Source organism: Peromyscus californicus, unplaced genomic scaffold, assembly GCF_007827085.1.
Source record: "Peromyscus californicus insignis strain IS unplaced genomic scaffold, ASM782708v3 Scaffold_7__1_contigs__length_154581171, whole genome shotgun sequence".
Taxonomy (NCBI): domain Eukaryota; kingdom Metazoa; phylum Chordata; class Mammalia; order Rodentia; family Cricetidae; genus Peromyscus; species Peromyscus californicus.
In genome coordinates, this window is record NW_026294595.1 from 124,992,216 (window position 1) to 125,279,755 (window position 287,540).

At 45.6% G+C, this 287,540-nt stretch overlaps 5 protein-coding genes, 1 long non-coding RNA gene and 1 other non-coding gene across 15 annotated transcripts; 4 read left to right on the plus strand and 3 right to left on the minus strand.

Moving 5' to 3' along the window:
- The first annotated feature begins 2,434 nt into the window (after positions 1–2,434).
- Positions 2,435–53,677, plus strand: Pygb (glycogen phosphorylase B). Its single transcript, XM_052726600.1, has 20 exons — positions 2,435–2,797; positions 22,589–22,690; positions 27,526–27,604; positions 30,223–30,326; positions 33,183–33,314; positions 34,966–35,077; positions 35,512–35,594; positions 35,984–36,127; positions 36,638–36,730; positions 37,781–37,927; positions 38,759–38,922; positions 39,742–39,856; positions 40,773–40,874; positions 41,652–41,799; positions 44,319–44,377; positions 46,507–46,648; positions 48,814–49,021; positions 50,156–50,290; positions 51,389–51,455; positions 52,114–53,677. The coding sequence occupies exons 1-20, from the start codon at positions 2,555–2,557 to the stop codon at positions 52,264–52,266; spliced, it is 2,532 nt and encodes an 843-aa protein (XP_052582560.1). The 5' UTR covers positions 2,435–2,554; the 3' UTR covers positions 52,267–53,677.
- A 1,054-nt stretch (positions 53,678–54,731) lies between these two features.
- Abhd12 (abhydrolase domain containing 12, lysophospholipase) lies at positions 54,732–130,040 on the minus strand. The gene is made up of 13 exons (XM_052726601.1): positions 129,657–130,040; positions 80,829–80,953; positions 71,584–71,689; positions 69,297–69,416; positions 66,470–66,500; positions 64,923–64,968; positions 62,315–62,444; positions 61,351–61,388; positions 60,926–61,005; positions 59,918–60,000; positions 57,612–57,690; positions 56,612–56,739; positions 54,732–55,353 (listed from the first exon to the last, which is right to left on the minus strand). The coding sequence occupies exons 1-13, from the start codon at positions 129,845–129,847 to the stop codon at positions 55,314–55,316; spliced, it is 1,197 nt and encodes a 398-aa protein (XP_052582561.1). The 5' UTR covers positions 129,848–130,040; the 3' UTR covers positions 54,732–55,313.
- On the plus strand, positions 128,004–128,143 carry LOC128102755 (small Cajal body-specific RNA 17). The gene has a single exon (XR_008215518.1). It is a non-coding gene; the product is annotated as a small Cajal body-specific RNA 17 (non-coding RNA).
- A 4,926-nt stretch (positions 130,041–134,966) lies between the features above and the next one.
- Gins1 (GINS complex subunit 1) lies at positions 134,967–158,383 on the plus strand. The gene is made up of 7 exons (XM_052725863.1): positions 134,967–135,152; positions 139,970–140,034; positions 143,327–143,425; positions 144,097–144,187; positions 150,134–150,250; positions 152,474–152,548; positions 156,307–158,383. Exons 1-7 carry the CDS (start codon positions 135,078–135,080, stop codon positions 156,373–156,375), a joined length of 591 nt encoding a protein of 196 aa, XP_052581823.1. The 5' UTR covers positions 134,967–135,077; the 3' UTR covers positions 156,376–158,383.
- A 1,347-nt stretch (positions 158,384–159,730) lies between these two features.
- On the minus strand, positions 159,731–237,884 carry Ninl (ninein like). Of its 5 annotated transcripts, XM_052724674.1 has the most exons (24): positions 237,724–237,884; positions 209,076–209,269; positions 208,447–208,543; positions 203,114–203,286; positions 201,244–201,310; positions 198,416–198,606; positions 197,595–197,747; positions 193,097–193,261; positions 190,540–190,676; positions 189,754–189,894; positions 184,230–184,404; positions 181,030–181,140; positions 180,824–180,904; positions 178,308–178,440; positions 176,082–176,188; positions 175,262–175,569; positions 172,041–173,126; positions 169,172–169,276; positions 168,785–168,854; positions 166,746–166,904; positions 165,953–166,066; positions 164,876–165,043; positions 164,281–164,394; positions 159,731–160,566 (listed from the first exon to the last, which is right to left on the minus strand). In XM_052724674.1, the coding sequence occupies exons 2-24, from the start codon at positions 209,256–209,258 to the stop codon at positions 160,375–160,377; spliced, it is 4,230 nt and encodes a 1,409-aa protein (XP_052580634.1). In that variant the 5' UTR covers positions 209,259–209,269; positions 237,724–237,884; the 3' UTR covers positions 159,731–160,374. The 5 variants fall into 5 exon arrangements, with proteins under 5 accessions (XP_052580634.1, XP_052580637.1, XP_052580636.1 ...); XM_052724677.1 differs by lacking the exon at positions 193,097–193,261 and having other exon boundaries at positions 197,700–197,747; XM_052724676.1 differs by lacking the exon at positions 193,097–193,261.
- Positions 237,885–253,731: 15,847 nt separating this feature from the next.
- Positions 253,732–262,628, minus strand: Nanp (N-acetylneuraminic acid phosphatase). 2 transcript variants are annotated; one of them, XM_052724377.1, is made up of 3 exons: positions 262,469–262,559; positions 261,826–261,990; positions 253,732–254,975 (listed from the first exon to the last, which is right to left on the minus strand). In XM_052724377.1, exons 2-3 carry the CDS (start codon positions 261,835–261,837, stop codon positions 254,319–254,321), a joined length of 669 nt encoding a protein of 222 aa, XP_052580337.1. In that variant the 5' UTR covers positions 261,838–261,990; positions 262,469–262,559; the 3' UTR covers positions 253,732–254,318. The 2 variants fall into 2 exon arrangements, with proteins under 2 accessions (XP_052580337.1, XP_052580336.1); XM_052724376.1 differs by lacking the exon at positions 261,826–261,990 and having other exon boundaries at positions 262,469–262,628.
- A 39-nt stretch (positions 262,629–262,667) lies between these two features.
- Positions 262,668–282,712, plus strand: LOC128101330 (uncharacterized). 4 transcript variants are annotated; one of them, XR_008215056.1, is made up of 7 exons: positions 262,668–263,663; positions 263,775–264,085; positions 269,010–269,260; positions 270,203–270,385; positions 274,225–274,848; positions 275,298–275,371; positions 280,499–282,712. It is a non-coding gene; the product is annotated as an uncharacterized LOC128101330 (long non-coding RNA). The 4 variants fall into 4 exon arrangements; XR_008215053.1 differs by having other exon boundaries at positions 262,718–264,085; XR_008215055.1 differs by having other exon boundaries at positions 262,718–264,085; positions 274,225–274,711.
- Positions 282,713–287,540: the final 4,828 nt, after the last annotated feature.

A 287,540-nucleotide genomic window follows, 5' to 3' on the forward strand; every position in this document is an offset into this window, starting at 1 on the left:
GCTACAGAGTGGGTTCCAGGACAGGCTCCAAAGCTAAACAGAGAAACCCTGTCTCGAAAAACCAAAAAAAAGAAAAGAAAATCTGTCTTTGAACAACTATTTGTTTTGAAGCGGGTCTGCCTATGAGGCTGGCGTCAGCCAGTGTTGGGATTACAGGCATGGCCAGCTCTAATATTTTTGTCTTTTGAAGCTTGCAATCTGTTCCCCAGGACTGTGCAAGTGGTGTTGTAGGAGCACACACACTGGTATGACTTCTGAACTGCAAAGTCACTCTCAAACAGATAACATTAGCCAGAGTCCCCTGCTGTGGGATGTGCTGTATGGCAAATGTGTTGCTGATTGGTCAATAAATAAAACACTGATTGGCCATTGGCTAGGCAGGAAGTGTAGGCGGGACAAGGAGGAGAATAAAGCTGGGAAGTGGAAGGCTGAGTCAGAGAGACACTGCCAGCTGCCAAGATGAGAAACAGCATGTGAAGATGCCGGTAAGCCATGAGCCATGTGGCAAGGTATAGATCAATGGAAATGGATTAATTTAAGCTGTAAGAACAGTTAGCAAGAAGCCTGCCATGGCCATACAGTTTGTAACCAATATAAGTCTCTGTGTTTACTTGGTCGGGTCTGAGTGGCTGTGGGACTGGCAGGTGAGAGAGATTTGTCCTGACTGTGGGCCAGGCAGGAAAACTCTAGCTACAGTCCCCAGCCTGCAGTCTATCAGGAATCCCACAGGCCCTGCCATCAGTGGCTGAAATTTGATCTTGCTTCAAAATCACAAGGATAAAGTGCTGAAGTGAATTCCTGAGCATACAAGAGTAAGGGGAGATGTTCCAGTGTGTTGTCTCCTGAGAAGTCTGTAGATGAAGAGGTCAGTTAACTCTGGAAGCATCAAACCAGGAAAACAGCTGCACCTGGAGTTTTGGTTTTGCCTTTTCTGGAGCTGGGGATGGTATCCACTGTGCAAGCCACACTATTTCTGAGCTGTACCTCCAACCTTACACCTGGACTTTTTTCTTTTTCTTTTTCTTTTTTTTTTGGGGGGGGGGGGTTTCGAGACAGGGTTTCTCTGTGTAGCTTTGCGCCTTTCCTGGAACTTGCTTTGGAGACCAGGCTGGCCTCGAACTCACAGAGATCCGCCTGGCTCTGCCTCCCGAGTGCTGGGATTAAAGGCGTGCACCACCACCACCCGGCTGACTTTTTTTCTTTTAATAGAAGAAAGAGTTTATTGGGAGCTTACTTACAGTTTCAGAAGTTTAGAGTCCATGACCATCATGGCAGGAAGTTTGGCATCAGGCAGGCAAGCATGGTACTAGAGCAGTAGCTGGGAGCTCACATCTTACCCGCAAGTTGGGGGCAGAGGGAGCGAGAGACAGGGCAAGCTTTTGAAAGCTCAGAGTCCACCCCCAGTGACACACCTCCTCTACACCTGGACTTTTATGATATCCCCTGTGGCAACCTTTACCTCCACAAGCAGAAACTTCTGCATCCCCATCAGCCCACTGAAAGGAGCCAACTGAGCTCCTCCAGATGTGGGGTGTTCTTTCTTCCTGCTGCAGGTCAAAGGGCATTGTGTCTGCTAGTGTGTGATTTAGGGAGCAGGGGTTCTGAATGACTTGGTAGTCATTCAGAGCGATAAGGAGATGATATATATATATATATATATATATATATATATATACACATATATACATACATACATACATATAAATTGTATCATATGAATATGTGTATACATATATACATGTATGTATTCTGCACACACACCCACACCCACACATATATATATATTATATATATATATATATAATATGTATCTCAGTATTTTATGATTCTTTAGCCTAGACTAGCAATTTGTGTTTGGAGGATTTCCATGCAATTTGTTCCCCAGAGCTGAAATTAAGTGTCATGGGGAATTCTGAATTTGCAATTTTTGTATAAACAACCTTTTATTTTCTTAGGTGTATTTTCAGAGCCACCTGTCAGCTCAGCGACAGGGCCCGGCAGGTGTTGGAGGCTGCCTGCCAAGCATGTGCGCTCAACATTTAACAGGACTCTGCTGCACTTTAGCACCCAAGGCAGTCCTAAAGGGGACATCTGGTGATTCTGTGCAGAGCCAGCGCCTGCAGCCCTAGAAACTCCAGGAAGTTGGATGGAAAGGGTTCGCCCTCTGGTGTGGCAGGCACCAGCCACTACTTCTGTTTCTAATTTTGTTCCATAAAGGAGGTAGATCTCAGGTATGGTGAAGCTGTAGGCCGGTCACTCCAGCTTCAGACACACCAGTAAAAGGGATAAACCATTTCCCCACGTTCCAGAGTCTGTGCTGTCTGCCCGGCTAAAAACGTTCTCCTAATCCGTGGTCTTTTCTCCCGGCAGCCCCGCCTCCAGCTCAGGCCCTGCCCCTCGGCGCGGCCCTGCCCCCTCGAACTGCGCAAGCGCGATCCGTATCAGCCGTCCTCCGCCGCAGTCCTTGGCGCCAGAGACGTCGCAGCATCCTAGCCATTAGAGTCTCCTCCGCTCGCTCCAGGTCCATCCCTCGTCCGCTGCCTCTTCTGGCGCCATGGCGAAGCCGTTGACGGACAGCGAGAGGCAGAAGCAGATCAGCGTGCGTGGCCTCGCGGGGCTGGGCGACGTGGCCGAGGTGCGGAAGAGCTTCAACAGGCACCTGCACTTCACGCTGGTCAAGGACCGCAATGTGGCCACGCCCCGCGACTACTTCTTCGCTCTGGCACACACCGTGCGCGACCACCTAGTGGGCCGCTGGATCCGCACGCAGCAGCACTACTATGAGCGGGACCCCAAGGTGAGCCGCCCGCCATTCCCGGGAGGGAGACCCGGCCCTGGACAGGGCGGGCTCCGCCCCCCAGTGTCGCCGGTGGGCTCTGGTCCCTGTTGCACCACTTTCACCAGTGACCGGTGAAGTGACAGTGGAGCTATGCATCCTCTTTAAAGGACTCGTGCATACCGTGCGCTTGCGGGTTTCCTTCTGATTGAGAGCCATCCCCCGGCTCCCCTGCCTGCAGTCCCTAGTCCCTGAGGATGGCTTTGAGTGGCCCTGGTCTTCCACTGCAGTCTGTCCCCTGGGGTGTGTCGTCCGGAATCAGGCAGTCCAGAGCCAGGCCTCTGAGCTCAGCGGAGTCGCAGGTCTGCAAAAAGTGCCTTAGGGGTCTGCTGTTTGAGCAGCTGCCAGGCCCCAAGTCCAGGCGGATTTTCCGACTGGTTTCCAGCTGTGAGTTTCCGAGATGGCTGCACAGTTGGTGCTTCCCACCCCCTTTGTTTTTCTGCAGCCCCGAGTGAAGAACGAGGGACTGGAACCAGGCCCGGTAGTTTTATGAGTTGGATAGGGGTGAGATCAGTCATCTTCTGCAGGAATTGTGGCCCCCCCCAATCCCCCCCACCCCCACACACATACCGTGGACTGATGAGAAAAAAATCATTGTAAAGCCTGCCTAAAACGGGAGGGATCTGAAGGCTGTCTTTGAGGTTTCCAAACTGGCAAAACTTGTCTGGAGATTGCTTTAGAAGTTGTTAATTTCTCTATTTTGCAAACATTTGTTCTCAGTGGGAAAATAGAGTAATTGAAGAAAGCCTCTGACAGTTCTCCCCCCCACCCCCCACCCCCACCGCCCCCACTGTTAAGCCCGGTCTGGCCTGTAACCATATGCAGTTAAACTGGCCTCAAATTCAAAATCCCCCTGCCTCTGTCTCGAGTTCTGGGGTTAAAGGCGCAGCCAGCTCCACCAAGCCCCACAGTCCGCATTATTTTTTGCCATTTGTGCTTCCAGGTAATTTCTGTTCCCAAATACACAGGTATGTACATTTGTGTGTTGCACAATTTTGTGGCTTTTGTTTCACTCCAAACCATTTGTCGCTTCACCCATAAACAGGGTTCCTGGTCAATAACACATACTGGTGCTTTTCAACTTATGGATGAATCATATTTTTGCACAGCCCCCTGTTGCCAGATTTTCTTTCCTTCTTTCCCTCCCTTCCTTCCTTTTTCCCTCTTGGTTTGGAGAATTGTGCCTACCCTGTACTAAGATAGAGTTAAAAACTAGCAAGGAACAGACACTTGCTGATCTGAGGCCAGTTAGTAATGATTGGATTGTAGTGGAAACCTGGGCACCCGGCGGCTGCTTTACTGACAGAACTTTAGAGAACTTTTTATACGGGGCATTGAAGTATATTTGGTAATTGGTAAGAGTAAACATTAACTGCGTTCCAAACGCATCCTGAGGCTTTTCCCCTTCCTGAAATAAAGATGGTAAGGACAGACTGTTAGACTACCAGTTGGGCCTCTTCATATTTAGTATGCAAGACAGCTTGTAGAGAAGTGGCCCCGAATGGCTAAAGCAGGTTATTACAACAAGGGCTGGGGATAACTGCCAGGGAAACCGGCCAGCAGCAGTGGCTCCCCCAGAATGCCTTGTTAGTAGAAGAGCTGTGTTGCTCAGATTCTCTGCTGTTGTCCAGGCAGTGGGTGGCAAGGGATGTGGCTTTGCCTGCGTGTTCAAGGTCATTTCCCAGGAGTTGGAGGACACTAGGGCTGCGGTTATGATGGGTCCAAGGATTAAGGAAATGTCTCTCAGTGCAGCAGTCTACCCAGCAGGCTTCCTGGTCCTCAGGTGTGGCGGGTTGTCCGCTGTCCTCACTATAGATGGAAACCTTTCTCCCCGTGCTCCGCTTAACATACACATATCATATATTAATTTAGTATGTTTGGGTGGTTTACACCGATAATCCCATCATACAGCATACCCTGTCTCAAAAACCAAAAGATAAGTAACCTGCCCAGTTTGTGAATGGAAGGCTGTTGTTCGTCAGATCCGCATAGGAAAGCTATATATATAAAGCTGGAAAGCTGAGGGCTGGTGAGATGAGTGAGGTGAAAGGCACTTGCCATGCGAGCCTGAAATTGGTTCCTAGAACCCCTAGTGGAAGGAAGGAACGACGACGCTGTGCTCTGACCTCTGGAGTTGACCTGTGCTAATGTGTGCCTATGCTCACACACATCACACAAACATAAATAAATTAAAAGTGGCTCTGGGTATGGTGATGTGCTCCTGTAGACTCAGCTACTCCAGAGTTTGAGGTAGCCTGGGCCAAAGCCCCTGTCTCATACAAGAGACAGGAGAGGTGTAGCACAGTGGTAGAGCCCAGATTTGAGTGTTTGATGCCCTGGTTTTCCATACTTGTCTGGGTAACTGATGATGACAATCAGCCAGTCACCTCTCTGCACAAGTCCATGTGAGGAATGGGAACAGACTGCCAACAGCACACCTCGGAGCCTTCCCAGGCTCTGGCAGTGCCTGAGGGCTGTGAGCCTGCAAGTCTCACTCGACTGTGGAAGCATGGCGGCATATACAGTGACTAGGAGGGAGATGTTAACTATGGTCTCGCTACATGGTGCTTACGTTAGAAGTGCCATTCAGTTTGTTTTCTACATCTTTTTTTTTTTTTTGGTTTTTCGAGACAGGGTATCTCTGTGTAGCTTTGCGCCTCTCCTGGAACTCACTTGGTAGCCCAGGCTGGCCTCAAACTCACAGAGATCCGCCTGGCTCTGCCTCCCGAGTGCTGGGATTAAAGGCGTGTACCACCACTGCCTGGCAGGCTTTTCTTTTTTAAATTTATTTTTTATTATATTTAAAATCTTTATTTTGTGTGTGTGTGTCTGTGTGTGTATGAGGCAGGCACATAACCATGTGTAGGTCAGAGGAGAGCTTGCAGAAGTCAGTTCTCTCCTTCTAACACGTGGGTCCCAGGAATTGAACTCATAGTATTAGGGTTGGTGGCAATAGCCTTGACCCACTGGGCCATCTTGGCGGCTCTTAGTTTTTAAAGCCTTCTATTTGTTTGGTTCTCAGACTGCACAGCCCCAAAGACTTTCTTTTTTTGTTTTTTTTGTTTTTTTTGTTTCTTCGAGACAGGATTTCTCTGTGTAGCTTTGCACCTTTCCTGGAACTCACTCTGTAGCCCAGGCTGGCCTCGAACTCACAGAGATACGCCTGCCTCTGCCTCCCAAATGCTGGGATTAAAGGCGTGCGCCACCACCACCCGACTCCAAAGACTTTCTTAAACTCGTCCATTGGCTCTTGATTTTTCATTCACTTAGAGGCATTGTGTTTTCATTTTTTGTTTTTGTTTTTTTTTTCTTAATTTTATTATTTCATAAAATAATAAATAAATATATTTTATTATATAAATAAATGTAAAATTGGTGTTTTGCCTCCATTTATTTCTGTACATCAGTTTTGAGTCTGGTGCCCATGGAGGCCAGAAGAGGGTGATGGATTTCTTGGGACCTGAGTTACAGACAGTTGTGAGCTGCCTTTTAGGTGCTTGGGATCAAAGCCAGGTCCTCTGGAAGAGCAGCCAGTGCTCTTAACCACTGAGCCATCTCTCCAGCCCTAGAATCGTGGTTATTAGAAACAGTAATTAGCATGGATTCTCTTAATTTCTGACAAAGTCTAGAAGTCCATCCTGAAACAGCTCCTCAATCTAGGGACCAGCAGACCTGTGTAGCAAAGGAGGGCTGGACCTGAGTCTAACCTCCTTGACACTTTGTGTTTCACTCATTGGTGCTGGAGATCAAACCTAGGGCCTGACGCATCCTGGGTAAACACTCACCACTGAGCCACACTTTCAGCCTCAAACTCCTTTCCATCCTGATTTTCCCACTTTGTGGTGTGCTACTGTCTGTTTGGGTTGACAGCCCTCCGCTTTGGGATCCCTCTGTGTAGCCCAGAATGGCCTTGAGTGACACCACACACCAGCAACGAGGAGAGCTGAGCTATGTAATCTATTTATGAGGTTTTTGACATTCTGACAAGTTAAGGTTTTGTGTTTGCTTGTAAAATGTTTCCATTTTATGTTGACATTCCAGCTATCCAAAATGCTGAGAGCCAGAAGAGTTCAAGGCTATCTTTGGATACATAGCAAGTTGGAAATCATCATGAACCATGCAAGAGACTCTGTCTCAAAAACCAAAATCTTACTGGGTGTTGCTGGCACATGCCTTGAGGCACAAACAGGCTGGTTTCTAGGTTCACGACCTGGTCTACATAGTGAGTTCTAGGCTAGCCAGAGCTACACAGTGAAACCCTGTCTAGAAGAAGAAGAAGAAAAGCAAAACCAAAAACTGCTATCCAAAAAGATTTGCGGATGGTTAAGCAAGGTGTAACATAAAGGGTTCAAATTAGTAGAAGGCCTCAGTGAAGTTGGGGTAAGACATCATGGCATAGCCAAACATGGTGAGCTCCAGGCCAGGCACCAAAACTGGAACCAACTCAGAAACCCTGTCTTGAAAAACCAAAAATAAATATTAAATTAAAAATATTAAAGTGTGAGACTCTGTCTCCAAAACCAAGAAAGAAAGATTAAAGTGATGGTCTGGAGTGCATTGACTGAGGAGTCTGCTCTTAAAGGTGCCCACCTCACAAATGCAGAGGGTGGGTTAAATTTGGGCAAGAAGTCAGGAACTAAACTCAGCAAATGGCAGATGAAATCCATTTCTGGGAGACACCAGAATGGTGTCTGTGTGCTGTGTGCAGGCGCTTGGTCTCTATAGAGGCCTTTGCAAAGCCAGTTCAGTGCCCTGTGGCTAGTGACCTTCACTCTGGGGCCCCCTGGACTGTGGTTTGGTCCCATAAGCATGAGGCCCAATGGTAGCAGTAGGCTGAGGAAAAGCAGGTCTTCTGGGAAAATAACCACAATGAATTTGCAGTCTGGCTGGACCTAAAGAGGTAATCCAGCAGCCAGGGCCCTCTGTGAGCCCCACATCTGGGGCTTTGTTAGAATTCATCAGCAGTAGGAGCAAATGCAAAACCTTTTTGAGATTCCTAGTTTCCTGATGTGTGTGTTCCCGACTGTGTGTGTGTGTGTGTGTGTGTGTGTGTGTGTGTGTGTGTGTGTGTGTGTGTGTGTGAAGGTGACCTTTCCCTCCGGCAGGCTTCCCCAACAGCAGATAAACGAAGGTCTTTGGCCTGAAACTGATGGTCAGCAGCTGTTCAGTGTTGACTGGATGAAGACTTCTGTCAGTGAGCATGCACCTTTGGCCTCTGCTCTTACAGGCTGTGATGGCTAATTATATGTGTAAACTTGGCTGGGACACAGTGCCCAGACAGACAGCATTATCCTGATTTAGAGGAAGGTGATTTAGAGGATGAGATTAACATTTAAATCAGTGGATTTGTTTTTGCATTTTATTTATTTTGAGACACAGTCTCCCTGTGTAGCCCAGTTGGCTTTGAACTTGTGATCTTCCTACCACAGCCTCCTGGCTGGGATTCTAGGCATATACCACTCTGCTTAGATTTATTCAATTAAAATTTTAATTGCTACTGGATTTGTTCTGTTGCTGTGAAGAGATGTCATGACCACAGCAACTCTTATAAAAGCAAGTATTTAACTGGGGCTTGCCTACAGTTCAGAGGTTTAGTTCATAGTCATAGTGAGAAGCACGGCAGCATGCAGGCAGGCAGGGTGCTGGAGAAGTAGCTTGAAAGTTCTATACCTGGATCTGCAGGCAGCTGGAAGAGAGAGAGAGACAGGGCCTGGCTTGAACCTCAGAACCTACCCCCAGTGACACACTTCCTCTGACAAGGCCACACCTCCTAATAGTGCCATTCCCTGGTGACCACGCATTCAAATATATGAATCTTTGGGGCCATTCCTATTCAAATCACCACAGACTTTATTCAGGTAAATCTGAATCTTTGCTCCAGACAAGAATTTCAGAATGAGGTTAAGATTAAAAAGAGAGGGGAAAAGATGCAGTTCAGTTGTTGGAATGCTTGCTTGACATGCACAAGGACCTGGACTCGATCCAGGCATTGCATAAGTAGGGTGTGGTGGCATACACCTGTGGTCCCAGCAGTCTCGTGGAGGCAGGAAAATCAGTTCAGGCTCATCCTCATCTACCCAGCAAGGTCAAGGCCAGACTGAGCCTGCACTGTCTGACCCTTAATCACCTGTGTGATTCCCCTGGCTGCCAGTCTCCATTCTTGTGGCTTCCTTGAGGTTACCTGAGGAACACAAAGTCAGGTGAGGCTGGATTACAAAAGACACTCCTTGACATTTATTTTGCTTTTTGTTATCGTTTGAGGCAAGGGGTCGCTGTGTAACACCAAGCTGACTTCCACTTCCAAATCCTTCCATCTCTGCCTCTCTGCTGGGATTATAGGTCTGTGCCACCATATCCCCAGCAATGCTCATTTTACATTTATTACTCTTACCACTTAGAAAAATGACAGAAACCAAACAAGGGTTAAGGCACTCTGGCCACGAAGACCAAATGTGTGTGTGTGTATATATATATATAGATATATATAGATATCTATATATATAGATATATATCTATATATATATCTATATATATAGATATCTTAGTGCATTCCTCAAGGGCCTGAGCACCTCATAGAGTGAATTCTGCTAACTGGCTGCTTATGGACTGGCCTTGCGATTCTGCCAGCCTGGTCTGTCCTGCAGAATCATAGAGAGCTTGATCTCCTGCTGCACAGTCAGTCTGCAGAGCCTCCCGTCCAGTGTGTTCTGTTTGTTGGTTTCGTTTCTCTGGAGATTTCCTAACATGGAAGGCCTGAAAATGCCTGCAAGGGCCATTGTATCTTTATGAAATATTGCAACTGACCTCACCTCTATACCTCAAGTATTTTTAATTTTTTTTTCATTAAAAAAAAAAATGGGACTGGTGGTGCTGGAGAGATGGCTCAGCAGTTAAGAGCACTTGCTGCTTTTGCAAAAGACCTGAGTACATCCCAGCATTCACGTCGAATGGCTCCCAACTGTGGTAACTCCAGCTCCAGGACGATCAGACATCTCTGGCCTCCACAGGCACTGGCGTTCATGCGCACTTAGCTACACACAGACCCATATATATATATACACATAACTTCAAATAATAAAAATAAGTCCCAATATTTTGGGGGCCTCAGAGAGATGTCCCAGCTGGAGGTCAGATCACAGCACCCGTGTAAAAGGTAGGCATGGTCCATTCCGTGCATGTAACCCTAGCATCGAAGTGGGAGGAAGCAGGAGGATTGCTGTGGCTTGCTGGTTGCTAGTTTAGCTGAATGATGCGACATAGACTCCAGGTTCGAGACCCCACCTCAAAGGGATAAGGAGAAGAGTAATAGGAGATAGAGAAGGGCCGGGTGGTGGCGGTGGTGGCGGCGCACACCTTTAATCCCAGCACATGGGAGGCAGAGGCATGTGGATCTCTGTGAGTTTGAGACCAGCCTGGGCTACATAGAAAGTTCCAGGACAGGCACCAAAACTACACAGAGAAACCCTGCCCCGAAAAACAAAAAAAAAAAAAAAAAAAAAAGAAAAAAAAAAGAGGACACTTGATGCCTTCCTTTGACCTCTAGGATACACACACAGATGTGTACAGCTCCCCCTTCTATGCACAACAACAACAACACACACACACACACACACACACACACACACACACACAAGAAAAAAAATATTTTTGGTGCTGGAATTGAACTCAGGACTTTGATCATGGACAGCAAACATTCTACCCTTGAGCAGTAGCCCCTGCCCTTTATATGACTTTCACAACTTTATTTTACATGACTTAAAATTTGCAAGATATTGAGTATGTGGTACACATCTTTAGTCCCAGCACTTGAGAGGCAGAGGCAGGCCAGCCCGATCTACATAGTAAGACCTTGTCTCAAAACAAAATAAAATTGGCATGACTCATACACAGAGTTCCCTAAATGTTGAACAATTTAACATAATTGTCAGATCTTTTTGTCTGTAAACTCAGTTTTTCCTCTGAATTATCTGAAAGTTAGTTGTAGCCATGGCGTCCCTCTACCACTAGTGACCTCAGTGTGCCCTTAAAAGTCTCAGGTTTCACAGAGCCTCTTACACTGCTCAAGTCCCAACGTTCTCACTGGTAAGGTGTTGCCCTCTGCTTGCTCAGCGCCACCAGCTCTCCCACTGCTAAATAGTACAATAAGATGTAATAAGCTTGGTGTGGTGTTCCTCTGTCACGATCAGAGACTAAGGCAGAAGGATTGCTGTGAGTTCGCGGCCAGCCGGGGCTACAGAGTGAGATTGTGGCTGAAGAACAACAAACAGTCTAAGCGGGTAGCTCAGTAGTAGTGTTTGCCTAGCATGTGCAAAGCCTTAGGTTCAATCCTTGTACCAAACACACACACATACACACACACACACACACACACACACACACACACACACACACATACACACAGGAAAATGCAATGTGACAGTTATGAAAAATAAAAATAAGAGAATAGAACTTTGTAAACTAGATTGTATCAATTTTTTTTTCCTCATTAAAAAGAGCAAGGCTTAGCTGGGTGGTGGTGGTGGTGGTGGTGGTGGTGGTGGTGGTGCACGCCTTTAATCCCAGTACTCAGGAGGCAGAGGCAGGCATATCTCTGTGAGTTCGAGGCCAGCCTGGGCTACAGAGTTCCAGGAAAGGCACAAAGCTGCACACAGAAACCATGTCTCAAAAAAACAAAAAAAAAAAAAAAAAAAAAGGAGCAAGGCTTTAAGCCTGGGTGTGATGGTGCCACCTAACCCAACTACTTAGGAGTCTGAATTAGGAAGACCACTTACTTACATCTAGGAATTCAAGGCCAACCTAGACTGCATAGCAGAACTCATCTGAAAGAAACAAAAGCTGAGTGTGGTGGCACATAGCTGTAATACCAGCACTCAGGAGGCTGAGGCAGGAGAATTACCTCAAGTTCAAGGCCAGCTTGGGCTACATAGCAAGACCCTTGTCTCAATGTCTTTAAAAAAAAAAAAAGATGGGCAGTGGTGACGCATGCCTTTAATCCTAGCACTTGAGAGGCAGAGGCAGGTGGATCTCAGTGGGTTCAAGGCCAGCCTGGTCTACGAAGCAAGTTCCAGGACAGCCAAGGCTACACAGAGAAACCCTGTCTGGAAAAACAAAAATCCAATAACCCCTGACACATTATAAGACATTATACTACTTTTCATGTCACTGGGACAGAATACTTAATGGAAGGAACTTAGAGGACGAAGTATTTCAGTTCATGATTCCACAGTGGGGAGGCATGCAGTACAAGCTTGTGGCATGACCCGTTGTATCTGGGTGGATCAGGAGAGGCTGAAAGGGGCTGGTCTGAAAACTCCCAGTGAGCCACTTCCTCTAGCCAAGTCTCGTGTCCAAAAGTTTGACCACCTCCCCATGGCAGTGTTCCTAGCTAGGGGGCCAACAGTTTCAAACACACATGAGCTTAGGAGCTTGTAGGGGGCAGTGCCCACTCAAACCATAGCAGTCATGAACCAAATATCCAGCACAACATAGGAATGGCTTTTCCTCTGTCTGCAGGGTAGGGTTCTCAGGATGTAGTAAAGGGAAGCTCTGTGATCCAGAAACTTAGAAAGCCATGCAGACACAGGAGTTTACTGAATGGTGTCTACAACAGGATTTTGCTGAGGAAGTGTGATATGTCATGTTGGCTGTAGCTCGGTGGCTTTCCTCAGCCTCTAAATGCAGTTTAAGGTGAATATGAAGTGAGGATGTGGATAGTTCTGTAAGAAATTACTGCTGGGCTGGAGAGGTGGCTGGCAGTTAGGAACCCTGGCTGCTCTTCCAGAGGGCCCCCATGGTGGCTCACAGCCATCCATGTCCCAGGAGATCCAGATACCCTCTTCTGGGCAGGGATGTACGGACATACATGCAGATAAAACACTCATATACATAAATAAAATTTTAAAATGAAACAAGACAAAATCATTGCTGTGCTTAGAGCTCAGAGTCACAGATAAGCAGGAGGTGCTGGGCCCCTCCTCCCATAGCTGGTCCTGGTTCCTGCCAGTCTCAGAGTTGGAAAGCTGCCAGCAGTCTGCTTTATGACTGCGCTCACCATTAGAAAAAGAAGCCCCAGAATGCCCATTAGATAAGGTAGGGGGTTTTAGAGTTGCGGCAGGCAGGCCACGTATCCTATGGCAGATGCCATGCTTGGTGTGTAAGGCTGATCTAGGAGTAACACCCCCCACTCCCCCCACCCCCACCACAAACACACACACACACACACACACACACACACACACACACACACACACACACAGGAACTGAGATGCTGCAGTGTGGATACGGTGCTATGGTTAGAAGGTAAGGGCAGGTCTTGTCTGGATCCTGCCCTGCCTGGTGGTTTCTCCTCTCATTAGACCTCCGTTCATGCTGTGAAGGGTCTGGGCCTTGGTCGGCTTATAGGAAGGCAGCAGGAGGCCGAAGACCCAGCCCCCGGAATGGCTCTGTGTGTCTAAAGCGGCAAGGAGCCTTCTCAGGACCTGGCCTGTGCTACACTGTGCTCACTGGTCTGTAATTGTGTGCCTGTGGCATGTTAGTCTGTTGATTAGAGCTGTTCTGTGCCCTTAGTCACTGGTGAATGCACAGAACCACGTAGACAAGGGGAATGTTGCCTCGTGATCCTGGGAACAGAAATATAGATCTCAGGCCAGCTGCCTACAGCCTTGATTATTCTGATGAAAGCAGTTGCTCAGGCCTTTGTTTTGTGCTCCCGAGTGTTGGAAAATTCTCTTTCCTTTTCCAGCAGGTTGCCCAGACACTTCTGCAATCAGAGACTCTTAATTAAGGATTTTTTTTTTTTCAGAAAAGGGAAAAGGAGTTGGTTGAGAATAGGGGAGTCTAAAAGACCCAGTTCTGAGCCTTGGTTTTGTAAAGGGCATCAGGCTAGGTGTGATGGTAATGGCACATGTCCGTAATTTCAGCACTCAGATGAGGCAGGAGAATCACAAGTTCAGAGCCAGCCAGAGATACCCAGTTAGGTCCTGTCTCAAAACCCATTGAGAAAATAATGCAAAAAAAAAAAAAAAAAAAAAAGTAGCTATATGAAGGCTTCACCTGTTGGTATTAAATTCCACCTCCGTAAGCCGTTTACTTCCAAGATGTCTTTGGAAGGTCACTATGTCGTGTGGTATTTGTGTTGGAATCTCCCTCTCTAGCTGGAGAGCTTCATTAGTGCTCTTCTGTGGTTTCTCCTAATAGTGTAGGCTTTGCGCATGATAAATAAGCCTAACATTGAAAGAAGGGTGGGGAGTGTGGCTCATTGGTAGAGCACGTGCATATCGTGAGCAAAGCGCTGGAGCATTGTAGAATATTATTGTAAGGTGTGTTAACTTTTGTTTATGTTGCATTTGTGTAACTCTGTGAAGCTGTGTTACTGTGCCTGTCTAAAACACCTGATGGTCTAAGGCGGGAGAGAGAAATAGGCGGGACTGGCAGACAGGGAGAATACATAGAAGGAGAAATCTGGGCGGAGCAAGAGGAGAGATGGAGGAGTGAAAAGAAGGAGCCAGAGAAGGAGAGGAGGACATCAGGGGCCAGCCTCAAGCCACCCACGGAGTAAGAGTAAAAGTAAGATATACAGAAGAAAAGGAAAAGGCCCAGAGGCAAAAGATAAATGGAATAAATAAAGTTAAGAAAAGTTGGCAAGAAACAAGCCAAGCTAAGGCTGGTCATTTATAAGTAATAATAAGCCTCCCTGTGTGTGATTTGTTTGGGAGCTGGATGGTGGGCCCCCCAAAAGAGTGAAAACTAAGTTCCATCCTTAGCACTACAAAAACAGCCTACAAAGGCGTCCACCAGGCAACTTAACACTTGCTCTAGTCCTATGAACAGACTCCAGAGAAAGGTCAACAGCCATTCTCTAGCTAGAATAGGCAAATGATTCTCTCATTCCTGTCCCTGAGCAGGGAAGCCCAGAGCACCATTGCCCTGGAGGTAGGCAGGGCTGAGAGTGTGGAGAGGAGAGCACTGAGAAGTGGCTTGCAGCCTGAGGCTTGGACAGGTGTCCTCACAGCTGCTTCCCGCAGCTGCCGCTTGCTAACTGATTGGGTTCTGCAATTCCCCTTTAAAACATGGTGTGATGAAGGGAACCAGTGCTTCTTGAGCTCCAGCCTGGCCCAGTGGAAACCCCAGGGTGCTTTGTTGTGTTCAGAGGGTGAGAGCCTTGTGCTCGGCACCCAGCTGGCCAAGGCAGGCCAGCCTGATTTGGGCCTACATTTGGGTCTATGAGGCCCCTCTGACTAACAGCTCAAAAAGAGGTAACCTGTTCCCAGTACTGACAACACCAGAAGCTTTGATTTGCACCCATTCTTTGCTTTGCCCGGGTGATGAGTCATTCCTTTGTCCAGTATATTCTGCTTGTCCATTGGCTACTTAGTGGTGCTTGTAGTTGTCATGAGGACTATTGCAGTATCATAGTGTTGCATTCAAATGACTTACTTTGTTGGCTGGCCCCAAGGCACAAGGGCAGTGCTGGCAATTCTCAAGTCAAATCGAGGCTGTAAAGACCTTCCTTTACACAAACAAGTGAAAGCTCTTGACCTAAGGAAAGAAAAGAATGTGCTGGGGTTGCTAATATCTGGTGCAAACTAGTATATTTTTTAGAGGCACCACAATCACATAACTTCATTGGAGTGTATTCCTTGTTATTATCAAATTGCAATGTTATATTTCTTTTTCATTATTGCTATTAACTTATGAATTAGGCTCATACATATACATGCATATACACACATATATGAGAAAACATGGTACGCTTTGGTTGACAGTCTCTTATCACAAATGCATAGAACCAAAAGTGCTTTTAGATTTTGGAGTTTGGAGTATTTTCATAGACCTGACCATTCTAGCATCTCACATCCAAAAAATGTCAGATGAGAGATGCTCAACCCATGTAGAGTTTAGACATACGTTGACGTCTGTTGAGAGTTTTAGAGGAGATCACCCATGGATAAGGCTGGAGACAGTCCATAGTAGAAAAATAATTTGTATGTGTGACCTTGAACACTCAGTATTTTCCCAGGCTGCTGGGATCTAGCTGGACTCTGTATGTTTCCACATTTGTTAATAAACCTCACCCAGACAGGACTTGCAGCTTCCTTTGCACTGTGGAAACTCTATAAAATAATAAGTTGACTCAAGTGTAGTGCAAATAAAGCATAAGGTGATTAAAAAACAAGAAGCAATGGACTGTGAACCAGGAGTAACAGCCGGAGCAATTACAGCTGTTCAGGGACTTGCTAGTTACCCTGCAATATGTTTGCTTATGTCATTTAAAGGATATTGGAATTCGGATAGAAATTCAATGTTAATTCACATAATTAAATAAAGAATGGGGGTGGGGCAGCACACACTCTGACTTTGTGACTTTTAATATATTCTTTCAATGGTTAGCTTTAGTGTTATGGAATTTTGACATTTTATTTCCTTTTCTGGCACACCAACTCTCTTTGTGTTGTTCTTTCTCATCAATATCAGTATTTTTTCTACTAATTATTTTGTCTCATTTTGTCCAGTCTTCCTCAGCCACTGCTGCGGGCCGCAGGAATGTATCATAAGAGCTCAGCTGGTTATGGCAAAGTCACTACCTGAAGGGATCAAGGGATTCCTTTAGAGGAAGCCAAATTCGAAGGAGTTTTTGGTGTTACTTGGCTTGTTATATATCAGCTGTCTTCTGTTATGAAAATCATGTGTGCCTTCATAGTTTTCCCAATTGATTTTTCCTTAAGAAGGGCTAACATTCAAGGTATTTGGAGAACAGCCTCAGGAAAGGCTTCCTCTGGAATCAGATATCTCCCTAAACCACTTTCAAGGACTAGCAGTAATAACAGTCCACATGCTAGTCTCCTGATTTAAGGTAAATTCCACAAGGAGACACCGCTTAGGTGAGGTGGACGTTAAGTAATAGCTTTACACAATTTAGCTCGGACCCTCCTTTCTTACAGCCTTACTAACTTTATAGACCTTTAACTCCTTACCTAACCACTTCTAGGAATATTTAGATAACCTTCTGCGCTGACAGCTATGCTCAGCCAGAACCCCAGTTCAAGCCTCCCTGTAATTATCATCATTGGCAGCATCCGGCCAGGTCCATCCCCAGATGGAGGAAAGTACCTTATCAGAGATACCTCTGTACTCTCTAAGAACAGACTTAAGCATCCAGGCTACCTGTTTGAGAGGGCCTGGCAGATGGATGTGCCATTTTAACTTCCTCCTTTCCCAAATCTTACCTCTAGTTCCAGATCTCCCTTTAACTATCACCAGAGGCATCTAGCTGTACACAGGTTGCTTAGTGACCGAGCACACTTTCCCCCACCCTGCAGAAAAAAACGGCAGATAGCTTGGACAGATAGGAGCCACAGGAAAAAAGAAGGCAGTTTTATTTTCTCCCATTGACCTAGCAACTTACAGATTTTTCTACCAATCACGTTTAAGATTATAGTTTAGCACATAAGATCCCTCTCCTTAGATATTACCCAAATTTAGCCTTTAGTTAATTCATTAGTCACTTCCCTTTTGGGTTGCAAATGATAATTAACAGCTACTGCCCCATTAAATGATTCTTATCACCCCTCCGTTTGACCCTGGAAGCCTGGTGGTCACTGCCGGAGGAAAATTCTTGCCTACCTTTATGACCCCGTAGAATTCAAGCCTGGTGACCTTGCTCGACCAGGGGATTGCTATTGCTTGGGTTTATAACTGGACTCCTGAGAGACTTGGAGAGGACAGAGAGATGGAGAAAGGAGAGGGATAAGGAGGATTTTGAGGAGAGAGAATGTGTGGACGAGATGGAAGATGAAGAAGAGTCAGATGGGGAAGTACTAGTTGGGTAAGAACGAGATTAAAAGGACCTAAATGAGGCAGAATTGAGACGAGAGAATTAAGATAAAACTTAGAGGGAGCAGTAGTTGAATATAGAGAGAAATCAGGCAAGAAAGGAGCTAGGCATGAGAGCAGAATAGAAGCTTGTAGAGAGAGAACTCACACAGAATAATAAAGTGTGTGGACTAAGGAGTTTCTTTTCATCAAAGATTAACTATCAAGGGGCTGGACCCCCATAGTCCCCAATAAGCCACACTTTTGTTTCTGACTTGGCTCTTCCTTGAATTCCATGGTAACCTTTGAGGGGTGAGTTTTTGTTTTTGAACATGTTTTGAAACATGTCATGTTTCAGTACATAGATACATCTAAGTCCAAAAGTTACTTGTTGTCTGTCTGTCTGTCTGTCTTTCTTCCTTTCCTTCTTTTCTTCTTTCTTTCTCTTTTTATTTTTTATTTATTTATTTTTTAAATACTCTGTAGCCCAGGTTGGGCTTGAACTTGTGATCCTTCTGTCTGTGTCCCCTGAGTCTGGAATTACAGGAGTGTACCCTTCACACTTGTGCAGGTATTCACAGAGGCCAGAGCTGCAGAGATGCCTTCCACCATGTCTTGGTTTTTCTTCTGGTCTGTGTTCAGTTGGATCCTTTGTGGTTCCTTGACTTTGGGGCATGAGTTTGTGTTTGAACTTATTTCATCCCGTGGTAGATGCAGTGTGGTTTTTGCCTATTATATTTCCTGTCCCATCTTCCTGCCTGGTTTTTTAGGGAAATTCTTTTTTTTTTTTTTTTCCTTTGAGACGGGGTTTCTCTGTGTTGCCCTGGCTGTCCTGGAATTTATAGACCAGGCTGGCCTGGAACTGACAGAGATCCTCCTGCCTCTGCCTCTGGGTGCTGGGATTCAAGGCGTGTGCCTCCACAGGCCAGTTTAGGGGAATTCTTTTAAGGTCTGTGAGTGAGTGCTTGAGTGGGAAAGGTCATGTGGGATTGTGTGTGTGCTTGTGAGCATCTGCTGTGAGAACATGTGGGTGCTGGGTGTTCGTGGGAGCCTGTGAGGTACTGTCAGTGACTTCTGAAGGCAGGACTCACAGTGGACATCTGTCCCCTACTGCCCCTTGGTTGTAAGTGGCATTTGAGACATTTTCTAATTTTGCTGCTCAGTGTATTGTCTATTTTCTTTTTATTTATTTATTTTATTTCTTAAATTTTTGATACATTTTTTAAATTTTATTCATTTATTTTACATCCTCACTGCAATTTCCCCTCCCTCCCCTGCTCCCAGTCCCTCCCCCACGCCCCCCTCTGTTCCCACCCTCTAATCCACTCCTCCTCCATTTCTGTTGGGGGGGGGAAGGGCAGGTCTCCCATGAGTATTGACAGACATGGCATATCAAGTTACAGTCAGACTAGGCACCGCCCCTGTATGAAGGCTGGGCATGGCGCCCAGTATGAGGAATAGGGTCCCAAAACCAGTAAAAGAGTCAGGAGCAGCCCCTGCTCCCACTGTTAGGAGTCCCACAAGAGGACCAAGCTACACAGCTGTAACATAAATGCAGTGTGCCTAAGTCAGTCCCATGCAGGCTCCCTGGTTGTCATTCAGTCTCTGTGAGCCCCTACGAGCCCAGGTTAGTTGATTCTGTGGGTTTTCTTGTGGTGTCTCTGACTCCTCTGGTTCCTACAGTCCTTTCTCCCCCTCTTCTGCAGGATTCCCCGAGCTGCTCCTAACGTTTGGCTGTGGTCTGCATCTGTTTCCATCAGTTACTGGGTGACGCATCTCTGATGACAGTTGGACTAGGCACCAATCTATGTGTATAGCAAAATAACCTTAGGCATCACTACATTGACATTTTTTTCCTCCAGTCATGTTTGGTTCTATCATGTTTGGTCTCTGGACCATCTAGCCTCTGAGTCCTGGTGCTCCAGGCAGTGTCAGGGGTGTTTTTACTCTCCTGGCATGGGTTTCAGACTAGGCCAGTCATTGATTGGGCACTCCCTCAATCTCTAAGCCTCCATTACCCCAGGATATCCCACAGGCAGGACAGACTGTAGGTTGAAGGTTATGTGGCTGGGCTGGATTCCCACTCTCTCCACTTAAAGTCCTGCCTGGTCACAGGAGATGGCCAGTTCAGGCTACATAACCACTATTGCTATGAGTCTTAGCTGGGGTCATCCTTGTAGATTCCTGGGAGATTCCCTTATGCCAGGTTTTTACCTGACCCCTAAATGCCCCCCCTTCCAGTAGTTTTTGCCCCCCCCAATTTTTTTCCCCCCAAACAAAGTCTCACTACGCAACTCTGGCTGTCCTGGAACTGGATTCTGTAGATCAGATTGGCCTCTAACTCACAGTGATCCACCTCCCTCTGCCTCCTGAGTGCTGGGATTAAAGACAAGTGCCGCCATGGCCCATGACATCTGTTTTCTTATGGCCAGTGAGTTTTAAGGGATATGTGAGCAGGGTCATTTTTATCCCACTCTCCGTTCAGTTGTTAAATTTGAGGTCTTATCCTGTTGCCTCAGATGTTGTGGAGTGTCTGACAAGATAGCACAGTGGGTAAAGGCACATATTGCCAAGGCTGATGACCTAAGTTGTATCCCTAGAACACAGTTGGAGGAGAAATTTGATTCGTTAAAGCTGTCCTCTGACCTCTACATATGTGCCATAGCATGTGCGTACACACAATAAATGAATGTAAAAATATTGTTAAATTTATTTTAACTTTGATTTTTTTTAACACAATTTCATCTTCTTTTGGTAATAGCTATATTGAAATAAAATTCATACAGTTATAAATTTACCATTTTAAACATGCACATTGGGCTGGGGAAATGGTTTGGGGAGAGAGAATCTGCCTAGCATATGGGGGGCCTTGGTTTTGAGCTGCAGAAGTGGGAGGAGAGAGCTGGGGAGGGAGCAGGTGAGGGAAGAATGTTCACAGGCTCGTGCATGCAGCACCACAATCAAAAGCATTGCATTCATCACACCCATGCTAGTGTCACGCCTCAAACACTGTCCTCAGCCTTTGACATCTGTCAGTCTGTGTGGTTTTCTGCCCTCCCCAGTCTTTGTTTTAAACCAGGGGTTGAACCCAGTGCCTTATGTGTGTAGGTCAAGTGCTCTAAACCTGAGCTATATCCTGAGCTTTTTTTTTTTAATTATTAAATGTGTGTATGAATGTTGTATGTAGGTATATTTTGTATGTGCCTGGTGCTTGCAGGGGCCAGAAAAGAGCACCAGATTCCCTGGGACTGGAGTTACAGACAGCTATGAGACATGGTGCTCTCAACTGCCGATCCATCTCTCCCGCTCCTGCCCTCAGACTTTTTTTTTTTTTCCAGGGCTGAGGACTGAACCCAGGGCCTTATGCTTGCTAGGCAAGCGTTCTACCACTGAGCTAAATCCCCAACCCCTACCCTCAGCTTTTTAACTTTTTATTATTTATTTGTTTGTTGGGGTTTTGTAAGACAGGATTTCTTTGTTTAGACCTGGCTGTCTTGGAACTGGGTCTGTAGACCAGGCTAGCCTCCAACTCAGAGATCTGCCTGCCTTTGCCTCCCAAGTACTGGGATTAAAGGCATGTGCCACCTTAACGTTTTGTTTTGAGACAGGGACTCACTAAGTTGCCCAGACAGGCTTTGAAAGTGTGATCCTCCTTCTCCTGCCTCAGCCTCCTAAGTAGCTGGGTGACAGGCATCCACCACCAGGCCCAGTCAGGACTGACTTTTGATAGCACATGCTAAGGTGAGAGGTAGTGGCAGATGGTTACAGCTTAAATACCGTGTGCACGGAGCAGAAGGAAGTCAGGTTCAGCAGTTTTCAGAGGGGTAGCAAATGCGTTGTTAGAGAACTCCATGGAGAAGCCAGTTTTTCAGGGAATTCATAGACAGCATGGCACGGCCTGTGGTAAAGTTGCCTTGGCCCACAGACTTAGCAGCAGTTTGTGTGTGTGTGTGTGTGGGGGGGGGGTTCTTTGCAATGTTGAGTGTGCCTGAGGGAGAGGACATGGGTGTAACAGAAGACTGCCCAGTAACATGACAGTCAGTGTCTTTGAGGAGTCAGTGCTTTGTGGCTAACAGGATGTCAGGAAGAAGATGGAAGCAACATGTTCCTCTTTTGGGGACTCTCATCAGGTAGATAAGGGAACTTGGCTAAAAGCCATCCCCTCCCTGTCTTGGGATGTCTGGTTCTGAAGTGGCTTCCAAGATGTCTCTGAGTGTTAGCACCTGTTGATGGGTATTGATTTCTGAGTCTTGACAGTAGCTCCTAGAACTTGTCGGGTCTGGTAGCACTGTGTGTGGCCACAGTCCAAGTTAAAACATCTCACTATGTCATGCACACACCCCGCACCCCACACCAAGCAAACTACCTCACAGCCAGTAAAAACCAGACTTTGCCTTGAGGGAATAGGTTGCCAGCATCCGCGTTCCTGGTTATGGTGCACTTCCTGTGAGCTCAAGAAGCCACCCATTTGAACATGGGATCTCACCAGGTCACCCAGTTTGGCTTCACACTTCTGGGCTTAAGTCATCCCCTGCCTTAGTCTCTCAGGCATCTAGAGCAACAGAACACGCACCATGGCCAGCATATATTTATTTATATTTATATTTAATAATTGAAAACACTCCCTCCTCTGTAGGCTGTTTTATCCCACGTTAGAGCTACAAAAGCAGCCTGTCTTAGGGCGAACAGCTGGTAAGAGGCCAGCCTAGCTCATGTGGGATCTGCCAGCCATGGAAGCCTGTTCCCAGATTCTAGGACAACCTCTGTCACAGGAAGTCAGTTCTGTGTACTAAAGACTCAGGAGAGTGGGGTTAACCTGTAGGGATCAGCATTGATTAATATGAAAATCCTACCTAGGTGCTTCGTGACTCTCTCCCTGCGATGCCTCCCCCATGTGCGGACAGAATGGGAAACCTAAGATTCTTTCTTTTACTTCTTCAGCGAATTTATTACCTTTCCCTGGAATTCTACATGGGCCGCACGCTGCAGAACACCATGGTGAACCTGGGCCTTCAGACTGCATGTGATGAAGCCACTTACCAGGTATGTTTAATCTGTCCCCTGCAGAGTGATCACTGATATTAGGACCTGTGTCCTCTGGGAGTGGACACATGTGCTCTGGTGTGTGCTGCCCCACCAGAAAGGACTGTGCTGGTGGGTAGCATGCCTTCTCCTCATCCTTAGGGGAGAATGTAAGATTGTAAGGGAAGATAATAAATGGAATTATTATGGGAAGACTGAGTTGAGTGGTGATGCTATGGTTTGGAAGTTTCTAGAAAGAGGTACTCTCCACTCCCACCCCAGAGGTAGGTTTTGAATATGCCATGATCCATTTGGTTTCACTCCCCCATCTCAAGACATCCTCCTGAACTCACTGTGCTGTATAGGTATGGAGGTACCCTCCTCTCCTTGGAAGAAGCTAACCCTTTCTAAGGGCTCCTCATGACCCCATTCTCTTTGGAATAATTCCTGCACGGGTCTTTTGTAGCCTCAGCAGAATTAGGTTTGTCTCCCCAGCCGCCTTTGCCTTCTCCTCTCGCCCCTGGAACACTGATCTCTGGTGGAGAAGTTCTGTGGTAAGACCCCCACAGGCTCCTCCCTGCTGGCATGGATATACAAAAGTTTTTAGAGAGGGGTCCTCCCATCTACACTGCAGTACCCCACCTGTTTGTTTAGAGCATAACTGCAGTACCCCACCTGCTTGTTTGGTGCATAGGTAGGAGGAGATTGGGGGGCCTGATAGGGACATAAGTCTGTCATGGTGTAAGCCTTGCTGGAGACCCATGTCTCTCCTTCTCTGAGGCCGTGCTAATCTCCATTCTATTGCTGTGACAAAATACTTGAGAAAAATCAATTAAAGAAAAAAAAAGGCTTATTTTAGCTGGCAGTTTCACTGGGTCTGAGACAGGCAGCATGTCTTGGTGTCTAGAGCATGTGGCAGAGGAGCCTCCCCTCCCAGGGGTTGAGGACAGGCACATTCTTCTAGGGTGCCTTCCCCACCATGACCCAGTTCTTTTAACTAGACACTCTCCTGATAGTCTTTACTCAGCCTGTGAATTCATCAGTTGTTCAACCCATCCACGAGGTCACAGCTTTCATGATCCAGTCTCCTCTCAAGGTATGACATGCCAGAACGTTCAGGGAACAGCTTACTCTCACAACTAGAACTTCAAAACAAGCAGCCTTCTTCTGAGTGAACTTATCAGCGATGCACTGGAAATCATTTGCACTGTAGAAAATTTTAAGTGCGTATGGAAAGTATTCTCATCAGCTTTAACTCAGGGCTTCAATGTGATCTCTAGAAGACAGACTACACCCACCCCACGATGCTGACCATATAAATTGCCTTAGAATTTCTTCTTTTTTTTAATTTTATTTTTTCATGTTTAATTTTTTGTGTGTGTGGGTATTTTATGTCTATTCACCATGTGCATGCAGTGCCCTTCAAGGCCAGAAGAGGGCATCAGATCCCCCTGGAACTAGAGTTACAGACAGCAAAACAGAATGTTTGAATTTGGTACATCTCCTAAATTTCCCTTAGTTTATATGCATCTCTTCTTTGTTTTTCTGCTTTGTGATTTATTTGTTGGAAATGGACTTACCTTGCCGAGTTTCTTTCATCTTCCTGAGTCTCCCATCTTGGGTTTAACCTGCCTGTATTAACAGCATAAAGATGTCTGCTCACACTGTCTCAATGTCCTACAGTAGTAGGTTCTGGCCAGGTAGTTATAAGGCAAGAACTGGAAATAAAAGGCCTCCAGATTAGAAAGAAGTAAAACCATCTACTTACAGATGACATGAACTAGAAAATCATAAGACATCCATAAAGACAGCCAGGGCTACACAGAGAAGCCTGTCTCGAAAAACAGCAACAACAAAAGACATCCATAAAGAAACACTGGAACTGGCAAGAGAGTGCCAGGGTTTTCAGGATACAGGATCGATTGCAGAAACCATCTATATCTTAGTAAATTTGTGGATTAACATCCAAATTGGAACAAAGATGGCAGTTCTGCTTATAGAAGCAGAAGGAAGAATTAAATAGGTGAAGATGTAGCAAAGATCCCACCCCCGCCCCACCCCACCCCTAACCCCACCCCACCTCACCCCCACCGTGTGCAGCATTTATGCTCTGAAAGGAAGTTGAAAGAAATTAAGGAAGGCTTAAAAATGGAAGAGACGTCTCCTGTTAACGCCTTGGCAGACTTGGTATTGTTAAGATGCAGAGCTCTGCACATTGATCTATAGATTCAATTCAGTCCTCTTCAAATTCCCAGTCAGTTGGATGATATTTTGTTCGTGTTCTGACAAATACAGCTTGCCTGGAGATCAGGGGGCAGAGCTGGCCACTAGTTAACCATAGAAGCCAGGCAGTGGTGGCACACACCTTTAATCCCAACACTCGGGAGGAGGAAGCAGAAAGATCAGGAGTTCAAGGCCACCCTGGGCTACATGAGATTGAACCAGTCTAAAAGAGAAATAGAGCTGAGCGGTGGTGGTTCACACCTTTGATCCCAGCACTAGGGAGGTGGAGATAGGAACATAAGGCAGGTAGAGACAGGATCTGCCCCCATTAAATATGAGGATCATAGAGGCAGAATCTCCCCCATTCAGTCTGAGGATTTGTAGAGGTAAGAAGTCTCTGGTGGCTGCTGCTCTTTGCCTTTCTGATCTCCAGGCAAGCTTTATTTATCAGAACACAAACAAAATATCACACAACACTAGTCAGTTTCTTCGGAGACTGACAAACGATCCACATGTCTGGGTGGATTCCCAAGGAGTCAGGAGCAGTCAAAACAGTCTCTAAAGGGAACCACTTGGAAACCCATACTTCCAGTTTCAAAACTCACTGTAGAGCTACAGTGACCAGCCTGAGTCCTGCTGGCAGAAAGTCACGTGTGTCAGCCACCAAATAGAACTGAGAGTCCAGAAATAACCTGCATGTCAAGGGTAAATCTCTCTTTTTCAATTTAAAATAATTGTTGGAAAAGTTCATATCACATAAAGTTGGCCGCCTTAGCCATTTTAGTGTGCAGTTGAGTGGCATTCAGTACATCTGTCAGATTGCTTGTTTCTCGATACTCAGTTTTTAGATTTCTCTGTTTATTCTGGATACTAGTCTCCTATCAGATATGTGGTTTGTAAATATTTTCTCCCATTCCTTAAGTTGTCTTTTTATTCTGTTGATAGCATCCTTTGACTCACAAAGTGTAAAAGTTTTTTGTTTTGGTTTGGCTTTTCAAGCCAGGGTTTCTCTGTTTAACAGTCCTGGCTGTCCTAGACCTTTCTCTGTAGACCAGGCTGGCCTTGAACTCACAGAGATCCACCCGCCTCTGCCTCCTGAGTGCTGGGATTAAAGGCGTGTACCATCACCGCCAGGCTAAGTGTAAAAGTTTTATGCAGTACTGTTCGTTTGTTTTTCTTATTGCCTATGCTTTTGGTGTCACATGTAAAGCATTTCCTTTAAAGGAAAGGATATGGGAGCTGAGTGATGAAGAGTGTTTGCTGCTCATGCAGAGGACCCAAGTTCAGTTCTTAGCATATGAGGTGGCTCACAACCACCTGTAACTCCAACTCCAGGACATCAGACACCCTCTTCTAGCCTCTGGGAGCACCTGCACACACACAGCACACACATGCACACACACAAACAAATCTTTTAAAAGCGGGAAAGAATATGGGTGCATACATCCATAATTCCGGCAATCAGGAGGTTAAAGCAGGAGAATGCAAGTGTGAGGCCAGCCTAGGCTACATAGGAGGATCTTGTCTGAAACAACAACAATAATAAAATAAAGGGAAAGAATGCCCAAATAGTTCCACGGAGGAAGAATAGTATTTTAAGTAAGTGATGCTGGGACACTTGGACACACAGCAGACAAGTAAAGTCAGACCCTCCCTCACACTAAGTAGACAGATTAGTCAAAATGGACCACAGACCTAGCTGTAAGCGTTGAAACTGTCGAACTTTCAGAGGAATATATAGAGGTAAGACTTCATGACCTTGTATGGGGCAGTAGTTTTTTGACATTGTTGCTAGAGTTTTTCTGCCTGGCCCACAGTCAGGGCAAATCTCTCTCACCCGCCAGTCCCAAGCCGCTCAAACCCGACCAAGTAAACACAGAGACTTATATTGGTTACAAACTGTATGGCCGTGGCAGGCTTCTTGCTAACTGTTCTCACAGCTTAAATTAATCCATTTCTATTAATCTATACCTTGCCACGTGGCTTGTGGCTTACCGGTACTTTACATCTTCCTTGTCCTGATGGCGGCTGGCAGTGTCTCCCCTCCCAGCTTCCTGTTCTCTCAATTTTCCTCTCTGTTAGTCCCGCCTATACTTCCTGCCTGGCCACTGCCAATCAGTGATTTATTCATTGACCAATCAGCAACACATTTAACATACAGACCATCCCACAGCATGACATCAAAAAGCATAATCAACAAAAGAAAAGAGTGGGTACATTGGCCTTCATCAAAACCATAGTTAAGCAGATTGTCGAATCGGCTCACTGTAACTTGGTTCATAGCCCGGCAACAAGTATTTGTAGCTATTAAGCTCTTCTTTTATCTTAAAGGGTCTTACTAAGTACATAGCCCAGGTTGGCCTACGATTGGGAGTCCTCCTGCTTTAGCCTCCTGAGTGCTGGGATCACAGATAGGGCGAGCACACCCACGAGATGTATCTAATTTTGAATGGTCACCATTAGCAGGTTTTTGAAATACCTGAAAACTTTCACTTCCGTGCATTGATTAGCATTATGTTTTACCATTGACTTTTCAGTCTGAAAGAAATCAAACTCAAAATGTAATTACTTGTGACTTGTTGGGGGGGCAGTAGTGAACAGCACTGAAATGTCACCTTTGTGTTTGTTTGCAGTTGGGGTTGGACTTGGAAGAGCTGGAGGAAATAGAGGAGGATGCTGGCCTTGGGAATGGCGGCCTGGGGCGGCTGGCAGGTAATCTGTTCCTGCATCTCTCTAACCTGTTGACTTGGTGGAGGATCACAGGACAACGCCAACGTCCTGTGTCCTCCTGATGTCCATCCATCATCATAAACTGGCCTCCATCAGAGGCATGGGCAAATAAATGTGTGTCAAAATCTTTGCCATCGCTAGACAAAGAGGAAAATGTACGTTGTCTCCCAGCCAGCACTTTGTAATTATCATGAAGCCTGTGTTTGCTGGCATGGGGTCAGGGGTGCCAAGAAGGTTCCCCGAGATCCCCTCCCCCACCACTTTCCAGGATTCAAAAGCCAGTGCTTGGGGAGTATTGCCCATGTCCAGTGAGGCTGTGGTTCCCACATAGGGAGCTAATGGCTCCTGTTAGACTAGGGCCAGGCTTTGGGCCATGCTGCTTTCTCTGGCTACTACCTTTGGGAACAGCCCCAAATGTTGTTTTCCTCTTTGAGTATTTTACAGACTTTTGGGGGCAGAGCAAGCCAGGTAATGAACATAGAAGCTAAAAAAGCAGTCTGGCTTTGTGGTGGGGTGAGTGAGGGAGGGTATCCAGGCCCAGGCTTTTTGGAAGTTGCCCTTTTATAAACTGAGATAGGCTCTGAAATGTACCTGTGTGTTTTCAAATAGTAACTAAGTTCTTTAAGATTTCTAAGGCATCATGTCTCTTTCAAATAAAACTGTGTACTTGAATCTACATAAAGAAATGACTGGTCCTGCCCACCCCACCCCCTACACTTTACAGCCTCCTCTCAGAAGCTACAGGTCAGGCCAGGCATGGTGCTGGCTTTGAAAGTGAGCCCGCTCTTCAGATGTCCCAGCTACTCTTGGCCCAGCCTTCATGACACACAGCCATCACTCTCTCGCCTTGTCCCTGCTCTGCTGATGCAGAGCCCGTGTACCCTCCTGGGTGGAAGCCCCCATGGTCTTTACCAGCTTTGCAGCAGCCCGGCGAACCCACCTCTGAGCCCAGGGTGTCCTACCTCTGCCTTGTTGCATGTTCTTTGATGCCAGGCACCTTTCCTTGTCACCTGCCCTGCATGGCCGGGACCTGGACACCTCCCCCTCCCTGTCCAGCCTCTTCTTTGACCTGGTGGGAGTGAGTCCATGATGGCTTGACTGATCTGTTTCTTTCCCAGGAGTCCAGGGCTTCCTCGCTGCTGCTCTGCCTTGCAGGTGTCTCATTTGGTGAATTAGACACGCGTTTTATGTGCTAGTGTTCCCTGTGGCACCCTTCTCTTTTCTCTCTTGCTTCCTTTCGCCTTCCGTAGCCCCTTCCTCCTCTCTCCCTCTTTTCTTTGTAAAGCTGGCGATGCCGTACCCATGCCTGACAAGTATTGTACCACTGAGAGCTACCTCCGCCCTCCTTTTTAAAGCCAGAAGGTGCTTTTTGGATTTTTTGTTTGTTTTGAGAAAAGATCTCACTATGTAGCCCTGGCTGGCCTACAACTCACTATGTAGACTAGGCTGGCCTTGAATTCACAGAGATCTATCTTTCTCTTCCCCCTGAATGCTGGGATTAGAGGCAATCACCATCTCCCTGGCCTAAGCCAGAAATATAACATAGCTTCTTCCTGCATTTTTATTCAAAACACTTCTTATTTTATCCCTTTCTCAGGAAGTTTTTTAAAACGGATTTTTTTGAAATGTGTATGAGTGTTTTTATGTGTATGAGTGTTCTACCTGCACTGCATGGATGGATGTGCACTGCACGTGTGCCTGGAACCTACAGAGGTCAGAAGAGGGAGGGCATCAGATCCCCTGGAACTGGAATTAAGGACAGTTGTAAGCCATCATGTGGGTGAACCTGGATTCTCTGCAAGAACAGCTAGTGCTCTCAACCGCTGAGCCACCCCTTCAGCCCCTCAGGAGGTTCTGATTGGAACAAACCAAGAGCTCCATGTGGGGACATGATGCTGCAGCTCATGTTGGGACCTAGAGGCACTGCGGAGCTTGGATGTTTAGTATCTGGGCCAGGGGGTATAGATCAGTGACCCTAAAGGCACTGTGGAGCTTGGATGTTTAGTATCTGGGCCAGGGGGTATATATCAGTGACCCTAAAGGCACTGTGGAGCTTGGATGTTTAGTATCTGGGCCAGGGGGTGCATATCAGTGACCCTAAAGGCACTGTGGAGCTTGGATGTTTAGTATCTAGGCCAGGGGGTGCATATCAGTGACCCTAAAGGCACTGTGGAGCTTGGATGTTTAGTATCTGTGCCAGGGGCTGTATATCAGTGCCCCTAGAGGCACTGTGGTGCTTGGATGTTTAGTATCTGGGCCAGGAGATTCGTATCAGTGGCTCCATTTCTGGGCCTGACTCCCATGACTAGAGTCAGATGTTCCCCAGCTGTCAGAGCTGTGGATTTTGAATGTACAGAAGTCAAGCTGCACATTTGTGAGCAGGCTGGCATGGCAATGAGGGGACTTAAGCATGATCTCTGGGGTTCCTCACTTTTACCCCCTGTTCTTGGGTAAGGGGAACTCAAGTGTACCCTTTTGTGAAAACTGAGGTTGCTATGGTTATCACTAGCTCCAGCTTCTTGGCTGAATCCCAGTGGAACCTTGGTGTCCAGCAGTCTGAATTCTGGTGATGATCTGTGATTTTGCATTGGATATTTCAGCCTGCTTCCTTGATTCAATGGCTACCCTGGGTCTAGCTGCATATGGCTATGGAATCCGCTATGAATTTGGGATTTTCAACCAGAAGATTGTCAATGGCTGGCAGGTGGGTGAGCTTAGGCATCTCCATTGTTTCCCAATCCTCATTCTCATTCTTTCTCTCTCTCTCTCTCTCTCTCTCTCTCTCTCTCTCTCTCTCTCTCTCTCTCTCTCTCTCTCGTGCATTGGTATCAGGTTCCCTGAAACTGGAGTTACAGACAGGTATGAACTGCCATGTGGGTGCTGGGAATTGAACCTGGGTCCTCCAGAAGTGCAGTCAGTGCTCTTACCTGCTGAGCCATCTCTCCAGCCCCTTCAGTTCTCGTTCATACGTGGAAGTGAGTGTGCACTCTTGGAGTTCATCTGACTGAGCTCCACATTCCCTGGAGAGAGCTCCAGGACACCACGAGCTATGTGCTAGTGTCCTGGGATGCTTGTTTTGGGGATGAGGGTATTGCTGTTGGGATTCATCTCTGAGACAGTTTGATAGCTAAAGAAGCAAAGCCAGGTATGGTGACTCATGCCTGTAATTCCAGCCCTCCAAGAGGCCAGAGGCAGAAGGATTGACACAGGTTTGAGTCCAGTAGGGTCCACTTTTTGAGTTCTAGGCCGGTTAGGCCTACATAGCAAGACCCTGTCTCAAAACCATAGACTTGATTGGAGTAGAATGGAAGCAATTATTATAGCTTTGGTTCCCACCTGCTGCTGCCTTCATTCCCAGCACCACTGAGGCAGCGGCTGGATAGCAGCAAGTGACAGGCAGGGCTGTGGCCTGTGGAGCCCTCTGGTGGAAAGATAGAGGAGCCTGACCGAGGGTAGGCCTGCTGCCGCCTGAAGTGGGAAGGTAGCTGACTTCGGGATTACTCTGTAGGATTACACCAGCTGTGGTACTGACCATTTTCAGTAACAGACATGGGAATGCTGCCATAGGGTCAAAGGCAGGACTGATCACCATGCACAGAAGCATCTTGCTGGGAATAAAAAGATGCATGGTGACTGACTCCATGTCACCTTCCTGAACACCCTAGATACACTTCTAGAGATTCTTTACTTCTGTGCAACAACCAAAAAATCCCTTCAGAGAGGATGCAGCTTCTTCATTGGTTAAATGCTTGCCTACCATGCACAAGGCCCCGAGCTCAGTCCCCAGCACGTTATAAAGTGGCCAGAGTGCCTCACCCCTGTAATCCCAACACTTGGGAGGAGGAGACAAAAGGATCAGGAGTTCAGGGTCACCCGTAGCTTCATCCTGAGTTTGAGGTCAGCATGGGCTACATGAGACCTGTCTCAAAACAAAACAGACCTTCAGAGTAACATGTTGGGCTCACTTGTTTATTCAAAGGGAAAAACAATTGTTTCACTCGAATCTTTAGGTTTCTGATGGGAGTGGGTCTTGCATATCCACTGATCTAGGTTTGGGGAAATGCAGATTTGAGGATGGTTGGTCCAATCAGCAGCATCCTCTAGAGCAGTGCTTCTCAACCTTCCCAATGCTGCAACCCTTTAATACTCATGTTGTGGTGACCCCCAACATAAAATATATTATTTTCACTGCTACTTCATAACTGCAATTTTGCGACTGTTAAGAATCATGTTAATATCTAATATGCAGGATATTTGATATGTGACCCTACAGGGGTCAGGAGACACATGTTGAGAACCACTGCTCTAGTGAGATGTGTTCAGGCATTCGTTCCCATGGGGATACCTCCCAGGCCACAGCCCACCCGGTGCACATTGATTTTGGTCTGTGACTTTAGGGCTTGCCCTATTTTTTTTTAGACAAAATCTCATACAACCCAAGCTGGCCTCCAACTCACTAGTAGTTGAGGCTGGCCTTGAATTCCTCATTCTCCTGTCTCCACCTCCAAGTACTGTGATGATAAGAATGTGCCACCATACCTAACTCTGCACTATGACTGTCCTTTTTTATTTGAGGTAACTTTCCCCCCATTTTCCATCTTCATGTGTGTGTGGTGTGCATGTGTGTATGCATGTTTCTTTTGCATGTGTATGGGTACAAATTCATGTGTGTGTGTATGTGTGCATGCACGTGCATGCACGTACGCAGAGCACACATCCAAGTAGTCCTGGCCATCCATAATTTTTGTGGGTTCTGGGGATCTGAACTTCAGTCCCCATGCTTGCTCAGCAAGCACCTTAACTGCTGCGCCATCTCCCTGGCCTCCCTCCCATGTTACCAGCAGCTCTATGGATGGTTCACAGGTGGGAAGCTAGCCTCACTTACTGTCTCCAGAATATTTATCCATTTATCATTGTGACTAGGTCTGACTGTTGTTAATCCTCTGTCTTCTGTCCTGTGAGTCTGCTTGCTCTGGACATTTACTGTAAATGGAGTCATTCAGTATGTGGTGTGCGTGTGCGAGTATGTGGTGTGTGTGTGTGTGTGTCTGTCTGTCTGTCTGTCTCTGTGTGTCTGTCTTCTTTCACTTCTCCCATTTTTTTGTGTTTTGTGTTTTGTTTTTGTTTTTTGAGACAGGGTTTCTCTGTGTAGCTTTGGAACCTGTCCCGGAACTCACTCTGTAGACCAGGCTGGTCTCGAACTCACAGAGATCCACTTGCCTCTGCCTCTCAAGTGCTGGGATTAAAGGCGTGCGCCACCACCACCCAGCCTTCTTTCACTTCTACCATCATTTTTGCAAGATTCACCCACAGTGCAAGGGCGTCAGTCCTTCACTTGGGTGATTTTCAGTGTCTTGATTTAGCTCTCTTTTTCTGACTAGTGAAGGACTCTGTTGCTTTAGTAGTGTGTGTGGCCTGACTGGGTTGGAACTTTGACTGGATGTTTTGGTGCCGGGCACCGTGTGATCTCTGCATTTTGCATGCCCTGCCCAAGAGTAGGGTTGGTTTGCTGGCATCCTCTCCTCCACATTGAGACCTTCCCTCCCGGCTGCCCCTCCAGGTTGAGGAAGCTGATGACTGGCTGCGCTATGGGAACCCATGGGAGAAAGCGCGGCCCGAGTACACGCTGCCTGTGCACTTCTACGGGAGAGTGGAACACACCCCTGACGGCGTCCTGTGGTTGGACACACAGGTATGGAGGCCCAGCCCAGGGACACACTGCTGTTGAGCAAGAGGGCTGCCCTGAGTGAGGGCCTTTGTTATCACCTCGGCTTCATTTTGGGAATTTTGGAGGACTTAAGGTAAAACCCAAGGAAGGGATTATTCCAACATATACATCATCAATATTTGCACTTCAGTGGGTGTTCCTTGCAGTAGAATATGATGCATCTCACACAGCAGTAGTTTAGCCAGGGCTGTGTGTTCGGGTCAACGCTGGCAGCCAGAATGTCTTGTTCTACTAGATGACACAGAGCCAGTGCTTAATGACAGAGCTCAGAATCCTGTCCTGCTGGGGAGAAAGGTATTGGCTAGGAGGATGAGAACAGCTCCTAGATGAATCACAGAGCACTGACTACTGCTGTCTCCTGGTACCACCTATGACCCACAGCTCTGTGTAGTGTCTGAGCTAGCCAAGCTCCTGGTGGGTGTGCCAGGCCGTGGCCAGTGTCCCTCCCTCCCAGCTGGCCCCTGTGTGGTGCTGGTCTGGGAAGATGTAGTGCAAGAGAACAAGTCAGCTCTGGGGTTGGAAGCACACACCCTGCTCCCTGGCGAAGGGGAGAGCATCCTGGAAGCAGGGAATGCAGGGAACAAGGTAAGAATAGTGGCCTCAGTTATCTGTGGTGGAGAAGGATAAGCAAACATGGAAGCCAGGTGGCTGGGGAAGCTCTTTGATATTCTAAAACAGAGTTTTAAATAGGAAACCTGGACCTAGAGCAGTCTAGAGCCAGAACAGTCTAGAGCCATACTGTGCAGGTCATACATAAAGAAGCAGAAAAGTGATCCTGTGTTCTAATGTGCGTGTGTGTGTGTGTGTGTGTGTGTGTGTGTGTGTGTGTGTGTGATGATTGGTCAGTGTACCTGATGAGAGCCTTAGCTCTGAAGACTGTGGGCAGGCTGTGGGGTGACTGGACCTGTCCTCCATAAGGTGAGCATGTGTAGGGCAGGAGAGAGACTTGGCAGCAAAGAGGAAGAGAAAGGTGATAACCAAGTTACTCCTGGTGACCCAGACACACTGTCCTTTACGGTTGTCAGCTAACTGACTTTGCAGAGCTGCTTGGCTGGCTTGGCAAGGAGGGAACAGGGCAGAGTGGCTGTGTTTCTGTCTGGGCTGATTTAGGTACATGGAGGGTATGGTTAAGGTACGGTCAAGAGGAGCCCTGCCAAAGATGTCAGAAAGTGGGAGCAGGTGTCGATAGGAGTTAGCCAGGGCCTGGACTCGCCAAAGCAGAGTGGCTGAAGAGAGAGCATGGGTGTATGGGGGAGGGGTGGGGTGCTTGTGTTGTAGCACCTTGAGAGGCCAGCGTGGGAGGATTGTTGAGTTGCCGCCGGTACCAAAGTAGATGATGCTGGGGGACAGGTGTGGTTGGGAAAGATGTCAGTGTGGCTGCTATCCCTCTCGGATGGCCTTGCTCAGGGTGTCTGGATGGCACCCTGAGAGTGCAGGGGCAGCACTCTGGTAAGTGTTCTGACAGATGAGTGTGTCCAGCAGGAGGGGAAGGAAGGAGCATGGGAGCAGATGGGTTAGGGACCATGGAGAACTAGAGCTGTCCCGCCAGGGAATGGTGACTGGGCAGGAAGGGGTCTTTGCTGACTCGGCCCTAAATGTGCTTTCTTATGGTCAGGTGGTACTTGCCATGCCCTATGACACCCCAGTGCCTGGGTATAAGAACAACACCGTCAACACCATGAGGCTCTGGTCTGCCAAGGCACCCAATGACTTCAAGCTGAAGGATTGTAAGTTCCCACTGTGGCTCCTGGGCGCTTGTCTGTTTAGATGTTTTATCCAAACACTGGGCCCTCACCACTCCTGTCCCTGTTTTTATACTCTCTGCTGGGGTGGGTCATCTTGTGAAGTGGGTGACCCTTACAGCTCCCCTACAAACAAGATGTAGGGTAGACAGGGTGCCAGGCTCCAGCCAGCCAGGGTCATGGTCATTCAGACCACAAGTCCCCAAGAAAAGAGCTGGGGGTAGGTAGTGTGCAGTGGGAATGAGGAGCTGTGAGAGGGGAGATGCCTCCCTCCTCTGTTGTGATGAGATGATGTTGGCAGTGGCCCAAGGGCATCTCAGACTCCTCCAGGAAGCTGCTGAAGAGCTGTAGCAGCCTTGCCTCACAAGACCTATGGGCCTGAGTAGAAGCTGCACTGACTGGGCTCTGTCTCTCCCTAGTCAACGTTGGGGACTACATCGAAGCTGTCCTGGACAGGAACTTGGCCGAAAACATCTCCAGGGTCCTGTATCCCAATGATAATGTGAGTGGCTAGTGTACTCTCCGTGAAGTGGAGACTAGGTACGTTCCAGAACTTCAGGTGTGGGGTGTCTCCTGATGTCTGTCTTGAGAACTGGTTCTGAGCAGCTGTGGCACTCCTCATAGTTGGACTTGTCACTCCCACTGATAGACCAGACATTTGTAACTAGGTGACCCTGTGCTGAAGGTGTATGTGCAGGCCTTGCTGTCAGGCAGGCTGGTTTCCACCATGCAGCCCTCCAGCCTCCCACCTTGAGTAGGGCTCCTGCCCTGGCCCTCTAGAGGGATAAGCATGGGAGAAAGGGACAACAAGCAAATGCAAGATGCAGCCTCCCCGTCAGAGTCTTGAGATACTGTGTTGGTGTTGGGTGCCACAGCGGTGCTGTTTTGCAGTTCTTTGAGGGGAAGGAGCTGCGGCTGAAGCAGGAGTACTTTGTGGTGGCTGCCACCCTTCAGGACATCATTCGAAGGTTCAAGTCCTCCAGGTTCGGCTGCCGGGACCCAGTGAGAACCTGTTTCGAGACGTTCCCGGACAAGGTCTGTAAAAAGGAGTGAGCTCATTGTCATAGGGATGGGACATCCTCAGGCTTCTGAGGTTTCTCCCTTGTGTTCGGGAGGGGCAGCAGGAGGATGACATTGTGTCCTGAGTCTCGGGGTCTCTTCCAAAACCAGTGCAGCCCTGGTGTGTCAGAAGTAGAGGCAGGGAGGTCACTGTGAAAGGCTCCAGATGCGTGTGACAGGCTCACGGTAGAAATTCTAACTAAAGCTGTCCCATCTGAGATGAGGGGAAGTGGCCTGTGAGGGTCCCTTCTGCACCTGCTCGGAGCCTAGCTGCTCTAGGGACACGTATGCCCACAGGTCGCAGCTGTGTGAGGGGACAGTTGACTGTAGGTCACAGCTACCTGCAGAGCCAGCAGCACCCTCCTGGCCCCTCTAAGTTCTTGGGCTCCTCCAGAGTACATTCCTAGGCGGGTTCCTTCACACCCTGGTCCACCACTTCAGGTACCATGGGTGAGACAACTGAACAGCACCCCTCCCGAACTCTAGGTAGCCATCCAGCTGAATGATACCCACCCTGCGCTCTCCATTCCTGAGCTCATGCGGATCCTGGTGGATGTGGAGAAGGTAGACTGGGATAAGGTGAGTGTGAAAAAGGAAAGACAGTGTCCTCCTTGGACCAGGGTTGGGGGACGGCATCTTTGGTAGACCTCAAGCTGTGCAACACATGGTAATTATGGGCTGAGCTAGTTCCTGAGCCTCAGGAGATCTGGGAATTCACCTTTGAGAGTGTCAAGGCCCTGGAGAGAGTGTCTGGCTCCAGGAGATGGATGCCCTGTGGGACAGTTGCATAGCAGGGCAAGGGTGACAGAGCAGAAGAGACAAGGATAAAGATGTTTTCTCCCTTGAAGTTTGGCTGGGCATGGTGGCACATGCCTTAATCCCAGCACCTGGGAGGCAGAGGCAGATGGATCTCTGTGAATTTGAGGCCAGCCTGATCTACATAGTGAGTTCTGGGCCAGCCTGAGCTACATAGTGATATCCTGTTTCACAAACAACCTAGAAGTGTTAAGCTTTCAGGAATATATTAGTTGGCTGTGGTGGTGCATACCTATAATTGAGCACTCAGGAGGCTGAAGCAGGAAGGTAGTAAGTTCAAATCCACCCTGGGCTACATAGTCGGGGAGTCTGCAGTGTCCATGTGTGAAGACTGTCTAGAGGCTCCATTTTCCTTGGTCCTCCTCTTTGGTACAGCAGCATCTTCTTGGCTGAGCTTTAACTAGATCACCAGAAAACCATATGGCAGTTTTCTTGTTCCTTTTCAGAAACCAGAGCCCCTCTCTGGCCTGATGGTGTACACTCCCACTGAGGCTATCCCCTGGGGGCAGGTCACGTGGTGACCTGTGGTGTCAGACAGTTTAATGGAAACTAGCAGAAAATTGCTCCATTGTCTGGTAGTTCGCCAACAGCAGAAGGATTACAAAGGAGCAATTAAAAGATACTTGTCAGAGAGTGGGGTCAGGGAACAGGGTCTGTTGTGTGTATTTACATGTGTGGGATGTGGACGTTAGGTGGTCGTGTCAGTGTGGTGGCTAGCCTGGGCTAATGAAGAGCAGAGAGCAGAGACAGAATGAGGGCCTTCCCTCCTGTCTCCAGTGTGTCCCTGTGACATCTGCTGTTCTCCATGTGTAGGCCTGGGAGATCACCAAGAAGACCTGTGCGTACACCAACCACACTGTGCTGCCCGAGGCCTTGGAGCGCTGGCCAGTGTCCATGTTTGAGAAGCTGCTGCCACGGCACCTGGACATCATCTACGCCATCAACCAGAGGCACTTGGATGTGAGCGTGGGTTGGGGGTAGGGACTGGACAACAACACACGCTAGCTCCACCACACTGGCCTTATCTTGCCTGGCAGAGGAGGTATCTTACTGTGAGGGCTAAGGACTGTCACCTGGCAGAGTTCCAGGTTGACCTGTGAGAGCCCTGCTCTGTATATGGGAAGCATGAATGCAGATCTTCTTTAAAAAGTCCATTCTGAGCAGGCTATACATCTGAGTGTCTTTCCTGGGCGGCACTGGTGGTGTCCTGACAGGTCCAGGCGATTCAGAACTAGAACCTGCCTATTCTGTATTACCCCCAGAGAGAATGGTGGTACATGAGCAGGGAAATCTCTGGTTTGGGGTAGTTGTCATGCCTTTGCATGTATGTAGTACTGGGGATGAGTTTGCCATGCCATCTTTCTGTCACTGAGCCATACGCCAGCGTTTTTGTGACTTCCTCAAGGACGGCTGTCCTCCTAATGAAAGTATGGCTTAATGCTGCTCAGGTCAACAGGGACCATGGCCTAGCTCTCTCCTCATAAACTGGATGGCACTCTCCTACCCCACTGGTGTCCCGAATTCCTCAATACAGCTCTGTTGGTCCCAGGGCCTTATCTGGGTGAAATATGCAATTCAGGGCCCCTGTGAGCACATCTGAGCTAGGTTTTGGGTGAAGACACTCGGATAAGTGGCTAGTTTCAGGGACACTGGTGTTCAGGGCTGGACATCGCAGGCACTTGATTGGCAGTAGTGGACCCTCCTTAGCCATGGTGACGTTCCTGGGCACTGGGGAGCACCTCCATTTCTGTGGGATGTTCAGCCTATCTTTTCCTGTGTTCTTGACTCCAGCACGTGGCTTCCCTGTTTCCTGGGGATGTGGACCGCCTGAGGAGGATGTCTGTGATTGAGGAAGGGGACTGCAAGAGAATCAACATGGCACACCTGTGTGTGATTGGGTCCCATGCTGTGAACGGTGTGGCAAGGATTCACTCCGAGATTGTGAAGCAGTCTGTGTGAGTGAGGGGCTCTTCACCACGCCTAGGGGGGTTCCTCTTTGATCTCCAGCCCAACTTGGACTTGTCCACTACCCTACCATGACCAAGGTGTGGCACATAGCCCTCATGCCACTAAGTCACTTTGGGACACGGTGAAGTCGCCCAAAGCCCCCACCACATCACGCACCAGTACGCTCGTTCACAGGTGACTTGGGTGACATTGGGGGCATCTTTCTTTGCTGCCAGTAATCACTCCTCATGTGCTCCTGCCTTCTTAAAATGTCTAGCTAAGGGGCATCTGCTGCTGATTGGGTGACATGGATGCCCCACGTGGGGCCGAGTGTCTGGGTCCAGCCGATGAGGTAAGGAGTGTGATACCACTGAGGAGTTTCTTCCTCCCATTCTTCCTCCAGAGTCCTGAATATCCACCACCATTTTCAGTCGAGCAGACCGTGGGTGCAGGGCCCTTAGCCACATCATCCTTGTGGAAGCCCTCCTGTGTTCTGGGGCTTGGTCCAGCACTTTGTATATTTCTCCCCATATCCGACTTCTTAGCATATGGGTGTGGAAAGTGAGCCCCAGAGTCTAATTAGGCTCTCCTGCCTGTTCAGTCTCCACTCTCGTGACCTTGACTGTTCCTCCTGACACCTAGGACATGGCAGCCACACAGCCCACAGCCACAGCTCTCAGTGGTAGTGCAAACCCTCCTCCTGCTTCAGAAAACCAAGCGGCTGAGCTCTGGGGCCTCTCGGAAGTTGCCTGTAAAGATCTCACAGTCTCAGTCTCGCCTGGTTTAGAATAGCCTTTGTGAGAAGGCCCTGTTTTCTGTGTTCGCAGTTTTAAGGACTTTTATGAGTTAGAGCCAGAGAAGTTCCAGAATAAGACCAATGGTATCACACCCCGACGGTGGCTGCTGCTGTGCAACCCGGGGCTGGCGGACGTCATCGTGGAGGTGAGTCCCTGGCCTTGCTCTCTGTCCTGTGAGGTACTAGGCCAGTCTGGAAAGGAGCAGTGGGCACAATTAGACTCACCAAGCTTTTCCCAGAGTGGCTGTTGAACTAGTAAGAGTATTTCTTTCATTTCCAGCAGGGGCCCTGGTACAGGAGCAGTAGAGACCCCTCAGCACACCATAATGGCCCAGCTCCGGCTATGTGCCAGCTTGAAAGCTAGTCTGGGCTTTAGGAAGGCCTGGGATGTAGCTGAGTGGCAGCCACCAGCCTGAGAGGACTAGATGAGGCTGTACCCCAAGCGTCTTAGGTCCCTAATCACACGCTTCCATGTATCAGACGCTCTGCTGGAATCAGGACTACAGAGCGTACCTAAGGCCTCCCTCGAAGGGCACAGTGCCCTGAGGCTAGGAAAGACAGTCCACATGGAACTTTGTGGGCAGGGTGAAGGAGGATCTCCAAAAAAGCCAGGGAAGTCTGGAGCAGCTTTTCTGGGGACAGATCCGGTACAGTACCCATGCCCCGAAGGGGTCTGGAAGTCAGTGCATTGTCCATAGAGCACTAGACCTCTTGTGGGGAAGGCCCTTAATGCCATGTGTTGGAAATGATTGTTGCTATGGTAACGAGAAGGCAGCCTCTTGGTTCACGGTGGTGGAGGTTGGAAGGAAGAATTGTTCTGCTGGTCCAAGGCATCACCTGTGACAGGGTGTCTCAAGCAGGAGATACTGGACAGTGGGAACTGACAAGGCTTGTGAGTTTGTTGAGTCCTAGTGGCCATATGACTGTGGGTGTGAGAGGGGGTGGCAGGAGGACCCAGAAGGGCAGGCAGATCCCAGAGAAAGTAAAAGGTGACAGAGGGAGGGACCAGCTTCATGATGGCTGAGGCGTGGTGAACAGGACTCGTGTGTCCTCTTAACCCAGAGAATCGGGGAAGGTTTCCTGACTGATCTGAGCCAACTGAAGAAGCTGCTGTCACTGGTGGATGATGAGGCCTTCATCAGAGACATAGCCAAGATCAAGCAGGTAGGCTTCCTCGGCCTGCAGTCTGCCTCCCTCATGCTCAGCATCTGGGACTTGGGTAGGCCCGGCTCAGGACCTCTCTCAGCTCTCCAGACAAGGACTTATTTATCTTCAGGGTCATACAAGTAGGTGACATGCATGCAGCCCTGCCACATGAACCTTCGCCTCACTCTGCTCCTCCATCAGCAACAAGTGGAGAAGCCCCTGGACGCCACTGGCAGGGGCATTCCGTTTTCATCTGGGAGAGCTGAGGTTGTGGCCTCTAATAGTCCCTGGTCAGGTCACTGGCACCTCCGGTTCAACAGAACCTAGGAAGGTCCCCCTGTGGTGCCATCTGGCAGGGATGTTGGCGGCAGCATTTGGGGCAGCAGGAAGTTGTGTGTTGGGCATCCGTGATAGTGCGGAGTTTCCAAGGCCCTCTCTCCAGCCACTTCTCACCACTGTGCCGCACTCCCACTGACCCCGCTTGCTCTTTGTGCCTTCAGGACACCATGGCCCCTTTACTTAGTTCTCCTTTCTCTGCGTAGCTCCAGGTCTGGACTTGGCCCTTGTTTTTCACTTACTTGTGTGGCCCGCGCTTCCGTCTTCACTGTCATCCACGTTTCCCTGCTCCCCACTCTCGTCCCCAGCTCTGGTCTCTAAGGCCCCCAGTGTTGTCCACGATGGTTTCTGGAGAGACAAGAGCTTCTTGGGTTAGGTGGAAAGTGGGGGTGTTGGTGGGCCTGGGAGAGCTTGCAGGCAGTTCCCGTATCTGTACAGTCTCCATCTTCCGTTTCTCAGGAAAACAAGCTGAAGTTCTCTGCCCTGCTAGAGAAGGATTACAAGGTGAAGATCAACCCTGCCTCCATGTTTGATGTGCACGTGAAGAGGATCCACGAGTACAAGCGACAGCTGCTCAACTGCCTGCACGTCATCACCCTGTACAACCGTGAGTTCCGGGTCCCCGCGACGTCCTCCCTCCCTCAAGAGCCACAGGTGGCCCAGGACTCCATCCTCAACCCCTGCCTTCCGTGTGTGTGTGTGGGGGGGGGGGGGGGGGGGGGGGGTTCCTTTGCTGGGTTTTCTAAGTGCTCGGTATTGGAGCCTGAGGTTAGAAAACCTCAGGACTGGGACACGCATGGTTTGTTTGTTTGTTTGTGGAGGCCAAGAACAGTCTGTCGGGCTTCAGTGCAGGTGGGGCTTTGTAGAGTTTCCAGGCAAGGTCTTAGCTCATTTGAGTTTTTTTTGTTTTGTTTTGTTTTTTTGGTTTTTCGAGACAGGGTTTCTCTGTGTAGCTTTGCGCCTTTCCTGGAACTCACTTGGTAGCCCAGGCTGGCCTCGAACTCACAGAGATCCGCCTGGCTCTGCCTCCCGAGTGCTGGGATTAAAGGCGTGCGCCACCACCGCCCGGCTCATTTGAGTTTTTGTTTTAAGTTTATTTCTATAATGAATTTTGTCTTTTTTTTTTTTTTTAAGATTTATTTATTTATTATGTATACAGAAGAGGGCGCCAGATCTCATTACCGATGGTTGTGAGCCACCATGTGGGTGCTGGGAATTGAACTCAGGACCTCTGGAAGAGCAGTCGGTGCTCTTAACCCTTGAGCCATCTCTCCAGCCCTGCTCTCTGGTTTTTTGTTTGTTTGTTTTTTTGATCATGTAAACAGCTTATTTTTCATTGTGTCTTGGCGCTTGGGCCTGCAGGCCACTTATTCCTGAGCTTAGGATGAGCTGGATGCCCAGGAGGATGCAGTAGGTGTTCCTCTGCCAGGCCAGTTTTCTGACTTTCCTCCGGAAACGAGTCTGAGCCACGTTTCCTTAGCACGTGGCCCTTCGCCTTGTGGGTAGTCCAGCTGAAGTCTGGTCCGCCCTGAGACAGGACCTGTTAGATTCCTGAGACCCTGGTGTTCTCCACGCCTGTTGTCCTTGATAGGAGTTACTAAGTGACCTGAAGTTTGCCTGGTGTCCACTTTGGTAGTTTTGGTGAAGATGTAATTTGTGGGGTTTTTGTTTGTTTGTTTGTTTCTGTTTTGTTTTTTACTAAGAGAAAGAGTCTTGCTTTGTTGCCCAGGCTAGTCCTGAACTCCTGGGCTTTTTAAATTTTTTAAAAAAAATTCCTTCTCAGCCTTTCAAGGGTGTAGCCTATAGGTGTGGCCACCCTGGCCAGCCTCCTTTTTACTGTTCCCTTTTCTTCATGTTATTCTGCCTGGTTTCCAAAAGTGGGAAGTTTAGAAATAAAACATCCATGTTCCCACAGAACCAAAGGTAAGCCCACTCCTCAGCTTTGGCCGCTGAACAGCTGTCGGGAATGCTTGTTACAAACACTTTCACCCCTGATTGAAATGTGTAAATGGACAGGTATGAGTGGTCACCGTGTCTCAGGCCTCTGACCAGATCTCTACAGGAACGTGTCAGGTGCGAGCTTCTCAGCCTGTGAAGTGAAGGGGCCTCTGTGACAGAAGACTTGAGACTCGGCTTTTAAGGAGGACAGCCTGTTCCTGCTCATGGTTCCAGGCTTTGGTCACCTGGCCCAGGGGTAGCACACATCTCACAGTGGGAACACATGGACAGAGAGGCCTGTTCATATCATGACAGCCAGGAGACAGAGACAGGAGAAGGCCTCTCTCAATGTCCCCTTCAAGGGCACCCTTCTCGTGACTAACTTCCTTCCACAAACCTCACTAGGCTCCATTACTTCCTCATGACAGTGTGTGCTGATGACTATGCCTTTGGCACAGGGACCTTTGGGGGGCATTTCCAAATGATAGATAGCATACACATGCCACACACAGGCAGTGGAGAGACTTTCACGTTTCAAGGGCTAATGGTGCCAGACTACAATCCTGAGGTCACCTCCTTTCTCACTATCATTAAAATGATGTGTCTAAAACGTGTTTTAAGGACTGGCGAGACAGCCTGGCAAGGAAAAGCTTTTCTGCAGAAGCCTGAAAACCTGATTCTGTCCCTAATTGTCGAAGAGGACCAACCTCCACATGTGGACAGCAGCACATGCACACCCACGCTCCCACACATGAGCACATAGTAACCATAGCAAAATTCCACACATGAGCACATAGTAACCATAGCAACATAGCAAGAAAAGAAAAACACATTTTGAGAACACAGTGCATGTTTCCTACAGGCCTTTGATTCCCCATGACCACAGGCAAACAGCTCCTGGGTTGACATTCATTTTTGGAACCATGTGGGTGGCTTTCCTCAAGCTCAGGATACTGCGTGATTGGTCAGCAGTGGTCTTAGACAGCCTTCTCCACCAGCCTGGTGTGTAAGTGCAAAGCCTAGGGGAGGCCTTGTTCTCTGAGTGACAGGTTCCTACAGCGGTATTTAGCCACAGCTGTGTATGTCCTAGGTGAAAACACAGTCTGGTGAATGTGCCTCTTGCTAGGTTACCCTGGGGAGCTGGGCAGGGACCGTCTGGTAAAGTTGCCTCTTCTGTTTGCCCTCCAGGAATAAAGAAGGATCCAGCCAAGGCCTTTGTGCCCAGGACTGTTATGATCGGCGGCAAGGTGAGGTAACTTCCTCCTCGTTCCTTGTCATGATGCTGGACCTAGAAGCACATGGTTTCCTGGCCTGTCCCTGGGCAGCCTGCCTACACAGAAAACAGGTGTCAGTACACAAGCCAGTAACACCTGGCCATGAGGAGCCAGGAGTACACCTCTGCTCCCCAACCTTTCTCTGCCTCTAGGATTTCACAGTGCAGTGGTGGTTGTGACAGTTTCATCTGCCACACATGAGGCCACACTAGGTTTAGCATGGTTTGACTTGATTTTATTCACTGTGACACATTCCAGGGGTAGTGGACATGCTTGCCACATTCTTGTACTCAGCTGGTGACTGGGTCTCGTCAGAGGAGATGAGCTGTTGGGGTGAGTGCCCTGGGTCAGCCTCTCATGGCCATCCACAGATGGCATTCCTGCTGTTCGTGCCATTCCATGGTGGGGTGAGGCAGACAGAGGCTGCCCTTGGCTGCAAGGCCATCCTCTCCTCTGATGTTAGGGTCTGGAGGGTCAGACTCAGCATCCGAGTGCCTCACCTTGTTTGGTCTCTGCTCACACCCATCACCTGGTATTTTGGAAGCAAATTGGGATATCATATTACTTTGTTAGTATTTTAGTATGTACAGTCCAAAGCAATATGGACTTTTAGGAAAGTTTTCAAGTGTTAAAATGAATAAACTTAAACCTAGAGAAAAGTAGGAAGGACCACAGAATGTCCTGCTCCGCCACCTCAGAGTGGAGTCCAGATGATATACTTTATACCGTACTCTCCGCTTCACAAGATGTTTCTCTAAAACCATAAGATGTTTAGATTCTCAGCATCACTGTCTGATCAAACACCCATCACGCTGGACAAGGTTTCTTCCAGGCCAATAAATACCAACCTACTCTGGTTGTAGCATGAATCTTAAATGGTCTTATTAATAAAATCAAACATGGAGCCAGATATTGGGGTGAACGCTGGAAGATCAGAGAAACAGAACAAGCCACAGCTACCTCACCTCGCAATTTCTCAGCTGATCCTGTTTCCTCAGACTGGATGCCTCTCAGTTGAACTGTGCTGCTCAAAAGTCTAAAAGCTTAACCAGGCTATAGTTCTTCGTCCTCATGCCTTAAATACCTTTCTGCTTCCTGCCATTACTTCCTGGGATTAAAGGAGTGAGTCACCATGCCTGGCTGTTTCCAGTGTGACTTTGAACTCACAGAGATCCAGGTGGATCTCTGCCTCTGGAATGCTATGATTAAAGGCGTGTGCTACCACTGCCTAACCTCTATGTTTAATATTGTGGCTGTTCTGTTCTCTGACCCCAGATAAGTTTATTAGAGTGCACAATATTTTGGGGAACACAATACCACCACAACCACTACCCACTTTGTCTTACTAAAGTTTAAATATTTTCTCTTGTGAATTGGGGGTTCTCATTGTGTTGCCTAAATTGGCTTCAAAGTCATCTCCCTCGGCTCTGGACAAGCAGGTGTCACCAGGCCCAGCCAAAGTTACACTTACCTTTCCTTTGCAGTGCTGGGGATGGAACCTAGGGCTTGCCACATGTTAGACAAGCATTCTGCCACTGGGCCCTGTTTTTAAGTGTTTGCGATTTTTAACTGTTTTAGTCAAGATTCCAAGTAAAGTCCCAGAATTGAGATTGGTCCCTTAATTTTTCTAGAATCTGTTTTTGGTTTTGGTGTTTTTTTTTGGGGGGGGGGTTGTTTTGTTATTTTAAGACAGGGTCTCACTATGTTATCTTGGCTGTCCTGGAACTATATAGAGCAGACAGGCCTTGAACTCACAGAGACCCACCTGCCCCTGCCTCCCAAGTGCTGGGATTAAAGGTGTGCACCACTCCGCCCAGCTACATCTAAAACACTGACTAGAGTCAGAAAATCAGATTCAAGGCTGGCAAATTCACAAGTGAGGTGACGTGTGGAGTCAGTAGAAGTCAAGACATTCGGGCAAAGCTAGACTCTTCCCTTTCCCCAACACCAGCAGGGCCACTGCAGGGCTCCCGACCAGTCCAGCACAGGGCTCCCTGGCTCACAGGTCCCTGCCTCACATGCCCAGGAGCCAGGAGTGCTACCAGATGCTCTGTGGACCCTTCTTATGCTAAAATTGCCTAACCTCACCTTCCTCTTTCCAGGCAGCTCCTGGTTACCACATGGCTAAGATGATCATCAAGCTGGTCACGTCCATTGGAGACGTTGTCAATCATGATCCAGTTGTGGGTGACAGGCTCAAAGTGATCTTCCTGGAGAACTACCGGGTGTCCTTAGCTGAGAAAGGTAGCCCTGAACTCTGATTGGCTTCTGCTTGGGGCTGGGTGGGGGGATGTCCGTGCTGACCAGGGCTGTTCTCCACCAAGGTCAGCTTCTGTCCTGGACACAAAGGCCCTGCCAGGGGACACTGTGTTTCTTGAGTGTCTGAGAACCTTTGCATGTCACAGGGGGAACTACTGTCATTTTTGCCATCTGGACCTCCTCACACCTGTCTGGATCTCACTGTTCCTTCCTCCTCTTCCCTCAGCTTTGCCTGCATGCTCTTGGGTCTCTCTTGGCAGTAGAATGTGACTCCCCTGACCTCCCAGAACCTTCTACCTCCTTTCCCTGCTCACCTCCACCAGCTCCTGCCACCTTCCCTCTCCTCCCTGCTTCTTGAACCCCGTCCTTACACGTCTCTTCTCCCCCATAGTCCTCCTCACTCTCTCTTCCTTTGAGATGCACTGCTCATTTGTGATGTACCAGCACCGCTGGCATTCGTTTCTGAGTTTGGTCTGGGGCTGTCCACTTTGGCTGTCACTGGGGACCTCTCCTAAGAGATGAGGATGTTCACTGACCTAGTCTTTCTTGCTAGGAAACATGTTTTTAAATCAGATGGATGACAAGGAGTCTGAGCCAGGGCTTCCCATTCCCTTTCCTTCACTGAGGTCAGATGCCCGCATGTCCAGCTACATAGTGCTGCTTTCTAGACTGTGGCTGTAAGCCCTGGAGCCTGGCCTGCTCACTTCCCTATGAGCTCAGACTCCTCCACGGTCTGGTCCTTGGTCCAGCTGTCGTGGCCATGCTGTTGTTGCTCCCACCTCTGCTGGGTGCACTTGATGCTTGACGTCCCTTGGTGGGCTCAAGGAACTGGACTTCGCCCAGGTGGTGGCCGGGAACCCTGGCGGGACTTACCACCAAAGCATCTTGTGCCCTTTCTGCCTGCAACTCTCTTCACCTTTATTTTTGAGACCATTTGGCTCCACCTCATCTACAGAATCGGCCACAGGGCACCAGTCTGGGCTTCAGGCGGGGTCTGCCCCCACTTTCTCTCTGGCTCCTTGGACTTGTTAGGAAGCATACAGCTGCCATCAGCTGGACTGTGGGGTCTGGGGGCTGTAGATGCCTGACCCTGGGCCTTTCCTCCCTTGAGGTTCTGGTGTCTGCTGAATTGAGCTCTGGTTTTAGCTATAGATGCTGAGATGAGGTGTCCAGCAAGGTTAGGCCCTGGGCAGTGACCCATCCCTAAGGATATCACTTCTTGGCTGCTACATCATAAATACAAAAAGCCTGGAAGAGGTTGTGGTATTTGGCTGCCTGCATGTGCCCCTGTGCACATGAATTACCTCCCACGCTCTGAACCTCAAGCTTGGACTCAGCCTTCCCCATCTTCTGGCTCTGCAGGATCTAAGTCCTCCTCAGGCTAATCAGGAGTGTGTTATAACTGAATAAGACACCAGTGTCAAGAGGAAGAAGTATCTGCAATGTCGGTAAACCAGGACCCAGTCCTCCCACTGAACTTGATTGATTGGCATGGTTCCTAGAAAATCCCAGAACTGGCTGTCAAGATGGCTCAGCAGTTAAAAGCACTGCCTGATCTTCCAAAGGATCTGTGTTTGGTTCCTAGCACCCACATGGTGGCTCACAACCATCTGTAACTCTAATTCAGGGGATCCAAAGCCCTCTTCAGGCTTCTGTGGGCACCAGGCATGCATGAAGTACATAAACATGTATAGGAAAAGCATACATAAACATTTTTAGAAATTAAAAATAAGGACCGGGCGGTGGTGGCACACGCCTTTAATCCCAGCACCCGGGAAGCAGAAACAGGCAGACCTCTGTGAATTTGAGGCCAGCCTGGTCTACAGAGTGAGATCCAGGACAGCTGAGTCTACACAGAGAAACCCTGTCTCAAAAAACCAAAAATAAAAGGAAAATTCCAGAACAAAAATCCCATGCCACTGTGAGGATTCTCCTCAAGGGTCTCCATCTTAGACCTTCCACTTAGCTGACCTGGTTCAGAGGAGGAGTCTGGAAAATTCAGGTGGCTGCTCTGGGGTCAGTCCCTTCCTCTGGCAGTGAGCTCAGTGGCTTCAGGGCTATGATTCCTGTCCAGGGATCACCCGCCACAGAGACAAGCTGCCTCCTGGGCTGAGCTGCCATCCTGTCTGTCTGTCTGTCCCTCCCTGCAGTGATTCCAGCCGCTGACCTGTCACAGCAGATCTCCACTGCGGGCACCGAGGCCTCAGGCACTGGCAACATGAAGTTCATGCTCAATGGGGCTCTGACCATCGGCACCATGGACGGTGCCAACGTGGAGATGGCTGAGGAGGCCGGGGAGGAGAACCTCTTCATCTTTGGTATGCGAGTGGAGGATGTTGAGGCCCTGGACCGGAAAGGGTATGTGTCCCTTCCCCTCCTGTCGGGGTGTGTGGCAGCTCTGGGGAGGGGCTGTGAGAGGTGGCCTGTAGGAAGCTGAAGCAGGGCAAGGGTCAGGGACTGAGTGCTCACAGAGTCCATTCATAAGCACAAAACATGAGGTCTCGAGGAGGCCGCTGGGGTAGGAAGCTGGCTGCCCCTTCATGTCCCCGTGACAAGCACCCTCCCGTCAGCTGAAGCCCTGGCTACAGGTCTCCTCCTAGAGGGAGGGACATCCCACTCAGGGCACAGTCCACAAACCTTTCCATTTTGAAATGGAATGCAGAGAATCTCCAACAGTACAGAGAGCATCTGTCTCCCACTCTCCCAGCTCCCCACTGTTTACATCTTCCTGTGGGTGGTGCAGCCTCCCAGTGACACACTGTCATGAAAGGCCATGTTGCATTGCCCTTTCTTGCCCTTGGTGGCTGGGGTCATCATGTATCCCCATTTCTGATCTGAAAACAGCTGCTTTTCCTGACCTTGGCATTGATGAGGGATCCTGGTCTCCAAATTTAAAAGGCAGTGTAGTCTAATTGCTTTTCAAAGCTCCTGGGGAGCCACTGAGGTCAAGCTGTCCTGTCACCCCAAGAGCTCATGTGTTTGTTTAGGGTGTCTCAGTTTCTCTCCCAGCAATTCATGTGTCCTCTCAGCTCTGCATGTCCCTCACTGTCCTCTCAGGCTTCTTGGTGAGTCACAGCTAGCTTTATGTCATCCTGTCTGGCTTTATTCCTTCGTTCTACGGTCCAACCAGTGACCCTCCCAGGCATCATGTCTCTCAGAGTGTCCTTTGGTTGTTTCAGAACCCTGGCGAGGATTTTTTGGAGTGGTAAGCTTGTGCTGGGCTCTGTATTCTCTACCAGAAAGATAAAGGGAGCCTTGTGTGTAATACACGTGTCCTGGTAACATGTCTCCGAACATGAAGAGAGCAGGGATTGAGTTTGTCTAACCAACTGCCTCTCAAGCGAACCACATGGAGTCAGTGGCTGATGCCCTCAGCCACCCGGGAGGGTTGCCACAGGGTAGAGTCTGGGTCAAGCATAAACTGGTCCCACCAGCTGTCTTTGAGGCTGCTTGCCTGGGGTGCCTAGTGCTAAGTGAGTTTATCTCCCCTAGGTACAATGCCAGAGAGTTCTATGAACGCCTGCCTGAGCTGAGACAGGCTGTGGACCAGATCAGCAGCGGCTTCTTTTCTCCCAAAGATCCAGACTGCTTCAAGGATGTGGTCAACATGCTGATGTACCATGACAGGTAGCACACAAATCCTATTACTTTGTCTTTCCCTGTTGGCCACCCACTCCCCACCATTGAGATAGTTGGATTCATCTGGTGCGCTAAAAACTCCATGTTGTGAGGAGTGTAAGGCCTGCCTGTGTTTTTAGGATCTCCCCTCTCCACCTCGACTCAGGTCACAGCCAAACCAGGGCCAGTCTGCAGTGGCCTCTAGTGGTGCCTCGGGACCCTGGGTCATGGGTGGCAGCCAGCAGCACCACCCTGTCCAGAAGGAGAGCTGTGTCCTAGGGCTGTTGCAGAGGGTGCTCAGGAGTGCAGGCCGGACAGCCTAGAGCTTGCAGAATGGTGGCAGGGAGGGTATGGGTCCATGGCAAGTGTTAGCCTACATGGACATTCCCTGGTTAAAATGGACTCAACTTGCTGCATCGCAAGCTTAGAATGTACTCAGTATTTTGTTGAGATAGCCTATCATTTACACCTGGTATGGGTACAACCAACCTAGTTACAAGTCTGCAAAGACATTGGTGCCTCAGGGTAGTGCTTTCCCTGCTGGTAGAAGTTGAATCCAGTATTAACTTTTCCATCTCCAGTTGCCTCTGGTTAACTTGTCTTTGTTCTATGAAGACTGTACCATGCATTGGCCTCAGTCAGACTAGATCATGGCTCCACCCATGTGTCCAGCTGGGGCCTGTGATGAAGGAGGGACTTTTTAAACAGTGAATCATACCTCTAATTTGATAGTCAAATACAATGCACTGTGGACCTGCTGCTCTGGGTCTGCAGTTGTCTCTAGGCATGTACATTTTGAACACCTGTTTTGGAAATGACAGTTTCCTCAAAAGAAATGTTGGGTTGAAACCAGACTTCCTAAAAAGCACCCCCAAAACATAAGGACTCCCAGAGAAGCCTATGGCCATGTGGACCTGGTGCATCCACAAGCAGGGTAGTCTCCACCTTGGCCTCCCAACATAGCTGGGAAGATATGAGAGGACATGACCTGGGCCTTCCTGATCTGGCTGGGAGACTGTCCTCTGGGAAATATCACAGGATGTTCCAGGCAGGGCTCCTCACCCACTGTACCTGCTGCCCTGACCCAGCCTCCTATTACTATTTCAGGTTCAAGGTGTTTGCAGACTATGAAGCCTACATACAGTGCCAGGCCCAGGTGGACCACCTCTACCGGGTAAGGTTTGTGGGCCATTAAGATGGGCAGGATGTGGCTGGATGGGTCTCTGTGGACCTGTTGGGTTGGACCATTTCTCAGTCAGACCAGAGGGGTGGGGTGGTTTGTTATCAGTATATCCAGCCTGCGTCTAGGTCAACTGCCCTGTCATTAGGTGTCATGGGGGAAAACCTCTCCTGACATCCGAGACTAGAATGAGGGACCTGAAAACAGCCTCCAGAGGGCCTGGCCCACAGGAGTCAAGCCCTTCCTAGAATGCCCCTTCCATTGAAGTCTGGGGCAGTTCTGAAGTTCAGAGGAAGTTGTAATGGGGCTGAAGTCTTAGAAGAGAGTGTTTGGTCACTTTTGGACATTTGTCTGCCTGTGGAGGTCGTTTACCTGGTTGTGTTCCTTGCTTAATGTTGTGGGCCATGCCTAGGAGCCTTTTGAGGACAGGACAGTGACCCTGTCTTAAGCTCCTGGTCCCTTACGTCTAATGTCACTCTTCTGGCCAGTGAGGGCCCCTCTTCTCTGAGCACATGGTGGCAGTCTCATCTGTCACCAGGCTGTCCCAAGGCTTAGAGCTAATCTGTTAACAGTCTTCATGTTCCAGAAGCTTGGGCTCTCCTAGGACCCCTTAGCTCTGCCGAAAGTTAATCATCTCTTCTTTCTCTGACAGAATTCCAAGGAGTGGACCAAGAAGGTGATCAGGAATATTGCCTGCTCTGGCAAGTTCTCCAGTGACAGGACCATCACTGAGTACGCACGGGAGATCTGGGGCGTAGAGCCCTCCGACCTGCAGATCCCACCCCCCAACCTCCCCAAGGATTAATGACCCCATGCAGTGAGACCAGCGGCTTGTTTGGCTGACTCCATGCCCATGCCAGTCTCCGGGCACTGCAAGCAGCCGCTGGTCCCAGCCTTCGATGTGCTGTGTTTCCAGGAGGGGCCATGGGGATGGTTTTGAGGACCTGGATATAAAGGAGTGTGTGGCATCCTCCTGGTTTCTTGCAAAGGAACTCTTGCAGAGTTCACAGCACAGACGGGCAGAGATGGTCCCCACAGAGGATGAGCAGGGAGCTGAGCCCCTGAAACCCTGCACATAGCGGAGGGAGCTTAAGGCTTTAGTTCTGAACCTTTGGATCTGGAGTCTGCGTAGGGATCTGTGATGAAGCCTGTATCTGTGTTTTACCGGTAGCTGGCTCACTAGCTGTAAGCTAGGGTCAAGACCAGTATGTGGCCTCCTTGGCCCTGCTGGGTAGAATCATTTCCTCAGGCTTCATGCTCACAGCTTTCTGCCCTCTGCCCTTGGCTATACTGGGGATATGGCTTGTTGATCCATGTAGGCCACGCCTCTGTAGCCATCTGTGGAACCATGTGGATGTCACGTCGAACCCAAGACTTCAGGAGAGCAGCACTGAAGAGGGTGTGTCCCATATCTGAGGCCTTGGTTAAGGACTGGCAATTCTACAGTTAGCTTGGTGTTTCACTTTTTCAACAGGAAATAACACTTCATGAGGAACTGAAACTAGCTAAAGCCTTTCTTTTTTAGCACGTAAACATTGTACTAGGTCGGTCAGTTTGGTGTCAGGTGTTGGCTACTTTGGGGATAATCTGCCTGTCTGAAGAGGCAGCTGCTTGTCCTGAGGCCCTGGGGCTCTGAGGCCCCCTAACATTCTGTCCATGTCCTGAGGTGCATTTCCTGTTGATTGCACAAAGACCAGGCACCATTCTGCCTCCATTTCCAGCAGCCAAGTCTGGACAAAGGGCCCGTGGGTCCAAAGAAGCCCAGTTTCCACTCTGCTACAGCAGCCTAGTGAGGAAGAGAGGTTGAGCACCCCCACCCCTCTGACTATAGGAGCCATGCTCCTCCCCGAGGGCAGAACCTGCTTTAAGTGCTCCAAAGGAGAGTGGCTCGTCAGAGAAACTACGTGGGTCTCTCCTCTCCAGAGGCTTCTGCCACCTTGCATTGCTGTAACTGGCTGGGGGTGGGCAGGGGACCCCCTCACTTCCCTCACGCCAGCAGCATTGGCTGGGAAGTATCTGCTTTCAGTACTCAATTCACCGGAGCCACTGTGCTAGCTTGTGGGGTGGACAGGTTCTAGGGCTGGTCATCGGCTGCCCTGTGTGGTGGCCTTATGCATGAGGTCCCTGAAGCCACGAAACATGACCATCACTCTACTACTTGCTGTTACCTCCTTGTGTGAGAAATGGATTAAACGTCTATGCCCATGGTTGGCCAATGTGGTATCTGTGTTTCTATCACAACATATCGAGTGTCAGGTAACTCCCAGGGGAGGCTGGAGGATGTAAGCCTGGGGTAGGCACCACACACAACAGGCCATAGTTGTCCCTCTGTGATGAAGCCCAGGTTGCTGGCATAGACCACTTACACAATGAAGCCAAGGGCTCCCTGATGGCCATGCCCTGTTGACAGTAAACTGTAGATGGGTAACACAAGATGGGTACACCTAGCTACAGGTCAAGAGACAGAAGCTAGGTGTTCTTGTCACAGGCTGGCTTTAGTAAGGCTAAATCCCTGGTCCTAGAGTGATGTAGGGAAGGTTTGTTTCCCATGTCCTGAAAATCACTGAGAGAGCTCTATGGTGCTTTGGAAAGGGTGAGTATAAAGTTCCAGTCCCGGGTCCTCCAGCTAAGCTCACCCCTAGTGCTAGGCCTCTGACCTTGGAGAACAGAGATGTAAAGTTCTACAGTTTGAGGACCTGCGAGAAAGTCCACCATCAGGTTAAGGCTGGGTCCTCAGTGCACTTGCACCCAGAGGATCTTGCATCTAGAGGATGCAGATGTGGGGGAGAAAGTCCACCATCAGGAAAGGCTGGGTCCCCAGTGCACTTGCACCCAGAGGATCTTGCATCTAGAAGATGCTGATGGTGCATATACTTATACTCAACTGCATGTACATGACCATAGCTGCTCCTCATGCCAGTTCTTGCTAAGCTTGGACACTTCTCAGACCTGCTTGGTCTGTAAAGACTTAGATTGAGACAACCTTGATCTTGATTTCACATGGTGAAATGTGTCTGGTACATTTCCAAGTCCAGGTTATGGAGCTCCTATCCTCTGCAAGGGCAGTGCTTGTGTGCCAGCAGTGCCGGTGCTCAGATAACGTGTGGTGGTGCAGCCTCTGGCTAGGCCTGCCTTTTAGGAAAAGGCGCCTCCCATCAGTCGACCTCGGTGCCTGTGAGCTGGGAGCAGCCCTTATACTTCCTGTGGGGATGCGCCTGGGACAGTGGAGGAGGCAACGATGACCCCTACTTTGTAGAGAAGAACGACAAATAGACCACCACCAAGATTTTATTCTTAAATAAATGCTCAGTCTACAGCCAGGTTAGATGACAGACAGGTGGGCAGAATGGAAGGAAGTGCAGATCCAGGTGCCCCTTACTGTGGGTGAGCAGATGCCAGGAGAGGCAGGGTCAGCTAAGGCAGGCAAGCAGGTAGGCGAGCTGAAGGGGACAAACCGAGCCACCCAGAGTCCATTCCGTGTACTCCAGGAAGGGCAGGAAGAACCATTTCCCCATCTTTTAAGCGGTGGTGCCAGAGATCCTGGAGTGGTCCCGGGCCCCTCCCAGATTCCCTATATCCAGCGCAAGGCATATAGGGTCCACCTGTTGTCAGTAAACCGTTCCAAAAAGAGCTCAGGTAGGGTGGCCACCAAGGGGCCGCCTGCCTGCCATCACGTCTTCCTCACAGATCCATGTCTGCGGAGCCTCTGCCCGCTGTGTCTGAGTCCTCTTTCTAGGTGCACACTGGGCTCCTGAGCACCGCAGGTGGTGGCACCCTGGGCTCCTGGTGCCAGACCGCTGGCTGGGGAAGAAGGGAAGGAGGGTGGGTCTGCATGCTCCTTCACGGCCAGTGTCAGTGCTGGCGCTCCGCTTCCGACTTCCCTAGGAATTCCCTAGACCAGAAAAGGACAAGCGCATGAACCGAACTGTGCGTGGACCCGAGATCCCACTCCCCACAATCCTCAAGTGGCTGTTTTAGGTGGTGGAAGCGGTAAAGAACTGGGGGAGCAGACTGCCTGACAAGAGTGAGCCCCCGTGAGCAGACAGGGCACTGCAGCTCAGCCCCCAGGTCAAATCCCAGTGCGGAGAAGTAGAGACAAAGTTAGGCTTTGGGGCTCCATAGTCAGTTGAAATTTTCTGCCATATTCCCTTTTATTGTGAGGGGAAAAGATATCAGTCCCAAATGGCAAGGAATCCTTTACTATAATGTACCTTTGCCCCTGGAATTCTCAAAGGAGCTAGAATGTAGACTATAATTTGACACAGGATATTGCTCTTTGGGTGACAATTTATGGAACCAGTTTTAGTCACAGGTTGGAAGTAACTAGCCTCTAACCCACTTCTCAAGCTTACCAGCACAAACAGCAGAACTGTCACACTCAGCAGCAACAGGGCTCTCCCCGGGCCCAGTGCCCTGGGTCATGTGCTACACAGCAGCCCAAGTATGCACCCTCTCCTTGGTGTGCAGGGAGGGTTACACTTGTGACCAGGGCTGCTGTGAGCGGTGGTGGGTGGAACCTGGGTCACTAGGTGATGATATGGGGAAATCTTCATAGAAGCATGGAGGATAGGCATGCATGAGAGGCAGGGCCTGTCATTTGAAACTCTGCTCCTTCTTACTCCACATTCATACTTGGGCTCCGGGCCCAGGCCAGATGGGGGCCTTTGGCTTTCTGGGCTGCAGCCTACATTCTGTCTAAGAATATGATTAGTGTGCAGTAGCCAGAAGCATGCCCTCCTTTCAGGAAGCTGTGTCTGAGTACTCCTGTACATTTCTGTGTACCGGGAGTGGTACATATGCACACTGAAAGGCCTTTAGGATGTGCCCACACTCCTATACACACACGGCAGTCTGTGAGTGAGGATGGTGCATGTGTACACTGTGTTAGGTACTCCCCCTATACATGTTCATGTGGGTCTGTACAATGTGTACGGGGAGACATAGGCCCCACCTACTAAGAATTATCCAGAAGGAAGTGAAACATACTTGGTAACTCCTTTGTGATGTTAGTGGGAGGCTCCTGAATCACCGTGACTGTGGCAGGCCACTGAGCGCCTCAAATGGCTTCAGTGGTGGCCATTTGCTGCACAGCTAGTTGTGGAGGCGTCACTATCCAGGAGAGGCGCATGGGTTGGGAGAGAATGTCTCACCTCAGTATCCGTGGGAGCTCAGGGCTCTTGTAGATGTACTTATGCCTGTAGCCAAGGTCTGAGTGAAAGGGCACAAACTGAACTTTGAAGTCTCGGAAGCTTCGAGATGGTGCAGCAATGTTATACAGCTGGTGAGAGGGAGGGATGAATGAGCCCAGAGCCCAGTGGAGACCTCTCTCGCAACAAAGACTGGGTGCCTCCTCCAGAGCACAGCACAAGTGCCCATGGACACTGCTTTTGCTATTACAGCCCGCAACAGCCAGGGTCCAAGAAGCCCGAGTCCGGGCTAATGGGCCAAACACTAGGCAGGGCTACTCCTTAAGCCCACCATTTAAGGCCCTTTTTTTTGCCCTTATACCTCCAGAGTGCTCTTCCTCTGAGGAACGGCTAAGTGGGGGCGGCTCCAATGGCAAAGGCAATGGAATCCCACCTCAGCTCCATGCACCAGAGGTGCATTGCTGGGCAGTTCGCACTCTCAGAATGGCTTCAGCGTCTGTGTACTTTATGAAGCCTGCTCAAAGTGAGTCCCAGGCCAAGTCCTAGGCTGGCGAGGCACGGCATGCACTCCTCTAGGCTCACTTGCTCATATGCCAAGGACCCACATGGTATTCTTTATTCCACTTTTATTCCCCTCCACAAATCTAATCTAGCTTCCTAGCAGCAAAGTCAAAGCAGATTTAGTCGAAACAAGTGCAATGTCCTTGCAGTTTATCCCCACAGGCAAGAAGACAGACTGGCTATCTTCACATCAGTTCTGCCAGCTGGGCCGGGTGTTGTCCCCTCGGTTCTAATGCTTGTCTGTCATAGTTTCTGATGGATACAACAGCCGTCTGCTCTTGACCCTGACATCAGACCTCATAGGCTGTCAAGCACCTGGAGAAGATGCAGACTAGTGTGACCTGAACCCACTCCATTACACCCTACCTTGCATGCCCAACCTAATCCACACGTGGGGCCAGTGGCACCCACTGCAACAGGGGCAGAGTCACACAGCACCTACCTTTTTGCCAAGATGAAAGGGCACAACTGGGTCATCCTCAGCGTGCAAGATGAGCAGAGGACAGGAGATGTGCTTCACACTGTAGGAGAAAGGAGCTAGGTGGAGACCAAAGAGGGGTCACCTGCACCCTCACCCTGGCAGGGATCTGGGTTTATGGTGTGTTCTGCCTTGGTGCTTAACAGTCTGGATATAATAGGGTTTCTTTTCACTATAGAGCTAAGAAATAACTTCTCAGGGTTTTGTTTTGTTCTGTTTTTTAAATCAGTATGTACACTCAAGAGGCAAAGGCAGGTGGATCTCTCTCTCTCTCTGTGAGTTCAAGGCCAGCCTAGTCTACAGAGTGAGTTCTGGGATATGTTCCAAAACTACACAGAGAAATCCTGTCTCAAAAAAAATCAGCCGGGCGGTGGTGGCGCACGCCTTTAATCCCAGCACTTGGGAGGCAGAGCCAGGCGGATCTCTGTGAGTTCGAGGCCAGCCTGGTCTCCAAAGTGAGTTCCAGGAAAGGCGCAAAGCTACACAGAGAAACCCTGTCTCAAAAAACCAAAAAAAAAAAAAAAGTTAAAAAGAATCTTTGTAAGTGGGAATACTTAAGTCTTCTAAGAGGCTTACTGCAAGTGCATGTTACTATGAATCTGTTGGTTAAAAGAATCAGTACTCTATTTAATCTCTGGTGTAACTGATAAGATTTAAGGCACTCTAACTTTGAACCTTTGATGGTAAATGGGACAATAGGTCCAACAGAGCCAGAGTTCTTCCACAAGCCATAGTAGAAAGACGAGCTGACAAGACTGGACAGGACCACCCCAGCAGATGTGTGCATTCCCCGAGGGCAGCACAGTGCCATCCTAGCACATGGAGCGCGACCAAGCCTTGAGACAGCCTGCCACCCAAACACAGCCTCCCACTAGTGGACCCAGCACACACATGACTCAGTGGTGGAACGTTTCTTGTGTATATACCCACACACGTATGCATGTGTAGGTAAAGGCCAGAGGACAATCTTGGACATCATCCTCAGGTGCCCAGCTACCTTTTGTTTTGAAGCAGGATCTCTCACTGACCTATAATTCAGCAAGTAGGGCTAGACTGGCTGGCCAGAGCGCCCCACGGAAGCCTGTCTCTGCCTTCCTAGCCCTGGGATTACAAACATGTACCATCTTGCCTGGCTTTTTAACAGGGTTCTGGAGCTTAACCCCAGGTCTTCATGCTTGCAAGACAAGCATTTCACTGACTAAGCTGTCTCCTTGACTGACGGTGGAACATCTGATGAGCTGGTTCCTTCAACCTGAGCCCCTGGAGAAAGTGGCAAGTCCTTGGTACAGAAACTGCCCGTCTGAGCTGAGGAAGGCCCCATCCACACGTGAGGCTGATGTGAAGGTTAAGGGTTTATTGGTGTGTGGTCCTGCAGCTACACATATGCTATCTATCTTTGTGGGAGAGTTGGAGCCAAAGGTAGCTTCCCAGGTCCACCTGTTTTTAAAGAAATTTGCCTTATACAGATAACTTTCCTTTAAGATCTACAATGGCAATACTTAATTAAGCAAGGGGTTTTGTTTGTAATGGTTTACTGAAATTTTAATCTGGTACATTTTAATTTTTAGAACAAAAATACGTACTTGAAGGAAAAGTACTTTATGTATAAACCTCTATTTCAATGTGTTCACTGTTAAATTTAAATACTGCTTTAATGTCTATTCAGGAGTCGTGGTTTCAAGACTGAAGAAAAGAATTATATGGACAAAATGTGCTATTAATCTTTTAAAATTCTTTATTTCTGTGCTAGTGAAAAGACTGGACCTTTTATAATGACTACTGTTATTATCTACTTGTTCAGTGGGTAAAAGCATTCACTGTGCAAGCCTGACAAACTAATTGGATTTCCGGAGTATGTGTTAAAAAAGATCAATGTGATGGCAGGCGTCTAAAATCCCAGCACTCCTGAAGTGAGTAAAACAGAAGACAGAGGCAGGAGAATGGCCCAGAACCTTGCGGGTCAGGTAGCCTAGAGTATGCAGCATGGCAGAAACAGCAAGAGAACCTGCCTAACAAGGTGGACAGAGAAAACGGACTCCTGAGACTCTGACTCCGTACACAAACCGTGGCATGCACACACCTGTCTGCCTTGCCATTTCAATGTTTTTCTCATTTCTAATACAAAGCTCCGCTTGATTTTCCCTTTCAAGAGACACTTTCTTAGAGATCAGCCACAAGTCTTCTGAACCCCACTCTGTCAGGCTAACAGACTGCAGTGAGTCATGCGGGCAACCCCTGTGTCTTCCTACTCACTTGACCACAATACTCACTTTTCGTCGTTTGCAAACTTAATTCCACTGCTTGTAATGGGATCGAGGAAGAACCAGTCAAAGCCAGGGAAGTATCGATATATCTGAACACAAGACGAAAAGCATTTTTCAGAAGGATTAAGATAGCTGTGCAGAGGGAAGGCCAAGAGTTCTGGCAGTTTAGGTTCAGGGAGTTAGGGGGATGTGTAGCTTCCATTCATTCCCAGCTTTGTCTTGGCTTTGATCAGATGGGGCTTCCACACCTCAGGTACAACCAGAATCCTGCTCAGAAACTGGACTCCCCACAGACAGAAGACCACTACCCACCAAGGAAATAGGGATCAAAGGCTGGCTTCCTCACAAAATGTCAGAAAAAAAGCAGTACCAATGATATGAGAGAAAATAAAGGGGTGCTGTGGCCCACAGGTGGTAGCATGACAGCATGTCAACATAGAGACTCCAGAACACACACTGGTCAGGAGCTGAAGTGGGAAGGTGGGAGGGCAGGCCAGAAAAAAGATGGCTCCCACCTGAAGAGGGAAAGATGGGGACTGATCCACCCTAGAGTCCCCAGCAAGGATTACCTGGGCTTTAATCTGAGGTATTGCTGGGAAATCTAATGAAAACAATAATAGGTCCAGCCTATATTCTCCTGTGCACAGAGCCTGGGTTCCAATCCTCCTATAGTACCCAAAGTGTAGGCCCCACCCCACGGAAGGAGATAGTCTGCAGCCTCCCACAGCACCAAGTGAACAGTGATGCTGTGAGATTAGGTGTGCAGTGAAGTCACATGGGTACTGGGTACACCATGAGGCCACAGGGCCAAGGCCTCCTGTAGTACCAGTGTCCCTGGCTGAAAGCTGTCCCCTTTTCTGGCAGCTTTATGGGCAGGCCAGTGCCTAGAACTGAGAGTCCTTCAGTAACATCAAACTATTCTTTACAATAACTATTTTCATTGTCTACTTGCTCTTATTTTCATAGCAATTTTATCAATAATGAAAATAAGTTTTCATAAAATCATGTACTTGCCACTGAAAATGGATGACTCTTTGCTTCTTCCCGGATATTTGTGAACGGAGACTCCAATATAAGGGCATCTGGTGGCGTCTCTACATAAGCAAACAGAGAGAGCGGACAGGGGGTAAGAAGTGATCGAGCTAGTGGGCCTGGGTGGCTAGGGAGCTTGGACAGGACAGGAAGCCCAGGGACCCAGTTCTGCCGGCCTCTCACCACCATTAATCCCAGCCCCCAAGGGGCCCCAGATGACTTTTGAGGATCCTACTGGGAGGGCAGGTTGGGTAAACTGAGCACACCTGGGGCCCCACCCTTGATGGTCAGCTCATGCATCACTGTGCTGCCTGCCAGTTAGAACTTGCTTGGCAAGAACATGTAGCAGGGGCTGGACCACTAACATGTACAACAAGGTGCCCAGCCTCAGCGCCTGGCTCCCTCACCTCGCTCACAGAGGCGCCGTACCAGATTTGTTGCCACTCTGGGAAGAAAAGAACAGAGTTCAGCTGAATTACGATGCAAATTCTTCTAGATGAGACTGCACTGATCCTGGAAAGGGCCCAGAGAATCCCACCTGAAGTTAACTTGGGGCTCCAGGGTAAGTGGGCGAAACAAGGTGAGTCATCAGTTGACCCTTCTTAAAAGGTGTCCTCAGGCATGTGATCTCTCTCCAGGAAGTCTCCCACAGGTTCCCCTCCCCCTTCCCTTCAGCTGGCACTCGGGTGGATGACAAGTGCTACTGTCCTGTGACCTCTGCTGGCTTCGGATAACACCTGGCAGATACTCTGCAGAGATGGCCAGTATCCTTCAATGGGATAGCCTCCCTCTCCCCATGAAGGACAGGTAACCCTGGCCTGCAGGATGCCACCCAAGTGAGGAAAAAGGGCTAAGAAAGAGCTGAGCCAGTATGCCTGTAGGGAAAGGTATCAGGAAGGTTGAGGACCAAGGCTCTTTTAAGAACATCTGGGCCCTTGCTGAGCAGAATCCAGGTTAACCACACATCTTTCTTCTTGATTCACCCTGCTGAGCTTAACATGACAACGTGACAAAGGGGCTTCCAAACATCTCTACATAGTGGTCTTGGACTCAATGGTTGGTAAACACACACTAGTCCACACCTGACACGGTAGTCTAGGTGTTCTAGTGGTACTCCAAAGATGCTCGGGGGACAGGAGCTCCCCGGAACACTGGCTGTCATCTCCACTGCTCATATTGGTTCGAAGGCACTTCTGAATTGAGGAATAGTTCTAGAAATTCAGTCTCCTTAGTCCCTCATGGTGCTTCACTCCCTCACCCCCTACCACAGGGCCAGGAAGCAAGACTGTAAGAATGGATGCCGCTACAAGCTCAGAGGTCACAGATTAGGCCTGCCTTCACTACGCCTTCCTCCTGCCAGAGAGCTCTTACCCAGTGCCCAGTGAATGGCCCCAGATATACACAGGGTTGTCACCACTTCTTGCTTTGATCCAGTCAAAAACGTGGAGTGCATCGTACGTCATGCCACGCTCCGATGGTGTTCCTACTGAGTCACCCCAACCTGAGAAAGAGAAATTGAAAGGCAGCTTGTGAAACTAAAGCAGCCACGAAGAAGCTGCCCCGTAAGCCCTGCAGACCCACTTCTGTACCCTCCTTCCTACTCCAGCTCTGGCGGCAGAGAGACTGGCAGGAGGGCCCGAAAGTGAAGCTCTCCTACTTCTGCTGGCCGACAAACCAGAGGTTCCTGTCAGTCTACATGCACATCAGATTGGTAACTAACAGAACAGAGTCAGCAAAACACACACCAGAACCTCTAACACGTCTTGCTAGTGCCTGCCCACGGGTATAAACATCCTAGCTCTTCCTCTGCTCTATTGACAGGCCAGCATTGAAACTCAGGAGGGCCAGGCCAGGTGGTGTGCTGATAGGAGAGCCCAGTCTGCCAGGGCCCACAGAAGGCGCAGGTCAGAGAGGAGGAAGTCATGAAGCTGCAGGGAGGTGAAGCCGGGGAGCCGGGGAGGCTCCCGCCTCAGGCAACTCTGATTCTCCTGATTCTCCTCATGGTCTCCAGCAAAGATCAAGCACCACTGCCTTTTTAGTGGCTCAGCACTGAGTCACCATCACGTGACCTGAATACACCACAAGGTCCAGAGATACAATTCTGCTGTGTGAGCAACCCCTCTAATTATAACGTCAGCCTCCCGAGCCCAGGGAAGAAGGCCTGAGGAGGGAGGGACATGGGTAAAGGCTTAGGATGTCCTGTGGGAGACAGGAAGGAGAGACAGTCACAGAAAATAGGAGCCGGGTCAGAGATGGAATGGGGTGGTCCCACACCACACAGACAGGCAGGGACCTGGCCTGGAAAGAGAAGATGCCGGAGACATCTTGATAGGAGGCTACAGGAAGAGAACACGGAGGGGAAGAGCTGTTCTCTTCATGACCCGAGGGTCTCAGCACACAGAGGAGGAAGGTTTCCAAAAACCTGCGCATCACGGAGAAGGAAGAAGGCAGGAAAGGGAGCAGGGCTTTCCAGCTCTTCACTTAATTTTTCTGAGCCCAGAACATTCATCCTTTGTTTTGTGTTGTTTTGTTTTGTTTTGAGACAGGGTTTCTCTGTCTATCCTGGAATTCCCTCTGTAGACCAGGCTGGCCTCAAACTCAGAGATCGGCTGAGTGCTGGGATTAAAGGCATGTGCCACCACCGCCCGGCTCCGAACATTCATCTTGATGTAACTCTCTTTATCGAAAGCCATCACTGAAGTCAGCAGAACAAGGACTCCTGGAGAAGCCCACATCTTTTTTTTTTTTTTTTTTTTGGTTTTTCGAGACAGGGTTTCTCTGTGTAGCTTTGCGCCTTTCCTGGAACTCACTTGGTAGTCCAGGCTGGCCTCGAACTCACAGAGATCCGCCTGGCTCTGCCTCCCGAGTGCTGGGATTAAAGGCGTGCGCCACCACCGCCTGGCGAAGCCCACATCTTAATCACAGAACTGGCAAACATGTGACCTCATGCCAGGGGAGTTAAGCTGCAGAAAGACGGAAGGCCACTAATGGGCCAACCTTGAGTTGAGGTGACATTGGATCATCTGGGTAAAGCCCAAGTATTCATAAACATTTTGATAACAGAAAGAGAGGTCAGATGCCAGGATCCAAACAGCCATGAGCCAAACAGTGTAGTGGCCTCTGCAGCGAGGAAAGGCAAGTGCTAGGCCCTCCCCAGAAGTCAGTGAAGAGCAAAGCCCTCAGACACCGTAATTCTATCGCAGGGTTTGCTAAAGATTTTAGATTTCTGATCACCATAACTACAAGATAATAAATTTGCTTTGCTTTGTGGTAATTTATTATATCAACCAAAGAAAACTAATGTAAACCTACTTGCAGGTGGCAGTGGTTTCCATCCCTTCCCAATCCCTTGGCCCGAGGACATCTGAATAACTGCCCTCCTCCAGAAGAATCAAACAAGCTAGCTAAACAGCCTTTGTCCCTTGAGCTCTTCAAGGGACTCTATGGAAGAATATTCCTTTAAAACAGCTGCTCACGGTTGAAAATGAATTTCTGCTGCTCATTTATCAGAACGCTCACAGCACACATCAAACTGGATTCTCAGTCTGCCCAGTGGCGACCCTGACTAATGACAAAAAGAAAGAATCAAGACCATCAAGACAGAGGAATCTGTTCTCAATGGATCTTTTTCCAGTTTTCATTATTTCTCCAAGACGAGCTGTGCTACTAAGCTAGGGTCTAATGCCCAGCTGCAGGGACAATCTGAGTCCAATAAGGAGAAAAGAGTCTTTTCTGTATTTAAACTATAGAGGCACTGACAGGAAAGTCAGCACCCAGAAGCTACAGCAAGACACCCACTACCCTTCCTCCCACTCACAGCACAGCTCTTCAGGCCCAGCATTGTACAAACAAGCTGTCGGCCTCGCCCCAAGCTCTCACTCAAGTCTGCCCATCATGTAAAATCAGAAGTGAGGGCATGTCTGGATACATTCATTTGTTTGTTTTGTTTTTCAAGGGATACATTCAAAAAGACCCTCACCTCTGTAATCGAAGGTGACCACATGGTAACCAAGGGAACTCAGCACCTGTGAAGTGAAAAACATCCATCATTGACAACATGTCTTGGACTGAGCAACTTGCTTCCTGCTAAACTCATCCAGAGTTCTGTACTGAGTCTTGCATACAGTGGGAACTTTACAGACTGCTGACATGTAGCTCTTGCCTGGACCTGCTGCGGTAGACTGTTCTAACTTCCTCTGGCTGAGCAACATAGGAAGGATGCCTTTTCTGCTGCTGCTTAGATGGCCAAGTGGTCAGCTCCCACAGTTCCCAGACAGCTCTCAGATACTGTCAGCAGGTCTAATGCAGCATAGTGGACCTCAGAGATTTCATTTGAGAATCCTTCTGCAACCTAGTATTTCTCTGATTTTGGTGAATTTCTCTATTATTTTTAAAAATCCCTACAGACTTACTAGCTGTCCTTGTCCATTCTCATTAAGATCATTACTCATGTGCAGTGCCCAATACACTGGCTAGGGTGTGCCCAGAACAATGAAAGAGGCTTCCACGCCACCACTGTCACCTAGAACCACTTAGCATTCCACCTTCAGGAAGACATGGTACTTTCCTAGGCAGCCTGGTGAATCCTGTCCTCTCCTGGCCTGCACTCAAAGCCTTGTGGGCCTGGACAAGGAGATTCTTTTCTACTACAGAAACATCAAGGGAACTGCTAACTTCTCAGCCACTCACCTTTCCTGCCTTGATCCAGTTTACTCCAGGGAATAAAAACTTCCCACTACCCAGAGCACACTAGGTCCACATATCTGTGTATACTCTCTTCTGCCCTATTAAATACAGACAACTCTCTAAGGAGAGGAGGGCGGGCATAGGTGGGCCAAGCATGCTGTACCAAGGTTCCAAGACCCAAGATCACGAACAAAACCACAGGGCTGGCAGGATGGTTCAACAGGTAAAGACACTTGCTGCAAAGCTTGAGTTTGATACCCAGGTCTCACATGGTGCAAGGAAAGAATCAACTCTCACAGTTATCCTCTGATTTGCACAAGGGTAAGCGCATGCATACGCGCGCGTACACACACACACACACACACACACACACACACACACACACACACACACATACACACACACACACAAAAACAAAAACAAAACAAAACTACAAAACAGAAGGGGATTCCATATCATGCCCAAGGCATGAACATTTACTTGCAGGGGTTTCTAAAAAGCCTGTCTGGAACTTGACTCAAATCCCACCTGCCTTTACACTCCCTACACCCCAAGGGTGATCCTACAATAAGGATAGCTCCCAGAGCACTTCTATATTTGAGGAACACACATTAAAAACATTGGCAAATGCCTTTCATCTCATTAGCAAATTCATGTATGCACTGTTTCTGGAGCCCACCCCAGAAGCAGCACCATGGAAGAACCCTGGGAGAACTGGCCGAGCATCACTCCCAGCATGTCCACGACTGGTGACTTTTCCGAGCGGCCAGTTCAAGCGACCCCTTCTACTCCAGCAGCCTGCAGCAAACAGCACTGCTCCGTTGAGCCGTCAGCACTCACCTTGTACAGCTCCACACGGTGGTCGCCTCCTCTGCATCAGGAGAGGGAAGGAAACAGGAAGTGGTGTTAGTACCCCTGCTCAAGGGGAGGCACAGGATGACCCACGAGAGTCTGGGATCCCAGGGCGAGAGAGACGGCTCAGTAGTGAAAAATGCTTACTGCTCTTGCAGAGAACCTGAGTTGTTCCCAACACCCACTTTAGGCAGCTCACAACTGTTTGTAACTACAGTTCCAAGGGAGCCGACACCCTCTGCCATCTGTCATCTGTGAGCACCCACATGCACATAGTGCACATAAACCCATGCAGGCACACATACATATATATTTTTTTATTTTAACTCTGGGATCCCAAACCCCATTTCAAAGAGGGACCTATGGTAGACACATGACTCTCTGGTCCCTGTAAGTGGTGTCAAACTTCTCTCCAGCATCTTAGAGATATTTCTTAATTATGGTGTGTATTCTAATTTTTCATAGGAATGAACACTTACCACTCAGATTCAAGAAACACAACAGACCTCCACCCTGCCTGCCTGTGCCACTCAGACATCCCCAGCTTCCTAGGGCCAGGGCTACCTATGAGTATGGAAGCTGTGCCCCAAGGAACTTGTCCAGGTACCTTCCTATTTGGACCCTCATTTCTTATCTGGACCCCTGGTCATGGGAGCACCTTTCCGCCTACTGCCTCATCAGGTTACACTGGTATCTCTTCACATGCATGTGCCATACACACATATGGGATATACCTAGACACAGGTAAGTGAGCCCTGGACCTAGCTGCTGGACCTTCATCAGCAGACCCTTGGCTCTCATCATAATATATGAGAATGGCTAGCTCCCCAGCAGACTAGAGTCTTATCAGGCATTTTTCACTCCCCTCTTCATCCTTCAAACCTACTTTCCTTCTTTTATAATGAGGGCTGAGGCTATTTCAGGGATTTGGTAAATGGGAATGCCATGGCAGGGACACATGAGTGAGTGAGAGAGAACCCAATATGTTGCAGCACAAAAATGCAAAGAAATGTGTTCAAGACCAGAAAGAACTCTTGCCAGATGTTTTTAGTTAGTTATCTTTGGAAGACAGCTTTCCTAAAACCCCCAAGCCCCCTCCATTGACTGAAAAAAGAAAGTGGGGCTGAGAGCTCTGAAAACTACACCTTTGGGAGATGTCAAAGCTAGGATTGTGAGACTGATGGGACCCTGCTTGGGGAGGGAGGGATAGCTAGAGAAGAGAGTCAGTAAGCGAGCCAAAGCCTTTGAGAAATGGGGGTGTAGACAGGTCTAGACAGAATGCAGGCACTAAAGGCTGTCTCTGGGAGTAGAAAGGTGCAGTAAATCACTGAATGTCACCCTATTCCTTTCAGACATAGCTACAGGAAAGCTTTGTCCTTTTTATTTAACATGTGACTGCCAGAAACATGTGTCACAACCGACTACAATTTTCTCATTTATGGAAAGATGCTACAAGAGCTGTTTATAGCTACTTGGTCTTTGAAAAGCAGAAGAGAAACCTATTGCAGCTCGTCCCCAACAAAGCAGACTGTAAACTGTGCAGAGCATGTGTGACTCAGTAGTCAAACAGTCTGCTGTTGGCACAGAGACCAGCCTCGTGGGCTGTGCTTCTGGGTTCTTTCTACAATGCCCTCTGTATGGCTCCACAGCACATATCTACCCAGGACTGTCTTCCCCTCCAGAAAGACTCATACATTGTTCTCCTCACTGTTTCTACCTATAAAAGGTCTACCTACCTCACAGCTACCCTCACACTGCCCTGCTGGGGAAGGCTGCCTCCCTTCTGGCTCCTCTAGGCTCTCTCACAGGCAACCCAAAGAAGCATAGAAAAAGGGACCCTAGAATTTTCAAACAATGCTTTCCTTAGAAAAATGCACCTCCCTGCCTCCCCTGCCCCTTCTGAACAACAAGCTGTGGTGTAAAAAGAGCATGAGCTTGTTAGGTGGAAGAGCGAATCCAGTTTAAGCCAGCCTGAAGTCCAAGGCATCAAACCCACTCATGAGAAGTGTCTGGGGTAAAACAGAAAGGCCCAAATGGACAAAGTGTGTACTTTTTCAACAGCCCATCAGGACACACTGATGTTGCTTGTATCAAAGCTGCCAGCAGACAGCTCACCCACACAGGCAGCCCAGGACATGTCCATGCATGCTCAGCCTTCGGCTTCCCCTCTGGTCACTTTTTAATACTCTGTCTCTTTTTGAGAAGTTGGGGGCGGGGAGGGGGAAGTGGCGTGCCTGCCTTTTTCTATAGCTGCCCAGGTCTATACCCTGGGGCTATCTCAGCTAAGACAGACTTGCCTGCCACTCTTCAGACCAGGGGTGGTAAACACAGAGAGGTGAAAGGGAGTCAGCATTTTCCTCAAGGTGGACCGAGGCACCAACAAGTGCCACCCCATCCCTTCTTTAAAGAGAAGCCCTGCCTCCTAAATGACACACTAGCAGACACAGTGCCCTTTGACCCAAAGCAGGAAGAAGGAACACCCTATGGCGGGAGGAGCTCAATCTCTCTGGCAGAGACACATCCCCTCTCCACCAGATTCAAATTCAACTTCCAAAGCTGCTGCTCAGCACTATCTCCCAGGGAGCTCTGGGTAGATCCACTGGTCCTCAGCACATGGGGATGCCTCTAAACTCTCCTGGCCCCAAAAGAAGGCTACCTTCCTTTGTTCTGGAGAAGCTTCCCTCGCATGCAGTAGGTCGGTAACCTGATTATGTAGAACACAGGCCCACTTCAGCTAGTCTAAGCTAATACATTTCCAGCCTAGGAAAGAGCCAGCTGGGTACCGCATACGAGTCACACCACTGTGTGGGCTTACCTGGTGCCTGCATTCCCATGCAGGTATAGAATGATGGGGTGGTTGGAAGCCAGAGCATCCTCATACCACATCTGGTCCTTCCCTTGGGCATTTTTCCACCAGATGGAGGGGATGGTGTGCCTGAAGACAGAAGCAGAGAGGGAAGCAAAGTCAGATGTCCCTTCTGCTCAGACAGTGGCACTTATATGAAGGTCTATGGAGACAGAAAGCAGCAGAGCTCCTATCTACATACAAGTGGACAAACGGGTAGGTGGCATATTCTCTCATCCCTCAAATAAGTAACAAGAAGTGAAAGCTGCAACGTCAGAGGCTGATAGCCTGAGACAGAGCTAAAGGGCCTCTTGTTGGTCAAACAGCTTGTTTTGGTGGCCTTTCTCCAGATAAGAGAGAAATCTATCCTGCATTAACTAGAACTTTCTAGATAGGACCTTCCTGCATTCTAGAACCACAAATACATGGACAAATTCACCATCAGCAAGGCTGACCCAGGCTCTTGGATATTGCTATTCTATTTGGCCATACTCTCCTTCAGAGATATACAAAGGCTAAAATGAATACTGTTAATCACTGGGGATGGTCTAAATTGATGTCTATTTTTCCTCTAAAAATCTTAACCAAATTCATTTTAGACACCAATGGCATAAGTCTTTTAAAAATCAAGTAGCTAAGTTTGTTCTTGTTCTCTCTCATTCTCTCTCTCTCATTCTCTCTCTCTCTCTCTCTCTCTCTCTCTCTCTCTCTCTCGTCCTCTCTCTCTCTCTCCTCTCTCTTCTCTGTTTTTTCAAGACAGGGTTTCTCTGCGTAGCCCTGGCTGTCCTCAAACCCAAGAGATCCACCTTCTTTTGCCTCTTAAATGCTGGGATTAAAGGTATGCACACCACTGCCTGGCTATTTTTTTCATTTTAATGCATCCATTCATGAGGATTAAGTTTTTGTGTTTCTAGCCACTATAATTAATCACTCCCATACAATCACAAACTATAGTACCAGACACCTGAGAGGCTGTGGCAGAAAGATTGCTAGATTCTAGGAGTTTTCAGCCAGCCTAGGTAATCTATAGTATTGATGGAGTAGTGGGGGAAAGAAGGTAGCCTATTTTAGATGTTTGGAGCTGACATTCTTCTAGAAGCCAGACTATCCCAACTTGGAACTCTTGGCAGAGGCCCAGTGTACACACCTCCAACCTGTTGGCAGAGGGCAGCTGACACTGAGCTAGTAGCTAGGAATGGGGCTTGGGTTGCACTCAGGCCTTTGCAGAAGCTGGTGGGGAAATCTGAAGAGATGTAGTGAGGGCAGTCAAGAGTGGAGCCTGTTGCTTCCCTAGGCCCAAGGTCATGGAATGGTCTAGGTGGACAGGCAGGGGCAGCCGCGGCTGTCCACTACCTTGAGATTTACATGGCCATCCCTCTAACTCTTGTGGGAACTTAACAATGCACACAGGTGCTGTCCATGCTTTCTGCCTAAGTACCACCATGACACTCCTGCACAAGAGTTCTGCTGAGAACAAGAGCCTCCCTTCTTGTTCTCTCTTCTTTACCACAGACTGTCAACCGGAGCATCTGAAGGTCCCCTCATCCACACTGGCAGCCTACTCACTGGGTTCATTTACAAACGGCTCACATACACGGTGGGTTTCTAAGGCTGCAGAAAGAGACTTTATGGCAACTGAAAACTAGACCCAGCTAAGATAAAGGGGCAGTTATTCAGAGCTGCTTCAAAGGGAAAGCAGAAATGCTGATGCAGTGCTGGTCAACTCTGACCCAGTTGTTCAGGAATCATCACTTACAGAAAAAGTCATTAAAATACATCCAAGGAAACCACGGAGAAGCCACAGGGCTTACATCCAGTGTAAATTTATAGAAGAAAGAAAACATCCCTCTCACAGGTTCCTGAGAAGTACTACAGGTAGTAATGTTTCACTTCTCTGAAGAAGTACATTCAAGCCTGTATTCCTGGTTGTGTGCTTACATTCTTTTTGTCTCTAGACTGTTTGTTTGGTTAAAAAAAAATCTTGGAAATAAGACTCTAAAAACAATGTGGTTACAAAGCCTTTGCTGTTTCAAAGACCTCAGGAGAGAGTGTGGTGTCATCTCACTCTACACCACTGAGATCAAATTTAGCTGAGCTCTGCCCTTGGCCTTAAGAATGGGTGAAGATAAAAACAATCAGCAGTACCCCGAGCCCAGCGTCAAGGACACTGCCTGAGCTGAGCAGGGCCCTTGGAGCCTCCTGAAGAGGCCAAAGAAGCTAGTGCCTCGACCCTGCAGCCTGGGATGCAGACACTCACCAGACTCCAATAGTCACATCATCCTCTGGCTGGAGGTAGTAATTGCAGGTATGATTCAAACCTTGATCCTGTGGTTTTTTCAAGTCAATGAAATAGGGAACCCTCACTGTAGGGGACAAAGAGATGAAGTCCAGGTTAATGGGAGAGGATGGACACACACAAAGAAACACTTTTGCTCATCCGTGCATTCACATACACTCTCCAGCACACAACACATACACACACCACTACAATACACATACCTCCCCCACCAACACACACACATGTGTTGACAAGTACACACCCCACCCCACAGCATAGGACAAACTCTCAAAAGGCACTAGGTGCTTTTCTGTCAGGATTTTGCGACATGAGAAGCACACTTCAGGGAAGGGGTAAAGCTAAGAAGAACTGAAATACAGCTTGAAAACACTGCCTGGGTGGAGAAGACAGAGGCAAGGGAAGGGATGGTCTTTTTTGTTGTTGTTGTTGTTTGGTTTTTGGAGATACGGTTTTCTCTGTGAAGCTTTGGTGCCTGTCCTGGATCTCACTCTGTAGATCAGGCTGACCTCAAACTCACAGAGATCCACCTGCCTCTGCCTCCCAAGTGCTGAGATTAAAGACATGTGCCACTGCCACCCAGCTGAAGGGATGGTCTTTAATGGGATAAGTCGACACAAGATAGGCTGAGACACAGGGTAGAAGATCTGCAGAGGAGCTCAGCTAGGCCACAGCTGAAGGCTGGGGCCAGGGTGGCTGGCAGACACTGGAAAGGGGATAATGAATAAGATGATGGGTTCAAGAGGGAAAGACGGCAGAGGTCCAAGTTTCTGGTACATCGCTTAACCCAGAAAAGACATCAAAATGGATGAATCCAGAACCTCATCCATAGTGAATTCAAGGCTACTATGCAGTCTTACAGTTAATAGTCATGGGCCAGTAGGGCCCCAACTGAATCAACCTGTATGCCAAACTATAGGAGATCACAGAAGCATCAGCTATGGGAACCATGCAGGACAGGTAGATAAGAAGGACACTGTCCCACTGTCACTGCTAACACAAGCAAAGGACATCAACAACTGCAACCACACCACATGTGGCTGGGAGGGGGAACACAGAAAGACACATGCCAAGTTTTGAGTGTGCAGAGAGACTTATTTTTTCCTTTATATATCACTGTACTTTACTGCAATGGCAAACAACTTTTAAAGAAAAAAAATTAATGGAAATATGAAAAACTTAAATGGATAAACCAAAAAGCATAAGCCCCAAGGTGTAATTTATCCTTACCATGGGGGAGACTGACAAAGGGTGGAATGGTCCTGACTTCTGGGTGATTACCATCTTTAGACGGAATCCATTCATAGCTTTTGGGGGGGGGCAGTAAAGAGGGGGGTTTCAAGATTAACCTCACACATCATACAGCAGGTCTAACTCACTTCTTGAAATGCCATGGGCCTCAGTGAACACTTGCTGAATAAATGAACCATCTGATTTATGAGGACACAGGGATGTACATGCTTCTTCTCACCAAGTCCTCTGAGCATCTCCCCCAGGCCGTGTTGGGAGAGGGATTCTTCCTGGGACTGCTGTTCACATCACTACCTTCCTAATCCACATTTCCCTGAAGCAGGAGGCTGAAATTTTAAATCTCCTCTAAGTTTCTGTTATATGCTGAATAATGTCCTCCCTCAAACTCTGAGAACCCCAGACCATGCCCTCACTTAGAACCCAGGTTTTTTCTGAGTAACAAAGCGTAAATGAGGTTTCCAGAGTAACCACTAACCCATCATGACTAGCAGACTTCTAAAGACGGAGACCATGTGAAGACTGTGAGTAGATGGGTTGAGGTTTCTGCAAGCCAAGACATATCAAAGATTGCAGGCCACTGCCAGCTGATGGAACAGGCAGGAGGTGATGGAGTGCTTGTCCACTATGCACAAGGCCCTGGAGTTCCATCCCTAGTACAGAAGGAAGGGAGAGAGGAAAGGGAGAAAGGATGGACTCTATCCAGGTGCCTCAGAGGGTGCCAACACTCTGATCTTAGACTTTCAGCCACTGGTACTCCGAGACAGCGTTTTTGTTTTAAGCTATCCTGAAGACCTGTCAGGAAAATGGACAGTTACACTAACGCATTCAGATTTTATTGTGACAATGGTGTACTGGAGATTTGGGAGTCGTCTGGCACGGAAACAATCCGAACAAAACCAAGCAAAGGCATACATGCAAGGCTCTAATGGGGATCCAGCTTCCAAGAAGGAAGGAGCCAGCACTGGCTGCTCCCTGAACAAAGGAGAAGCAGGCCTTTCCTGGCTGGCCTGAGGTGGAATAGAGGCTGAACTATGGACTGGAGCTGCTGGAAGATCTCCATGGGCACAAGACCAGCTGCACAGAGGATCAGCAGCTCTGCAGGAGGGTGAATAGAACCTGATTTGAGGACGATGGCAGCAAAGGAAGGACCATAGAAATGTCAGGGCATTTTGTCCAGTTGCAGCACCCATCAGAGAGCTAAGGGTTGATTTAAGTTTTCCATTGCTGACAGTGGGACCCATGAGGCTCTGATTAGAAAGAAGTCTACTTCCTGTGCTGTACAAGCCAAGCCCATGCTTCCCTCTCAGACCTTACCACACACTGGAACTTGAAAGCTGCAGTCTCATTTGCAGGTGAAGTTAAGATAGGATAAAAAGAAAAACAAATGTGCCAGTGGCAGTGGTGGCGCACACCTTTAATCCCAGCACTCGGGAGGCAGAGGCAGGCAGATCTCTGTGAGTTCAAGGCCAGCCTGGTCTCCAAAGCGAGTTCCAGGAAAGGCGCAAAGCTACACAGAGAAACCCTGTCTTGAAAGACCAAAAAAAAAAAAAAACCAAAAAAAAAACCAAAAAAACAAAGCCTAAGTGAAGTGTAGTGTGATATAAAAAGTTATTATTATTGTATATGTATGCTTATGTGTGTGAATGCGGGCATTTGTGGATGTCCCATGGAATGTACGTGGAGGTCAGGACACCTTTGGGGAGTCAGTTTTCTCATTCCACTGTGGGTCCTGGGGATTAAACTCAGGTTATCAGGCTTGTACATGTCTACATGCTGAACCACCTTGCTGACCTTAGCATGACTCTCTTGAGAAGCCTAGACCCATGATTATGTATTATCCTTTTTCCTATGATCATGGTGATTTGAATGAGAAATGTCCACTGTAGGTTCAGCTGTTTGAAGACTTGGTCCCCAGTTGGCGGTGCTGTTGGGGTGGGGTAGGTGGGAAGGTGGGACAGCCTTGCTGGAGGAATTAGATCACTGGGCTTTGAGAGTTCACAGCCTCAGCACATCCAATTCTCTCAGGTTTGTGTTTATAGTTGGAGATGTACAGATGGAAATCTCTCAGCTTCCTGCTCCTGCCACATGCCTGCTAGGCATCCTCATGATGATGGACTCTTACCCCTCAGGAACTATAAGCTAAAAGAAACTCTTCCATAAGTTGCTTTTGGTCACAGTGTTTTATCACGGCAACAGAAAAGTAACTAATACAATGATTTTCTGTCTAAACACTTAGAATAAACTCACTTTGCTTCACTGTGGCTCATCCTGAAATTATTTTCTGCAGCACAGTCAAGAATCTGCTTTACTTGAATAGAGATCCTTAAGGGGTAGGAGAACTCAGGCTGCTGGTGGCTATGTTGGGCTGTGTTGCCTGCCACTGCTAACAAGGTGAACCCCTTGGTAAAACTATAAAGATCCAAATCAAATGCCCACTGGTAGGTAACCTGAGACTCATCTGTCAGTCCTGCCTCTGAAGATGGAATCACGGCCACCCTCCCAAGGGGAGAAAAGTTTGGAACACTTGGTTTCCTGGTTCAGCATCCTAACATACTCAGTACTGTGTACAGAAAGAAAAGGAGGCCAATATGGAAACATAAACCACCCTGGGATTCTGGAGGAATTCCTGGTCAAGTGGTTTTATGAGGATTAACAGCTAATCTTGAAAGCTTCTAGGCCAGGAAATTTAGGAACTGGGAAGCTTTGTTCTCATGACCAGATCATCCCAGGAAGCTGGTCTGTCAGTTCACCTTTATTCCCGATTTAGTCAGCAGTGGAAAGGGAAGCATAGGGAATACCCTACAGTCAGCAGATGCTGCCCTTCATGTCCTTGTTTATGTAGACCTTGACATAGAGCCTGGTCAGTCCCCAGGGTCACACTGCCCCAGAGAACTTCAGTTACAAGAACCACCTGGCCAGTGTGGGTCTAAAAGATCAGAAATGCTACAAAGCAGGAAATTGGGATAAGGAGTGCATTAGGTGAAGGTAGCTTGAGTGCAGTCATGGGATCACCTGGACCAGATGTGTAGCCCACTCCTTCTGCCCATTCCTGGCTCCCTCTCCTCTCAAGCGGTTATTATATCTCTCTTAGCCATCAACCCTTTGTGACCCCCAGGACTGGAAGGCTGTCTGAGCCTACCCTGTTGAGGCACTGATTCATGCAATCGCTAAAGCAGGAGCAGAGTGTGTGGCTCAAGGGTATCACAGAAGAAGCAGGTCCCTCCACAGAGCACTCATTACTCCATCCTCCACAGATGTGACAGTCCGCTCTCATCACCATCTCTCACTGGTTCCTCTCAAACAGGGCTTGGCTACACAGGTCAGAAACCCTACCTCTGCACGTGTCTGGCTTCTCCAGATTTTCATCAACCCCGCCTTTTTTTTAGCCAGGCCACTAAGTATCAGCAATCATAAACACCAAGGGGCATGACTTGGAAAAGATCCTTCACATACAGGTACTCAGTAAAGAGTGAGAGAATAAATATGCAAACGACTAGAAAACAACTTGATTTCTCACACCTTTTTAAAAGCTGACCTGGAAAAGTATCTGAAAGGGTAAAAGCCTGGAGCTACTAAACCGGGATGGGCATTTGTGACTGCCTGGGGATTTTTGTTATGGGGTGCATCTCATTCCATCTTTTTAAGTAACAACTTCCTTGTACCAGGTGTGGTGCCAACAAAGGAAGGGCTTAGCAGGTTATCTGGGTTTTATCAATTCCAATTACTTTATAAGATCAACCAGGGGCTTCCATGGGAGATAAAGAAATAAGAAAGCTATGTGGGTTTAACAGGGACTGCTCAGGGGAAAGATGAAAGAGGCCAGTGTTTAACAAAACTAACCCATTTCCCAAGAAGGTCTGAACTTCTCCCTTGCCTCTGCCTCTGAACCAAGACCTTTCTTTTTCTGGGAGACATGTTCCTAACCCTTGAAACAGGATAGCAGAGTGACAGCTGGGGACATATTCCAGCCTCTCAGACCTCAGATGCCAGGCATCACACAAATATTACTAGGAAGGGGCTGAAGAGGATGGCTCAGAGGTTAAGAGCACTGGCTGTTCTTCCAGAGGTCCTGAGTTCAATTCCCAGCAACCACATGGTAGTTCAAAACCATTTGTGCCCTCATATGGCCTGCAGAGATACATGCAGGCAGAACACTGTGCACAATAAATAAATCTTTTAAAAAATATCACTGGGATGGAATCAGTCTTGGGAACATCAGGACCCAAGAAGCATGCTCATAGGAACAGGCACTTGACCAGCAGGCAATAAACTACAGTATTAACAAAGAGTTGCTCAAAGTGATTTTCACTGTTACTTATTCTATTCAGGGTTTTTCAGCTAACTTTTTTTTTCTTTGTAGAAGAATTATAGTTTTTTTTTTTCTTTCTAAGAAAATGCATCTAAAGGAGAATACTCAAAGGTGCTGTACTTCCTCTAAAGCTTATTTATCTGGCTGTAAATTTATTTTAAGATAAATTTGCTATAAACTCATGACTATATTAACCATGCCCTGAGCCCTAATGACTGTCAGGATGGATAGACACCTCTACTGCTTCCAGTCCAGAGGAAACAGGCAAAGGAATTAAAGTTGGCCACACTTAACCTAGAAAACCAGCACGCCCCTTCCTCCCAGGAGAGTAGCCCTCACAGTGAAAGTACAGTAAAGAGAGGCAGGCTAGTGCTACTGTGAGAAAGGCTGTGGGGATGGCTAACCACTACCCTAAAATGATGCCCAACAGTGCCAAGTTCTTGAGTAACTAAAAAAAAAAAAAAAAAAAAACATAATTCTTTGTAGTGGGTGGTACATGCGTGCGCTAGCGCACAGGAACGGAGGTCAGAGGACAACTCTGCAGAGCTGGTTCTTTCCTTCCGCCTTTCCAGGAAGTCCAGGCTGTCGTACAGCAAAGCTGTACTTGCTGAGCCTTCCTCTGGACCTTAGGTAACTCAAAAAATTCTTTTGTAAATTTTGTTGGGGAGTGTGTGTGTGTGTGTGTGTGTGTGTGCGCGCGCGTGCGTGCGTGCGTGCGTGTGTGTGTGTGTGTGTGTGTGTGTGTGTGCGTGTGGCTATGCTTGCTCAAGAGATTAATATCAGAATATCTTTCTGAATCACTTTTCTTTTATTTATTTATTTATTTTGGAGAAAGAGTCTATCTGGCTGGCCTGGAACTCATTATGTAGACCAAATTAGCTTTGAAATTACAGCGCTCCATCTGGCTCTGCCTTCCATATATGCTGGGGTAAAGGCATGCACCACCATGCCCAGCTCTACCTCAGTTTTTTTAAACAGAATCTCTCACTAAACCTGGAGCTCCCCCATTTCAGCTAGGCTGGTTAGTCACTGAGGCCAGGATCAGCCTATCTCTACTACCAGTGACCAGGTTACAGGCATGTGCCACCACACTCAGTTTTTTTTATGTGGATGCTGGGGATCCAAACTCAAATCCTTACTCTAGAGCAGCACCAAGTACTTTATCCACGGAACCACCTCCTCAGCTCTTTGAGTAACTTAAAAAACAAAACAAACAAAACCAGCAATCCAGAGACAGATTTTATCCTATTATCCCTTTAGAAACACTGCACAGGGAGGGACTCAGTGGTACAGTGCATGTGAGGCCCTGGGTTTAAATCCCACTACTCCAAAATCAACACAATCCCAAACCAAACCTGCTCCAGGTCCCTCTGCCCCCAAGCGGTAGGCAGTGGAAGGAAAATGTTAGCAGGGAGCATCAACCTAGGGGGCAGCCATTATACAACCTCCTCTCTGTGACACACATTAGACTAGAGAACTCAAAGTTCTGTGCCTATGGCACAGTTACTATGTCTTCAGAAAACCAGCGCTGCAAAACCGTGGGCTGTCTAAAGCAGCCCACAGAATCCAGTGAAAAAACCCAATCCAGATCTTTGCTGGCACCTGTGTGCCAAACAACAGAGAACACACAGCCTTAGGCTACACGGGTCAGTTCTAAGGGCTCCACCAATACATTGACAGCCCTGTGTCTTTGTGTTTGCAAACCCCAGCATCTCTTCTGTACCTTCTTTAAGGGACACTAACTCAGAAAAACACTGCCTTGTTGTTTTAAATGATTTTGTTCCTTCTTAAGTTTATTCCTTACAAGTTACCAAACTTAGAGGTCATAAATTCGTAGAAGAACCTTCCTCTTGAAAAACTAAAGTATCTCCTAATATACAATACACACATTTCTGTTTCTCTTACTAGCTTAAAGAATAGAAATTCCTTGTTGGTATTTTGCTAGTATCTTAAGTCTGTCATAGACTGAACACCCAAACTTTGTAAAACCAGACCCTACAGAGCCTGGAATTCTGTTACTATGTGAGGTGCGGGGGTGCGGGGGGGGGGGGGGGGGGGGGGGGGGGGGGGTGGGGGGGGGGGGGGGGTGGGGGGTGGGGGGGAGTGGGGGGTGTTGAATCCTGAGACATGCCTCCCACCTGCCCTGCATCCTTGCCTCTACCATATCCTGGGCTACACTCTCACATGGACTGGATCCTCACAGGCCCTTCTCCCTGCCCAAAGCTTGCCTGCTGTCTCCCAGCATGAAACCTGCTTCGAGTCTCAAGCTCTCAAACACAAGGGCCTGTCACACAGTAAGCCAACCTTGCCAAAGATCTGGTGAGGAGTCCACCTCACCCATCCCAACACTGACCATAGCCATTTTCATGGCCATAGTTAATGCCTCCCACCCTCCTTTGCCTCATTTGGGGTATAAAATGATATTTCTGAAAGGACTGTTTCTAGCAAACATACCTAGGACCCTCTGCCTCCTGCTTTGTATCACAATACCCCCTCACTTTTCCCTCCTTCTTGAACCCCAAACAGCTCTGGAACCACACAGGGTGAATGCTAACTCAAGGACCTGAAACTGTATGTTTTGTAAACAGCACAAAATTCCACAAAAATCCAAATGTGTCAGGTTTTTGTTTGTTTGTTTGTTTGTTTTGATTTTGTTTTTCGAGACAGGATTTCTCTGTGTAGTTTTGGTGCCTATGCTGGATCTCACTCTGTAGACCAGGCTGGCCTCAAACTCACAGAGACCTGCCTGGCTCTGCCTCCCGAGTGCTGGGATTAAAGGCGTGCGCCACAGCCGCCTGGCTTTTTTTGTTTTTTTGAGACAGGGTTTCTCTGTGCAGTTTTCGTGCCTATGCTGGAACTCACTCTGTAGCCCAGGCTGGCCTCGAACTCACAGAGACCTGCCTGTCTCTGCCTCCTGAGTGCTGGGATTAAAGGCGTGCGCCACAGCCGCCTGGCTTTTTTTGTTTTTCTGAGACAGGGTTTCTCTGTGTAATTTTGGAGCCTTTCCTGGAACTCACTCTGTAACCCAGGCTGGCCTTGAACTCTCAGAGATCCACCTGCCTCTGCCTCCTGAGTGCTGGGATTAAACACGTGTGCCACCACCACCCGGCTTTTTTTCTTTTATGGAAAACAAAACAGATTTAAAAAAAAAGGAGGGGGAGGACCAATAATAACAACAATGAAAAAAAAAAACCCATGAGGCCGCATTATTGTTATTATTTTTAAAGACTCTGTTCTTTCCTATGGTTTCAATTTACCTGGACTATACAAGTGACAACATGTCTCTAACAGGACAACTGTTCACGCTGCCAACATTTTTATCCACTTTGGCTCAAGAGAGATAATCGCCTCCAATGCAGTACAGTCACCTAGAGACCCAAATACAGCCCTGGCTGGTAATGCCATCTTTGCCATGTCACTCAATTGGACAAAAGGTGCAGGGAACGTCCCAGGTCACAGACCCATACTATTCCTGAGTCTGGGTGGCAGCTCCACTTCCCTACACATTGTACACTTAAAATTTATACATTTTACTACATGTAAGTTCAATCTCAATTAAAATAAAAAGATACTTTTTAAAGTCAGCCACCATCGTGAAAATAAACTCTTAAGTAAAATTAAAGAAAAATTGATACAAAGGACTTACCGAAATTCAAGAAAATCAGTTTGGCCTGTATCCCAGGACACAGTTTGACAAGAAACGGAATGGCAATGTAGAACCCCAGAACACAGAGAATTATCTTCTTCAGTCGGAACCACAGGCTCTTTCGTCTATGAGACAGAAGCAATATGGGTCAAAAGGCAGTAGGTACGATTCTATCAGCTTGGTAATAGCACCTTAGATCTCTAAACAAGTGCCACAGGCATCTTTCCACACAGGGGACCCTGCTGTTGATAAAAGTGGTCTCCCATCTGCTTTTGTTAGTTAACTGAGACAGTCTTTTGAGTTTTCAACTATACTAGAGGGAATGTTTTAGTTTTATTTCTTAAAAGCCAAAGACAGTCCAGTCCTGTTGATCTGTTATATTGGCCCTTGGATAAGAATCCAGCAGAGGCAAAGGCTCTCAGAAAGCATCCCACCTGATATCAGACCCCCGCTTCCACCTCATCCCGGCAGAGTGGCTTCTCTGGGCCTTGAAGCCTCACTGCTGCTAAGCTGCTTTGATTCAGCTCAGTGCTGAGTTACTCATTAGCTGCTCGTGGGAAGCAGGAAGTACCTACACCCAGGACATCAGCAGAACCTGCCCAACCAGGTCCTGGAGACTGCAGAGGCTGAAAATGAGGCCAGCCTTTAGACCCATCCCACGGAATCCCTTTCAGGCAGGGTCAGTACCTCAGCTCTCAAAACTTCTGATTCCTGGGTAGTACCAAGAGGCCCTCAGCTTCTTCCCAATCCCCTTTAAAAGGTGTCTCTAAACTTTTCAAACATGAATTCTTGAGATAACTCTACATAAAAAAAAAAAAAATGAGTATCCCAAGGCGCATTTATTTATATTTATTGCTGTCATCCAAGGAGATAAAACTGAGGAATTAAGACAGGAGCTGTCATAGAGGACTTGACTAGCTCATACAAGGCCCTGAATTCCAGCACCACTCACACCAAAAAGAGGAATGCTGAGTTCAAGGCCAGTCTATGCTACACAGTGAGACTTCGCTCCCGCCACCATACCTTTTTGTTTTTAGTTTCTTCTTGGTAAGTTCTTTTAACCTTATAAAGAGTAGATGATTCCATCTTATGTAAGCTGTTTCAAAGCATAAAGAAAAAGGGCCCAGTAGTAGAGCATGCATGAAGCCCTGGGTCTGATCCCAACACAAGAAAGGAAAAATGTGTTTTGAAGTTTTTTATCTTTTTTGATAAAGAGCCATTGGTTTCACTGTTGAGGAAGCATCACTCTGAAATAACACATGAAGATGAGTAACTTCGAGATGAATAAACAGGGGTTTTCTCCATGTTTTTGCCATATTATGTTTAGTCTGAGGATACCATCAGGTTTGTCTGTCCATTTACCCATTGGTGGGCATTGATAGAGTTTCAGTTTGAGGACACTGTGGATGAAGCTGCATGAATACTTGGTGAGTCTTTGTGTAGATATGCTTTCTCTCTCCTCAGGCGTAAGATCCCAAACTACTGAATACCTTCCAGTAGAATAAAAGATGAGTGAGAGGTTGTGGGAGGGACACAGAGTGAAGAGCATTTCCATTGCTCCAAAATTCCCTCGTACCCCTCACAGTCGGTCTCCCTCTAACCTAAGCTCTCAGCTTCACTATTCTGCTTTTCTGTCCCACACTTTTGCCTTTTCTAGACTTTCCGATAAATAGTCATACAGTTGATTTGGTGGCCGTCTTACTAACTTGGCACAGTCCTTTGAGGTTCACCTCTGCTGTTCCATGTGTCAGCAGTCCAATGGATGTTTTAAAAATCATCTTAGGTGTTATCTAGAAATAGCCCAGAAACAAGCAATTGGCTCCAGCCACGCTTCACCTGACACACTGAGTGAAAAAATGCTGAACGAGATGCTAAGTGACACAGCAGTTCCCAGGGGCACTGCAGGTTCATGTGCCCCCAAGATCCTGCAGGGGCCAGTGAGATCATTGATTTTCATAACACTGACCTGAAATTTGCCCCTTTCTTTCCCGTCTAAGTACAATGGAAGTTTCTAGATGCTGCACCTCATGTGGTATTGGTAACCTTGAAAGCAGCAGATAGCTTCTGAGCAGTCCAGCTTTAAGAAAGTTGTGAAAACATAGGGCCAATGAAATGGTTTAATGGGTAAAGGTGGTTGCTGCCATGCCTCAAGATCTGAATCTGATCCCCTGGAAGGATATCCACACAGAAGGAAGGAGAAAACTAACTCCTTCAAGTTGCCATCACTGCCTGGCCTGAGTTTATGACTATTAATGTTTAAATTGATGTACTTTTGGCCATGTGGTGGTGATGCACGACTTTAATCCCAGCACTTAGGGGGCAGAGGCAGGCAGATCTCTGTGAGTTTGAAGCCAGCCTGGGCTACAGAGTGAGTTCTAGGACAGCCAAGGCTACAAGAGAAACCCTGTCTCAGGGGTGGGGGGTAGTTTCTTCAACATCCTGGGTGTGAGGATTACAGCCCTAATGCTCAGAGAGTCCTTCAGTTGTAATTTTCATCACGGCCAGTACTGCTGTTTATAGTCAGTCCCACAGTGAGCATCCTGTCCTTGATGGCTGGGTGCAGTGAAGACTGCCCTCAGGGCTCAGGACAGCATTAAAGGAACACATCCCTTCCTTCAAGACCCTGAACGAGACCTGATGTTCTCTTAGAGGCTTATGTTTCTCCAAACTTCATACACCCAGGTCCATGGTCACATTTCCCCCATAAACTGTATTATCCTTCAGTGTTTTTCCTTAAAAGTTACTTAGTGCACAGACAAGACTCACTGGCCACGAAACTAAAGAGAATTGCAAAAACAAATGCAACGACTAGGTTTCCCATAGGGAGCAGTGTTGTAGAATATTATTTAAGGTGTTACTTTTGTTTATGCTGGGGAACATTTGCTTTAATGATGCAAGGATGTGTTGCTTTTTTTTATGTTACATTTGTTTAACTCTGTGAAGCTGTGATTCTTTGCCTGTCTAAAACACCTGATGGTCTAATAAAGAACTGAATGGCCAATAGTGAGGCAGGAGAAAGGATAGGCAGGGCTGGCAGGCTGAGAGAATAAATAGAAATCTGGGAGGAGAAAGAAGAAAGAGCAAGAAAAGGAGGAAGATGTGAGAGGCCAGCCACGGAGTAAGAGTAAGATTTATAGAAGTAAGAGAATGATAAAAGTCCACAGGCAAAAGGTAGATGGTATAATCTAATAAAAGCTGGCAAGAAACAAGCCAAGCTAAGGCCAGGCATTTATAGTTAAGAATAAGCCTCCAAGTGTGATTTATTTGGGAACTGGATGGCAGGCCCCCAAAAGAGCAAAAACAAACAACAGCCCAGAACTGCACTCTTAAGCACTTCACTGCCACTTGCACAGCAATATTTACAGTAACTGTGGTGGTGATGGTACAGGGAGTGTCTATCTTCACTACAGTGATGGCAGAACTGCGTAGTCTGTGTGTACCTGTCTGTCTCTCTCTCATATATACACACACACTCATGCCCTTGCATGCATACAAGCAATGTACTTGAAGTGGTATATCTAAAATGCTCTAGGGATTGCACTGCTATCCCTGCCCTGCGCTTGATTTTTGCACCATGATTGTATAAGATGCTACTTGGTGGGGAGGGTGAGAGAGAGGAACACTGAACTGCTTGTATATTTTCTTGTAATGCCTGGAGAACTGCTTGGTAAGGGTGTGAGACGGTGGTTGAAGAAGCTGTGTCCTGCATTTGAGGAAGACAGAACAGGTAGGATGATTCAGTGGGTAAAGGTGCTGACAAGCCTGATGACCTTAGTTCACTCCCAGATGATAGAAGGTACATGTTGTTTTCTAACCATATAAGTATCATGGTGAGCACATGAGCACACACACACACTCACACACACGTCTGCACACATACACACACTGGATAAATAATGAAATCCAGAAAATAAAGTGGAAAAACATAAATAACATAAGCAAGGTCTTGGGGTGGGGAGAATTCAACTTGCAGTTGCAATAATAAAACACTTAGTGAGAAAGGAATACAGGAAGAAGGCACTCCCCCTTTACACAGGGGAAGTTCATATCCACCTCAAACCAGTTATCCAAACAAAGCAGAACTTCAGAGTAAAACACCAGTTACAGCAGGATAGCCATTGCCATCACCAGACTATCATGCACGTGTATGTTAAAACAGCTAAGCAAGGGTAAACACAAATTATAACCCTTGAAACTAAAAGAAAAAAAGTGGGTGATAGTTTCTAAACAAAATATTCAAGCTATAGATGTAGATCAGAGTACTTGCTCATGTGTGAGGCTCTGAGTTTAATCCCTAGTACCACCAAAAAAAAATCAACTGAAAAATCATTAAAAAATTTAAAAGTCATTGAGAAAGTAATTTGTTGCCCAATAAATTCCAACAGCTTCCTCACATACCAGGATTTACAAATTAAATTATATCCTGGATGCTAGAGCTATAGCTCAAAGGTAGAGACTTGGCTAGCACATGCAAGACCCAGGGCTCAATCCCCAACACTGCAAAATAACAGTAAGAAAAGAATGGAATCCTAACAGAAAAATTCTCCAAGAATCATCTTAACAAGAAATGAAGAAAACTGGGCTTATATACATCTTATGTAGAAGTGTAACCTCAGCTACTTGGGAGTTTGAGGTAAGAGAATCCCGAGTTCAGTGTCTACAGTAAGCTACAGAATAAATCTGTAGCCCAAGATGGCCTCATATTTGCGACACTCTACTGCCTCTACTTTCTGAGTGCTAGGATTACAGGCATGAACTACAACACTGGCTTCTTCTGTGCCTTCTAAACAGATACTCAAACCTCTCAAACTTAACTAAACTGCTTTCAACAATGAAGATAGCATCTTTGTTTGATGAGGTTTGTAACTGGAACAAAAGACAGGTAAAGTAATGGTAAGCCCCCTCCCCCAAGCCCCATCTCTGAAAAAAGGTCCACCCTCAGGTCAAAGTTGGCACAGTCTCTGCTAAGCCTGCTGAGGTCCTGGCACTCCACGAATTTGCTGATTCTGTGAGGTACACATCCCTCTCCATCTCAATAACCTGCAGCGTCCCTGGACCTCTGCTCCTGCACCTGAGGCTTCACTTTCATTTCCCATGGTACCCTCAATGCCCTTTAGGTGGTCATAAACACCAGTGCTTCCAAATGGTCCATCAATTTGACTAGGGAGCTTACTTTCTGATCAACTTCTAGAGGACAGCACATAACTTTCCCAGACCCTCTCTTTCCTGGGTACATGATCTCAGTCACTGCAACCTCCTTGCTCAGACCAAAAGAGAGGTTCTGTGATTCCCTGCTGTTCCCAGTTAGAGTAAACAGAAGGAGCTGGAGTGTGCCTCAGTAACAGATCACTGCCCTAGCATGTGGGAGGCCTTGAATTCTACCTCCAGCATCACAGGGGGTGGGGCAGTAAACACCAAGAAATTTTAGGAACAGATCTCTGTCCTCAACATCCAGACTCATACAGAAAACAAGGATGAGGTTGAGCTCATCACGGTCAGTGAGGAACTTGATCTCCAACACAGCGGGGAATGGACTGTCCCATCAGTCTCCTTTCCCCATGTCCTCCCTTTTTCTGGAAACACCTTCTCACTGTGTAGCCCAGATTGGCCTTGTGATCTTCTGCCTCAGCCTCCCAAATGAAGAATATTACAGCTGTGTTCCACTACTCTTGTCTTTTGTTTTTGTTTGTTTTTGTTAAACCATTTCCTGGTGGAGTATAAACCATCCCCTTTCAGAAAATCCCAAGGAGACATATAGAGAAAAGCATATATATAAACACAAACGCCTCCAAATATGACATTTAAGTTTCAGAATGCTGACCTTTCACCACTTTAAGCTGTGACATGGAGACAATACTATAAAACAATGCTGGGTCTGTTTTTTTTCCTGGGAAAAAAACAGCTAGTCCAGCCACCATGGGAGCCAAGTGGCCACAGGGTCATCTATATGATGACATCTTCAGTGAGTACACCCAGGGTCAGGCCTCCTGGTAACTCCTATTGATCTCTGCTCCTGCACCAGAGGCTTCAGATTTCGCTCCCTTGGGGCCCTCAAATTCCCTTTAAGTGGCCATATATCAATAAATACCAGTGCTTTCAAATTATCCATCAACCAAACCAGGGAGTGGTCACTCTCTGGTCATCTTCTAGAGGACAGTATATAACTTTCCCAGACCCTCTCTTTCCTAGATGCATTACCTCAGTCACTACAGCCCCACTGGCTCTGCCTGTCAGCTGCCTGACCTCAGAGAGACTGCAATGCAACAGACCCTAAGAGACCAAGACCACCAGTGTGCTCCCCGAAGAAGGCAGGGAGTGAAATGTCTCAGAGCCTAGCAGAGGCTAGGGAGAGGCAGATACAATCTGACAAGGCCCCTTTGGACAAACCCATCATGATGAGCTTACACTTCCTCTTCTGGTACCATCTATAACTACTGCTCTTCAGCAGCACTAGTAGCTTGAGACTGCAGAGGTCACCCCAAGAGTGCAGTGGGGAAGGGAGGCTAACTCCCAGTCAAGTGTAGGCAGCAGCATCTTCATTCTGAGGACACCTGCGCCTGCCTATCCAGCAGGAATTCGGCTACAGTGCTTTCTAGCTAAGACTCCCCCCAGGGCATGCCCAGAGCCCAGAGGTCTGGGGTAAGTTCAAGGCTGTTCCCACTATACCTAATGGCCTGTGCACCAGTGGGTCTTCTGGAAAATTGCCAAGCAATGGCTAGAGTTGTTCCCTGTTTGAGATCATGGAAGGATGGCATACTGTACTCTTCCACTTTTAAGGTCAGAGGTGGCCAACTCAGTTGCTTAGACTAAGGGAACATGAGCAGAAGGGTCTATCCTGAGAGAAGAAGAAAGTATGTGTAGAGCTGTGGTGGGCAATGGCCTGAACCCTGCATGACCACCACAAAACCAGCTGGCACACAGCAGGAGTAAGCAACATGCTTCAGTGGACTTGAATCCTCAGCAAAATCTACACCTGTACTATTTGAGTTATCTTACCTGACTTCTCCTTAGGTCTCCATCTGGAGTTTTAGTAGCTACTCAAAGCCAACATTCTTGCCTCTTTCTCCTTCCCAACACCGGTTCTACCCGACATTTTCCATCTTGCAAACACCACTTGCCCAATGCCCGACAGCATTTTGGTATCTGCCTCCTTGCTCTTCTTCATATGCAAGCCGCACCAAGTCTTCGGACACCTGCTTCCACCTTTTACCTTTAATCATCTCAAGTACTACCTCTCAATTCAGACTAGCCATCTCCCGCACATTACACAAAATTAATCAACTAATTATATTGCTAGGAATGGAATCTAAGGCCTCACACATACTAGGCAACTATTTTACCACCTTTTCTCCTTTTTGTTTTGCTCTGTACCCCCAGGCCAGCCTTGAATGTGTGATACCCCTAGCTCCACCTCCAAAGTGCTGGGATTATAGGCTTGTGCTATGCTGAGAGCGTCAATTGTCAATTTGATAGAATACAGAATCATGCCTTTGGTATGCCAATGGGAGATGACCTTGACTGAGGCTGGAAGACCAACTGTGCTGGTTAGTTTTTGTCACAAACTTGAGTCACTTTGGAAGAAGTAACATTAATTTAGAAGATGTCTCTATCAGATTGCCTGTGGGGCATTTTCTTGATTAATGATTGATGTGAGAAGGTCCAGTCCAAAGTGGGTGGTACCACTCCTGAGCAGGTGGTCCTGGGTTGTTAAAGAAAGTAAGTAAAGCAGAGGCAGGCAGATCTCTGAGTTCGAGACCAGCCTGGTCTACAGAACAAGTTCTAAAACAGCCAGGGCTACACAGAGAAACCCTGTCTTGAAAAAAACAAAAACAAAAACAAAAGAAATCTTTGTGGCAGCACACACCTTTCTTTAATCCCAGCACTGTGGAGGCAGGGGCAGGCTATCTCTGAGTTCAGGGCTAGCATGGTCTACATATCCAGTTCCAGGACAGTCACGACTACATAATTGCTGTCTCAAAAATCAAGCAAGCAAACAAAAAAGAGTCCCTCTGGAGCTAGAGAGATGGCTCAGCAGTTAAGAGCACTGATTACTCTTCCAGAGGTCCTGAGTTCAATTCCCAGCACCTACATTGCAGGTCACAACTGTCTGTAACTCAAGTTCCAGTGGACCTGACTCTCTCTCACAGACATGCATGTAGGCCAAACACCAACACACATAAATAGGAAGGGAGGAAGAAAGGGAGGGAGGGAGGAAGAGAAAGGAAGAAAGGAAGAAGGGAAAGGAAAGGAAGGAAGGAAGACAGAAAGAAAGACAGACAGAAAGAAAGAAAGAAAGAAAGAAAGAAAGAAAGAAAGAAAGAAAGAAAGAAAGAAAGAAAGAAAGAAAGAAAGAAAGAAAGAAAGGAAAGAAAGAAAAGGAAGCCATGAGGAGTAAGCCAGTAAGCAGCACTCCTCCATGGTCTCTGCTTCAGTTCCTGTTTCCAGGTTCCTTCCCTGACTTCCATCAATGATGGACTATAATGCGGGAAATGTAAGCCAAAACCCCCACTTTCCTCTGCAAGCTGCTCATGGTGTTTAAGACAGCAACCGAGAGCAGACTAATACACCAGCCCACTGCAGATGGCACCATTCCCTCGATGGGAACCTGGGGTGTATGAGTGGAAAAAGGGGACTGAGCAGCCGCAGCATGCATCCCTTACTCTCTGCTTCCTCTGGACTGTGGGTGCAGTGTGACCAGCTGCTTCAGGTGTCTGCTGCCTTGACTTCCCCAACGTGATGGAGTGTACCCTTGAACTGTGAATTCTCGAATATTATTATGGTCCAGCCTTAATCATCTTCTTCCCAGGGGCCCAGAAAGAGAAGCTATGAACGGCGTGAATAATTGTCAGGAAAATAATCTAAGTTCACCAAGCTCTTTCATCTGTCTACTTTATTCCTCTGGGATAAAATCCTATCTACACAGCTTCAGTTGTGTTCTCATGCCTATCTCCTTTCTTGCCTGATTTCTCTCTACATTTATTTATCTGCTGTCCCCTCTAAGTTCTATCTTAATTGAGATGAGAATCTCAGTTCTGGCCCATCTTGGTCTTTCTCATCTCGTTCTTTCCCATCTGGCTCTTCCTCATCCTCCATCTCATTCTTCTAGTTCTCCAGTCAGAATCCTCCTCAGTCTCTGAGGTTTACGGTTATATACCCATGCAATAGCAGTGCTCTAGCTAAAGCAAGGTCACCAGGCTTGAATTCTTACAGGGTCATAAAGACAGACAAGAGTTTTCCTCAGGCAGTGACCACCAGGCTTTCTTTGACAACCCAAAAGGGGAATGGTAAAGGAGGAGGTCAATTATGTCAGAAAAAGGGAATTTATGTGCTCAAACTACATTCCTAGCAGTGGTTAGGAATGTTAGAAGTCTACAATGTTAGTATAAATACCACTAAGGCTGTATAAGAAAGGAGGGTCTGAGCTTAATATACCTTAATTCAGGTGATTGTTTAGCCTTGGATGCTTGATAGGTATTTCAGATCAAATACACTGTTAGGAGTTCTTGGAAGCATACATAGCATACAAGGAAATCATTTGCAGGAATTGGCTAATATATATACAAAAGCTAAAATATCACCAAGACTTCTTTTTTTTTTCTTATAAGGAAAACATTTAATTGAGGGGCTCACTTACAGTTTAAGAGGTTCAGTGCATCATCATCATGATGGGGAGCATGGTGATGTGCAGGTAGCCGTTCACCAAGACTTCTTAAGCCATGGCTTGACCTTCAGAAAAGTCCTTGACTTTTCCAAGTAACAGCTTTTGTGATAGTAGCTGATCCATTATGTTTTCCTGCGGCTTTCAGGAGTGAATCAGAATAAACCTTTTGTCACCTAAGTTGCTGTAGTCAGAGTATTTTATTACAGTAACAGGAAAAGTAACTAACTACCATGCTTGGCAATCACTCTTTATTATTCACTGTATTAATAACTTTTTAAAAAGCACAGGGCCTCATTATATACATGCTTACTAAATGATATAAAAGTATGACCTGTCTGCATGTTTATGCAGGTTAATTTTTAAATATGAATGTAATCAGAAGGCCTTACAGTTCCTTCCCAGGCCACAGTGACTATGTGTCAGATAATGCACTTTGGAGACCAATGCTCTGGTCTCCAGGAACGACATCCAGCTGCAAGCCTCTGCCTCACACCTGATTTGCTCTGTGGCATTCTCTACTGTACAGCAAGAGAAACCTTTTTAACATGGAATCTGGTCATGTTGGTGCCCCCCTGAGCATCTCATGAGACCCCTGCTGATGCTCGCACCTCAGCACTCACTCACTGGAATCCTTCAGTTCCTCACACACACAATGCATTTCTCAACCTGGAGCCTCCAGGCCTGTCCTCAGCCAGGTGTGTCTCACTGACCCTTCTGCAGTCTTCCTGTGACTCCAATCTAATCTGATCTTTCTTTCCCTTCCACAGTCTGTAAGGGAATAGTTAAATATATAATTTCTATATGTCTTTTCCATGATATATGTTAGAGTTGACACTGTCACTAGTACCTAGCACACAGGTGCTCATGAAATATTGCTTACAAAGTTAATAAATTAACAAAGGCAGAAGTCTACAGTTTCTATCAAGAATCTTCTGATTAGATGAAAAAACGAATTCAGCAGGACAATTGCTGGGCATCAAACCCAAGACCTAGAGCTTGCTAGGCCACTGAGCTATATATACCTCCAACCCTAGAAGTCAAGTTCTTTTTTTTTTTTTTAAAGATTTTTCAAAATAAGCTTTCTCTGTGTAACAGCTCTGGCTGTTCCGGAACTCATTATGTAGACCACGCTGGCCTCAAACTCAGAGATCTACCTGCCTCTGCCTCCAGAGTTCTGGGATTAAAAGCGTGCACCACCCACCACACCATCACTGCCCAGCTAGAAGTCAAGTTCTTATAACAACTTCCACTAGCAAAATATTTTCAAGGAAATAATCTATAAAATGTTGCAAGATTCAAGTGAAATAAATATTATGCAGTACATATATCAAAGGAAAGTGTCACATAAAATTTCATTTTCATCCATAAACAGTCATTTAATCTTAATAATTGCTAATGAAGGTGAGATAAGAATGGTCCACTTTAACATTCCAGGCAAAAGGGTAAAACATTATAACCTTGTCACAGGTCACCTTGGCAACAGTATCAAAACTGTAAATATTCATACTCTGACTCACCACATCTCAAATTACCCAAAGTACCAAGGCACTCTTTGAAAAAGGAACAGATTGAACACTAGAAAACTACTAATAATAGCAAGAAGCACTGAGAAAAGCCAGATCTGTAGGAAGTGGATTAAATAAATGATGAACTCATGTATTATAAAGATGTTGGGTATATATCATACCCGGCCTTGACTGAGAAAAGCAGTAGCTATTCTTTTAGAACTTCCCTGACATCATAATGGGTGGCTACAGGTTCCTCTTGCCCTTTCAATGGTCATTCCATCCCTGTAGGCAACAGTGGTTTGTGAAGGCATGCTAACGCTCCTGTGTCATCTCCAGTCTGCATTAATTCCCTTTTTTGCTTCTGCAAAAGCAATCTGGACTAGGACCTGTATACCATTCTCCATATGTGTCAAAACACAGTAAGGGGCAGGACAGGGCCACACAGGAGAAAATTCCACACAGAGCATTATCAGGAGTACTTGTGCAAAGCACACAGCATGCTGTTGTGGAATATTACTTTAACTATGTAAAGATGTGTTACATTTGTTTATGTTGCAGAATATTAACTATGAAAGGTGTATTGCATTTATTTATGTTGCATTTAACTATATAAAGACCATTTGTTTATGCTGTATTTGTTTAACTATGTAAAGATGTGTTGCATTTGTTTCACCTTGCCTGCCTAAGACATCTGATTGGTCTAATAAAAAGCTAAATGGCCAATAGCCAGGCAGTAGAATAACAGGCAGGGCTGGTGGGCAGAGAGAGTAAGTAGGAGGAGAAATCTAGGTTCAAGAGAGGAGAATGAGAGAGAAAAAGAGGGAGACACTTGGGGCCAGCCAGCCAGGCAGACACCAGCCAGCCAGACATGGAGGAATCAGGGAAGCATGACATATAGAATGAAAGAAAGGTAAAAAGTTCCAAGGCAAAATACAGATGAAGATAAACAGATTAAAATAAGTTATAAGAGCTAGTGGGACAAGCATAAGATAAGGCTGAGCATTCATAATTAATAATAAGTCTCTGGGTCACAATTTGGGGGTTGGTGGTCTGAGAAAACCTGTTACATTTGGCACCCAATATGGGACTCAAACCCACAACCCAGAGATTAAGAGTCCCGCGCTCTACTAACTGAGCTAGCTGAGCCACTAGTAGTTTAAAGTGCAGCCACTGTGATGAAGATAAAACAACAGGGTGGCATTCAGGCCACATGTAGTCCCCTTATCCACATCAGATCACTCCTACTCCTTTGTATCTTTCAGTCAAACAGCATTATGGCAACTCTGTACATAGAGAGGCCCCAGGGTCAAACAAGGAAGGCACTTGCTATACAAATGTAAAAAACAATGCCATCTCTACGTGAGGACCTGGACCCAAATCTAGTATACAGTAGTCAAGTTACAATTCATAAAATCATGTGCAGAGCTGGGTACAGTGGTACACCACCTATAATCCCAGCACTGGAGAAACTGAGGCAGGAAGATCTTGAGTTCAAGGCCATTCTGGGCTACATTGTAAGACCCTTCCCCAAAACAAACAAAATTAAATCTTAGATAGAAATGAAAATGTGCTTGTGTGAATAGTAATCCAGGGAATTAAGCCAACATGCCTAAGAGAGCCCTGAATCAGCATGTGAGCAAATGAGGCACAGGAGCTGGCAGCATCAGGTTAGAAGTCGCTCAGGTTGGGACAGGAATCAGGACAATTTTATACAGACAGACAGACTGACCGACCCTCACTCCTATTTCATAGAACAGAGTGGAGCTACTGTTCTGATCTACCAGAATACTGAGTTTATTTATTCAAGAGGGTAAAAGAAAAGGTTTGAATCATAGAGTTCTAAATACTAAAAACAGGAAATACAGGAAAGCTAAGGAAAAGTGCTGGGAACCCCACACTTGCTCCTCCGCTGCCAGAGAGCTGAAGCTGGTAAGCTAAGAAACAAAAGCTACAAGCAGGTTCTGACAACCTTCTGAAAGTCCAGGCCTTGATCCACACTGTGGCTTGTCACGTATGGATCAAGAGCCCTGCTTTCCACAGCGATTGTACTCATGAACTCACTGTAACTATGCTTACCTGCACACAAGCCAACAAGTTCAGTTAGCAATCCATCGTTCAGCACTAACTAGACTCAATAGGTTACAAAGCGGGAGGGTTGTTACATGACAATGGGGGGATTTGGGAGTGTTAAGGTAGCAGGAGGGGGAATTGGAAGGTACATATGAAAGATACACCATGAAAGCTGGGTGGTAGTGATGCACACCTGTAATCCTAACACTTGGAAGGCAGCAGTAGGAGGATTCCTAAGGCCAATCTGATCTAAAGAGCAAGTTCCAGGACAGCCATAGCTACACAGAGAAACCCTGTCTCAAAAAAACGGGAAACAAGTATAAAAATAAATGTTATGTCAGGCAGTGGTGGCGCATGCCTCTAATCCCAGCACTTGGGAGGCAGAGGCAGGCTGCTGATCTCTATGAGTTTGAGGCTAGTCTGGTCTATAGAGGGAGTTCCAGGACACCCAAGGCTACAAAGAGAAACCCTGTCTTGAAAAAAAACCACAAAATAAAGAAAAAAAAAAGTTATATAAGAATATATTTCTTTACATACATATTACTGTTTCTTAGTAAAGTTTAATGATTTTCTTGACAAAATATCATTTAATATCTATTGGGGGTGGGGTTCTAGACAGGGTTTCTCTGTGTAGCCTTGGCTGTCCTGGAACCAGCTCTGTAGACCAGGCTGGCCTCGAACTCACAGAGATCAGCCTGCCTCTGCCTCCTGAGTGCTGGGATTAAAGGCATGTGCCACCACCACCCAGTATTAATGTCTATTCTTGATATTATGTATTTCTGTGCTACTACTAAGAAATATAGCTTATACCACCACTCTTTTCTAGCTGTCAATTATTGCTATGTAAGAACACTCTCAATTGGCATACATTTATTTTTCACTGTTCTTAAGGTTTTCCAGGTAAGAAATCATCTTCAAGCAGGCAGTGACAATTCTGGCCTCTTGTTTTGTGTGTGTTCATGTGTTGGTTCGTGTGGGTGCAGATCTGGGTATAGGTGTGTATTCATGCGCATGCGTGCCTGTGAAAGTCAGAAAACAACCTCACATGTTGTTCCTCAGATGCTACTCACAGATTTGGGTTGTTTGTTTTGAGACAGGGCCTCTCACTGGTTACTGGTTTGACATTTTCGAGTAGGCTGTGCTGGCTGGCCTAAGCTGCCTGTCATCTCCTCAGTGCTAAAATTACAAATTTGTACCCTCACACCCAGCTCTGTTTATGTGGGTTCTCATGTTTGCAAGGCAAGCCCCTTACTGAATGATCGATCCTTCCAGCTCTTAGACCGGTCCTTCTCATAACAACCAGAACAGTCAGAAGAATGTTTTATACCACAGTGAGAAGAAATGTAAAGTCCTGTTCCTTTACTTGAATTTTCATTTACTTAACAAATACTTTTCCAGTATCCAAAAGGCATCAGGTAGTGAATACCATGACAGACATTCCACTTTTTATTACAATTCTGGCTGGTGAAATAGATGTCTTTGATCAAAATTTAACGTTAAATGCTGTAGATGTAGCACTTGTCAATAAAACATTAGATTAAAAAAAAAGTAGCTTTAGAATACAATCATCTGCATTTTCACCCACTTGAGAATCCTTATGCCTTGGGCTTCCTTGTGCTGAGAATGGAGCAGAAAAAGTTCCCTTTCTGGGGGGGCTGGAGAGATGGCTCAGTGGTTAAGAGCACTGACTGTTCTGCCAGAGGACCCAGGTTCAATTCCCAGCACCCACACAGCACCTCACAACTTTCTGTAACTCTAGTTCCAGGGGATCCAATGCTCTCATACAGATATACGTGCAGGCAAAACACCAACGCAAATAAAATAAAAATGAATAAAAAAATGCACACCGAAGGCAAATAGCCAGAATGAATAATTGCATATCTGCCCCCCTCCCATCAAGGCCAGTCTGAGACCACTGAAACAGCTCTTAAAATCACTGCACTTGTGTTTTTATTTAAATAAAACAGCTGGATGTGGTGGCTCATGTCTGTAATTCCAGCATTTGGGAGGCTGGAGTAGGGGGATTCCCAGAAGTTCAAGATCAGCCTAAGCTACAGAGAGAGTTCCAAGTCGGCCTGGGATACAGAATAGACCTTGTCTCACAAACAAACAAAAAACAAATAGACAACAAAAATTTACCAGGGTGTAGACTGGGAATTTGTTCTCACATGACAGATAGTATTTTGTGATATTTTTTGTTACTGTTATGCCCGTGTCATGAGCCCCTCAGAGATCACCAGGAGTCCGAATTTGTTTGTAAAAGCAAAACACCTTTATTGCAAGCCCAAGCTTGGGCTTCTTGTCCATTCCGACACAGCGGTTGGATCAGGGAGAACCTTGAGCTCAGTTGAGGCAGGGTTTTTAAGGAGTAAAGGATGCAGGGGTAGGGGAATTCTGGATTCAGATGGGGGTTGAACTCCTGACTGGGCAGAAGTGAAGTAACAGAAGTTTTGCCAAACAGGGATTGGTACTGGCGTTGCTGCAAGGAAATTGGCAACCTATATACAACTGATGTAAGCTATCCTTTATGTCTTGGAGCATCTAGTACTTGTTTGTCTCAATTCTGATTGGTACCCCCCCGCGGGGTACAGTGTGTGGCTTTTCCTGGTTATGGTAATGGCGAGGCCTAGTGCCAGTATTGTTAGTCTGCAGCCTGCCATGGCGGCACTAATGTTAAGTTAGGCCTCTTCAGTTACCCAAACACAGGTACTAAGTAAAGATGACACGTGAAAATGCAAATTCAATAACTAATTTCCATTTTCACTCTGTCATTTTTGCAGCTGAGACAGAATCTTGCTGTGGAGCCCTCCCTAGGTGACCTAGAATTCCCTATGAAGACCAGGATGACCTCAAATTTGCAACATTTCTTCTGCCTCTGGTCTCCTGAATACTGGGATTACAGGTGAGAGCCGCTGTGCTCGGCTTTTCACTGTGTTCCTGGCAAAGAAGAAGAAGACTGACAATACCAAGCTGGCCGCAATGGTGAACACAGGAGGCCAAAACAGTAAAACTTCATAAGCTCTGCTGAGCAGTCATGGCACACACCTTTAATCCCAGTTTGGGAGGCAGAGGCAGGCATATCTAAAGGCCAGCCTGGTCTACAGGGTGAGTTCCAAGCTAGCCAGGGCTGCACTGAGAAATCCTGTCTCAAAAAACCAGAAATAAAATTAAAACAACAACAACAACCAAAAAAAACAAAACAAAACAAAAAAAAAACACATTGGGCCACAAAGCAGTAACACTGGATCTCAGAACGGCAAAAGAATACTGACAATACCAAAAAGTTAACATTCAACAGCTGTGGAGAGCTAGCCTTGAACTCAGCATTCTACTATGAATTACTGATCAAGGGGCTGGAGGGATGGCTCATCAGTTAAGAGTACTCACTAGCTTCTCTTCCAGAGGTCTCAGGTTCAATGCCCAGCACCCATATGGCCGCTCTCAACCCTTCCAGTTACATGGGCTCCAACACCCTCTTCTGGCCTCCAAGGGGACCAGGGATGCATGTGGTGCACATACAGATACACTGGCAAAACACTCATACATCTTAGGGTTTTGTTTTGTTTGTTTGTTTTTTTTATTTTGTGGTGGTTGGAGGCCTGTGCTATGGCATTCCTGCAGAAATCAGAGGACAAGTCAGTTCTCTCCACAGGAGACTCCTGGGGATTGAATTTAGCCTTTACCCACTCAGCCATCTTCCTGGGTCCCCTCCCTACCCTTGTTTTCTTGAGGCAGAGTCTCAGTGAATATGGAACTCATGGATTGTGGTAAGCTGACCAGACAGTGAACTCCAGGGATCCTCCCATCTCTACATTTCGAATGCTGGGATTACAGATGTGTGCTACCTACCACACCAGTTTATACATGGCCGGGGACTGTCCTCAGGGTTTTATGCATTTGAAGCAAGCACTTAATCCCTGATTTCTTGTTTGATCAGTAGGGCTAGGGGTGTAGCTCAGTGGCAGAGCAATTGCCTGTCTGTATGAGGTGGGGAGGCATGTACTGAGAAGTATGTACTTGGGCATCCTTTCACATGCTGAAGTGCTCTCTCTGTTTTGTTTCGTTCTTTAGTTAGGTCTTCGCACAATATCCACTGCAATCTGATCTTCTTTCTTCTCAGTTACTAGAAGCTTTAGAAAAATGTTTAAGATTTATTCATTTTACTTTATGAGTGTTTTGCCTGCGTGTATCATATGCATGCCTCATGCCCTTGTAGGATCAGATCCCCTGGAACTGCTCTTAAGTGATAAGCCATCTCTCCATCCCAATTCCTAGAAGCTCTTCTTTTTAAAGCAGTTAGCTCCTTGTAATTATTTGTCTTTTATGATTCCATACACTATAAAGGTGTTCTTATGCTTAAAGTCAAATTTAAGTGGAGCATGGTGACCCAGGCTTATAATCCCAGCACTTGGGAGGTTGAAGCAGAAGGTTCACAGCAAGTTCAAAAGCTTGTGTCAAAAAAAAAAAAAAAAAAAGGAAAAAGGAGGAAAAAAAGATGTAAACATCAGAGTTTTGAGGTAGACTGGTTTTAGAATCAAGATTCTTAGTGTAGCCACAAAACACAGCTAGCTTGAGTTCCTCGGCCTTTGTCGTAACTGTCATCACCTAGATGATCTGAGCTCTGATTTGTAGTTAGGAGGACGTCCTCCCAAAGGGTGTGAATATAGTATACAATGCCACTCCAGGAACTACCTTAGCCTCAGAATCAGCTTGGATAGGACCCACCCCCAGCCCCCCAAAACATCAGTGTTGTAGGAATTCATTCCATTCAACCAATGGCTTTTAGGGGATCTGACTCAATGGGCGTGGTTGGGTCTGCATATGTGATCGCTTGAGAGGAGAGAGAGGGGGATCCTGCTCTCTTGGGTAGCGAGGACAGGATCAGGCCGAGTGGAGCAGCTTGTAGCTGGTGCCCATAACCCCTGCGCAGAACAGAGGACAACGACAGCTGGATAAGCGGCGGTGTCTATTTCGTTCTGTATCCCTGAGTGAATTATCCCCATTTTATATCTTAATAAACTCTTGAGATTCTTTAACAGACTCTTGTGTGATCACATAACAGATCAGTGTTCTCATTTGGAATATAGTAGTGTATATAGCACAACATCATAATGAAGACCACTATGTTATTTAACTAACAGATATTAATAACATTTTCATGCTGGCCAGGTGTCTTAGTGAGGGTTTCTATTGCTGCGACAAAACACCACGACCTAAATAAAAGCAAGTAGGGGAGGAAAGGGTTCATTCTGCTTACACTTCCATATAGCTGTTCATCACCCATTATCAAAGGAAGTCAGGACAGGAACTCAAGCAGGGCAGGAACCTGGAAGCAGGAGTTGTGGCAGAAGCCATGGAAGAGCACTGCTTACTGGCTTGCTCAGCCTGCTATTTTATAGAACCCAGGACCACAAGCCCAGGGATGGCACCACCCACAATGGGCTGGGCCCTTCCCCATTGATCACTAATTAAAGAAAATGCCCTACAGCTAGATCTTAGGGAGGCAATTTCTCAATTGAGGGTTCCTCCTTTAAGATAACTCTAGTTTGTGTCAAGTTGACCTAAGACTAGCCAGCACTCCTGAAAATCACAGAGATGGGCCTGACTTAAGACTCTGGAGTATTGAGAGTAAGAGCACGGGCCACCAAACCCAGCACATTGTACATTTGATGCTGGTATACCATGAAAGACTCAGACTCAGATACTTTATTTCAAGTGGCTATATATGTGCCTCTCAAAGAATTATTAAAAATAAAAATTAAGGAACTGAATAGCATTTTTTTTTAGAAAACCAGACTAAATAAATGAATCCAGGGCTGAAAGTGCAACTAAGCTTGACTAGCCTGATCAAAGACCTGGACTTGTCTCTAGAACCAAGAAACAGTCCGTCTTTACTGTTTCCTGGATTACTCCATCTTTATCCTACACTAACTTATAGAAGGGATCTTTCTGATCCCCTGTCCTGGCTCCCTGCCTGTTACTAAAAATTAAGGCCAAACTTTCTGAAGAGTGCTGCAGCATGGATCAAGCCCCACCTACCATCTTCCTCTGCAGAGGTTCCTGCCACTCTGGAAGTTGCCCTCCCCTTAGCCTCAGAGAGGCAGCTTGGTATTTTCACTCGGAATCTCTAGAGAAATCATCTAGGGGACTAGGGAGCCTTTCACTCCGATGTCTGCTACTCAAGAACAGTGTGTCTTCACATTTGCTGAGTCTTTCCTTTTCTTCTCCTATGTCTCTTGGATTTTGCATTTCCCCCTAAGTGTCCTTTGAGGGTTTTTGTTTGTTTGTTTTTTGTTTTTTGAGACAGGGTTTCTCTGTAGCTTTGGTGCCTGTCCTGAAACTTACTCTGTAGACCAGGCTGGCCTCAAACTCAGAGACACGCCTGTCTCTGAGTGCTGGGACTAAAGGCGTGCGCCACCACTGCCCAGCTTTCTCTGAGGTACTTTTACAAATGGATTTTTAAAATCTTTTCTTTCATCTTGTCTAACAAGCACTTGCTTATACATAGGAAACCTCCAGATTACAGGTTTGCTTGGGTTATGTTTGTTTCTAAGGTAGAGCCTCACGCTGCTGTCCAGGCTGGCCTTGAACCCATGTCAATCCTCCTGCTTTGGCCTCCTGACATGCTGAACCTTACCTCCTTAATAGAGGACAGCATGTCACACAAAGATGGTCTGCCGCTGTCATCTATAGGGAGAACGTATTATACTATGTTCTTATGGGGAGTTATAGTCTTGTGGGGGAGGATTTTCATGTTCAGAAGGGGAAATGGGAGGAAGTTTCAGAACATCTTTTAGTTTTAAGAAAAAAATTACACTCTTATTTTCCCATTGCTGTGATTGGAACCCACGGCCTTGCACATGATAGGTAATAGCTCTCTCACATACTTGTTTTTCAGTTCTCTTATTGTAAGATACATGTAACAAAATGGTCCTTTGGGGACGGCAAGATAGCTCAGCAGGTAAAAGTGGTTGCTGCCAAGACCGAGGACCAGAGCTCAACCCCTGGAACCCACATGGTGGAAGGATAGACTGGCTTCCCATAAGTCTTCTCTGTTCTCTACGCATGCCACATGGAATGCCTGTGCCCATACATGCATGCACAAAAAATAATGTTAAAAAGTATCATTTTAAGTGTCGAGTTAAATAATTAAATGCACTCATTGTTGACCAGCCATCACCACCATTCATCTCAACAATTCTTTTTGTCTTATGAAACTGAAACTCTGAACCCACTAAAACAACAGCTCCCATTCTCTAGACCCCAACCTCCATCTACCGTCAGTCTCCATGGATAATACCAGCACTGCAAACAAGTGGGATCAGCAATTGTCCTTTTGTGACTTTGTTTTCACTCAGCATGTCTTCAAGAATCATTTTATAATATTCCATCCCTTTTATTTTTATCTTTTTTATTTTAATCATGTATAGGTGTGTGTCTATGTGAGTAGACACATGGGTGCAATTGCTCATGAAGGTCAGGAGGTGGCGTCACATCTCCTGGAGTTGAAGTTACAGGCACTTGTGATCTGCCTGACCTGGATGCCTGGAACCACACTCAGGTCCTTTAACTGCTGAGCCATCTCTACAACCAGCCCCCCCCCATTCCTTTTTAAAGCTAATATTCCATTCCCCACATTGTGCTTATCCTTAGCCTTAAGTGGGCCCCAGGGCCACTTGCATGCTTCTGCTATTGTAAATACACTGCCAACAAGAAGAATGTGGCTTTCAGATCCTGTTTTCTTTTTTGTAATTGTTTAATTTTGAGATAATTTCTTTATTTCCCGCTTCCTTTTCCTCCCTCCAAATCCTCCCATATACCCCTCTTTGCTCTTTTTCAAATCCATGGCCTCTTTTTTCACCGTTATTAATACATGTACATGGGTGCATATATATGTATGTGTGTGTGTGTGTGTGTGTGTGTGTGTGTGTGTGTGTACACATACATACATATACACATGTGTATATGTGTATACATACATATACATACATATACATACACGTGTTTGGGAATTTTATATACACACATGCACACACACACACACACACATACTTTTAAATACTTAAATACAACCTGCTTGGTCTGTATAATGTATACTTGTATATATATGTTTTCAGGGCTTATCATTTGGTATTGAATAACTAACTGGTGTGCTCTTCTTGGGGAAGACATTTCTCCAGCTCTCAGCCTTCCTTAGTGACCTGTAGTTCTTTGCCTAGGATTGAGGCTTCCTGGGCTTTCCCCCATCTACATTAGCAGGTCTGTCATTGTTGTCCTTGTTCAGCTCATGCAGGCAGTCATGTTGTAGATTTCATTTTCAATTCTTTTGAGTAGAATATCCAGAAATAGAATTGTTGTGTTATATGGCGATTCTATGTTTAGTTTTAGAAGACTGTTTTTCACATGGCTATACTGTCTCACATTTCCATTCACAGTGTACCATTCTTCCACATCCTCAACAGCCTTGCTAGCTTCTGGTGTTTGTATTTTTTTAGGTTTATTTTATGTGTATGAGTATTTCACTCACCTGTAGGTCTGCACCATATGCATGCCTGGTGCCAGGAGAGGGCAGAAGAGAGCATTGGAACCCCGAACTAGAGTTACAGGAGGCTGTGAGCTGTCATGTGGGTGAAGGGAATAGAACCAAGGTCCTCTGCAAGAACATGTACTCTTAACCACTGAGCAGTCATTCCGGCACTACTGTTATTTTTTATATGATCCATCCCTATAGATTCACAGCGGCACTTCATTGGTGTTTCAATTTGCATTTCTGTACTGATTAGTGATGCTCAGCATCAATTCACGTGCTTACTCGTCATGTATGTATCTGTAGAGAAATGCTTGTGAAAGTTCTTTGACCATTTTATGAATTTTTGGTCAACTTTTAGAAATCTTCCATATTGTGAGGACATTATCTTTTTATTATTAAATACGATATTTACAAATATTTTCTCCCATCTTGTTGGCTACTACTTTACTCTTGAAAGTGTCTGGTCCCCCACACAGACTGTTTTCTTTTTGGAGCTGCTGAGTACCAGGTTAGAGACTTGCACATGCCAGGCAAGAGCTCTGCCACTGAACTAAATTACGGTCTCATAATATTTTTTGGCGTGGATTTTTTCCCCCCAATACAGGGTTTTATGAAGCCCAGGCTGGCCTCAAACTCACCAGGCTGCTGAGGATGACACTGATCCTCAAGGTCCCTTCTACCCCTCAAGTGCTGGGATTACAGCTGTGTGCCATCACACTAGCTTCAGACTTTTTTGATTTGGTTGAACATGCAAAGCACACGCTCCATCAATAAGCCATATACCTAGTCAAGGGGGAATTTGGGTTACTGATTTAGTATTGTTATTTGTAGGTCCCCTTAGATTTTCTATTTCACTTCATGATTTTTGTTTTCACAGATGTTTTTTTTCTAGGAATCCATCTATTGATCTAGGTCAGCCAATTTGTCAGTGTACAACTGTTCAGAGTGCCCCTTTACTTTGTAGAATCGGTAATTACATCCCCATTTTAACATGTGATTTTAGTAATTTGAATCTTCTTCCTCTCAGTTTATCTCACTGAAAGTCTGTTCATTTTATTGACCTCAAAGAATTAATTTTGGGGCTGAAGAGATAGTTCAGCAGTTAAGAGCACTAGCTGCTCTTCCACAGGTCCTGAGTTCAATTCCCAGCATCCACATGGTGCCTCACAACCATCTATAATGGCATCCGAAGCCCTCTTCTATCTGATGCCTTATTATGTCATGCAGGAATACATGTAAATAGAGCATTCATATATAAAATACATAAATAAGTCTTTAATAAATAAGGTCTAAAAAATTAGTTATAAAAAAGCATTTTTACTTTCACTGATTTTCTCTTATTTTCATTCATCTCTAATTTTACCATTTATTTCCTTCTGTTAAATTTGAGTTTAACTTGTTCTTATTTTTCTAAGTCCTTAAGTTGTAAAGTTAGGTTGTTGACTTATGTACACGTGTGTGCACACATCTGGAGGTCAAAGGTCCTTTTCTCAATCTCTTTGCACCTTACTTTTTTCTAGATAAGATTTCTCACAGAACCTGGACCTCATTGACTCAACTGGTCATCAAGACCCAGGGGTCCTCCTGTCTCTCTCTTCCCAGCACTGAAATTACAGATATTCCTGTGTCTGGTTTTTTTAACATGTGGGCTCTGGGGACTGAACTCGGGCTGCCAGGTTTGGCAGTGAGTGCCTTTACCCACCAAACCCTCTGGCCAGCCCCAATCTTTCTTTTCCTCATTTCCTTTCCAGATATCAGAAATGTAGCTCTAAGCACTCTGGACTCTAAGCCAGGAGTTGAGACCTCATCCCTCAAGATTAGGACCAGGGGCTAGCTCCTCTCTCTAGCACCTGAAGCTTTGAGGCCCAGGTTGGCACTTAACTAAGGAAGATCTACCTGCTGGACATGGCCTGCTCTGCAGCCCACATCTTACACCAGGTAGCAAGCTGATAGCTGGGCATGGTGGTGCGCACCTTTAATCCCAACACTTGGGAGGCATTCTCCTTTTGTTTATAGAAGAAGCCTCCGTTAATGGTAAGATGGTAACCTTCTTGGCCTCACCCAAAAGGGACTACTGTAGTAACGGTACCATTTTATTTTCTTGCCCACTGTTCTGTTCTTGTGGGCCAGAACAGGACCATGCAGATCCTAGAGTTCTGGGATAGGAGTAGCTACTTTCACCTTACCCCCTTTTCTATGGACCCCATTGCTCTCCTATATGCCCTGGCTAAAAGAAAAAAACACTTATTTTTATTCCTTAATGAGGTATAGCAAATACTAAGAAACTCTGTTCTGCTATGTAAGCTTGGCCCCAACTGGAAGCTCAGAAAACGGTAACAGTTGGGCTGGAGAGATGGCTCAGCGGTTAAGAGCACTGGCTGCTCTTCCAGAGGACCTGGGTTCAGTTCCCAGCACCCACATGGCAGCTTTCAACTGTCTGTAACTCCAGTTCTAGGGCATCTGACACCCTCACACCAACACACATAAAATAAAGCTAAATAAATTATAAAAAAAAGAAAACAGTAGCAGCTATCCGCTGTCACATGTATGAATATGCCCCTCTAAAGTTCAGGCGCTGCCTATGTGAAAAGATGGCCTTTATGAGATTATATCATGAGAGCTCCTCCTCCATGAACCCATCGAAGGCACTTACACAGGAGGCTTCAGACAACATTCACCAGCTTGCCTTTCGGCTTCCACCATTTGAGCACACAGTATGAAGGTATGTGAAATCTTAAACGTGGACAACTGCCTATACCAGACCTGCTGGAACTTTTGTCTTGGACTTCCCAGCCTCTAGAACTGCAAAAAATAAATTTCTGTTCTTTATAAATTACCGAGTGTAAGGTGTTTTATTATAGTAGCAGAAAACAAGACTAAGGTATCTGCAAAAGAACTGCAATAAGCTCCCTGTTTGTGGAGGTTTCTGATTCTAAATAAGCACATGCCTTTAATCCTAGCAATGGGGGTGGGGGCACAGAGGTGGGCAGATCTTGTGAGTTCGAGGCCAGCCTAGTCTACAGAGTGAATTCTAGGACAGAGAAACCCTGTCTCAAAAAAACAAACAAAATTTTTTTAAGCCCAAATAATCATTTGAGCTGGGGAGTTCAAGGTCAGTCTAGGCAACACAATGAGAACCCTTCTCAAAATAAGAGAGTTGGAGAGAGAACTCAGTAAAGTGGTTGCTTTGCACAAGGATGTAAGTTTAATTCCCAAAACCCACATTAAAAAAAAATCAGGTGTCAGGGTGCAAGTTTATAATCCTATCACTGAGAAGATGAAGATGGGGTAGACCGGGGGCTTGCTAGCTTAGTTGACAAGGCAAGCTCAAGTCATTGGCAGACCTTGTCTCAAAAATCAAAGAGGAGCCAGGCGGTGGTGGCACACGCCTTTAATCCCAGCACTCGGGAGGCAGAGCCAGGCGGATCTCTGTGAGTTCGAGGTCAGCCTGGACTACCAAGTGAGTCCCAGGAAAGGCGCAAAGCTACACAGAGAAACCCTGTCTCAAAAAAAAAAAAAAAAAAAAATCAAAGAGGACTGTACCTGAGGAATGACACTAGGTGTTGACCTCTGCTCTCCACATGAACATGTACAAACATGAACATGTATGCATACACACACACCCCCAAAACAAAACAAAACAAAAAAAAAACAGAGCTACATATCTCTTACTCAGTGGAGGAAAAAAAATTACCTGATCTTCAACACTCTTTATAAGCACACATACAAAACGTGTTGGAGAAAATTTTGAAACCTGTGGTTAATGCAAAAATACAAGGACATGATCTATGTTAGCAGTGTAGCAGTATTTAGGAGCATCATAAAATCTGGGTAAAGTCAGGCCTGAGAGTGCAGGACTTAACTCCAACTACTTGAGAAGCTGAGGCAGAAGGTTTGCAAGTTCAAATCCTGCCTGGGCTACACAGTGAATTCAAGGCCAGTCTAAGTAAAGAGTGACACCAAGTATCAAAAGGAAAAGAAAGCAGGACTGGGGCTGCAGCCAAGCAGCAGAGCTCTTGTCTAGTACATACACTCCAACACTGGGGATTAAAACTAGGCAAAAGTAGCCGTACATTTTAGCAGTAGTAGATGGGGTGAACAGATGGGCGACAACAAACTACAGAACTATATTCTTACATACTGATGATATGATCCTGTTGAAATCTTAGTACGACCAGCAAGGGAGGAACCATAGATCAGGCTCCCGTTGTAGAGAAATGGAAAATGAACTCAGTGCTATCAAACGCCATGTCCAGGTCTGGCCTCTGCTTGGCAATGAGCTCACATCCCAGGCTTCGAGTTCAGCCACTCTTTCCATTCCACTGACTCCTCACTTGGAATGAAAAAAGCATAGTCAGAAATACACAAAAACGCAAAAGCAAACTCGACCTTGCTTTCTCCATGATGTTTCAGATTACTTGACAAGTAATCACTCACAAATACCAAAGGCCAGTAGGAGTAAAACCCAGAATCCTACCACAGACTAGACCAAAGTCAGATGTTTTCCTTCAAACTCTGTTTTTACGGTAATGTGTATTTAGCTTTAAAAACAGCTTTATGAGACATAATTGACACACACTAACTGCATAAAGGTGTATAACCTACTAAGTTTGAACTTCAATTCCTGGGAAACCAACAGGCCTGTCTGTCATCCTGTTTCCAGCTCCTCTCACTCATCCCTCTCACCCCTCCAGTTGGGCTCTAACTTCAAGTGTCTATGGATCTATTTTCTGTCACTAGAGAAAACTGAGGTGTTTTTCTTTCTTCATGCATCATATTTGAGGGTTTGTGCTCTTCACTCATTGTTGCCCCATCAATATTCATGTCTCTTTAAACCCTTAATCTTTTAGAGCAGTTCTGTTGACAACAAAATGGAGCAGAAGCAACACAGATTTCCCATATACTCCTTTCTCTATACACCTACAGCCTCCCATGTATCAACATCCCGTGAAGAGTGGGAACATTTGTCAGCTGAAGAACCAGCATCAACACATTTGGACCCAGAGTTCATAGTTCACACAAGGTTCGTACTTGCTGTTGTCCATTGAGGATTTTTCTCAAACACATAACTATGTGGTATACATCCAGGATGGCAGAAAATCAGTTTTTGCTGAGTCAGCTTTAAAAACCACCTCTGATGCTTCACTATGTAGATGCACCGAGATCTGGCAGAGAAGGATCACAGGAGTGTGTTTTTTGGCCTGGCCCTTCTTCCATCATATCTCTGCTTCTTCCTGATCTGCTAAGATCTGAGGAGCTTCAGCCACACTCTCTTGCCACCATGAACACTGCCATGAACTCTACTATGCCTCCCTGCCACGATCGACTGAACTAAACCAAAATACATTTTTATCCTCTTATTTTTGTAAAGTATTTTGTTATAGTAATGAGAAAAGTAACTAAGAAGTGTATCTCGAAGCTCTGCCAATTATGTGCATAAACATTTAGTACTGTTACGTCCTCTTCATTAATGGAACCCTTTGTCACAATGAACTCATCTTTTAAAAATATTACTGCTGTTACCTGGCAGTGGTGGCCCATGCCTTTAATTCCAGCACTTGGGAGGCAGAGGCAGGCGAATCTCTGTGAATTCCAGGACAGGCTCCAAAGCTACACAGAGAAACTCTGTCTTGAAACACTTCCCCCCAAAAAAATATTACTGCTGTTGCAACTATACTTGGGTGCCCATTTAATGTAGTTTTTGGGTTTTTCAAAGTGTTAGGGAATGTAACTATATTTAGAGAGAGGTCTTTAAAGGAGATCAGTTGGGTTAGTACAAACCCACTATGACTAATGCTTATAAGAAGAATTTTGAAAAAAAAAAAAAAAAGAATTTTGAGGCTGGTGAATTTGGGAGCCAGGAGTGATGATGCATACCTATAAACGCAGTACTTCAGAGAAAGAAGAAGGGAAAGCAGAGGTTCAATGTCATTTTCATCTATGTAGTAAGCTTAAGGCCAGCCTGGATTACATAAGATGCTGTCTCAATAAACAAAATCAAAATGAGGAACAACAAAAAGAAGATATTAATGAACACACATAGACAAAAGACCATGTGAAGAAAAAGAAAGACAGTCAGCTTTCATAAAACAACTGTGCTGGCAACTTTACCTCAGAATTCCAGCCTCCAAAATTATGAGAAAATACATTTGTCATTAAGTCACTCAGTCGGCCATTACTTTGGTGTAAGAGCTTCAGCAAACCCATACACCTTGTAATCTTTGACGCTAGATCTTGTGAATTTTACTGTGTTAGGTGCTGGATATTGTTATTTTATTTTTATTTATTTATTTATTTTTTCAGACAAGGTCTCCCTATGTAGCTCTGGCCATCCTGGAACTTGCTATGTAGAACAGGCAGGCTCACACTCACAGAGATCCTCCTGCCTCTGCCTTCTGAGTGCTGGGATTAAAGATGTGTGCCACCACACCAGGTCCTATTTTTATATTATTATCAATAGCACTTAGCCTTGTTTGAGGACACAGTTACAAGAAGAAGGTCTGCTGCTTTTAGGTCTTTTTTTTTTTTTTTACTATTCGCTTTAATCTTTCAGAGTTCTTCCCTCACATACATACTCATCAGTGCCTCCTGAAGGCCTGCAGACCTCCACAGTCTCTCTCTTTGCCCCATGCCTCTTTTCAGTACTCTATCCGGCAGTCCCTAGACTCTTGCTTGGGTCCATATCCATAACCCAGGAGGTCCACTAGGCTCCACGCCTGTGCTATGACACGGAAACTTCCCAAAGAAGTCAGGTCAAGCAATTATTTGACAGTCATCTCCAGGGATTATTGGCTCTTGGTGCTCAATGCCATGTATTTTGAAAACATTATTTCATCTGAGCATAGAGGTGCACATCTGCAATCCCAGCACTTGGGAGACAGAGGCAGAGGATCAGGAGTTCTAGACCTGCCTCACCACACAGTGCTTCTGAGACCAATCTAGGCTACATAAGAGTGTAAAAAACAAGGAAACAAGCCTTTATTCCATGTATACTGTCTCCTTTTTTTGCTGTAGTGCTGTTTCAGCTACTTCAAGATAAACTCAACCCCATGTGTCTCTAAGTGAGCTGGAGGCAGGTCTCACTAATTATACCTGGCTGGCCTCAAATTGATGATCTTCTTGCTTCAGCTTTCTACTACTGGAGTTACAGGTGTGCTCCATAACTCCCAGAGAAGTGGAAGCTCTATGAAACCTTTTCAGAAGTGTTCATAGTTATTTTTCAGCAGTATCTGAATGATGGTTAACCTTTGTTGTCAATTTGATTGGATTCAGAATTACCTGGGGGACTGAGGCACACCTCTGATGGGTGATATGAGTACATCAGAGAGGATTAGTTGAGGAGGAAAGACCTATCCTGAATATAAGCACAATCATTCCATGACCTGGGGGCCAGGATGGGATAAAGGAGAAAATGAACTGAGTGTCAACATTCACCTCTCCCTGCTTCCTGTTTGGCAACATGTAAAAGGCAGTTGCCACATGTTCCTGCCAACCCAGTTGCTCCCTACCGTGACAGAATGTACCCTCTGAAACTGTGAGTTAAAATAAACCTTTCTTCCCTTAAGTTGGTCTGTCAGATATTCTGTCCCACTGACAAAAAGGGTAAAAAAGTAACTAATACAGGAAACTGGTACTTCTGGGTGGGGTCTTGCTGTGACAAACCTTACCATATGGCTCATAGGCTTTGGGAACAGGTATGTGGGAGGGAAGTGGAAGAGTTTGGAGCTGTGGCCTGAAGAAACCCCAGAGTGTTGTAAGCATAGCTTAATGAGCTGTTTGTTCTGTTGGAAACTCAGAAGATTAGACTGCCAATAGAAAAGCAGATAAGAAAACACTACTCATCAGGTTTCAGTGAGAAATAAAGATTCTATCAAGAATTGTGATCAAGACTATTTGTATTATATCTAGCAAAAGATCTGACCATGTTCTATGTTCTGAAATTTTGAGTGAGGCTAAATTAGAAGATAATAGGTTATTTTACAGAGGTAATTTCAAGACCGTAGCCAGTCTATAGCATGGTTACTGATCTCTGTTCTTAGCCTTTACAGTGAGAGTGCAAAAGTGGAACTAGAAGATGTGAAAACACACAGTTGTGTGAACAGAGGATCTTGAGCAAATTTTAAAGTCCAGACAAAGTAGTTGAAGACAAAGTCTTGTAACTGACACTCTGGTTCGATTAAAGAGAGATCACACTCTGAACTGGGACAATAGAAAAGATATTATGAAGCCAAGACCCCAATCTATCAAAAGCTTCAGGGCATAAACATGCAAATTAATTTAAAAGAAGAATGGAAGAGAACGCCTGAGAAGACAGAGCTTCCAGTACACCCTATTGCAGCAGGATCCCTTAGAAAACTGTTTTTCTGGAGCTGGAGAGATGGCTCGGCAGTTAAGAGCACTGGCTGCTCTTCCAGAGGACCTGTGTTCAATTCCCAGCAGCCACATGGCAGCTCACAATTGTCTGTAACTCCAGTTCCAGGGGATCCAACACCCTCATACACACATACATGCAGGCAAAACACCAATGAACATGAAGTAAGAAGAAAGAAAAGAAAGGAAGGAAGGGAGGAAGGGAGGGAGGAAGAGAAGGAGAAAGGAAGAAGGAATGAATGTTTCCCCAGGTTCATCTACACAGACACAGAGGCTGCTCCAACCATGGTTCAAAGTGGCCAGGCTGTATCTCAAGCCAGAAACACAACTTGGAATCATCTTGCAGGCATGAAAAATACAAGTGTTGTAGGATAATGAGGGTTTGTATCAAGGTTCAGGAAAGTCACTTGGGCCAGGCAATGTATGGCAGGGTAGGATTCCCTGAATGGAGCTCCTGCGTGGGCTATTTGTAAAACTACGAATGTGAAGCCCAAGCTGCAAAAGATACAGACTCTAGGGCGTTGCAGATGCTAGGAAAGCTATGAGTACCAAGTGGGGCCAGCTCACAACAGATGCCATGTCTATCACAGGTAATAGGGCCTGTGGGAGACCAGCCAGTGGTACCATGAGCCCTAAATGCTGAACCTGGAACTACAAAAATTTGGTGTTTTCCCTGCCAGGCTTTGCTTTTGGTCTGGTCTGATACTTCTTGCTGTGTCCCTCCCTTTTAAAGTGGGACTGTTTACTCTGTATATTGGAAGTATGCAACATTTTAAAAATTTTACAGTGGCTCAAGTTAAGAGAACACTTAGAGTCAAAGCACCAACTCAAGAGAGACTTTGAACTTCACCTTCTGAATAATGTTTGAAGGGACTCTTGAAGTTAGATAAATGATGAAACAGACAGGAGTGGGGTTTGGGAGGGGGTGAATGGGAATATGAAGGTGAGAGATAAAGTACTGGAGGTTCAAGTAATGTGTTTGAAAACTGACAATGAGTGGACTTGTAGAGAGTAACTTCCAATGTCAAATTTAGGACCTCCAAAGAAATTGAAGCATATACCTCTGAGAGTCTGTGAAAATGTTTCAGAGAAGATGAACTGAGGAAGAAAGACCCAACCTGAGTACAGGACCATCCCATAGGCTAGGGGCTTGGATGGAGTAAGCGAGGAAAAAGAAGAAAGTGAGCTGTATTCATCTTTCACCGGTTTCTATTTGGCTACATGTAAAACAGCTGCCATATGAGCTGTGAACAGCTCTGGCCACCACGCTTTCCCTGCCACGGTAGGTCATACCCTCTAAAACTGTGAGCTAATATAAATCCCCACCTTTACACTGTTCTGTCTGATGTTCTGCTACAGCAATGAGGAAAGTAGCTATTGCAGTTCCGTCCCTGTAATCCTCAAAAGAGTTCAAGTGTTTTCTTTTTGATCTTACTATAGAATGTTTTCTTAGAAAGAACAAAAGAATAAACCCATTAATAAAGATTAATTCCCCAACACTAGAAGGTGAATTAAATATTTGTTAATTTTTAGGTAGAAATCTTTTTTTTTTTTTTTTTTGAAACAAGGTTTTGTTGCAGAATAATCCTTTACACTGAAGATGTATCACTGTGCCTGGTTTAATAAAGAGCTGAATGGCCAATAGTTGAGCAGGAAGAGGTTAGGCAAGACTTCTGGGGACAGAGAGGACTCAGAGGAATCAGGACATGTAGAAGGAGAGGTAAAAGCCACGAACCACATGGCCAGATTAAAATAAATGAGTTAATTTAAGTTATAAAGGCTAGTGGGACAAGCTTAAGCTAAGGCCAAGCTTTCATAATTAATAAGAAGTCTCCAAGCCGTTATTTGAGAGCTGGCGGTTCAGAAAAAGATTCATTACAAGGTTTTTCTATGTAACAGCTCTGCCTGTCCTGGAACTTGCTTTGCAGACCAGGCTGGCCTCAAACTCACAGAGATCCACCTGCCTCTGTCTCCTGAATGCTGGGATTAAAGGTGTGCACCACTGCACACGGCTAGGCGGAAATCTTAACAACCTTCAAATCTTATTCCAACATAGTTGGTATTAGGTGCAATTACACTACACTGCTGAAAACTTCAAGACCTTAGTGAAACACAAAGCACCCACCTCTAACGTCTCGTTGTTTCCAAAGAGGAAAACAAAATCATGAGGATTTGTTGGCAGAGTTGACCAGCTGAGTACCCCACTGTGGGAAGGTCTGCTTTGTGTTGGGGGGAAGGTGGACTGGGTGGGTTCTGGCAGTAACAAAAACAAAGATTTTCCAAGGCTTCATACATGGCTGTGTTTCCTATCTTGTTCTTGGTTTTTCAGTTTTGTTTTTCCATAGCACTTCATCACACTGTTGAATTTTACTTGGTATTGATGTGCTACCTCTTTGGCTGTATTTCTCCTTCACAAGACTGTAAGCTCTACACAGATCGAGACTTACCTACTCCTGTGCTGTGTTTTAGTTGTATTATCTAGCTTTCAAGGAAGGCTAAGTGAAAGCTACTTGTTAAATGGACGAAAGAAAACACAGATCCCATTTTCAATATGCACCACACAGTTAAAACTCTGGAGGAGAACTTCACTTTCCTGTCATCTTTCTGTGCCTTGATTCTCACTATGGGATCTTTATTATGGAATCAGATTCAAAGCAAGGAGCTGAGAGAGAGTGTGATGGCCCCTGAGACAGCCTTTCACCATAGCGATGGCATCTCCTGGGGGACTTCACACCTAGAAATCCTTCCCTGGGCCCTACAGAATCTTCCAGTTTTCTCTTGAGGCCTTGGGGAGGCACTGGCAGGCTTCCACATGGCCCACACTGGTTTAGGAGGATCTTCTAGAACCTTAAGCTAGATATTAAGTGTTCTACAATGGTGTCTTCTTTGTTATTCCTCAGGGTCCTGACATGATATGCTTTGTCAGAGTGCCTGGTGTCCCTAACTGTGAGATTTTCTTTTCTGTTTCTAGACTGTGTAGCTAGTCAGTGATGTTCTTTGCATGATATCATTTGAATGAATTGAGAGGCCAAAAGATGAGATGCTTTTAACATAAATCAGCACATAAGAAATATTGCAATAAATGGGTCTTTAAGAAAGGATGAAATGCCAGGCAGTGGTGGTGCACTCCTTCAATCCCATCACTCAGAAGGCAGAGAGAGGCAGATCTTTGTGAGTTTGAGGCCAGCCTGGTCTACAGTGCATACCTGTAATCCCAGCACTTAGGAGGTAAAGTCAGGAAGATCAGGAATTTAGAGCCAGCCTTGGCTACAAAAGATCCTATCTCAAAAAAGAAAAAGGGAAGGAAGGACATCAGGAAATCAAGCATAGCAATGAGTAAATGTCTGTTGTAATCCCATTGAGGGAGAAGAAAGGTGTCTTAGGGTTTCGTTGCTGTGATGAGACAGCTTACAGTTTCAGAGGTTTAGTCCATTATTGTCATGGTGGGAAGCAAGGCAGAACGCCGGCAGACATGGTGCTAGAGAAGGAACTGAGAGTTCTTACAACTTAACTCACAGGCAACAGGAAGTTGTCTGAAACACTGGACTTCAGCATATATGAGACCTCAAAGCTCACCTTCACAGTGACACACTTCCTAATAGTGCCACTCCCTTTGTGGGGGTCATTTTTTTTTTCAAGCCACCACAGAAGGCAAGTTTAAAGTCAGCTTGGGCTACACAACAAGACTCTAAAAGAAAAAGATGAATGTGAGAGCAGACAGACTATCTCCAGTCACCCTTGTATTCTCTCTAAGCCATAGCATTCATCAAAACATTTGAGTACAAGAGCTGATGGCTGCCATTCATAAAAGCTGGAAAACGCTGGGTGGTGGTGGTGCATGCCTTTAATCCCACTACTCAGAAGGCAGAGGTAGGAGGATATTTGTGAGTTCAAGGCCAGCCTGGTCTACAGAGTGAGTTCTAGGGCAGCCAGACTATTACACGAAGAAATTCTGTCACAAACAAACAAACAAAAACTGAAAAACAAGATTTCCTAGGGGAAAGTGTCCTCTCCTTGCATCACCAGTTGCTTTCTCAGTATCTGTGAAAGCACAGTAACTGATGAATACAATAATGTATCAGTACCTGACACTGATGTTACTTTCAGGCAAAGCTGTGTGGATATTCCAGGATTGAGAATGGCACAGGTCAAAGATGAAAGGACATAGTGTATCTGCCACATATGTTATTAAAAGCAATGGAAAAATCAATATCTTGATCTTTTCTAGGGTCCTCTTTCACTCCATCAAAATAATTGGCATCAACCCTACACTTTTACCTTTCCATTCTATGAGGAGCCAGTCAATATATCCAATCCTTTGTGGAGCTTCCATTAGTCTGATAACAACTGAAGGTGGTATAACTTTTTTTTCTTCACTTTAAAGTGCAAGACCACTAAAGTTCTTGAACCAATAAAAGACCAAAACGCACCTTTAATTCCAGCACTTGGGAGGCAGATGCAGGTGGATCTCTGAGTTTGAGGCCAGCCTGGTCTACAGAGCAAATTTCAGGATAGCCAGGGCTACACAGAGAAACCCTGTCTCTAAACAAAACAACACAACAACAAAAGATCAAAACACTCCTGGCTCTCCCTTTATTCCTCAACTGGCAGTCCTTCTCTATCTCCATCTCTTTCTTTTTACAGTACTGAGGATCAAACCCAGAGCCTTGAGCATGGTAAGTCAAGTGTTCTACCACTGGGCCATATCCTTGGTTCAGTTCTTGACAAAATGAACAAGTGGCTTAAAGATCAAGGGAGGAGCTTTGTAATAAAGGTGAACAGGCTCTGGCATGTGATTTCTTGCTTGAAGCTACTCTATTTCCTGGGTTCTCTCTCTCCATACGATGCCTTCTACTGTGTTATATATAACACAGCATGAAGGCTATTACCAGATATTCTAAGTATTCTACAGATCCTCAGTCTTAGAATTCTCATATTCTACAACAGTGGGCCAAATAAACTCCTATTTGTTTATAATCCTCCCAATCTGTAGTCTTCTGTTATAGTTATGAAAACAGACTGAGGCTGGAGAAAGGCACAGTGGTTTAGGAGTGCTTGCTCTGGAAGAATGACGACCTGAGCCTAGAGCCTAGCATTCTTTGTGAGTGCATATAACACGCTAGAAGTGATCCTCATGGTGTCTGGAACCCCAGAACTGAATGGGGCAGACGCAGGAGGATTACTAGGGCTTGCTGGTTGTCAGCTGAAAAATGAAAGCTTTGGGTTCAGGGAGAGACTGCCTCAAAGGAATAAGGTGGAGAATGACAGAAGAGGGCACTCAAGGCCCTCCTCTAGCCTCCACACATACACACAGGTAAACGTGGAAGAAGGTTTAGAACTTGATAATGGGTTAAAGTTGAAATAATTTGGAGAAAGTTAGAAAAAGCCTATATTTTCATGAGCAAAGCATTAGAGATAATTCTGATAAGGGCTCAGAAAAAGAGCTTCAGGGAAGTCAAGAATTCATCATTTTTGCTAAAGTGTGTGTTGGGTCTTAGACAGTATTTAGTTTCCTTTCTACTGCTGTGATTAAACACTCTAGCCAAAAGCAACTTCAGGGAGGACAGAGTTAATTTCAACTTACAAGTTACAGTCCATTGCTGTGGGATGTCTTTCTGTATGCTGTGAATATGTATTGCTCTGATTGGTTGATAAGTGATAAAGCTGTTTGGCCTATGGCAAGGCAGCTTAGAGATAGGTGGAAAATCCAGGAGAGAGAGAGGAAGAAGAAAGGCAGAGAGGGGAGACGCCATTCAGCCATCCAGGGAGCAGCATGTAACAGCACACAGGTAAAGCCACGGAACATGTGGCAACATATAGATTAATAGAAATGGGCTGAGTTTAGTTATAAGAGCTAGCTAGCAAGAAAATTGAGCCATAGGTCATGGTCATGCAATTCGTAATTGATATAAGCCTCTATGTGTTTATTTAGGACCAAGTGGCTGCGGGGCCAGGCAGGACACAGGAAAACCTCTGACTACAGTCCATCATTGAGAGAAGTCAAGGCAGGAACAAGCAAGAACTTGCATAAGAAACCATGAAGTGCTTACTGGCTCACTTGTAGCTTCATGTTTAGCTAGCTTTCTGATATAGCATGAGACCACCTGTCCAGGGAATGGTGCCACCTACAGCAGACTGGGCCCTGCTACATCAATTAACAATCAAGACAATTCCCCACAGACATGCCAACAGGTCAATCTGATCTGGGCAATCCCTCATTTAAGATTCCCTTCTCAGATGACTCTAGGTTTAACGATCAACTCAAGTTGACAGTCAAAGCTAACTAGGGCAGACAGAAATGAGGAACTATATTGGAAATCAGAATAAAGGCTATCCTTGTGAGATCTCAAAGTGAGGAACTATATTGGAAATCAGAGTAAAGGCCATCCTTGTGAGATCTCAGGCACAAATGAGGAACTATATCAGAATTCAGAGCAAAGATCACTCTTGTTTATAGAGTTCTAAAAACTTAATTTTGTCCAAGCTCTAGAACATTATGAGAGCTGTAGGGCATGTATAACTTCATTTTAAAGTAGGTTGCCAATAGGCAAGGAGACTAGATAGCGGTATCATGAGGCAGAGAAACCACAAATGCTAGGGCAAATGCTCAGCAAAGCTATAAGGGTGAGGGCCACCAGAAAGATCCCAGAACTGTAGTGCTACCAGTGAGATTCCAACTGTGGAAGAACTGAGGTAAAAGACTCCAATTTATGATTGCTAGTAAAAGCCCAACAAAGCTACTGAAGCATCCATGAACACATTGTTACTATCCTACAGTGCTCGGGATGTGGGATATAGTATCAAAGGAAACCATTCTTTAGCTTTTAGACAAATGCTATTTTCTCTGATGGGCTTTGGACTTACTAGGGACCAGCTACTTCTTCCTTCTTGCCTACCTCTCCCTTTGGAATTCCTGCCCCACCTCTATATTTTGGAAGGCAGGTTCACAGCAGGAGAAAACAGGTCTCTGGATGAACTGTGCTTTGAATGTCACCCATATCTGATTCAGATGAGACTCTGCACTTGGGACATTTGATTGATGCTGTACTATGATTTCTTTCAGATCTGTGAGACTATTATAATGAAATGCTGTTGCTTAAATTCCTCCAAAATACACAATGACAAAAAAAAAAAAAAAAAAGAGGCGGTGGTGGTGGCCCCAAACATCTGGACTCAAGTGATCCTTTCTTCTTTCCTTAGTACCCCCAGAAGTTAGGACAACAGGCATGCACTGCCATATCCTGCACACGTTGAAACTTAATTACCAATAGGACTGAACTGAGAGGGTGGACTGTTTAAGAGGTGGTAAGACCAGATAGGGCTGTTACAACCAGGAGTGGGTCAGAAATCATGAAGAGTAGCTTTGCTAGAAGTGCAAACCTTCTCTCTTGAGTGTTCAAGTATTCTGTCCTTGTCCCATTTACTCTAAAATACTCTTTCTCCATGTGATACCTTCTGCTGTGTTAAGCTGTAGCACCAAGGCCCTCCTCAAATGCAGTCATTAGATTCTGGACTTTCCACGCTCTAGAATTGTAAATGAAAATCCTTCTCCAGTCTGTGGCAGTTACAGCAGCAGCAAACCAACTAAGACAGTTCCCTTCTCAGCAATGGTAGTTCTATTCTCCCAGTTACTCAGAAAAGACTCCTTTTTTCTTCACACTCTTCCATTCAAGCAATCAGTAAATTCTGATAATGCCTCCTTTGAGGTGTGGTCAGAATTCCACATTTCCCCCCATCTCCAAGGTTATTTCCCTAGCCCAAGCCCACAATGTCTTTCTTACACCGATGACAACACTCCTAACCCCATCTTCTCCAGGCTGGTCTCGTAACAGACAAGATATTTCTCTCTATCTATCTATAATCTATCTACAGAGAGAGAGAGAGAGAGAGAGAGAGAGAGAGAGAGAGAGAGAGAGAGAGAGATACACAGCTTATTGTGTCATTCTGCTCCAAAGCAGCCAGAATTTAGGTGCCCATTGTCAGAAAGGTTTCCTTCTCATTTAGACCACTACCACAATAGCTGGTCCACAGCTGGTCTCTTGCTGGCTCTACAGCTCTCCTTAGTACTGAGAGCACCTGCCGTATTTCTCTTTGTCTCCTGTCTCTCCCATAGGAAAGTAAAGTCCATGATCGCTGCTGCAGTCTTACAAGGGTTATCATACCTAACAGATATTCAAACTGTTAAAAAAAAAAATGGCTCAGGGCTGGCAGGATGGCGCAATGGGTAAGGGCACTTACTGCCAAGTTTGACAACCTGAATTTAATCCCTGGGATTTAATCCATGGTAGGAGGGAACTGACTCCCACAAACTGCCCTCTGGCCTTCACGTGTATGTCATGAGGCATACACACGAGGTGGGGCTTAGGAAAAAATGGCTTACAAAAGTGTTGGATGACTCAACAATACAGTTAGAAATGTTCTAAGGTCAACAGATACAGGGCTGACCCATGGCTCAGTGGGTACCCAGATGCTTGCAGCCAAAGCTTGAGGACCTGAGTTTGCTCTGGGACCTACATGGTGAAAGAAAAGAATGGATTCCTGTACCAGGTTTTTTCTTTTAGGCCACCCAAATAGCTCCCAAATCATGACACAGAGACATACTAGTTTTGAATGCTCCGCCTAACTTAGCTCTTTTCCAGCTAGCTCTGTTAACTTAACCTGTTTCTCTTTATCTGCCTTTTGCCTCAGGGCTTTTTACTTTTTTTCCTTCTGTGTATCTTACTTTCACTGCTTCTCTAAGTCTGCTGGTTGGCTGTGGCTGCCTGGCTTCTGGCCCCGGGCATGTTCCTCGTTCTCTCCTCCTTCCCTCGTTCTTTCCTCTCGAGCCTAGATTTCTCCTCCTATTTATTCCCTCTGCCTAGCAACCCCACCTATCCCTCTCCTGCCTAGCTATTGACCGTTCAGCTCTATATTAGACCAATCAGACGCCTTTGGCAGGCAAGGCGAAACAAATACAACCTATCTGTACATAATTAAACACACACCCTGACATTGCTTAACAAATGCAGCATAAACAAAAGTAACACACCTTTTACAATTAAAGTAATACTCTGTAGCATAAACAAATGCAACACATCTTTACCTAGTTAAGACAATATTCCACTGTAGATGTATCCAACCGTCTTATTAAATAAAAAACACAGAGCCGATTCAGAGAAAAAAGCTAAGAGGTCAGAGCTAAGAGCCTCACCCTTCCTGCTTCAGCGATCCTGTTCAGCCAAGAGAGCTCTCCAAAAAAAAGGGGGCCTTTTCCTGTGTGTATGACTTTATATACTCTAGCTGTTCTGCCTTCTCATTGGTTGTAAACCCAAACATGTAACTGCCTCGTCACTGCCTGAATGTACCGCCCTCCAGGTCCTTAAAGGTGTGCGCCACCGCCGCCACACACTTGCTATGGCTCTCATAGCTCTGACCCCCAGACAACTTTATTTATTAACATACAATTAAAATCACATTTCAGTACAAGTAAAATACCATCACATTCCACAACAGATTCCTGCAAGTTATTCTGACCTCCAGATAGTATTTGTGTGTGCCTCCCCGCCAAAAAAGCCACAAATAAATATATATAATAAAAAAAGATGTTTACCAACTAGGATACACTAAATGCACAACTATGAAGTGCTAGATTATAATCTGGGGGCAGGAATGGAAGGAAGAATAAACTCTTGACACAAGCTAACAGCTTTCTCAGTTTCTTAGCTTATAACATTAGTAATAACAAGGGGATAGTTGCACCAGAAGATGCTACTGACTGATGCTCACTAGATGCTAGGAATTTTCCACACACCTGGGCCTCGCCACAATCCAACTGGGAGACATTCTTATCCCCACATTACAGATGAGAAAAACAAACTCAGAAAGTTAAGTAGCTTATGCCAAGCCACAGATTCTGAAAAGACTCACTTGAGACTCAGATCACTATGCAGCATCCTATAAAATATGGAATTTAGAGCCAGGTGGTGGCAGCAGCAGCAGCAGCAGCAGCAGCAGCAGCAGCAGCAGCAGCAGCAGCAGCAGCGGCGCACGCCTTTAATCCCAGCACTCAGGAGGCAGAGGCAGGAGGATCTCTGTGAGTTCGAGGCCAGCCTGGGCTACAGAGTGAGTTCCAGGAAAGGCTCCAAAGCTACACAGAGAAACTCTGTCTCAAAAAAAACAAAACCATGGAATTTAGCATAGGGGAGACTAAAGCAAATGCCAGGTCCTCTAGATAATGGATATCTGAGTCCCAGCACTCTGGCTACCATCTTCCCTGTGTTGGCTAGTCCCTCTGTCCAGAAATCCCACATGCACATCACAACAAAGGATGAGACAAGTGACTTGCTGTGCTGACAGAGCCACTCACAAAGCACAAATCCACTGGTACCAACAGCAGACAAAGAGCACTGACCTGAAGCTTGTCACAACTGTCATTAAACATTCTTCCTACATATTTTATTTGATATACAAGTGTTCTCTTGGGAGGAGTAGCAGGAGTCTGAAACAGGATTCCACCTTTATTAGCACAGACCTGATAAAGTGACTATCTTCCATGACTTTTTTTTTAGTATTAAAAATGTGTGTGTGTGTGTGTGTGTGTGTGTGTGTGTGTGTGTGTGTGTGTGCGTGCGCACGGGGGCATGCTTGCCATCATGGCACACATGTAAAAGTAAGAGGACAGCTTTGTAGAGTTCTCTCCCTTCTGCCCATACATGAGTTTCAGGGATCAAACTCAGGTCCCCAAACTTGTACAACAAGCACCTTCACCCACTAGCCCATCTTACTGCTCTTCCTATCCAGTCACTTCTAAACTTTTAAAAAATTTCATGATTCCTTCTAAGGTGGCCTCCATGATCAGGTCAAGAACTTTCAATCTGTCCCAAAGCATCTTCCACAATGTAGACCTCAGAGGACTCTAGAGGGCCCTGTGGTGATATATTGTATACTCTAATAAACTTGCCTGAGGATCAGAGGACAGAGCCAGATAACAGATTAGACAGAGGCCAGGCAGTGGTGGCACACCTTTAATCCCAGCACTGGAGATCTCATGCCTTTGCTTGGGAAGCACACACGCCTTTAATTCCAGGAAGTAATATGGCGGGGCAGAGAAAGGTATATAAGATATAAGATACCTGGCCTTGGGTTTTTTATTAAAAAACCATCTAAGAGTCGAACAACAACGCCCTAGCATGACAAACATGACTCTGGCAGGCCTTGCTATTCCCCAAGTCCCTCTTCCTTGCTAAAAATCATTATATTACATTTCTAAAGCTAGCCACCAAGGTCTAGTCCCTTATTTGGCCACTTCCTCCCTCTGAGGCTGACTGCCAATGTCCAGCTATCAAAGTATTCAAGTCCAGCAATCAAAAGCCTTCTTTTGGCTGCCCTAATTGGCATGTCCAATCAAAACAAACCAACTCATCCTAACACCAGGTTCCCCTTTTACCTTTATAAACTGCCATTTGCCTATGGGCTTCGTCTGTCTCCCTTCTATTCGGAGGCTGTCCTTTGTCCCTTCAGGACAAATATCCCTTCCTCCTCTCCGCTGTCCCCTTCTCCTTCTCCCTCGTCCTCTGTCTCCTGTCTTTGACTCTTATCCCCTGCCCTCTGTCCCTCTGGGGCACAGAAATCTCCTTTGTGTTGAGAACTTGGTCTTAGGGTGTCTTGTGGTCACACTGGTCCCTTCAGACCTGTCTGTCAGAGCCATCACAGAAAGCTGCCTTGGGAAGGAGTAGTAATTGTGTGGGTTGAACGGAACTTTGAGTCAAACAGAAATATAAAAAATGCAGTCCTATTAAACTCTGGTGTCAGGCTATAGCACAACCATGACAAGGTAGGGCACAATAGGAAAAGGCTAACCCAAAGGGTATGGTGATATTTTATTTGTACTGAAATATGATTTTATTTGTATGTTAATAAATAAAGTTGCCTGGGGGTCAGAGCTAACAGCAAGCCATAGCAGAAGCCGGGTGGTGGTGGTGCATACCTTTAATCCAGATCACATGACAGGCAGATCTCTGTGTGTTCAAGGATACAGCCAGCATGGAGACACACGCCTTTAATCTAAATAACAACCATAGAAGACCTGGAGGTCTGCATAGACAGGCAGTGACGAGGAGGTCATGTGGTTGGGTTTACAACCAATGAGAAGGCAGAACAGAAAGTCAGTAAAGACAGATACACAGGAAGTAGGTCGCTTTCTGAGGGGAAGGACAGCAGCGGCAGGAAGGGTAAGAAGAAGGGTTTTTAGTATCAGCTCTTACTACTGCTCTGACCTCTTGGGCTTTTAACTCTGCATTTGGCTCTGTGTTTCTTATTTAATAATAAGACTGTTACATCTACAAACCGGGGTCCAGATGAAGTACAACAGACCAAGCCAACTTGCTACACTGTAACTACATGGGGCCAATTCTGTTGTTTTAGGTGCCATAGAGGAAAACAGAAGAATAAAAGTCGGCTCTGAGGCCGGGCGGTGGTGGCGCACGCCTTTAATCCCAGCACTCGGGAGGCAGAGCCAGGCGGATCTCTGTGAGTTCGAGGCCAGCCTGGGCTACCAAGTGAGTTCCAGGAAAGGCGCAAAGCTACACAGAGAAACCCTGTCTCGGAAAAAAAAAAAAAGTCGGCTCTGAACTTCCTCTCATCTTAGTAAATTAAGCATGAAGAGACACACACAGGGATGCATGGGGCTTGAGCTTCAGGTTATATCTTGGGAAGGCTAAAGGTGAAGGACATGGACACTGACCTCAGCCACCTGCCTTTCTGGGCTATTATAAAGTCAGCTGCATCTTGGATGAGGACCCTTCTCTGTCTGGACCAAGGAAAAAGGAAGGGTGTTGATTGTGTTCTTTGGTATTTATATGAAGAGTGATCCGACCACGAAACCTCCCATGCAGCTCATTGGTCTCTGTCCATCCCTGGATTTGGTCTAAAGGTTGGGAGAAGAAAGACCATTCTTATACATTTTATGCATGTCTTCTAAGGGTTCAAGTTAGACCACTTGAACCTTTGATGGACACTGTCAAGAATCCCAGGGCTACAAGAAAAAAGCGAAACTCCTACAAAATTGTTCATCTGCCCTGTGCTCATCAGACAAAGCAAATTAATATCATTCCTCTTCCCAGAGAGTACAGAGTTCCTATATTAATTGTATCATTATTTACCTTTAAAAATCACCTTTTGACCCACCCTTAAAACAAACAAAATGGGGGCTTCTGATCTCAAAAACTGTTTCCATCTCAATTAGCTACAGTGTTTTTGTTGTTGTTGTTTGTTTTTGCTTTTTAAAGCTGATGAGACCATGTACAAAACACAATACCCCACACAAACAAACAAAAACCAACAAGACAGGGCATAACGGCTAATGCACCCTTCAGCCAGAACCATTTCTAGTGACCGTTGGTATCCTCCAGCCCTCCTAGGATAAGAAATATTTTCTTGCCGGGTGCTGGTTGGCGCACGCCTTTAATCCCAGCACTCGGGAAGCAGAGGCAGGTGGATCTCTGTGAGTTTGAGGCCAGCCTGGTCTCCAAAGCAAGTTCCAGGAAAGGTGCAAAGCTACACAGAGAAACCCTGTCTGGAAAAACCAAAAAAAAAAAAAAAACCCAAAAAGCAAGAAATATTTTCTTGGGGACTTTCCCTCAAATTCCAGTGTACGTCTGTATTAGACATATCATTAGTCTAAATCAAGGAGGAGGGCAGGAAATATTTAATAATATTAGGGAAATAGCCTCAGATAGAGAGAGGCAGGAGAAGCTAAATTAAGTAGACGATTGGACAATATTCCATGAACATGTAAGTCAGCCAAAGTGAACCAGACAGTAGTAAAGCCTACACACTGATAGCCTAGAACAATTTGTAACAGTTAACAATACACTATATGCTAAAAGAGTTCCATACTTAGGCAGTTTTACATGGGAATTGTAAAAATTTTTTTTTTTTTTTTTTTTTTGGTTTTTCGAGACAGGGTTTCTCTGTGTAGCTTTGCGCCTTTCCTGGAACTCACTTGGTAGTCCAGGCTGGCCTCGAACTCACAGAGATCCGCCTGGCTCTGCCTCCCGAGTGCTGGGATTAAAGGCGTGCGCCACCACCGCCCGGCCAAGGGAATTGTAAAAATTTTAAAGAAACAGACAATTTTGAAAGTATTTTAAATTGAGCCAGGTCTGGGAGAGGCCTGTAATCCCAGCACTTGAAAGCTGAGGCAGGGGGACCAAGAATTCAAGGTCATCCTTGGTTACACAGATAACTAGATAACAGCATGGGTTACTTAAAACTCTGTCCAAAGTAGTTTAAATTGCCTTACATAGGGGAAAAGAGCTGCACCCGGATTCCCATGTTGCCCAGGCTGACCCCAAACTCCCAGGCTCAAGCATCTTCCTCTGCCTCCACCCCCACAGGCCACTACACCTGGCCAGTGAAAACTTCTAAATAAACTATAGACAGCGCTGAAACAACTGATAGAGACAGCAATAAAAAAAGAAGTCTGGGGGTTTGGAGAGATGGTTCCGTGTTAAAGGCATGTACAAATCTTTCAGAGGACCTGAACAGTTCCCAATACCATGTCAGGTTGCTCACAACCACCTATAACTCCAGCTATCAGGGATCCCACACCTCTGGCCTGGGCACCTGCACTCATATGCACATTCATGTAACTAAAAATAGAATAAATCTTAAAAAAAAAACTATTCACTATCCCAGTACTGAAAAAAAATTAAGAAAATTATAGATGAGCCTGACAAATAATGATGTATAATTTCTAAATAAAATATCAATATACCTCTATATAATAATACTTATCCCCAAAATGGAATGATTTTATAATTTTAAAAAAATCTATTACCTGTTATATTAAAGAGAAAAACACTATGAATCTGCCACAAATGCTAAAATGACATTAAAAAAAATTCAGCTACCATTTTTTACTAAAAAACATCACCAGCAACACACCCCTTACCAAAATAACTAGCATGATGCTTAATGTCAAAAAATACCAAAAGCATTATCAATAAAGTCATGAAGGTGCCCAGTATCACCCATAGTTCTTGGCTGTCAGTAAAGTTATGAACTAGCCAAAGGACCTAGTATCACCCATAGTAATTGACTATCATAAAATCATGAACTAGTCAATGGTACCCAGTATTATCCATAGTACTTGACTGTCAGTAAATCACGAACTAGTCAAAGGTACCCAGTATCACCATAAGTACTTGGTTGTCAGTAAATCATGAACTAGTCAAAGATGTCCAGTATCAACAGTACTTAGCTTTCTGTCTGGAAATACCATGAATCAGAAAAGACAAAGAAACAAGTGACATAAAAGCTGGAAGACAAGGGACAAAATTCTTACTACTTGTAGCTGCCATAACAGAATACTCAGAAAATCAAAGAGAATCAATTGTAAAAACTGTGAGAAATAATGTTACTAGTTATGACTAATAAGAACACATGCTATGTGATAAAGGATCCTACTTTCAACAACAACAACAAAATCAAATAATTAGGATAAAAACGTAGAGGAGAGGCCAGGAAGATGATTCGTCCAGTAAAGGCACTTGTCATTTGAGCCTGGAGAACCAAGTTCGAACCTAGAACCCACATAAAGGTAGGAGAAAAATTGTCTTCTGATCTTTACATGGTACATGTACTTTCATACACATATCATACACACACAAAATAATGTATAAAAAGAGTGTATAGAATTTTTCTAAAGCAAGTACACAGGTAGGGAACAAAGGAAAAAAAACAGAATTTTAAGATAATCAGTAAAACATTTCTAAGAATTCAGGAAATTTGAGTGCAGACTGGATAGTACATATAGTTGATATATGGTACTATCACTATTATATTGTTTCAAATAATTTTTTTTTTGTTCAAGTTACCCTAAAGTGCTTAAAAATAAAATTTGAAAGCTGGGTGGTGGTGGCACATGCCCTTTAATCCCAGCACTCAAGAGGCAGAAGCAGGCAAATCTCTGAGTTCGAGACCAGCCTGGTCTACAGAGCTAGTTCCAAGATGACCAGCCAGGGCTACCCTGTCTCAAAAAACCAACCAACCAACCAACCAATCAATAAATAAAATTTGTTTAAAAGTATCTAGCCCCCACCCTGCAAAAAAAATGCAGAGAAGAGAGATGATTCAATACTGCTCAACAGTGAAAGCTTGAAAGTGTGTGACAGATACATAGTGAACCGTTATATGTTTTCTTCACTTTCATGTATCAGAAAGTATCCAAGGAACGGAGTTAAAAGAAGTAGGTAAGGTCAAAATGTGGTAAATATACACACACGTCTTAAGGACAGGCAACTTACAATGATGGAGGTCACAATCAGTACTAATTCTTCAGTGCATACTTTGGCTTTACCTGTCAGTTATAAACACACCCTTTGGCCCAGCAATTCCACTTCTAGGAATTTATTCCATAGATACTCGTTTATTCAACGAGCATTTTTTTTTTTTTTTTTTTTTTTTTTTTTTTTTTTTTTTTTACCACCTACTATTTGGCAGGCACTGGGATACAGAGGTGGAGGAAGCAACCTGCTCTTATTGCATTTCCATTCTTGTTGGGGAGGAGACAGATAAAGTAATTCAACAAGTATGCATGCAATTATAACAATTACAATGTCAGGTAAGTGATAAGGTAGACAGGGCTGGGCTGGGCTGAGTGAAGCACCAGAATGTCTTGTAAAAGCAGCCGGAAAGAAAGCTATGGGGTAATACTCCAATCTGGCCTTCCTTCATTATGCTTTATTCCCCTAAAGCCTCTGTTCATTCAGAGGATGTGGGCACCATCTGAATGCTTCTCTTTGTCCCACAATATTAATCAGGTCCTTTTAATACAAGGAAGGTGTCAGGGCAGTATTCCCGTCCCCTGAACATTACTGTACATAGCAATTTGATTTTTTTCAAAGGAAGAACTTCTAAGTTATTTAAGTTATATGCAAAGCATATAAATAAAAATGTATTTGACTGATGGCGGAGGCCTGAGCTAGTAGTCTAGGGGTTTCGGTCGCGGGTAGCTGGGGCGTCTGGAGAAGGAAGGGGAAATGCAGTAGAACAGGGCGCGCCTGGGTCCCCGACCCAGCCCCGAGTGAGCCCGAGGTATTTTTCTTATATGATCAGGCCTCATGTGGCCGGCACTGCTGGTCTGGAGCCTGAGAGGATTATGAAAACGTGGCAGGTGATGGGGCCAGGGGACCTGGTGTGGGGAGCTGAGGGGTGAGGGACCGAGGGTAAAATTAAAAAAAAAAAAAAAAAGGAATCGAACTATCAAGGGTTTTTAATGCAGGCAAACTTTTCTTAAGAGAAAGTAAAAGGAGTATATCAGTTTTACAAAAGGTTAATCACCTGCTAGTTAATTTTTAATTACATGCAATGCATTTATTTTGTGTGCATGTATGTGAGGTGGATTGCAAGGAGGTCAAAGGCCCACTTTCAGGAGATAGTTCTCTCCTCCCACCATTAGGACCCAGGATGGATCTCAGGTCATTGGGCTTGATGGCAGGAGCCTTTACCAAGTAGGCAATCTCACCTACCCCTTGATGGTTAATTGTATCCACATACAAAACAAAACCAGCCAGTTTTGGCCCTTCTGCAAGACTGAGAATCACTGACTTAAAAGTTCTCTATAGTTTAAGTTCATGACCTTTTACCACAGAGCTTCAAGCTCTGATTTTCTTTCTATTTAGGTAAATATTTTACATATACATAAAGAACGTTCAAATGATGTAAAAAGAAATGACTGCTACAATTCCTGTCTTGGGAATATTGCAAAGCAACATCTCTGATCAAGACTTCAAAACTTTCAAGAAAGATAATAATCTACAAATTGGCAAACTGTCAGATTAAGAAACCATCATAGAGGGAAAAAAACCTATGAAGTATGCTATTTCAATTTTGAAATCAGCTTTACATAACTGTACTCTTCTCCATTCCAAAGGGAGGATGCAAAACTAACTAATCGACCAACCCCAGAAGACTTCAGGACCTTACAAAGTGATTCTCAATGACCAATTCTTGTACAGACTTCAAGTGAGGGGAGCCACCTGCACAGCCAACCACCGGTTCCCTCCAACAGCTGAGTATGGATGATGCATCCATCCTTTCCCTTAGACACTACAAACGGCTTAACCCTCGAAAGAGGGTCGGCGAATGTTGCTCTGAAATAGTTACCTGGGATGAACTACCGAAGGGAAGTACCAAGCACTCGTAAATTTCCAGACAGAGGAGCGCTGCGACTGAGCTCCGTTTGAGGTCAAGGCAAAGCAAGTGAAGCGGCTAAGAGCATCTGCAGGGTCCGAGGCCCACCCTGCGTGGCCCTCTTCTTACACACGGCCTTTCTAACTCCTTAGGAGACTCTTCCAGGGCCAGTCAGGACTGCTGGACCCCTGACTACTACTAAGTATCCCTACGGGCTAACCTGATAAGGGTCTCCAAGCCAGAGTGTTGGGTGGGTTTAGTGAGAAGCCCGTAGGGTAGGGGTGGACGCCAGGGAAGCAAGGATGGAAGGAACGCTCCGGACGCAGGTGCCTGGAGGAAAGAATGGGGTTGGATGGTCCCTGCAGGCCAGATGAGGGGAGGCAGTCTGAAGAAGGGTCGAAGAGGACGCCGGGAGGATGGGACGCTGGGATGCTCCCACGGCAGATCACTGAAGGTGGGGGCGTGGGACTACCTGCCTACCAGGTGAGGGGCCCGTGAGTACCCGCGCCGCGTCTCACCTGCCCAGCGCCCGCTTCATGCCCGCGTCGGCTTCGCTGCGCGGCTCTGCCGGCCCCTTGCCCGCCAGACGCAGGTTCTGTTTCAAGCGGCAGTCCGCGTCCAGCGCCGCGGCGGCCGAGCCGGAGGAGGACGAGTCGGAGGCGGCGCAGCGCTCATGCTCCAAGGTGACGGGCTCAGTCCGCTTCCTCATCCCGCGGCCCTGTCGGCCGGCAGTCCTAGGCGCCTTGGCTTCGCCTGCCCGCCCGCCTGCGCCGCCCTGGCCGCAGTCTCCGCCGCGCACAGCCGTCACCGCCGGGAGCCGGGAGCCCACTGCCGGTCACATCCCAGCCCAGGCCGCGGCGCCCGCTATGGACCAGCGCCGGAGGCCGGTCGGCCACCGCGGCCAATCAGCGCAAGACTCCAGACAGCTCCGCCCCCCCAAGACACGCCCCCATCACCTCCCCTCTGGTTCCGCGGGCAGCAAGCCCAGAATCCCCGGCGCCAACAACAGCCATCTTGGAGAAGGGCAGAAGAAGCTCAAGCTTCGGGTCATTATCAGGGCAGGGCTGATCGGAAGTGTCTCGCTGCAATTACACTGTGGATTAGGGTCGGTTTGGGTTTTCGGGATGAGTTGCTCTAGGTGCTAGGTGTCCTTTGCAGACAAATTCAGGCATGCCTCATCTCAGTGGTCCAAATGGTGAGGACCCAGGGAGTCAGAAAGGGCCCTAGAGGGCGCTAGCTCCACTTGCAGGGCAAATAGGTACCCTCCACTCTCTCTGGGGGCTCTGGCTCCCCTAATACGTGAGAATCCCCAGATAGTCTTACGGTTTGTTATATCAACAAAAAGCTTTACCTTAAAAGAGAAGAAAAGAAAAGAAAAAAAGCACGCCCTCTGTAGCTAATGTATCATTTAAAACAAGTTTACATTTACTTTTTGTTCTTTGAATGTAAGAAAATGAACTGCCTACATAGGCTTTGAAATCTCTTATTAAAGTTTGGATCTTCACAAAAATGATTAGAAATGGTGGAGGCCAGGAAATCCGTTTCAAAGATGAATTTGTACTTATGACACCCGAAATTAAGTAATAATTCAATCCACCCAGGAAAAAAGGAAAGGACACTTTTCATGAATGTAGCTTTTTATAGTTTTTGCTTTGTTTGATATGGTAGCATTAATTTTACTAATGACCTACAACCAAGAGATACATATTTAGTTGCCTATTTAGTCCAGAGTTCCCTTTGTAATTTCAACATGTGTGTCAATCAGTTTGAAAACCATTGGCAACTGATAAAGATTAAAGATTAAGAATTTAGAAATGTAAGGGGTTATGTTGTTGGCTTTGCAATGGTATTTTGAAGTTGCCAAGAATTTCTTTGACCATTTTGCTATATCACAACCTATATTCATACCATGTGAATATCTACAAACAACAAAAACACTACAGTAGATTTGAAAATTCAAAAAGCAAAATGCTTAAAAATAGTTTTTAACCTATCAGTCATAAAATCTTCATAGGAAAACAAAAGAGCAGATAGACCTAGTAGGACCTGCCTGAAGTTATTACAAAGGCTGACAGCAGGAGGCTGCAGGATGCAGGCCAAGCAGGTAATTTAGTGGGCCCTACCTCAAGATAAGAGAAATAAAAAGAGCTGGATATAGCTCAGTGATAGCACTTCCTTAGTGTACCAGAGGTTCAGGGTTCCACTACCCAGACCCCCCAAAAAAATGATCTGGAGGAGGGGCTGGGGGGCGTGCTAGACTTTGTCCATATGATCCTCATCTCTTGGTCTCCTAGTGTTTAAATACACTACCACACTGGGTAAGCCCCCACTGTCTCTCTGGGTCATACCTTTCCTGGAACTAAGACTCTTTATGCAAAGGTCTACTCCTTGCTGACTTTTTTTTTTTTTTTTTTTTTTGGTTTTCCGAGACAGGGTTTCTCTGTATACTTTTGGAGCCTGTCCTGGAACTTGCTCTGTAGACCAGGCCGGCCTTGAACTCACAGAGTTCTGCCTCCTGAATGCTGGGATTAAAGGTATGCGCCACCACAGCCTGACTCCTTGCTGAATTCTAAAAGGCACCCAACTCTCCTACTTCATGTTCATCTATAGTCTTTCCCTCCTGAGGAATGGAAACTCCATCCTTACCCTTCGTGGAGTCTTTCTGGGCTCATTCTTGACTTTTTCCTTTCTTATATCGCACTACACCAGTCATCAAGTTTTGGGTCAGCCCTCTATTCAAAATCCAGTATCTAACCACTTCCTGTCTTCTGCACCAATGCCCATGCTGGACCAAGCAGCCGTCATCCCTCACTTGGATTATTTCAGAGGTGTAAGTGGTCTTTCGCCTTTACTTTCGCTTTACCTCCTTCTAACTCATCGGCCAGAGGATTTCCTTTTTTAACTAGATCTGAATCTGTCACTAAAACCACTTCAGTGGGTTCCCACCGTTCTCAAAACTGAAAGGTTATATACAAAAGGCTCTTCAGTAGCCTACTTGACAGAGCTCCAGCCCTACTCTCAGGTGCCAACCTCTCCCAGGATCGCTGCCTCCCTGCTGGTCCTTCACAATGCTATTCGGCCCCTCCCTAAGACCTGGGCTCTTTGAGTCTTGTTACCCCAAAGCTCTGCCTCCCTAAAGCCCACATCTACAGAGTTACTCCCCTGCCCATGAGAACTGTGTTTGCTGAACACTAGAGAACCCTCAGACTCTCTCATCTTTGCTGTGTTCACCTTCCTTGGTTTATTCTTGTTAGTGCTTATCACCAAAATACTTGACATTGATACATCTTTATCTGTATTGATGTTTTCCACACTGCAAGATAGACTCCAAGAAAGGACCTTGTTTACTGCATTATCTTCAGTATCTGGACCAAGGCTTGGCTCATAGTACACACTTCATAAATATTTGCTGAAGGGAAGACTGAATCATCAAGACTGCTCACAGGTATACTACTGTTCCCATTTTAAAAGTAAAGAGGCCTAAGGGTCAATAAAGGACGTGCCTTCTGGCCGAAATTGAAAAGATGCATGGCCGAGAAGGTTATAACTACCAGCCTGTGAATCACGATCCTGCAGCAGTATAATTGGGTGTTTAATCAACATTAACCCAAGTATCCCTAATAGAGAAAAAAAAAAAAAAGGACATCCCTATTTACTTAGCTATCTACCTACCTATCTATTGTTTTCGGAGACAGGGTCTCACACTCAAGCCCAGGTTGGCCTGGAACTCTCTGGACTGCTCTTACTTCAGCATCTGGAATGGTAGAATTACAGGCATGAGCCATAACACCTGGACAAGTAGTTCCTTTTTAAAGTGGGGCATTCCCATACCCACTTTGTAGACAATGTTATGTCCTTGTTAGATCAGAAGCTGCAGCCTCACAGATCAGGCCACACTCCCAGCAATCTCCCTCCCTCCAGCATCAGCTACAGGAACATGACAGGCCATGCTATGACTCTGAAGTCAAAAGGCAGAATCTTGCCTGCTCCCCTAGTTGACCCAGAAACAGAGACAAACTGATTTCAAGCAGCCAGCATGTAGTATGGGTTACTTTCCATGCCTATGCCTTCTGGCTTTGGACCACATCCCTCTGAAGCGTTTTAGAGAAGACCTCTGCTTAGTCTGGTGGAACAGAAGTGTCTGTCTTCAGAACCCCGCCATACTTGTATGTGGCATTAATAAGTACCAAAGCTCTACCTGAAGGACAGTTTGTCTCAGCACTTCTCTCTGAACCACCTTTCTCAACACTGTCCAGCTCCTCTAGCAATCTTGACATCTACATTTGCAAAAGAACAACACAAAAATCCATTACTGCTTTATAGAAATGAATAGCGCTTTTTCAAAAACCAGCTAAATAGTGAGGCAAGGTGGCACCTACCCAGGAGACAGAAGCAGATGGATCTCTGTGAGTTTGAGGTCAGCCTAGTCTACACAGTGAGACTCTGTCTCAAAACAAAAACAAAAAATACTAAATAAAGCAAGTGGTTTTTATCTTGGATTATGTAAGGTTAGGAAATTTCCCATAATCATGTAGTTGAATGTGCCAATTGGTTTTTTGTCAATTTGACACAAACCTAATCATATCTGGGAAGAGGGAATCATGAGGAATTGCCTTCATCAGATTGGCCAATCTGTGGGGGCATTTTCTTATTTATTGACTTGGGATGGCCCAGACCCCTGAGGGGAGTGTCACCCCCAGGCTGGTGGTTCTGGGTAAAGCAGGGTGAATATGCCATGAGAAGCCAATAAGCAGCCTTCTTCCAAGGCCTCTGCTTGAGTTCCTGCCCTGGATGACTACAACTGTACACCGAAACTAACCCTTTCCTTCCCAGTTTGCTTTTGGGCTTGGTGGGTGTTTTATCACAATAATAGAAGGCAAATCAAGACTTTTTTAAAAACCTTAACTTTTTTTTTTAAAGATGGGCTCCTGCTGGACAGTGATGGCACAGGTCTTTAATCCTAGCACTCGGATCTCTGCATTTTGAGGCCAGCCTGGTCTACAGAGCAAGTTTCAGGACAGCCAGGGCTGTCACACAGAGAAGCCCTGTATCGAAAAACAAACAAACAAACAAAAAAATAAAAAAGATGGGCTCCTTTAGAATTCCTGAACTGAAGTAATCTGCCTTCTTCAGCCACAGAAGTTTTGTGACTGCAGGCATTCGACCACACTATTATGCCCAACTTTGAACTGCTGTTATCTGTGACATTTCCAGTTGGCAAATATTTTTAAATAACTGCTTTAAAAATCAAAGAGTGCCAGAGCTGAAAGTGCAAAGCATAGAAAAATAGGTTTTAATTATTTTAGAAGCAGTGTGGCCTTCAGTAAATTAACTGTTCTGGTTTCCTTATCAGTTCTACATAACCCTTAGGGAGAATTGAGAATTAACTGAAATAAATTATAGTCCCTACCATACAGAAAGTACCCAATAAAAGATGGTTTCTTTTCAATGTCAGCCGGCACTGCAGAGCTAAAGAGAAACACTGTGTCACAACTAGTTTCTCGGCTTTTCCTCTTAACTTAAAGGTTCCCCTTGGAATCTAAAGATAATTAATTCAAATAGAAAAAATAAAAAGGAGGGAAGAATGTGCACTCTACTTTGCTGCACAATCGAAAACAGCTCTTTGGTTCAGCTTAGGGTCTCAGACGCAACTGACTTCCCCGGCTTCGCCAGGGAAAAATCATCCTCTTAACCCTCCTTTCCTTGACTCTCAGTGCGGCTACTCAATGAGGTCAAATGTCCCCGCTCGGCCGCCTTAGGACCCCACCCCCAATCCGACAGCGCCCTTCTATTGGTTGAGCCCGTTTGGCGCCAAAGCGAGGAGGAGCGGCTGAGCGCTGTGGGGCTCCCGAACAATAGAAGTGCCGCAGCCGAGAGCCCAGCGACCGTTTGGCGTCACTTGGCAGTTGACAGGACCGCGGGACCCAGGAGCGTCCGTCATGTTCTGCGAAAAAGCTATGGAGCTTGTCCGCGAGTTACACCGCGCGCCGGAAGGGCAGCTGCCGGCCTTCAACGTGAGGAGCGGCGGACCGGGAGGGGCGTGCCGAGGGCCAGGCCTCTGGCCTGGGGGCGGGGCCTCAAGCATGGGGGCGGGGCCTATGTGGACTTTCCCTGGGCTAGTCCGCTTTGTCTTGCAGAAGATTCTTCTCACGTGTCAGTTGCTGGGTTCGCTTTACCTCTTTTGCTAGGTGCCGAGATCGGAAACAAAAAGTTTGAAACTGGGCCAAACCAATTGGAGGAAGAAAAAGAAAATACTCACATTCATGTTATTTATTGCCGTGGTGCATTTCCCCATCTGTTTCTTGATTTTGTTTTTTGAGACAAGGCCTCATGTTATCCAGGCTGGCCTGAAACTCTATTTTAAACAACAACAAAATACGTGTATGTGCGTCACCTGCATGCAGGTGCCCCATGGAAGCCTGAAGAGGGTATGGGATCCTCTGGAACTGGGACTATAGGCGTTTGTGAGCTGCAGGATGTGGGTGCAAGAGCAGCAAGTGCTTTTAGCCGCTGAGTAATCTCTCCAGCTCCACATACATCTTTATACCCAGCCTCTTGATGAACCAATAGCATCTTGAAGTAACCCTAGTAGTTCTGGGGGTCGCTGTGAAGCCAGGTCCCACCTGCAGCCTTTGGAAACCACCCATTTGCTTTTCTTGCTTGTAGATGATTGAATTTTTTTTCTTTCATGTATCTGGGTTCAATCTGCTAAGAGCTGACACTTCTAGAAAGGGCCTGATGCCCTGTGAAGGGCCATATGGAATCATGTAGTATGCACCCTTTGTATCTGTATCTGGCCTCTTTTGCCCAGTATAATCTATTTGAGACTTTTTGTTTGTTTTGTTTTTTGAGACAGGGTTTCTCTGTATAACAGCTCTGGCTGTCCTGGAATTCACTCTGTAGACCAGGCTGACTTCAAAAAGACTATTCTTATTGTGGTGTATGTTTTCAGTAGTTCAGTAGTTTTATTGTGCTTTTTTATTTTAAAGATTAATTTACTGTTTTTTTGAGACAGGGTTTCTTGATGTAGCATGGATTTCCTGAAACACACTCTGTAGACCAGGCTGGCCTTGAACTCACAGAGATCTACCTGCCTCTGTGTCCCAAGTGCTGGGATTAAAGGCACATGCCACCATCGCCTGGTTTAAAGATTTATTTTTAAATTTTCTGTGTATGAATATTTTGCATGCATGTATGTTTTGCGGCCACATGCATGCCTGGTGCCCACGGAGGTCGGAAGAGAGCAGGAACTGGAGTTACAAATGTTTATGAATCACCATGTGAGTGCTGGAATTGAACCTGAGTTCTGTGCAAGTGTGATTGATATATTGTGCACCCCAGTAAACTTATGTTCTCTGGGGGTCAGAGAACAGAACAGCCGCTATATTAAACATAGAGGTAGCCGGGTGGTGGTGGCGCACGCCTTTAATCCCAGCACTAGGGAGGGATTTGCACCTTTCCTGGAACTCACTCTGTAGCCCAGGCTGGCCTCCATCGCCTGCCTCTGCCTCCCTAGTGCTGGGATTAAAGTCGTGTGCCACCACCGCCCAGCTATGTACTTTTTAAATGGCTATTTGTTTTACCTTTTTTTTTTTTTTTTTTTGGTTTTTCGAGACAGGGTTTCTCTGTGTAGCTTTGCGCCTTTCCTGGAACTCACTTGGTAGCCCAGGCTGGCCTCGAACTCACAGAGATCCGCCTGGATCTGCCTCCCGAGCGCTGGGATTAAAGGCGTGCGCCACCACCGCCCGGCTTGTTTTACCTTTTAGTTGGTAAAATATGCATTCTAATATAAAGTTGCCCATTTTATTTTTTTATTCAATAACTATATTTATGATATTGATTAATTACATTAATTGTATTGATTTATTACATTCATGATATTATGTCCTTTTACTACTGTCCATTTGTGGGGCTTTTCCATCACACAAAACAGATTCTGTACTTAGGAAATCATTGCTCTATATTCCTTTCTTCTCCATCTTGAGATAACGTCTAATCTTTCTGTCTATGAATTTGTATATTCTATATATTTCATGTAATACAATTCTATAGTATTTGTCCTTTTTAATGTAAAAACATTTTATGTACAACTGCAGGAGAAATAATACACAGATAGCTTGAACATAAAAACCGTTTATAATTCAAAAGTCCAGGGTTATTTGAAACTGGAAAATATTTTCTCTGTGGAAAATAGTAAAAATGCTAACATTTCCCAATAATAACATTTCCCTTTTAAGCCAAATAATAGCTGAATTATACATATAAATATTGATTAGATTCTAGGATACAGAAGAAACCTATCTTCATCTGTTCAGAAAGCTATGTTTTATTTAAGTTGTGTAAGTGAGATTCCTATTCATCTTCCCCTTCACTGTTTGATTTATGGCAGACATTTTTCTGTAGGCTAATCCATAATCTAAAAAGATTTTAGCCTCTCCTCCTGAAAGTACAGCCAACATTTTCTTTCATCATCTTGATACGGTACAAATTCTTATCCTAATAGTGAAATGTTTAACTAAAACTTGCCCAGGGATTGGGCAAAACCAAAACTTATAAGCCACAGTCATCCTAGGGTCCCCCTTGCTAGGTAGCCTCCCTGGATCTGTGAGTTTCAGTCTGATTGTCCTTTGCTTTATATCTAGTATCCACTTATGAGTGAGTACATACCATGTTTGTCCTTGTGAGTCTGGGTTACCTCACTCAGGATAATATTTTCTAGTTCCATCCATTTGCCTGCAAATTTCATAATGTCATTGTTTTTCTCTGCTGAGTAGTACTCCATTGTATATATGTACTACATTTTCTTAATCCATTCCTCAGTTGACGGGCATCTAGGTTGTTTCCAGGTTCTGGCTATTACGAATAATGCTGCTATGAACATAGCTGAGCATGTATCTTTGTGGTATGATTGAGCATTCCTTGGGTATATGCCCAAGAGTGGTATGGCTGGGTTTTGTGGTAGATCGATTCTCAATTTTCTGAGAAGCCGCCATACTGATTTCCACAGTGGTTGTACAAGTTTGCACTCCCACCAACAGTGGAGGATTGTTCCCCTTGCTCCGCATCCTCTCCAACATAGACTTTCATTAGTGTTTTTGATCATAGCCATTCTAACAGGTTTAAGGTGGTATCTCAGAGTCGTTTTGATTTGCATTTCTCTGATGACTAAGGATGTTGAGCTTTCCTTAAATGTCTTTCAGCCATTTGAGATTCTTCTTTTGAAAATTCTCTGTTTAGCTCTTTAGCCCATTTTTTTTTTTTTTTTTTTTTTTTTTTTTGGTTTTTCGAGACAGGGTTTCTCTGTGTAGCTTTGCGCCTTTTCCTGGAACTCACTTGGTAGCCCAGGCTGGCCTCGAACTCACAGAGATCCACCTGGCTCTGCCTCCCGAGCACTGGGATTAAAGGCGTGCGCCACCACCGCCCGGCTTAGCCCATTTTTTAATTGGATTGTTCAGTATTTTGATGTCTAGTTTCTTGAGTTCTTTATATACTTTGGAGATCAGCCCTCTGTCAGAAGTGGGGTTGGTGAAGATCTTTTCCCATTCTGTAGGCTCTTTTTTTTGTCTTGCTGACCGTGTCTTTTGCCCTACAAAAGCTTCTCAGTTTCAAGAGGTCCCATTTATTAATTGTTGCTCTCAGTATCTGTGCTACTGGTGTTATATTAGGGAGTGATCTCCTGTGCCAATGCGTTCAAGAGTACTTCCTGCTTTCTCTTCTATCAAGTTCAGTGTAACTGGATTTACGTTGAGGTCTTTGATCCACTTGGACTTGAGTTTTGTGCATGGTGACAGATATGGATCTATTTGCAATCTTTTACATGTTGATATCCAGTTATGCCAGGACCATTTGTTGAAGATACTCTTCCAGTTGCTAGGATTGATTCTAGGCATGTGCTACTATGCTTGGCTAAAGTGCTTTTCTGTCTATGAATTTGCCTTCCTAGGTATTACAGTCCTTTTGTGTCTGCTGTCTCCGGTTTAACATGGAATTGTCAGGATCCATCTATGTTGTAGCACATATCAGTACTCATTCCTTCTTATTGTTAAATGATACTCCATTGGGTGATATACCACATCTGTTGTAGGTCCTTTGAATGATTTTTGCTTTTGACTATTTTAAATAATGCTGCCAAGAACATTTGCAGAAAGCCCTGTAATTCCAGGACATGGGATGCTGAGGCAGAAGATTTATTGTGAGGTCAGCCTGGGTCACATAGTACTAGCAAGATCCTGTCTCAAAAAACAAAACAAAACAAAACAAACAAAAAACAAAACAAAATTATGAAAACCTGAAAATAAAAAAAAATCAAACACAAAAAATTGTAAGTTTTTGTGTATGGTTTAGCTCAGTAGTAGAAAGAAAAAAATGAAGGAGTGAAAGGAAGAAAATAACAAAGAAAACATGTCTAAGAATGGGATTGGGTCTAAAACTAGAAGTGAAATCGCCGGGTCATATGGTAGTTCAGTTTAACTTTTTTCTGGTGCTGGGGATGGAGGTCTTCTGCTAGCTAGGAAAGTGCTCTACCCATGAGCTGCACCTACAGTCCTTTGTTGTTTAAGATCGGGTATCTATGTCATGTATGAAGACCTTGAAGTCTTGATCCTCCTGCTTGGCATCCTGGGTTCAGGAACTCTGTCCATTCCTTTTAAGTGTCTGAACAGCTGTGGAACTCATTTCCACAGGCTATACCATTTTATGTTCCTTACCAATATCTGTAGCCATGGAAATATATTGTGAAGACTATTTTTTGTTAAGGTATGTAAATGAAAGATAAATATAGTACAGATTGAAATTAATCGGGAAAATCAATTAATATATTTATACATTTCAGGAGGATGGACTCAGACAAGTTCTGGAGGAGATGAAAGCTTTGTATGAACAAAACCAGTCTGATGTGTAAGTTGTGATAATATCAATGTTTTAAAAATAAAAAATGAGCCAGGTGGTGGTGGCGCACACCTTTAATCCCAGCACTGGGGAGCCAGATCTCTGTGAGTTTGATGCCAGCCTGGTCTACAAAGTGAGTTCCAGGACAGGCTTCAAAGCTACACAAAGAAATCCTGTCTCGAAAAACCAATAAAAAAACAAACAAACAAACAAATAAATAAAAATAAAAAATGAGATGTTGCCGGGCGGTGGTGGCGCACGCCTTTAATCCCAGCACTCGGGAGGCAGAGCCAGGCGGATCTCTGTGAGTTCGAGGCCAGCCTGGTCTCCAAAGCGAGTTCCAGGAAAGGCGCAAAGCTACACAGAGAAACCCTGTCTCGAAAAAGAAAAAAAAAAAATAAAAAAAAAAAAAATGAGATGTTAAAATCAGAACCTTTTATCTCTTTGGGGGATGTAATTTTTTTTTTTTTTTTTTAATTTTCTGAACCTGATCTTACCCTGATTGTACAAGTAAGCACAGGACTTGAACCTAAAGGAGTTTCTGCTGCTCTGTGGTTGGACAATGCTTCACATATGCTAGATGCTTAATACATCTTAGTGATGTATTATGATGTATGACTTCTAAGTTGAAAGAATTAAGGTAGATTTTAAAAGATGAGACAGGAGCAGATAAAGCCCACAATGCAAGTAAATACTTAGTTCCCACTCTTCGTTTCATTAACCGATGCCTTAGTGTGTTTGAAGGAGAAGGGTCCTCTGAGCAGGAACAGCAGTGATTTCTGACACCATGAGTAGAGTTTATTGAGAACTGGTATCACAAAAGGCTACCACCTATCAGGTCAAGAGAGGGCTATAGATTTATTGGATATTTAAGCGAGGCCTGGCATTTCATACAGTGGTGAATCTGGACTGTGTGAACAGACTTCAGAGGCTGCCATCACATGGTAAGATTAAAAAAAAAAAGAGTGCTGAGAACTGGATAAAGCTGGGGTAGACCAGGGTGGTCTCGAACTCAGAGATCCATTTGCCTCTGCCTCTCAAGTGTTGGGATTAATGCCCAGTGGTAGTCAGAATCTTACCTAGAGAGGTTTGAGTTACTTGGATGTAGAAATTAATAATATGATAAGATCTGTGAGGTATACAAACGATAGGAACATAATACATGTAGATAACAGAAAAATTTTTACCAATATAATGAGGACTGTGGTAAATGTGAGTCCGATGACAAGTCTTGAACTCAATTCTGCAAAGTTGTTCATTAATCCATTCAATAGACATACACTGAATAAATTTGCATTGATAAATATTTCTGGTATTTCCATGATAACTAACATAGCCTAGATTTCTGTTCATGACCCTTACTGTTTAGGAGACAGACAGTAAGACACTTTGCTCTAAAGAAAGGCTAGAAGAGAGAATAATGATAGGAGCCAATATGAAGTGTAACTGAAATTGAGGAACTGGGAGTTTTCTCTGAGGAAAAGATATTTCAGCTGAGGCTTCAAGAAGAGGGTTTTAGTCACTAAAACAATCAAGGTGAGCAAAGGGCATTCAGGCAGTAGCTACAGCATATGTTAAGGATCTTAAAGAGGCTAGTCCTCAGGAAACCACACTTAAAGACCAGTGTGGCTGGAACTTAGCAAGGAGAAGAGGGTGTCATCAGATGAGATAATTGGTAGGGGGTAGGCAGTCTGTCTTAAGGTCATCCTGGCTGCTATATGTATTTAACAAGCAGAGAGGAGGAGACACAGTGGTCATTCAGGTCATTGACTACAATAAACAGAATAAAGATATATTTTAGAATTGGCCTATTAGGTCTTGGTCCAGTAAGGGACTGAATTTTCTGTACTCCATGTATTTGTATTCTGTGCAAATTAATAGTCCAGAAATTTGTCCCTTACTTTGTTAAATTCTCGCTGGGGAGGTGATCATTGTTACTAGTTTCTGGTTAAAATTATCTGTGAGGGGGCTGGAGAGATGGCAGTGGTTAAGAATACCAGCTACTCGGGGTTGGGGGTTTAGCTCAGTGGTAGAGTGCTTGCCTAGCAAGTGCACGGCCCTGGGTTCAGTCCTCAGCTCTGGAAAAAAAAAAAAAAAGAAAAGAAAAGAAAGAATACCAGCTGCTTTGAGAGCACTGGGTTTGATTCCCAGAACCTACATGGCAGCTCACAATGATCTAAAACTCCAGTTCCTGGGGATTTGACACCCTCTTCTGGCCTTTGTGGGAACTCTATGCATGTGGTGCAAACACCTATACAAATAAAAAGATTTTTTTTTTCTAAATTTTTTTCAAGACAGGGTTTCTCTGTATAGCCCTGACTGTCTTGGAACTCTCTCTGTAGACCAGGCTGGTCTTTAACTCAGAGTCACCTACCTCTTGAGTGCTGGAATTAAAGGCATGTGCCATCACCACCCAACTCAAATAAAAAGATTTTGAAAAAAAAAAAAATAGGGCTGATGAGATGACTCTGGGTGGAGGTACTTGCTGCTAAGTTTGCTGGTTTGAGTTAGGCCCCCAGGACTCACCTGGTAAAAGGAGAGGGTAAACTCCTTGAAGTTGCCCTCTGATCTGTTCTCTACACAAACTACGTACACACATAAATAAATGCAATAAAAATTTAAAAATAACTTGTGAATAAAGGGGAACCCTTCAACTAATCATGTGTAAATATGAAGAGTTTTTACGTGTACTTTCTACATTATTCGGCTATTAAATTTAATCATTTGAGAAAAGATCTCATTTTGTAGTTCCGTCAAGTGCTAGGGTTATAGACATGGTGCCACCATGCCCTGCTAGTCCAAATGTATTATAATGGTTTCTTATAATCTGGGGATGATATCTTTACATTGTAAGCAGTTGTAAGGAATGTGGAGACTTAGCCTGACCTCCACAGAGGGGCAGAAGTATGTAGAATGGCTCTCTGTGGTCAAGAAGAAGCTTAGTGCTAGAGCTCTCGTCTCGCATGTGTGGGGCCCTGGGTTTGATCTTCAGCACCACAAGAACAAAACAACCTAGATTCTCTGATAAATACAGGGTCTCACTAGGATGACTTGAACTCAAGAGATTTCTCTGACTTTACCTCCTAAATGCTTGGGATCAAAGGTGTGTACCACTGTACCCAGTTCTGGTTTTTATCTTTTAATGTACTAATGAAAGCACTGGCATGGTGGTAGCTACTCTGCTTGGGTTGACTGCTGCTAACTTTAAATGGACAAAGCAAGCATGTATGTCAGTCATTCTGGCTTTGAAACTTTTACCTACACTGGAATATGTTTCTTGCTCTTTATATGTCCTTACCAGGAATGAAGCAAAGTCAGCTGGACGAGGTGATTTGATACCAACCATCAAATTTCGGCATTGTTCTTTGTTAAGAAATCGACGCTGCACTATAGCATACCTGTAAGTGTCTTGGGTTTTGCTTGGAGTGTCAGGGAACCTAGGAAGGTTTTTGATGTAGTTTGGTTTCTCAGTGGGTAGCAAGGAAGAAAGAAATCTTCTGTTGTTCCTTTTTATTTTTTTTAAATTTTTTAAAATTATGAAATATTAGTGTATTCATAAAAAGTGAAAATAATATAACTTGCTCTGTAGAACCTAGGTCCTAGACCTTAGTGTTTTGCCACATTTACTTCATTGCATTTTGTTTTTACACTGCACTAGTTTGGATTATCATGGCAGCTCACCACTGAATTCTTAATGTTTTTTGTCTCTAAGCAGTAAGGATCTCTTGGCTTATGTAACCACTGCATGTTGTCACATTTGGAGAGTTAAACAATTTTCTAAGATTGAAACAGGTTGTTATTATGTAGTCCTGGCTTGAACTCACAGTGATCCTCCTGCTTCTGCCTCCAAAGTTCTGGGATTAAAGGCATTTGCCACCACACCAACAATCTAAACAGTTTTTATGCATGTTTTTTTCCATTGTCCCAAAGATGTCTTCTTGTTGGTGTCTTTCTATCAGTAGCCACACAAAGTCCCCATGTTCCATTTAGGTTTTGTGAGTCTCGAGTCTTCTCATCAGAATGACTTTGACCCCTTTTATTCTTAGACCATCTAATCCCTTCACATCTTAGGTATGACCGGTTGCTTCGGATTAGAGCACTCAGGTGGGAATATGGCAGTGTCTTGCCAAATGCTTTACGATTCCACATGTCTGCTGAAGAAGTAAGTTAGCACTATTCAAATGTATAAAAATGCTCTCTATGTTCTCTAACAGTAGTTATCTGTGTTTCTCCTTTTGTCTTTAGTATTCAGCAATTTCTAACCTGAACTAATTTCTTGTTTGTTTGTTTTTTGTTGTTGTTGTTTTTTGTTTTTGTTTTTTAGAGACAAGGTTTCTCTGTGTAGCCCTTGCTCTCCTGGAACTAGCTTTGTGGACCAAGCTGGCCTTGAACTCAAAGAGATCTGCTTGCTTCTGCCTCCTGAGTACTGGGATTAAAGGCATGTACCACCACACCTGGCCTTGAACTAATTTCTTATATACTATGATAGGAAGTATGTGGTGGGGAGTATTTCTAAGTGCCTGTACTGTGTGGAAAACTAGGTACTTAACAAAATAGAGTCCCAATAGTTTTTTGTTTGTTTTTCGAAATAGTGTTTCTGTGTATAACAGCCCTGGGTGTCCTGGAACTTGCTTTGTAGACCAGGCTGGCCTCGAACTCACAGAGATCCACCTGCCTCTATCTCCTGAGTGCTGGGATTAAAGTGTGCACCACCCTGCCCAATATGCTATTTATTACTAATCCATCTTTGGGATTAAAAACTGGAATTATTACTTGGGTGCTTTCTATACAATGTGTACATATATGTATATATGTACATTCTAATCAATATTACAAATTTATATTGGTAATAAGTCTTGATTGGTCCAAGGCATAAGATTACTTCAGATATTGGATTGAAGCCAGATAAACTTAAATCCTTACTATCCAACAGCTGTCTATCTCAAGCAAGTAACTTGACCTCTCTGTGGTGATACTGTGTTCCCCAAAATATTGTGCAGCCTAATAAACTTATCTGGGGTCAGAGAACAGAACAGCCACTAGATACAGAGGCTAGAAAATGGTGGCACTCACGCCTTTAATCCTAGCATTCCAGAGGCAGAAATCCGTCTGGATCTCTGTGAGTTCAAGGCCACATTGGAAACAGCTAGGTATGGTGACACACGCCTTTAATCCCAGGAAGTGAGGGTAGAAAGCAGAAAGGTATATAAAGCGTGAAAACCAGGAACTAGGCTGGTTAAGCTTTCAGGCTTTTGAGCAGCAGTTCAGCTGAGATCCATTTGGATGAGGACACAGAGGTTTCCAGTCTGAGGAAACAGGATCACCTGAGGTATTAGCAAGGTGAGGTAGCTGTGGCTTGTTCTGCTTCTCTGATCTTCCAGCATTCACCCTAATACCTGCTTCAGGTTTGTTTTTATTAATAAGACCTGTTAAGATTCCTGTTACACCTCTCCCTGTGTCTAAATTATCTCCTTTAAAAATGATACAGTTTACAAGGACTTCAGAGTAACTGCCTGAAGTTAGACCACACTTCACCTAAGTCTTCCATAAAAGTTCCCCTTACTTTAGACAACAGTTACAAGTTCTAATGTTCCATGATTCCTATAGGTTCAGTACTTCACCAGAATGAATCACAAAACTCAGAAAACCATTCAGCTTCAAACTTCAATGTCTTGAAGCCAAATGGATACAAAGCAAAGTGGATACAAATGGGAACCAGCTGGATGAGACTCGTGAGGCAGGGCTGAGAGGGTTGGAGACTCTAAGCTTCTGCATCTTATGCTTGTACAGCAGAGCATTGGACACCCTCCCGACACATCCCATAATGGTACACAAAGCATTGCCATCCAGGTACTCTTTTTTTTTTAATTCCGGTTTTTCGAGACAAGGTTTCTCTGTGTAGTTTTGGTACCTGTCCTGGAACTCACTCTGTAGACCAGGCTGGCCTCAAATTGACAGAGCTCTCTTCCCTCCTCCCCTCCCAGGAGGCCACACTGTTAGTGAGGTCCAAAGCCCAGTCCACTGACTGTATGGTTTCTAGCCTCCACTATCGAGAGTCCTCATTGACAACTCTTGATACTTCTCTGCATCAGTGATACATGATTTCTGTCCTTAACTATTTATATGTTGATTTGTGTGTGTTGAACCAACCTTGCGTTCTTGGAGCGAAGTCAACGTTGTCATGGTCTGATCTTCTTAATGTGTTCTTTAATTCTGACTCTAAGAATTTATTGCAAATTTTTATTTCTATCAGGGAACTTAGTAGTTTTCTTTTTTTGTGTGTCATGGGGTTTTGGTGTCATGATAATGCTGGCTTTGTACAATGCATTTGGCATTGTTTCCTTCCTTCTGTTATGGAATAGTTTAAAAGTATTTGTGTTAGCTCTTCTTGAAAGGTTTGGTAGAGTTTGACAGTAAACCCATCTAGTCCTGAGGCTTTCCTTTGTTGGGAGCCCTTTTATGGTTGCTGTAGTCTCACTGATTATAATGGATTTGTTTCTTCTTGATTTACTTTAGGCAGATCTTATGTGCCTAGGAATTTATCCATTTTTTGATTGTGTCTATATATTATTGTTTTAGTTTCTACTTCATTAATTTCTGCCATGATCTTTGTAATTTCTCTCGTCCTCCTGCATTTGGGTTTGGACTGTTGTTGTTTTCCTAGAACCTTACGGTGCATTGCCAGGTTTTTGTTTTGTTTTGTGGGGGGCTATCTAATTTCTCCGGGGAAGTGCTTGTTTTTGTTTTTTTTTTTGTTTTTTTTGGTTTTTTTTTGGTTTTTTTTCGAGACAGGGTTTCTCTGTGTAGCTTTGCGCCTTTCCTGGAACTCACTTGGTAGCCCAGGCTGGCCTCGAACTCACAGAGATCCGCCTGGCTCTGCCTCCCGAGTGCTGGGATTAAAGGCGTGCGCCACCACCGCCCGGCTAGGGGAAGTGCTTGTTATAGCTACCACCTTTCCTCTGACAACTGCTTTAGCTGTGTACCAAAGATTTTGGTAAATTGTATTCTCACATTGTTTGATTCTAGGAAATTTTCAGTTTCCTCCCCAATTTCTTCAGTGGCTCGGTGGTCATTCAAAAGTATATTATTGATTCTCCAAGTACTTGTGAGGTTTCAGTAGTTTTCTTCTTGTTGATTTCTAGTTTTATGGCATCAATTTGATAAGATACAAGAAGTTATTTAGATTCTCTTGTATTTTTTAAGACTTGATTTGTGACCCAGAATGTGATCTCTCTTCTAGAAGCTTATGGGCTGCTAAGAAGAATATATATTCATTACCTGTTAGATAGATATTCTGTGTGTATCTAATAAACTCATTTGATCTACAGTGTAGTTTGATTTTTTAGATTTATTTTATATGTATGAATGGTTTGCCTATGTGTATGTATGGACACCATGTGCATGCCTGGTGCCCTTAGAGGTCAGAAGGGGTCAGATTCCATGGAACTGGAATGACAATTGGTTGTGAGCCACTATGTTGATGCTGGAAATAGAACCCAGGTCCTCTGCAAGAGCAACAAGTGTTTCTTCACCACTGAACCATTTCTCCAGCCTCTGCAGTATAATTTAACTCAGGTTTCAGTTTGAATGAAAATGGTGTGTTGAATCACCTACTGTGTGGGAGCCCATTCTCGGGTTCCTCGTGGCTTTACCCAGCAGGTCCGCATAGAGGATGATTAGACCACAGGCCTGAGTGCAGGTGTCTGAGATGGTCTGCACTTGGCTGTGCTGGGGGAGGAGGTCTTTTGCTCCACCCTTTGGCGTCTCTATAAAAACCCTGGGGCAGAGACAGTCGGGGCCCGTTGGAAAAGGTTCCAGGCCCTCTCAAGGCTATCCTTTATTTTCTATCTGTTTATCTCCGCAAGATTCTCCACAATAAATCCTTCTATCTAATATTTCCTGCTGCTCGCACTCAAGAAAACTCTGGGGAACTGTGGGGGTGGTGGGTAAACGCCCCACACTACTGCCATTGGATCAGGACCTATCTGACCTTTTATAGCCCTCAACATATGTTTCCAATTGTTATATCATCTTGTAATTTTATTTTGCTTTGCATTTTTGACATTTTGACTACAATATGTTAGAGAGGTTCTTCTCTGGTCTTGTCTTTAGGGTTCTAATACCTCTTATGTCTGATATCTTTCTCTAGATTTGGGAAATTTTTGTTATAATTTCATTGAGTGGAATCTCTTAACGCTTTAAAATTTACCTTCACTTCTATCCTGTGGACTCTTAGGTTTGGTCTCTTGATTGTGCGCCAGAGTTCTCGGTCCTTGTGTGGTGATGCTTATTTCCTTGTTTTCTTGAACATAGTTACTTCCTCTTCTCCATGGGTTTTGTTTTTGTTTTGTTTCCCCACAATTTCTGACATTTTCCACTAGGTTGCTTTTTTTTTTCCCCCCTCAAGACAAGGTTTCTCTGTGTAACATCTCTGGCTGTCCTGGAACTTGCTTTGTAGACGAGGCTAGCCTCGAACTCATAGAGGCCTGCCTCTGCCTTCCAAGCACTGGGATTAAAGGTGTATGCCGCCACCACCACCACCAGCAGCAGGTTGCAGCCTTTTTGTCCCTAATTCATTCATTTTACTACCTTATCCTCCCCTACCCTCTGTATTGCTGACTTTCTTCTCTTTAGGCTCTGGATTTATTGAATCCCTTTGTTTGTATTGTCTTAGAAAACATTGATCAGTTTTTACTAGTAAACTTTTGAGATCATCAGTTAGCATTATAGCTGTTTCACTGTCACTGAGTTTGGTAGTGAATTACAGAGAGCCTTTTGGAGGAGCCAGTGTGCCACACTTTCTCATGTTTTGGGGTCTCTGTCTTGTGATGTGCATATCTGCTGGTCAGGAACTCTCTTCCTGTTTTATTTGGGGATCTTCTTGAAGGCTTAATCTCTAGTACCCTCTGTAGAGAGAAAGCAAATTTCTGTGATAGCAGCAAACCAAGAAGCCATGCAAGATATAGAAATACACTTAAAGTCAAGTACAGCCCACTAATGGATCATCAGTGACCACAAAAGTAAAACTGGCAAAGCTACTGTAGAATGTGGGACAAAGGTAATTTTTAAGAGTGAGTGTGGAAACAGTAAATGAATGACATCAAAGGAGGAGGCAGGAAAAGGGGGAAAATAGAGAAGCAAGATTAAATACAAGAATGAGGAAAGAAGCTGAGTGAGATAAATGTTATTCAGGGAAAAGAGCAAGAAATTAGAAAAGAAAAGAAAAAAACAAATGATATCTCAACCATAGTCACTTCAAAAAACAAGCAAGCCAGGCAGTGATAGTAGCGCACACCTTTAGTCCCAGAACTCAGAGGCAGAGACAGGCAGATCTCTGTGAGTTCCAGGCCAGCTTTGCCCACAGAGTGAGTTCCAAGACAGCCAGGGCTACACAGAGAAACCCTGTCTTGAAAAACCAAAAAATAAAATCCCAAACAAACAAACAAAAAAGGGGGGGGGGGGGTAAAAGTAACACTAAAAGTGTACCAAGAAGAATAAAAGGGTGAGGGGTTCCACAGGGTTTGAAATAAAACAGGGGTGAGGTACTAGGGCACCTTTCTAGTCATTCTTGAGGGTCCTCTGAAGTTGGAGTCTGCTAGGTCCATGCACAGGGGCAGGGTCAGTGGAGTTTGTGGACCCTTGTCTTCCCTATGGTTTTTATATGCTGTTGCTCAGACCATGCCGGCTGAGTGTCTGATGTCTGCCAGAGCTGCCTTCACTTTGGTAGTTGTGATAGCTTTGTTAACTTGACACAACCTGAAATTCCTGGGAAGAGATCATTGGGCTAGTGGGAATGTCTGTGGGGGATTTTAATAATTAAGTTAATTGCTGTGGGAAGATCCAGCCCTAGGATGTGTCAATTTTGAAATGGTAGTACGTGGTTTGTACAAATTTTCTTTCTTTTTTTTTTTTTGGTTTTTTTTGAGACAGGGTTTCTCTGTATAGCGTTGGTGCTGTCCTGGATCTCGCTCTGTAGACCAGGCTGGCTTCAAACTCACAGAGATCCGCCTGGCTCTGCCTCCTGAGTGCTGGGATTAAAGGTGTGCACCACCACTGCCCTGTACAAATTTTCTTAAACCTTTGTAAATGACCATTGTTATGTTCACAGATGGAGTGGTTCAACCATTATAAAAAGTCTCTTGCTACTTACATGAGGTCACTGGGAGGAGAGGAAGGCTTGGACATCACCCAGGATGTGAAACCCCCAAAAAGCCTGTATATTGAAGTAGGTAAACTTACCTTAATGTGCACATTGTGCTACCCTTTATTAAAGATGAGGATTTACTAACTTCTCTTACAAAGAAAGAAAGGAAACTTAAGACAAAAGAGTGAGGAGAAGATAGTTTCCTCTGTCTTTAGCATGGACACCTACAATTTCATCAGTACACCCATTTTAATAGTTTTGGTTTTGGTACCACAAATAGATTGCCAAAAGGAAAGAAAAAGTTTCTAAAGAGGGAGAGAAACCTATAGATTGAAAGGTAAGACATAAAGTACAATGTAGTTCTCTCAGATTCTAGTTTCAACATGAAAACTTAGAAAAATATCCATGAGGGACTGGAGAGATGGCTCAGTGGTAAAGAGCACTGGCTGCTTTTCCAGAGGCTTCAGGTTCAATCCCAGCACCTCTATGGCAGCTCATAACCATCTGTAATTTCAGTCCTAGGGGACCCAATGCCATCCACCCCACTTGGATACTATACATGTGGTGTACAGACATACATGAAGGTAAAACACCCATACACATGAAATAAAATGGGGAAAAAACCAAAATATGTATGAGACAAGTGGGAACTTTTGGGTATTAAATGAGTAATGATATGAGACAGTGTGTGTGTGTGTGTGTGTGTGTGTGTGTGTACACACAACTATATATATATACTGAGATAGGGTCTCATGCAGCTGAGGTTTACCTGGAACATGCCTTGTAGTCAAGGGTAACTCGTACTTAGCTCATGATCCTCTTGCTTCCACCTCCCAAGTGCTGGGATTGCAGGCTTGAGCCACCATGCTTGACTTTATTTATTTATTTGTTTGTTTGTTTGTTTGTTTGTTTGTTTAAGAATATTAATGCCGGGGACTGGAGAGATGGCTCAGAGGTTAAGAACACTGGCTGTTTGTTCTTCCAGAGGTCCTGAGTTCAATTCCCAGCACCCATATGGTGGCTCACAACCATCTGTAATGAGATCTGGCACCCTCTTCTGGCCTGCAGGGATCCATGCAAACAGAACACTGTATACATAATAAATAAATAAATCTTTAAAAAAAAGAATATTAATGTGTAGAAGTAGGTAATTTAAGCCAAGTGTGGTAGTTCATACCTGCAGTCCTAGTAGTTGGGATGCTGAGGCAGAAGTTTAGAGTTTAGAACCAGCCTGGGCTACAGGAGACCCTGTCTCAAAATGGGGAAAAAGTAATCCTAAAGTGATTGAGGGGACACACTTGGCCACAGCACCTTTTCCCCAAAACCAGTCTTTTCAAAGAAGTCAATACAGCAGTGGAGGTTTTCCTCTAATAGTATTTCTCACATTGTTAAAAAGCTCTGAGAGTTGTTGTCAAATTTCAGACTAATTCTAGGACATGTAGAAATATCTGGTACTTGTTGCTGGAGTTGGCGTTACTGGAAGTCAGTAGCAGTGCAGTATGGGTCCTAACCCTCAGGAGAGTAAACTCCTTCCCAGTTCTCATGAGGTGGAAATGCCTCCGTTTTCCTGGAGAGCATTTAGTGTTGTCCCTTCAAAAGAAATATTTACATGGAATGTGTACCTGAGTGCGGTTGTGTGTCCTTTGGTATACATGAGAACAACTTTGGGGAGTTGGTTCTCTCCTTCCCTGTGAGGTCAGGGGTCACCAGGCTTACACAGCAAGTGTTTTTACCCTCTCAGCTATCTTGACGGCCCAGATAGTTCTTTTCTTTGTAGGAGTTGCTGTCCAAGACTGCCTCGCTCCTCTACCTTCCAACCAGGACCTCACTTTTGGTAGCCTGGTGGCCTAAAGAATAAGGTTAAGATGAGGACAAGCTGAGATGATTAAGAATTTTTACAAATTAAAAGATAATTTAGTACAACTTCATTTTTGCTTCTATTGTGGCACTGCTTTCATTTTCTGCTGCTAAGAATTCCCTGGAATGAGTCTGCCTATTGAAGAAGATTGGAAGAATCTCTTCCAAAAGCAGGAACTGGCAAACTTACCTGTATCCTGTTCTCATACTACTACTACAAAAGTGAGGCTGGAGTGGATCTAGATATTACATAGATATTCGTGCAGCACCTGTTTTCTGTTTGATTACTACCTATAATAACATAAATCAGGTATGCTGGGGCATAGCTACGTTCTCAGCTAGTCAGGAGGCCGACACAGTAGGATCACTTGAGCCTAAGACTCAACTAGTCAACCAGCTAAAGACCCTGTCTCAAAGAAAAAACAAAGTCTCAATTTGTTCTTTCAGGTACGGTGTTTAAAAGACTATGGAGAATTTGAAGTTGATGACGGCACTTCAGTCCTGCTTAAAAAAAATAGTCAGGTATTTTCTGTTGTCATATACTTTAAACTTTGTTAAGAATGTGTGTGAGGAAATGCTGGATTCAGTAGCAAAATGAGCATCTCCTTGTGATGTTCCTCTGTATCTCAGACCTTTCTGAACTTTTTCTAAATACTAAGACTTGAAGCAAATGTTTCATATGGCAAGAAAAAATTATTTATTTACTAGGCTGCTGATTATATTTAATACTAAACACTTTCCTGAGTAATTATTATGATGGGCCTTATTCTGATTAGTTGACAGATTATTTGGGGACTATTAAAATACTGAATTTAAGAGTTGGTAATCCCAGTTACTCAGGAGGTAATCCCACCTGAGCAGGAGGACCAAAAGTTGAAGACCAACCACATATAGTGGTGTTTGTCTTTAATTCCAGAGTTCCAGACCAGGTTGGTCACAATAGCAAGTTCAAAACCAACCTGGGCTACAAAGGAAATTCCAAGCCATACCTGGCAGTTTAGTGAGATATTATCTCAAAAAATAAAAAGAGGGTTGGAGTTGTGCCTCAATGGTGGCACTTGTCCAGCTGTCCGGCGTGCATGAAGCTATAGATAGGTTCATATCTGTAGTACTAGAGTAAGAAGCAAAAGAACGTTGCTTTGAGCTTATCCCTGACTTCATGGATTTTTTTTTTTTTGGTTTTTCAAGACAGGGTTTCTCTGTGTAGCTTTTGGAGCCTATCCTGGAACTCGCTCTCTAGTCCAGGCTGGCCTTAAACTCACAGAGATCTGCCTGCTTCTGCCTCCCAAGTGCTGGGATTATTTTGTATAATATTAGAGGGACCAGCCTTAATATTATACATCCCAGGGGCTCAAGAGAGAGAACTACTAACAGCGAGGACTATTTTCAGGAAATAGAATCTCAGCACATCGAGCTCTATAGTCCACTTGCTTTAATTCCTCTGGCATAACATCCACATATACACAGCTTCAGTTCTGTTCTCGTGCCTAGCTCCTTTCTTGCCTGATTTCTCTGTTTATCTGCTGTTCCCTCTTAAGTTCTATCTTAATTCTCTCGTCTTAATTCTGCCTCATCTAGGTCCTTTTCACCTTGTTCTTACCCAGCTAGGTCTTTCCCATCTGACTCTTCCTCATCTTCCATCTCGTTCCTCTAGTCCTCTCTTCTCGCCCTTCAATCTAGTTCTTTCCCATCTCCATTTGTTCCTCTCAAGTTCTTTTTTATTTTTATTTTTTTCGAGACAGGGTTTCGCTGTGTAGCTTTGCGCCTTTCCTGGGACTCACTCTGTAGACCAGGCTGGCCTCGAACTCACAGAGATCCACCTGCCTCTGCCTCCCGAGTGCTGGGATTAAAGGCATGTGCCACAATCGCCCGGCTTCCTCTCAAGTTCTTACCCATCTAGTTCTTCCATTCTCTTTGCTCTTCTCCGTCCTCTACGTGCCCTGGAAGTCCCGGTATAAAAAGGGAGGGTCCGAGCTAAATTGTGTAAAACTATTTACTTAACGTCCACCTCACCTAGGCGGTATCTCCTTGTGGAATTTACCTTAAGTCAGGAGACTTGCATGTGGGCTGCTATCACTGTTAGTCATTGAAAGTTGGGCGCCCACCTAGGTGGTGTCTTCTGTTAGTCCTTGAAAGTGGCTAAGGGAGATATCTGATTCCAGAGAAAGCCTTTCCTGAGGCTGTTCTCCAAATACCTGGAATACGTATGTCCAGAGAGTGATCAGTCCACACTGTTAGCCCTTCTTAGGGAAAAGTCAATTGGGAAAACTATGAAGGCACACTTGATTTTCATAACAGGATACAGCTGATTTATAACAAGCCAAATAACACCAAAAACTTCTTGGAATTTGGCTTCCTCTGGAGGAATTCCCTGATCCCTCCAGGTAGTGACTTTGCCATAACCAGCTGAGTTCTTATGATACATTCCTGAGGCCTGCAGCAGGATTAAAGGCGTGTGCCGCCGCCGCCGCCGCCACCACCGCCACCACCACCCGGCGAATTTATGAAAATTCTTAAGCAACCATTTTCAGCTTATACCTCATTTTAACCTTGTTCTTTAGAGCAAGAAATCATGGTGCAGATCAAGAACTTTTAAGTACTTAATATGTAAGCTTAATAGGATAAGATTGTCATTGAAGAGCTGTGACTTCTTATTAACCCAGTTCATTTTTATCCTCTCCCCGTTTTCTGAAGTCATAGTAAAGGAAGATAAGGGCCACTCTTTCTTCTTTGCCTGTCCTGCCATGTGGGTGTTAACCAGTTAGTGTCTTGTCCCTAAATCATGATGTTGAATGTTTACATCCTGGAACAGAATACTTCTAGTCATCTTGTGCTCTGGCCCAAGAGGGTGACTGATCTGCTTTATTAGCGTGCAGCTTTCATTTCCCAAAAGTAGGTTTGTAGAACTGATTTCAAAGATAGCCTAAAATCTTTGTTAAACCAACTGTTCTCTCCCATGTGTCTCCTTAAACATACTGCACCAAAAAACCAGATGATGAATTAAGGTGCTTTAAAAAAATCTGTGTTCTGAAGGTGCCATGGGAACCTGCAGTTGCCAGGAGCAAAGCTGTCCTCAGAGCAAGATGAGTGGAAATGCTTTCAATTTGTTGAGGTTTTCTGGAGCTCTGTTGCTGATCTGCCCACTGTGTGCTGAGCCAGTGAGGCCTGAGCCTGTTCATTTGCTCCTGTGTGGACATGTGAACAGCCTCAACAACTTACATTATCTGTGTTTGAAACCTATTTTCTACTGTTTAATGTTAAGGAATTTCTAAAATACCTGATCATGGGCCAGCAAGATGGCATAGTAAATAAAAGTACTAGCACACAGGCCCAATGACCTGAGTTCAATCCTTGGATCCTAAGATGACAAGAGAGAACCAACTCCTGAGAGTTGTCTTCTGACCTTCACATGCATGCTATGGCCTATGCATGTCTATATCTGCACATGCACACATACACACACATGCATGCATGCATACTAAATTAGTTACTTAAAAATATATCTGGCTACACCTAAAACTGACTGTGTATCTGTGTAGGTCATCCACATAGTTCAGACACTAGTGGAGACATGCTTAACATGTATTCTTTAATACTTATGAATATGGTGTTAAAGCAACTATCAAATGTATCACTCAGTGTGTGTGTGTTTAACACTTAATAATTTTTAAAAACTTGGTGAATAAAGAGCTGGAAAGATGACTTGGTGGTTAAGTACACTTTCTGCTCTTGCGGAGGACCCTAGTCCAAGGAGATCTAGTGCCCTCTTCTGGCCTTCATGGGCAACAGGCATACATGTGGTACACATAGATACATGTAGGCAAAACACTCATACACATAAAATAAAAATGAATAAATCTTAAGAATTATGCAATGACTTTTATAAAAATAATAACTTTACTAGTAGTGTTCATCTCTTAGTAGTATCAATTTTACTTGGTTATAATAGCAAATTAGGCCAGGTGGTGGTGGCGCACGCCTTTAATCCCAGCACTCGGGAGGCAGAGGCAGGTGGATCTCTGTGAGTTCGAGGCCAGCCTGGGCTACAGAGTAAGTTCCAGGACAGGCTCCAAAGCTACACAGAGAAACCCTGTCTCGAAAAACCAAAATAAATAAATAAATAAAAATAGCAAATTAGTTAAGTTTAGCTTTTATTTATTTAGCTGTAGAAGTTGATAAGGTATATAATAACTGTTGCTTTTTACTAATGTGAAATATAATTAAATTTTTTTCCTAATCATTTCTCTCATTCTTTCCCTTCTGCTTCCTTTTGCTCGTAGCACTTTTTGCCTCGGTGGAAGTGTGAGCAGTTAATCAGACAAGGGGTTCTGGAGCATGTGCTGTCCTGACTGTGTTCTGGGATGACGACAGCAGGGACTTCAGGCTCTGCCAGGTGTGAAGAAGCTAAGTCTAGCTCATGGAAACATCCTCACTGGACCTCCCCTCCTTCTTTGATTTTAAATTTACAGACATGCTCTAAAATAACCACAAAGGGCACCTGGGGCAGTGTGGGGGGGGGGGGGGCTCAGTGGTAGAGCACTTGCTTAGCATTTGAGAAACTGGGTTCCATCCCTAGCACCTCAAAAGACAGGACAACAAAAGTCAAAGAGCAGACTATAGACCAGGAGCATGTGGCTACAAGTATAATCTGCCACCTGTTAAGCTTTGTTACAAGCTATATCTCTAGTCATTGCATTCCCACAGTAAACGCTGTACTTTTATAAATAAAAATCAACAGTCTTCAGTTCGAATCTGTTTTCATGATACATTTTTTCAAAAGTAGCAAATATTTATCTAGTAGAAGATGGAAACATCCAGGGGTAGGGAAATAAATCTGTTTCCTTAGCAGTAGAATAAGCCCCCAGGAAGAGTTATTTTGGCCAAGTGAAGGTTTTAGTAGGCCAAAGGTGAGGCTGAGCCTTCTTCAGGAGCTGGAGGAGGCTGGACAGTACTGAGCAGATAACTTACACTGTGTAGATGAGCAGCATCCTTGTAAGGGCCCAGAGATCTTGGCACTGATGATGCTCTGCCTCAGCCTCCTAAGTGCTAGGATTACAGTCTTGAGCTGCCACGCCTAGCTTCAGCTTTCAGTCTGGTTTTGGATTCTTTTTGATGTTGCTGGTTTGTTTTAGACAGGCTCTATGTAGCTCTGGCTATCCTGGAACTCACTATGTAGACCAGGCTAGCCTCAAACTCGCAGAGAGCTACATCTCTGCCTCCTGAGTGCTAGGATTTGGTTTCTAATTTGATTTCATTTATATAGAGAATATATTTTTAAAATTAATTTTAAAAAATAATTTTTATAGAGAATTTTATACAATATGTTTTGATCCCATTCACGTCCTAAATAATTTTTGATTAGTTTATACAGTATTAGATATCATGATGATAGAACACATTTGATATTACTTCAGTCTCTGTAATTTTTTGAGACTTGTATTAAGGCCCCAAACAAGGTCCATCATGGTAATTGTTACAGGTTTATTTACTAATGCTGATTTGGGAGTGGAGTCAGTTTTCTGTAAATGTCAGTTAGCTGATCATGTTTTCAGTCTTTAACCAATCTACTTTGTGTGTGTACACGTGGTTGCTAATGCACATATATGTAGAGGCCAGATATTGAGTGTTGGATGTTTTCCTCAATTGTTTTTTTTTTTGCGATAGGGTTTCTCTGTGTAGCCTTGGCATACTGAGTGCTGGGATTAAAGGTGTGCACTCCCATTGCATGGCTTTCACCTTATTTTTTGAGCTAGAGTCTCTCACTGAACCTAGAGCCTACTGATTCAGTTAGACTGGCTGGAGAGTGAGCTCCAGGGAACCTCTTGTCTCTACTTCTCCTGGGATGGGATTACAGCCAGATTTTTATAAGGGTTCTGGAGATATGAACTCAGGTCTTCATATCTGTGCAGCAGGAGCTTTACCAGCTGACCCATATCTCTTGCCCTCTCACCTTGTACTTCAGTTCCAGGCAGAACCCAAAGTAAAGAAGTGCACCCACTGGGAGGTGGTTTTCTTTTTCTTTCTTATTTTTTTTTTCCTTCTTTCTTTGAGACAGGGTTTCTCTGTGTAGCCCTGGCTGTTCTGGAACTTGTTCTGTAGACCAGGCTGACCTTGAACTCACAGAGCTCCACCTGCCTCTGCCTCCCAAGTGCTGGGATTAAAGGTGTGCATTACCACCACCACCCCACTGTGAGTTTTGACAATGCCTATACTGGTATTGTAGGAAAAACGGGCTGCCTAAAGAAATCCACCCTGACCCTGGAGCCCAGAACTAGGGAAAGATGGCTCAGATCGGGGCAGAAAGAAACACAGTTTGGTTCAGTCAGATCAGAGCCATCTCTGCCCCTGGCCAACTGACTTGTGAAACCAACCGATCACAGAGCAGGATAGTAGAATCCTGGGCCCAGGGTTGACTCCACCCCCTAGACTTCCTGTGTAAATTGCCCTGCCTAGTCAGTTAGGGAAAAAAGGGCTGTTCTCTCCATCCTGGTAGAGGCAGCTACTCTCCTGGACTCCTCCTTTCAAATAAATCTTTTTCTCAAAAGAGTTTTTTGGGTGTGAAGATCTTCATTCACTGACATAGAGAAGATCCTTGCTGAGACATCCCCCAGTGGACAAAATAAGGGAGAGCTGAAAGAGTAGGGCAAGGAGGAGCTGAACAGATCTTTGCTGAGATCTTTTCAGTGGACACAGCAAGCTGAAAAGTAACACTTTGCTCCGGAGGAGCCCGAGGAGATTGCTACATTTCTGCAGGGGTTTCCCCTTTCACAGAGTAAAGCAAAAGAAGCAACATCTTAGGCCAGAGAAGCAGAGCTCTGCTAGGAAGCCCCCTTAAGTGGGGGCTGAGCAAAGCTCAGCTGTAGAGGCTCTCCAGGAGAGGAGCAGGATTGATATATCCTGCGGGGAGACCATCCCCCATCACACCAGGTATGCCTTGACTTTCCTGAAGAGTCAGGATACCCTTCCCTGCTGAAGCAGTTCCAGGCCTGACTCTCCAGAGAAGTCAGAAAAATTTCCCTTCCAGGGCTGGGCTGCTGCTTTGCAGTTCCAGCCATCAGAGCTGTGCTAAACAGCTCCAGGTGTCCGGGACACCTTCAGGGCAGAGCTGTTGTACTAACAGGTATAAGGCAAACTGTACTGAGGCTAAGTATTTTACTGGTTAGTAAAACTAGACTCTTTATTTTAAGAGCATTCCCTTCTGGGGTGAAGCGCTGACTGGAGTAGAGAATCCTGTTTTTTTTGTTTTTCTTACTATTGTAGCTCTGGCTGTCCTGGAACTCTGTAGACCAGGCTGGCCTCAAAGTCAGAGATTCGCCTGGGATTAAAGCAGTTGTTGTGAACCTTCCTAATGCTGTAACCTTTTAATACAATTCCTCATGTTATAGTGCCTCCCACATAAAATTATTTCATAGCTACTTCAAACTGCAATTTTGCTACTGTTAGGAGTTATAATATAAATATCTGATATGCAGGATATCTGATATGTGATCCCCAAAGGGGTTGTGACTTACGAGTTGAGAACCATTGGATTAAGGCATGCGCCACTATACCTATCCATCCCTGTTTGTATTTTTATTGGAAGAGTCCAAACGCTGTCCTCATGCTTGTCCATCAAGCACTTTGTCCACCGAACCTTCTTCCTAGCCCCATAGTGATAAATACAACTTTTTACTTATGTGTGAATAATTTACAATTTTAAAAAACTTAAAGAGTTAAATCAATTTTAATAGGAAAGAAGTTATTGAAAATACAGTAACTTTTCATATCACAGTAGTAAACCAAATGGTCATAATTTAGGTATATCTCAGTTATAAAACTATACCTTTTTTAAAAAAATATGTACAATTTCCAGTGTGATAACATTTCTGTAATGAGATTGCACTTGCATCAACAAACACTGCTATCCCTGAGCCCACCACCTCAGATGCCTCCCTCCCTCCCTCCCTTCCACCTCTAAGGAGCAGCAGAGGACTGCTGGGGGACGCCCTCTTCCTGGGGTGTACTGACCCACACGGAGAGCTCTGATGACAGAGCCCACCCAGAACCTGATTCTGCATTCCAGTCTTCCAGCCCAAAGCACAACACTCAAAATACTCAGCCACTTTCTTTCTGCTGCTCTTTCCTGAGAGCCTGTCTTTAAACTTGGGGACTTAACCCAGGGTGTTACTTGAGACTGACTTCCCAGCACCTGGCACATAGTAGACATTCTTTGAATGCTTGTAGGGTGAACAGGACTCAGTCCTTACGTGTCTAGGAAGTGTGGCTAGTGAGCCATAGAAAATTATGGCATCAGAGTAGCATTATTTGAAGAGACATTCCTTCACGTGAACTCTAGGAATCAGCAGCTTCTACACAGAAAGTGACGCTGGTGCCATCTTACTGATCAGTTTGTTGAGAGCTCGAACTTTTTCTTCCAAGACACAGTTTTTCCTCTCAGCACCTCGCTGCTTCTCTTCTGTGAGCTGAACAGCTTTCATGAGGTGGGCATTTTCCACATACAGTTCCTTGAGCAGCAGATCAGATTTGGTGTTCTTCTCCAACTAGACAGAGGAGAGAGCCACACTTTTCCTGTGAACTGCTGCAGGCTGCTAGGCCAGCCTGCCCCTCATCCTCTGCTCCAGCCCTACCCTTGGCGTTCTTGAGTTCTGACACACATACATACTGGATACAATGACAATTTCTGTTCCCTGACATAAGGGAGAAAAGTGAGAATCTGCAGAACTATGTGGAGAAAACTTAAGACAAATTTATGACTGTCTTTGCCACAAAATGAAAACCCTGCTGTTCAGTGAAGAAACAATGAAACCTTCAAGTTTCCAGAATGCTTGGTTTATGTCTATGTGCTCTGCCATGGTGATGCCATGTGGGACACACTGAGTGGTTACAGCCACCCTGTAGCTAGGTGTGTGAGCCAGTTACTAGGTACAAGGAGTCTGGACAGGTTTCAGTGATGGAAACCGACATCTCCAGGCAGTGGCCCTTGCTGTGTCCTTGTTCAAAACACATAGGCACAGAGATCTGAGCGCTGGGCTCCATGAGGCCACATGGAGTACATGGACATAATCACTGTGCCTACTCTGGCAACACCAGTGCTGTGGCAGAACACGCTAACAATGGAGGCAGCCGGAAACAAACGTGCAAAGGAAGCGGAGCAGTGTGTGCCATTGTGGTGGGATGAACAGGGTAGGGCCGCTCTAAGGACAGAGATAGGAATCGAGTCAAAAGGCTAGTCAAAGCCGGCGTGAGCAATCAAGTCAAAAGGCTAGTCAAAGCCGGCGTGAGCAATCAAGTCAAAAGGCTAGTCAAAGCCGGCGTGAGCACTGCAGAGGAAGGACGCATACAGAGGCCCTGTGGCTAGCACTGCTTGGGGAGAGCTATGGTTCCACAGACTTGGAGTAGAAGTGAGAACAGGCTGGGCCTGTCCTAGCTTATTCTTGTGTGAGTAGCAGCTTTTAGCCTGTGCCTAGCCTTGGATGGCTCCATGTTATAAAGCAACAGCCTCAAATGGAATTACTGTGTTTGGAATATAAGTGGCAAGAAAAGCATGGCTGTGTCCTGTATATTCAAGTAAAGAAGCCATCTGCGGCACACCAGGAGGCACCAACTAATGTGTCGGGAACACCAGGCCCAGGAGCTCAGCCACTCCATCAGTAACCCCTTGCCTGAGACTAAAGGGAGCAGCAGTGCAGGGCTAGCATGCAGCGGACACACCTCTAGTCATGAGGTCCCTCAGCCCAAGCCTCGTCCAGGAAAACTGCCACAGGGGAGGAATCTTGCCTTTTTCCCGGGCTGCAGTTCAAGCGTAGTTTTTCTTGCATGTGACACTGAGCGACCTCAAGCTGACCCTTGGCCTCTACCTGACCTGACACACCTGCAGTGCCCAGCTCTGCGCCTGCACTCCTTGTCTGCCTCACTGTCTCGCTCTTCTGTGCACCTGTATCAGCTCCATCTTCAGCTTCAGGACACCCCTGAATGCTGCAGTCTGACCTGTTCTTTCATCCTGTGGCCTACATGTTTGTAGATTATTGTGTGAAATGCAGTATGTGGTACAACAGTTACTATTAGTTAAGTCTGCAATAAAAGAGCCTATGATTGTCAGTGGGCAGTTACCATGGGAAACCAGAAGTACTTGTCAAACTGTAGCCAAGGACATGGATATAGCAGCTTGTGAATTTATGACTAATCTAATCAGTTCTGACATTATAGAAAGACAGAAATGTGTCCAAATGCTTCTGACATGTGACATTCATGACAAGGAGGCAGAAGGGCTCAGAATTATGTAATGGGGAGCAAGGCAAAGGAAGGGAACTCTATCAGCAGAATTTTGTGTGTGTGTGTGTGTGTGTGTGTGTGTGTGTGTGTGTGTGTGTGTTTAGGTGTGTCTGTTGATGTGTGTATACAATCATCTGGAGGCTAGAGGTTGAAGTCTGGAGTCTTCCTCAATTGCTTCTTTTTTTATTTTTCTTTTTTTTTTTTCTTTTTTTTTTTTGGTTTTTCGAGACAGGGTTTCTCTGTGTAGCTTTGCGCCTTTCCTGGAACTCACTTGGTAGCCCAGGCTGGCCTCGAACTCACAGAGATCCGCCTGGCTCTGCCTCCCGAGTGCTGGGATTAAAGGCGTGCGCCACCACCGCCCGGCTTCTTTTTTTATTTTTAATTATATGTATGTTGTGTGTCTGTGTGTGTGAGTACAGGCATAAGTGCTGGTGCCCTTGGAGGTCAGAAGAGGGCATTGGATCCCCTGGAGCTGGTGTTAAAGGCAGTTGTCTGCCACCCAACTTGGATGTTAGAAACCAAACTCCAGTACTTCTGTAAGAGCAAGCAGTACGCACTCTTATTTGATAAGGTGTATTTCCATCCCTCCTTTGGCTAGGGCTGATTGACCAGAGAACTCTAGGAATCCTGTGTCTGCCTGCCTCCCACACTTTACCAGCTGAGCTGTTTCCCCAGCCCTTTAGAATTTTTGTTGTTTTTTTCAGCACATCTTACTTGTTAAGACTGTTGTGATTTAAAAGCTGGCTTCTGCCCCTGGGCTGAGTGCAGACAAGGGAGGGTGAAGGAAGCCAGTTAGGAGTAGGTGGGATGACAAGTGGCTGGCTTTGGTGTCCAAGGTGAAGCTGAAATATGATACAAGGTGTAGGGGAGGAGGTGGCCACGGCCCCAAGGTCTCTGGTTGAGCCAGCAGCTGGGAGGAGTGGGATGCAGGCAGTAACAAGATTAGACAGTGCCAAAGAACATGTTCATAGGAGGTAGGGCAGGTGTAGGGCATTAGGTAGCAAGGGGTCAGAAGCATCAACAGCGTGTCCTGTGAAATACGCAGCAGGGACAGTGCTATGAGGTTAGGGGAGCTCAGGCAGGGAGGTCCCTTCAGCAGGGCAGGCGTGGGAAGTGTGTAGCAGCTACAGAGTTTGACCAGAATTAACGTTTCCTAGACAAGAGATAAACAGGTGAATACAAGGGGTTAAGTGGAAGTGAGGCCACATTGTAACCGGAGTCCAGGAGACAGTGAGGTTGAGGAGGAGGATGCAGAAGAGGATAGATTACACAGGGTGACTCTGGACTAGATCCTTCCACACAGCCCATGAGGCCTGTGAAGGAAAGGCACACATGTCTCGTCCTGCTGGACTCATTTGAGGGTCCTTTGGGTACACCATATACCTCATCCACAGGGCCCCCAGCACAGGAGGATGTGTTTCCCATGCTGCTCTGTGATCACAGTGCAAATGCCTTCCCCCTCTAACATACAGGATAGTCTGACCCAGTAGAGAGCCTTGCTAAGTCCACCTGGCTCCTGCCAGGGATAGCACAGCCTCTGAGTGAGTGGCTCTGCCCACCCTCCTTGACCCTCCCTCCAATCTCCCATCTTCAGAGTATGAGTAAGGACTAAAGCTGAGGTCACCTGTGCTATCTAAGGTCTGTCTCTGCCTCTAGAGTGAGATCCCTCAGACAGCCTTCACAAAGAACCCGTCCTGGGTTAGGGAGGAGCATCTGACGACTGAGAAGCCAAAGGATAAATGGATAGTGTCCACCCTGAGAATGGCAGCCACAATTTTGGAATGATATACAAATACAGTATGACATGTATTCAGAAGTCCATCTCCCTGGATTAGTAATTACTAAAGAAAAATTATGCACTTTCTGCCTGTGCTTCTGAATGAACCCTTCCTTCATGGATCTCTATCTAGGTTCTGGAAACAGAGCCTTCCTGGGCCATGGGGAGGGGAGTTTGTGGAGGAAGGGCAAGAGGCTGTACTCACCTGTTCTCGAAGCTCCTCCACCTTCTCCTGGAGCAGCCACTCCACATTGCGTAGCCGAGCCTCAGCATCCTCTACCTGGTCCTCCTTGGCCTTCAGTTGCTGCCTGTATTCTTCCTGCACAGAAGTTACACACACCAGTGCTTGTACCACAAGCAGTGCCCCTGGGTGGTTTTTTAAGTGAAAAAAATGACTAAGTGCACAAATCTGAGCATGATATAGATGATCAGCTAGCTGCGCAGATATCAGCAATGTCTCCCAGGCTATAGTAACCACCTCTTTCTCTAGTTCAGGGAGACACTGTAGACCACTCTGTCCTCAGAATCTTAATCATAAATGACCACTACCAAATGAGTTTCCGCAATGATGTCACTCTTCACCAATGATGACTATGATGGTGTGATCTGAAGACAAACTGAGTTTGGGAGGACCTGTGGAATCTGGCTGGAGGGGCCATTAGGGTTGGCTGGCTTCCTAGTCTTCAACTATGACCCTGATCTACCCTCAGCTTCTATTAGATGTCCCTTTCTGTTCCATATTCCTTGTCCTTAATGCCTTTTCCCAAGCAGCTAGCAGGAAGTAGCACATCCCTACTTACCTGCTGTGCATTTAGGCGTCTCCCAGCCTCCTCCTCAAGGTTGAGCAGGTGCTGTAGCTCAACTACATGAGCTCTAGGAACCAACTGACCCATTTGCTCCTGCAGGTGCTTGACAATCCGGCCATGCTGGGACTGTGCAGTCTCCAGTGACAGCTGGGCACTGTGCAGCTATAAGGACAAGTTTTGGCATGACTGATAAATGCAGAGTCATTACCAGACATAGTGAAAGTGTTAGTGTTATAGCCTCTGTTAAGGTCACCCCAGAGAGGACATAAAGGCCCACTCCCTGTGCTGTGCGACCTGCCTGTGTGTGTACAGCAGTCTTCGGGGACTCAGAACTAAGTTCCCACTAGCCACAGTGTCTCCATGCAATGTGGTAGGGAAAGATTGTGTCTGGAACCCTCAAAACAACAGCTGCTAGATCAGGTTCTGTTCCATTCACTATCCATCATGACCTACTTCATGTGACCAGAGTGAGGTACAGGCCATGTGAGCCCTGCCTGGTTTCCTTACACAGGGAAGGGATTTCATGGTCCTGAGACTTGGCTATGGCTCAGGTCCTAGAGTGTGATTAATATACAAGGCATTGAGGACATTGGGGACAGGGATGGAATTGACTGCAGCATAAGGTCCTAAACCCAGGGGACCAGAGCCACAGAGCTCAGCATGGCTATGAGCAGTCTCTGCTATTAAACTATGCATAACTTAGCCAACTCCTTCAATCAAGCAATTAAAGGTAAGACCGAAACACAAGTTCAATAAGTGATGCTGGATGCTTTATCTGAAACACAGAACACCCTTGACAGCTCAGAAGCACCGCTGCCACAGTCCGTTTACCGCCAAGATCCCAGAGACAGGAGTGAGAAGCCTAGCTCTATCAGATCGTGTTTGAGGCAAAGCTGATCTGTCCATGTAACTAACAGAGTGGGGATGCCTCTGAGCCCAGTGAGTTCCTGGTCAGCTGTGGAGCATCTGGCTGGCCCAATAACATCTTTGGGCTAGATCTGTCAGTCTACTGTTGATACTTCTCATAGCCTAGGACTAGACCAAGTACTTCCAACCACCTCATCTACCCACCTGGTCTTGACTTTCTTTGAGGCTTTCTGTCAGCTCTGCCTGTGACAGTCGTAAGCCCTGGCATTCCTCATTTACACGTTCAAGTTCAACTTCAAGGTTTTGGATTTGGACACCCTGTTTATAAGAAACAACAAAAAAACCCAAAAATATTTTCATAATCATAAGCACAGCCTGACACACAGACACAGAAATAAGAAAGCTACAGACTGCAGGATTTTTATCTCCCCTGACCCTGAGAGCCTGAGGCCCACACCTAATTTCTTTACCCTCTTCTATCCAAGTGCACATCTACTGTGAGCTCGTATCAGAAAGCACATAGTGTCCTGTAGTTATGGAACCTGGATCATTCCCAAACACTGCTATTTGAGAACATGGTATCTAATGGCTGCGCCATCATTTACTCATTCACCTACTGCTGATGTTCAAATTGATTCTGGCCCTGCTTTTCTATTATAAACAGGACATCAATAAAAACACTTCCAGCCAAATCCATAATGCTTTTAGGTACAATTTTCCCAAGCAAAATTACAATGCCAACACACAGGGACACTCTCAGGCTCTTGCTATTTACTTAAGAAAGCTGGAGACCCTCACCAGTGGCTCTGTCGCCTGCAGTAACACAGTTTGTTCCCTTTCTACATCCTGGTGGCTGTGCCAGAGCTGCTCGGGCTGACCCATTTCTCCAGGGCTCGCCCTTTACTTCACTTTTGGGGGTACCCACCTACCTCCTCGGCCTCTACCCCCCAGTAGGCCCTCCTTCCAACCACTCCCTAGGTACAGCCTGGCCTCTGACCTGCTGCTCCTCCCGGCACCCTGCCTCCTCCAGCTTCTGCATTAACAGCTGGATGGCAACACGATTTTCCTCCTTCTGGGTATGGAGGGCAGAAGTGTCCCCTTCCAGCTGAAGGATCCTGCAGTTGAGCTGTGACAATTCATCTTTGTATTTCTGAGTCTACAGCAAAAAGAGTTAAAACATATTTTTTAAAAAAATGCTTTTAAACAGCAGCTCAATTCAGATCATTCCAGAGTTTCCCAACCAGGGCTGACTTTTTCTCCCTGTGGGCATCTGGCACCTCCTGGAGACATTTTAAGTAATCAAAGAAGCTGGGCAAGTGGGCAGAGGCTGTACTTGTACACAGAAGGCAGGAGATGATCCAACCTTAGCAGCCAGTAGAGCTGAGAACTAGAAACCCTGCTCTGTTCTGTAAGACAAGAGACAACCCAGGCCACCAGAGGTCATTATATACCACAGCCACCAAACTACCCTTCTGATGCCTTCCAGTCTTTATCATTCTTCTGGTCTGCAAGTCAAACAGGTAACATAGGACCAAACAGCATGGCATCCTGAGGAAGCAGCTAACAGAGACAACAGGGACAGCCTGTGAAAGAACAGTCTCTTCCAAAAGCCAGTGTCACGGAGAAAAGCAGGTATTCTGGCTCAATTAGAGCTAATGAGTCACTGCAGACGACCATGCTTACATATCTGTACCCAGCAGTGTCCCCTGGGTCCTTGTTTGCCATGTGACTGGACATGTGTCCACCCTGAGCTTCCATGAGTCTCCATGGGATCCATGGGAAGAAGTATCCACCTGACCCTCTTGGATGCTGACCTCTGGTACCTCTGCCTAGGACACTCCTCAGAACCTGGCCCCACAGAGAAGTGCCATGCCCACAGACCTGCACGTTAGGAATGCTACTGATCACCTCAGCTATCCAGTCTTCTCAGCTACATGATGGTGATGATGGTGCTGGTCAAGGCACATCACCAGAGATGTGCCAGGCTCATTCTCTAACCCCTTTACTATGCAAACAAGACAAAGTGGCTGGCTTATGCCAAAAAAAGGTCTGATAGTTACATACAATATGCCAGCTGCTTACTGTGTAACTTTTGGATCACTGAAGCAATGTATGACCTGAGCTAGCACAGTTAAGTCTCTTCGGCATTAGAGCAAGATTGCGTTTAGTAAAAGATGCACCTATTGGGGACACACCTGCTGAAGTGTTTAAGAACACAGTGTCATGATACGACTCAGAAGAACACACACACAGGAAACACAGATATAGCAACAATGAGAAACTGTGGCTACACAGAGTCCCCAAAACTCACCAGGGAAGGGTGATGTGTGACAAAAGACAACCCCAAAGGCCACACTTGGTATAGTCCCACTTACATTACACTTTGAAATGACATTTCTGGAAGGGAGGGAAGACTGGGGTTGCCAGGTGGGAAAGCTGGCATGGCAGCTAAAAGGTAACAGGAATTCCCCAGCAGGAACACCAGTCACGTGTCTTCCAAGAACATAGGCAAAAGTCTACTCAGTTGATACAATTATGCAGCATCCAATCTACAAGCAGCCAATGAGGACAGGTATGAAAACTGGGGGATCTAAATATGCTCTAAGAATCTATCAATACTGTACTTTGGCTGGCATTGTTAAGGGCTGAGGCATGTCCTCCCCAAAATTCAAATCTTGAGATCCTAACCATAGCACCCCAGAGAGTTGACTAGATTTGGAGAGGAGTGCTTTAAAGAATAACTGAGGTGATACTGGAGTCCTCGTGAGAGGAGGTGAGGACACAGATACTCACGGAGGGACTACCATGTGGAGACTGAAGGAGACTGGATGGCACTCATGACTGCTAACAGTTGGGAGAGCTGCCAACCTAGGGAGGGGCCTTCGGATCCTCGCCAGGGACATGAGGAAGAGAGCTGGGGTCGGCTGCAACTGGAACTTGTAGGGAAAAAATTCTCTACTCTTCTTTCACTAGAGAGAAACCACTTTAAGACACTAAGAAAGGGAGGTGGCACCCTCATGCCAGTCAGTATCCAACCTGTATGCCAAGCTCTTCCAGGTCAAAGCAGGCCTGTTCCTTGTCTGTCTTCAAAACCTCAATTTCCTGCCTGTTAAAGAAGCAGATTAAAAACATCACGTCATAGCTTGGGCTCAGCCCTGTCCCAGCTCCGACTCACTGACTTGCAGATGCCCATAGTAAAGGCTGGAGAATAGCACAGTGGACCACCATCAGGCTGTGCTAGGCTCTGCTCCCCTCCAAACACTGGCAGCCCCAGCCCTCAAGTGCCATGTGGGACATTTCTGCAGAGCCCCGAAGCTTGCACATCTTCTCACAGTCCCCCACTCACCTGCCCCTCCTAAGCTCATTCTAGAGTATCAATAGGCTGCAGGACACAGGTCTAGGGAACCATGAGGCCCACCTTACCTCTGTGTTTCGTTTCTGCTCTCTGAAGTTTCTAGTTCCAGTTGAATCCTCCCCAGGTCACTTTTCAACATGCAGTTTTCTTCAGAAAGCCTCTGAAACTCAGCCCTGTGGTTAAAGTTGAAGAGGCCAGTTGAGAGCTGGAAGGGGTAAGCTGGACACAACCTCACAGCCAGCTCATTGAAAACTGCAGGCTGCATCCCCTCTCAGGAGGAGACAAGCACAAGGGTATTCCCTGTCTCCAGGGGAGCAAGCTCTGGTGTGTACTCCCTGAACGTCAGGCCCTTTGAACCACACCCACAACTCCTACACGCACTCAGCTCCTGGACTAGGCAGACACCTAGAGCCTGTGAAGAGCCAAGTCACTTGGAGTGTATGCCATCTTCACAGAGGCCATACTCCAAGGGCCCCAAACCAAACAAAAAACTGGAAGCTGAACTGAAGCTGTGGGCAAGCAGTATGCCTCAGAGAACTGGGCTGGCCCATAGCACAGTATCTGTGTCAGCACCACCATCAGGAGGGCAGAGAAGCTATACGCTAGGCACCCACACATTTGGAGCACAGAAAGAAGCCTGGGCCGTCTCAGGTGAGTGGTGTCCCACTTTTCTGCAAAGGCAATACAGAAAAGCACCCTCTGCTGAAGCTCTCAAGATTCCTTGTGGTTAACCTCAGGTAAATGTGAGCACACAGAGATTAGCAGACACGTGAAAAGGCCACCAGGAATGACAGCAGAAACAACAAACGAACCCATAATTAGATCCCCAGGAACCTCAGACACTAGAATTACCAGAAGTCAGGGTACTGAGGACAATACTCTACACTGCACAGACACCTGCTTAAGAGGCAAAGGTGTGGAGAAACACCTGTAGATATCTGCAGGAAGAGCGAGCCCTTTGGGTACAATGCAGGTAGGCCTGGAGGGTGCTGGGCTTCTAGCCCATCAAAAATGTCCGGGGTTGGTCTTGTTTTTTGCTTTAAATATTTACGGAGGAACACATTTCAATCTATTTTATTTATAGGTTTTTTTTTTTTTTTTTTTGAGACAGGGTTTCTTTGTGTGGCCCTGGCTGTCCTACAATTTAATTTATTTATTGTTTTTTGTTGTTGCTGTTGTTGAGACATTTATTTATGACAAGGTTTCTCTGTGCAGCCCTGGCTGTCCTGGAACTCACTCTGCAGAGGAGGCTGGCCTTGAACTCACACAGATCTGCCTGTCTCTGCCTTCTGAGTGCTGGGATTAAAGGCATGTGCTGCCACACCTGGCAAACTTCAATTTTATTAAGAAAACCTTTTTTACTATCTAGGCTGGCACCCCCTCTCCTTCTTCTCTCCCATCTCTTCTCCGAGAATTCTGCATAGAAGAATGTCAGCTAATAAAAGTGACAAATGGGGCTGGAGAGATGGCTCAGTGGCCTACTATGTGCCACTAGCCCAGACTCCCTGCCTGTCTAGAAGAGCAGTGTGCTGAACTGAGGGCTGAGGGCTGATGGGTCACTTACGTCTCCCCCTCCCTGACCATGAATTCACAGGGGCTGGGCTCTATTTTAAAGATTTATTTATTTATTATGTATACGGCATTCTGCCTGCATGTTGCCTGCATGCCTGAAGAGGGCACCAGATCTCATAGATGGTTGTGAGCCACCATGTAGTTGCTGGGAATTGAACTCAGGACCTCTGGAAGAGCAGCCAGTGCTCTTAACCTCTGAGCCATCTCTCCAGCACTATTTTGGTGAATTCTTGGAAGATAGTTTCCTGCTGAAAGGAAGCCATGTCTGCTTTCTTAAGCTGTTTATATAGTGACATTTACATGTCTGCAATCCCACTTTATTCATGCTAAGTACATGCTATGTCACTGTGCCATACCTAAACCCCACACTGTTCCCCAGAATGGAAGCAACTGCACACTCTTCCCCAGTGAGCAGGAGTTCACCTTTTAGTGGAAATGGTTGTTATCTTTCATATGTGACCACGCACCATCCTGGGACAGAATGTGTGTCTACTGTGTCACCAGTCTGAGCTTCCTGTAATGACCTGTAGTCTGTCTCTACATGAGCAGGTATCTCCTTGGTGCCCTGGTTGAGGGCTGGTGGGAGTAAAGAGAAGTATATATGGTTCACAATCATGTGCCTGCAAATTCTCCTCTACTGCCAAAGAAGGAGCCAGAAGGCTCTGGAAGCCATGGCCTGTAGCTTAGGCAAGCCTTCCCAGGATCCTTGCATCTGTGACAGAATTGGTACCCATCCATATCTCAACTCCTGGCCATCTGGTCAACAGACCAAAACCTCAGCCTCCTTCCCACGGAGGATATTCCAATGACATCAGCTACAGATACAGAAATATTTACAGCTCTGTAGTAATGAGATATGTAGTAGTAATGTAGTAATGTTCCCCAAACCGGACAGTGCTCAGGCCAACCCAAAGCACTGCAGCCAGGGGCCCATTCCACAGAAAGCCTCATTGGCTGCTGCCTAATAACTAGCACAGTACCCTGTTGATTCACTTTCATCCAAGAGCCTGGCACAGAGGCATGCTGCACCCCAAACCCCTGCTTCTCTGAAACTTGGAGGTAAGAGGGTTCAGACAACTCACAACTTAAGTGAAGCCTCCAAAGCATAGTCCTCCTGAGGTGAGATGTGGGGACACCAGAGCCAGCTCAGCTGCCTCAGAAAGGCCTACTCTTCTTGACCCACTTGCTGACACCCAGGGACCAGGGGAGACAGGAGACAGGAGTGGGCTTGTGATTTCTGCACAAGTAATATTAATTACACAGCCACACTGGCAGCCAAGAGCTAGAAACTGGGGGGACTGTACAGTGGTCACTAGGGCCAAGTCTGAGGGGCTCTTATGCATTTTATCACTAGCAGTGACAAACCTGTAATTCTCTCTGGAGTCCGCTTCTTTTTCAAGAGCCCGGACAACATCTTCCAGCTGCAGAAGTTTGGTCTTCACATCATTCATCTCACTCTCGGACATCACTGATGTCACTCTGGCTTCTGTCTCCCCGAGAATGGCAAGGTGCTTAAACTTGGCCTCTTGTGGATCTGGGAGCTCAGAGCAGGGCAGTGAGAGCCTCATGCTGGAAGCTTCTCCCCTGAACTGGAGCCAAGTCTCTTGGACACCCTCAGTATCCCCAGTTGGCTCCTCTGAAGCCTGTCCCTGAAACCCAACAGGAGCTGGCTTCCTGTCCAGAGCAGCTGGGCCCAACCATGGCTCCAACATCTGGGGCTGAGTGGGCAAGGGCAGCTTCTGGCCCTGGCCTGGTAAGGTCCTAGCAGGAGGCTCTGGCTCCTTTGGGACAGTTCCCTCCTCAGCACTGAGTGGACCTTGATGGTTGTCTCTGACCCCCAGGCTCTCCGAGGACCTTCTGGACACCGGGCTAGGGGCTGGCCTTGGCATGGCAACTGTATTACAAGGCTGACCAGGAAGTTCATTCCCCTTAGCTCTCTCTTGGCCAGGCCACTCTTCTGCTGGCGCCCCTGTCCTTCCATCAGGACTGACAGCTTGCTGGACTGGTGGCTGCGGCCTGCTGTCTGGACCCAGGGACATGGAGCTGGGTGTCCTCTCCTGCTGGTCACTCACCACAGCGGTTCCATCCTTCAGGAGAGCACGCAGTGCATCTGCCTCCCGGGCAAGTCCTTCCACCTGCTTCCTGTAGGTTTGCTCCAGCTTCTCCTTCTCCAGCGTGAATGACCCGCAGATCCGAGCTTGCTCTTCACTCATCACAGCCTGCAGCTTCAACGGCTGCCTCCGACAGGGTGCCAGGACCTCCTGCTCCCTCTCCTCCCTCCACCCCTTCTCCAGGTCAAGCTGAGCAGCCAGGTCCTTTACTCGCTGCAGGTGTGTCTGCAGCAGCTGGTCCTTCTCACACTGATGCTGCAGGGACAGACTCTCACAGCAGGCCGCATGCTGGGCTTCCAGCCACGACAGCTTCTGGTTCAGCTCTTCTTCTGCCTCTCTCCTGCAGAAACACAGTCATACACTGTGGATTCTGCCAGCTGAATCCCAGGCCCTTCCGGAAACTCATGGAAGAAAAAGCCACTTGAACTCCTGCTCTGAGTGCCCAGCTAACCTCCTCCCTCCTTTCTGTAGCCCTACTCTGTGTCAGGATGCCCTGTTCCTTCCCTGGAGTCCTTTGTGGATTCCACAGCACAGAATCATTCACCATGTCTGACAGCTTAAAGGTAATAGAGGTTACTATTCAAATTCCTGTCCTTGGGCACACTGCAAGTGCTTAATAAAGTTTGACTGGGGGCCTTGCACTGAGTGCTGCTGGGCAGCGCTGGTCCCAGGTGTTAGTGAGAGAGGTAAAATTGACCCACACTCAGAATTCCCCTTGAAAACTCTGTAAGTGGTTTGGCCTGGGGTCTCATGAGCCCAGAGAAAGTGGAGAGAATGTAGGAGTGAGGGAAGGGCTAGACAGAAACACCCAGCTTGGTGAGGCATGCTGTGCATCCTGGCAGGGGACGTAAGTACAGTTGGACCAGCTGTGGCTCCACCTCCACGGAGAAGCTACCAGGCGCCCAGCTGAGCAGCTCCCCGGGAAGGAGGAGCCTGGTACTTCCTGGATGCTGCAAGAAAGAGGGCTCCCATGCCTCTGCCTTCAGGCGCCACACCAGGCCCCAAAGGAGCTTTGTTCCAGTCCCTTAACACAATCCTCATGTTTAAGAGGAGATGGCTTAAGGTCTGGGGAGAGCATGTGACCTGAAGATGGCTGCTTCCGCCCCTCAAGACTGCGACAGTCAGTTCCCTCAGGTCCCCAGTGTCCCTGCTATCATCCCCAAGGGAGGGAGAGGAGGCTCTGATTCTCTCCCCTTCACATCCTGTTTTCTGGCTACTCTCAATTCCCTCCCACCAAGGAGAGCGCCCACTTTAACAGGAACTGACACCATGACAGCCACCTGAGCTGTGGCTGTCACATGACAGGGATGCAACCCTCCACTGTCAACATCTGGACCCAACAAGCCTCCAGATAACATCCAAGGGAACCGTCTGCTCAGTCTAGCCAGTGGGAGGGTCTGGCCCCCAACATGAGGGTGGCTGGGCCAGGAGGTAGGAAGGACCATTTTTTGTGGGGCAACAACCTCCACTGCCTATGTGTCCCCAGTAACTAAGTACTGACTCTACCAAGTCAGCTTCAAGGAATAGAGGGCAGGTGACATTTCTCAGGTAACTGACACAATAAAACCCACCACATTCAGTTTCCAAGTGACCCTTTCCTTCCTGGTACAAATATTTTAGTTTTTCAAGACTTTTCTCAACCCAAATTAACTGTCTATTTAGAGGGGCTTCTGGATTTTCCTTCCTCTACTGCCGTGATGACTAATATTGATTGTCAACTTTGCTATATTTGGAATCAACTAAAACCCAAGCAACTGGGTACATGTGTGAGGGATTGTCTTGGTTGAATCATTTGAAGTGAGAAGGCCTACCTAAAATCCCGGCCACACCTTCTGGTGGCAGCCCACATAAAAGGACATGGAAGAAGGAAGCTTTTGATTTTTGCCTGCTTGCCCTCACACTCATTGGCAAAGTCATCTACCCTATTGCTGAAGCATTCCTTCACTGGTATTAGAACTTACTTCTTCAGGATTCCACCAGCTGAGACATCCAGCCTCATGGACTGAACTACCAGACTCTTGGCCTTTCTGTTGAGAGAAAGCCACTGTTGAACTAGCCAGACCATAGCCTGTAAGCCACTCTAATAATCCCCTTTTACTGTGTCTGTCTATCTGTCTGTCTGTCTGTCTCTGTCTCTCTCTCTGTGTATTTTCCCTTCTACCAGTCCCTCCTTTGGAGAGCTCTGACTAATACACCTACTCGCTGATGTCCTCAGTATTCAGTGATGGGGAATACATTATCTTGCTACCAGACAAGTGAGAAGGAGTAAAAGAACAGAGTCCAAACACCACACAGCAAACTGCTCCATGGCCCAAGGTGGACTGAAAGCGAAGTCCTTCTATAGAAATGTGTTCTCTGGGCCTTTGTTGGAAGGAATCTTGCCTGTTACCAGGCTCTTCATCCTGACCAGTTTACATAAGCCTAGGGTCAAGTTTTGGTTCTTGGTGAGCGCCCTGAACAAAAACCTGTCCAAACCTTATCTGCTGCAGCTGCTCCTGGTGTCGCAGGTGCATCTCCACCTCCAGCCGCTGGGCCAGAGTGCACAGTGCCTGTGCACAGCAGTGGGCCAGCCCGGCTGCTGCAGGCTCAGGGCTTCGTGCCGCATCCTGCAGCTGTTCCTTCAGGCCCAGGATGACCTCCTGAGACTTGGCATACAGGGCCTCTAGATCTGCCTTCTGGCCCTCCAGCACGCTGACCTCAAGCTGGAATGCCTGCTCCATCTCCTTCTTATCTTTCTCAAAGTTTCTCTTCATGACCTCAATTTCCTTCTCGTAGTAATTTACCTAAAGAAAGATGAGCAGTGAATTAGGAAGTCCTAGCAACAATTTGACAAGCAGCATAACACATGAACAGGAGGGTATCAGGCAGGATGCTCAAAAGAGCTGATGGCCCAGACCTGACCAGATCCCATGGCCTAGAAAAGGGAACGGCAGGATAGTGATATTCCCAAGGTGTGTATGTGCCTATGCACCCATTCACAGTAACCCTGGGGTAGGGTCAGTGGGTGAGCTCTGGGGGCTTGGGACCAAGACTGGCCAAGCACCTGGCAAGTACCATGAGTCTAGAGGATGTGACAATGAAGGAGACTTCACAAGACCAGTGGGGTAGCACTCCACAGCCTGGAAGCCCTAGGGGAAGGGAAATAATCAAGATATACAGGCACAGTCATGCCAGAAGCTTCCAGCATATCTACCAGAAAACACAAAGATATGATAGTAGAACAGAATGGCCTGTCCTGTTAAGCAGTCTGAGGAGCTAGACACATGGCTTGCAGCCTGAAGTCCCAAATCCTGACCTTGGTCTCCAGCTGCATCCTGAGCTCTTGGTAGTGTTCCTTCATCTGCTCCACCATTATCTCTGTTTCCAAACTCATTGGAGTAGAGTCACCCACGAACAGGTTGCCTGCAAAGAAGAGGACACTCTATGACACTATGCCAAGGATGCCTCCAGTGACTTCTTGTCCCCTTTCATCTGACTTCTGGATGGCAGCTTTCCACCTGTGACATTTGAGTGCAGGTCTTCCTGCCCTCCACCTGCACTGTATAAAGAACATGGAGCTGGTGGTAAGGGTCACTCCGCCCTCCAGGCACATAGTGGTTGAGGACTCTGGGGATGGAAAGAAGGATCACACTGCTTTGCAAGTTGATACTACAAAGAACTCAGACGTTCAAGTCTTTTTCAAAAAAGATTTATCTATGCCGGGCGGTGGTGGCGCACGCCTTTAATCCCAGCACTCGGAGGCAGAGCCAGGCGGATCTCTGTGAGTTCAAGGCCAGCCTGGTCTCCAAAGCGAGTTCCAGGAAAGGCGCAAAGCTACACAGAGAAACCCTGTCTCGAAAAACCAAAAAAAAAAAAAAAAAAAAAAAAAAAACCAAACAAAAAAGATTTATCTATATTTTATGAGTATGTGTTTTGCATATGTATCTGCATATCATGTGTGTGCAGTGCCCGTGAAGGCCAGAGATCGATGTCAGATGCTCTGGAACTGGAATTACAGATGGTTGTGGGCTATCATGTGGTTGCTAGGAACTGAACCCAGGTCCTTTGCAAGAGCAATACACGCTCTTAACCTCTAAACTATATCCCCAGCATAGTTCAAGTCTCCACCATATCACTGGTTACTAACAGAGAACGAGGAGGCTCCCACTAGATCCATCAGGGCCTTTAACTCTCTGAAAGACCCTTGTCAGATGGTGTATTCACTGTGTTTAAAATCTGGCTCCAGATGATGCCAGGAGCAGAGGAAAGGAGAAGACAAGGCAGAAGGACAAGAGCTTCACAACCTCCCTACTGTGTAGAGCTTCATGCCCAAGTCTCCACACTCTGGAACATGTTCAGATGTATGCACGGGCTCACATTTTCCGTCTTGGTCTTGTGTGCTCTCAGTGATTCTGTGTCATCTGTTTTTAAATCATACACTGACATGGTCCAGTCACCTAAGTCCAGCATTGGAAATCCTGGTGGTGTGAAGGCTCTGGTGAGTGCAGAGGGAAATGTGAATAGCTCCACAGCGGTCTATCCCCACTCTCCTGACCAGGGCCACATGCTCTGTGCAACTTAGGCTCCCTAGACACCAGAGGAGCAACCATCATGTTTTACTAGGCTAGGCTCCTGTCAGAACAGCACAGGTGACTTCATCCCACACCTTCTTCCTCTACCCTAGCCCCCATAGGGGTGTGCCAAGGCCACTCTCTATTTCTTCCTGAGACTCCCCAGGGATTCCGGCAGCCATTCATGTCCCACATAGGTAAAGTCTCTACTAAGTTTCTTTGGGGTATATTATTTTTTTCTGCTTTCCAACATAAATAGCTGTAGGGTACGCGGAGACTCATGAGCTCTCAAAGACTGGAGAACAATGCTGAGGGGCTTGGACTGCCACAGTGTAACTGGGTAGGGGTAGTCAGGGCTGTTGGATTCCATGGGCAGCAGAGAGATGGGGCCGTGAGTGTCATATGTGTCATATGATACTGCCGGAAGAAGCAGAGCTGGAGTGATTGCATTGGTGACAGCCTGGGACAACCAGTGGGAGGGCAGAGAGTAGCCAAGTACCCCTTGTTCTCCACAAGGACTGTGACACCTAAACAACACGCCCCTCCCCCTACTCCGTCAGTCTCTAGAAAAGACCAAGAACACTTCAACATGGGCCTTTGTCTTGACCCCACTGCCCAAGAGCAGGAGAGCCTGTAGTGTGATTTCAACTGAACCCAGCAGCCAGGACTCCCTCAGTTGGGAATATCCCATGCCCACTATTAGCCACCTTGTTATATGACCTTCCATGCCAGTGACCTTCCATGTCACAAAGTTGCCTGTGATCTCATAGGATCTCCTGTAAAAGCAGGTCCCTAGGGCAAACCTGTATCCTCCAGGGTCAGGTAATTATAACTTTTGTGATTTCTACAAACCTAACAAAATCTTCCACCCTCTTCTCGTCTCTGACCTCTGGGGTGCCAAATTAACGTGCAGCCTTGTGGCCATGTCCGAGAGGTCCACTTTCAACTTACCCTCAGGACTGAGCTCCTACCTGCTGGGCCACGTCCAGGGAGCCGCCTTCTGTGAGTGCCTGGGGTCCCTGAGGGGCTCTGTCGACTCCTGGGAAGCCGTACCCGCAGGCCTTCTAGCTCAGTTTGCAATTCATCATTGCGATCCTGTAGGTCCTGTGTAGGCAGAGCCAGATACCTCCTCCAGCTGCTGCAGCCATTCAGCCTTGGAAGGCCAAACCCAAGACCAGCCCCATCCGCAGTGAGTGTCCACTACAGGCTAGACATATAGGCAGGTGTAGATTCTGGACTTCCAGCATGTAACACTAAACCTAGAGTTAAGACTCTACTACCTAAAGGTCCTAGCAGAACTGGGGAAACCATTTCTTGACTTTCTCATGGATATCACTGGATACCACGTGACATCACTGGATATATGGAGGGGACTCAAGGGGGGAAAAGGTTGAGGCTGTGAAGACAGGCAAGTTCTCAACAGGTGCTACTTATCACCAGAGTGGTGGCATGTCATGTGCATGGGAATCAACAACTTGGGACATGTCTGGGGCTATGTGTTTGCTCTCTCCTCTCAGCTGCAGTGGAAGTGGCATGAGGTTCTCACAGCCATAGCTGTCAGGCCATTTGTTTTAGATTAAATGCTATAGAGCAGTGATGCACTTAGCAGAGAGAAAGGATAATATCTGGGAAGCAGAGGCCTGGTTGGAGTACAGGCTGATGGGCAACAGGAAACTGCACTGGGAGAGACACCCTTTTGTGATGATGGAGAGTCTGCATTTGTGACAAGCACCACCTTTAATGACATGTGTCTGGAAGAGCAGGCTCAGACACTTGCTTATTATTGTAGGAAAAGAGGCTTCTAGTACACTTTCCTGGGAGGTCTGGGGTCCTGCAGAATCCTGGGAAGGATGACAGCAATCAGTCCTGACAGAGGCTCATATCTCCAGTCCTGTGACTGTTTCAACCAGAGGGCCCTAAAAGCAAGGCCACATGTCTTCCCAGGACATGCAACTTGTAGGGCACTCCAACCGGAGCAAGCTCAAGACATAGCACGGGAAGAGGAACCAAGGACACGCATAAAACAGCAGCAGTTCCATTTCTGAGTGTTTTCTGTCTAATTCTTTACAGCCTTCTGCAATGTGGGAATCAGCTTTCATGTTATGTAAAACTCTTGGTGTCCTAACAATGCCTATAATGGTATCCCCAGAAATAGCTACCGATTTTCAGCATGAATTGACTCAGAGCAAAGCCTTACAGTCAATGGAGCTGTAAAGAATCAGATGCAACTAAAGCCAGCTGTCTGCTTCATCCACATCCTTTAGTAATGTCTTCAGACAGCTATAAATTATCGTTTGTCATATTTTTATTGTAGTAAAAACATGAGAAAAATAAATGACTGAACAGTAAACTCTACTGATCTCCTTAGATTTCCTATCTCTGTCAGTGGGGTTTATTATTGAGTGGGTTTGTTTTATTTTGGCTTTGGAGACCAGACCCAGAACTTATGCATGCTATGTATGGGGGTCCTCTAATGTACTACAACCTCATGTAAAGTTTTAAGTACTCATTACCTGAGCACCCATATTACTTATCCCTTTACTCTTCTTGATGCCAATGACATAAAGGAGCAAATGAGCCTGTGGGCTCTTATGATTTTGTTGTTTGTTTTTGAGACAGATTTTGCAACACTGCCCAGGCTCCCATGTATTTGTTTTGTTGTGGGGTTTATTTTTTTTGGGGGGGTTGCTTTTTGGAGACAAGGTCTCAGTTGGCCCAAGTGCACTTCCATCTGGCTATGAACGCAAAGATGAATGACCCTGAACTCCAATACTCCTGCCTCTACCTCCAGGCACTGGGATTATAAACATGTGTTTGGCTTAAGACTGACCTGTAGCTCCTGGGTGCAAGCAATTCTCCTGCATCAGCTCCTACATTCGCTGAGACAGCACATTACTGTATATTCAGTTTCAAGGGCAGGAGTTTTTAAGCATGCATATGCCTCTCTTTGTAAATAATGTTTCTGGTAAGTTTTACATAAATTAACTTTTGATAAATTAAGCCTAATCAAAAGCTGACTAATGATTTGTGATAGATCACTTTGTAAACCAAAGGTCTTTCCAGTATCATTAGTAGAACATGTCAACTCTGATTTTCCTTTCTGTTCTTACACTGAAATTTCTTTAAGAAGATTCACCCTGGGAGTACAGTCAGGGACACCTTCTGTCCTGGGACTGACTAGTCACTGGGATATCTGCTGCACAATTAAGCAATGCCCATGCATGGCTGAGCACAGCCTGAATAAGAAGTTCTTGCTGGGAAAGATGCTCCTGCAGTCACTTGTGGGCCACCCTGCACCTGGAGACCAAGGAGGGGAGAGAGATGAGGCTACACATGGCCTCCAGGGTCAGAGCCAGGGAGTTTCTGAGAAGCCACAGTGCTGGCCCTGTGTAGTGGTCCTCCTTTCCTGCCACTGCGGCTGGACAGGCTGTAGGAGCAGGACTCAGGGATGCTCAAGATGGCCAAGCAGACTCGGAAAGGCACGCACCCTGCACTTGAGCTCATATTCTTTCAGGATGGCTGTAAACTGCTCTTCTTGGGCCAGGAGCTCCATACTCTGAGGCTCCAGCTGAAAGTGAGAAACATGTACAAATCAGCATATCAGGGTTCGGGGAAGACAAGCAGTGATGCCCTGACTATGATCCACCAACCACAGGCACTACGCTGAAAACTCCAAACAGCAAAAAGGCTTGCCTTGTCCTTCAGCACAAACTGGAGGTCACTCTGCAGGCGCAGGACCAGCTTCTCTGAATCTGAAAGCTTTTCCACCACTTCTATGATCTCCTTCTGTAATCGGCTGTTTTCCTAGGAGACATGGACATGGGCATGGGTTCAGGCAGGACACAGGGAAAGACAATGGCAAGTGTCCATGTCACTTCTCTGTATGCTGGAGGCTTGTTTCCAGCAGTATTTCTCAGAAATAGCCCTGAGAAAGACAGGGCATGTGGGTGCCTACTGCCTCTGCACCAAGCAGGCAGGGTATGCTGTTGGAACCCACAACTTCCTATGACACACCCAACACCTTCAAGGTGATTGCTTCCCCACTGTCTCCCCTTTTCTTGCCCCTACTCCCATGTTCAGAAAGTTCATGAGGGACACAAAAACGGCCTGGGAATGCATCATCTTTGAGCTGCTTTTAAAATGATGGGTTTGAAGTTGTGTCAATATGGCTCAGAGATCTAGCACAACAGGAGTGTTTGTAGACAAGGGCTGTGCTGATAAGGGTCAAGACAGTGCCATCACACTAGGGTGATGTCAGTTACATCCGGATACTCCTACCACAATGGGTGGGGGCTGCAGGAAGCAGGGTAGGAGGGAAAGAGACCACAGAGGTCCTCAGGCACAGGAAAGGAGAAGCTGGGAGCAGGACAGCGAGAAGGCTCACAGTAAGCGCTTCTGGAACTTGGCTGTCTAAACAGCTCAGACAGCTTTTGGGAGCCAAAGGCAGGGTAGGTACAGGCATGGACATTCATCAAAACCCTAAAAGCTGTGTCTGCTCCAGACTGTGAGCCCAGGCCATGGCAGCAGGGTCTAGAGGTGTTCTTAGACCCTAGGGATGCAGTCAAGCTGACTCACTGATTTTGAGTTCATATGACTTAGAACAGAGGACAGAGCAAAGCCAGGACCTCTTACTTTGGGTGAGAGCATGGCATCACCCTGCTCTGCTGTGGTGGTTTGAATGGGTATGGCCCCCACAGACTCGTGTGTGAATGTGTGGCCCATAGGGAGTAGCACTACTAGGAGGTGTGGCCTTGTTGGAGGAAGTGTGTCACTGTAGAGGCGGGCTTTGAGGTCTCATATATGCTCAAGCCATACCCAGTGAGACAGTTCACTTCCTGCTGCCTGCAGATAAATATGTAGAACTCTCAGCTCCTTCCCCAGCACCATGTCTGCCTGCATGCTGCCATGTTTCCCACCATGACAATAATGGATTAAACCTCTGAACTGTAAGCTACTCTCAGTTAAATGTTTTCCTTTATAAGAGTTGCTGTAGTCATGGTGTCTCTTCACAGCAATAAAAACCCTAAGACAGAAGCTGGTACCAGGGACTGGGGTATTGTGATAGGCCTGATCATGCTTTAGTTTGAAGGAATTTGGACTTTGGGGGTTTGGGTTAGGAATGCAGTGGAATGCTTTAAGAACTGCTTAATGGGCCACACCAGTAGGAGCATGGAAGACACTGGTGCTGAGGATGATGTGAACTGTGGGGGCCTAGCTCAAGAGATTTCAGAGGAGAAGAATTTCAGTATGTTGCCTAGAGATCATTCTTGTGGCATTTTGTGAAGAAAGTAGCTGCTTTTGCCCTTGAAGAGTCTGCCTGAAACTAAATTGAAGATATTTGGATTAATTCCATTGGCAGAGGAAATCTCAAAAGAGCCTAGCAATAGACACTGTTGTGTGGTTGTTATTGTTAACTCTAATAAAGATCTATAATGAAAAGGAGCAAGCTGAGCAAGGAAAAATACAAACTGTACAATTTGAAGAGAAAAGGAACACCAGGAAGTGGAATGGAGCTAATCCTGTGTTCAAGGAAATAAACAGATTAAGAAATGGAATAAAGGGAGTGATGACCTCAGGGCAAGATCCTACCCAGCCAAGTTTCCAATTGTGAAAAGGAATTAAAGAAAAGCTTAGAGCTGGGTGTGATGGTGCAGGCCTTTAATCCTAGCACTGGGAAGGTAGGGACTGGCAGATCTCTGGATTTGAGGCTAGCCTGGTCTACAGAGCAAGTTCCAGAAGAGCCAAGCTTAAACAATGAAGGAAATCACCAAAAACACAAAGCTGATAAAGATGTATTTGAACAAAGGGGCAATTTCTAGCCCTAGGAAGCAGCAGAACTAGGCAGCTTCAGTATGTGGTTCTGGCTTTAAGAGTCAGGGATAGAAGAAAGGGGTTATGGATTTTTCCTCTGAGACTATAGAAAGCTGCTAAGGCCAGGCATGTGTCAGAGGTGTCTTTGAACGGAGGCCTAGAGAGGCCATTGTATGAAGCTGTGAAGTTGAAGCCTGGATAGACTTGGAGTCCCTAAGATGTTGGAGATGCCAGAGCTGCTAACAGGGAGTAGAACCAGCCCAAGAGAAAAAAGTGTGTTGCAGTCAACAAAGATGAAAGGAATTGGAAATCTGAAGAGTATTTTGATATCACACATGGAGATGTAGAGTTTGGAGTTTGCCCAGCTGGTATTTGGTCTTGTTTTGGTCCAATATTTCTTCACTAGCCTCCCTTTCCTCCATTGGAATGGTAATGTATATCCTGTGCCATTATGTTAGAAGTATGTGATCTGTTTTTCATTTTGATTTCATAGGGGATTACAGATTGCATGAATCTCAGAAGAGACTTTTGAACTTTGGACTTTTAAATATTGTTGAGACTGTGACAGACTATGGGGACTTTTGAAGTTGGACTAAATGCATTTTGCATTATGTTATAGCTACAAGCCTATAGGGCTAGAAGTGGAATGTGGTGGTTTGAACACATTCCACTGTGGGTATGGCCCCCACAGACTCATGTATGTGAATTCACGGCCCATTAGGAATAGCACTACTAAGAGGTGTAACCTTGTTGGAGTAGGTGTGACCTTGTTGGAGGAAATGTGTCACTGTGGAGATAGGCTTTGAAGTCTCATATAAGCTCAAGCCATGCCCAGATGGTTCACTTCTTGCTGCCTGCATTCAAGACATTGAACTCACAGCTCCTTCTCCAGCACCATGTCTGCCTGCATGCTGCCATGTTTCCTGCCATGACAATACTGGACTAAACCTCTGCACTATAAGCCAGCCCCAATAAAATATTTTCCTTTATAAGAGTTGCTGTAGTCATGGTGACAGAAACCCTAACTAAAACTCTGCCAACATGTGCCTTCACAGTTTACAACAGGGATGCATCCCACCTACCTTCAGGGCCAAGGTCAGTTTCTCTCGGAGACTGGTCTCCTCAGCCTGGAGGCGGTCCACATCCTGCTCCAGCACAGCTCTCTGCCTGCGGGCTTGCTCCCAAAATAGCTCCCGCTCCATCTCTACCTCCGACCGCAAGAGGCTCAGCCTGCCCCTGTACTCTTGCTCTAGGTGCCTACAACATAGCACAAAATACACAGTCCCACTTGGAAGTGTCACTTTGCCTCTCTGGACACCTGTCCTTGGAACGCCCCCTCTGCTGGACCCTGTCAATCAACAGATGAACGGTGGATATTCTTCCCTCATGGGCTGGTGGAGGTGACACCCAGACAAGGGTGCTGGTGGACACACGGCAAATACTCAAAATTGCCCTTGGAGCCCTGAGGTGAGCAAGCAGGCGGAGAACTCTGGGCAGGAACCCTGGATGTCTCTGCCTCTACCTCCTGCACCCACATTATACCATACCACACTGGGCAGCCCTGCCCCTCAGCAGCCCTGCGACACACCTTTGGTGCCAGATGCACATCAAAGTCAGCTTCCTTCTCTAGGAACCAGGCTGCACAAAACCTGTGGACACTGAATTCCCAGGGACTGGAGGAAGAGGTGCGGGTGCTCCTCCCTCAGACTCTGCTCTCATCTTCCACAAGTGCTGCTAACGGGGGAGAGCAGGGTCAAGCCTTAGTCTGCACTCTCGAAGCAGCGACATGGGCTTTTCAAGTCTATCTAAGCTGTCCATGAGCAAGGCTCCTCCTCAGCGGGACACCCTAGGCAGGGTCAGTGATAAAAACCCAAGAGAAGAAGGTGTGGGTTCTTGCTCCAGCTGACACAGCCAAGACTTTTATCTCAGCTCAGAGCTTTCCAGAAACAATACCCAAAAGGGAGGAAATGGAGGAAAGGCAGCTGTGACTTGGGGGGGAAACACAACAAATGTGATTTATGCTCAAAAACTGTAGAGAGCCGTGCACGGCCGCGCCTCAATGATGGCGCCGCGTCCGGCTTCCGCCTTCCCGATGGCAGGTGTTCTCTGGGATAAACAACTCCTTATTTGGCTAAGGCTAGGATCTGGCTTGCTTGTGCATGTCTGACCCTATCGGCATTGTCCACGTGGCACTACAGGGTTGGTTGCCCAGTGGTTATAAAGGGCGTGGGCTGGCTTTCCCCAGAGAGAAGTCAGAAGATGGCTTTCCCCGGGGTCAGAAGATTGTTCAAGGTTCCTGAATAAACTGCTTGGAGAAGAGCCTGGTGTTGCGTCTTCCTTGCTGGTCGAGGCAGACGCAACAAAAAACAACTTGGGAAAATTTTGTTTTTTAAAGATATTTTAAAGGTTGAGGATTTAGCTCAGTGGTAGAACTCTTGACTAGCAAACATAGGCCTTGGGTTCAGTACTCAACTCTGGAAAACAAAAAAGAGATATTTCCACAACATATTTTATCATATTTGGACCTACCACCCTATTTAAAAACCTTAGATATGGACAGTGAAAAGGAAGTTGATAAAGGATTGCACACTCACAATGGGACCTCCGCAGTCATCAGGAAAATGTGTGTGTGTGTGTGTGTGTGTGTGTGTGTGTGTGTGTGTGTGTGTTCATGTGTGCTCTTGCTTTGTGTGTGTGTGGGTATTTGTGTATGCTCTTGTTTCATGTACATGCATGTGAAGGCCAGAAGTCAATATCAAGTGTTTTCCTCAGCTGCTTTTCCATGTTTTTTTTTAAAGATTTATGTATTTATTGTGTATACAGTGTTCTGCCTGCATGTATGCATGCAGGCCAGAAGAGGGCACCATATCTCATTATAGATGGTTGTGAGCCACCATGTGGTTGCTGGGAATTGAACTCAGGACCTCTGGAAGAGCAGCTAGCGCTCTTAACCTCTGAGCCATCTCTCCAGCCTCTTCCATGTTATTTTTTAAGACAAGGTCTCTCACCGAGCCTGGAGCTTGTGGTTCCGACAGACTGGCCAGCCAGCTCCAGGAATCCACCTGTGTCCACCTCCCGATCTGCTCCCAGTGCTGGGGTTGCAGACGTGTATTACTGTAACCAGCTTCTCACATGGGTGCTGGGGTCTGAACTCAGGGCTTCATGATTGCTTAGCAAGCACTACACTGACTGAGCCATCTACTCAAGCCCCTGTAATGTCATCGTGTAAGTAATGAGAAGCTTATGAAAAAGCAGCAAAGATACTCTCTAGAAAGTGCGATTTCTGATTTTACCTGGGTTTTCTAAATTTTCTATAACAAATATGTATTCCTCACTATATTTGTAGTAATAAAACTCTAACCAAACAATGAAAGCTATATATAGGAACCTACTGACAATTCCCTACTGCTATGTGATGAGAGTCACTCAGCATCTCCATACATCCCTCAAGCAGATTCACACACAGGAATACTGTTCCAAAGCTTATGATCCTCTGGGCCTGGGGAGATGGCTCTGTTAGCTAAGCGCTTGCTCTGCAAGCCTGAGGACCTCACTTCCCATGAAAAAGTCAGGCACAGTAGTGATACTTAAAATCCCAACTCCAGAAAATCAAAGACAGGAGGATCCCTGCGGCTGGCTGGGATCCAGCCTCGCCTAATCAGCCAGTTCCAGGCTAGTGAGAGACCCTGTCTCATCAAACAAGGTGGTTTATAGCTGACCTCTGGTCTCCACATGTACGCACATCTGCAGGCACATGCATCCTACCCCCACCTTCATTTACTCCTGTATATAAACCCAAAGCCCTTTCTACTCTTTTTTAAAAAATATTTTTTAAAAGATTTATTTATTATTATACAGTTTTCTGCCTGCATGTATGTCTGCACACCAGAAAAAGGCACCACATCCCATTACAGATGGTTGTGAGCCACCATGTGGTTGCTGGGAATTGAACTCAGGTCCTCTGGAAGAGCAGTCAGTGCTCTTAACCACTGAGCCATCTCTCCAGCCTTCTACTCTCTTTCTAACAACAGTTTCACTCTCAAAACAGAGACTTCATGAGCAGTTCTGAGAAGACAAGAAGAAGGGGAGGTTCTTAGAGTAGCAAATACCAACACTGTGAAGACGGGTTAGCCTGGGCCAGGGCACTGTGGAAGACTTCAGAGGCAGAACTCACAACAGCAGAAACATAACAAGTGATTTCCTACGGAAAAAAAAGTTGCCTATGCCAAAGGGAAGAGGGGACTAGACCAGCAAGGCCAAGCGCCCTGGCTCCACCTCTTAGTGGGTCTCCCATACTTGGTTTCAGTCCTATGATGAAATCACAGCTCAGATTTGACGCGAAACACCTAAAAGTAGACACCTCACTTCTAGCTTCTTTGAAAATTACCATCGTCCTATGAAGACATTGGTGGTGCAGCCATGCTCACTTACACACTCTTACCCATCCATCCCCATGCCTCTTCTCAGATCATCTACACATAGCTAACAGTCTCACACCTGTTTATCCACACTCATACATCTCTCCACACACCTGGCACTCACAAACTCACCTCAAACACAGCTGCGGTCAAGGCTCACCTCCTCATCTCCAGAATGTCAACTTGTACACAACCTTCATCAAACACGTGAGCCTGTGGTATTTGGCCCTCCCTGGACCTCAGGGAGGAGGAGCGCATGTGGCCACAGACACAAGCCCTATCCTACCAGAGCTGGCCAGCGTGGGGCAGCACTGGCTGCAGGAAGGGGGGCAGGTCATGGAGAAAGGGGAGATACTGGGTCTCCACGCTGAACCAAAGGCCACAGCTGACTCTGAGAGGCCTAGTAACACACCCTGCCTGACCAAGTGTGCAGGCTCCGCATCCCTTGGCGCTTCTCACACCTAAGGTTCTTACACTCCCTAAAGAAATAAGCTATCTTTGAGATACAGCAGGACTAGCTAGCCACACTGGCCCAGGCTACTATTTATAACCACAGCTACTCAGGAGACTGAGGCAGGAAGATTCCAAGCGGGAAGTTGGCTTGGGGAGCTTAGTAAGACTGTCTTGAAATGAAATACAAAGGGCTGGGATATAGTACAGCACTGGCTTAGTATGCATAAGACCCAGGAAGAAGGGAGAAAGGAACGGGGTAAGACTTCAACTGCATGCACCCGTGAGTAATTGTGGGCAAGTTACGAGCTTATGTGACTCTCCATTTCTCTGCCTAGAATGGGATTACAATGGGTGTTGGGGGTTAGGTGAGACACCATCCACACAGACTGGACCACAACTGCCTGGGCACTCGTCATCTCCTTCCTTGCAGCTTTGGGCTGCCCTGCAAAAGTCCAGGGCACCTCTGGTGAAGGAAGCAATGCGCCTTTGGTTTAAACCCAGCATGTCTCAGAACACAAGCAAACTGACAGAAGGAAGGGCTGGCTGCTGAGGTCCAGTAGCACGGGGATCACCCTGCAGAGCCTGTGGTACCTGGAACCAGCTATCCTCAGCTAGGTAAGTGCTGCCTAGGCCACTGGGGCTCCAATCTGACCCTATGCCATTCGTCCCTTGTCCCTGGGGCCATGATGGCCTAACAGGCCCCTGGCCAGGTGGACTCTAGCACCAGAGCTGCATCCAAGGCAAATAAAGGAGGAGGAAAACCCCTGTGAAATCCCCTGAATTCCCATCAAGTCTGTGTGGGAGGCTTCTTCAAGATCTTGAGTAACACTCAGGGAGACATACAACTCCACATTCCACAGCTGTCAGGACTGCTGTGAAGAAGCATGGCCTTCAAATGCCCCAGTACGCATGACAGGGTACACAGACCCCTCAGCAGGTGGACACCCATTCCACACGAAGTACCGTTCCTTTTTCTCCCCTCATGCAGCGCAGGTCACACTGAGACAAAGTGGTGCACTCAATGCTAAGCACGTGGATGCTGGACTGGCCCTACCCAGCCCACAGGGGAGGGGCCGAAGGAAGGGCTTTGGCACAGCAGGACTGGGACTCTGGCCTGGGGCAGGCCTCTCCTGGCTGGGTGCCCAACCCAAGATGGAGAAGAGGGAAAAACAAGCAGCAGCACTCTCTGGCTCACATCATAACCCAGAGCTGGGTGATTAAAAGCATCAGGCAGATGACCACGTAGCTGAGACTGGCCAGGAAGCCTGCGACTCCCATAGTGGAGCTGGGGGTGCTCCTTCCATGCTGTAGCCCTAGAAATCTTCATGCCAGGGTTTCCTCCAAAGTCTGGTTAATAAACCCAAGAGGCAACCCTATGGATCAGTCCAGGTGCTGTTCCTTCCAAATCACTCACCATCTTGAAATACAGGCAACTCGAGTTAAGACAGAGCCTGATAAATCCATGGACAGAGCTAGGGTTTTCCCCATGGCCAGAGGCACACAGGGGACACCAGGGGTCACTGTTCCCACATCAGAGAAAGCAGGACACTGCTTGTCAGATGCAACCCTTCCTTTTAAAAAAGGTGTTCCCCAAAGCTGTCCCAACTTCCATTGGCTCCAGTAAAATGGCAAGATCACCTCAGCAGGCAGCGTCCCTGGCCCCTGGCTGGTGCCCAAGAATGCAGTGGTCACTGCTGTGGCAGCTAGGAACTATAGCTGAGGGCCCAGAACCTACTTGATTTTCTTTTCCGTGAGCTGTTCCAGCGCGGAGTGGCAGTCATCCATCTCTCTCACAAAGTCCAGGTTCCTCTTCTCGGCTTTCTCCAGGTCCTGCCTCGCCTTGTCCCGTTCACGTACCAGCTGCTCCACTTGCCCTCTGCCGTGGGAAGGACAGATGGGACACTGCTGTCAGCCTGACAGACGTACCTGGGTCTCACAGCCCAGTGTGACCTCACTGCCCCACAACCACTTCCCGGGGCACTCTATGATTGTGGCCCTTTTACCAGTGCACAGTCAAGTAAGTCTTTCAAATGACTTCCTCAATGGTGAGCTAACCCAGATCCCAGCCCACCAGAAAGGTTAGTATTCAAATGGACTTCCCTTTCCTGTGCTAGCCTTAGCCAGGGATCCCTCTCAAACCACAGGGTTTCTGCCTCCGCAGCAGTAAGCTCCAGAGTTAGCAGGATGAGGGTCAAGTTTAAATCTTCAAACATCATAAAAGTGGCTGAATGAGGTCCCAGACACGGATTTCTAACCATATCCCATATTTGAGGATGTTCTGGTAATCTTTAATTCTGGGGACACATAATCCAAGCAGTAGCCACAGTGAACAGCTGTGGGCCCTCAGACCTCCTCTGCTCTGTGCATCTGAGCCCTGGTTACAAGGGCAGGAGAGTAGGTAACAGGCAGCCTGGGAGACACCCAGGGAAACTCAGATGAGGCAGGGGAGGCATGACCTGAAGTTCCCAGGAGGTGGACCAGGCCAGCGGGACCCTATCCCCATTCCCTCATGGGCTCTTACTGGTGGTAGCTCAGTTCCTGGCGATAGCAGGCCAGGGCTGCCTGCTGGATGACACCATCAACTGTTAGGAGTTCATTGTCAAGGGCCCAGGTCAGCTCCAAGAGGTTCACCTTCTCATCCACGCTGAAGTCCAGGCTCTGGAATCAGCAAGCCCCAGAAGGCAAGGGGGAGTGAGGAACTTCTCCAAACGTACTCTCTTGCTCTGTGGCAGCTCAGGGGCCCACACCCACAGTGGCTGCCATAGCTAGCACTTGCCCCTTTCCTGTCTACAAGTGTTTCTTGGGGTGCTCCTTCTCAACCCCAGTAACTCAACTGGGCTGTCAACCCTGGGCTTCCCCATCATGCTGTGGTCCCTAAGACACCATGATTTCATTGGTGGGTACAACAAAAGATGGGCCGAATCCTTCTATGTAAACAATGTATAAGATGAAGTAAGGGGCATGTCTCACCTCAGTACATCACATGAACTGAAAAGGGGAACTGGGGAAGGTGGCCCTTTGCCCTCTGGAAACCAAGTGTTATGTACTTTGTAGGCCTGTGGATGATGCCCCAGCCCAAACCATCACAAAACAGAAGATCTGACACTTGATGTCCAACTCCTGGGAGCCACTCGGGCCCCTAACAGGTTACTTTTTGTGTGTATAGAAAGGTTTCATGACAAGAATGCTGGAGCCACACAAGTGCGCCCTTCCTTATAAGGGTCCTCAGATGGAGTCAGAGCCAAAAAGTAACAGAAATATGTCACAGCAACAGCAGCTCCTTGTCTAAGTAAAAGGGAGCCACCAAAACTACCCTGGAGGGCTATGGAGACGGGCCAATGGGTTACAGTGCTTGCTGCTTAAGTGTGGGAACCTGAGTTTGAACACCTAGAACTCATGGAAAGCTTGGTGCCGTGGCTCACATCTGTAATGCCAGCGCTCTCTCGGTGAGATGAGAGACAAAGGCAGGGATCCCTGGGACCTCACAAGCCAGCTAGCCCGGCATACACACTGAGGAACAAGAGAGCTTGTCTCAAACAAAACAGAAGACACGGACTGACGCCAGAGGTCGTCCTCTGACCGCCACCCGTGTGCGCGCTCACACACATGCACGTTCACACACATGCACGCACCCCAAAAACAAAATGAATGGAGTGAGGTGGTAGCTCATGCTATTCCTAGAACTCATAGAGTAGAAACAAGAGTTTTTTAAAAGGTAAAATCTATCGGAATCAACTACACAGAGCATCGTCAGCATGAGCACAGGGAAGCTGATACTTTACATATGCTGAGGAGAAAAGAAATGAAAAAACCTACCCACCTGTCCAATAGCAAGGAAAGGCTGCATAATTTAGTGGTGACACACTCTGATACCAATACTGACAAAATTAAACTGGAATGTATAAACACATTTACTTTTCTGTGCTTGGAAAAACTCCACAATAGGCTCATGGCATGCAGGGGTGTGTGTGCACATATTCAGAAGGAAGCCAGTGGAGTTCTTCCTCAGATGCCATTCATCTAGATTTCTTTCTTTTTTCTTTTTCTTTTTGTTTGCTGCTGTTACTTTGAAACAGGGTCTTTTTTTGCCAAGTAGGTTAAGCTGGAAGGCCTTGAACAAAACCCCAAGGATCCTCTTGTCTCTGTCTCATCAGGGCTGGGATGACAAACACTCAGCTCCTCATGCATTTGTAGCAAGTAATTTACCAAGTGAGCCATTTCTCCAGGCCTAGCTGTGATTTAAAAATAGCATATTAAAATTTTTAATTTTGTGTATATCTATGTGTCTGTGTGTGCACGTCTGAGTACAGGTGCCAGTAGAGACCAGAGACCTGAAATCTCTTAGAGTCGCAATTAGAGGCAGTTATTAACCACTTGCCCTGGGTGCTGGGGACTGAATTTGGGTCCTCTGCAAGAGCCATAGGCACTTTTAATCACTGAGCTATCGTCTCGCTCCAAATTGTGAACTTTTTTTTTCAAACAATGGAAAGCAAAATTTGGAAAGAAAACTAAATCTAGTTTGTAACACTTCCAGGAGACAGTAGTTTCTCACCCCAGCTGGCCTCAGTGAGCCTGGTGTGGCTGCCCCAGGGCAGAACTCTATCTAAACCACAAATGTAACTCAACCAAAACTTACAGAGCAAGAATAAGCCCACCTGTGTAAAGTTCACCCACCTCTGCTCAGAGGGAGTTCTGGTTCACTGTGGCCTCGTCATGACTGACTGACAGTGGTAACTACAGCTCCTCTTAGCACAAAGAAGCTGTGTGACTTCCTTCTTTTGGGTGACAATCGAGGACGGTGTGTATGACACTGAAACTTACCTTGGAATGGACATTTCCAGACTGTTCCTCCGTACTTTTAAGTTTCCAAATTAAATTTTCCTACATTTTAATTGCAAAACTCGATGGAGAAATGTTCCCTTTGGGATTGCTCTGCAGGGGTGGGGGTTCATCAGCATACAGCACATGCTCTGCTGGATGTATCCTCTGTAGACACATGGCCTCTCATGCCCCCTGCTCAGCCCCACAGTGTCTTGGACACCCCCCAACAGGGCAGCCACAAGCAGTGCGTTCCAAACCTGCAAGATCTCCCTGCCATTCTGAATCCCCTCCTGGGCCCATGCGGAGATGACTTGCTCGGGAAAGGCAAAACCACTGCCGTCGTCGACACTGGAGAAGAGGCGCAGGCCTGAGCACACGGACACCAGGGACGAGGTCGTGGCTGTATGGCAGCCATTCTCCTCCTGCACATCAGGAAGGAAGAGGCCCTGAGCACTCAGGTGTCTTGAGGCTGTGCTGTCCGTGACCTCTAACACATACCTTACCTTGCCAGCCTGTGTTCAGGATTTTGCCTTCTCATCCAGGCTTAAAACAAGAGACCATATATCCGCAATGACCTGAGCCCCCTTCCCTCAGGAAGAAGTGTGGCATGGCCCAGGGTTTACCTGGGATCACACGGTTCTGCAAGGGACAGAAGTGGGACTGCACCCAGTCCTTAAGCCCCCGCCCCTGAACTTGCAAGGGTCCATGGGCACCTGCTCTTATCCGTCATTGGCACCTCATACTTGTCAGGCCTGAGTCAGCTCTGCCCAACACATCATCATGTAAAGAAGGCCCACAAAGGGATCTGGCCATTTCTTCCTATGTTAAGAAAGTACATGCAGCCGGGCGGTGGTGGCGCATGCCTTTAATCCCAGCACTCGGGAGGCAGAGCCAGGCGGATCTCTGTGAGTTCGAGGCCAGCCTGGACTACCAAGTGAGTTCCAGGAAAGGCACAAAGCTACACAGAGAAACCCTGTCTCGAAAAACCAAAAAAAAAAAAAAAAAGAAACTGGCCGGGCGGTGGTGGCGCACGCCTTTAATCCCAGCACTCGGGAGGTAGAGCCAGGCGGATCTCTGTGAGTTCGAGGCCAGCCTGGTCTCCAAAGCGAGTTCCAGGAAAGGCGCAAAAGCTACACAGAGAAACCCTGTCTCGAAAAAACCAAAAAAAAAAAAAAAAAAAAAAGAAAGTACATGCCAGAAAGAGCCAGGATGAGAAAGCAAATGACAGACAGGCTCAGAAAGGAGGGGCGAATAGCCCAAGCAGAACCCCACAATTCCCAGAACTCGGAGCCCCACAGCCCAGGCCTAAGCAGTATTAGGGAAGTTTATGGGACTGTAGAGAAGTCTCCCAGAGGGAAAGCTGCCTGTGAGGCTTCTCTACCACCTGAACCCAATGGTGAGAATGATTCCCCACCCTCTCCGTCCCACCTGGGGTCCTTCCCTACAAGTCTCAGCTGTAAGGAGCCTTGGGACTGAGGTGGGTGGTGGTTCCCTTATACTAGGGCCTGTGCTCTGGAACCCCGGGCACTCGCTGCACCCAGGACCACAACCCACATCCTGCGTGATATAGATGGGCTGCTGCAAACTCTCCTCACCACCTCCAGTTCCTAGGTCTCCTTCTCTTTTCAACACTCCTGTGTTGAAATACCTTCTCCAACACTTCAGCCTGTCCTCTCCCAGTCCCTTTCTTGGACTGCATTTTGACAGCTCCGCAGACCAGCCTGGAAACGCTTCACCGAGGTGCAGCACCCGGGCAGGGCTTGCAGGCGGCTCTCTTGCCAGCTGCGGCTCCAGTCTCCCTTTAGCCCCGTACACCCGCTCTTTCCCCTGGCCCTACCGCTCCAGCATATGCAGGAGAGCTTTTCCTGAGCTGTGCGGCTGTCTAACACCCCCACACAGCAGACATCTTGCCCCATTTACAGAGGGAGAGAACATCTCTACCATGCCTAGTGATGGCCACCTGCGCATAAGCCCTGATACCCAAATGCACTGAGGAACTGCTAGTCCCCGCTTTGGCTCCAGCAGAAGGGCAGGACTACGGGAATCTCTCTGGAGCTTGCCTTCCTGGAGCTGGCACAGCCACAAAAAGCGAGCAGAGCCCATACAGGACATGGGAGGCTCAACCCTGCAGTTAAGCAGGTCACTCTGCTCAAGTCCCTGGAGTCCTGAATGCTGCCCAAAGTAGGAGGCAGACATTCTGAAACAAGAGACATCAGAAGGGCAGGAATTTGGTGCTCCACAGACTAAAGTCAGAATCTGCCCTCTCTTCATCTTGTCAGCATGTGCCATAATATGTTAGAACACAGTGTGTGTGCACTTATGGAGTATGTACAATGAGCATAGGCTAAAGTTAATGTGTACATATATTTGTATATAAATTATGAGCATGCATGAATGTGTGCCATATATGTACACACACAGTGGGCTTATACATTCAGTAGATAAATTACTGTGATAATGAATGTGTCTACAGCAGGTACATACCTACATTTGATGAGCACTTACAGAAGATCTGTGTATACTCAGTGGGTGCACACACACAGTGAATGAGCAACCGTTCACAGTGGGTGTGTGTGTACAGAGCCTGCATGTATGCTTATAGTAGGAGTGTATACAGTGAGATGTGTTTGTACAGTGTGCAAGAACAGTGGATGTGCACGTCCACATTGGATGCACATATAGAACCTGTGCATGTGTCTACAATGGGTGTGCATGTACAGAAGCTGTGCATGTCTTCAGCAGATGTGTACATACAGAAGATGTGGAGTTAACAGTAGATACAGATATATACTGAATGTGCACAGGTCAACAGAGACTGACTACTCATCTACAGTGGGCATGCATGCACCATAGATGTGAATGTTTCTACAGCAGATTCACACATACAGTGGATGTGTAGGTATGGTGGACTGAATGTCTCTAAACTGGGTGAGACATGTACAGAGCCTAAACACATCTACATACAGTGGATATGCAGATACAGTGGATGCACAAGGTCTACAGCACGTACACACATACAGTGGGTTCACATGAGTCTTCAGAAAGTTCAAACGTACAATGGATGTACACATGTCTAGAGCAGGTGTACACATACAGAAAATGTGTGTACATAGTTGATATGAGTGTACAGTGAACACACATGTGTACAACTAGTGAGCATTTACAATGTGAGTACACAGCAGATACACACATAAAATGGACGTGCCATGTCCACAGTAGGAATGCATTCGTGGTGGATGTGTGTGTACTCAGTGAATTGTGCATGTACACACAGTGAGCAAAGCACAGTAAGTATGGATGCAAGCTGTATGCACGTGGATGCATGCAGCTGTATGCGTGTGTACTCAGTGAACTATGCATGTACACACAGTGAGCAAAGCACAGTAGGTATGGATGCATGCAGCTGTATGCGTGTGTACTCAGTGAATTGTGCATGTACACACAGTGAGCAAAGCACAGTAGGTGTGGATGCATGCAGCTGGATGCGTGTGTACTCAGTGAATTGTGCATGTACACACAGTGAGCAAAGCACAGTAGGTGTGGATGCATGCAGCTGGATGTGTGTGGATGCATGCAGCTGTATGCGTGTGCTGCACACTTGTCTGTAGGTAGTTTGTGAGAAGAGAAAACAAGGTGGGAAGTTGGTCCAATAGCCACAGTGCCGGGAACATGGGAGCAGTTCACCGTGTGCAGGAGAGGAAAGGAAATAAGGCATACAGAGAGGAGCTACAACTTCTAGCACATTCCAGACCACAGGTGAGGCTACCAGATGAAGAGGCAACTTTTGGGAAGCACATGGGACATACAGTCCTCCTTATATGCTAGCCTGGGGTGTCCAGGTAGTTGCTGGGCCTTCTAAAAGGATCTGAGATCCCATTTGATAACAGCTGCCAGTGGTACCAAAGCACAGGAGACACGTGGCCTCACTCAGAGGGGGATCCAGCTGAACCAACACTGACTTGGTGGGGGAGGTCTCATCTTCAGGCTTTCTGACTTGATGTTTCTGTGTTTACAGATGGTGTGAGAATGGCGCAGGGATGGCATGTGCTGGGCAAGAATTCCACCACTGACCCACACCCAGTCCCTGGCATTTCTGACTTCAAGGGCTGATATCATCTTGAAGTGCTTCCCCTGAGTTTCTCTGCCTGTCCCCAGTGATTTCAGTCAAAAACTTAAGATTATCAAGTGCACCTGCCACACCAGTGCCTGTCTCCAGAGCTAGCCTGCACTTGGTGCTAAAGAAACACGTGCTGGGCCAGTAGCCTCTGAGTACAGTGGCTTGTACAAAATAAAATTCAGGACTTCAGGTCAGAAAAACCTCAATCCATATGGGGGAGGAATCCCAGACAAGTTACACTACTCCACAACTCATCCTTAGTGTGTAATGGAGAGGGAGCCCGTTGTCTCATTGGAAAACATCACCCAACTGCACACCTAAGAGGACATGCTGAGGAACTGCCATGTGCCCCACACTGCATTACTCTCTGGAAATTCCTGAGGTGGGTGCTCAGATTGTTTCCATTTTACAGATGAACACAGAGCTCAGAGAAGGTGAGTAACATACCGTCAGGAATGCGCATCACCAGCTAAGCTTGAGATCCACGGAGTGCTGCACATGCACGAGTGTGTGAGCATGTTTATCCAGCTTCTGGGCTCAGTGCCATGACACTGGCAGAACCATCAGCCAGGACCCTCATCAGTCAAGGAGCAATACCAAGTCCTGCTGGTGTTGGACATTTAATTCTCCCATTTTACCTGATAATGAGACCAAGGCCCGTTTGGTTTGACCAGACTGGAAGATTCTGGAAGTGAAGGAGGCTCATGACTGAACAGACCAAGCTGAAACTCTGCAAGACTCACTCTGCCATCTCCATCTTGATCCAGTTTGCTGAACAGTTCTTCAAGTTCCTAGACAAAAGCCACCACTCTTCAGGCCTGGAGTCACCTTTCTCTGTCCCTCTCACTCCAAGCACCCAACTGGCTTATCCAAAAATTAAACTGTCTAGCTGCTTTACGAAGGCTGCCCAACTGGTTTGAATCCTACGTGGCCTTGTCAGGAGTGGGCAGCATCTGAATGTCCTAACTCTACAGATACTCCAATGTCCACTGGGGATACCTTGCTGGAAACCCAGCCTCGGCCTTACAGTTCATGGTCCATCATGGATACAGGGTAGGAACAGTAAGAGGAGGGACCTATGCTATCACCACAGCCAACTTCCTGCCCAAGTGTTCCCGGAAGAATGGTGCACACACCCGGGTGTAGCCAAGCTCAAAGGTGCTGGGCTGGGCTGGGCAGAGGAAGAAGGGTATTTGTTCCAAGCAGAAGGAGAGCTGGAAGTGAAGGTCTCAGAAGCAGCTGAGACCCTTGAGGGCAGCCATAAGTTTGTGAGGATGGGCTGTGTGGGTGAAGATGGACCCCAAGAGGTTTTGGTCAACAGCACTGGGAGCCATCAAAAGATTTGAGATTACAAAGTGCAGAAGAAAACAGCAGTCTGAAGGTGAATTGCTTTTCCAGACTCAGCACTAAATGTGACCATTACAAATACCAAGTCACTGGGGCGGCCCCGGACCTTTACCTGTTTCTCAAGCCTGTGGAGCCCAATGCTTTGGCAGACCACAGCCAGTTCCTGCTCATTCAAGTGACCACTGCTGCCAACCCCCAGCTCATGCCAGATGCTCTGGACATGGTTCTCAGGAGTGTTGAAGGAGGGGCTACAGGATTTCCGGGGTGTCCCGAAGACTTCACAACCCCAGGATCGGAGCTGGCCTGAAGCAAGGGAGGGTCACAGTTAAACACTGATAAATACACCCATAATAAAAAAATCAAATGGAAAACTTAGCCTTATGGGCATTAGTTACTTTCATAACTCAACAAGTAACATAAAAGCTACTGTCCTCCAAAGAAAACCAGGCTGAGTACTCCCAAATGACACCATGGGCTGAGTAGTGAAAAGCACACCAAAGGGCCTGTGGCCAGTGCAGCCTGATCCAAGACATAGATCGCAGAGTGTTCTGCCCAATGTTGGGGACTTGCTGTGTGCAGGTTAATGAGGCCTAGATTTCACTCATGGCCCAGGGGTAGACAGAGCTAGAAGCTTCATGTCTTCACAGGTGGTCTAATGTCTTTTCCAACAAGACAGACCAGCTCCACAAATGCATCCACTAGGCACCTCTCAGTTCCTTACAAGTGGCATGGGGCTTAGCACTCTGCAGCCAGAAGAGTACCAACCTCTTCAACCAGCTCCAGACTCCTCCTCCTTGGTCACTGCAGCCTAACACACAAGTTCTTTCATCAACACCCTCTCCAAAGATTTACAACAGCTTCCTGCTGCCCTCAGGTCTCACGGGTCTGGCTTTAAAGGGCCTCACAGTGTGCTCCCCAACAGCTTACAGAAGCATGTGCCACATTCATGTTCTCATTCCTCTCCTCTTCTGAAATGCCTGCCCTCATCTTTTTGGCTTTCCCCATGAAATGGTTTAAAATCATGACTCCAAATTCTGACTCTTCTGTCAGTACCCAGGGGTCTGTGGCCTCTCTCGTCCAACCTCAGAAATTTGGAGACAGCTTTCACCAATAGAACTCATGCTGTGTGAAAGAAGTCATGCTGTGTGACCGTAGGGTAGGTTCCTATAACACAAAAGATAGGTAGCCCAGCTGGCCAGACCTTGTGTGGGGAGACCTGAGCCATTATGCTATGAGGAAGCCGGGCCATGCTGACAGGACTTTCAAAAGCAGTCCACCTCTGAGCCTCGGCCCAGCTATGTGAGTCACCATCACATCTTCCCGTGATTCAGGACAGCCTTCCTGAGCCTCAGCGGAGGCCCTGGATCTCATGACACTGAGTCATGCTACCCACCTTCTTCAACTCTTCATGAGTACTCCAGTCCCCTTCCCGAGAAGCTCTGCAGCAGCAGTATGAAGTTTTGGCCGCTGCGGCCAAGTATGATCCTCGCTCTTATTGCCAAGCTCATAAACACCCTCTGCAAATGCCGTGGTTCGCACAGTGAGAGGTGCTCAGGCTGCTTTCAGCCTGTTGAAAGGCTCAGAAAAGCCTAGGCGGTCCCTTGGCCAGCTCCTTTTATCACTTCTGCGGTATCACTGATGTAATTATACCCTGTCTTTTTTTTTTAAATGATTTATTCATTTCATATGATTGGTGTTTTGCCTGCATGTGTGTCTGTATGAGGGCATTGGATACTCTGGAACTGGAATTACAGACAGCTGTGAGCTGCCATATGGGTGCTGGGAACTGAACCTGGGTCTTCTGGAAGAGCAGCCAATGCTCTTAACTGCTGGGCCATCTCTGCAGCCCCCTACACTTTCTTCTTGCTTTGGAATTGTTTGCCAATGGCCCTGGTCTCGTTTCCCTAGTTAAATTCCAGGATTCAACTCATGTTTATGCACACACCTGCATACATGTTCATGTATATCTGTCAGTGTACACATGTTTGCTGGCACACATACAGTCTCTCAATGAACCTGGAGCTTACTGATTGGGTTAGGTGGTCAGCACACTAGGGATCCCACTGTCTCTGCTTTACCAGTGCTAGAATTACAGAGGTGTGCTGACAAACCCAACCTGTGATGTTAGTGTTGGGACTCTGAATGCAGGTCCTCTGGCTATATGGTAAGTACTCTACTCACTGAGCCAACCCCAACACTTAAACACTATTTCTTTACCTTTTATCACAGAAGCAACATAGGCAAATATGAGTTTGAATAAAGTCACTTCCCTACAAAGCCTCTGTACCGTCTCTTGGGGTACTACTATGAAAAACTTTTTTTGTGAATTTCTACATCCCCAGGAACAAGTAATGCAATTGCCATCCCAGAAAGGTGCAGATGTACTTCACATCCAGCTCATGCCCGTGCACCCAGTGGCTGTTTGGAGCTCAGTATCACACACAGACCACAGCAGCTTTGATGACCGAGAGCACCTGGACCAGCCACACTCTCCTGATGCTGATTTGCTCCAACTGTGGGTATTTGGTTGCTGTGCGAGGCTCTTCAGGAGCAGGACCACATGCTACTCTCTGCTGGGGACAACTCAAGCCCTGGTAGGGCCAGAGGCTACCCCTTCACAGCACAAGAGCCTGCAAACAGACCAAGTCAAGCCCTTTGGTCCGAGACTCCTGGGTAATACCTGGACCCCACAGGCTGTGAATCACAGCAGCAGGACCTTGCAACCTCGGCCAGAAGCCTCTATCTCAGGAACTAGTCTCGGGGAAAACTAAAGACCAAGTGACTGTCTCAGGGCTGTGACACCAACATACTAACCACTTCTGGAGAAGGAACCTATGAGTGTCACATACATAAAACATGTAGTTCCCAAGACACTGCCCTGTCCAGCAATGGCTCTCAGAGCTCCAATCAGACACAGCATGAAGTTGAAGCCATAGTTACCTTGTGCTTCAAATAGTTCATTCTGGGGCTCTTTAGTACTCTCAGCATCTTCATCTGACTTGAGGCTCTGTGGAACACGTGAAGAAACGGATGTGAGTACCCCAGTGGGTGGTACAGCGGGTGAAGCGTCAGGAATGAGTACAAAGGATGTTGGGGTGGGAGGGGTCACTGAAGATGTACTCTGGGCTGACACACTCAGACTGAAGTTCAGCTGGCTGTGGTCCCACTAAATGGAGCTTTGTATGTTACGAGGACTAATGCCCTCTCCAGAGCAAAGGGTTCAGACATGAGTTTGGGCACATGCCTTGTTCTGCATACTCGGGCCCTTAGCGTAAAATACCAACAGGTCCCACTGAAAATGCAGAAAGCTCCTGTATCCCACAGCAGACTGTGGCCAGCTTTATACCCCAGCATCTGACAGGAATTGTCCAACATTCCACTCATGGGACACCTGTAACAAATACTGTGGTATCACGGCCCTGTGCACAACTCCTTCCCACCCCAATTAGTTCAGCACACAGAAGGGCTGGCCCTTGTCCCTTTAGGGGCTCTGGGGACGATACAGTCCATAGTAAGCACTGATACCTCAGCCTGGAAGACAGGGCAATGAAGGAATGTGTGATTTAAGTAAAAGCCTCACCACACCAGCAGACCAGAGCTAAAGCCAGCTTCTGAACAAGTGCTGTGTGACCTGCTGATTTCCAAATGAACACCAGGGTGACCAAGACTCTGCCCTTTTAAAGCTGCCCTAACTCTCAGAGGTCAGAACTCAAGTTGGTGATAGACAGTCAGCTCCGTTCCTCTACAGCATGCACCTCAGCTGACAACTCAGTGTTCTCTGAGTCTGCACTCTGAGTCAGGGACAAACACAGTGTTCTCTGAGTCTGCACTCTGAGTCAGGGACGAAGAATCACAATGGGGACGGAGAGTCACGGGCTCAGAAGTGTGCTCCCTCAACCTGTCAGCATGGCAGAGGTGCCTCTCTCCACTGAGTCACCTCACCTGCCCGATGCACAGAGTTCTTTACACGAAGCAGGCGAGGCTCCATTGCTAGCAGTGACAGGCTCAGAGGCAGGGAAAGGCTCAGCTCCCACACTCCAGGAGGCACTGGCTGCACCATGCTGGAGGTGTGGACCTTGGTATACCCTGAGGCAGGCAGTACTGTGGACTCCATACTCCCACATTCCTAACCGGGAGGCTCACCAAAGGCTCCTTTTTCCATTCCCTGGCTTGTAATGTTCCTCTGTTGTGAAACCCTAACTTGAACTTTCCACAATGAAAGGAAGTCGTGGCTGGAGAGCCACGGAAGAGAAGTAAAGGTCATCACAAAGTCCCCATTGCTCCAAATCTAAAGGAGGGTGGCCTGGACCTAGGACTGCCACCAACAGAGAAGAGTGTAGTGGGTAGCCATTCCAGCTTTGATCTGGAAGTTCCAACCCCCATTGAGACTTCGGCAACTGTCACGCCTACAAGGCGGGGCCAAGGGAGGCATCTGGGGACCCGAGATCTGGATCGGGGACGCTCTCTCCAGTCCAGGACCCTGGATAGTGGAGGTGGACCAAGCAGAGCTCCAGAGAACACCGCTGGACTGTGATACACCTTCCCCAGACCCCGCGACCTACCTATCCCTTAATTTGTAAGTTACGCCATTAAATAAATCTCCTTTTAACTACGTGGAGTGGCCTTAATAATTTCACCAATAGAAGAGAGTTTCAGATGAAGCACAGCTGCCGTGCACACCCAGGCTTCTGACAACTCAAGGCCCAGGAACTTGCCTCCATCCTCCAGGACCATGTGTATGGAGAGTGACGAACCGACAATCACTTCCCTAATGCTGGGCAATCTGGGTGGGAAGGGCTGGCTGACTCACCTCCACACTCTCCAGAGATGCAGAACGCCTCAGAGGTGGCTTCACACTACCCTTGGGCTGCTGTTCTGATCCATATTTGGTTGCAGTGGCCGAGTCACAAAGCTCAGGTCGGCTTCGACGGCCATACCACTTAGAGCCTCTCATGTACTTCGGAGGGACAGCACAGGAAGTGGCTGGCGAGACAAAAGGAGATAGGTGGAGGGGGAGGGCTATAAAGCAGGCTGGTGGCCCTGCTGCCAACAAGGCCCTTTCCTAGAAGCTGCAGGTTAGAGCCCCAGCATGGCTCACAGACACACTGTTGAGCACGTTACCCTGGAGGACACAAGGACACTGAGCAGTTAACAGTGGCTGTACGGTTACTTAAAGCAAAACTGGGAAAGCCAGGTTGGGCAAGGGGGTGCCTACTAAACACCAGGTGCTCTTTCCCTTTGCTAAGCATATTTCAGGGAAATGCCAACAGTCCAAGAACATGTAGCTAGAGAACTCAGGCTATTTCCCAGAACTCCTTTCTTAGTACTAGACTCAGGGTCACAGCCTGTATCCCAACAAGCCAAGCTCAGCCACCATCACAATATGGCAATTAGAAGAGCCAAATTAGAAAGAGTAAAAAGCAGGTGTACTCAATGTGGCCACATTAAGAAAAGGAATAAAGAGATCCAGTGACACCCCTCTCCCCTGAGGTTAAGGTTTAACTAGAAGGCAAGAGATATGCATAATTTGGCACTCTCAATCAAGGTATGGTTCTGCCTATCAGTGACCCATCATTGTCTTGACTTCAGTTTCTCCTGCAAGGCTGAAAACCTGCCAGCACTATGTGAAATCCTTCTGCTTTGCTTTCCTAGATACAAGATCCTCCTCTGGCTCATACCAGGATTCAGCAATTTCCTTCTCTCAGTGTGAGATTTCTGGGGGAAATCCCAATTCTCTGGGTGCCTTGTTCCACTGGTCCAGATAGCCAGAGTAAGGAACACATGTGTGTCTTTAGAAAATTCTCACTCTTGCTAGGTTGCTGATTACTTGAGGATCCCAAGCCCTTGGGGTAGAGGGGCTCCATAGGCAGGCATGGGCAACAGACAAAGACAAACTCTGCAATCCTGTGCAGTCTGAAGGCAGAAGCAGCATGGACTGTAGTCTCCAGACTGAAGGGAATACTCTAAACCTTTCACTTCCTTGTGGTCCTTCTTTCCTCATCCAATCTGCACATCTACACAATCCTAACTGAGCACATGTGGGAAGAAGAGCACAGGATGGGCAACAAGAGCAGCAGTCATGTTGGGATGTGGATTCTGTAGAAGAATTCAGGATCAGGATTCTGAAGGAGGGCAGCTAAGGAGACCTGGACAAGCCCACTGAGGCCAGGCCTTTCATAGCACATGTTACTTAGGTTTTATCAAACAGAAGGCAGCTTCGTAAGACCAAAAACCATCTAGATTCTTTCCTCTGTGCTGGTAGTCACTACCTGTCGACCCCTGGGCCATCCGAGGAGAAATCCGGGTGACCTGAAGACACACAGGAATTGGGGATGAGGAACAAGGTTTAGTGAGGTCAATGCTGAGTTCCATTCTGGATATGCTGAATGTGAAGTGATAGTGTAGCATTAAAGGTGTCTGAAAACACACAGGGTTGTTTTTTCAGGGACACTTTAACAGTCATCATGAGTATCACTAATAACTACTCTAATACAATAGGCATTGGCAGGCTAGACATAGTGTCCTTGAAGGGAGAGAGGTCATGGGGCATGTTGAGAAGAAGGAAAAGCATCCATTCCACTGAGAGAAATCAAGAGAACACATGAGAAAATGACCTGAGGCTAGAGTCAATTCCCCATAGGCAGAGAGAATAAAAAAGGGGGGGCGGGCAAGGCACATGGTAAAAAAACTTCAAGCAGGTCCTTTACACTTCTTTGAGGGCTATGGATACTCTTTTTGGAGACCATGCACACTCTCTGTCTCGGGTCCTGTAGCCTCAATTCCCCTCCGAGGCCCTGCTATGCTGTTGTCTGTCTATCTGTGGTGACAATAACTCTTTTAACGAACTTCATATCTTCAACAATCTGCCTCAGTGTCTTTAAACCCCAACTCAAGACCTTTAGTCCTGTAAACAGAAAAACAAAGAGTGTATAGTTCAGTTGGAAGCCAACAAAATACCAGCCAAGATGAGAGAGCAGCAACACTTGCAAGGTCAATAGTCACAGTTTCGGTCAGGGCTTGCAGCCAGCAGAAGCCAAGGTTAGCAGCTAACAAAGCAAGCCAAAGAGGGACAGAGGGCAGTTCAGATGACCACCCTCCTAACTGGGAGAACAGTGCATAGTCATCTCCCTGGGTGGTATGCTGAAAGGGTTAAACATCTCAATTCAAACGACCTCAGTCTTTGTCCAGTTTCTGCCATAAATCCTATTAAAAGCCCCTACACGTCTCAGCCGTGTTTCCTTCCCTTGGGACCCCTTCCACCACCCTATAGTTACTCTCACTTTTCCTTAATAAACCTGTGTGCTTGGCTCTCACGAAGGAGCAGTCACAAAACAAAGGCTCTTGTCATTGACTGGCTTCCATCTGTGCGCAAGGTACAGCTGGGCATGGTGCTCCCTTCCTGTCTCCCGGGGAAGCACTTTCTGGTAGGGCTAGAATATGAAACCCCCGTCCTGTGCAGTGGAAAGCATAAGACACCTGGGCAACCTAAGAAGATGCCCACTCTCGTCCTCCCCACCAGGAGGCCTGCCACAGAGGAGACCCTGGCCACCAGGCCATGGCTACAGCCCCACCCTGGAGTTAGTCGGTCATATCTGAAAACGGTGCAACTTGCCCATGCTTCTTCTCTTTCTTGTGGGCTTCCTCCTGTCCAATGGTCCCGTTCACATCTCTATTGTCCATGATCAGGCTCCACACAGACTCCATACTGCTGTGACTCTATCTTCAACCACAGATAGGCAGCACTTCCCTTAGAGCAGTGAACCATGGAGGAAAATATATGCTCTTCTTGCAACAGTCCTAAGGATCTCACCAGAGCAGCCCAAGGAGAAAGCACCCTCCACTGTGGAGAAGCACTAGTCAGAAAAGGTACACACAGGGCTCCTCCGCACAGAAGCACCGATGGCAGAGCAGTGGAAACAATGACTGGGCAGAGCACCATAGCTCTCCCATGAGGTGGGAGCACCGTAAGTCACCTGGACCCAGCGTTTCCCACCGTCCATCACAACATCAACTCCATATGCACTGCATAATAGCTTGCAGGAGCCCCACTGTCTGGCCAGAACTCTGGAGACTGATGTGCCATTATGAAGTGTACAGACTATTGAGAAAGTACAACAGAGTTGGAAAGTCAAGGGCATTTAGTTACATGTTCACCAATGGCCTTTAGCAAAAGAAAAGGGGAAAAGAAATACAGGGTGGCTCTTCCTAACCCAGGCATTGGCCACATAAACACATTCTAATGGCAAGGTGGGGGGTACTAGGAGAGAAACTAGAAATCAGGATGAAGATAATGTAACCGGAACCAAAAAGGCAGGCAGTATAGCCAGATGGTTAAGAAGCAGGCAGGGGTGAGGCACCAGAGACAAGTCAGAGAACTATGAAAAAGACTGAACCAGACTCAGCCCTGGAGGGAGAAGGCAGGGCTGACCCAACTCTGTGGCCAGAGGTCCATAACACAAGGTCAGTTCTGGTAGGAGGTAGATGTTTCCAGACTGTGTATAGCTAGTTTCTCCAAACTGAAACATTCCCTCCTCCAGTCAGGAGGGAGGTTCACAAGACTAGCAAAGCTCTTGAAGCTATCAGACTGAGGAAAATCAGGAAGATACAAGGCTCACAAGACCCCTGTCCGAGGTTGTATCAGCACTGAGCAACAGCTAGGGGAAAGAGGCTGGTGGAGAGTGGGGACCCATCCATGCTCCTGTGAGTAACTAATCTCACTGGTTTCCCCACTGAGGCACGGGTAAAAATCTTTTCTTTGGCCTGTAGTCAGTGCTCTATCTAGAGCAAACAGACTTTTGTTCACATCTCTTCCCTGGAGGTCCCACAACAGAGATGGGCCAGAGTTGGTCTCCATTCAATGGCACATGGGGCCGTGTTTCAGGAAAGGCATGGAGCTACTTAGCTGAGAAAAGCTTCTCAAATTCTATCAAAAGAAAAGAAAAAGAACTGGTATTGGTGAGGAAGAAGTACAGATAGATGTTAAAGAGGCTCACTTCTGTGGGAAACAGAACATGTTCCAGAGACGGTGGGTTTTAAGCTGTGCAGGGTCACATGACAGGAAGTAGGTTAACTTTGACCTTTGGTCCAACAGAGGGGCTGGGTCTCACTTTTCCAAAGACATTTTGATATTCCAACTACCGCCCAAACTCCTGTGTCAGGACAGACTACAAGCCCTCTTCATGTTTGGAGAGAAAGGGATGAGACAAACACTTGTGCACGCGGTGTGGGGCTGACACAGACCCCAGCGCTCTCTGTCCTGTGCCCAGGGTCTCTGCCATCAGACGGGAGGTGGGGAAGGGGCCGATGACGTCATCCAAAGCGAGCAGCACATGTTCTGACACTGTGTGCACAGGGATGGTGGACATCGGGGACTCAGACGGATCAGGGACAAATGTCTTCTCAGCTCAACTGTGGGTGGGACAGGACCCCGGGATTTCTAAGAGGGTAAAATCTACATAAAATACACAGGAAGCTCAAGGCCTAGCACCTAGAAGACACTTGGTGTGAGTGCCAGTCCCTGTGACTTTCACTGTTACTCATCTCTATGTCTCTGCTCCTGACTAGGTAGGGTCCTTCAACCTAGTCACCCTACATGGTCATACAGCATGCCAGAGGGGGTAGTCGTGTCCAGTGAAACATCCACCTCACACAGTCCTCATGTCCCTCAACAGAACTGCCTCCAGCTCCACCCCCCGCCCCCCAGGCCCACTGTTCTTGTACCTGAGGACCAAGTCCTTGGGCCTGGTGGCTTCCTGCCATGACACAGTTATACTTATTCTTGTGTTCCTGCCCCGCAAGCATTTCCACAACTGGATTCCTGTTAGTCCTGTTAGCACACTAACACCACTGGCTATAACAGCAGATGCTACTGTCCAGGACAGAAGGCCAGTCGGCTTGCTTGGTACCTCAGAGCCCTGGGTACCACCTCTCCCTGCTCCACACCCCTCAGTTCATTTGTCAGCGCCCCCTACAGGTAATGGATGTTACAATCTCATGACATTTACAGAAGAGGAAACTCCAGGTATTTTGCTCAAGTCTACACAGCTTGACGGTGACAGAAAGAAAGGCTGGAATTTAGAAAAGTTAAGAGGCCACAGACAAATATAGGAAGGAAACTTAAGTGCTTAGAGGAAAGTCTCTTACCTGACTCTGAGGAACTACCTTCATCATCAGAGGGTCCTACACCAGAGCCAGAGGACAGCACAGCCACAAAACCTTCCTTAAACTCCTCAAAGTTGACCTGTAGGAAGTTGAGTAAGGAGAAGACACTGTTACTTTCCACAGATTCACATTTAACTTTCCACAGATTCACATTTAACTTTCCACAGATTCACATTTAACTTTCCACAGATTCACATTTAAGTTGATGGACAAAACCAAACCAAACCAAAGAGTCTTTTTTCTCAAAAGATGTCTGATCACTGCCTTTCAGAGTGAGAACATTCCTTTCACTTTTCCAAATATGTACTTAAAATTATTTTCACTAGAAGAATCTAATACAGAAGGTAAATGTGAACCACCATCCCACCACCAAATAAATCATTTTATGAAACCAAACTAAACAACACAACTAGAGAACAGCAGCTGGTGTGGTGGGTCACCTACACTACCTACACATGGTGGGTGTGACTGCTTACATTCCCGCAAGCTCTTGCCACAACCCTAGAACAAGCCTGGCTCACTGCTGGCGACCTTCCTCTCCCAACTGTCTTTCTTTGGGCACTGTGTACCAAATGTCTGTGTCAGTGGCACAGCTCTGCACGCTCCCTCACCCTGGCCAAGCGGTCATTTCCAAGAAGCATCTGAAGAAGGGCTGGCAGCTGCTCTTCCAGGCCAAGCTTTGTGCAGAGCTGGGTCAGCTCTTCCTGGTCCAGAACCCCGGTGCCCGTGGTGTCACAGCTGCTATAGACATCCCTGAGCTGGGAGACATAGTGGTCCTCTTCTTCGTTGTCCATCCCATAGCAGGCTGGTAACGACGAAGAAAAGTACATGTTAGGATATGTTTCTCGGCCCCACTCCTCCCAGGACTACATGTTGGACAAAAGCTGGTCCCAGAGGTACTGCGTCCAAAGAGGAGGCATCAGGAGCCCTTTCGGGGTCAAGTGCAGCTGGAGGAATCAGCTTCTCTTTGCAGGAGAGGCTAGTGTCTAGGACAGGGGCCCAAGCCGTTCGTCAGTCAGCAGTTACAAGAAAAGGGATTTTGTTCTTGTGAAAACAAAACAAACTCTAGATTAACTAACTAAAAAACAGACAAAGCCTGGTGCTATGGCACTTGCCTACAGACCCAGCAACATATGGGACTGAAGCAGAGAACTGCTTGAGCCCTAGAGTCTGAGGTCAGCCTGGGCAACATAACAATACTCCTTTCAAAGAAGGAAATGAAGAGGGGAGAAAGGAGTGAAGAAGAGAGGAAAGAAGGCGGAGGAGGAGAGGAGGAGAAAAGAGATAAGCACAAAAAAGCTCAAAGCATTCACAATTCCAATACCTAAAAAAAAATTGTTAGTAATATCTTAAAGAGCAAACACCATTTTTCAACACACACACACAGAAACACATACTCTTCCGTTTTACCTTATAAACACAAGATCTCTCCTTTTACATAAAAATATCTACTTAAAATTAAATTAGTAAATTCTACACTAAACTTCACTAAATAAAAGGGCATATGAAAGAGAAACACCAATAAAGTATGCAGTAGTCCTAGATACTGGGGAGGCTGAGGCAGAAGGCATAAAACGTTAAAGCCTCTTTCTCATGATACCTCCCAGGTGGTTGACCGTGTCAAGATGAAGCTGAATATCTTCTTCCCGGCCACAGGCTGTCAGAACCACTGGAGTGGATGATGAACTTGAACTTCTACTTTCTAGGAGAAGTGTACAGCCACAGAAGAGGGATGGATGGATGGAGGTAATAAAAAATGGTGTGGCTGCTATAGAAACCCCCACAGAGATGCCACAAGGAAAACTAAAAGAGTTATCCTATAACCAGCAATGCCTTTTCTGGGTAGATACCCCCAAAGAAGAGTAAGTAGGGTCTTAAAGAGATATTTGGACTTCTACATTCATTATAGCATTAACCCCAAAATGGCCAAGAGGAGAAGCACTCAAAGTGTCCATCAATGATAAAGATGATAAAGATGATAGGGTGGCCATGCGTCTTAGGGTTTCTATTGCTGTGATAAACACCATGACCAAAAGAAACTTGGGGAGGAAAGTGTTTGACTTACACTTCTACATCACAGTCCATTATTAAAGGAAGTCAGAGCAGGAACTCAAGGCAGAAACCGGAGGCAGAAACCGAAGCAGTGGCCATCCAGGAGTGCTGCTTACTGGTTTGCTCAGCTAGCTTGCTTTCTTTCTCTCTTTCTCTCTCTCTTTTTCAATCTCTCTCTCTCTCTCTCTCTCTCTCTCTCTCTCTCTCTCTCAAGATTTATTTATTTATCATATTACAGTGTTCTGTCTGCATGTACACCTGCACACCAGAAGAGGGCATCAGATCTCATTACAGATGGTTGTGAGCCACCATGTAGTTGCTGGGAATTGAACTCAGGACCTCTGGAAGAGCAGCCAGTGCCATCTCCAGCCCCTCAGCTTGCTTTCTTATACTATCCAGGGGTGTCACTGCGCCCAGTGAGCTAGGCCTTCCCATATCCATCATTAATCAAGAAAATGCCCTACAGATTTGCCAAAGGACAATCTGATGGAGGTGTTTTCTCAATTGAGGTTCCTCTTCCCAGATAATTCTAGTTTGTGTCAAGTTCACACACACACAAAAAACCAACAAACAAAAAAAACCCAAAACAAAACAAAAAAACCCAGAATACTGTGTAATTAAAATATTGACACCTCCCATCCCCTTTTTGAGACAGGGTCTCAGTATAGTCTTGGCCGGCCTGGAACTTTCTACATAGAACAGTCTGACCTTGAACTCAGTGATCCACCTGCCTCTGCCTCCCGAGTGCTGGGATTAAAGGCGTGCGCCACCACCGCCCGTTGGTCAAGTGTTTTAACAGTAACAGAAAGAGAGGTAGGACACATCCGGATACCAGAATGCTCTGCCATCTTCATGGCCCACAGCAACATCCCACAGGCTTCCATCCAGCCAAGGCCCAATGTCACATGTGCCTACATTTTTTGCCTGCCGCTGTCTGTCTCAAGTGCCCCCTCACTCCCTCTCTCTTCTTCCTTCTCCCTGTCATCCCAAAACAGCCTCCACCCCAAGTGGCAATGTCCACAGCTAGCAGCTGCCTTACTGGCTCACGTTACATTGACAAGAGGCACTGGTTCCTAGTGTGGACGGAGGTAAGGTCTCACTGGGCCAAGTCCTGCAATAGCAACTGAGAGAGAAATGCACATCACCATCCAGGCTGGCGTCAAAGTGCACTGAGGGGGCAGATGTGGCCTGTGCATCCGGCCAGAGCCCCGAGGTGGGATGGAGCCCGTGGCTGCTGAGCTTCGGAAGACAGCTGCGTGCTTCTGTCCGGTTTCCTTCCTACTAGAGAAGGGAATAGTGCGGTGCTTCCACGGCACCACTTCCAATCTCCACTTGCCATCACAAAAGGCATGGGTCAGTTCTGCCTCTTGTCAAGGACAATAAAAGATGTAACAAGTCTGCAGAAAGGAAGCCAAGAATAAACTATCCTTCATGGGCAAATTTCTCAGGCAGTTACAGACAGCAACTTGGCCCGAAGTGGAACAGCAAGACTTCAGGACCAAGGAAAAACTTCTTTAGAATTAACCATAAAGGATAGCATTACAGGGTCATGAGGAAAAAAATCCCTTAGTTCCCTCAGTTTCCACAATATCAGGAGAGTTATAATGCCACAGCAGAGTGATGGAGTCTTAAAGGCAGAAAGAGCCTTGGATCCCAAGGAACAAACGGAGGTTTCCATGAGACCCAGCCTGCTTAGGTCAGGAAGGCACTGGTGAAAGGCTAGCTTCAACGGAAGGACATCCTGGGTCTGAGCAGCACTGAGCAGGTTCGGCCTTGACTGTGGCTTCAAGGAGAAGGAGATGACTCAGCTGAGGGCTGCAAAGTCCCAGCCCTGTGTCTCTTACCAACTCCTTAGAGAAGGAGGCTGCAGGGGGTTGGGGGTGGGCAGCCTGACTCTGGGAAGTGGACACAACTCGAGGGTCTGTAACCTAACACTTGTGAAAATATTATGTGGCAGATTTTCTATTTTCCCAACAAATCGCACCCAAACTGCTTCCCATTATTCTCAGTTGCCAGCTTTCACTGGGTGAAGAATCTTTGGACATCTAGACTGCCTCCTAAGGAAGCTGCTGTACCCAGTCAAACATCCGGGGCCAGACCTGCAGCAAAACAGTTTGTGGTCAATAATGAACACCATTTCCCTGGGCATGTCAAAAGTCTTTTCTGTTTCTTCTTCACTCAAAATTCATTGTTTGATACTCCTCAGGATTCCACAGATGTGTAAGATAATTTGCACATCAAACCACCCAAAAGCCTGGCTTCTGGCAGCTAAATGTAAAATGGGGTAATAATTCACTTGGCTGCTTCATGATATATGTTTTTCTAACAGAAATGAGGAGTCTCAAAAGTGCTAATTTTGAAACTCAACGGTAAACATTGCTGCCAGGGGAAGCCAAAGCCTGTTCACCACACAGGAGTAAAACCTACTTCCAAACACATGGGATCTACCCCAGCCAATCACCCTTGGCAGTCACTCTACAGGACAGAGAAGCCCTCTGGAGGCAGAGGCAGCCAATGCTGGTTTGCAGTCCCAAGGGAATCTAATCCCTGTCCCCATGACCCCACTGAGTATCAAAGACCAGGAGCAGCTCAGAGGCTCCATAAGTGATGCTCCTCTGTGGGACCTGGGGAGCCTCTGTAATAGGAAACAAGCCCCACCAAATGGCCTCTATAAAATCTGCTTACTACGAACAAAGAAGACCAAAGGTAATCATTCCAGATGGGGTCCTGGTTTGCCAGGAAGGAGCCAGAGCCCAGGATCCAGCTGAGTACCACACATCACACTTAGTGGTCTTGCCTTCAGTAGCAGCGTTTGCTCTCAGCACTTCTTAGCCATCAGAATCAATTTCTATACTATTGATTGGCCTTGCAAATATTTCACTAATTGAGCCATCACTCCAGACTCCTTAGCTCTTTTTGATTGGTTTCTTCTTCATCAGTTTTAAGTTCTTTGTATATTCTGAACATTAAACTTCCATCAGATATACAGCTGGCAAAGATACTCTCCCATTCTGCGGGCATCTCTTCACTCAGTTTACTGTTTTCTTTGCTGTACAGAAGCTTTCTAATTTTATGACAGCGCATTTGTCAATGGCTGGCCAAATCTCCTGAGCAAATGGAGTCCAAGTCACAAAATCCTTACCTGTGTTTCTACCTAGATGAGTTTTCCCTACTTTTCTAATAGCGATTTCTGAGTATCAGGTCTTACATTAAGGTATTTGGTCCCTTTAGAGCTGATTTTTATGCAGCAGACAGAGAGATAAAGATCTGGTTCCACTCTTCTCCATTAAATATCCAATTGTCCTAGCACCATTCGTGGTCTACAGAGCAAGCTGCAGACCAGTCCAGGCTATGTAATGAAACCATGTCTATAAACAAATGCATAAATAAATTCAAAATGTAAAAGATAGATTCCTAGGATTCACTTCAAATTTGCTTGTTCTCTTTCCAAACATCGATTAACTATTTAATCAACAGTAAAGAATCATGAAGAAGCTGAATTATGAGACTGGTCAGTTTCTTGGTTCCTAAAATGTACAGTAGGTAGATACAAACTCTGTTTAAGGAGTAATTAGTGCTTTGTACAGCATTTGTCTACTAAAGACCTGGGGGAAATGCAAGAAAGTCTACACACAGAAACAGCTGTCTATCATCTTCTGACATCAGAAAACTTAAGAATGTCATTTAATTGATACTGTTGGATCTTTGTGTACTTGTTAGAATTTCGTCCATCCTGACCATAGATTTAGGCAAAGGCTGAGAAGACTACAAGACAGAAATTAGCATCCTATCTCCAGTGATAAAAATCTAGAGTGTGTGGGTTTGGAAAGACGGATCATTGCTTAAGAGCAGTTACTGCTGTTATGGAGGATGGACATTCATTTCCCGGCACCCATACAGGGTGGCTCAAAACCTCCAAGTTGTCAGCTCCAGGGTATCAAGCACATGTAGCCTACACAGGTACCTTCACTCACATGCACTTATCCACTCACACAGAGACAAGACATAATGAAAAATGAATTCAAAACTTTTTAAAATCTCTATTTGAAGAACAGAATAATATTCAGCTATTTTTTTTTTTTTTTTTGATACAGGGTTTCTCTGTGTAGCTTTGGAGCCTGTCCTGGAACTTGCTTTGTAGACCAGGCTGGGCTTGAACTCACTGAGATCCACCTGCCTCTGCCTCCCAAGTGCTGGGATTAAAGAACATGCACCACCACTGCCTGGCTATATTCAGCTATTTTTAAAAAGTGTTAATGCTCTAATAAAAAGTCATCAATGCAACTAGAGCATTATTTTTGTATCTACAGCAAATAACACTCTTACAGACATGCTGCTTTTAGGACCATTTTATACCTGATTGAGAAGATAAGATTTTATGTGTTGTTGTTTTAATTGCCTTCTGCTATTTATGTTAAAGACATTTGGCTATCCAGGAAACTGTCTTTAAACAGATATTTCAGGTATCTATATTAAAATTTTTTTTAAAAGACAGCTCTGTAAGCACTATTTTAAAGTGCTTTTTAGTAGATGTTTTATATGTTGCTTTCAGAAATATGTGTCTACACATTACACATTAAGCCAAAGTTTATGCACTTAAACGAATATAAGTTAATACATGCAAAGTGACCCACAAATGCAGTTTGCAGTGTGTTCTGATGTAAAACCTGCTCTTTGGACAGACAGACAGACAGAGACACACAACCACACTTCTTTGAGATAGGGTCCTCTTGGTATCCCTGGCTAGACTGGAACTTAATATAGACGAGGCTGGTCCTTAACTCACATAGATCTACCTGCTTCTGCCTCCCGAGCGCTGGGGTTAAGGCACATGTTCACACCTACTGATCGATTTTGCTTTTTAAAACCCCAGTCTTTAATCTATTTGTGTCTGCTGAATCAGCATTTAGTTATTATATATGTAAGATACACTCCACACCATCTTCTTGTAAGGACTGCTCCTCTTCTCTACAATTGTAAGGAGCCTTAATTTTTCCATTTACCAGTGCTGTAGTTGTATTGTCCTAATGATCCTGAATTTTACTTCAATGGCAGAAGTTGAAAAGATACCTGGAGGACACACCTCTTCTGTGGAATGATGCTGCCTGGGGCTGGCTCTTTTTTGTTGTTTGTTTTTGCTCTTTTTGGGGGGCCCATCACCCAGCTCCCAAATAAATCACACATGGAGGCTTATTCTTACTTACAAATGCTCAGCCTTTGCTTGGCTTGTTTCTTGCCAGCTTTTCTTAAATTAACCCATTTATCTTTTGCCTCTGGGCTGTTACCTTTCTCTATTTTGTGTACCTTTTTTTCTTTCTCCATTGCTGGTTGTGTGGCTGGGTGGCTGGCCCCTGATGTCCTCCTTCTCTGGTTCCTTCCTTTCTTCTCCCAGATTTCTCCTCCTATATATTCTCTCTGCTTGCCAGTCCCACCTATCCTTTCTCCTGCCTCGCCATTGTTCGTTCAGTTCTTTATTAGACCATCAGGTGTTTTAGCCAGGCGGTGGTGGTGCACGCCTTTAATCCCAGCACTCAGGAGGCAGAGGCAGGCGGATCTCTGTGAGTTCAAAGCCAGTCTGGTCTCCAAAGCGAACCTACATATGCTGTGAACCTGCATATGCTGATGGGGATTCCTGTTCATGGCTGGCTCCCTGGGGTGAACCAGACAGCAGCAGTCACCTACTGCTACAGAAGAGTGTTTTCCTCTATTAATCTCTAAGAGCTGCAGTGACTCTGGCTGGGAAGGCATATGAATTCTTTAACTCTCTTGTCTCAAATCAATATACTCTCTCTGATAACTCATCCTCTAAGTATCTTCTGCTGACCAGATCAGAGCAAGCAACAGAAGACTGAGAAGCAGCAGTGAGGGTCCATCTGGAGTCCAGAAGTGAAGACAGAGTGGCAGGGACAGCTCAGCCCCACAGCTCTGGTGCAGGCTTTAATGGTCTGCTACTGCACCTGGCTACTGCACAGCCATGCTGAGGGAGATCCTGAAGCCTTCACAAATCACCCCAACTCTTGTCTCTGGTTGTACATGATATTTCAAATTTGAGTTGTTTGATCTGTACTCTTTATGCCTGGTTGGAAACACACACATACACACACACACACACACACACACACACACACACACACACACACAATGCTTGATTTCATATTTGTGTGACTTCCCCTTCCGTAAGTGCCTAGATGTCACTCCAAATCAGCTTGCGCTTGTCTCCACCCCCAACTTGGAACATTAACCATCCTGCTCTACTGTTTCATAGGAGCCATGTGACGTCAGTATGCGTCTTGTGCCCCAATTTGCCCCAGGGCATCCAGCCATGTGCAAGGAGAGGATCCAAGGTGAGGGCTGAAGTGTTTGCCGCTTGAGTCCAGAGAAGGAGCCGGTAACAAGTACTGCAGTGGGCAGGGACAGTGTGGGCTTTCCTCTGGTAGGCCCATGGTGACTTGCCACATTCCCACAAAGCAGAAAGACCTGGAGACCCTCCAATGTGGTTAAAGAGGAACCAGATTCCTCCACCTCCAGCCCACACTCTCTAGTGCAAACTATTTGGTTTATTCTCATCCGTTTCACCACAAAGCTGGCACCTGGCACCCACAGGTCCTTACCACCTCTGCTTCTACAGCTGCTGCTGCTACATTGTTATCTGTAGTTTGTTTGTTTGCTTTTTTAACTTTTTTGGGGCCTGCTACCCAGCTCTCAAATGAATACACAGAGACTTATTCTAACTTATGAATGCCCAGCCTTAGCTTCACTCGTTTATAGCCAGCTTTTCTAACTTACATTAACCTGTTTCCTTTTAACTATGTTTTGTCTCTGGGCTTTTTACCTTTCTCTATTACAGATTATCTTTCTTCCCTTCTTAACTCCATGGCTGATTGTGTGGCTGGGTGGCTGGGTGGCTGGCTCCTAGTTCCTCCTTTCCTTCTCCTTTTCTTGCTCCTAGTTCTTCTTTCTCTCAAGTCTATATTTCTCCTCTTATTTATTTTCTCTGCCTGCCAGCCCCGCCTATCCCTCTCCTGCCTAGCTATTGGCTGTTCAGCTCTTTATTAGACCAATCAGGTGTTTTAGGCAGGCAAAGTAACACAGCTTCACAAAGTTAAACAAATGCAACATAAAAGAATGCAACACATCTGTGCATCATTAAACAAATATGCCACAGCATTAACTAATGTAACACATCTTAAACTAATATTCCACAACAGTTATCTGCCAGGTGTAGCTTGGCAGTCTAAAGTTTGCTCGTGCAGGCAAAAAAGACTAGAGATTCGCAGTAAGAGAGATCCAGACAGAAAACCTCTAAACAGGTTACAGTGTGGTTAACAATGTGTATAGGCTTAAGAAAAGGAAAAGGGTATAGTCATAGAAAAAAATGAATAGTTTATAAAGTCTTTTATTTATAAAACAAAGAGAGAATAAAAGAAAAAAGCCACATAAGATGGGAAATACACAGAGAGTGTGGATTCTATATATTATTGTCTTGATTTTGAATTTTTTGAATGCTGAAGAGCAAAAGACAGCTGCTAGGACACATGGAGTTGTGAACTGGACTGCTAAAATGAACCAATCGAGATACTTTAGGAATGCCTTAACTTAAAAAAAAAAGTCAAAAAATATATTCATCAAATGGAAATCAAAAATGCTTTGGAGTCTTGTTCCCACAGGAGATGAGAGGCTGTGGATTCCTTCAGGGTTACTATGGATCGGGTTTGATCAGGCAAGACCTGAATCTTGACAGGTGATATCTATCAGCAAAGGTTACTGCTGGTCTTCCCAGGACTTGGTCATTATCTCAAAATTTTCTCTCTGGGACCCTAAAGATGCTTCGTCCACAGATAGCAAGAAGCAATTTGGAGAACACAACATCCACATTCCCAAGAGGAGTGTGGGAGGCTTTTGGTTATTTGGTGGGCTAGGGATGTTTGTTATATTTAGGGGAATATAGTATATTGATACAAATTTAAGCTTATTTTTGTTACACTGTATATATGTTTCTACCCTTGTTTAAAGGGTTTTTGTATATTGATGCAAATTTAAGGTTGTTTTTGTTACCACATATTGTTTTTTTTTTTTTTTTTTTTTTTTTTTTTGGTTTTTCGAGACAGGGTTTCTCTGTGTAGCTTTGCGCCTTTCCTGGGACCCACTTGGTAGCCCAGGCTGGCCTCGAACTCACAGAGATCCGCCTGGCTCTGCCTCCCGAGTGCTGGGATTAAAGGCGTGCGCCACCACCGCCCGGCTTGTTACCACATATTGTACATGTGTTTCTACTTGTTTAAGGTAATGTATCTATGAAGTTCATTTAAAAATGTAGGGTGAAGTTCTAGTTTTGTGTTTTGGTTTTTGGTTTTTTTTTTGAGACAGGGTTTCTCTGTGTAGCTTTGCACCTTTCCTGGAACTCACTCTGTAGCCCAGGCTAGCCTCGAACTCACAGAGATCCGTCTACCTCTGCCTCCTGAGTGCTGGGATTAAAGGTATGTGCCACCACCACCCGGCAAGTTCTGTTTTTGAAAGCTATTATTATAAACTATATAGGATAATCAGGAAACACAGGATATGTTAGGTATGCTTTCCAGATCATATAGACATATATTTTAAATAGATAGATGGTCCTCAGACCTTTCAAAGACCTTCAGAATATGGCATTTAAAATGCTTTGTTAACATAAAGCTTTTCATGACAATGAGACACATCTGTTCCTGGGAGCACCAATTTACTTCAGAGATGATGGGCATTGAAGAAACTCCTTATGGAGTTTGCTTTCATTGTGGCAAGGTTAGTCACTGGGCAAAGAAACAGCTCTCGACTTTGAATGCTGTGCAAACTAGACATGTAAGACACACAGGAAAAAGACTGTTGGAAAAAAGGCAGGACAGTCTTTCAAAACTCCTGCTTTCCAGAATAGTCTGTCAGATATTCTGCAGGGCACAGAGAAAATCGACTGATGAACTCTGCCGATATAAGGCAGGACAATCCTTCCAATTTCCTGCTTCACTGAGAAGTCTGCCAGATACTATGGGCCTGTAGGCTGAAGATGGATGCCTCAATGTTGCAGAGGAATTTTGGTTGAGTGTCCAGGCAGTCAGATGTGTCTGTCATTGTTAGAGTTTTGGAAGTTGTTTGCAATGCACTTTTTGTTTACTCAAATAATATTATATTCTTCAGGGGCCTTTGAGGGAGTTGAAGACTAGATAGTTATAGCTGCAGTTTTCCATAGTTATGATAAAAAGTAAATTATGTATAAAACTTTGGAGTCACTAAGGAGTGCTTTCTCTGAATTTGCTAAATGTAAATGGATTGAATATTAATATTGTAAATTAATTCTTTTTTTTTTTTTTTTTTTTGGTTTTTCAAGACAGGGTTTCTCTGTGTAGCTTTGCGCCTTTCCTGGAACTCACTTGGTAGCCCAGGCTGGCCTCAAACTCACAGCGATCCGCCTGGCTCTGCCTCCCGAGTGCTGGGATTAAAGGCGTGCGCCACCACCGCCCGGCGTAAATTAATTCTTACTTGATAACTTTTTGTTTTATGTAGTTACACTATGTTAAAGCTAAAACCTTTCTTTTTATTTAGACAAAAAGGAAGAAATGTTGTAGAATATTATTTTAAGGTGTGTTACTTTTGTTTATGCTGCATTTGTTTAACTTTGTGAAGCTGTGTTACTGTGCCTGTCTAAAACACCTGATGGTCTAATAAGGAACTGAACAGCTAATAGCAAGGCAGGAGAAAGTATAGGCGGGTCTGGGAGGCAAAGAGGATAATTAGGAGAAGTCTGGGAGAAAAGAAAAGGAGAAGTAGCCAGAGAAGGAAGAAGACTCCAGGGGTCAGCCACCCAGTTACCTAGCAAGCCACAGAGTAAGCATAAGATTTACAGAAGTAAGAGAACAGGAAAAGCCCCAAGGCCAAAGATAAACTGGATAATTTAAAGTTAAGTAAAGCTGGCTAGCAACAAGCCAACCAAAGACCGGACATTTATAATTAAGTATAAGCCTCCATGTGTGATTTATTCGGGAGCTGGGTGGTAGGCCCCACACAAGAAAAAACAAACAATACAGGAAAGCCAGCCTTGCACCAGCAAGGTCCCCCCCTCTGAGTGTCTCAGGAATCCTCACACCAGCTCAGCCTCTTTTCAGCAGACTTCCCATTCCAAACCCCACTATACTGAAAGTCATTTCCTACATTTGTTTATGTGAGAATCTTAAGTGGCTTCAAAATGCTACTGGAAAAGACGTATGTGATCTAAAGCAAGGGGTGGAGAAGTGGTATTTTAAATAGAGCCATGCACCAGCCGACAGTGGTCTCTGCCAGGGCTGGGGACACTCAGGAGTGGCCATTAGTGTCCTCCTCTGTGCTTTGGTATCTCTAACTAACGGCCTGTGGGTGACACATAGAGAGCCATTTTCTGATTTCTTTCACTATTAAAGACAATTGTAAAGAAAAAATAGGAGTTATCAATATGGTTCAGTGCCTAGAGTGTTTCCTGGCATGTATGAGGCCTTGGGTTCAATCCCCAGCAGCTCATAACCTGGGTGTGATGGTGGTGGTACATGCCTGTAATCCCAGCATTCACTAGGTGGTGGCAGAAGATCAGAAGTTCAAGGCTATCCTTGGCTATACATCAAGTATGAGGCTAACTTGGGCTACACAAGACTGTATCTTAAAAAAAAAAAAAAAGTAAAGAAATAATAACTGAGCCGGGCTGTGGTGGTGTACACCTTTAATCCCAGCACTCAGGAGGCAGAGGCAGGCAGATCTCTGTGAGTTCAAGGGCAGCCTGGTCTACAGAGGGAGATCCAGTACAGGCTCCAAAGCTACACAAAGAAACCCTGTCTCGAAAAAAAACAAGAAAAAAAAAAGAAAGAAAGAAATAACTGTAGTCATTTCCCATAGTAGAGCAAATAGTTTCTTCCAGAGTCCCGAGGAGATAGGAGTTAGCCTAAAATAAACAGGCTAGGTCAGCATTAGCATATGCCTTAACTGGAGTGCGGTAACTCCTTGTTCTTTTAAGACAAATACAAGCATGTATCAGCCAGGAACCTGGGTAGGGAACATGGCCTGTCATAGGTTTTCCCCACCAGGATGGTAGTGAGGAGGGTGAGCCTCTCAGAAGGACACACATAAGACAGGATATGGCTCTGACCTCATCCATGGTGCTTCTGGGTCCAGCACATCCTGCCTTAAGACAGAAAGGCCAGAGCAGAAAGACTGAGGGTCAAATGCCCAGTCCCTGAAAGATACAAAGAAGTCACAAATAACATTCCCCAGAGCAGCTAAGGCAGACCACAGCAAGTGCTTTAGAGAAGCTGGTGTGAATCTTCCAGGCAGAGCTGGGGGGGGGGGGGAGGGACAGAAGTTCAGCATTAGGTGGGTATGTTTACTCAAGGAATATTTATAAAGCAAACACACTCATAACGACCATCCAGAGTAAGAAAAGACACGCTGACAACATGTCCAGGAGATCCCACTGTGCCATCCTCTTCAGAGGTGTTTGAGGTGCACTTTGAAGACCGTAAAATTTCTTTCAAATGTCTTAAAAACATCTTTTCTGACCCCGATATTGATAGGAATTCCCTTGGAAAGTGACATTTCTCCTGAAAATCACAAAGCACAGTGTAATGAAATACCTCATATTTGACCTTTTTTTTTTTTCTTTCCTTAACTAGAATTCAAAGGTTAATCATCCATGTTCGACAACACACCCCCATAATCATAGCTACCTGGAAGGCAGATACAGGAAAACCACTTATATCCAGAAGTTCAAGACCAGCCTTGGCAACATACTAAGACCCACAGCCTTGAAAAGAAAACTTTACTCTGACACTTCAGTTTCATATAAACCACACACACACTTTAACATGTCATAGATGAAGATACATGCCTAAGTTTATATTTGAATTATATCATAAATCTTGTATATAAAAATCAGTGCCTGATCAAAGAAAATTCCAATGTTCTATAAAGTTTTATAGGAACACACACATACAACTGAATACATTTTAAAATCAGAGGGGTCTGTAATCCAATCAAAGTGGCCCTTTCACAGACGAAGACCGGTGTCAATGAAAGCAACAGCTTTCACCTCCCAGGAATAAAAGACACGGTTTACTCTAAAGCTAAACGTCAGTGATCGCGTCCTAGGAATGCAGACTTGGGTCTCCCCAAAGTACGAGGATAAAGCAAGCCATGGATCAAGACACTTTTTAAATGTATTGGTGGGCACATCAGGTGGGCAGGTCATAAAAATGGCCTTGGACTCTGACAACGCTCTCAGCCCTTTCACTAATGGAAGAGTAGGGTTTTGGTAAGCTAATGCATTCCAGAATGTCTCTATCTGTTAGTCACAGGATGTTAAGTCTGAGAGGGGGAGGCAAGGAACGGCTATTTAGTGGTAAGCCAGAGATAGATTATAATTAGGCTCTGGACCAGCAACACTGCAAGCCTTTCCACGTCACCAGCATTCTAATCTGTCAGTCAGCCTCTGCAGACACGGCTCCTTTCCAGGAATTCTGATTCACAGTTTCCCCCATTGGCCAACCATCAAACTGTGTCTGGTTTGGGGATATATACTATTTATCAAATACTATAATGTCCTGAATAGCTAGGAAAGCTCATTTCTAGGATGTGAAGGAGATGAGGATGAGCAGAGAGTAAGAGAGCAGTCTTCAGGGAATGGACTGGCTGGTAAAACCATTAAGAAACTCCCTATCAGAAGTATTAGCCATCATTATATTCACGCTGGAAAAAAAACACAAAAGGCAAAACTACAAAGAAAAGCCACCGCAAGGAAGCACCTGAAGGTAAGTAAAAAGCAGGAGGATTCTGGAAGGAGGCGCCAGTCACAGGGGCACTGAGAGGTCCCCACACTCACACAGCAGCTGCAACAGTGATGGAAAACCAGTCTTGAGTGAGTGACACCCGTAATCCCTGCATTTGGGAGCTGGAGTCAAGGAAAGAAAAATCCTGTTTCAAAAACAGGGGAGGGCAGAGCAGGGGACGTGGCTCAGCAGTTCAGAGCACAGGCTACTCTTACAGAGGCTTCGCCTGGGTTCAGCTCTCAGCACTCATATGGCGGATCCCAGCCATCTCTAACCAGTTTCAAGGGATCCAATGCCCTCTTCTGGCCTCTGTGAGCACCAGGCATGCAAAGGTTGCGGCTTGCCAACTGAGTTTCTTGGCCTCTCCTCATCAGGCAGGCAGAGATCCACAGCCCTTCCTTCCACATGGATAACAATAATAACAGTAATAACACTCACCTCAGCTATCGGCAGGACCCAAGCAGGACTCGGGAAGCTGTGATTGTCCACCCCTTGCCTAGAAGGCAGATGTGGCTGGCTGCTGAGGGCTGAGGGCACAGTGGAGGCTATGTCTCCAGCTCTGTGCTTCCCAGAGATCTTTAAACATGTGTTGAGGGGCAGCTCTAAGTGGGTGGTCAGAGGTACTGAGTATCCTGGTACACATAGTTTTGAGAGTTGCAACAAAGCAGGAAAATGTAGAGATAGCTCTGACCCCATTTCATACTCTGGCCACCATGCTCTTCCCCCACATCAAGCACCAGAAGCGAGTCACAGGCCCACACTTTCTGCTTTGCTCTACAAGGGCATTTTGTTTCCAAGGCCTTGTATTATTCTCCAGGGTTTTTATGTTTTGCATTATTTTTAGTTTCCGGCAATTACCTGTAAGCAGTGTCTATCTCAAGGGACCTCAACAACCTCATCCTACACAGATGACTAACTGTGACAACTTGCACTGAGCCACAGGGAGAGTCAAACCCAGGGTGCTTCTTTCATATAAGAGAAACCAAGTTTACAGGGCTCCCCAGCCTGATGACTCAGGGCCACAGAACACTTATCAGCTGTCAAGTCACTTCCAGATGACAGAAATGCTCTGCTGAGCAGGAGCATAAAAGATCAGCAGTACACTGTAACTTGCTGGGGTAAGTTACCAGGAAAGAGGTACAACACTGTGTGCACACGACCCCCAGACAGCCATGTTCCAGACAGAAAGGCCAATGCAGTCTGTTCACACCTGCAGTCTCAGCTACCTGGTGAGCTGATTCGGGCAAATCACTGGAACCCAGGAGTTTGAAGCCAACCTGAGCAAAACAGCCAGATTCCGTCTCAAGCTTTAAAAAGAGCTAGGAGAAGCAAGGTATAAAGCATTCATTCACCGGTGGGCATTTACTGAGCACCCACTATATACCTCACAGCATCCTAAATCCTTGGGGTACTATAGCCAACATGGCATGCAGGTGGTGTACATACATACATGCAGGAAAAACACCCATATACATAAAATTAAATTAAATAAATATTTAAAAATAGGGGTGAGGAAGGGAGGGAGGGGATGCATTAAACAGTTTTGGTAACAAAAAAAGTCAAAAGTCTGGGACTTCAGTCATTTGGGTATGTCTGAATGTGCCCCTTGGCAGGTCACATGCTGGAAGTTTTGTATGAAGTAGGGCAGTGTTGGGAGGTGGCAGAACTACTAAAAGGCAGGGTCTAGTGCAAGGACATCAGTTCACAAGGGATACGCCCTCACCACTGAGGCCACCTTCCCAGGGAAGGTAAAAATCAGTGTTCTTCAAGAAATTCGAAGAGAACCACAACATCAGTGCTGTTCACGTCACAAACCAAGAAGTATTTCAAAATCTGTCACAGAAATGCCAAGTCAAAAAAACCACTCTCAAGAAAAACGCATCCAGGGAACCACCCAGACGATCCAGAGGTTTGACCAAGTGGCTTTCAGCTCCTGTTGGCCACTGCGGCCACTCAAGGGTGCGGAGGAAAGGTTCTGCATGTGAGCATGCACACCAGGAATCTTGGCAGAGAAACAAACCATGTTAAAAGGACCAAATGGAAGTTCCAAACTAAATGCCAAGTGTCTGAAACTAAAACCTCGCCTGGGGGCTCCTCAGCAGCACAGAGATGACCGAGGGGAGGAGACAGTGAGAAGCTACCCCGTCTTCAGAACAGAGACAGTGATCTAAGGTGTATGCATGCACGCACGCACGCACGCACGCGCACACACGCATCTAACAATAATTAAAGCGAAAGAGGTCATGATTTGAAAGAGAACAAGGGGGGTGTATGGGAGGGCTTTGAGGGAGCAAAGAGAGAGAGAAATTATGTAATTATAATCTTAAAAAAAACACATTATTAAAAAAAAAGAGAGAGAGAGAGAGAGCCCCAGAGCTGGAGAGATGGCTCAGCAGTCAAGGGCACTGGCTGCTCTTCCAGAGGACCCAAGTTCAATTCCCAGCACCCACATGGTACAACACAACTGTCTGTAACTCCAGTACTGGGGATATGATGCCCTCTTCTGGCTTCTACAGGCATTGCAGGCATGTGGGTTACAGACACACAGGCAGGCAAAACACCTACACATACAAAAAAATTTTTTTGATCTAAAAAAGGAAATTAACTCCAAGACTAAGGCATTAATTTCAAAGTCCCAGAACACAAGATGAGAAAATGTAATAGAGCCCTTTCCCTAAAGGACCTAAGTTGCTACACATTTTGCCATTCTGAGTGGTTGTGTTTTGTTTTAGTCAGGTGACCTTAAAGGTTGAGGGAGAAAAACAAACCGGAGCCTGGGAGATTTTCTCAACACTTGCCTCCCAGCGTGCAGGTCCTGGGATCTCCTCTCAGTCCATGGCTGAAACTTGTGGAACACTTGCTAAATAACCTTTGATAAACAAAACTAACATTTCTGAAGCTCAAATTCCTGGGCACATTCCTAAGCACTGATGCACTGACCCATATGGCAGAGGACCCAAGACTGTTCCCAACAGACAGGTAAGGAAACTGAGGCATGGAGATATGGTGATATTTTATTTGTGCTGAAATGTGATTTTATTTGTATGTTAATAAATAAAGTTGCCTGGGGGTCACAGCTAATAGCAAGCCATAGCAGAAGCCGGGCGGTGGTGCGCACACCTTTAATCCCGATCACATGACAGGCAGATCTCTGTGTGTTCAAGGATACAGCCAGCATGGAGACACACGCCTTTAATCTCAATACCAACCATAGAGACCTGAAGGTCTGTATAGACAGGCAGTGACAAGGAGGTCATGTGATTGGGTTTACAACCAATGAGAAGGTAGAACAGAAAGTCAGTAAAAAGACAGACACACAGGAAGTAGCTCTCTTTCTCAGGGGAAGGACAGGAGCGGCAGCGAGGGGTAAGGCGGCAGTTTTAGTCTCAGCTCTTAGCTACTGCTCTGACCTCTTGGGCTTTTAACTCTGCATTTGGCTCTGTGTTTCTTATTTAATAAGACCGTTACATCTACATAGAGAGGCACGCAATCTGTCTAAGGCTGTCACAGAGCAGACCCTCAGTTGACTTCAATGTTACTAGCAGGCTGGGAAGATGTGTAATTGGGAAGAGCCTTAGCTCTGCAAACAAGAACCTGAATTCAGATGCCCAGCACCCACACAAAGCTATGTATGGTCCAAAAGCACAGACAGGATTCTGGGGTTCACTGCCAGCCAGTCTAGCTAGAAAGAAACCAACAAGCCACCGGTGAGCTCCAGATTCAGTGAGCAACCCGTGCTAAGGGAATAAAATGATAGAAAGAGCTGGACACCCAATGTCCTCCTCTGGCCTCTACACTCACACGTGCACATGTACCACTGACATCATCATCATCATCACCATCACATACACACACACACACACACACACACACACACACACACACACACACACACACACATTCTTACAGACACTGCTTTCCCACTGGCTTTGCAGTAGATGATGCCTCTGACTAACGAAAAGTTGCATTTTACTTCCTTGTTGAAGAAGTTGCCTTCTACAGGCCTCCCCTATCCTCCACAGGAAGTTGCTTGTCTCTACCTCCCCTGACCTCCAGGGAGAAGTAGCCTTCAGGTATCTTCTCCTGATGGGGAAAATAATACCTTTTGTAACTGCACTGGAACCAATCCAAAGAAAACGAGCTAAAAAGATGTGAGTTCTAGAACTTTCTAATCAGAAACTTTTCTTTAGCTTCACAGAACCCCCATGACTTAGAACAGCCTGGCCTGGTGTGCGAAAAGCAGACCTCCCAAAGTTTCTAGCCTGTGCCAGCCTACCTTCCTGACTCCCTTTGCAAGCCTTGTACCCATAACACCCCAGCAAGGTGGCCTTTGTTGGCCACAGGCTCCATGCTGGCTGTCCTAGTTAAGGTTTCCATTACTGTGATGAAATCATGACCAAAAGCAAGTAGAGGAAGAAAGGGTTTATCTGACTTACACTTCCACGTTGAAGGAAGTCAAGGCAGAAACTCAAACAGGACAGGAACAGGAGGCAGGAGCTGACGCAGAGGCCTTACTGGCTTGCTCCTCATGGCTTTCTCAGCCTGCTTTCTTATAGAACCCAGGACCACCAGTTCAGGAATGGCACCATCCATACTAGGCTGAGCCCTCCCCCATCAATCACTAATTAAGAAAATGCCCTACAGTCAGATATTATGGAGGTATTTTATCAACTGAGGTTCCCTCTTTTCAGATAACTGTAGCTTACGTCAAGTTGACATAAAACTAGCCAGCACACTAACTTTCCAAATCTTTTTTCTTGCCCAAACAACTGGCCCCTCTAGTGGTTGGATTTTTCCAGTGGCAACAAATATAGGTCTTGGCTATTAGGCCATAGAGCTGATTAAATGAGTCCTCAACTCCAGTTACAAACCCAACTTTTTGAAAATATAGTTCCTCATTCACACAAACACATCAAGAATTTTTAGTACTTAAAGAAATGTTTCAGGGCTGGACAGATGGTTCAGCACTTAAGGGCCCTGGGTGCTCTTCAGAGGACCCAGGTTCTATTCCCAGCAACCACATGGTGGCTTACAACCCTCTGTAACTCAAGTTCCAGAGGATTCAGTGCCCTCTTTTGGCCTCCACAGCAGCAAGCACAAGACTGGTGCACAGGCATGCATGCAGGCAAAACACTCATGCACATAAAATAAAACATTTTAAATTAAAACTGTTTCTACGAAATACAGGGATTTCATATCCAAAATACATTGGAACATTATCTCTTTCATTTCCCTACCATATGGACAGTCTTAATATCATGCAAGAATCTGTATTAGTACCCCTAACTACAGGGAAAGAGCATTAATGTCAATAGTCCCCCAAATTAAGAAGGAAAAGTTTCAGCCAAGCATTTTACACCCTAACCCCCAGTAAGATGCTTTCTCCTCACCAGAACCTGGGTGTAACTTTTTTTCATGTTAGCTATAAAGGAAATAAGAGAATAAATAGTACAGCCTATAAAATCTAATCAGAAACCCCAGGAATGTTCACATACACACACTCTTCTCATAATTATTCTCTTTTCTATCTGAAATTCCAGCTGTGCGATTGGGAGCCTGAGGCACAACACACACTGTTGACTGTTTTGTTTTGTTTAACCTCTGTACATGAACAGTCCAGAGAATCTGGAGAGAATTAATATTTTGAATTTCTACTTCTAAAGAATAGGCCTGCTGTGAAGGTCAACACCCACAACTAGAAGGCTCCAAAGGGATTCACAATTGCCCCAAACTAGTCATCCTAACTGCAGATAAACAACCATTCCAGAAACCAGGCAATGAGGAGATCACTGGATTTCTCTACTGTAGCTGTTTAAAAGACACGCCAAACAAAATAACCTAACAAGTTATAATCTTGGGCTGATGCAAAGTTTCCCCTTAGTCAAGCAGGAATCCAGAACCACTAAACATTAGACTTGGGCTGGAAACATTTCTAGTGATACGCAGAGGGCCTCAATGTCTAAAGAGACTTCAGAAGTTGCTAGCTCTACAGTGACAGGAGGCCCAGGAGGGACAGCGGAGCACTGAGGGACAACGGAGCACCTGGGGGACACTGTAAATACTGCACAAAGTACCTGTTCCTTGAGGCCTGGAGTAAATTACCCAGTGAAAAAAAATCACCAGGAACTTGTAACAAGTAGAACTTCAAGGGAACGCTGAGAGCCAGGAAGCAGAACACAGCAGCTCAGGCTCATACCTGGTCCAGAGAGAAGCTCCCAGAGCTGCTGGCCTAATGTGCATCGTCATTCTATGACTCTGACTTCAAAGACTTTTTAAAAGCCCTCCTATTCAAGCCCTAGGAGTCTAGAGCTTTAGAACATCTTAGGCTGCCTCCTTCATTGTCTTGGAAACTATTTTCTCTTGACAAATAGGGCAAGTGAGGCACAGGCAGGTGGATTCTAGCTATTTCAAGAAATGAGCTGAATCAAACTCAGCACAGGAGGCTGAGGCAGGAGGATCCAGCATATCTAAAACAACCCTGCATATTCAACATGGATCCAGTGATACCGCAGCAGGGTTAGTTTGCGTGCCTGCTCTCTGTGATGTTCGCACAGTTATGAAGTCACATGCTAAAGCATTTTGTTGACCATGACCCCATCCTTCTGCAAACCTATACAGAGGCATGGCTGGTTGAAGACCTCATACCCACCTCTCCCACAACCATTTTAAGGTCAGTCTCCTGTCTCCATTGGGGATTAGACCCTGGGCTTCTGCCCTTGAACTTTCTGAAGTCAGCTTTGACTGAAAACCAACCATTTTTCTGCTCCCTGAGGCGGCCAACAAAGGAAGACTGGACTAGAGTGTGGAGGTGAAGGCAGAAATCTAGTCTAAAGTGTCTGTGTATGTAGGAAGTGACGGGTGGGAACAGTCAAAGCAGGAGACCAGACTGGGTCACAGATGTCAGTATGAGACAGAAAATGTTTACACCTGAAGCTACTCAGAGGAATGTCATCTTCTCCTCCTCTTTAGACCCTGGAACCACAGAAAGACACTACCCTTCACATAAATCTGAGAGGCCACTGATTCTAAGGCAAATGACAGAAACATAATGTCAAAGTCTGATGGATGAGAAGATAACATCAATTTTAAGGCACACCCCAAATTCAGAAATGTTACCATAAAGAAGGTGTACCTTGGAATAAGGAAGAATACAATGGGCTTTTTTGAGTCATAGACTGTGGACAGAGGGCAATGTTTTCAAAATTTTAATAATTTGTCTTTAATCTTGAGGATTTTGTACATGTATAAAATGAAACACGATCAGACCCACCTTCACTTCTTCCTTCCAACTTTCCCCAAATCCTCCCTAACTTGGCCCCTTCCCACTTAATGCCTCTTCATTTGTTTGTTAACCTACTAAGTCTAATTATTGCTGCATTCATGCACAGCTCCAGGGACTTGGCCGGGGCAGCAAGGGAACAAGATAAAAACAAACACAGACAGACACAGACAAAAAGCTGGGGTCGAGGGATCTAGGCTCGCTGCTGGAGAAACCTCAGCACCCCAGAAGTTTGGCATGTTTATTAGATAGAGTTGAACAGAGAGGTAGGGTTACAGCATATGGATACACAGGAGGTGGGGTTATTACATACAGATAAACAAGGAGGCAGAGTATAGAGCTAACCAAGGAGACAAGTTTCACTAACCCTGCTAGGAGGGGCAGTCTCTGTAAGGCAGTCTTCAGACGCAAACATGGGTGGGGGGGAGAAAGCTAGAGTAGGTATTTTCTGCACCCCGAGGAAGGCTTTACCATCCCCTGAGCCTGAGGAACCCCTATGGGGTCCTAGATATGGCTATGCCTATATCAACAATACAAGTTTGTTCAGGACTTTAGTCAGGGCCGAGTTCCCTACAAGCACTGCCCACTTGTGTATGGGTGTGGAGTCACCCACTGAATCATGAGAAATCTGCCAGTGGCTACATGTTCAAAATAGAATGATCCTCCCTCTTCTAGTAACTACCAGCTTTCAATAACCCCTCAGTAAGGGCTGAGACCTGGAGAGGACTCCCCATCTATACCAGAATTGAGGCTGCATTATCTTATGCAGCTAACCATGGCTGCTGTCGAGTTCATGAGTTAACAGCCATGTCAAGTCCAAGAGACAGCATTTCTCAGCACTCCTCCCCATTATCCAGCTCTTACACTCTTTCTGCCTCCTCCTACCTGAACCCTGTGGAAGAGAAGGATGCAATAGACGTCCCATCTACAACTGGTCACTCGCAATCTCTTCTTCTCAGCACTCTGAATAGTATGAGCCCTGTGTATTAACCCCTACTCACTGCAACAAGAAGCTTCTCTTAAAATATTAACACTATTTTTTTCTCTGTGTGTCTGTGTTCGTGTGTCAGTACAGAAGCACGCACAGGGTGTGCATGTGTGCATCAGGTGTGCATGTGTGCATTAGGTATGCATGTGGAGTTTAAAAGACAACCTCAGGGGTCATCCATACCTTCCACCTTGTTTGATTCAAGTCTCTGTTTACATTGTGCATACCAGGCTGTGTTCTGTGACTCTGGAAGCCTCTCTCGTCTTGCCATAGGAGTGCTGTGATCACAGTTACTAGACCATGTCTGGCTTTTATGTGGAATTGGGAGATCTAAACTCAGGTCCTCATGCTTGAGCATCAAGTACTTTACCACTTTGAGCAAACTCCTGACTCTTTCAAATTTGCTATCAGACATTTCATCAATATCATTTCCTTTTTCATCTGTTACTAGAGAATTATATATTTGGGAAGCCTCAAACCACCTTGTTTTTCTCGTGTCTCCTGTGCTCCTGTGTTGAGATTTGTGCATCTGATGGATCAGTTATCTAAACCACACTGACAAAGCATTTTCATGGTAAATGTCTTTCTCATGAAAATGTGTCTTGGGGTGTCTGTTTGGTATGCAATTTTGATTTTGGCTCTAGCCAAGAAGTATGGTGTAAGTCTCCTGGAAGCAGGTTTTAGAAGTTGTGGACAGAAGAGAAAGGAATGACTTAGGGCTGATGCACACAGCAGAAGGGATGGGATGCCCATGTGTGAACACACCAACAGGAGGATCCCTGAGTCTGGCTGTCAGTCAGTCTAGATGAACGGATGAGTTCCAGGTTCAATGAGAGACCCTGTCTCAAAACACTAAGGTGAAGAATGATTGAGAAAAGCACCTGACATGAACCTCTGGCCTTCATACACATGTTGGTGTGTGCATGTGTGTGTGTGTGTGTGTGTGTGTGTGTGTGTGTGTGTGTGTGCGCGTGCGCGCGCGTGCACCACACACACACACACACACACACACACTAAAATTTAGCCCCAAATTCCCAGCGACCTGGGCACTATTTCTGACAAATTCACAATGAGGCCACACATAGGGCCTGATACAGCGAGCCCGCTGCCTCTGCAGTGAGGCCTATACAAGCCCACCAAGGACCAGGCATCCAAAGACTATTTCTCCCATGCTTCCACAGCATCCTGCCTCCAAGCACAGGACCTACCTCCCATCCAGGGATTCTCATGCAGAATCGTTAGAAAACACCTGAGACACAAGGGAAGGGATCCCCCTTTCTCTCCTGGCTCTAATTTCTATCTTTTGCTGAGTGACACAAAGAATTTTCACATAACTGACTAAGCCTCCTACAAATAGCCATGCTCCACTTTATCAGAAACAGCCCAAACAACACTGCTAAAATGGTTCGTGTACCATGCCTGAAATCCACATTCCTTGGAACTTAAGTAAGCTTCCCTTTGACCCATGTTTCATCTCTACTAGCTTTCTCTTCTCCGGGCACAAGTTAGCATGATGTACCTAGAAAAGTCTTCCCTTCAAAGACAGATTCCTATGGAATACGATAAAGGACTATACCAGTACATTGCTCTCTAATATCTAAATTTTGCTGCAGAATAAGTAGCTTCAAGTCCCTCAATCACATATTCAGCTGCTACTGGGGCATTTCAGTGTGTTTCTCTCCATACTTGACTCTCTTCAAATGTGTCTTGTCTTTCTGCTTCATCAACACTAACTGCTTTACTCTGGTCATCCTGAAATTTCTTTTTATTGAGAAACAGTGAGAGAGAGAGAGAGAGAGAGAGAGAGAGAGAGAGAGAGAGAGAGAGAGAGAGAGAGAGATGAAGTAGTCCTGGGTGTGTGTATTACTGACATGGGCATAGCCATGTCAAAGTCTTACCCGGGTGGCACTCAGGTATAACAAAGCGTTCCACTAACCCAAGGGTTTAGGAGAGACTGGCCAGTGTGTGCAAAAACTAGCAACTACAGCTTCCTCCCTTCTTCCAGGATGACTGCTCCCCTACAGCGACCTCCTACCGAGACGAGCTAATCCCTCTCCTGGTTCTGACTGCAGTAGATGCTTCCATCAGAGTGAGCACATCCCATCCAATCCCAGCTTTTCTGTATGTCTGTCTGTCATTTCTCCATTCCTACCTCATCCCACTCAGGTTTCCAAGGTCAAGCCATGCAGGACTCAGCACACATACACACAAACACACAGGCTCTGAGGGTCCTCGGGCTGTACTGACACAACACGGAGTTCTATCTCGTGCTGCTGCTGCTGGCACAGTTCCAACAAACTAGATCCCACTCCTTGTTCTTTGTTTCAAAATTTATTTTATTATATGCATGCATGCATGTGCAGAAGACCAGAAGAGGGTATCAGATCCCCTAGAGCTGGAGTGCCAGGTGGTTGTGAATCACCTGACCTGGGTACTAGAAACTAACTCTGGTCCTCTGCAAGAGCAGTAAGTACTCTTAACCAATGAGCCATCTGTTCAACCAAACCCCTTGATCTTAAAGAGAGTCACAGAAATGATGCACCTTTACAACCTACCCTGCATAATGCTATGCACAGAGGAGCAAGTGAGTGACGAAAGTAACCTCAGCTACAGCTGACAAGTAACCTCAGCTACAGCTAACGCCTTGAAGTCCGGTCACCTCCCTGTTTGTTTACACTGCACTACACTAGGTTTCCCATCGCTGAACTGACATACATCTCTATATGCAAAACTCTTAGAGACTTAAAAACTCAGAGCTTTTGATTTCCCTAATAGACAGTGACCCCCCCCCCACACACACACTCAGTGAAACTCCAACACATCAAAATCACTGCTTACTACATGAAGCAGATCCCAAGATAAGGTAACTGGGATATTAAAGACTGCAGCATACCACACAAAAAAGAAAACATCACTTTTTTCTAATGAGGTACAAAGCAATGCACACACACAAAAAAAAATTGCAATACACACTAGCACTCTTTTCAAACTTGAGCAATCAAAGTTATGTGGAGGATTCTGGTTTCTTACAGAAACAAAACATGACTTGAATGCAAGGGAGATCACACCCCAGCCTTCGGGAAACAAGAAGCCTCACAGGCTCTCCCTCACTGAAGTCTGAGCAGGTGAGTCCATACCAGAGACAAAGGAAAGAGCAGTGCTAGATCTGCGTCCCACAAATGGGAGATACACTCCACATGCTTCATCAGTTCCTTAAAGACTTCTGTTGGTTCAAACAGAGCTGTCAGAGTGTCATAGGCTCAAGGACACTCAGGAGGATGGGGGTGGGGAGAGCTAAGCCAGCAACTGTGGTCACCTTCCAACAGCTCCAGGTAGAGTCTGATCCAAAGTTTTGGCCTCCTGCTGTGAATAACCAAATTTCTGGCACTGAGCCTGAATTTGTAATTCATATTTGAAGCCAAGGACTGAGTTAAACCCAAACCTAGAGTCATTGCACTCAAACACTGATGAGCAGAAAAGTAACAAAGCACACAAAGAGAAAACTCTTCTACCCAGGAAACTTTGAGTTCCGGTGTGAGGCCAGGACACTGCCCCAGATTTTATATCCTGCTTCTAGATCTTTATTGAGCCAGGAGAAAGAGAGGCACCTAACAGTTGTCTAGTCATGGCATTCCTCAAAGGCAGGTATCCACGCTGGGAAGAAGGCGCTCAGATGGGATCCTCATGTGTTTCAAGTCTCAAATGTCACATGTATTATCCTGAAAATTTAGAGAGGATCACCCACCAAATAACATTCACACCCATACTTTATGGTTAGAACTCTGCTGAACATTCCTAAAGATGCAAACTCTAAGGGATTTATACCTGGCTGTCAGCAAATGACCCCAGCCCACCCACGTCCTAGCAAGGACCTAACATGTCTTCAAACTGCAACGTAAAATGAGTTAGAGAAAGCCCATTTTCTGTAAGTTTATACAGATTTTTAAAAGTTTTTTTGGGGTTTTTTTGTTGTTGTTTTTTGTTTTGTTTTGGTTTGGGTTTTTTTGTTTTTTTGAGACAGGGTTTCTCTGTGTAGCTTTGTACCTTTCCTGGAACTCACTCTTAGCCCAGGCTGGCTTCAAACTCACAGAGATCCGCCTGGCTCTGCCTCTCAAGTGCTGGGATTAAAGGCATGCGCCACCAGCATTAAATCCTAACTTTTCCTTTATAATGTGTTCTTTTTCTAAGTCAGTGTTGTTACATCTTATCTGAAGTTCAAGTTTTTGGAGAAGGCTATTTTCTCATTCTGGGAAAAAAAAAAAAAGCCGTATCCTCCTCCAATTTTTACAATCTCCATTTTATGTAACAGAAAGATCCTACTTTACCATCTGAAGACGTGTTGCTAATGATGGGGATATACACTGAGAAGTGAGTCATTTGGCAATTTCATTACTGTGCTAATATCATGGTGTACACATACAATAACTTAGATTTCGAAGGTTAATCACCTGAGTGGCCTCTCAATACAGTTAACAAGCTCCATACACGAGATGCTTGAGGCTGCTGCTGACACAGCAGAGCATACTGTCTTACAGTAAGCTTTCTAAATAGTCAAACTAAAGTCACGACAGAAGTATAGTTACAGTAAATACAGTAAATGCAGTAAGAGCTGCTTATCTTTGTTATTGTTACTGGGCCGGGGATGTAGTTCAGTAGTAGAGCTTAGCATACCTGAGACCATGATCTCCATCCCCAGCACCCCCAAAAGTAAACGTTATGCGCTACACCTAACTGCATACAATAACTCTTACAAAGCTAGCAGATTAGACTGTTAACATCAGCAACTCCTTGAACTAGGATGTAACAATCATTACAAGGTTATAAGGGATGACATCCCTTTTTCAGTTCCTATTAGGACCACCTTCACATATGTGGTTTGTCCTTCATCAAAGCATTAGTGTCTGGCAAATGACTTCAGACTAGCCTGATCCGTAGTAGTTTAAGCCACTAACAGATGATGTAAAATGAACAGACCAGGCAAGCTGGCTGCTGCTGTAACTGCCTCCACTGGCATGTTCCTTCTCATACACACCTGTTCTTGTACACAGTTCATAAACTGCTTGGTTTAGTGTTCTGTTGAATAGACTCATTTCCTTTCTTTCTTTTTTCTTTTCCTCTTCTTTTTCCCCCCTGCTTTAAAAGTAGTGTAAATCCACAGTCAAGAACCTGGAAATCTCAGCCAAAAGCCTCTAAGGAGAAACACCATCTTAACAGTCCCTCTAGGCTACCTGCATTGTACATCAGTTGACCTTTTGCATGGGCTGTCTCTGGACCTCCTCCCCGGTTCCAAAGCTTGACTAAATCGTAGCGAAGAGAGTGCATCACTCTTCACTTGCACCACATACAAACAGCTACAGAGATCACCTGACAATGTGTGTGCCTGAGAAACCATGAATCGGACTCTCATCGTGGGATCTGCGAATTTAAAAGACAACTAGATTGAACCCAAACACAGGATCTCTGCCACTCTACTACTGATGGACGGGTCTTGGAAGTGCACAGCAAAGTAGCAGAACGGGTGCGCTGAGAGGGACGACCTTGACACAGATGCAACGGGCTTCTCCGCCCCAGAGAGGTGTCCCAGTTTTCAACAACTAAGTGCAAACTGATAATACAACCAGAGATCACAAGGACGTCTTCACCAGGCACAGGAGAGATCAACGCGCAGTAACAACACCAGCAGGTGCTCCCAATCAAGCACGGACCCCGGCTTTTCCAGGGGGACTGGTGGGCGCAGGCACAGGCGGGGCTCGCCTCCTGCTCCGGTTCCCCTCATCAAAAGGGGACGAAGGCGGGAAGCGCGGCGGACCCTTGCAACCCGCGCTCCGAGTTCGTCAAAGTTTGGAGCGGCGGCTGCACCCCACGCTAAATTCGGTACCGACCACCCCTCCCAGTCCAAGAGCGCCCCAGAGAAGCGCGACTCCGGTGTGGCTTGGTGTGGCTTGGTGTGGCTTCCCGAGCGCGCGCCCGCATTCCAGACATCCGCTCCGCTATGTCCCGGAGGCAGCATGAGGATGCCGACCCCCGCGGCCCCGCTCGGCCCTCCTCGGCCCCGCTCGGCCCTGTTCGGCACCCCTCGGCCCCGCTCGGCTCCCCTCCCCTCAGCTCCTCTCCCACGCCCTACTCACCTGGAGAGTGGGAGGCTCCGCTCTCCGCACGCTGAGTCCGCGACGCGGGCGCTGGGAGCCTAGTGCAAAGCGATCCGGGTGGGCTCCCCAGCCGCGCGTCCCTCGGCCGCTCTTTGTGTCTGGCGGCCCGCCGCGCTCCCCTGGGCTCCCAAGGCCTCCGGGCGCCGCCCCCTCGTTCTCGCGGGGCCTCCCCAGGGAAGGGGAGGGGCTGCATCAGGGGGCGGGGCATGGGGGCGGGGCGAGAAAGCAGGCGGAGCTGGACCAGGGGCCTAGCTGGTCAGGAAGAAGATACAGTATAAAAAAAGCTAGGCTCTGGGAGATAGGGTGTCATAGAAACCAAGTTACCCAAGTCCTTTCAAGTGGGGAATTCCACAGAGTGAAAGGCGGCCAGGGACATGTAAAAAGCCTACACCATACTCTGATCAGCCATGCTATGGCTTTTTCCCTTTTGATAAGTCATCACTTGTCCCACCTGGTGAAGGACATGACAGCTATGCACACCCTGTGGCAGTGGTGTAGCTGTGGGACCTATAGCCAGGGCTCCGATTCCCTCTAGATTGTGATATGAGGTTCCTAATTGTGCTGTGCCATAGTTGCTACTGTAAAGAATGGGTTTTACTGGGACTGGGGAGACGGTTCGGTGCATAAAGGCCCTTGCCTTGCAAGCCTGACGACCTGAGTTCAATCCCAGAACCCATGTAAAGGTGATAGGAGGTGCTGGAGAGATGGCTCAGCAGTGAAGAACACAGACTGCTCAATTCCCAGCACCCACATGGCAGCTCACAACCATCTGTAACTCCAGTTCCAGGGGATCCGATGCCCTCTTCAGGGCTCCTCAGTCACCAGGTGTGCATGTGGTGCATAGACATACATGCAGGCAAAACACTCATACACATAAATTAAAAAAAAATAGAGGTAGTAGGAGAGAATCGACTCCACAGAGCTTTCTTCTGATTACACACATACACACACACACACACACACACACACACACACACACACATTAATGGACATGCCCCTCTGGACACATACATATAAGCATCATGCACACACACATTCACACAATAATAGCGTTTTAAAATGTTTTAAAAGACTATGCATTCTCTATCTCCTTACACTCTGTTTGGGTTTTTCATGTACTGTTAGAGAATGAACTTGGTATGAGTAAGAATCACCATGCCATTTAATGAATGTTGGACTTTATACTACCCAGTTATATATCTCTAGCATCTTCACTTTCTTCATTTGTGGAGTGGAGATGTGAAAAAGACCCTTTGCAGGGAGAAGAACTACATCCATTCAAGTCAGCAAACAAAATTAGCCATCACAGCAGTGATCATCATAGCCAGAGAGAAACAGGCTATGTTGCTCAATTTTCGCTTACTATAGCAAACAGTTGAGATAAGAAACTTATAAAGAAAAATGCGTTTGTTTGGTCTTTCAATTTTAGAGCTTTTAGTCCATGATCATCCATCTTTGCTGCTTGGGGCAAGTCACACCACATCAAAGCTGGGATGCAAGGGGGCTGGAGAGGGAGGGGAGTGGCGGGGTAGGGAGGCAGAGTCCCTTCAGGGGCACCTCCTCAATGACCAGAGGATTTAGTACTAGACCTCACTTCCTAAAGGGTCTGTTGCTTCAACAGCATCACAGACTAGAACCAAGCTGGCAGTATGTGGGAAACATACCCGCCCCAAACTCTCTGTCTCGCTTTCTTTTTTTTTTTTTTTGGTTTTTCGAGACAGGGTTTCTCTGTGTAGCTTTGCGCCTTTCCTGGGACTCACTTGGTAGCCCAGGCTGGCCTCGAACTCACAACGATACGCCTGGCTCTGCCTCCCGAGTGCTGGGATTAAAGGCGTGCGCCACCACCGCCCGGCGTCTGTCTCGCTTTCTTATACCCTTTGGTCCATTCCACACATCCCAGCAGCATCTCATCCCGCTGGGCCTTCTTTTTGTGAACATTTTATTTGTTTGATTTAAAAGTTATTTGATCAGTTTAGTCTGTGTGCATGGCGGGGGTGGGGCACCTGTGCTTCGTGGAGGGCAGCATCCTCGTGCAGCAAGTGCTTTTTACCAGCTAAACTGTCTCCCAGGGCCCAGAAGGTAGTGTCTTTTAAAAAATAATTACTTCCCATCTCCTTTTGAACACAAATGGTGGAACACATGCCTCCGAGTCGTCACTGAAGTAATGGCGTTTGGACCAGGTTCTGGGACTGCCTGATTTCCCACATAAAGAAAGTTGCTTTTCCAGATAGACACATTCTACCTTTGCCCTGCAAATCTTTTTGACAGGCCGATTACACTTAACCTTCCCAACAAGAAAAGTTTCATTGTCATGGGACAAAATATGATCCCCTTTCATTGTGGATATAATGTATCATTTTTAAGCCAAGGAACTAGGGAACAAGGCTTCTGCCCTAGAGTCTATGGGTTTAGCAGCCCACGCTGGTACCTTATCTGTTCTCAGCAGCTCAGCAAATGCTGAGCAACCGGGAGGCTCACTGTCCCAGTCTGGCTGACTCACATTCATTTTAAAATTATCAGTTGTCTGTGAAATGGTCACAGCTCTCCTTTCATTTCACACTGTTGTTTAAGCAGTAATTCAGTAAACCCTTGAACTAATATTGCCATTTTCTTTTCTTCTGTCTTTTTATTTAATTTTAATTAATTCATTAACTTATTTATTTTGGCGCTGAGCAGGAACATACAACCTTCAGCTTGCTAAGCATTTCTAACTGGTCTGCATCTCCAGTTTTAACATTATATTCAGTATGATAAAATGAGAAGAATTTCTTTCTGATCCTTGGACTACGTCTTCTTCTTTGATTCTTTGTATTTTGTCTTCTTGTTCCTGACTGAACCAGAGGAGGAAATGGTAGAACCACTGCAAAGGCTCATGGTGTTCTTGAGCAATCTGTCCTTTTTAGAAATCTCTTTTTTCACCACTTGATATGAGTGCTGTTTGGTTTGGGTGTCTGGGATTGAATCCAGGGCCATGTGCATGTTAGGTCTATGCTCTACCAATGAGCTTCACCCCCGTCTCTAATGACCTTATGACTTCTTGCCTACATTTTTTTCTCCTCCCTCCCCGGTCCTTCTCTTCCTCCCTCTCTCCCTTTATCACTGAGCTACGTCCGCACCCAGCCCTCTTGCCCAGAATTTCTAGTATCAGTTGGCTTGTACTGTGTGATTTCTTTCCTCCTACCTCATTCCTCTTCTCCTCCTTTTGTGAGACATGGTCTTTCTCTGTGGACCAGGCTGGGCTGGAACTTGGCAATCCTCCTGTCTTAACCTTCCAAATATCAGAATTATAGATACATGCCACCACACTCTACTTCTTTCTTTCTTTTCCTTTTGGTTGGTCTAGTAGCTGGAGGATGTGGCATGGATGGGGATGAAACGGAGTGACAGATTGGCTAAGATGCTGCCTTAGTCCAGTTTTTTTTTTTTTTTACTGTAAAAATACTTGCAGTTGAGTAATTATAAAGAGAGAAGTTTAATTGAGCTCACAGTTCTGAAGGCTGATGATCTAAGACTAGGTGGCCCCGACCAGGGTTGGCCATGCTTTATCACATACTTGGTGTCAAACTACTCCTATTTTTATGGTTAAAAAAAGAATGTGTAGGTAAAATTAGCCAGCTGTACTCAGTTTAACGATCCCAATTTTGTTGGCAACATCCAAAGCATCATAATCAGAAGCTAGCAGAGCATACGCCTTCTTCTCTTCATCAGGCCCTCTCAGGGTATTGACTTTGGAAACATCGATGTAGTAGCGTTTCTTCAGTTTGTTTGATCTGGAGCTTGTTGCCTTCACATGCACAGTGAACACAGATGTGCTGTCATCTGTCTTCTGGCGTGTGCTGGGGGGAGCTTGATTTTGGCACAGTGGTCAAGCTAGTCAAATACCCTTGAGAGGGTATTTGGGCCGCATCTGGAGCCACAGGGTCTTGAGCCTCCGGAGGTGAGGATGAGCCTCTCGTGGCTGTGGATGCCTTTCAGCACTGCCTACTTGACCTTCAGTTCCTTCACTTTGGCTTCTGGCTCGGGAGGGGCTAGAACTTCCTTCCTCACTTGCAGTGCCGTCTTTTAGTGAAAAGCGTTTCTGACCTCAACCTCCTCTTGCAAGAACTAAGCAGGAACCCACAAGAACTCTATCACCATCTTCCAAGGGCAGTGGCCCCAGTAATCTAACCGCCTTAGGTCCTTCCTTTTTAAAAATTATTTTTGTTTGGTTTTGTTGTTTGTTTGTTTTTTAATATGAGCTTTGCTACATGCTGGACTGAGACTTGGAATCCTCTAGCCTCAGCTATTTAAATGCTGGGAGTTCAAGCATGGAACTCTATATGTAGCCTATCACCTCCAAATACCACTGAATGGTAACCAAGCCTCTGGCCTATAAAGCCTTGGAACAACCCATGTCCAAACTGTGGTAGAAGGGCACTTCTCACAAGAAAATGACAGGATTAACTTAGGTTTGATAAGTGACCATCTCAGTTTCTCTCTACCAGGGAGGGCTGGGCCAGCCCCAAGAGGACATACTCAAACTTTAGAAACAAACTGCCTCCAAACAATCGCAGGCTTATTTTGTCCAGTTCAGAGTATATTAGAGTGCACATTATTTGTGTATTTGCCAAAGTATAGGAGTGGGATTAAGCATCCACAGGTTGGAAAATAAGGTAGGGATGTAGCTCAGTTGGTAGAGTGCTTGCCTAGCATGCACAAAACTCTGGGTTTAACTCCCAACAATGCATAAGCCAGGCGTGGGGACTCGTGCCTGTAATCTCAGCACTTGGGAGGTGGAGACAGGAGGATCAGAAGTTAAAAGTCACCCTGGCTACACAAAAAGTTTAAGGCCAACCTGGGACACCAAGTAGGATAGCAGAGAGAGTACAGAGACAGGTAATTAACACTAAAGACCTTTTGAGAAAGTCATAAGGAAACAGTACAGTAGAAATACCCTAAGATACATACATATAAATATATAAAAAGAGATTAAACTGAGTTACCCTGTAACAGGGAGAATAGACACCACAGGGGAGCACACAAAAACCCAGTGCCAAGAATCAGTTACCTCGTCTGGCGTTGGTGGCGCATGCCTTTAATCCCAGCACTCGGGAAGCAGAGCCAGGCGGATCTCTGTGAGTTTGAGGCCAGCCTGGTCTCCAAAGCGAGTTCCAGGAAAGGCGCAAAGCTACACAGAGAAACCCTGTCTCGAAAAACCAAAAAAAAAAGAAATCAGTTACCTCTTTTGGAGTTGTTAGCCAGTAGAGTCCCATAGACCCTCCAACACTACAGGCTGTTATCGCTGCTCTTGGTAACCCTGCAGAACTTGATGGTAATACCTTGTTGCTGAAGACATTGCATTCTTGAGTCATAGAACATGAAAAAAAAATATCAAGCTTCACTGGCTTGCTTTCCCAGTGCTAGAAGATGCTATGCATACTAATGGAGGAGAAAAGAAATCATCAGTCTTACCCAGCTGTGAGTCCTGCAAGTTAGAGTCGTGACATATAATGACTTATAGTAATAACATGTAAAGGCATGCCCATTGGTGAAATAGACGCACAAACGTTATAGGAGCTACCAACACTTTCTGGTTGGATTTAAGGCCCAAACCACAAGATATCTGGCACAACTATCACGGTTAAGAACCTGTGGCAAGATAGATCATAGGACCTAGGTGACAACCCACTACTTTTTTTTGAGACAGGGTTTCTTTGTGTAGCTCTGGCTGTCCTGGAACTCTCTCTGTAGACCAGGCTGGCCTTGAACTTACAGAGATCAGTCTGTCTCTGCCTCCCGAGTGCCCAGCAAACCCACTACTATTAACCAAGTCATGGTTTATTTCTATACCCATAGACTAGTGAATCTCTCTACCATATCAAAAGAGTTTCTTGAAAGCAGGTGGCAACAAACAGAGACCCACAATTGGTCAAGGCGCAGAGAATAAGAGGCTTTGGAGTGAGCAGTCCTACATGGGACATCTATCATATCTGCTCCTCCCAAGACTCAGGGATCTTTGCAGAAGAGGAACAGAGAGCCAGAGGCCGCAGGCGACTATAATGAAACAGTGCTTTCTGGACACAACAGGTAATTGAACATATGCACTCAAGCCAGACAAAATCTGAGCATGAAGTGGGGAGGTGGTCCCAAAGCCCTACTCCTGGTTGAGGAATTATTGGCAATAGATAGCTACTGGGAGAGAGAGAGTCTGTTTTATTTTCTTTTCTTTTCTTTTTTTTTTTTTTTTTTGGTTTTTCGAGACAGGGTTTCTCTGTGTAGCTTTGCGCCTTTCCTGGAACTCACTTGGTAGCCCAGGCTGGCCTCAAACTCACAGAGATCCGCCTGGCTCTGCCTCCCGAGTGCTGGGATTAAAGGCATGCGCCACCACCTCCCGGCGAGTCTGTTTTCTTAAAGGGTGTGGCCCCTAGTGGGCTGACCATGCTCTAGGAGATGACCCCACACCCAAGAGGATTTGGGTAGCACAAATTGGAATTGATGAGTTAAAAAAAAAAAAAAAAGACCTGAAGTTGGGTGGGCAAGGAGGTATGGGGTGGATCTGGGAAGAGCTGAGGGGAGAGGAAGTGAATATGATAAAAGTATCAGCCGGGCGGTGGTGGCGCACGCCTTTAATCCCAGCACTCGGGAGGCAGAGCCAGGCGGATCTCTGTGAGTTCGAGGCCAGCCTGGGCTACAGAGTGAGTTCCAGGAAAGGCGCAAAGCTACACAGAGAAACCCTGTCTCGAAAAACCAAAAAAAAAAAAAAAAGTATCATGTATGAAATTCTCAAAGAATTAATTAAATACTACTTAGAAATAAATAAAAGAATCAATAAATAGTGCATTAACACATTTTTTGTTAGTATTTTTGCTGGTTTGTTTATCTGCTTTGAAACCATGTCTCATTATGTAATCTACTCTGGCCATTGACTCCTGATTCTGCTCTGCTTCCCAGGCTGTGTGCCATCACACTTGGTTAATACAGAGCCTTTATTCAGAATGACCGCAAAAAGAAGAAAATGAAGACTGAGGGCAATGAACCATCTCCAACACAATTATATGAGAATATTCAGGTCTCTTACCTTAAACTTCATATTCATTAAATGGATTTCCCTTAGGTTTCTAAATCCATCTGCTCCGGTGTCTCTCTCATGCAGCAGTTGTCCTGAATCAATCACACAATTCAGACTGTCTGCAGAACTGAGCTCTCTTCAGATATGAGAATTGTTTTGCACACTTCCAAAGGCCAGTCGGAGAATCTGAACCTGGCTGGTAGAGCCACATGGGCCAAATAATGAAGATGGGAAGGGAATGTTGGGCTCATAATGCCAGTGATAGATTTCTCAGGAAAATTGGTCAGGAAGTAACCAGATATTATATTTTAGCTGGAAAACTAGCCAGAAAGGTAGTTATCCGTGGCTTACAAGAACACACATGGGAGGCTAGAGAGTTGTCTCAGTGGTTAAGAATGCATATTCTTCTTTCAGAGGACCCAAGTTTGGTTCCTGGCACTCACATGGGGCAGCTCACGACCATCTGTAACTCCAGTTCTAAGGAATCTGGTGCCTGGCTGGACTTCTTTCCCCATGGTCTTTAATGAGTCTGCATTTAAGACAATGGAAGCCAACTGCACTAACCTCAAGGACATCACAGCCCTGTGGGTCTCCTCCTCCAGGAAAATCTTGCATTGATGATTCAGGAGAGTGTACTTCATGCTAATGCACCAAGCCTCCCTTCCATTGACTTGAGTCTGTCCATCTATCAGGTTGTATTCAGATCTGCCCACATAAAAAATTATTACATTCATTCATTCATTCATTCGTGTGTGTGTGTGTGTGTGTGTGTGTGTGTGTGTGTGTGTGAGCACATGTACCACAACATATGTGTAGAGGTCAGAGGAAAATTTAGGGGAATGCCAATTCTCCCCTTCCACTATGTGGGTCCCAAGGGTTGAACTCAGGACTTCAGGCTTGGCTGACAAGCACCTTCACCAGATGAGTCGTCTCACTAGCCCCAGCTCTGTCCATCTTTAAAAAGACACCCTGAGCACCTGCAACATCCGGTCAACTATCCTACTCTGCTTTGTCTTGTTCTGCCAAGTCCTGTGCGGCTAAGGTCCTACTGTTAGGCTCCACCTTTCCCAACTAAATTGAAAGTCTCCACCACGAGGAGCAACGGTCTGTGTGGCACATCTCCCACAGCACCTAGCAGGAAGCCTGATAAACAGTCAGGCTTCATGTTTAATTAAGTCTGTGATAAATTATATGTGCTCTGGCAATGATTTCCATGACTATAGCTTGGAATAACAGTTTCCACAAAACAGATGTTCTTTTCCTCATGAAATTTCCATCACCGTGTGATATACGGAGTCAGGACACGCCAGTAACCCTCAGAGAGCTGTGCTTTGAGAAACAGCCACGCATACCGCTTTGGTTTGGTTTGGTTTGGTTTGGGTTTTTCGAGACAGGGCTTCCCCGTGTAGTTTTGGTGCCTGTTCTGGCTCTCTCTCGCTCTGTAGATCAGGCTGGCCTCGAACTCACAGAGATTCGCCTGGCTCTGCCTCCCGAGTGCTGGGACTAAAGGTTTGGATGCATTTTAAACTGGTTTTGTTTACGGTGGGAGTTACAGATCTAGCTTTGTTCTTTGCAGCTGTCCAGGTTTCTCAGCATCATTTGTTGAAGAGACCGTCCTTTCTCCAAAACATGTTTTGGGCACATCTGTCAAAAATCAGATTTCTGTGGCTATGTGGATCTATTTCTTGGTCCCATATTCTGTTCCATTGGTCTATGTATCTTTTTCTGTGCTACCTCCATGCAGTTTCTGTTAATCTGACTCTAGTATAATTTGAAGTCAGGTATTGTGGCAGCTTTGGCATTTCTTTCTGTTTAATATTTCTTTAGCTATTTGGAGCCTTATTCACTTCCTTGTGACTTAGAGGGTTTTTCCTAGTTCTGTGAAAAATGTCATTGGACTTTTGATAGGGATTGAAGTGAATCTGTAGATCATTTAGTATTGTAGCCATTTCACAATGTTAATTTTGCTGATCCATGGCACAGGGGTCTTCTCACTCTCTAGCAGGCATGTTCAGCCTGTTGACATTGCAACATGACATTGCCATCTATGAAGTTCATGTTCAAGACCCTACCAATGAACTAAGAAATAGTCACACACACACACACACACACACACACACACACACACACACACACACACACACACGTTTTAAATAAGTTTACAGATTTGTGTTGGGCCATATTCATAATTATCTTGACACAGCAAACGCCTTAACTGCTGAGCCACCTCTTTAACCCCTCAAAGGAATTTTCTACATGAAGTAAATAATCACATTATTTGTCCTGAAATCTAGTTTGTGCTGAATTACATTTATTGATATGTTGAGCCACCTTGCATCCCTGAAATGAAGCCAAGTTGGTTACAGTGTAAGATGTTTTTAATTCTCTTTGCAACTAATTTGAGTATTTTTGTCTACTTTCATCACAGAAATTGGTCTCTCGGTTTTTTGTGTGTTTTTGTTTCCTGCTGTGTTCTTCTGTGGCAGTCATTGGCATTCATTGAGTCTGTCTGTATTTCTGTTCTTGTCTGGTTTGTGTTTTTGCTCTTTATAGCAGTTTGTTTCTCCTATCTGAATGGTACTGTGGATTGAGCCATTAAGAATAAAAACTGCTGTAGCCGGGTGGTGGTGGTGTACACCTTTAATCCCAGCACTCGGGAGATAGAGGCAGGTGGATCTCTGTGAGTTCGAGGCCAGCCTGATCTACAGAGAGAATTCCAGGACAGCCAGGGATACACAGAGAGACCCTGTCTGTAGTGGGGGGGGGGGGGGGAGAGAAAGAAAAGAATAAGCTGGTGGGGCTGGAGCTGCTCTTCCAGAGGACCCGAGTTTGATTCCCAGCACCCACATGGTGGCTCACAAGTGTTCACTTCCGTTCCAGAGGATCTGACGTTCTCTTCTGGCTTCTGCTGGGACCAGGTGTACACATGGTACACAGACATACATGCAGGCACAACATCCATACACATAAAATAAAACTAAAAAGAGGAACAAACAAACAAAAAAGGACTGTTCCCTTTAAAGATAAAACAGGAGCTAACTAAAGCAACAGATGCATAAGTCACAAAACAGAAATAAAAGAAACAGGGCAAAGCAAGCGAAAGTAGAGTGTGCTGTAAAATCAACCATTACTTAAGATAAAGGTTGCCGTTGTAAACGAAAGAAGCCAAAGAGGAGACATGGAAAGTTACATAAAGGAAAGTAAAAAGATGGGGAGTGGAGACCAGTGTTCCCAAGAGCACAGGTTTTAAATCCCAAGATGAAGTGTTGGAGCAAGTTCTCTCTTGGTCTTCTAAATTTTGTTTCTTAGGTGGGGGGGGGGGGGGACAGTGGGGAGGGACTCTATCAGACGGCAACTCAAGCTGTCCTGGTTTCAGGAGTCACTTCTCTGTATCAGGAGCCGCCGTGGACACTTAGCTTTGCAGTGTGCAGGCCAGGTAGGTTCTCCCAGCCTCCTCTGACTCCACTTATGCATCCTAGGGCAGCTAATATGATAAACAGAGGGTGTCTCCCCAGAGCACTGGGAATGGGAAGCAAATACAGCTCTGAAATCCATACAGAAGGACCAGTTTTTGTGCTTTTAGAGCCCATTCAGCATTAAACACCCTCCTGGGGGACGAGGCTGCAGGAGGACATGCACATGCCTCTTAACGAACTCCCACTACATACACAAACCCTCCCATCGATCCATAAAACTGTGTCACACAGTTTCACTGAACACACACCCCTGCACCCTTAGCCACATTAGAACTGCTCCTCCCATTGGCTATCCAAAACTTCACTATGTATACCATTACACACACAGCCCTTTTCTCCACTGTCCACATGGCTTTATTACACACACACACACAGCACTTTTCCTGAAATGTTGTTGATGACAGCTTTCTTTACTCTCTTTGGGCCTCCTATCACAGCCTGTTTTTGAAGGTCCATCCAACCTGTGCAAATTTGACTCCACCATCTCTCATGCAGATCCTATTCCTCAAGCAGGCTGACATTACTTCTTTGGAGATGGTGACCTCCTCCTGGCTGCTGAGGACTCCATGCACTGGTGCTGGGCTAAATTCATTCTCTCTTCCTTCTCTGCCCCCATCAAATGTTTTGATTCCTTTATATATCAGCTTAGGAGTTAGGACTCAAATAGAATAGCTTGTTTGACCTTTGCAATTCATCTATACAGTACCTGCTCTCCAGGTAACTAAGTTGGTAGATACAGATGTCAAAGCAAACCAGTCCTTGGAGCTGTCAAAGCAGCTGCTAAGAGCATGTTTTTCCCCAGAACTCCTCCACACCTTGTAAGAATGAGTTGAGAAAGGAAATGATATAAGGGCAAGGGAACTGATGTGAACTTTTCAGTGCTGGTGGTTGTAGTGGGTAGCCATTCCAGCTTTGGTCTGGAAGTTCCAACTCCCATTGAGGCTTTGGTAACTATCACGCCTACAAGGCGGGGCCAAGGGAGGGCCCTGAAGACCGGAGATCCGGATGCGTCGTGCTCTCTTTCTTCTTGGACCGGACGCTAGAGGCAGACCGAGGAGAGTTCTCCAGAGAACACCACCGGACTGCGCTGCGTCTTTCCCAGAACCCGCAACCTACCTATCCCTTCATTTGTAAGTTATGCCATTAATAAATCTCCCTTTTAACTACGTGGAGTGGCCTTAATAATCTCACCAATAGGGGGTGCCAGGACCACACACATGCTAAGTTCTCCCTCCACCACTGATCTGTAACCCAGTCTGCTCCAGCCCTAGTTCCTTGAAGTGTCTAATCTGTGAGCCCCCTTCTTGAGCTGAGTGTGTAGTCTCATGGTGGAACTCAGGGTTGGGGAACAGGTATGCCTCCCCTGTAAAGCGTAAGCATAAGGGGGCTGTGGCCGGGGCATGAAACACAGTAGACAACGTGGGTGGGATGTACCTTAATTCTCACTGATAATGAGACAAGGACAAGAGACACTTGCAGCCATGTAGTGGGTAGCCATTCCAGCTTTGGTCTGGAAGTTCCCTTCCCAGACCCCCTTTTGAGGCCCACTGATGGGAAGGCAGCCCCCTTGTGCAATAGAAAGACAACTGATGCCCATAGCTGTCTAGAAAGGGCAGCCCACATAATCAGTAGGCTATTGGAGGCTGTGGAGCTAACTTAGGACAGGGACAGGCTTAATCCTCTCCGACCTGCTCCTACCAACCAGGAGGGGATGAGTGTGCAGAAAAAGATGCAACTATCCACTCTTCATCCCTCCAAGGTGATGGCCTCAAAGGCCCGACTAGACTGAGGAGGTCCACTGCACAGGAGATTTCCTAATTGTTTCTTTGACTGAAAGTGACCACAGAGTTTTCCAGGAACAAGCAGAAAACTAGTTTTTACTTTTTTTTTTTTTCTTGGAAGGCTTCCCCCACCAAGTAGATACTAAAGGAATAGTAGGTACAGAACAGAGATGGCTAGATTTCCTTTGCCTCTGGTCACTTCCAGATGGTCCAGCTGTGAAACACTCACTGTTCTCTGCTTCCTGTGTGTGGACAGTATGGTGACTAGCTGCCTCCTACTGTCATACCTTCCCTGACATGATGGACGACATGGCCTGAAACTAAAGTTGAGAACTGCCTCACAAAGTGAGGACTTTGTGCTAGCATCTGTGACTAAATTTTATTACGCTGATGATCTCATCTGCAAGGTGAGGCTGACTTTCCAGGGTGTGTGTGAGTGTCAATGACATCTTTGGTCCACTGGGAAAAAGAACATTCAGGAAATCTGAAAAAGCTCTTAAAAACTTTAGGTACGAAAGTAGTATGTGTGGGGGAAGGGTTATAAAGACACAAGATAAAGTTGGAGAAACATCTCAAAACATTAGTAACAGACATGGAAAACAGGAGCAAAATGAAGTGTGGAAGGTTGTGGGGGGGGGGTGTCTAACATCTGAACAGTAGTAGTTCCATTAAAGAAAAAAAAAATCCCCACAAAACCCAAGGCAGTAGGGAGGCATTTAAAATAAGCAATAGGGGCTGGAGAGATGGCTCAGTGGTTAAGAACACTGGCTGCTCTTAAAAAATCTGGGTTCAGCTCCTAGCACCCAGACAGTGGCTCAAACCACCTTTAACTTCAGTTCCAGGGAATTTGAGGCCCTTATCTGACCTCTGCAGATATGTGGTGCACACACATGCATGCAGGCAAACATTCATAGGCATCCATAAGCATTTCCCAGAAGCAGAGTGTAAGTTTTTGTAAAGGTTCAGAGGGCCAAACGGAAAAAGAATTCTCATCAATAGACTGCTAGAGTTCCCAGAGCTACAGGAGAGAAAAAAGAACCTCAACACACACACACACACACACACACACACACACACACACACACACACACACACACAAATGGCTGCTAGAGCACAAACCAACATCTTGGGCAGTCTGAATGAAAATGCTGTATGAATGTATACTTTCAAACTATCAGCAACCAAAGATACTTTCAAGCATTTAAGATCTCAGTAAGTTTCCCTCACCTATTTCTAAGGAACCTACACAAAGAAGCCCAGCACCCAAACGAGAAAGTAAAAGGGGTCACAGAGGACATAGACAAGTGGAAATCCAATCTAGGAGACCAAAGGGAAACCTCAGGACAGGACTACCCACCAGGCGGGTAACATGTAGTCCAGACCGGGGCAGGGCTAGGGATCCCACAGCTGAGCTGGCTTTCTTCACCTCATGAGCCTTTTTGCCAATTTCCTTTTCTCTGACTTGTGTATAAATAATGTTTGCTCATATATGAACAAAGTAGATTGCCATTTTAAAAAAGGAATGAAAAATACCAGAGTACCACACACTTTAGGAATATATAAATTACAAGGCTGTACTTAACAGGCATATATTAACATATTAATATGCTCACTATAAATAAATATTAAGATGATATGATAAAAAACTATTTTTCCCCCAGTACTGAGAACCAATCCAAGACTTTGTGCATGTTGGCTGAGTACTCTACCATGAAACTACACCTCAGCCCTGAAAAATGTTTACCAAGAGTTACAAATTAGTTTGAAGGCCATTAACCAAGTACTTCTGTAGAAAAATTCTTGCAGTAGCTCCATCCTTGTGGTGGCCCACAGAAGCTTCCTAGTGAGACCTTACTCAAGGTCAGAGACTCTGAGCTTGCTTTACCCAGCAGGGCTGCATAATGGATGATTTGGCCAGGGGTGTGTTTACCAGGTGTTTGCAAGGGTCTACACTTGGCTGTATGGTGTGCTTTGATCTTGCAAGGGGGAGGTCTTTTGCCTCTCCCCTTGGCATATTATAAAAAAAAAACCCTTTTGAATAAACCTCTGGACAGCTGGGTATTGACCCAGGGCCCTCCCAAAGCTGTCCTGTGTCTCTCTTTCTCCACAATATTTCCTCATTCCTCTCTCCTCCACCCAAGAACTCTTGGACAGGTCGGACCTGGACTCTGACAGACTCCCACACATCCTCGAACAGTGGAGAATGCCACAGACTTGGAACATACCCACCTGTGTTAATACCCAACTAGGGGCCCTGCCCACGTCTACTTTAGGTATTCCTCTTAGCTGCAGTGCTCTGGGACCTCTGGACAACTGAGAATTTCTGGCTTTGTATGGGCATGCCATCCCTGGGGAAACTATAACATAGATGACAAACCATTATTTTACCATTGTTAAATTTTAAAGAATTCTAACATCCTAAAAAGCATTAGTAGCATCATAGGCCTATTCAAATACCTTTACTATTTATGTAACACTCCATCAGAAGGTAGAGCATCAGAACTCTTTCCTGAGGAAGGTATGGACAGACTGAGATATTGCACTAAACTGTCTGGGACATGCTATGAAGACAAGTAATTTTACTTGTATTTTTCCCAGACTACTTTTGCTGAAGAACTGCTAACATCTTAGGAATGAAAAACCTTTAGTTAGCAGAGTAAAGATGACCTGGCATATCTGTGTCTACTACTTGTGGGATGGCTAGAAGGATGAGACCTCAGTGTGACATCGGTTGCTATTCTAAGAATCATGTACATAATTATTTTCACTCAAACTCAACAATTTTTAGATAGGTACATTTTAATCAAGGTCATCTGTACCTGAACATCCTACTTCACAGCAGCCATACTGCAGGACACAATGTTTTAAAGAACTAAGAGAAGCAAACACCAGAGGACATTTGTACAGAGAATCTGGCTGTTATTAGTAGACATAGAACAATGGTTATTAGGTTCACAAGGAGGTAGAACCTAGAATTTGATTGTCTCACTCTTCAAGTCAAACCTACATATTTCTCAATGTAGACTATCTAGTATTTCCCATTAGTGCTTTCTCCTAATTTTTTAAAACCTACTCAAACCAACTCAAGTAATATTTATTTCATTATTTTTCCTTTATTAGCCACACATTCCAAGTCTGGTTAGAAAATCATGAGACTGGCAGTCTAACAGCCTGGGGGAAATTCCCTGGTTGCCAATGTTGCCATGGAACATTAATCAAGCTCCAAGTGAGCACTAGAGGGTCTGAGACACAGTGCTTCCTCAAACTTGGAGGTAACTGTGAAAGCCATTCAAGTCAATTTTCATTCTTTCTTCCTTTTCTTTTTTCTTTTTTTTGGAGACAGGTTCTCACGATGTATCCTTGAACTCACAGAGATCTACCTGCTTCTGCTGACTGAGTGCTGGGATTAAAGGTGAGTACTACCACACCTGGCTTTCCATACCTAACTTTCTCTACTAGTTTGGTCATCTGGGGGAAACAGTCACCAGAAAACAGACCAGTAGGGAGGCTGCCTGGTCAGAACACATGGAGGCAGTTCTCTTCTGTGGATCCACAAGAGCAAATGGCTTTGGTGCTATGTGGCCAGCACTTAACCTAAGCAAAGTGTCCAGTCCTCTCCACTGTGTGCCTCAAAAAAGGTAGTTTTTACTCTTTAGGAATAAAGACTATGGAAGCCACAAGCTCACTATAGAAGTATCAAAATGGTGTGGAAAAGGAGCACCATGGGTTGATTTTTATTTTTTTTTCCAAATGATAACAATCTGTTATGTTCACACCACAAAAAATTAAGCCCTTCAAAATTCATGCAGAAAAATCAAATAGATAAGAACATACACATTGAAAGTAGGCAAAATATTTTAACAAAAAAATTGTCTAAAATATGCAAAATTCACTATGAAATGTTTTGATTTTTATGATTTAGTACTTATGCCAACCTGATTTGGTTGCTTGAATCTCTATTTTAGAATATCTATTTTTTTAAAAAATAATCTATTTCTATGCTGTAAACCAGTACCTTCATATCCACATGTAAGCTATCCTGCCTTCCTTCAAGTTTTCTGGACTACACAATTAAAACCTGGATTTCAGATGTGAGCACAAGCCTATGGTTATCAACAGCAGCAGCGCTGGGAGGATCTTCACAGCATGGCAGTGAATCCCTCACTTACATTATTCTTGGAACTGAAAACAGACACAGAATGCCTCGGTGTTCATTAGTTCTACCCCTGTCAACTGGCTCTGCACTTGGTTGCTGTGTTCCTCTGTGTGCTACACAGACATGCTGACTTTGCAATCTATGCTTTGTAAGAGAGCAGGTAATTCCAGCACAGAGGAAACCATATAGTGAGGCATGGGGGATGACGTCAGCGGTACCCTTCCACTCTTGTTTATCCAGACTGTGGCTTTCAGTCCCGCATTGAGGCCTCCTTGTATATCGGTTTCTAGTGTGTCACCAACCATCACGCAGTCTCCTGGCTGCACTCCAAGGAGATCACAGCAGTGATAAAATATGGAAGGTGCTGGTTTCTCCTCTTTCTGCTCTCCTCCGACAACAATAGCATCAAAGTAAGACTGGCAGGCACAAGCCTCTATCTTCTCCCTCTGTGTCTGTCTGTCACCGTTTGTTAACAAGAGTAGGCGGACCTCTTTGCGAAGTTCAGTGAGCATGGCTTTGACATCTTCTGCTAGGATCATATGCTGTAAACGTGTAGATTTCCACAGGAAATAACATTCTTCTGCCAGTTTCCTATTGTCAGCACCACCTTTGGTTTCCTGGATTGCTTCTTCCCAGTGTGAAGTCCTCACATCTGTAATGCATGTACTGTAAGGATGAAAGCATTCCTTGCTGAGTTTAACCTGAACTTTATCACAGATGATTTCTGCCTCTTCTTTGTAGTGGTATTTTGATTGTAAGAGCTTTATAACCTAGGCAGAGGAAAAGAACTTGGTCAGCATACCTCATCTTCACAGTCATGTCTTGAGAAACAGAGACTTCTTCCCATTACCATACCATCTCTACAGGGAACTGGCCTTAGTTTTGGAGATACCAAATTAAGGACTCTCCACCCCCAGAGACAATCAATTATCTGTCTACCCCCTACCCCTGCTCCCTGTGTCCATCTCTTTGATTCCCATATGTTTAAAAATCAGCATCTATTTTATGATGATACTTCACATAAAGTAAAACAACAACCTTTCATTGGGTTGGTAGCCTACCATGTTTCATACTGGTCGTGAAGACATGAAAGTAAGAATTTTGCTTAAATCTAGTGAAACATTTTAATAATTTCTGAAAAGCAACACACACACACACACACACACACACACACACACACACACACACACACACACACACACACACACAGAGTACCGAGGATGGAACCAAGGGTTTTGTTTACATTAGGTATACTCTACCACCGAGCTACAGTCCCAGCCCTATTATACCACATTGTTGGGCTATCTTAACTTTTATTAAGGGCTGAAACGTGGCTAGCTTTATGGCTGAATTAGTATATACCTCCTTAACATTTGCTATAACTCTACAATTCCCTTTTCAAGATAAGGCCATGGAAGTTCAGAACTGTTAAAAAATTTCCTGAGTTGGGATTTGAATCCATACTTGTCTGCTTCCACAGCAGACTTGTTTGCCTGATAGAGACAGGGTCCCTTATCCCTGGGGCATCATCACAGGAAAAGGAAGCAGACAGGAGACCATTGTTGACTGATGCCGAGAGTTGACTGCCACTGACAATTAAATGGACAAGGATGATGGAAATAAAACTGAATTCATTCTTTTTTATTTTGGTTTTTCAAGACAGGGTTTCTTTGTGTAGCCTTGGCTGTCCTGGAACTCACAGAGATCCACCTGCCTCTGCTTCCTGAGTGCTGGGATTAAAGGAGTGTGCCACCACCACCTGGCCATGAATTCATTCTTAAGAATAGTTGGATAAGACTTGACAGAGAAGTCATACCTAAAACAAGAGGTGACAAGCAGATAACATGGACATGGGAGGTTTAATTCATTCTACACAGAAGCCACAAGGGCATTGAATTCTGACCCCAACGGGCAAGCCAAGTTCAGCCAAAATGGAAAGGACAAGGAGACACGGATATGCTGGAGGGCCCTTGAACACATGCTGCCCAAATCCCTTCTGCACCCACCCATTTTTCCTACATATGCCCACAGTTTCATACTCAAGTTTGTGACTTCTCTGCTCACAGGCTTATCCACAGATGCATCCAGCATGCAGACTGGGGCTCAAGTGTTGCCCTAGGAGCAGCATTCAGACAACGAGAGGTAGAAACTGTGGATAAACATCACACCTTTGTTGCTTCTTGTGACAACTGAAGCATGTTCTACAGTGTCATTCCAGACTGGTGTCTCATACCAGCAGTTACCTGATCATGATCAACTTCGTAATAGCCACCCTACTCTTATCTCCCACACCCTTCCAATGAACTACCTATACTGAAGGATGTGCTTCTAAAGTCTGTCATACCAAGGTAAATATTGATCTTCAGAAACAAGTGCAAGGCATTGCGCTATGATGGCTGGGAGTGCCGCTCAGCAGCCAAAGAACACGGGCCTAACATGCATAAGGCCCTTTCCTGCACCACCATCAAAAACCCATGTCTGTTGAGGCACAGCAGTCCAATGAGACAGAATGACACAAGGGGCAAGCGGCACATTGCTCACTCCAAAACTACATACTTAACAGGGGAAAGGTATTCATGAAACACAGTTTCTTCTCTTAAAGAGTGTAAGAATTCCTTCTAACAGAGGAAAAGCAAGTATTTCAGGCTATCTGTGTAAACAAGCTTTCTCAATCTGTAGCCCAGGCTGGTTTTGAACTTACAGTGATCCTCCTGCCCCAGTCTGCAAGAAGAAAAGTTTTATTCATCAAGAAAAATACATCAGTCCTAAAAATTTAAGGCAAAGGCAAAACACAGAAAATTAGCCTTTTCAACTCCATGGTTGTGCCACCATCTTAAAACAAAAACAACGTGGAACTCAATTACTCTTCAGCTGTATGCAAAGAGCACTCTAAAAGCTGCAGCAGCCCACTGCGACATGGTCAAGTGACACAGGCCTGGTTGACAGAGTAGAAAGCAACAACGATCCACTATCCCGTTATTGCAGTTGGCAGCACAATAACCTGACTTCTGAGATTCTGTAAATGCAGGGTCAAGGACCTCCAAAAGCACACCACTCCCTTCCCCTAAGTTCCATACCTTTCCTAATCACATCTGTAATTAATTTTCCCATTAGTCACACCATTACTGCTACACAGCAACTTATCAGATTTGTTTATTATGACAATATCATTTTAATCATATTAACATCTTAGTCACTATTCTACTGCTGTGAAGAGAAACCACGACCAAGGTAACTCTTATAAAGGAAAGCATTTAATCCATTATCACGGTGGGAATCAGACAGGATTGATGTTGGAGCTGAGAGCCACATTCTGATCTGCAGGCTGAGGTGCTGGCCTAGCATGGGCTTTTGAAGCCTCAAAGCCCACCCCATGACACACTTCCTCCAACAAGGACATACCTACACCAACAAGGTCACACCTCCCAATTCTTCTAAAATCATGTTGCTCCCTGATGACTAAGCATTCAAATATGGGGGCCATTCTTATTCTAACTGTCATATATCTTGAGCTGAGGGATGGCAAAGTGGGCAAAACACCTTCTAAGTGCAGAGACCTGAGTTCAATCTCTAGAACTCATGGAAGAATGCTGAATAATCACAAGTACTTGCAATCCTAGTACTAGAAGTCCAGTCAGGAAGATCCTGAAGGCTCACTAGCCAGCCAGTCTAATCTAATTGGTGAGCTTCAGTCCAAGAGACCCTGTCGCAAAGGAGGCAGATCGTGTTCTTGAGGATGATACATGAGAGGTTCTCTTCCAGCCCCCACATTGAACACACATGTGTATGCACACTCATGAACATACACCCATGCACATAAAAATATCAAAATCTTTAGAAAAAAAATGTTTATCAGTCACCCATATATTACTAGTTCTAACGGAAATACTGCTTAAGTTGAATCAGCACCTATTATTACAAACTCTCCTAGCCCCTCACTCAAAGTAAGTGTGGGCTCAATTGCAAGTAGAGGACAAAGGCCTCTAACTTGAAGTTGTAAGGACATTTTGTACTTGGGGTGACAGCTTAGAAAGAATTGAGGTAATGAATGCCCCAGGTAACTGAAGGCCTGAAGACAGGAGCCCTATAACATCGAGAGAGCAGGCATCAGTCTAGATTAAAATAAATTGACTTAAAAACTCTAGTACTCTGAACATCTATGAAAAGAAAGATCTTTTCTACTTTCCACTCCCCGGACCTGGAACTAAAGTCACTGTCACAATAAAAGTCAAGCTAACTTATTTGACAAGACTCTCTGAGGATTAGGTTGGGAACGATATAACAGTAACACTTTAAGAAAGTATTTTCTGAATGCCTGTCATTTGAATGTGAAGGGGCTAAATTAAAACACACACACACACACACACACACACACACACACACACACACACACACACACACAAAATGACTGCTAAACAGTCCAGAAGTTTAAATGACTTTTGCTACTATTTTTTTTTTAAGATTTACTTTTATGTAGCTGTATGTATGCATGTCTGCCACATGTGTTGTTGGGCTGCCCATGGAGCCAAAAAGCATCAGATCCCCGGAAGCTGGAGTTACAGGTGGTTGTGAGTCATCCAACATGGCTGGGATATAAATTCAGGTCCTTTGGAGGAGCAGCCAGTGTTAACCCCTGAGCCATCTCTCCAGCTCCTCCACCTGTTTTGTTTTGTCCCCATTTTTAAAAAAAATGTTAAGCCGGGCGGTGGTGGCGCACGCCTTTAATCCCAGCACTCGGGAGGCAGAGGCAGGCGGATCTCTGTGAGTTCGAGGCTAGCCTGGTCTCCAAAGTGAGTTCCAGGAAAGGTGCAAAGCTACACAGAGAAACCCTGTCTCAAAAAAACAAAAACAAACCAAAAAAAAAAAAAAAAGTTTTAGAGACAGAATCTTATGTAGTCCAGGCTGGTCTCAAACTCTCTTTGTATTAGAGGGATGACCTTGAATTTCTGATTCTGATCTTCTGCCTCTACATCATGAATGTTGGGATTACAGGCATGTACCACCATGCCTAATTTTATCTGATTCTGGGGACTGTGAGGCCAGGGATTTGTGGAAATTAGGCAGGCATTCTACCAAATGAACTACATCCTCAGCCCAGATGGTCCTTGTTATTTCTAGTTAAGTCAAACATCATCTACTCATTAAGGCCAAATGTGATGAATCTACCTTAAAATGCTATACATTGCTCCCTCTACTTTTTCTAACATACCTGTAAATGCATTTATCATGTTCAGAGTTATTTCAATCAGACACTTAATTTACAAATGATTTTCTTTTGATCTGTTCTGTGGTGATATTTTGTTAGTGCTCTAGCAAATAAAGCACGACTGGACACCAAAGCACAGAGCCAGCCACTAGCTAACCTTAGAGGCCAGGCAGTGGAGCACACACCTTTAATCCCAGCACTTGGAATCTCATGCCTTTGATCCCAGTCCTTGGGAGGCACACGCCTTTAATCCTAGCACTCGGGAGGAGGAAACAGGAAGTGATATGGTTGGGCAGAGAGAGGAATATAAGGTGGGCAGAGCCAGGAAGGAGCTCAGCCCTTTCAGGCTGAGGAGTTGGTGAGGTAAGAGGTGGCTGTGGCTTGTTCCTTTGTCTCTCTAATCTTTCAGCATTTACCCTGCTATCTGGCTGCAGGTTTTTATTATTAAGACCAATTAGGATTCCAGCTACACTGTTCAATAAGAAACTATACATTTATGCATGTTTCTTCTTGACTATAAAAGCATGCTGTAGTGTTGAATAAGAATGGTCACAATAGGGCTCATGTATTTGACTGTCTGATAACCACTTAAGAAGGATTAGGAGGTGTGGTATTGTTGGAGGTGTGTCATTGGGGGTGGGCTTTTGAGTTTTCAAAAGCCAGGCCCAGTCTTGCTCTCTGCCTCCAACTTGCAGGTCAGATGAGAGCTCTCAGCTACTGCTCCAGCATCATGCACGCCTGCTACCATGCTTCCCACCATGAAGACCATAGACTAGCCTTCTAAAACGTTAAGGAAGCTCTGACTTAAATGCTTCCCCTTGTAAGCTGCTTTGGTCATGGTTTTGTCACAGCCACAGTACAGTAACTAAGACATATGCTTAAAGAGAATGCAAAGAACTTTCCCAAATGACTCTTTAAAAAGTAAAGTTGAAATACTCCTTCCCAAGGCAAAGGCCAGATGGTTTCTTAGCCCCTCATAAATCATTCAGAATGGCTTATGACAGCTGCCATATTACTTTAGAATAGGTAAAAATTTATAAGGAATGTTACAACCTTATAAGATAAAATCTACACAACATTTAATTTTGCTAATTTCATAGACTATTTATAAATAAACGAGGTGGTAAAAGAACCATGACTGGAGATCTGAATTTTTGTCCACCATCCAGGATTCATTCAGCATTTACTACATGTCAAACAAAGATAATTACGACAGCATATTCCCTTTCAGTAAACTCAGGATTCAGCTGTAGGCATGAGCTGCAAAAACTGATAACATCCTCTGGCAGGTGCAATAAGAGATACCATAAAAAAAAAAAAATATGGAGAAATATAGTGGGTTGGTGGTGTTGCTTTGAGATAGGAGTCTCGTTATGTCGCCTAGATTGATCTCAAATTCTGGAGCTGAGTGATGTTCTCGCCTTAGTCTCCCAAGTAAGGTTTTAAAAATACAAAAAACATCCAGGAAAGGCGCAAAGTTACACAGAGAAACCCTGTCTGGAAAAACCAAAAAAAAAAAAAAAAAAAAAATACAAAAAACAAAGCTCACCATGGTAGGAAAGTGGAGATGAATTGGATGTGGTCAGCCTGGAGACAAGACCATAGCAAAAATCTACATAGGTTGAGCCTTTCTGTAATTAAGGCAAGAGTGCATGAGGACACAGTTCATTAAATGAGTGCTGGGTGCTACATTCTTCCTATGTATTGTATTAAAACTACCTGACAGTGGTACACAGACTAATACTCAAATTTTACAAGGATCTGTGGCTAAGCATAGACAGGGAACTGCTGAGGCACTTGTTATTGGGAGAACTGTGATTTAAACGAAATGTACGATTTTAGAGCCTATAACAAGAAACAGCCCAAAACAAAAACTGAGTTTCCAAACACTCGGCTGAGCTGGATAAGAACAGAGGTTAAGTATGCACTGTCTGCAGGCAGAGATAATTGAGAGGGTGTCAAAATGCAAGAGGCAATCAACAGCGTGGAAAGCTTCAGTTAAGACTGATTCCAAGTGTGGGGAGAAATAGCTCAGTGGAAAACTCTTGCTTAGGATGGCAAGGCCACAGGTTCAAACCTCAGAACCAAGAAAACACACACAAACACATGACCCAAAACCAATTCAAAATACCTAGTGAGGTTGGCACTTCGGGAGCAACCCAACCACTTAGCAAGCCTATTGTATTCTAATGGTAGAGACAGAAGCTACCTGCCAGTGGATTTAGAAATACATAGAGGACAGACCTGAAGGAGATAGACGGGTGTTGATTTTCCTAAAAACGTAGCTGTGCAGAAAAGCACAGTCCAAGAGAGGTGTTGTGTAAAAAGAATAAAGTATGAGACAGACACGAACTGCATGTGTGAAATGCGGCAAGAAATGGAAAAGGTTTAAGATCCGGATAAACAAAAACTACCTGATGAAGCATAGGACCCTTGGTATTGAAAGGGCTGGCTTTTGTTAGTGTGTTTTCCACATCTGAAAGTCCTTCGGTTTCTCCTTGAAGCAAAGGCAGAGGAAGGAAAGGAGGGGTGGGTTAAGGGCTGGAGAAGACGAGGACGCTGTCCGACAGCATCTGCAGCTAGAGGAAGGAGGATGCAGATCAGCAATGCCTCACTAAAAGAATGCCCTCTCAGCACTTTATGTCCCGAGGGTCTCAACACCAGAAAGCCCGGAAGGCCAGAGAGAGGCCTGCAGGAGGAAAAAAAAAAAAAAAAAAAAAAAACACTCTGATGCAGGTTAAGTCCAGGCCCCTCTCTCCGAGTTATGTAACTTCCTGGGCTAAAACCTTGTCTGAGCCTCTTTCCCCCAAACCCACCGCAGCCCATCCCGCGCGGGACTGCGGCAGGCGGAGGGCGCGCGGTCCCGTCCCGCGCCGTCCGAGCCCGGGGGACCGCAGGTGGCGGCGACTCTGCTGCAGTCGTGGCAGTTCAGAGTCCAGCGCCCAGCCCCGCGCGCGGGAAGGCAGCTCCGGGGGCATGCGGCGGGGAACCTGAGGGAGCGGAGCGGACCGCAGAGCGCTGGCCCGGCAGGGGAGGGCGACGGCGCGGGGACGTTACCTCCAGCATGCCTCTCCGGCTCGCCCCTGCCGTGTCGATGAGCGTGTTGTCCAGGTCAAAGAAGACCGCGCGCACACGACTCAGCCCCATCGCCTCGGCCGCTCAAGCCGCCCGCGAGCCGCCTCCGCCGCACCGCGCACGCGCGAGGCCGGCCAAGCGACGTTGGGCGGAGTCGCGGGGTCACCTGACTCTCCTGAACCGCCGGGGCCTCTGCGGAACTACCGCGAGATGCCCTCGATACCTGAGCATGTGAGAGCCGGGGGATTACGCAAGACTCGGAGAGGATCGATTTTGTAGACGGTGCGCGTGCGCGAGATGGGTGCGAGCGTATTATGGTGGCTTGCTAATGGGCGGGTGGACGTTTAGGAGCGCGGGTCTCTCTTTCAATGGCTTGGTGGGCTTGCTTTCCTTTCTCTGCGGTATGGGCTGAAAAGGACGTCCGAACCGCACTGGAGGAACTCTCCAGGCACTTGGCTGGTCTGTCTTTGGTGACTGCACAGTCACCATCACGAGCTGGATCACCACTGGGTAGCCTGTAATCTATGCTACGCTTTCCAGCCTTGGCACCCTGCTGCCTGATGTCCTCAGCGCTTTACTTCCTGTCCATAGCCTTGTTGAGCCTGGGGTCTGCACCAGAACATCCTCTGAAAAATGCTTGAACCCTTGACAGCTGTGTCTAAAGAGACGCGGGAAGCTTTACAGTATCAACTGAATGGTTTTCCCATTTTTAAGGTGTTTTTTTTTTCCTATGTGTATTTGTGTTCGTGTGCACACGAGTGCAAGTGCTTGCAGAAGACCGAATAGCGAGCTGTTCACTGTGGGTGCTGGGAACTGAACTTGGGTCCCCTTCAAGAGCAGTATGAGTTCTTAGCCATTGAACCATTTCTGCAGCTCATTTCTCCCCGCTTTTATTCATTTCCCTGAAACCTTGCAGTCCATGTCTTGTGTGCCTATTAATTGCATGGTTTCCTGGCTATAACAAGAGGGAAAGGAAACTAACAGACTGTTAATCGCCACCACCCACCCCCACAAGGGCAATAACAAGGTTCGCCTTGTGGTAGTTGAAATCAACTTCTAATCCTTTTTGATTAATGAAATTTAGGGCCACCATCAATAACCAGAAATGATTTATTGGGTCCGTCAATGCTACAGACCTGATGTTGTTGAACTTGCAACTAGGAGAGGTTCTTACATTGTAAGTTGTTCAAAGAAACCAAGAAGTGTTTTATGACATGAACATTGATGTAATTCAAGTTCAATTGTCCATAATTTTAGTGTGTTGAATTAACTTTCTTTCTTTTCTTAGGTTTCTGGGACAGTGTCTCATTGTGTAACCGGCTGGCCTGGAGCTATCTATGTAGACTAAGCTGGCCTCGAATTTACAGCGATCCGTTTGCCTCTGTCTTCCAAGTGCTAGTTCTAAAGGCATACACTACCACCTCTGGCTTGAATTAATTTTGACTGGGATCTGTGTTTATTCTTGAATGATACCAGCTAAAAGTGGCTTCTGTTCATGGTGAACCGATACCCTACCTGGGCAATACATACAAAAAATGTGACAAAACAGCTAAGCCTTCAGCCAGTCGGGCTGAAACTGCCGAAACATAATTATGTAAGGTAAATGCTGACTTCAGCCAATCAGATTGTTCCTGTATACCATTGTCTTTTCATTGGCTATAAATCTAACTTTGAACTGTATTGTGTGCGTAAGGAACCCGCTGAACCAGCTTTCATCTGATGTTTTGCCTGACCACAGAACTTCCCATTTGTTGAAATAAGTTTAACTCATCTTGGGTTTTTAATCATTGAAATGCAACATTATTAATTTGTTTAATTAATTAATTTAATAATTGTTGGTGTGTAGTATATTTCTGCTTTTGCCTACAGTGACAGAGTTGAATAACATCACCGTTAGGTTTAAAATAGTTAGCTTTTAACAGAAAAAAAAATGCTCCCATAACCTGAGATACACAAGTCACAAATGGGTTTCTGATGCCCAATAGGAAGGGATGAATGGCAGACTATCTACAGTTTCTGTATTTTGTGGAGCAGGGTCACAGTTGAAATCCCCTTGCTACTGGGGAGAATAAGTTCATGCAATTTCTCCAAAGTATGCCTCTTCTAATAGACTACCTCTCATTGATACAGTGGTAGGGAATCAGTTGTGTTCACTCGGGCTAGCACTACCTCCCATGGATACAGTGGTAGCGAATCAGTTGTGTTCTCTTAGGCTAGAAGTCAGCCAAAATTATGAATGCATTATGTGGAGTTACTTTTTGTAGTTGTGTCAAATGTCATAATCAATGTAGAAGCAGCTGCTGATGGGCACGTGAATCTTACAGAGTTGGAGCTGGTCTTCTTCTAATGTGCATATAGAGTGTTCCTTGGTTCAGTGACAGATCTAAACCTAGACAAGGCATAGCAGTCTATGTAATCAATCCTAACAGACAGGTTTGTTTGACTTTGTGTTACCAGGTATTGGTTGGTGTCTTAGTTAGGCGGATGGTGAAAGCATGGGGCTAACAATGAGGGCTCAAATCCAAAGGCTATAGCACTAAACTGGAGTAGCCCAAATAGAAAGCAACATTCGGGGGCTGGAGAGATGGCTCAGAGGTTAAGAGCACTGACTGCTCTTCCAGAGGTCTTGAGTTCAATTCCTAGCAACCACATGATGGCTCACAACCATCTGTAATGAGATCTGATGCCCTCTTCTGGCCTGCAGTCATACATGCTATATAATAAATAAATAAATAAATAAATAAATAAATAAATAAATAAATAAATAAATAAATAAATCTTAAAAAAAAAAAAAGAAAGCAACATTCATTTAACACACACCTATGTGGGACCAGAGGCATCCACCATCTAGCAACTGGTGCCAAGGCTGGCATCTAGGTATCTGGCAGAAGATATGGCTGAAGAGGCCTCTGGGAAAGGAAGTGCTAATGACAGAAGTGTCATGGACAGAGTCTTTGCCACAAGGTCTCCTGTCCAATTGAAACACTGGTTCCAGTCACACTGGATCCATCATTGCTTGAGACTAACTCTATACTGTAAGAGTCTTATTCCCACTCCATGTTATTAATTTATGGAAAGGTCTGGTAATTTATAATATTGGGTGACTGCTTGTATCATGTGTTTGTTCCTTGTCCCAGTTACCGAGTCCCTTTAATCCCTCGGTGTGCCCTGAGTGATGCAATGTTTTCTTGCCTGTAATAATCCCACTTGGATCACATCTACATTTATAGCAATGTGGTGAGGGAAAGTATGTAGATAGCTTCAGGGAAGGCAACTACCACAAAGACTAAATGGTTAGAAGGTAGAAGATGGAGTCCTCTGACCCACTCCCCTAACTTGGAAGGGCTGAGCAGGGTAAGGGACAGAGATTAAACTCCAGAAACATTGTAACAGCACCCTCATACTCCCCATAGTGCTGAGTGAGTATAAGTCAGGGCCATGAGGGCAAATCACCCAAAATGTCTGTTGCATTGGCCTTGTCCTTCCACAAACCTCCCTCTTCTGGGTTGATCCTGGATCTATCTCCAAGGTCACAAAGGATTTTTGACCATCAGAGTCAATTTGGGCTAGCAGGAGAGGCTCAGGGCGGGACAGGGCCCAGGGAACTCACACAGGAAGCAGCTGCTACCTTCACCATGTGGGCCAAGGAATGTGTCTCCTAACCACTCTCACTGTCTCACCTGACAATAGCATTTTCCAGGAACTGCATAAGTGCCCTTCCTTGGGCCTTGCAATGCCCTTCAGACCTATGTGAGGGCCCAGAAGCAGTGAGGGCTCCAGACAGACCCACTCAGCACTTCTTGCTCCCCAAGGACTTTCAGGAACCCACTTATGCTGTGGGATGGTCTGTATGGCAAATGTGTTGCTGATTGGTCAATAAATAAATCACTGATTGGCCATTGGCCAGGCAGGAAGTGTAGGTGGGACAGGGAGGAGAATAAAGCTGGGAAGTGGAAGGCTGAGTCAGAGAGACACTGCCAGTCGCCACGATGACAAACAGCATGTGAAGATGCCGGTAAGCCACGAGCCGTGTGGCAAGGTATAGATTTATAGAAATGGATTAATTTAAGCTGTAAGAACAGTTAGCAAGAAGCCTGCCATGGCCATACAGTTTGTAACCAATATAAGTCTCTGTGTTTACTTGGTCGGGTCTGAGTGGCTGTGGGACTGGCAGGTGAGAGAGATTTGTCCTGACTGTAGGCCAGGCAGGAAAACTCTAGCTACACACTTATGTAGCCGGAAGTTTGCCTGTGTCCCACAGCTGCTTGGTCCCAAGTAAACATATAGAGGCTTATTATTACAAACTGTTTGGTCTTTGGCTCAGGCTTATTGCTAGCTAGCTCTGACATCTTAAATTAAGCCATTTCTATTAATCTATATTTTGCCATGTGGCCATGGCATTACTGGTCTGCTGGCATCTTGTTCCTTGGGCAGCTGGATGGTATCTCCCTGACTCTACCCTTCTTACTAAAGTTTTCCATTTTCAGGCAGGAGGAGATGATACCTATGCCTTTACATTGGACCATAAGTTGAAATTGGACTGTGATCTTTGCAGGAGGCCTCACACTGAGGAAATAAAATGGAAAAACTTGTTCCTTTTATGACAGAACAGAGACACTACAGCCATGTATGAGTAATACACAGTAAGACAAAGGGAGTCAGAGCAAGCTGGCTGGAAAAGGGATTTCCAAAGAGCCACATGGGCTTCAAAAATTCTCCTTCAGCTCCAGAAACAAGTAAAAAAGGAAACCAAGAAGAACCATTTTTAATCCAGCTGTGATTTCACAAAAGGGAGGAACTATGGGAATAGATGTGAATTTGCTGAGCATCTATGTGCTTCAGTAGGCAGGTAAAATTGCCCAGTCCATCCTTGTGGCCTCATTGCACAGACAAGAAGACCAGCGCTGGGAGAGGAAAAGCAACGTATTTGAAGACACACATCTAGAAAGAGCTGGGGCCAGAGTTTTGTGTAGCATTAATTATACAAAGTAAAAGAATTCATTATGATATTTCTGGGTGTGAGTGTGGGCTTTGACCACAGACATTTCTTTCTTATTCCCCTTTCTACATACTTGAAGATCCTTTTCACTTAAAGGCATCAACATACATTTTATAATGTATTTTTAATGAAGTATTTTTAACAATTTTATATTAGATGTCCCATAAAATCCTTTAGGCAAGCATTAAATGTGTAAAATGTTAAGAATATCTAAGCTATTGTCTTTTATATAAAAAGTCTGGATTTGTCATTATTTCTACTACTAATAAAGTTTATAGGATATTTAAAAACAGTTTTCTCTACAAGGACATTCAATTCTGAATGGAAAGAGTAACATGAAGGGACAGAGAATAACACTACTAATAATATCATAACAAATAAATTTAGATGAAACTTTCTGTCAGTCAGAACAAAAGAAAGAATATTATGTGCACTATTTGATAAAATGAAAACAGCGAGTCTTTTTATTGCCTTTTCCATAAAAATACATTTTATTGGCACTAAAATCCATTTGGAAAACATTCTATTAAATCCTCATATGAGGGAAACCCTTTTGCCTTGATTATTTTCTAATTCATGAATGTATACCATACTCATGTAGTTTACATATTTATGTGTCTCCCCTTTTGAATTCATGGACTCTTTCTTTATTATTGCTACATACTGCAAGAGTGTAACTTCTAGGAATCTCTGCCCATGTACTCTCAACAATATGGCTGCCTAGACAAGATCTGAATGATGACACCATCAGTCCATGTGCCAGCATGGATGAGGGTACTCTCACAAAGTCTCTATGAAGAGTTACAGGCAGTTAATGACTGCCAGAGAGGGAAAATCAGTGTTCTCCAGGGATGATCCTCTAATGGATATTCAGTACCAGTGTGGTGAGCCCTAAAAACATGTACATATGAGTAACACTAAATGGACTCAGCAGCTTGTACGTATATGTTTATTTGTATATATATTTTAACTAAAGAGGGAAATTCATTTTTAAAAATGAGTTAGCTTTCCCAGGGCCTACCATACAGGTGTGAGGCATTACTCTAATCACTGTGCAACCTCATTGGAGGAAGGTTACATTTAGGTGTTATAAAGAAGAGCCAGGCAAGACAGGCCAGTTCCCTTGTCTGTGCCCATATAGCTGCTCAGTGGACAACCCAGAATGTTACCCCAGGATTCTGGCCCCACAGTATGCTGTGACAGTAGTCTTTGTCTCCAAGTGTTTGTATGTCAATAACAGAGGATTCCAAACCAGTGTGTTTATGATAATCGATAATAATAATGTCTGGATCTTCCAAACCTTTCTGAGAATAAAGACTATGCCTGGACAGTTTGGGAAATCTATTTTCAATAAACTAAGTTTTTGTCTGAAGAAAGTGTTGATTGGGCATAATTCATTGTGTTCAGCTGTTTATCTGTGCCCCGGCACGTATTCAGAGACACCGTAGTAACTTTAGACTTCGTTTTCTGTACTAGATTGCCAATATTTCATCTTCTATCACAAACGAACTCCCTCTTTCCTAGAGCCTAAATAGCTGAGCAATTGACACATCTGGAATTCTGGAGAACTTTGGAATACACAGCTCTTCTTGATGGGGGCATGAACTTTATTCCAAGTCACTTAGGGTTTTCAGGAAGCCATCATGGCAATTCCACTTCCTCCTCTGGGAAAACTGAGGCTCCGCTGTGTGCTCGCTGCCACCTCAAGTTGGAGTGTTTCTGCCTGAAGTGATTACATTATTCTTTCCCGCAATGGCATCTCGGAGAAATGGGCGGTATGTGCCTTCTGTCCCTGCCTGCCTGGGGCCCAAAGGCTTCTGGGTAAGAAGTGGGCGGGCATTGCACAAGGCTGCAACGGTCTCTGGATGAAGCAGTTGGCGTGCATTACATTTGAGCGCAAAGGCCTCTGGGTGAAGCAGTTGACAATCGCAGTTGGTAGGCGGTGCTACTGCTTGGGCATGGAGGACTGTGGGCTCTGGGACGTTATTTCAGGTGAAAAGAGGTTAAATTCAGTAAATGTCTAAAATCTTTGATTGCTTTCTACCTAATACAAGTATTCGCTTCAGGGGGACAACCCCCCTTTTTTTTGTAATGTGAACTTCCGGGATGCACTCCTTAGTTTCTTAAACCAGGTATAGTAGACAGTGTAGTTCTGCCTCCTTTACTTACTTGCTTTGTAAAATAGATAACAGCTTTGCCTGCCTGTTATATATTTTTGTACCTTTCCGAAGCAGGTCACCTCATGTTTTTAAAAAAATCTATCCCAGCAATTTTCCCAGGAGTCATATCCATGGCGGGAGTGGGGTGGAGTGGAGGAAGGAAGGGAGACAGTGAGAGTCCTGGGACTCCTGTAACATGTTTGGTGGGTTAAAACACACTTATTGTCTCACCGACTGGCGTTTTAAGAGTTGAAAATCAAGGTTTTCTTAGAGGTGGATACTCTGGAAGCTCTTAGTATGGACTCCCTCTTAGCTTCTGATGTTGGTTGGCAATCCCAGGTGTCCCGTGGTTTGTAGACTCACCACCACTACAACATCTGCCTGTCTTCTCATCGAATCCTCCTGTGTGTCTCTGCTTTTTACATTGTATGTGAAAGTCCCTGGATTAAAGACCACTCTATCTCATGAACTTGATTACATCTGCAGAGATCCTTATTATGGTTTGAATCTGAAATGTCCCCCACTGACTCATGAATTCTTGTTTGGTCTTCTCTCCAGCCTTGCTATTTTGGGAGATTCTGGAAAGTTCAGGAAAAGGAAGGGTGGCTCTTATTGGTTATGATCCATGAGAATATCTTATAGACTGCCTCTGCTTCTTGGACCACTGCAATGTGTGTGAACAGCTGTTGTCTACTACACTCCATTGTCACTGTGACCTTGTGCTCAAGCTCACATGGCCAAGTAAGTGTGAACACTGGTGTAGGAAGTCAAAATAATGAAGTCATCTCTTACGTTACTTTTATCAGGAATTTATCCCAACTGTGCAAAATAACTAATACAACCCTAATTCCAAACAAGGTTGCACTGGCAGGTTCTGGAGTTAGTTAGGGCTTAACACATTTTTAGGAGCATGCAATTCAACCCACAAAACCCATACAGTTGTAATAGCTTTTCCTATAAAAATGCTTTGGACCTGAGGAGCTGTGTAAGTTGGTAAGATGCCCTTGCTTTTGAGAGTGAAGACCTGAGTCTGATCCCCCAGCACCTACGTAAAAGACTGGGTGTGGTAGTTTGTGCTGGTTATCTTGGCCCTGGGGAGAGGGAGACAGTTTTCCCTGGAGCTATCTAGCTAACCATTCTAGCTGAGTTGGTGATTCCCAGGTGCCAGTGAGAGACTGCCACAGAAGACAGGGTGGACAATAACAAGGTTAATGGCTCCTGAAAAACAACGCCCAAGGTTGACCTTTGGTGTTTGCCCATGCACATGCCTGCAAACTTCCTGCCTCCCAATACCTTCCTTTTATGCTCAGCTCACATCTGACTTTAAATTTTATGATGTATTTACTTTCTTTTTTAAAATTGAATAAATTTATTTTACATCCTGGCTGCAGTTTCCCCTCCTTCCTCTTCTCCCAGCCCCACCCCCCCTCTTTTGTTCCCACCCCCAATCTACTCCTCCTTCGTTTCTGTTTAGGAAAGGGCAGGTCTCCTATGAGTATCAACAAAACATGGCATATCAAATTGCAGTAAGACTAAGCATCTCTCCATGTTTTAAGGCTGGGCAGGGCAACCCAGTATGAATAGGTCCCAAAAACCAGTAAAAGAGATGGAGACAGTCCCTGATCCCACTGTTAGGAGTGTCCCACAAGAGGACCAAGCTACACAACTGTAACATAAATGTGTAGTGCCTAGGTCAGTCCCATGCAGCCTCCCTGGTTGCTGATTCTATCTCTGTGAACCCCTATGTGCCCAGGTTAGTTGATTCTGTGAGTTTTCTTGTGGTGTCTTTGACTCCTCTGGTTGCTACAATCCTTTCTCCCCCTCTTCTGCAGGATTCCCCGAGCTGCTCCTAACGTTTGGCTGTGGGTCTGCATCTGTTTCCATCAGTTGCTTGATGACGAATCTCTGATGACAATTGGACTAGGCACCTATCTATGTGTATAGCAGAATAACCTTAGGCATCATTACATTGACATTTTTTTTCCTCCAGTCATGTTTGTTTCTATCCTAGGTCTCTGGACCATCCAGCTTCTGGGTCCTGGTGCTCCAGGCAGTGTCAGGGGTGTTTTTACTCGTCTGGCATGGGTTTTAGGCTAGGCCAGTCATTAGCTGGCCACTCCCTCAATCTCGAGGATGTAGCTGAAGGTTTTTCTGTGTCCTGGCTGGCCAGCAGCTGCTCAGAGCCAAATAAGCACACAGAGGCTTATATTAATTAAAACTACTTGGCCATTAGCTCAGGCTAACTATTGACTAGCTCTTACACTTAAACTCAGCCCATTTCTGTTAATCTATATGTCACCATGTATTCCGTGGCTTTACCTGTGTGCCATTACATGCTGCTCCCTGGACGGTGGGCTGGTGTCTCCTAACTCAGCCTTCCTCTTCCCAGAATTCTCCTTGTCTGCTTATTCCACTTATACTTCCTACCTGTCTACTGGTCAATCAGCATTTTATTTATCAACCAATCAGAGCAACACATTCACAGCATACAGAACATCCCACAGCAATAGGCTGTCTTTCCCCCAGCACATCCCACAGGCAGGACAGGTTGACGGTTATGTGGCTGGGCTGGTTTCACACTCCTTCCACTAGAAGTCCTGCCTGGTCACAGGAGAAGGCCAGTTCAGGCTACGTACCCACTATTGCTAGGAGTCTTAGCTGGGGTCATCTTTGTAGATTCCTGGGAGATTCCCTTGCATCAGGTTTTTACCTGACCCCTAAATGCTCCCCCTCTTTCCAGTAATCACTTTCAGTACTCTCTCCCTCCATCCCCCATCCTAACCTGATGTATTTATTTTTTTAAAAATTATTTTGTGTGTGGGTGTTTTGCCTGCATGTACATACGTATGTGCACAAGTATGCCTAGTGCCTACAGAGGTCAGATCTGCTGGAACTGGAGTTCACAGATGGTTGTGAGTCACTGTGTGGGTGCTGAGAACTGAACCCTAGTCCTCTGCAAGAGCAGCAAGTGATCTTGACTGATGCTGAGTCATTTCTACAGCCCTTTTACTATGTTTTTTACATAATCATTGAGTGTAATTAGTGCTGCTCTTATACACGTGGGTGTGGGGCCAACCCCTGGAGCATGCTCAACCTACCACGGACCACACCTAAAGAAAACTGACTCTCCCTCTTCTAGCAGCTATCAACTGTAAATTGCTCCTCAAGGTAGAGATTCATGTGCCCCCCATGCCTATGTTTGAGTGTGTGTGTCTGTATTCAAATGAGTTTCATTAGAGTTTCTTAAAGGAAAATAAGTAAGAGGCTATTATAACTTTGGGCACTTTAACCAGTGGTTACACCACTGAAGAAAATGTATTTCCATCTCCCAGAACCATTAATTGCCTAAAGATCCTCAGGGCCTGTTGTTGCCTCCTGAGCCCTTCCCTTTAACAACTATTAATTGCCTGTGAATCTTTAACAAGAAGTGTGGAATTGCCTCTCCATGACAGGATGCTGATGTGCTCAACCATGTGCATGTCATTACAGTTGCTGTGAGTTTAACAGTGCCACAGACATGTTATGCCTGGAAGACAGTTTTGCACAACACTCAGCTCAGTCCTCTGGTCTATCTCTTAAAAATGCTTTCAGCTGTCACAGTAATGTTTCCTTCATGTTGAAATTCCTCCAGAGTTAATTTTGGGATTCACCATCTTCATAGCAATAATTAATCTGTAATTTAAATCTGAAATCTTTTCCATTATTACCCCTATTACATATACAAAATTTATGTATGTCCTATAGTAAATATATCAACACTTGGAAGCCAAACAATGTAGTAAAAAAATAAGATTTTTAGGTGTTTTAAAATTCCAACTTTAGCTGGGCGGCACACACCTTTAATCCCAGCACTTGGGAGACAGAGCCAGGCGGATCTCTGTGAGTTTGAGGCCAGCCTGGTCTACAGAGTGAGATCCAGGACAGAGAAACCCTGTCTTGAAAAACCATAAATAGATAGATAGATAGATAGATAGATAGATAGATAGATAGATAGATAAAAAATAAATAAATAAAATAAAATTCCAACTTTAACCTTAACCCTTACCAGCTGACTGACTGACTTCTGTAGGTGTGGTTTAATCACACATAAGATGCGAATGTATAAAAGGACATATTTAAGCCGGGCGCTGGTGGCGCACGCCTTTAATCCCAGCACTCGGGAGGCAGAGCCAGGCGGATCTCTGTGAGTTCGAGACCAGCCTGGTCTCCAAAGCGAGTTCCAGGAAAGGTACAAAGCTACACAGAGAAACCCTGTCTTGAAAAACCAAAAAAAATAAAAATAAAAATAAAAATAAAAAGGACATATTTAGATTAAAATAGATGGAACTTTCACTATTCTGGTTATCATTCTTACATTTAAATAACTTGGTATCATTTTCATTGTTTTAAGTAAATGCAAATCAAAATAATCAAAAGCATAATCATAGCCTCCATGAATCACTTGATGTACTCTGAACAAATTGTTGAATTGCCAAAACAATACGAAGTTATACTATGTAAATTTAATCCGAATATCATTTTTGTGTATGAATTAAATGGTATAGAGTTTTCTTTTGAACCTTTTAATGTTTTATTTACAGGGAAGGATTAAACTTTTCATCTATAATTTAGAAGCAAAGCTCATCACAAAATGAAGCCAGTAAAACACGTATCACTCGCTAGCAATAAACTAGAAGATGTTACAGAATTACCTTATGAAAAAGGACTAAGTGATTTGTCATCTAAACCAAAGGAAAACACTGAACAAAATCATTTGAGGAGAAGATTGGAACAGTTGTCCTAACATCTGGACCCACTGGAGAACTCACTGAATGATGTACTTTGCCCATGAGCTCTAGGAAGACAATGGAACAAACAATAAAAATGAAATGCCTGGAAGATGACCAGCTCCTGAAGATGGGGAGACACCATATGGTTCCCATGCTGTGGGAGTTCCCACAGTGGTACCAGGTCTGGTGATTGTCCAGCAGGATATACAGGATTCAGCACACAGTTAGACCTGGATAAGATTTATTACAGAGGAATGGAAAGTGGTTTATCTGAGGAAAGGAGAGCCAAGCCTACAAGGTCTCACAGAGCATGCTTAATTTCTCTGACAGTGATTTGTGAAAACATATGTGATATGTGAACCTGTGAAGAACATTATAAAGAAATGCAATGCTCAGAGTTTATTGGAAATCTGTCTCATAGATGTCCTGTTCATAGTAGGTACCAATGATCCATACTCACACAGAAGCAGGCATTTAACATAAAACCACACTGATTGTGCACACAGCTTAGGGTGTGCACCATTCTTATGAGTGAATGATTGGAACCTTCCTGAAAAGCAGTTTCTCAGGTGCCAGGTTAAGGCCAACTTTGTAACAGCCAGACTTTGGGGGAAAGCGTACTTAGTGCTTTGAGCATTCATGGAAGAACGCATAGAGTCCTGAGTATCCCTTCACTGCTAGGAAGTAGGGTGAAGATTATTGTCCTTGGGATCTTCTGATAAATGATAGGCAAGGGATGGAAGTTTGTTCATGGTGCTGGCAGAAATAAGTCTGACTGCTAATGAGTCATGGCAGATTAGTCATGGCAGATCAATTTACGTTTAGATTTTGTTAAATATAATTTCAAACTGAATTTATTTCATTTGCTTTGCACTCTTTCATAGGTTTCTATGGTGGAAGAAACTATAGATTTAACAGTGAAAATGGAGACAAATCATGAAGCTTTGCTTCTTCATCTGTGAGTATTTTAAGCCTAATGCAGAAGAAATGGAAGTGGAGAGGTTTTATGCTTTTCTTTTTGAGCCGTGTATATAGTCAGAATGGACTTCTAACCATGGAAATGATTCCCGTAGGAAACTAACCTGCTCATTTGTCCATCCTCTGCCAACCCTTATCTCAGCATTGAATTAAGGCATGTCTATCAGAGTGTACGTGTGTATAGTCGAAAAACATTTTATTTACGTGGATGGAAAAAGCTGCAGTAAGATCTGTAGAAGGTGTCAATATAATATTGTCTCTATGGAAAAATTCAAATGTGAAGAGCAACAAATAAAAGGTACACACCTTCTTACTTAGCAGGGTAATTAATTCACATTGCAGTAGAGGTTAAGTCCAGTGTAACAAAACCAAAACAAGTGTTTCTCCATTATAATCAGTAAGCTGAGAATTACAGTGGGAAGATCATCTCAGGTTTAAAAAATACACATTCTACACAGAATATCCTAAGACAAGGGGACCCAGTTATCAGCTGTTGAGGGCTTCCATATTGTTTACAGGGGAAAAAAGACAATGAGTTGACATACCTATAAATAAAATTATTTAGTTTATACAGTAAAAATGTACACATTATAAAGTGAGCAGTTAAGTCCAAAAATAGATTTATAAGAGTGATTACATCTCACACAACATATGCAGTATTTAGCATGTAAAAATATCTGGTTTTAGTAGGTAAAAAATGTGTTTGGTTTTCAGCTGTGTTGCAGATCTTGTAAGCTGAAGTAACCTGTGTCCAAGTTTCTCTGAAACATAATAAATGTCTTTTCAAAGCATACAAAATTATAAGCATTCTCACCACAGTCCAAAGGGTATTTTGTTTTGTCTTGCTTCAGAAACACATTTATTTTTTAAAGATTTGTTTTATTTTTAGTTATGTGTATGTATGTGTTTACTTGTGGGTATGTGCAGTTGCCCATGAAGGCCAGGAGAGGGCGAGGATCCCCTGGAGCTGAAGTTAATATAATAGGCAGTTGTGAGCCTCCTGATGTAGATTCTGGGAACTGAACTCAGCCAGGTCCTCTGAAAGAGTGCCCAGTGCTCAGCTGCTGAGCCATCTCTCCAGCCCCTGGCGGCACATTTGAAATGGGTGAAAGGTCATGGTGCAATGAAACATTAAATAACTCAGTGGTAAATTTCTGTTATAAAAGTGATCCTTGGTGGTTTATAGGGAGAGTCTGCCAGAAAGTGTATGGTAAAGAAGACTCTGCTTAACACATGCTATGAGGAGCCCCACAATCAATAGTTGCTTCCCAGAGGAACCCTGAAGTGGGAAGTTTTGAGTCATTTACAGGTATTCAAACCTATCCCCTGTTTTCCAGCCAGTTTTGTGTTTTATCACCTTGGGCCTGGAGAGTCCTTGTGCAGCGGGCTCAGGGTTCCTTCCACAGCTGCTGCTGCTTTAGCTCTGTGGTTGGTGAAGGGGAGGGGACAGCACATGGCTCCTGTCCTCCAGGGCTGCAGCTCCTGCCCCGCCCCTCTGGCCTTGCACTTCTTGCCATGGTAGGACTTCCTTTGTTTTTTCCTCTGGGTCACTGTGGTAGTTTGAATGTGGTTGGCCCCCATAAGCTCATAGGGAGTGGCACTATTAGGAGGTGTGGCTTTATTGGAGTAGTTATGCCCTTGTTGGAGGAAGTGTGTCACTGTGGGGGTGGGCTTTGAGGTCTCATATATACCCAAGCCATACCCAGTCCACTCAGTCCACTTCCTGTTGCCTTCTGATCAAGATGTAGCCAGCACCAGCCTGCACACCACCATGCTCCCGTCCATGATGATAATGGACTAAACCTCTAAACTGTAAGCCACCACCTCAAATATTTTCCTTCATAAGGGTTGCTGTGGTCATGGTGTCTCTTCACAGCAAACTCTAAGACAGTTGGGTTAACACAGGAGATAGATTTGCTGACATCTCGGATCTTGGAGAGATTGGTAGGGGCCTCTGTCATTTTATCAGTGAGCAGCCAGGGCTCCCATTAGATCCTCCAGCTCTTTCAGCTGGTCCTCCTGGCCCTGAAGGTCCAGACCCTTAATCTTGCTGCTAACCCCTGTGGCTGCCTAGTTCCAGGGCAAAAGCCGAACCTAAACTTTTAAGGGGTAAGGCAGACAGGAAGGGTTTATTTCAGTTTACAGCTTACAGCCCATCATGAAGGGAAGTCAGGCCAGAACTCACAGCAGGACCCTGGAGGCAGGAACTGATGCAGAAATCATGGAGATTGCTGATACAGCTTTGCTCCCTGTGGCTTGCTCAATTTGCTTTATTTTTTGCTTTTTGAAATTAAAATATAATTACATCATTTCATCCTTCCTTTACCTACCTCCAATCCCTCCCATGTACCCACCTTGTTTTCTCTTAAATTCATGGCCAATTTTCTTTAATTGTTGTACACATCTATTCCTAAAGATATAAGTACAGCCTACTCCTTTTGTATGATGTTACTTGTATGTATGTTTTCAGGGCTGACCACTTGATATTAGATAACTAATTGGGGGACCCTTCTTCTAAGGAAGACTATCTTTTCTGCACCCAGCATTCCTTGTTACCTGTAGTTCTTTGTCTATGGGTGAGGCCCTGTGAGGTTTCCCTCCTCCATGTTAGCATGTCTATTAGTATTGTCCTTATTCAGGTCTTGTCTAGGCTGCCATGCTGTTGAGACTTTGTAGGTGTGGCTTCCCTTACATTTCTAGGAAACACAATCCCACAACAGATTTCCTGTTCCTCCAGCTCTTAAAATCCTCTGGCCCCCATCCCTTCATGTTCTGGGCCTTACATGCAGGAGTTAGGTTGTAGATATATCAGTTGGAGTTGGGTACCACGTGATTACTTGTTCTCTCCATTCGACCCATTGTGGTTTTTTTGTAATGGTCTGTCTGTTGTAAAGAGAAGTTTCTTTGATGAGAAGTGAAGGCTATATTTATCTGTGGGTATAAGGATACTTAGAATGCAGTTAGTAATGATACTGGTTTAGAGAAATGCCAGTATTAGGGTATCCTCTGGGATCTATGACCTTACTAGCCCTGGGTAATTGGTAATTTCCAGTACCAGACATGATCTCTCTCTTGTTGACCAGGCCTTAAATCCAATTAGAGAGCTGTTGGTTACCATCGAGGTCTGCATGCCCCTACTGCACCCCGAGGGTGACATGCTCATTGGTGTGGTTCATAGGCATCATAACTGGTTAGGACGATAGTTGCTTTCCTCTCTTGAAAGCTCCCATGGCACCTTCTGGTACCATGAAAGCTATACTTAAAAACAAACACTTTCATGTGTATGGGTGTTTTGCATGTGGGTACTAGACTTGAATTTGGGTCCTTTACAAGTGCTCAACTGCTGAGCCATCTTTCCAGCCATGTTTATAACACTTTAAAATTTCTGAAATATTGTTAGGAATGATCACTCAGTGTGGATAACCTAATGAGTCTTATTTTCTTCCTTTTTAGTTCCTTCTTTAAAATGAAACCACAGCAGAAAAATTAGAAAATGCAAATGAGAAATGAACAGAAGGCAAAAGATTTTGCCATCCAAAAGAATTACATACTCATTTCTTTTTAATTTGTTTAAAATTTTGTATTGTTCAAAGTTATAGACTAATAGAAATGGGTTAATTTAATATAGAAGAACTAGATAACAAGAAGCCTGCCACGGCCATACAGTTTATAAGAAATATAAGTCTCTGTGTGTTTACTTGGTTGGGTCTGAGCGGCTGCAGAACTGGCGGGTGAGAGAGATTTGTCCTGACAGTGGGCCAGGCAGGACCAGGAAAACTCTAGCTACATGCTACCATTGCCTGACTTCTATGTTTACTGTAGTGGCTGGCTTTTTCCTCTGATCTCCAGATAAGCTTTATTGGGGTACACAAATATAAAAATATCACCACAGTAGACAAATATTTTTCCTTTCAGTACTTTCTCAATCTTGCCGCTCCTTATTGGTCTGTTTAGGGTTTCAAGGTATTCATGGCTCAAATGTGATCATTTGTATGTTAAGAAATTTGCAGTTTGTCATCTCTAGAGGCTAAGTATACACTTAGGGTGCCCTCCAGAAGCCAGAGCCACTTAGCCTCTAGCAGCAGCTTCATCATCTGCAGTTGGCTCATCTGACACTGTGCCATGACAGCCAGGCCTGATGGTTCAGATGGCAGCCACTGCAGTGGGTGTGGCTGTGGTCCCTGTGGTGAGGTGGTGGGGCACACACTGGATCATGCCCTCACTGGAGTGTTCAGTTGAGGTGGTAATGCTGAGCCCACAAAGTTTGACATCACTTACCAGGAGCCTCGGGAGCCCAGCTGCTGGAGCAGGAGTCTGACGGTTCTTGCTTTCTTGAGATCACAGTTTCTGGCATGCACTCAGAACAATATGAGAGTTTGGATGAGGTGTTGAGGCAGTGCAGACTGCAAAGGGATTGATTCATCTAATTCAGAAGTTCAAACTGGAGAAATGGGAAACTGGCTGTAATGGTCAATGACGTTGGTATAGAAATGTAACTGATGGTACCAGTGTGAGCCCTGAGTGAACTTCTTGTTAACAGTCCCACTACTTCAGAATGGCCATGTAAGAGAGTTCTCTCTGTATAGAAGTTCACTGACGTGCAGTGTACGGACTGGGCAAGTGTTTGTTTTCCATTAACAAGCTGCATTATTTGTGAGTTAATTTAAAAGAGATAGGATGCCCATGTGTGGACACACTAACAATTGAGGGCCCAGTGCTACCAATTTAGTCATGACATTTCCTTAATAACTGTAGATTTGAGCTCAGCTGTGGGGGGCCTTTATCACTTGCATTCCTGAGAGCAACAGGTACCTGAAGCCCCTGCCCACAGACCAGGTAGTGGTAAAAGCCCACATTCAGCAAAGAAAGAGGCCCATAGTGTCCCTTCTGTGGTGCTGGGTCAGAGCATTGACAGTGGCATATCCCAGCATGGCAGAGGGGAAGACTGTAGGCAGGAACTGCATGGTTGCCTACTTTCAATCCTAACATTGACACCAAACCCATAACAGATTGTTACACATCCATGGTAACAGGGAAGATGTCCTCATCTCTGAAATAGGCCCCCGGTTGCTTCTCTAATGACTCATTCTGTACCCCTTTTTTCCAGAACTGGAGGCATCATCTACTGCTACAGTTCTCATAGCTCTACTCCTCAGCTCCATGGTACTGCAGATGGTTGCTGTCTCTGCTGTCCATGTCCACAGGAAGCCGAAGATCTGACTGTAGGTTTGCGGGAGGGTAGTCTAAGGACTGTCATGGAATTGTCAAGGCCAGCCGGAGGGTCAGGTAACATCACACAGCATCAGATTTAAGGAGTCTGGAGGAGATATCACACATTGCTCTATATACTCTGCTCTGTATACTCAGGAGTCTCATGAAACCCTGAGTAGTTCCCAGCTCCCAGGAGCTATGTGTGATATGCAGAAGGGGATAGGTCAAGGGCTTGCCAGCAGTACTCACAGCATCTTAGATGATCTGAAGGAGGTGGAATGGGGGTGATTGAAGGAGCACTGACTGTCATGGTCTTCTTGGAGGTCATCTCTAGATTAATAGATGGCTAGGGGTCTGTGGGCCAAGGGGAATCTACATTTTTAGAAATTATAGATGATCTGCTCTCAGGGATGTTTCTATTGCTTGTGACCAAGAAGAAATGACAAGGAAAGATGGTCATGACTTGGGAAGGAGACAGAAGAGACATACAGGAGTAGAGCAGCACTAAGGATGTCATAAAATTCGAGGGATAATTCACAAATGATAGAAAAATGATTAAATGGGACATATTTCCTCATTTCTCTCTCCTTCCTTTGTCATGTTGGACCCTTAATTTCTGCTACCTCCTAATGCCTTCCCTCCAAGGACAGTGACTATCCCATAATATCTGGTTGTTCCTTTGCATAGGCCTTGATGCCCCAGAGCTGGGTTTGGATCCATGGTATGGAGCAGGTGCCCTGAGAATGGGCTCTGCGCCCTGATCTGGACCTTCCCTTAAAATGTGAGGAATAAACCCAATCTGAGCATATCAGGGTGTCTCTCTACCTTCACCATGGGGTTGGCTGTCACTACATATACTATTCCATGCTCTCCATAGCTACAATATTTTCTGGATTCCTATCTAACAAAACTCTTAAACCTTGTTGATGTTCTCAAATAAGCCCCAGCCTAACTTAGGAATAAAAGTTATTCTTATTCCTCTTTATACAAGTGGGTCTAGTCCTCAGACCCATTCAACCAAAGACTGCCCTACCCTCTCTGCAATGAACATCATCTCTTCGGTCATCTACATTCTTCTCATCCCTATTGCCTAAGGTGCTGGGACAGTTCAGAGATGCTGAGTCGGTCTTGCTTTCTCTCTTTTCTTCCCGATTGTAATCAAGACTCGGAAAGTACTTACATCCATTGATGAAATGGTAACTGTTCCGAACCTGAGTCTAAAATGAGGGAAAAATTATTTGTAATGTTTATGTTATTCTCATATAGATTCTCTCACCGTGGTTAATTTGGGGCTGCTAACAGTTTAATTACTATCTGGTCATTTCTCAGTCCAATCCACTCCAACACAACACTGTATTGTGTCCACAGTTGGTTTGTCTCCCCTAGGCTCAGCCATATCACACCCAGTGGACCATTGTATAGCCTCTACACACTCCAGTTTCAGTGTTTCCCTAGATAGAGGCTCTGCATAGAAGAACAGGGTTGTTAGAAACTGAAACTGATGGGATCCATCTGTGTATTCTTTGAAGCAAATGTGATTGTCTTGTAAGTTTTTTTTAAATATTTATATGTTTGTATGTGTGTGTGTTTACACGTGTAAGTTCAGGCATGTGTTGTTCATATGCCATGGTGCATGTGTGCAGGACAACTTTGGGTGTTGGTCCTCTTCTTGGACATTGCTCAAGACAGGGTTTCCTGTTCCTGACTACGTATAGTAGGCTAGCCGGCCTGCTCTCTTCCAGGGATTCTCTGGTCTCTGCCTCCAATTTTGCTGGAGGAGTGCTGGCCTTAGAGACTCACACTATCATGGCCTGCTTTATGTGAGTTCTGGTGACACCAACTCAGGTCCTCACACTTACCCATCAGGCTCTTTACCCACAGAGCCATCTCAGCCCCTTATGAACCTTATGACATTTTACAAACATTAAAAAACCTTCCAGCCTGGGGACATGGCTCAGCAGTTAAAAATGCATACTATTCTTGCAAAGGACCTGAGTTCAGTTCCCAGCACCCACTTCCAGATGGCTTATAACTGTAATTTCAGCTCCAGGGATCCATTCCCTCTTCTGGACTCCTTGTGCACCTACACAACGCACACACACACACATTTACACATATATAGACATAATTAAAAATTTTAAAATAAAATCAATCTTAAAAACCTTCATACTGTCACTAATAAATGTGTAAGTAAATAAAGAATAATACAAAACAATTTTTAGTGCACTGCAATTTGAAATCTTAGACATTGTGAGTTTTGTCTTTTGTATATTGAGAAAAGCATATGAAGAATACCTTGAATTTCTTATATAATTTCTCTGTAAGGCAGGCATCTTTTCTGTCTTATTAGTCATCATCCTCTATATGTTTTGGATTAGCAGTCAACCCTTAATCCCTTGTATGTACTTTTGGTGCTGGGAGATCTCTTCAATAGTTCCTTTAATGTGGAGTTTTAAATGGTACCATCTTCCTTCTTTTGCTACCACCACATTCCACATGAAATTCTCTGGTTGCCCAAGTAGAGTCTCTCAAATGGGTCAGTGCCAGCACACCACTGCCACCTACTCAACTCTCTCTAACTCCTCTCTGGTTGAGATTGCATCTTACCACAGTAGTAGCTCCTCTTGCTTCTTCTCTGAACTTTCATTTTTTTTGCCAATACCATTTTACAAATTATTTACTCTTGTAAATACTGTGAGGGCTCATTACTGAGTGACAGGGGGGCAATTATCAGTTTCCTGGGTATGTAAATATTGAGAAAGATGCCTACTCAGACTAGTTTATTACCAGCAGCACTAAGGAAATGATATTATTGGTCACTGATAGTGATAAACATTTTATTTAATTTTTTTAAAGATTTATTTATTTATTATACATACAGTGTTCTACTTGCATGTATGTCTGCAAGCCAGAAGAGGGCACCAGATCTCACCATAGATGGTTGTGAGCCACTATGTGGTCACTGGGAATTGAACTCAGGACATCTGGAAGAACAGCCAGTGCTCTTAACCCCTGAGCCATCTTCCCAGCCCGTGATAAGCATTTTAAATTGGTATGTTGATCTGTAAAGTAAAGAGCCAGCACTCAAGATTACATGTTGTGCAATTCCTTACGCTACATTTGTGAGGTATCTGCCGGAGAAGACTACTCAGGCATGGTTCAAGCCAATAGGAATCCTTTATTAGCCAGCCAGCAACTACACTGGGTGTTTGGGATCTGAGTGCAGTCCTAAGCCTTTTTCTTGGTGTGGCTTTAAGTATGAAAACCACACCCTGGGTTGACATACCACAGTCAACAAGAAATTTAGCCAGAAGCCAAAGTATAGAAGCCAAAAAGCAAGATTAGTACATTTAGGGACTTTCCCAGAACTCTGGACATTGATAGATTCGGTCTTTGATCTCATTTTGGCAGGTGGTGCTATCTACATGCTGGGTTCCAAGACCTGAATGGTACTTCCATCATGGCATCAGTTGTGCTAATGTCTAGGGAACTACTGAGTTCTAGAAGTCTACAACACTACATCTGCTGTATGAAGGGAAATTTGAGCCTTGTGTTAGTGAACCAATGTTACTCAAACTCTGGCAACTAAAATTCATGAATACCCACACCAAAGTGAGAACCATTTGTCTTCCTTAAACATAGTGCCAGTTCAAACAGGAAAAGGATGTATAGCCGCAGTTTCAAGAATAGGGATTTTCATAAGATACATGTGAAATGATTTTTTAAATAATGGATATGTCATTAATGATAGCAGTTTCTCTTAAATGTTACACTTCAGTTCAAAGCTTAATATTATTTATAACTGCTCGGCCATTAGCTCAGGCTTATTACTGACTAGCTCTTACACTTAATTTAACCCATAATTTTTTTTTCAAGACCGGGTTTCTCTGTGTAGCTTTGCGCCTTTCCTGGAACTCACTCTGTAGTCCATGCTGGCCTTGAACTCACAGAGATCCGCCTGGCTCTGCCTCCCGAGTGCTGGGATAAAAGGCATGTGCCACCACTGTCCAGCTAACCTATAATTCTTTTTATGTTTAGCCACGTGGCTTGATACGTTTCCTCAGTTCTGCCTTGTCATCTTGCTTCCTCTCTGGCTGGCGACTCCTGACTCAGCCTTCCTCTTCCCAGAATTCTCCTTATCTGCTTATCTTGCCTATACTTCCTGCCTGGCTACTGACCAATCAGCATTTTATTTATCAACCAATTAGAGCAACACACACTCACAGCATACAGAACGATATCCCACAGCATTTCCCCTTTTCTTTCTAATCAAAAAGGAAGATTTTAACTTTAACATAGTAAAAATACATATAACAAAACAGTTATCAAGCAAGAATTACAGTTACAATATCTAGTCTATTTGTATTTGGCAAAATTAAACAAAATTATCTATCCTATATTTGTGAGTCTAAAGTTTCATATCTAATTTATCTTTTATCATAACCAAGGAAAATTATATCTAATCTTCAACTACATCAAAAACCTCACAAGGATATAATATTACCTAAGTAAACAGGAAGAGCATTGTAAGCAACTTCCAAAAATCTAGAATTATAGAGACAGGTGGATGCTTGGACCTTCACCCAAAGTTCCTCTGTAATGTTGGGACATCCATCTTCAGCTTATAGGCCCAGAGTCTCTCAGTTGTTTCTCTCTGTGTCCTGTAGAATGTCTCGCAGTTTCTTCTGCAAAGCAGGAACCTGAAGAACTATCTCACATTGCAAAGTTCAGTGGTCACCTTTCTATGGGTCCTGCATGTCCAGTTTATACAACATATTGTCAATCAGTCCACACAAGGGCACTTTTTTGCCCAGTGGCTAACTTTTGCCACAAAGAAAGCAAACTCTGAATTTATTCAATGCCTATCATTCTCCTTGAAGTAGTTGGTGCTGCTAGGATCAGATGTGTCTCATTGTCCAGAAAGTCTAAGTTTTTAAAACATTTTAAATGCCATATTCTGTAGGTCTTTGAAGTGTTTGAAGATTAACTACCTAACTGAAATATATCTATTTATACCTAGAAAACCTAACTAACATGACTATAAGTTTGATTATCATGGAGACTAATTATTAATCTATGTAATGTATTAATGTAATTATACATTACAATTTTAAATGAGCTATACAAACATAATACCTTAAATAAGAGTAGAAATATACATACAGTATAACAAAATTAACTTTAAATTTGTAATAAACTAAAATCTATAGCAATTTAAAACATTTTACACAGTTGATACTCTTTAAAAGTAGATTCAATAGTCTACCCTTTCATCCTATCATTTCTATATCCCATCCTCCTTTTTTCTTTAGAAGGATATTGACTATGACCAATAATAATTTGTAACCAATCTATAAACAAAGATAAATATCCATAATCCAGTTTTTGGGAATGTGGGCATTGTTTTCTAGGCTACTTCCTGCTGGTGGGGGCACTGGCAATCTTATGGGGATCCTGAGAAAATTTGAGATAATGCTAAAGTCCTGGGAAGACCAGCTATAACCTTTGTTGATAGGTACCCTCTCTTAAGGTTCAGGAGATCTTGCTTGATCAGATCTGATCCATCTTAGCCTGGGACAAATCCCTAGCCTCTTGTTTCCTAGAGAAACAAGCAGAGCCTCCTTTCCAAAGCAACATATCCTTATACATAAATTTTGAAGTCAAGATACTTTAAAATATACATACTGGTTTAACTGATTTGCCTTTACAATCGAATGTCCCTCTGCAGTTAAAAAAAAACCCAAAGACAATATAATCCAGACTCTGTGTGTGATTTCCATCTTTATGTAGTTTATTTTTTTATATTTTACTGTCTCTTTAAAAGACTTTATTTATTTTTTATTTTTATTTTTTGGTTTTTTTGAGACATGGTTTCTCTGTGTAGCTTTGCTCCTTTCCTGGAACTCACTCTGTAGCCAAGGTGGGCCTCAAACTCACAGAGATCCACCTGCCTCTGCCTCCTGAGTGCTGGGAAGACTTTATTTTTTAAAACTATTTCTTTATATAACTGTCTATATTCATTTTCCTCTTTCTTCCAAGCCTACATACATTTTTACACACATTGTAAACAGTTTAGAGTCTCATTCCATCTGAATCTGCCTTATTGTGAATCTATTGCTTTAAACTGCAGTGGATAGTACTGAAGCGACAGCCTTGGCTGCTGACTTTGCCCACTTCATCTTCCCAATATGGTGGTGGTACATTTACCACCAGCTCTGGGAGCCATGAGCACCACCAGCTCTTGGAAGCAGTGGGTCTATGCCTCTATCAAAGCAGCATGTAGCCCAGAGACCTCTTTTTTTTTCTGTCTGTATTAGCAAAAGCTAAATCCACCACACAGCATATTGCACAGCCTCTGTGTACCGTGGTGGGAATCCACCATGCTGCAGGTCAAGCCTCCATGCCACAAACCTGCCATTCTGTAACTCAAGGCTTGCCTGGGACATAACTAAGAAGCTCCATTTTTAGCTCTGTTTTTGTGTGTTTAGAAGCCCTTTTTAAACTCTTTTAGGCCTTATGGAAATTCAAGAGCCCCACGTTGGTATTTCAAATGTAGTTGGAAGATTTCCTGTGTCCCGCCTGACCTGTGGTCGGGACAAATCTCTCACCCACAGTCCCACAGCCTTTTATAAAATAATCACACAGAGGCTTAATATTATTTATAACTGCTTGGCCATTAGCTCAGGCTTATTACTGACTAGCTCTTACACTTAGTTTAACACATAATTCTTATTTATGTTAGCCATGTGGCTTGATACCTTTTCTCAGTTCTGCCTTGTAATCTTGCTTCCTCTGTGTCTGACTGGTGACTCCTGACTCAGCCTTCCTCTTCCCAGAATTCTTCTTGTCTGCTTATCCTGCCTATACTTCCTGCCTGGCTACTGGCCAATCAGCATTCTATTTATCAACCAATCAGAGCAACACACATTCATTCACAC

What these genes read in the sequence shown, in the direction of transcription:
- Abhd12 (XM_052726601.1), bottom strand. Translation starts at nt 129,847, where the DNA reads ATGAGGAAGCGGACTGAGCCCGTCACCTTGGAGCATGAGCGCTGCGCC. An exon ending in ATGAAGCGGGCGCTGGGCAG is followed by an intron (nt 80,954 to 129,656) that starts GTGAGACGCGGC and finishes TCTGTCTCATAG; the next exon opens with ACGAAAGAGCCTGTGGTTCC. An exon ending in ACCGTGTGGAGCTGTACAAG is followed by an intron (nt 64,969 to 66,469) that starts GTGAGTGCTGAC and finishes TTCACTTCACAG; the next exon opens with GTGCTGAGTTCCCTTGGTTA.
- Pygb (XM_052726600.1), top strand. Translation starts at nt 2,555, where the DNA reads ATGGCGAAGCCGTTGACGGACAGCGAGAGGCAGAAGCAGATCAGCGTG. An exon ending in GGTGTCCTTAGCTGAGAAAG is followed by an intron (nt 46,649 to 48,813) that starts GTAGCCCTGAAC and finishes CCCTCCCTGCAG; the next exon opens with TGATTCCAGCCGCTGACCTG. An exon ending in AGGTGGACCACCTCTACCGG is followed by an intron (nt 51,456 to 52,113) that starts GTAAGGTTTGTG and finishes TTTCTCTGACAG; the next exon opens with AATTCCAAGGAGTGGACCAA.
- Gins1 (XM_052725863.1), top strand. Translation starts at nt 135,078, where the DNA reads ATGTTCTGCGAAAAAGCTATGGAGCTTGTCCGCGAGTTACACCGCGCG. An exon ending in CAAAAAGCCTGTATATTGAA is followed by an intron (nt 150,251 to 152,473) that starts GTAGGTAAACTT and finishes TTGTTCTTTCAG; the next exon opens with GTACGGTGTTTAAAAGACTA. An exon ending in TGCTTAAAAAAAATAGTCAG is followed by an intron (nt 152,549 to 156,306) that starts GTATTTTCTGTT and finishes TTTTGCTCGTAG; the next exon opens with CACTTTTTGCCTCGGTGGAA.
- Ninl (XM_052724674.1), bottom strand. Translation starts at nt 209,258, where the DNA reads ATGGACAACGAAGAAGAGGACCACTATGTCTCCCAGCTCAGGGATGTC. An exon ending in CCCTGGACGTGGCCCAGCAG is followed by an intron (nt 176,189 to 178,307) that starts GTAGGAGCTCAG and finishes TCTTCTTTGCAG; the next exon opens with GCAACCTGTTCGTGGGTGAC. An exon ending in GGTGCCGGGAGGAGCAGCAG is followed by an intron (nt 166,067 to 166,745) that starts GTCAGAGGCCAG and finishes TCTTATAAACAG; the next exon opens with GGTGTCCAAATCCAAAACCT.
- Nanp (XM_052724376.1), bottom strand. Translation starts at nt 262,558, where the DNA reads ATGGGGCTGAGTCGTGTGCGCGCGGTCTTCTTTGACCTGGACAACACG. An exon ending in GCCGGAGAGGCATGCTGGAG is followed by an intron (nt 254,976 to 262,468) that starts GTAACGTCCCCG and finishes TCCTCTGCCTAG; the next exon opens with GTTATAAAGCTCTTACAATC.